At 39.8% G+C, this 217,851-nt stretch overlaps 2 protein-coding genes and 1 pseudogene across 6 annotated transcripts; 1 reads left to right on the forward strand and 2 right to left on the reverse strand.

Annotated features, from left to right (window-relative positions):
* The first annotated feature begins 217 nt into the window (after positions 1–217).
* CDK17 (cyclin dependent kinase 17) lies at positions 218–120,936 on the forward strand. 5 transcript variants are annotated; one of them, XR_012510738.1, is made up of 19 exons: positions 218–351; positions 49,165–49,311; positions 55,621–55,785; positions 58,716–58,849; positions 60,465–60,590; positions 68,795–68,851; positions 69,920–70,034; positions 70,694–70,788; positions 71,017–71,079; positions 73,219–73,342; positions 77,622–77,742; positions 80,063–80,160; positions 80,669–80,774; positions 82,427–82,469; positions 83,522–83,612; positions 84,927–85,004; positions 87,665–87,754; positions 89,638–89,733; positions 113,768–120,936. XR_012510738.1 is itself a non-coding variant. In XM_074375256.1 (18 exons), exons 2-17 carry the CDS (start codon positions 49,194–49,196, stop codon positions 87,715–87,717), a joined length of 1,587 nt encoding a protein of 528 aa, XP_074231357.1. In that variant the 5' UTR covers positions 218–351; positions 49,165–49,193; the 3' UTR covers positions 87,718–87,754; positions 89,638–89,771. The 5 variants fall into 5 exon arrangements, 2 of the variants coding, with proteins under 2 accessions (XP_074231357.1, XP_074231358.1); XR_012510737.1 differs by lacking the exon at positions 113,768–120,936 and adding an exon at positions 111,946–112,661; XR_012510736.1 differs by lacking the exon at positions 113,768–120,936 and adding an exon at positions 89,850–89,933.
* ELK3 (ETS transcription factor ELK3) lies at positions 89,899–153,920 on the reverse strand. Its single transcript, XM_074375258.1, has 5 exons — positions 153,515–153,920; positions 126,783–126,991; positions 106,369–107,148; positions 97,956–98,078; positions 89,899–92,462 (listed from the first exon to the last, which is right to left on the reverse strand). The coding sequence occupies exons 2-5, from the start codon at positions 126,987–126,989 to the stop codon at positions 92,364–92,366; spliced, it is 1,209 nt and encodes a 402-aa protein (XP_074231359.1). The 5' UTR covers positions 126,990–126,991; positions 153,515–153,920; the 3' UTR covers positions 89,899–92,363.
* A 56,704-nt stretch (positions 153,921–210,624) lies between these two features.
* LOC105075017 (S-adenosylmethionine decarboxylase proenzyme-like) lies at positions 210,625–211,926 on the reverse strand (annotated as a pseudogene).
* Positions 211,927–217,851: the final 5,925 nt, after the last annotated feature.

Here is a 217,851-nt window from a genome sequence, read left to right on the forward strand (position 1 = left end):
AGAAGGATCCCGCGTCCGGCCGGGCCGCCTCAGCCGGGCGTCGGCGCCTGCCTGCCCGCCTCGCTCCCACCCCGGCTCCTACGAGGGGATTAGTGGGCAGCCCGCGCGGCACGGCAGCCCGGGAGCCATGTTGTCCGGGGGGCTTGGCAACGCGTGAGGAACCCGCGGCCCCTCCCGGACCCTCGGCGTGAGCTGGAAAGCGGCTGCGGCGGCGGAGGCCTGCGCCTCGGAGGCGCCTCGAGTCTGCCAGTAGCTGGAACCCGGACCTGCATCCGGTCGCCGCGGGCGTCGGCGAAGCGGCTTTCCCTCTGCGCCTCGTCTGGTCTGGGGACGCGGCCCCCGCACTTGCTGGTGAGTTGGCGGCCGCGCGGGGCTTTCCCTGCTGCTCCGCCGACCCCGGGCTGAGAGGGGCCGGAGGGTGCTTGGGACGGGAGGCCGGGGCGGGCGGCTGGTGGGGGCGCGGGAGGTTCAGGCCCGGCCGGGAAGTTGAGAGAGGGCGGCGCGTCGTAGGGGGTTCGCTTGTGCCTGTCGCCCCTGGGGTCTTGCGTCTACCGCAGTCGCCCAGGCGTTTCCGGGGGTGGGGTGGGGTATGGGTGTCTGACGCTCGGGTTCCTTTGCGGGAGGCGCCGCCAGCGCCTTGGGTGCTTACTGCCGCTTTGGTCTCCGGGGGAGGCCGGTCTCCCCGCGAAGCAGAGGAGGGGAAGAGGCAGAAAGTCTCCCGAGACACAAAGGTCCCCTCGGCGTGGGTGGAGCTGCGGGAGCGGGCGGCGCAGCCGGGAGGGGAAGGAAGGGGCGCGGGTCCGCGGGAGGTGGGCGAGGAGGCGGTGGCCGCCGCGTTTCCAGCTCCTTGGAGACGCCGGGGCTGTGCGCGGGTGGGGAGCGGGAGGAGGTGGAGCCCTCGCGTGGGGAGCCGGCCGAGACAAAGATCAGGGCAGTCTTCCGCTGGCGGTTCACACCCCTGAGTGTTGGTGGAGAGCAGAGGTGGAGGGAATGTGGGAAACCTAAAGAACCGTTGGGGAGGGGCCGATGAGGGGGCTGCCAAGCATTGTCATCTCCCTCGCAATTGCTGTTCTCCGCGTTTTTGTGCTTGATGGTTTTGCTCCCCAACTCAGCTGGGTAGCTCCAGATTCACTCCCTCCCATCACCCCCTCTGTGCCACATTGACTGTCCTGTGGTTTTCCCCTAGTTCTCCCCCTACTTTTCACCCACTCCTTTTCGGGTAAGCAGTATTTTGCCTTCAGCTTGGTGAACGTTTGCTAATGACAGGATGCCTGAGCTTGTTCTGACCCTGAACTGCCTTGAACTACTCTCTTCCTCCCACCCTTTCCTTTCTGGGATCTTATAATGTCACATGGCCATCAACAATTAGCTTTTCTTCTGCAGAAATGGCAAAAGCGTTTAGCCGAAATCCATAGGGCTCTTCCTTTATATTAATGTGTCCACCAAAGACATGTAGTTTGTCATGTATTATCACCTCTTTACTTTTTAGCGAAATTAACTTTCTAGATACAAAAGTGGCAAATTTTGTTCAGAGTTTTGACTATTCCTAGGGTCAGCAGAGTGTGTCCCTGGCAGCCAGACCTTCTGTCACTTACCAGGAAATGCTTGACTTGGACAATTCTTTCCTCAAACTTTGCCGATTCTTTCTTGAGTCGTTGAAGGGTTTCTTTTAAAAGACGCTTGTTTATAAAAGAAGGTCAAAGTAACAAATCTGAGTTACTGTATTTTAGAAGAAAATGAATGGGATTTTAAGGTCTTTGAGTAGAGAGGAAAGCCTCCCTTGAAGCTGGAAATAAGGTTCAACCACATTTTAAGAAAAAAAGTTGCTAGCAGTAATATTACTGGTTTTGTTTTATTCTTTTATGAGATTAAGTAGTTGGTTTATTTATTAAATGTTGGGATGTTGCTTTGTTAATGAAGTCATTTTAGTCTTTGTAATTCTAACGCCTGCATACTACCATAAACAATAGGTTGGAACCAAAGAAAAAAATATGGCTATATTTAAGGATATTCTTTTTTTTAATAAGAGGTTACTTGAATATAAAAGTGGTATCCTTTTATCTGGTAAACTATCTCATAGGCCAGAAACACTAATAGTTTGAATGCTAGGCTTCAAAGAAAGTAGTTAGTGTTTGAATTAAGCTATTTTAAAATTACTTTATGCAGATGTTATTTGTCGTTGATTTTTTTAACAGCAAAAATAAAAACATTGAAATATGAATGGAAAGGAAAATAAAGCCTGTTTGGTGTAAGGACGTTACTGTTGACATCGTTGTAAGAACAGTCATATCTTGCTGCTTGTTGCCATTAAGATGTTGACACTATAAACATTGTGAAACCGATTTCAGATTAGGGATCAGTCTCTAAAATGAGGGACTCTCTACCCCACCCTCATCACTTAACATGTATTATAGATATCTTTGTAAAATTAATAGGTCATATCATTAATAATCGGTGTTTTATGTAACATTTATCAAAGGCTATATTAGGATACACTGATCTTTTTCTGTGTATTTATTAGTGTCTAGTTAGATACTCAGTTTCATTTTTAATTGAAGGAAGTCTACCAAAAAGTTAACAAAGATTTCCCATTGGTGGGATTTATTGATGAATAAAAATACATTCTGTATTTTTCAAATGTTCACATTACTTTTTACAATCAGCAAAAAAGTATACTGAAGAATTAATCTTGTTAATATCCTGATTTGCCTCTTATTAAAAGAATCTTCTATAAAATGTTTATCTTCTCATCCTCAGATTCATGCCCAGTAAAGTCACTTTTACTGTTAGGTGTTTGAAATAGTACAGCCTGCCAAATATACTCTGGTTACCTACCTGAAGGAAAAAAGAGAGATACACAGTAAAGAAAGATGAAATTGGAGTAACTGGTTTAATACATGGTAGCAGTCCAATGTTTGGTAGCTTTGTACACCAGTATTAATAAGTCATTGATTTTACAAAAAATAGAATAATTAAATTTAATTCGCTCTGTAACAGAGTAGCTGTGTTGACCAAGCAGATTTTAATGTGTGTGTGTATATATATATGTGTTGATATATTTTGTTTGAAGTATTGGTTTAGTCCTGTGATTATGGTGGAAAGAGATGGCTTATAAAACAGTTTTCTCTGTCAAGGCTTTTGTTTTTTCCTTATTTTCAGCAATATTTTCCTTTATTGCTGAAATAGTACTAACTAAAAACTGCAAGTATTGTATTGTGAACAATGCAACTATTATGGCTGCTGAGGTAGATATTCAGGATACAATAATATCCTTTAATATTTAAAAAATTTATCTGTGAACACAGAATTTTTTCCCTGGTGTTTTCTTTATTATGTCTAATAGTACTCAATATTTATAGGGCATTACATTTTGAATCTTTAATATTCTCTAGTCTTAGTAAAAATTACAACAGCATGTCATGGCATTCTTTCATAGAGCTTTTATACTTCTGTGATGTATAATTACAATGAATGTATTGCTGTATTGTAGAAAAAAGGTATTATATGTTAAGTCCAGCTTTTAAAAATATTCTTTATCTATTTTAAAAGTTGCCTCCTTTCACACATATGAAGGAAAAACAGTTTTAAGCTCTTTGAATTTTGAAGGTGTAATTTTTGATTAAACTTTTAAATAAAAAACTTATTTAAAATGCATTTTGTAAACTGATAGCATTTTGCATTTGAAATGAAGATAAACAGTAGGTTTATGGCATTTTAAAATGTGGTTTATATCGTATTTGTGAGGTAAAAAACTGCCTATAATAGAAAACCTGGTATAACTTACTAGCATTCAAGCTACGTTGTTGGCAGTTTCTTTGAACTGATGGAGAGAAGACCTATTAGACTGGCTTTTAAAAAAAATTTCTGTGGGATATTAAACCAAACATTCTTACTGTCATTAATGAATTCTTGCCTTTATTTTGCTCCCAGGCCTTTTATTTGTCAATTATTTTGATATCTGCAAAATATTTACGTGGAAAGAGGAATTGCCAAGAACCAGAAAAATGTATTGAATAAATTTAAGTGTAACTTACCTTTTCTAGCCTGTTTTCCTCTCTCTGTTGGCCAACTTGGAAAATGAATTAATTGATATCTATCAGTAAATCTAATAGGTTGAGTGCCTACTATAAATAATTAATTCAGGGATGTAATCAGTAAGTATTTTTAAAGCATTTATTATATCCTCAGCATTGTGTTAGTCATTGTACATGTTTAATGTGGTGGTATTTTAACATGTGAAATAACAGCAACGTTGGTTGTCTGGAATATTCTGTCCCCTCTCCCTCTTCTCATGTTTCACATGTTCTCTGGGCATTCTCATCCATATTTAGTGCTTTGTTCTTATCACCTATGTGCTAATAATCTCTACATCTTTGTTTCTAATCCAGACCTCTTTTTCTGAGTTCTTTTCTAGTTGTCTCCCAGACATTATTGTCTCTTAGTTACTGTACCTTTATCAGAGCTGGATTTCATTAAGAATGAAATTTTATCCATATCTTACTCTTGATACTAACCAATGTTTCAGACCTTTAGAAATAGGCATTTTATTTACATATAGATATCATAATTTTACATTCTGTCTAAAAGATAACGACCTTTGAAGAGTACAGCCCTTTTCTCTCTATTTTCACTAACAAGTTAGTATAGCTCACGTGTAATTAAAAAGGCCCAATAATACCAAGTCACTGCCCCTCCAAATTGGGCTACCAACTGCTTCTAGATTACTCTCACACAGATACCTTCTACATGCAGCTCCAATACTCAAAATTTTGATGGCTTTTTATTTTCTACTATATCAAAATTAATTCTTAACTCTTTCTGGGCCATGACTAATTTAACCCTAATTTACTAAATAAAAACTGCTTTATGGTTTACTTTTAAAATTAAAGAAATTTTGTTGAAAGGTTTTTAAAATTGAGTTTTACAGTATACCTCTGTTATGGTGTGTTATAAGAACTAGATTTATTTTAGAAATCAGATTATAGCTTGATAACATCTTTTGAATTATGATATTTAAAAATTAGTGTTCATAATTTGTAAGATTCGATGTTTCTTCATAGTCCTCAATTTATTATGTGGTCTTAAAACATTAAGCATTTTTATATCAGTTTTCAAGATCATAACTTACCTACATTTTGTCGCTCTAGAAACAGCAGAGTCAGCATTGTACTTGTCAGTAATTTTTGCTCAGAAGTTTGTGAGCATGGATTTTTGCCCCTCCCCCTTCTACAAATACTGTTTATATTTCTGTTTTCCTCTTATCCTTTTTCTTTTCAAGAAGCTATAAAATGGTGGACATGTTTTATTTTAGGTGTAAGTTTTTGGAAAAAAATCTGCAGCTCTCATTTCTGTTTATAAAGTTTAGAGTTGGTTATAGTTTTCATTTTTTCCCCCCATAAAAACTACTTCAGTAATAACTGATAACTATGATTTTCATCTAATTAAATTCTTAAGGGTCAGTTTTTCTCTGTAAAGTTAGGAATGACAGAACTGCTTCATAGGGTTGTGGATATTGAATGAAATGATATGTGTAAAGCACTTTGCATAGTACCTTGCATCTTGTGAGCACTCACAGCAGTTATTTTTGTTATTACTCTGTAGTATAATGGGGAAAACTATTGGTATGGTACTAAAATTGTTCAGCAGATCTATTCCTTCAGGTTGATAAATGTCTAAATAAGTGACAAGGACAGTTGAATCATAACATGTCTGACTTTTAAACTATGCATACCCTCTGGATTTCCTAATATGCCTCTCTAGTCTCACCCAATTTGAGAATCAGCTTATTAGTGTTACTACTGGGTGTTTGTTGCATCATTTAGGTATATTGAGGGGAGAGGGATAATATAGACTAGTAGACTAAATAATGTAGGATATTCATTGTTGTTTCTTAGTGACCATTAGGAATAAAGCTATCATATTCTTCATGATGAACACATTGATAAGCTTTTCCTTAGGGCTAGCTAAATATATCTTGTAACCATTTGCCCTGTCTTCCCTTCTTCAGGCCTGTGCTATATCATTTGCTTGACGTCTTAACAGTCTAGACAGTATTTGCACTCCTTGTTGATGACTTTTCTGTGTAACTCAGATTTTCTGAAGTTAAAATAGAATAGGTCATACAACTTATCCATCAAAAGAAGAAACTGGTTTTGCATTTTTCCTTTGTCATAAAATCTACTTGGATATTTACTACTTATTATTAAGTTTTTGTTTATTATCTTATGTTCTTCTAGGTCAGTGGCCTTAACTTGAACTTAAGACAAATTCTTGTTGATTTAAAATTTAAAAAAAAAAAAAAAAAAAGCTAGATGCCTGTGTGTGTGTAAAATCTCAGGCTCTGTCCCAGAAAAACGGAATTGAAAATTCTGGGTTTGGGTTTGTTTTTTATTTTAAAACAGTTCAAGTAATTCTTGAGTTTTAGAGTCATTGTTCAAGGACTTAGTCAAGGGGAGGAAGCATTCATACATAAATTAAACTTAAAGGCAGAGTATTTAAAACTTTTCCATTATTTCATCTTGTTTTTTCTCCCTTTTTATTCTGTTTTGGATTTCCTACTTTTATGGTGTTTGGGGGGGAGGTTTTCTTAATTTAAAGTATAAAAGACTTCTGTTCTATTTATTTTATTCATTTATCCCTTTGGTGAATGTTTTTGTCTTGCTTTTTTAGTTTGATTTGTTAAAAGGTAAACTGAGGCTCATTAAAATTTTCAACTTTATTTGAGCATCCATTGGTTCGAATCAGGCAGTGCCAAGTCAAAGTGGTTAGGAGTTTTCTACCAGCAGGAGCCAGGGTGGAGATTTTTATAGAGAAGATGTGGAAGCAAAGCGGAGAAATTATTTGATTGGCTATAGTTTAAGCAGTTGTTTTATTTGGGAAAGCCTTGTTGGTTGGTTGTGATTGGATGTTCTTCAGTTTTTATTTTCTTAAATTCAAGTACATTGACTCTGGCTTTGGTTTTGGTTTGCTTATGTAAGTTACCAAGGCATTAGAGGCACCTCAGAGTAATGCCCTTCTTGTTTAATTAGTTTCTTACCAGTGTCTTACTGTTCTGTCTTTATTGTCTCAATTATTATTTTTTGAAAATTATCTTTTAAATATAAGAACATATTATAATGTAGAAAATAGACCATAATCTAAATTCCCTAATAATGGTTATCTTCAAATATTCCCTTTATTTTTTTTTCATATATAAAAGTTAATATTTTTGTTTAAGATCCCTTTTATAATATAACATACTTTTTTTATGCTGGTAATAATTCTTACAGGTATAATTTTCAGTGGTTACATAAATCCACCAAAGGAAGGTTAAACATTTCATAGTGGCTGATAATTGTTAAATTATTACTTTTCATTTTTTACTATTTTAAGTTGTGCAGGGACAAACTCTTAGCATGTGACACATCGCTCCCATTTTACATTTCCTTGGGGTAGATAGGTATAAATTCCCAAATCAAAACCTGTGAACCTTTTCTGGTAATGCCTGTTGTACCAGTGCCACTAGTAATATACCACATTTAGTTTTGGTGATACTGTTATTTAAAATATTTGCTTTTGATAAATTGTTTGTAGAAAGGTATCATTATATTTGAATTTTTTTGATTGCTAGGATGTTGGGTTTTGCTTTTGTTTTCTTTCCCGCTATATTACTCCCCTCAAATTGCTGAGGAGGAGACTGTTACCAGTCTATGAATCCTTACAGTTTTTTCTTTCATTATTTTGTGATATTTTCTTTGTTTTATATCTAATTGCTACATATAGGGTTTTTTTTTAAATTAGAGATAATTTGTTTTGGTGATTCATTTATTCACTAACTCTAACTTATTTTAATTACTACTTCTTTATAATATATTTTACTATCTGGTATGGCAAGACACTGAATATTTTCTCCCAATGATTTGATATTATTTATGTATTTTTATTCTACTTTTATAAATAGCAGGCGAAAAAGGAGAAATGGGTGTCTGCATTTTTTTTCCTTAAAACTGATCTCTCTACTATAAAAATGTAACCCTAACTATGTTAGCACATCTGTAAGAGTTACATAAGGAATCAAAATAGACTTCTATTTACTTATTGTCCACATTCTGCCATGTAAAGAGCATCTCAGTAAAAATTAGGTAACTTATGATAGATTTTGTCCATTTATTCATGCTCTCACTAAAGGTGGACTTAATAGTTGTCCTGAAGAGAAGAGAGTGATATTTAGCCAAGGGTATTAGGTAGATTTCTCAGAAGAGATGATGCTAAAGATAATTAACTTTACAAATAGAGAAGATGAAGGGAAACATTTCCTAGGATAAAAGAATAGTATGTAAAAAGGTGTGAAAAAAGATTTTACATTCTTTGCAAATAATTGTTACTGTCCATCATCCCATTAAGTATTTGATGTAGTAGAAATAGAGATTGCTTATGGGGGTACTGGTAGAAGATGAGATGATAGAGGGAGATACTGGATTTTATTAATATATGGAATTGAGCTACTGAACATATTTTTTTAGGCAGAATATAATTTTCTTCTATAGTAACCTTTGGGACAGTTTTGTGAACATCTACAAATGAGCTACTTCTGAGTGTTTAATGGAAACTTTTGTGAAAGAAGCCTCAAGGGATTGCTTTCCTACTTTGGAAATGCTAAAAAAGCTGTGCACCTTTTTTCTGGTTTGGTTCATGCCAAACATGAAAATTATTTCACTATCTATTAGGAGCACTTGGATATGTTTTTTAATTTGCAAACCCTTTGCCTTTTTTGTCTTCCAATGAGGATATGTTTCCATATGTTAGAAATGGTTTTACCATTTTGTTGGGGAAATAAGAGATAAAAATAATAAATTTATAGCTTGTAGGCCTAATATTTTTTAAATTTTAACTATGAATATCAGCATACCAGTCAAGAATACAAATACTAATTATGCCCATACAAATGATTTTGTAGTTCTTTAGACTTTACCTCTGTATTAACAGCATAGGTGATGATACAACACTATTCATTTAATAGTAACTCAGTTAAGTTCTGAGAATAGGCTAATTTTATTCTTATTTTTATTTTTTTAAACTTTTTTATTAAGTTGTAGTCATTTTACAATGTTATGTCAAATTCCATTGTAGAACACAGTTTTTCAGTTCTATATGAACATATGTATATTCACTGTCACATTTTTTTTTTCGCTGTGAGCTACCACAAGATCTTGTATATATTTCCCTGTGCTATACAGTATAATCTTGTTTATCTTTTCTGCATATGCCTGTCCGTATCTACAAATTTTGAACTCCCAGTCTATCCCTTCTCACCCCTCTCCTTGGCAACAAGTTTGTATTCTATATCTGTGAGTCTGTTTCTGTTTTGTATTTATATTCTTTTTTTTTTTTTTTTTTTTTTTTTTAGATTCCACATATGAGCGATCTCATATGGTTTTTTTCTTTCTCTTTCTGGCTTACTTCACTTAGAATGACATTCTCCAGGAACATCCATGTTGCTGCAAATGGCATTATGTTGTCGCTTTTTATGGCTGAATAGTATTCCATTGTATAAATAGACCACATCTTCTTTATCCAGTCATCTGTTGATGGACATTTAGGCTGTTTCCATGTCTTGGCTATTGTAAATAGTGCTGCTATGAATATTGGGGTACAGGTGTCTTTTTGAAGTAGGGTTCCTTCTGGATATATGCCCAGGAGGGGGATTCCTGGGTCATATGGTAAGTCTATTCCTAGTCTTTTGAGGACTCTCCATACTATTTTCCACAGTGGCTGCACCAACCTGCATTCCCACCAGCAGTGTGGGAGTGTTCCCTTTTCTCCACAGCCTCTCCAGCATTTGTCATTTGTGGACTTTTGAATGATGGCCATTCTGACTGGTGTGAGGTGATACCTCATTGTAGTTTTGATTTGCATTTCTCTGATAATTAGTGATATTGAGCACTTTTTCATGCGGAGAATAGGCTAATTTTAGCAGCTGTAGTGCATTTCAGTATTTTATTTTACTGACACATGCAATGATTTTTTTTCTACATGTAATTGTCTCTAATCAAGAGCTGCCTTGTCTCATTGTACTTAACTCTTCAGAAATGATTGTCTCCCTTCCCCTTACTATTTGAACCCTTCCAATCCTACTTTTGTAGGCATTTTACATTCCTTGTAAAAGCTACTTAATTTTTTTCAATAAGTAAGGTGATTACAAACTCAAAAGTATGTAGAGAGAGACACACAGAGAAGTCTTGTTTTCTTTTTGCTTTCTCCTTCCTGTTTTTCCTTCTCCACCTTTTATAGGTAAGCATTTCTTTTAGTGTCTTATCCTTCCAGTTTTTCTTTTTGCAAGTGTAAATAAATGGTTATTTTGCTTTAGAGGTTTCTCCATATCTAGGTAAAGATTTTTCCTTACTTTTGATACTTGTAGTACTTCTGATATTTGATCACACAGTCCTATGTGGATCCCTGAATTGTTTTCTATCTTTTACTATTAGTTTGCCAAATGAAAAATGTATATATAACATTTTGTACTTGGATAAGCAAATGTGTGATGTAGACTCTAAGGACAAGAATCTCCAGGTCAGATGATAAATGAATTTATACACACATGTGTTTCCTTCCTCTGTCAGCTGAGTAGGCCTCGAAATGACACCTCAGTAGTAATGAGCAAAAATAGTATCCAGATGTTGGTGTCTAATACCGTTCTCCATAAAAGCAACCCAGGTTCCTTGGAAAAATTGCTGATTCCAGGACTGGGGCAGGAAATAAACACACAGGATGAGCCTGGAACACCTTTTAATACTGGAAAGTAAGGAAGCACTCAAACAAAAACAATGACTAACTGATGTAAACAGGGCAGAAGAGTCAGCTGAAAAAGTACCCAATGGCTGATACTAGAATAATTTTAGCAACAAAATAAAATAGTATATTATAGCACAGGGAACTATATTCAGAATCTTGTAGTAACCTATAATGAAAAAGAATATGAAAAAAAAAATGTATGTATATGTATGACTGAAACATGTTATACACTAGAAATTTGACACATTATATAACTGTACTATAATTTTAAAAAGTATTGTATTATAATTCAGATATAAAATAACATCCATGAATCCATACCGATATAAATAAATAAATGGGGTTGAGTAGACAAATCTGTTTAGAAGAATTACAGATAATTTATGTAGCTATTCAGCCCATGAGGGAGTATAATGTAACTCCCCTCTTAAGGAGTGGAAAATGGGAAAAGGTAACTTGAAGTAGGAGAAACGTGACAGACTCTACCTCAGCATGTGACCAAAGTTTAATACTGTAAATATTGTGTGTATATATTATAAATAAGTACTATAAATGTATAGTACTAATACCATAGATTGAAAGTTTGTTCTTCCCCAAAACTCATTTGTTGAAACCTAATCCCTAATGTCATGGTGTCTAGAGGTGGGGCCTTTGGGAATTGCTTATATCATGAGGGTTGAATCCTCATAAATGGGATTAGTGCCCTTGTAAGAGACCCCAGAGAGATAGAACCCTTGCCCCTTTTGCAGTGTGAGGATGCAGTGAAAAGACGGCAGTCTAGAAAAGGCTCTCACCTGACACGAAATCTACAGTGGCCTTGATCTTGGACTTCTCAGCCTGCAGAACTATGAGAAATAAATTTCAGTCGTTTATAAGCCACCTAGTCTAAGATATTTCGTTATAGCTTCAGCAGTCATAAATTATGTTGATAATGTGATGTGATGATGATGATGGCACTTCACTTCTGTGCTCTTCCTGCCCCCAAATTATGACCCCAGTCTGATAATGAGAAAAACATCAGACAAATCTCAATTGAGGAATATTCTACAAAATACCTGAACGGTACTTAACAAAAGTGTCAAGGTCATCTAAAACAGAAAGTTCGAGAAACTGTCACAGACTAAAGGAGCCTAAGAAGCTGATGATTTTACTATAATGTGGTATATTGCATGGGATCCTGGAACAGAAAAGACATTAGATAAAAACTAATGAAATCTTTAAATAAAAAATAGACTTTAATTAGTTATAATGTATCAGTTTTGGTTCATTAATTGTGACAAATGTACCATACTATTATAAGATCTTAATAGCAGAAACTAGGTGAATGGTGTAGGGTAACTCTGTGTACTATCTTTGGAAATTCTCTGTAAATCTAAAACTATTATAAAATATTTTAAGTAAATGTTTCTATAATTCTGTTAGATATAGTCAAATTGCCTTTTTTTTTTTTTTTTTTTTTTTTTTTAAAATACTGCTGCCTGAATGTTTGAGAGGCTGTTTTCCCATAGTCTTACCAGCTTAATGTGTTTTCAAACTTTTGGAACTTAGCCAGTTTGATACATGTGAACTGGTGTAACTCAGACTATTGTGTTTCTCTCGTTATGAATGGCACTGAGTATGTTTTCATATGTTTAGTGGGAATTTTAATTTTTTTTCCTTTTTATGAACTCTCATATTCTTTATTTTTCTATTCGGTTGTTGGCTTTTTTCTTCTTGGTTTTAGAAGTTCTCCATAGGGAGATTAGCCCTTTTTTTGTGATATGGGTTGTGAATATATGTTTAGATTCTTGATGAAATTTTTTCACACAAAATTTTTCCTTTTTTGTATTGTGATATAATTTTTTCTTTTATGTTTTTGGATTTTGAAATATAGTTAGAAAAGTCTTCACTCCCGAGATTGTAAAGGAATTCATCCATATTATCTTTCAGTACTTGTGATCTCTTTTTTTTTTTTTTACACTTAGATCTTAAAATCTTCAATTCCTTCTAATCATTGAGGTGTTTTAAGTACTTAACCTTTTCTTTCTGATTATTCCTGTGTAAGCATGCCTATGGCCTTATAGACGCCTTAAGTGATTTATAGTAAAAGAAATGCTTATACATTTACTTTTGGTGGATAAGAATTTTCAACTTTATGGAAAATGTATTAAGTATTTCATTGTGTCTTAATTCCAAATCATGGTTTAAGAATAATTTTATAGTAATGAAGACTTCTTTAAAGTTTCTTTTCACTGTTATACTCTAGTATATTTAACAGTAGTTTTTTTCTTCTAGCTTATTAGTGTTGTGGGTTATTAATACATTCGAGTTTTTTCCCCATCCTGTTTCTCCTAAGATACCTGCTTAGATTATTAAACCTCTGTGATTTATCTCCCATATTTTTTGAAACTCACTGTTTTTGTGGCTTCTTTGATATTAGTAATCTCTTTATTTGGTATTATTTAAAAATTTAAGTAGTAGACCAATTAGCTATTTTAGGTTTTTAAGAAACTGGAAACAGTAATGTCAGCAGATGTTACCTAACGTAGAGTGCTGATTTCTTATAACATTTTATAAAGGTATTCATATTTTCTTCACACTACGTGTGATGAAACTTGTATTGCTGAACTGAATTTTAACAGACATTTGGGAAACTATCAGGTAGTGCTGTGGAATGTTGGCTCCTAGAAAATGCCATGAAAAATAACTTGCTGAATTTATTGTTTAGGGTAATAAAGGAGAGCACTACCTTTCCTGAGTTGGTAGGATCTGCTGGGGGAGGAAGAGTATATGTGTGGGTGAAAAGAATAGCAAAGCTAGGAGGGAGAGCAAAGTTGAGATATTTATTGAGGATTTGGAATCTGTAACACAGGTATTTCAATGCAGGATCTTAATTAGAATTAGTAGGGATCATGATAGTAATATTTTAGGATTGATAGACATAGCAAAGGAAGAGTTTTGAGGTGAGATTTTTTTTCAGAGTCTTGGAAAGTGAACAATCATTTGCTGCTATTTATTGAAAAGTTGAATAGTCTGATGTTGGTTTATATGGGTTTTGGGGGGAAGTTCCTGGAATGAACAATGAAGTTACTTGCAGTTCTTATCTGCCTGGGCAAGAGTTTCCTGGAATAGTAAATTCATGTTATTGAAGACAGCTGAACAGTGATGTTACTGTAGACTGTAAACTGAATGCAGATGGTTTCAGTTCTGAGTGCTCATTCAGGGCCACAGTAATTTGAAAATGTATTTATTAAAAGTCTCATTCTTAGGCCATTTACAAAGACAATACATTCTCTTGGTGAGCAGTTTGACATTGAAATTTTTTTCCCCCTGAGGAATTAAGCCTAACTGTCAATTAAGGTGTCTGAGATACCCAAGTGGGCAGTTGGTTATATGGTTCTGCAGCTAAGAAAAGAGATAGAAAAGGATCAAAGATAGAAAATTGAGAGTTATTGTTTAGATTGAATCCTTGTGCCTAGATAAGTTTGCCTAAGGAGGAAGCATAGTGAGAAGAAAAATATTTGGGCCTTAAGAGTTCTAGTGCATAATGGATATACTTGTGTGTGAGAGAGAGGAGAAAGAGAGAATCCATTCCTATAGAGGAATGGCAAGAGAGGTAGAAAGAGAACCAGGATATTGTTACATGATCTCTGGAGATGTGGCTGTAAAGTTGTGGGATCACTACACAAAAGCCTTTCATACCTAGGTGGAGAAAGACCTATTGGCCCTAATGATGAATTTTCTCTTAATAGTTCTGTGCATGTACAAAATACAGATTATTCACAGAACTATCCATTCTTTCATGACATTCTTCACATAACAATTGCCTAGAGGGAATTCTGTTTGCAAGGTAATTATTTGAAATCAAGAATATTTTCTTAGAAGTAATTTTACCATTTTGCTCCCACATTATCCTATAAAAGTTATTTAATTTCTCATTTTGACTCTGAGGAAAGGAGGTCATTGGTTTGTAGCCTGCAGTTTTATATATAGTATGTATATTTGATGTTCATAACTTGGAAGTACAGAGTGGAGGAAGTTACATTTGTTGAATACCTACTATGTACTAGGCACAATATATACATTCTAATCTAGATCTCACATCCTTTTGAGGTAATTGATTCTCTTCTTTAAAGAGGAAACTGAAGTTGGGTTTATCAAAGTCCTACTTCTCACTCTTTCCAATATCTACATGAAGGAATCAGGATTTGAACTTGTGTTAGGCTTATTCTTGCTTTCTCCTACACCAAGCAGACTTTCTGTATGGTATGAGTCCTTCATCAACCAGTACCAAGCATGTATGTAATGAACATTTTACCATGGGTGTTAATTAGATGTAGGAATATGATATCTCTCAGCTTTTGAGATCAAGACTGAGTAAGCAATAATGAAGCAAAGAAGAAAGGATCTAGGCCCTTACACTCAAGCTTTGATTAACTGGAATCTTTGATTAAATAGAATCCATTTAATTCCACTTAAGGGATATATTCAGGTAGCAGAACAGTATGTTGTTTGTCAGAATCCCAGTTAATTTTAGATAATACCTTTTAAAAATATTTTTCTGCATCCTCATAGTTTTTTAAAGGCACATTTTACCCTCTTTTTTCTTTAGTTTGTATTAATCTAACTTAGTACTTTAGTTTTCTTATTTTAATACGCTAAGATTTCCTAAATAAGTAGAATTAGTAGGAAAAACATGCCAGAAATAAAAATGAAAACTTTTGGAAAATATCAGAGTTGTAGCTATGGAGTTTAGTCAGGTACAGATTTTCTTCTTAATCTTCTGATTGAAATCTTACACCCTGACCTCTGCTATGATCTTATAAAGTAAATTAAGCACACTTGTTAATTGGCTTGTTATATTCCCTCCCTTTTAGGATTGATAGGTGAGCAGTTTCTAATTTTCCATTTAGCAAGTAATGTGGTAGAGGATTAAGTATTTTGTATGCTTCTCCAAAATCGCAAGAAGGCTTTTCTGAAGGTGATGATAGTTTTAAAATTTTGAGAACAATCGATGTGTGGTTCAGCCATACGAAGACTCCTTTTGGGAGGTATTTCCAATATCTTCGAAATTAACTGACCACTTAATAAGAGTGTTTTGGTTTGGTTTTGTTTTTTCACTAAACAGCCCTTCCTTTCCCAAAGAAAAACTTTACCAGAAGGCTGAAGAGTGTTGGCATTTTTAATGTTGCCAAAGTCTTTCATTGTTGCTGAGGAAAGCTGACCACTATCCAGTAGAATTTGTCTTATGAAAACTTTAATAAAGTGTTAGTTTTTTAAAAATGTGGTAAACTATTATTGTGTTACAAATTACACGATGACAAAATAGCACATTCACTTATCCAGTTCAGATGTTTATTGGAGAGAAAGGCTAGAAAGTTGCCTATTCACTTTCTTTTTTTAATTCATATTTACTTGTGCCAAGTATGCTAAGAACATTCTCAGTGAAATGTACATGAATATGTAGGAAGTAGGAATTTTGTGAAATTTATACTTTGAAAACATATAAAGAGTACGTAATTTTCTACTTGGTGGTAACTGAAAAATATGTCATGTGATATAGTATTAAATTATTATTTTTGAAGGGAATCGAAGTTTCATTCTTATATTACCTGTGAGAATGTGGTCTCTTAAATATCTAAGTGTATATTTTACGTAATTCTCCTAAAATGCTTTGTACATTTTCTACTATTGAAGTTAGGAGGTAGTTGAGTGAATGATTAGCTGAGCCTTACAGGATGTCTTTACATCAGTGGGATCATCATGTGTCACCATGTGGCGAAGTCTGACCTTTACAGTTTTGTGGGTTGACATTCCTTTTCAGTTTATTTTGAGGTGATGAAGTGTTATATAATCTTTTATGTAATATAGGTTGAAAGTATAGTGTTAATTTAGAAACGTACAATGAAGTAATTTGGCTTGATACAGTAAATTTTTTTTAGATATGAGTGATGTGGTGAGGGTAAAGAGGGACACAAATTTTTTTTTAAATGTTTCTCTAGTTAAGGAGTTTGTAATATGGTAAAACTCAAGAACTTTCCATTTACATAGCCCACTTAGCCTGGTGAGTAAATCAATTTAGAAGACCAGATTTTAAATTTATGAATTGGTTGAGAATAGCTTTTTAGAGCAGTGGCTTTTCAACCTTTTTGGCCTCAGGACCAAAACTTCCTTAATTTTTACATTAATTTTAACATTAATTTACTTAAAAATAACAAGTGTTACAAATTAGCATAAATATTTTTAAATGAAAAATAACTTTTCAAAAAATATGTTGAGTAGCATTGTTTTACATATTTGCAAATCTCTTTAATGTCTAGCTCAATAGAAGATAGCTGGATTCTCACATCTACTTTTGCATTTCAGTCTATTGCAATATTCTGTGGAAATGTAGTCTCTGAAAACCTCCAGTTTTGTGAATGAAAAGTAAAAAAGGCAAATAAGTTCTTAGTATTATTTTTAAGATAGTTTTGACCTCCGGATCCCCCTTTAAAGATTTCGTAGACCGCACTTGAAGAACTTCTGCTTTAGAGCAGAATGAAATTGGATCCTAATCCTGCCCTTGATTTTCCTTTTTCAATTGAATATTCTTAGGGACTATTCCTGTTATACTGTAGTAACTCACTGAATTCCATTTCTCGAGTCTACTACTGAATACCTTCCTCTGTGAATACCCTTGTAGCTGTAGGCTTTGATTTTTCTGTTCCTTTCCCTCTTTTGGAAATGACAAGGCTTGCAAGCTGTATGATCTTAGGCAAATTCATTAACCTTTTTGAGTCTGTTTTCCTCATTTGCAAAAATAGACAGAGCAATACATACCAACTCATAAGGCTTTTGTGGAAATCAAATCAAATAAAGTTATATACAGTTGCTAGTAAAATCTTACTGTTCATAGAGCTTAGTCAAAAATGTTACCTGAGATATGTTCTAATTTTTTTTGCATGCATTTTGGACTATTTGATTATATTTGCAAAATATCCTAAACTCAGTAAGATTTATGTCTCCTCTTACTTATAAATTACTCTAGAAAGTGACTTTTTAAACTGCTCTCCTTTCTGTCCTGTCCAGCACTTATCTGGACCTTCTTAGAGCTAGGACGTACACAAGGAAATGGTATTTAAAAACAAACAGCATTATTCAGGCATAAAAAAGAATGAAATAATGCCATTTGCAGCAACATGAATGGACCTAGAGATATCATATTGAGTGAAGTAAGTCGGACAGAGAAAGACAGATATCATATGATAACACTTATATGTGGAATCTAAAAAAAAAGATACAAATTCTATTTACAAACCAAAAACAGACTCACAGACATAGGAAACAAACTATGGTTACCAAAGGGGAAAGGGTGGGGAGGGATAAATTACGGATTGAGGTTTAAGACACACATTACTATATATAAAATAGATAAACAACAAAGACCTACTGTATAGCACAGGGAACTATATTCAATTTCATGTAATAGCAGATAATGGAAAATAATCCAGAAAGAAAAAAATATATTATGTATACCTGACTCACTTTGCTGTACACCTGAAACTAACATTGTAAATCAACTATACTTCACTACAAAATTGGAGGGGAAAAAAAGCAAAATGTTCTTTGGTCTCTGAAAGTGTTTTTAATCTAGTGCTTAAACTATTTAGAAACAAATAGGAAGGTGCTCTATAAATGAGGTATATGAAGATTATGAGAGCATAGTGTAGGGAATACTGTCCAGGTATTTTCTGTCTAGGTAAAAGTAGAATAAGGGGAGGACAAAGGATTAACTTGTGCCTTATTTCTCAAACACTGATTTTTATAACTCCTGGGAGAAAGAAAAACAGTGCTCAGACAATTCATAATTTATTGAGTGAAGCAATGTGTTAAACCCTATTCTGGGTGATTATGTAGCAGTTAAGAGCACGGACTAGGTAGGGTCTTAACGTTACTTGGGCTCCAACCAACTTCTGCTTACTGGCTGTAACCTTGAGTAAGTTTTTAACTCTTCAGTGACTGAGTTTTAGATATGTAAAACGAGTATAATTTTAATATTACAGTATTACTGTGATAGTTAAAGAGTTAATGTAAATAAAGTACTAGAACAGATTGGCATATAATATTAACTACTTTTCCTATCACATAAAAACGGGAAAAGATGTCATTTCCTTGATAACATTGACTTATAGTGGTCTCACAGAGATCTTATATTTTAAAATGATTGCTGAAAAATTATATAATGTGAAAGGTTAATTTTGTCTTTTAAAAATTCCCTTATTGTTATGTAAAGTATATTTTATTACTTCGACTCCTGCAGGAGGAGAATATTGATAAAAGGCCAGATCTTTTAACAGTTAAAAGATAATTTTACCTAAAGAATAGGTAAGTACCAAAACTTAAATCTTACTTATTGAGAGAAAAATTGTTCGTTAATATCACTTAGGTACTAGTCATTTTTCTATATATTTCTAATCACTTCTGAAGGATATAGTTGCCAGGGTATAGAGACATAAACTTGTGAATTACTCGGTTAACTTTACAAACAGAAAATTGCTCATAATTTTAATGCTGAGACTAATTTATTTGATCAGATCTTTCAGGTTGTCCTTGGTAAATTAAATTTTGGATCAAAACCGGTGTTAGGTTGAATAGTTAAGTTGTAGCAATTATTTCATTCTAGGGCAATGATTATTAAGTGGTATGAGTCTTCTGTACAATCAATGAAAATTATTAAGTTTAATCCGTTCTGCTTACAGAAGGAATAGAAAAAGAATATATGGAACTTTTCTCTATCCTTTTGTGTCACTGAGGATGTCAGAGAAATAGTAATGCTAGTGAAATGTGTACACAGAAAGTAAATACACATTAGGGCTCCAGGAAAAGTGTACTTGGTGTGATATGCTTAAAGCAAGAGACCTATGCTGCTACTTTTAAATTTCCAGATTAAAAAAAATCAAATTGAGTGTCAGAAAAAAGTGTTATTTTCTCCTTGGTAAAAGAAGATGTATTTTTGGAAGCAGTTGGAACCACAAAGACGTCTATCTTGGACTCCTTGAGAACCATTTTAATGCTCCACACACTTTAAAAAAATCTGTTAAGTTGATCATCTCACTAACTGTAATTAAACGATGACCCCCCAACATTGGAATAAAATTAGAGTAAAATACATTCTGGAGTTCAGTAATAATGAATTCATACCCATTTTACCATCTCTCACTACTCATGAATTCTGGAGAGCCTTGGTGACTGCCATTAGGTTTTCTTTCCTATTGATTGTTTGCACACCTAATGACTTGAATTTTAATCACATTTTCTGCCTGTTATTATGAAAGCAGTCATACAAATGAACATGTACTCAGGTACCTAGGAGCTCACGATAAACCTTGCCCCAAAGCATGATAAAAATAGAAACTGATTTTTAAGCATCAGGTCAAATCTTATAATAAATATTTTAAATTTCTGTATAAAATAATCAGCAAATCTTAGATGATACCAGCATTAACAGTATTTGTTATAAGAATGAAATTAAAGGCAAGTTTCTTATAGTGGAATTTAACCTTATTTTTTTTAAAAAGAAATTAACCACATTCACAGAGATGGACTGATAAGATTGTGCAATAAAATTTTTGTTTAACTATAATACTGAGTTTGGTTCCTTTCTTTTTTTTTCTGGTTAAATTCTTTTCCAGTTTAAGAGTATTATTTAACATTGCATAGGAATTTTATTACAGTTGGTCAGCAGATTGTCCACCTATACTGTAGTTAAGAAGTTTGGTACGTTTAGTTTTAGTATTTTGGATAACATAGGTCATTGCATGCTTGTAGAGACCCCGTGTATAGCATTTAAGAAGGCAATTGAGGGTATAGTAGATTCTCTGACTGATTTGTGGCCTCCCTTCCCTCTGTAGGACTACTGATGGATGACCATGGCATTTTTTTTTTTTTTTAACCATGGCATGTTTAATACTAACCGGTGGCTACAATGCTTTTCTTTAGTTTGACCTTACATTCTTTTCCTACCAGTTGTTGTATGCCAGCTTTACTTGTTACTGTAATTACATCATCTAATCAAATACTACCAAAACCAGTATCAATGTATAAAGAGAGATACTTCAGTGAAAACTGCAGAAAGACTTAACAAAGGCAGGTTACTTAAAAATAAATCTTGAAGTAGATGTAAGGAAGATGTAAGGAAGACAACTAAAATCTTGGAAAGGTCATACAAATCTAGGAGAGTAAGATAACATTTGAATGTTTTAAGTTAAAATGTGAACGATACTTAAGTTTAATTTTTTTCCATTTTTGTGATTCCCTGAATTAGCAACTTGATTACTGGACTGGTCCTGAGTTGGTTTGTCAGTTCTTATTTTCAGTGATCGTACCAGTCTCTTTCATTTTTTTGAACTCTGACTTGAAAGAAAATTAGCAGTAGGATTGAAGCACTTTTTCAAACTTTAACATGGGTTTCTTTTGTAGTAAAATTGGAATATGCTGTGATTTCATAGTTAGTACCACTTGTGGTTACAGGAGTGGTCATAAAATTTTGTATTCAAGCCGTTTCCTTTGAGACTTTGTAGTCACTGAGGTTTGGGAACCCTCTTATGCTCCTTTCTATCTAGCCTTGCTTGCCCCCCCCCCAAAAAAATCCATGGAGTGGCTTCCTTTTAAATTTCTTTTTCCAAGGAGTCAGCTGATGCTTCTCAGATAGACTCTTGAGCCAGTATAATGGTTTCATATAGAGGTGTAAAAATACCATTTTCTGGTGGGTGTTGCACTCGGTGTGGAACACTTCAACAGTTAACAGCTTAACTTGAAAAATTAAAAGGAGGATATTTCCTATTTATGTTTATTTTACTTCTTATCTTGAGCAGCTAAAAATACCTTTGAAGAATTAGTGGCAACAGAGATTGGCCTGCACTCAAATCTTAAGAGGCACAGTGCCCAGAGAGGGCCCCAAAGCTGTTTTGCTGGCTGCCTCCTCTGCAGCAGCTGACTAACCAGCTGCAGAGCACATTGATCTGGTCATAATTGCTTTCATCCTGGAGCAGAGCAAGTTAACACAATTTAAATCAAGAGCCACATTAGAAGATGCTGACCTCAGGATAACCTCTCATTTCCTACCTTTGAGAGAGGGAACAATTCAAGTCACTTCCGAACTTCTAACCAGAAAATAGCACGGGAACATATAGCCACATTTAAAGATTGTGACCTATTGACTTTCTGTTTTATACTTTATACAGGTGGATTCAGAACAGTAAAAGGAACAAGTCTAAATGTATTATTATTTGTTGAATAGAGAAATAGTCCCTCCCCTCCTCTACTCATTATTTTCCTATTGAAATATTCCTAGGCCATTCTTATAGAAGCAGTGTAGAAATAGACCTGAGACTGTCTGTAAACCCACCCTTTTCCTAAAAAAGCACACCAGAGTGTAACAAATATCTTGTCTGTGTTAGGTAGTAGACCAGTGTTTCTTGATATATACATTTTTAGACAATTACTATCCTTTGATAAATCTGGGCCTCCTATTATTCTCTGAATATTCATACCAGTCACTAATAGAGGTTTTACTGAATTTTATAGAAAATTTCAGTTTTGTTTCTGCTATGACTCACCTGACAGCAAAGATAGTTTCATATATGGAAAACTATAGATAAGAGAGACAGAATTGTGAGCAATTTCGAGTTCATAAACTGTAAAGCGATTCGTCTCTCATTGATTTTTGAGTGACATTATTATTGGAATAACCCTGAGTCTGCTTTAATTCATTAATTATAGTTCACATATTTCTTATTTCTGTTGCTAGTAAGAAATTCAAGTGCTCAGTTGCTCTTGGAGGACATATTGAGTTAGAGCAAAATAAGCAAGAGTAGAAATTATTTAAAATGTCATGCAATGAGAGGATAAAAGGAAATAAGGAGGTAAAAATATATATTTAGATGTTTTGTAAGTGTTAAAATTTTGTTCACTCAATGTAGTTATTATATTTGTACCCAGAAAATAGAAAAGGACCCAGATACCTAACCAAGGTTATATCCTTTGTGTATCTTCCTCATAATTCATGACATTGAGCCACCTATAATCATTGCTAAATTCTCATGAGACCACTGATATGTATTTACCATTTCTAAATGTCCAGGGTTATGGACATATGCCTAGTAGTGCAAAGCTAATTGGTTTATATAAGGATCAAATTATGGGTCTTAGCCTTAGCCAAATACTTTAAACAAGCATGAATTACCATTAACTAAGTTTTTTTTTTTTTTTTTGGATAGTGGAATAACAGCTTATAATTCCACCTTTTATTTTTCAGAGATAATTTTTACTTTCTTCATGTCTGTTTATCCTACATATTGCAATATACTAGATATATCAGGTATTATATAATACCATAATGTATCAGGTGGTGGCTGTGGTTTAGTATACTTAGAACTAAGGAAGCATATCATCTGGATATTTTACTTTCTATCATGTGAAGGACTGGGTTATACTGCCCATGAAAGTAATGACAAAAATGGCTTGCTATGTAAGAAGGGTAACATCAGTGTTCATACAATAACGGGTATGGCCTATTTCTCTGGTGGAATGTCTAACATGTGACAATACTGTTCTCATAAAGAGTATTAATAATTTTAAGAAACTTCATTTAAAAATAACACTGACTAGGAAGGTGGGATAGCTGTGGAAAGTTTTCTGGAGGCTTTTTGTCCTTCCATTTGTCAGAAATCTCTCAGAAGCATTGAAATATAACCAGGAATAGTTGAAAATTTTTCTAATCATTTGTGGAATTGAGTCTGGAACTTGTCTTTATGATTCAGCCCAAGGAGAAATGTTTGCAGGCCTACTGAGGAGGAAGGAGGAATATTTACAGGTCTTCTGCAAGTGTGCTATTTATAGTATTGTCTACTTCGTATAAGCCTCGTTTAAAAATACATTAAAAAAATAGCAGATAAGATGCCCTCATTAGGAAATAATTTGTTAAGCACATTTTGGTACAATAGTAAGCAAAATCTGTTGATTTTCAGATAATTTGATACTGGTAAAATTATTTTAAGTTGTGGTTTTTCTTTTGAAAATGATGATCACAAATGGTTTGACTTATTTTACTCAAGAATATTACCCAATTTCACAGAATTAAAAGGAAAGACAATATGTGTTTCACTTGTAATCTGCAAAAGAACCAACTTATTTGTGTATAGGTTAATGGAAAGCGCATATAGGATGTTAATTTTGGCTTTATCAGGATTTATTTAGTAACTTAATGACTAATGAGTTGCTTAAGTTTTGAGCTTTTATTTTCTCATTTGTATAAAGGGAATGGTAAATAATAATGCCTTTTTTACCTCATGGAATTGTTCAAAGAATCAAATAAGATGTGAAAACTATAAACTCCATAAGGCTGGGTACCTAGTAGTGGTATTTATGTTATTTTAACAGTAAATTGGTAAATGAATTATCTATATTGTGGCTATTAATACATATTTCATCTTTGAGGAAAAATCAATTTTACCTTAATTTTAATATTGAATGATATGTTTAAGGACAGTTTTAAACTTTAAAAAATTTAATGAGGATTATTAATTTGGCAGAAAATATTTGTGATAAATAGACAAAGGTTTGGTGTCTGAGAAAGATTTCATTGTAACCATGTAATGCTGTTGCAAGTTCAGTACCTTCCTTATATACTGTTCTGTTATATACTGTTGTGGTGACCTCTAAAGTCCTTGAACACGTTAAATAGTTTTTTCCATGGATGAAACTAAATGTAGGGCTGGATTCTTAGCTCTCTCCCTAAAAGAGAGGAGTAACTTGCTGATTTTGAATTTTTTTCAAGGCAGCGTTTGAGGTGCATTTGTGGAACATAGAGTAAAGTATTTTCATTTCCTCATTTTAGGAAGTAGAGTAGCAGACCAAGCATACTGAAGTGATTTCCTATAATACTTTCTTGAGAATACCCCCCGGGAAGGTTCTTATGAGGCTGTGTTTAAAGTGCAGAGAGAAAACAAGATGAAAAGAAACAGAACAATATTTAAAAAAAAAAAAAAATTGAGTGCTATGATCCAAATGTTTATGTTCCCCCAAATTTCATATGTTGAAATCCTGATGACGAGTGTGATGATATTAGGAGGTGGGGCCTTTGGGGAGGTGCTTAGGTCATGAGGGTAGAGCCCTCATACATGGAATTAATGCTCATATTACGAGAACTCCAGAGAGCTCCCCAGCCCCTTCTACCATGTGAGGATACAAGAAGTCTGTAGCTTACATGACCATGCTGGCACTTTGATCTCAGACTTCTAGCTTCCAGATTGTGAGAAATAAATTTCTGTTGTTTATAAGCTACCTAGTTTGTGATATTTTGTTATAGCATCCTGTACAGATTAAGACAGTAAGGAAAAAGGGGAAATGGGGCAGAAACAGTATTTGAAGAAATGACTATTTTTTCCAAACTGTTAACATTGCAAACCAGTGATTCACAGGAAGCTCAGTGAACCCAAAACAGAATAAATAACAAAGGAAACCACACTCAGCCTTAGTATCTCTGAAACTTTTTCACTGCACCACTGAGTTGAAAGAAAAAACTAACCATTCTATTTATTAAGTAGTTAGTTCCACCAACTTAATATTAGCAGTTAGTACAGTGTCTGACAAATGTTGTAGTGTTTCCTTCAGCACACAGTTTGGGATTGCAGTGCTAAAAATCCACATGTAAAAGAAAAACCTTAAAAGCTGTCAGAGGAAGAAAGACGTGTTACTTACAGGGAAATTACAAGAATTTTGCAAGTCAGCTTTTCAGCAGACTACAGAATTCAGAAGACAGTAGAACAACATTTTTTAAGTGCTCAAAGAAAAAACTGCCAACCAGTAATTTTGTACTTAGCAAGTGTATCATTCAAGAAGCAAAGTGAGATAAATGAGAGAAGCCATGAGCAGCATACCTGCACTTAAGGAAGCTCACCAAGCTAGAGGAAAAAACAAAATCTCAGATGGAAGAATGATGGAATGGAGAACACTGAAAAGACTCAATCTGGTGGGAAAGATTATTAACTGCTTAAATTAGCAGTATTAACAATGTCTAATATAACAGTATTATATTCGAAAACAATATGATGTACAGTTGTCCCTCCTTATCCATGAGGGATGTATTTCAGGACTGTCAATAAGTACCTGAAACTGGGTATTACTGAATCCAGTATATACTGTTTTTTCCTATCCATACATATCTGTGCTAAAGTTCAGTTTATAAATTAGGCACAGTAAGAGAATACCCAAATTGGAAGCATCTCTATGCTTCAGCTTTGGGGCTATTAGAAAATAAAATTTTGGATGGTTACTTGAATGCAAACACTGTGATGCCATGACAGTCGATCTGATAACTGAGATGGCTAGTAAGTGATGGCTACTAAGTGACTAATGGGGCTAGTAGTGTATCCAGCGTGGATATATTGGACAAAGGGATGATTCACATCCTGGGTGGGAAGGAGCAGGACGAAGTGAGATTTCATCACACTATTCAGAATGGTGTGCAATTTAAAACTTACAAATTATTTATTTCTGGAATTTCTTATTTAATATTTTCATAATGCAGTTGACTACAGGTAACTGAAACCACAGAAGGTGAAACTACACATAAGGGGGGGACCACTATATGTAGAATTATGTGATAGCAATAGTGAAAAAAGGAAGTAAATGCATTTGTTAACAATCTCTCATTGTTGGGGACATGGTAAAAATATTAATATAAGATAGAAAATAAAGATGTATCTTTGTATATTTTACAGTAACCACTGAAAGAATGATGCTAAAAGAAGTCTATATAATACATAAAATAGAATAGTAAAAAAAATGCTTGATTAATTATTAGAAAAGAAAAAGGGGAAGAAAGAGAACAATGGGACAAATGGATAAAATAAATAGATGGTAGACTTAAACTCAACTATATCAATAATTAAATGAAAATGGACTAAATGTTCCCATTAAAAGACACATTATCAGACTGAATAAAAAAGCAAAACCCAACTATATGATGTTTGAAGAGCATAAATAGAGGTTCAAAATAAAAAGATGGAAAACAATATAGTGTGCAAACGTTAGCCAAGAGAAGGCTAATGTGACTATACAAATATTAATGGCTTTAAGCTAAGAAACATTGGAGGTAAAAGGGGATAATATTAAAAGGGTCAACTCATTAGGAAGATAACAGTTCTAATTTGTATGTGCATAATTACATAGCTTCAAAGTATGTAAAGCAAAAATTGACTGAACTGAAGAAACAGGTAAGTTCACAATTACAATTGTAGTTTTAATGGTCCTCTCTCATAGACTTCTCTGATAGAACAAGCAGACAAAAAAAAGTCAGTAGAAAAATGAACATCGACCCTTAATTCACACCAAATACAAAAGGTAATTCAAAGTAGGTAATAGACTTAAACTGAAAGGCTAAAACTGTTAAACTCGTAGAAGAACATACAGAAGAATATTTGTGAGCTAATGGTACTAAAATTTTCTTAGGACACAAAGAGAACCAACTGTAAAAAAGTGTAATATAAGACTATCAAAATTTAAAATGTTTGTGTTTTAAAAGACAGTATTAAGAGAAGCGAGCCACAGAACGAGAAAAAAAATTTGTTACACATGTCTGACAGAGGACTTACATAATACATAAGGATTTAGCAAGCAAATAACTCAAGTAAAAACGGACAAAAGATTTGAAGACATTGTAAGTAATAAGCATGTAAAAAGATGGTCAAAATCATTAGTAACTAGGAAAATGCAAATTCAAATGACAGTGAGATGTCACTCATCAAAATGGCTAAAGTTTAAAAAATGTAGATAATACCAGAATTTGTGAGGATGTCAAACAACTGGAACATATCCATTGCAGGTTGGAATATAAAACTAACTGGTACAGTCACTTTGGAAAACTGGACATTCTTTAGAAAATTAAACGTATATCTACCATGTGACCCAGCAAAAAAGATTTGTACAAGAATGTTCAAACACTGGGAACATCCCATGTGTTCATTAACAGGTGAATGCAGAGAATGTGGTATATCCATCCATACAATGGCATATTCTTCAGTAACAGAAACAGACTATTGATATATGTAACAGAAACAGGCTATTGATATGCGCAACAGCACAGATTAATCTCATAATCACTATGCTGAGTAAAGAAGTCACACATGTGAGAGTGTTATATTCATATATTACATGGAATTCTAAAGAATATACTACCTCAAGGGGCCCACAGACAGGAAGCTGCTAATGGAGATCTCTGATCACCTTCAAGCACTGTGAGCTCTCATTCAAGGTGCTAAGTACAAAAACCAATGTTTACTCTTTTAAGTCACAATCTCTAGAACAAGTAGCACTTATGGAACCCTGTGTGAAAAACTGTACTGGTAATTCTAATTATAAAAATGCTGTTTGATTTACTTCCTTTCAAAACTGGAAATGATGTGCATTTTGATTAGATGTATAGGTGTATAACTGTGAGTCACTTCTATAATTGTCTTTGTCCCCTCAAATATTTTTTGGAGATGAATGGCATGTGAGTTATTAATTATAAATATCTGAGAGCTGGCTTCTTCTAATAATGTACCTTGGATACTAAGAAGATACATCTAGAATATCTGATTTATTGTGTAAAAATAATTTTTGTATCCAGTCCCCTCCACTCCCCAATGCACAGCAGTGGTACATGAGAGGACAAAACAATTTCTCAAAAGATCGAAACTGCTTTTCTGTTTAGTGTTTCCTTATTAATATTGTCACTACTATAGGCTACTTTGGATTGCATGCTTTCTGAAATAAAGCAGTGTGTGATTAGAGCAGTGTCAGCAAGCTACAGTCCTAGAGCTAAATGGCTCTACATTTTTAAAGGTTGTTTTTAAAACATTTGGCAGATATTACATGTGGCCCACGAAGACTTAAATATTTTCTCTTGGGTAATTACATGCAGATAAAGTTTGCTGACACCTGAATTAGAGAATCCTCTAATGTATAGTTCTTTTTAGTTATTTCAAAAGTATTCTGTGAATATTTTATGTTCAATTGTTTTGATATGAGAAAGAAGAATTGATCATAAATACAATTAGCAGCTTTGTTGAAATATAATGTATGTACTATAAAACCCAATTACAATGTTTTTAATATATTTGCAGTTGTACAGTCATCACCATAATCTAATTTTAGAACATTTTCATCACCCCAAAATAAAAACCTTGTACCCATTCCTCCCCATCCTTTCCCATCTCCTGCCTTCACCTTGCAAGTGTTAAATGAAATTATTTAGCCTACCAATTTGAAATGAGGGAAGATTAATATTTCTGCCCTCTCTGGAAAAAGGGATTTGTTGAGTAAATAAGGTAAACAAAGCTACAAGAAAAATAAAAGTTGAAGTTTTAGAAACCAAAATACTTACATGCACTCCTAAAATCAATATAACAGCAATTGATGATAAAAGTTATTAATCAAAGTGTATTCTGAGATACATTAGATTATTAATGTAATGTTCTTTCAGTAAGTTTAAAAGTCTTTAAGAACTCATGAAGTCATAATTTAATTTGCAGCATTTTTTTCCCTTAGTGGTTTATGCCATAATGCTGTGTTCCATGATTGATGATATAGAAGATTTGGTGAAATGTGGTATGTCTGAAAATGATATATTCATAAGTCAGCTATTGCAGAGAAAGACTGGGAATATTTCAAGCAATAAAAAATATTAAAATTAATCACTAGGAAAAAAATGGGCTAAAAGAAAAAGCTACTTACCTTTGAAAGTAATGAAATAGCATTTATCTAAAATTTTAGCAATTCAGACCATTCATTAATCCATATAAATCTTTTCCTTTGATTTTTGAGTAGATGAGAGTTTAAAGTTTGCATGTAAACCTTAAATTTGAGCCTTCAAAGTTTTACTGAACTCTTGAGATTCTGAGTTTGTTTTGTAAGATCTATACATTGCCTAATTATAGAGTACAGAAATGAATGTTCTTTTAAAGATTGGGTTTTTAAAATAGGTGTCCTTATTTTGGCCATGATTATATATATAATTTCCTCAAAAGTCATGAGAAGAATCAAATAGCTTAATTTAACTAGAATTTTATAATTTTTAAATATTTGCAGAATATTACCTTGAATGTTTAGAATGGAGAAATAAAATTTATAGGTGGTACTGGCTATTAAGCTATTTTCTGTCAGCTTCAGACTCACTCCTCTAAATTTTATTTTGTGGTGTAGGAGCTGGAACACTGCACACTGTATTTCTCTTTTGCCAGCTGTTACATTCTGCCAGTAGAAGATACCAGTGGGAGACAGGAGAGGGACAAGGGATTTGCTCCACCTTGTTTACTTCTTCCTGTCTATATCCAAAGCAGCAGGGTTACACCTTGGCAGGAATAGGAGTGGCAAATGGCTCCAATTAAGTTTGCAGGGACCCTCCTTTAAGTTCTTAGTGTTCTTAGTGTTTTTTAAAGAATACTTTTTTTTCCCCCAGATATTTGTGTCCCAGTTTCATAGGGTTTCTCCAAGCTTCTGAGTTTTAATAATTCCAGCCACTTTCCTATGTTTCCCTCAGCTCTGGGGAATCATAGCTGCTACCTTCAGTTACTATCAATCTATGTCAGTCAGTCAGTCAGTCAGTCAGTCAGTCAGTCAGTCAGTCAGTCTGTTTGTTTGTTTGTTTGTTTGTTTATTTATTTATTTATTTATTTAATTTGCCTTTTCAGTTCTCCAATTCCTGATTAACATCTTACGTTGAATTATTTCTGTTAAAATTACTGATGTTTTCTGTCTTTTGACTAATCCCTGACTAATACACTAGTCAAAATAATAGGCTTTTACAAATTAAAGTCCCAGAGATCACATTAGGCCATTCTTCATTTTAGTAGTTATTGAATTTATTCATTGTGCCAGGCCTTTCTTCATTCTCTGTATCTACTATCAGATGTCCTCATTTGTGGTGCTTGAGAATCTGATTATCACACTTCGTTGTTGTTGTCTGCTTTTCTTTATTTCTCACCTCAAGGCCAGTGATAATGTCTTTTGTCTCTCTGTCCTTAGTTCTTAAAACAGGATTTGCATATACTAGATACTAATTGCTAGATGAATATTTAAATAATGAACTTGCTTGTAGATAATGGTTGTAAAGGTCAGAAGTCATGATAAAAATTATCTGATGAAGGGAAGGATTTTATTTTGATTATTTTTGGCATCTAAAGCTTCTCAGATATTGAGATGTTTAAATCAAATGTTAATATGACATCAAAGATTATATAATACTCCTCCAGAAGTTACATACCTCAGGCTTGGTTGGACCTCTCTGGTTCAGTTGTTACAGTTCAGTTGTTCATGAGGTTGAATGTCCCTCCTCCTCACCAACTCTTGTACAACTCAGTTCCAAGGAAGAATCTAAATCATGATACCTCTCAGGTTATCAGGCCTCTCTGCCTTTCGTATCTCACTTTTGACTAAGTCTTCAAGGTTCTTTTTCCTTTCTGCCTTTATTATGTTCATAGAGTGAACCCCATTTCTTCTGTGTACTTTAATCATTATTAAGTATATGCTACATACATAGTAGCCCAGAGTGTTTCCTAGTCTTCTAGTTAATATTGATTGCAATATACATTCCTCTCCAGTATTTAGTGGGATCACTCTGGCCTACATCTATCCCAATTCCAAGCCCTTTCCTCCATATTGGTACATCTTATGAGACCTGTGTCATTCTTACTGTAATACCCTTTAGCGCAGGCTGCCTCCCTCTCAGTTTAAATCAAACAATTTAAATCTATAGTTACTGTTTTTCAAAATAGTAATATCTTTCTGTTCCTACTGTTTCCTTTGTAGTGGAGGATCTGTTGAACAACTAACTTTGGGTAATTTGAATGTCTTAGTCAAGAATACAAAGAGGAATGTGTATTTGCTACTTGAATTTTTATGTTGTTAAATTGTTTAAAAACCAATTATGTTGCTGCACCCCAGTGTTCATAGCAGCACTATTTACAATAGTCAAGACATGGAAACAAACTAAATGTCCATCAACAGATGACTGGATAAAGAAGACGTGGTATATTTATACAGTGGAATACTATTCAGCCATAAAAACCAACAGCATAATGCCATTTGCAGCAACATGGATGTTCCTGGAGAATGTCATTCTAAGTGAAGTAAGCCAGAAAGAGAAAGAAAAATACCGTATGAGATCGCTCATATGCAGAATCTGGAAAAAAAAAAAAAGACAACATAAATACAAAACAGAAACAGACTCATAGACATAGAATACAAACTTGCGGTTGCCAGGGGGATGGTGAGTGGGAAGGGACAGACTGGGATTTCAAAATGTAGAATAGATAAACAAGATTGTACTGTGTAGCACAGGGAAATATATATAGGATCTTGTGGCTCACAGCAAAAGAGAATGTGACAATGAATGTATGTATGTTCATGTGTAACTGAAAAATTGTGCTCTACACTGGAATTTGACACAACATTGTAAAATGACTATAACTCAATAAAAAAAAGGTTAAAAAAAACCAGTTATGTTGGTTATTTCTTTAAAATCTTGAGATTTTAATATGTAATAGTATGTTAATGTTACATTTGATATTTGTCTCTAGATGCTAGAACATTGTGAAATTGTGAAAATTGTTCACATATATCCTCGTTCTCCTGTTTGGAATATGGTAGGAATTCCTGTCTGCTTAAAATTAGACATGGACATGTGACTTCATTAGGTAGTGAAGTGTGAGTTAAAGTAATGTATAATACTCCTAGGTGGAAGCTTTAAGATATGCTTTAGTATATGCTCTGCCACACTCTTTGTTCCCTTCCTATAGTGGCTGCTACTTCAGATTAGGTCCTTGAAGACTTGGAGCAGAGCCCCAGTCAACTCTCAATGGATATATAGCATGAAAGAATAAAATCTTAGTTATTTTAAGCCACCAAGATTTGTTTGTTACTGTAGCATAACCTAGTTAAATTTGACTTACACTTTTTTGTAGGAACAATATGTATTTCACAGTTGTTCTCCCAGGATATGTGTGTCTTTTGAAGTTCAGTCTAAGTGGTTGTAATAATCAGTATAAGTTATGATGAGAATCTGCTGGGATGATTAGTTAAGTTGTCTTATTTGTGGGCAAAATAGTTTAGTGACAAGTAGTAGATAATGTTGACCGGCCAGGAAAGGAAGGGAAGCCAGTAATGTTATGACACATCTTCCAAAAAAGACCAGATTTCATACCTGATAACATTAAGTATAGGCCATTTGTTTCAGGAAAGAAAAATTCAGTCCGACTGACTGTAGTCAGTTTTGTTTGGAAACTAACCTGTTAAGTGACTAGCCTTAGTTAACTTAGTGACAGGACTGGGAAAAAGAAACTGGCCCTTTGACTCTAGTCCTGTGTCCTTTTTATAATTAAAAGATTTCACTTATTCTCCTAAGATTTTCAATCCATTCTTAATCTCTGATTATCTTTGTCTTTTCATTCCTGATCCCCCTCCCAAAGATATTAACATTTTTTCATCAGTTTGTACAGAATTGCACTAAACATAATTCTTGGCTCATGATTATCCTCACTGGTCTGTGCATGATCTGCTTATCTAGTGTGTATGTATTTATATACAACAATAAAATAATATCTGTGAATCCAGCCTCTTAAAACTTGTTAGTAATTTACACCTTCCTATGTGTTCTCCTTGTCTCTCTCTAAATGTTAGCTATCATCCTGAACTTTGTATTTCAGTCTTTTAAATTTTATAAAAGTTTTATCATGTATATATATTTATCTAAGCAATAAGTTATTTTATTTTTTGGTTTTTTTTATAAAAACAATATACTAAATGTCTTTTGGACTTGCTTTATTTGGTTAAATATCACGTTACTAATATTCATTTTTATTGCATATAGTTGTAGTTCATTCCTTTTTAACCACTGTATAATCTTTCATCCTGCAAATTTACCATATTTTATCTATTTTCCTATCTATAGACATTTGGGTTATTTCTAGGATTATGCTGTTACAGACATGTTGCTATGAGTGTTTCTGTTCGTATTTCTGCTCAAGTTTTCTCTTAGATAAGTACCAAGGATAAGAACTGCAGGATCATAGGGTATACAATGTTTAACTTTACAAAATAGTACCTAATTAATTTCCACTGTTGTTATAATGATGCTGTTTGTTTCTGTTATTTTTTTTTTTCTTGAAGAAAAAAAATTTTCAGGATTGTCAGAGGTTTGTCTATTTTATTGCTCTTTTGAAAGAACCAGGGAGACTAATAATGAGGCTTGTTGCAATGATTTGATAATTACAGTGGTTTAAACTAAGGCCTGGCAATAGAGATAGAGAAATGGGGATTAGAATGAGAAATGTGAGGGATATGAAAGAAATATGATCTGACTTGGTGATCCACTTGGATATGGCAGTTGAGGGAGCAGAAGGGTAAAGAATGACTTCTGAGTTTCTGGCTTGTATGTGACTCAGGGGTGTAAATGTAGTTACTTTTTCTGACTTTGTAGTTTAAAAGTGCCCAGGTCAGTTTTTTCTTTTATTAGTTTCTCTGCCATTATTTTCTGATTTTAAAAATAAAGAATTTTTATCCCATGATAGTTGGTGGGACACTGTTTTTCCTGTGCTAATGCCTGAGAACATTTTCTATCAACTGCTTTACTTTCCTCAAGAATACTTTGAAATTCTTGTTCTAATATTATCACTAGTTCATTCTTCACCAAATAAAATGAGCTGAATTGCTCTAGAGAGACGATAGGTCAGATACTACACAAAGCTGTAAAATTCCAGTGTTTATTGTTTAAAAATATTAGTTTTCAAGTGACTAAGTAAAGTAATTTGAGTCTCAGAATAATCAAGTCTGCTATAACCTTCCTGTGATTGTACTCTGAGAAATACCATTCTTGTACACAAACCCATGATTAGGTGCTCTCATCACTTAACTGAGTTATAGAATGATAATTTGAATTGTCTTCTTTGTTTTTGAATTATAGTGGAGAAATTTAAAATTTTTTAGAGTAGCAGTGCTTTACTAGCCACCAGACATAATGATTGATTTTCAAGTGTAGGAGATAATTGGCAGAGCAGGTGTTTTGAGAACAGCTTTGTGTCTTTCAGTGAACTGGTTTTATAATTTAATTTAAAGCTTTTTTTTTTTTTTTAAATCACAGAATTTGGCAAAACAAATTTAGCTGAAATAAGTAATTAAAAAAGAATTTGATTCACTTATGAAAGAATAGATAAAAATTAAAGTCTTACATTTTTTAGATACCATTTTGTTTCCAGATCTTTTGGCTGCTTTTTCAATGGGCCTTTTCCTTTTTGTATATAACCATTTGTATATCAAAATGAGGCACTACCTCAAGTGATTACAATTGCTCTCTTGGTTCTGATCTGAGTAAGACCATTATTATCAAAAGCATCAGATGACGTTTTCAAATAGATGACTTTCTGAATTCACTGAAACTGAACAGCTGTTTCAAACAAATGCCCTTTCTATGGGGATTTATCATCTGCAAATCAATTGATGATTACTCATGATTAAAGTATCTATATTTTGAGTGATTTTTAAATCAGATTTTAATCACATTTTGAATTTTAACTTATTGCCCATTAGACAATGTATACAAAAAATATATTGTTAAAGACAATAATTAAAACAACTTTTACTGGAAAACTCTCATTCTTTAAAAGCCAGAAGGATTTGGAGGATTATTTATACCAATGAATGTATTGAGACACAATATTAATAAGCCTATTAGAGGCTTCTTGGCAGCTGGTTTAGGTTTCATCTAAGCTGTTATTGAATCCAGGGGATAATGAGTAGGTCATTTTATGTAGCTATAGGGGTTCTAGAAAAGTGAACTAAATGTCTTGATTTTTACAAATTTGATAAAATTAGCCAATCAAATTAAATTTCACATAAGTTGTCACATTGGTGAAACAATTTTCATGAAAAGTGCAATTTGAATATTCTTTTTGTTGAATAAATTGTTTGATTTTTGTAACAGTTATGAAAGATTTAATATATTAACCTAGAGTTACACTCACTTCCAGTACTACAACTTCATCGTTCTGGAAATGACACAGTACCTCCCCAAACTAAATTTCTTATGGGCAGAATTCATAGCTTATTTATCTCAATGCCTCCTATTGCCTGGGACATGGTAGGGCCTGTATGTGAATGTTTTTTGAATGAATGAATAAAGCTTTTTAATATAAAGGGGAAAACCTAGGCAGAGCTATCAGAATGAGACAGTGATCTAAAACTTTGTCAGTTGATAGATTGATTTTAGATAGGGAGAAATATCCTAGGTAATAAAAGATGACTAATCTTTATTTGCTTTCATTCATTCATTCGTTCATGCTGGGTTGTACTAAATACAGTGATTAACGAAACATTACATTCCTGTTCTCAATGAGATTAAATTCTCAAGGAGGGAATCAGCAATAATCCAGTATTTGGAATGTCAAGCAGTAAGGCTATGGAGGAAATTAAAACAGGTAAGGGGGATAGAGTGTAACCTGGGTGTAGAATAGTGAAGTGATGTTTGAGTAGAGCCCAGAAGGAAGTTAGCTATAAACATGTCTGGGGAAAGTGTATTCCAGGCAGAGGAAGAGCAAGTACAAAAGCAGGATCAGCAAAGAAACTATGTTGTGCTGCTGGAGTAGAGTGGGTGGGAGCAAAACGGTAGCAGAAGAGGTTAAAAAGAGTGGCAGACAGGTCATATACGGTCTAGTAAGCCATTTAAGGACTCTGAGTTTGACTGTTGTGTAAAGGGCCAGTTGTTGGAGGAATTTGAAGAAGAGAGATGATGTTATTTATGGCTTAGTATGTTCTAGCTGCTATGTAGCAAATACACTGTGGGCAGTGGGACAGGGAGGGGGAAAGTGGTGGGTGTGAGCCAGAAGACCAGTTGGGATGCTCTAAATATTATATTCTGGACAAAGAAATGCTGGGGCTTGGGTCAGGATTTTACCAGTTCTGGTGATAAGAATTGATCAGACTGTGGATATATTTTGAAGGAGGAGCTTACAGGTTTTGGTGGTGCATTGATTGTGGGCTGTGAAAATTTCAAGAGGAGAGGGTTTGGAGGGAGTGGAGATACATATGTTATTTTCTCCCCGATATTCTTTCCAGATGCTAGACTTCAATTCTTCTGTAGCTAGAAGAGGAAAGGATTGCTTCCTAACTCTGCAAATTTGGTACTATGGAAAGAAAACTGAACTGGGATCCCTAAGGTGGAATTTTAAGACCTGACTCTCTGACTTGCAGAGCCTTGGCCTCTTCAAGCTCTGTTTCCTTCACTGTAAAATGTGTCCAAGATTGTCTTCCTTCGTCATAGTTTGTGTCTGTCCATTCTTTATGGAACTACTTGATGACTTCTCCCTTATCCACTTATTAATTGTAGACATTCCTCATATTTCTGACCTTCCATCTTAATACACATATTTTTCCTGCATTCAGTCGACTTTATAAATGCAACTCTCAAATCCACACTTTAAACTTTGACTTTTTTAGTTCATTTAAATTTGATTCATTTAAATTTGTTTCAGTAGGTTTTATTCTGAATTCATTATTTTCCCCTAAACTTGCTCTTCTTCCTGTGCCCAGTAATTGGTAATTTTGGTTATATGATTACAGTTATTAATAACAGACCATTAACCTTAATGAATTTTTAATGTTCAATTTGCTAAGATAGGTTAATAGCAATTAAGTTTGGGAGACTAACCTAGCAGATCTTACAGTGTGGTCCATGATCCTGTAATCCTTTCAGGGAGCCTGAAAGGCCAAAATTTAATTTTTATAGTACTGAAATATTACCCACTTTATTTCTTACTGTATTGACATTTCCTCTGATGGTACATATGAGTGGTGTGTAAAACTGCTGGTTCCTTATTCCAGATCTCAGCTGTGGCATTCTTCCTTTACATGCATTTATGGGGAAAGAAACAGTTTCACTTAAGGTTTTTAATGAAGCAGTGAAATGTATTTATTTTCTTTTTTTTTTTTTAACTTTTCTTTTATTGAGTTATAGTCATTTTACAATGTTGTGTCATTTTCTTAAATCTCACTCTTGAACATCTCTTTTTTAATACTCTGTGATGAAACAGGTAGCATAAGACATTGCTGCATGGTACAGCCATTTAAAAGGATGATGTATAGCTACATTCATAAAAATGGGTCTCCATGACATAGTTGTGGGGAAAAGCTGATAGGGAAATAGCCTATTTGAGGTCCTGATTCTGTTATAGCTTTAGTTATATACTTAGTTCATCACAGGTATCAAATATTTTGAGTGCAGAATCTGAATTTTCCTCCCATTAGGGCTTGGGAGCCGAACACCTGTGAGACTCAGGAAATCTTCTCATGCTTTAAAGCCCAGCCAATAGTTAGTAAAATTGTAAGAGCTCTCTCTCTGTTTCACAGCTCAGATGCTGGGATTTTGAGAAGCTGGGACATTTTCTTTTCTCTTTAGCCCCACCTCTGACTTTCCTCTCCTGGAGAAAGCATTCCTCTAAAACTCTGACATCTTCCTGTAGTAGGTGTGGACTTGCGCCTTGCAGACAGTTTTTTTTCTCTTAGCTCTGCTGCCCTGTACCCAACATTTTCCTAATGCATCTCCAGTACTTGGAAAGGATCCTTTTGAGAAAGTGCAGATTTGATTTGTGACCGAGGCTGCTCAGGGTTTTAAATGTCTTGCCAGCCCCTGTGAATCCCTTGAAAGTTTGTTAAAAGTTGGGCTAGTTTTCCTCTTTTACAGCAAGTTTATTCTTTCTTTCACCATGACCCCAACTATTCCTGTTTTTGTTCCTAGAAAGGATTAATTCCTGCTAGGAATTTAGTTCATTTATGTTTCTTTGCATTTCAGCTCTCTGAGTTTAAAACACTATGATTTTATTCAGTGTCTGGCTTGTTCTTACTGTTGAGGTGGAGCAACAAGTCTTTTCCAAGTTTGTGCATCCTAACCATAAGCACTCATCCTAGTATTTATTCTTTTGTGTTCAAAATAGTTGGTATAGGTTGACTGTTCACACTGAAGTTACTTAGCCTGTTCTTTTAATAACATTCTACTAAAAATGAGGTATTGACCATATGTAGGCTTGATGAAAAACTGATAGAAATGCATGCTGACACATAGTTGATAATTTTTTTTATTGTGGTGAAATATACATAACATAAAATTTACCATTCTAAATATTTTTAAGTACCCAATTTAGTGACATTAATACATCAAAATATTGTGTAACCAATACCACTGTCTACTTCCAGAACTTTTTCATCATCTCAAACAAAAACTCTGCACCCATTAGACAGAACTCCTTATTGTCCCCTCCCTTCTATTCCCTGGTAACCTCTGTTCTACTTTCTGTATTTATGAAATTGCCTATTTCAGATATTTCATATAAGTAGAATCATACAATATTTGTCCTTCTGTGTCTGATTTATTTCACTTAGGGTTTTTTAGGTTCATCTATGATTTAGCATGTATCAGAACTTCATTACTTTTTTATGGCAGAATAGTATTCCATTTTGTATATGTATATACATACCACATACTGTTTATGCATTCATCTGTTGGACACATGTTGTGTTTTTTGTTTTTTGTTCTTTTTTTGTCTGTTATGATTAATGCTGCTGTTAACATTTGTGGACAGGTATTTGTTTGAGTCCCTGTTTTTTCTGATATGTCCCTAAGAATAAAATTGTTGGGTCATATGGTTATTCTGTTTTTAATTTTATGAGGAACCCTCAGACAGTTTTCCACAGTGGCTGTATATTTTAAATTCGCACCAGCAGCAATGCATTAGAGTTCAATTTATCTACATCCTCATCAGCACTTCCTTTCAAATAATAGCCATGCTAGCAGGTATTTAGTTGGTATCTTATTGTGATTTTGATTTGTATTTCTCTAATGAGTAATAATGTTGACATCTTTTCAGGCATTCACTGGCCATTTGCATCTTGGTGCAATGTCTCTTCAAGTCCTTTGACCATTTTTTAAGTTGTTTCTTGTTGTTGTTGAGCTGTAGAACTTCTTTATCTATAAAGCCTTTATCAGATAAATAATTTGCAAATATTTTCTTCCATCTTGCAGGTTGTCTTTTCACTCTGTTGATACTGTCCCTAGATGGTACAGATGTTTTTAATTTTAATATCTGATTTGTCTTTTTTTGTTCCCTTTGCTTGGGTGCTTTTTTTTTTTTTTTAAATAAATCATTGCCAGGGGAGGATATAGCTCAAGTGGTAGAATGCATGTGAAGCATACACGAAGTCCTGGGTTCAATCCCCAGTACCTCCTCTAAAAATAAGTAAACCTAAACCTTCCCCCACACCACCTCCCATCCGCCCACCCCCCTGCCAAAAATCAATCAATCAATCAGTTATTGCCAAATCCAATATCATTAATGTTCATCCGTGTTTCCTTCTAAGGCTTACAGTTTTAGCTCTTTGATTTAGGTCTCTGATCCATTTTCAGTTAATGCTTATATATGACATAAAGTAAGGGTCCAACTTCTTTCTTTTTCATCTGAATATATCCAATTTTCCCAACATCATTTGAGTATACTATTCTTTGCCCATTGAATGGTATTGGCACCTTTGTAAAAAATCAACTGACCATAAATATGAAGGATTATCTCTGGACTCTCATTTCTATCCTATTGGTCTATATGTCTATCCTTATGCCAGTACCATAATGTTTTGAATACTTTAGCTTTGTAATACGTTTTTTTCAAGTTTTGTTGTTGTTATTGGGGGGCAGTAATTAGATTTATTTATATATTTTTAGAGGAGGTGCTGGGGATTGAACCCAGGACCTCTTGCATGTTAAGCATGCACTCTACCACATGAGCTATACCCTTCCCCTGTAATAAGTTTTTAAATCAAGAAACAAGAGTTCTCCAACTTTGTTCTTCTGTTTCAATGTTGTTTTGGCTATTCAAGGTCCCTTGGAATTCCATATAAATTTTAGTATGTGTTTTTCTATTTCTGCAAAAAACGTCATTGGGATTTTGATAGGGACTGTATCTGTAGATCATTTTGGATAATATTGTTGTCTTAATATTAAGTCTTCTAGTACATGAATATAGGAGGTCTTTGCATTTTGTTTAGATCTTTAAATTTTTTCAGCAACATTTTGTAGTTTTCTGTGTACAAGATATTTTCCTTGATTAAAATTACTCCTAAGTATTTCACAATTTTTGATGCTATTTAAGTTTCCTGTTTCTGTGTTCATTGGAAACGTATAGAAATACAACTGATTTTTGTGTGTCAGTTTTGTATCCTCAAACTTTACTGCCTCATTTAGTAGCTCAAACAGGTTTTTATGTTGATTCTTTAGGGTTTTCTACATAATAAGGTCATGACATTTGTGAAAAGGGATAGTTTTACTTAAAGTTATGACGCCTTTTATTTATTGTGCCTAATTACTGTGGCTAGAACTTCCAGTACTGTGTCTTAAGTGGTGGTAGCAGTCATCTTTGTCTTGTTTCTGATCTTAGGGGAAAGGTTTTAAGTCTTTCACTTTTTAAGTATGATGTTAGCTGTGGGGTTTTCATATATGACCTTAATTATATTGAAGTTTCCTCCTAGTCCTAGTTTTTTGAGTGTTTTTATCATAAAAGAGTATTGGATTTTGTTAAATGCTTTTTTTGTATGAATTAATGTTCATGTGGTTTTTTTCTTTTTTCCTCCTTTATTCTTTTAATCTGGTGTTACTACGTTGATTATTTTCTTATGTTGAATGTCCCTTGCCTTCTGGGGACAAATCCCACTTGGTCTTAAGTGTAATCCTTTTAGTATGCTTCTGAATTCTGTTAGTAGTTTGTTAAGGATTTTAAAAATCTAAATTCATTAAGAATATTGGCTTGCAGTTATTTTTTATCGAGTTTTTGTTTTGTAGTTTGTGTATTCCTAGGATTTTTCCATTAGGTTACCCAATTTGTTGGTGTACAGTTAGTTTATAGTAATTTCTTACAATCCTTTTTATTTCTGTATGATTATATAATTCTCGCTCACTTCAGATTTTACTAATTTAAGTCCCCTTTTTACTTACTCCGTATAGCTAAAGGTTTGTTAATTTTGTTAATCTTTTCATAGAATTAACTTTCGGTTTTGTTGACTTGCTCTGTTGTATTTTGTTTGTCACTCTCTAATGCTAGTTTTGGGTTTGATTTGCTCTTAAGTTATGTAAAGCCTACAGGTAGGTTGTTGATTTAAGGTCTTTTACTGTAGAGTTTTACAGTTGTAAATTTCTTCTTAGTACTGTTTTTGTTGTATCCTATAAGTTTTGATATGTTGTGTTCTTGTTTTCATTCATCTCTAGGTATTTTCTAATTTCTCTTGTGATTTCCTCAATCCATTGGCTGTTTTAAGAGTGGCCTATTTAATTTACACATATTGTGAGTTTTCCAGTTTTCTTTTTATTATTGATTCCCAGTTTCATTCCATTGTGATCAGAAAGCATACTTTGTATGATTTAAACATTTTTAAATTTATTAAGACTTGTCTTATGGTCTTACTAAGGTCTATCACGGAGAATGTTCCATTTACACTTGAGAAGAATGTGTATTCTGTTGTTAGGTGGAGCATTCTGTATATGTCTGTTTGGTCTAGTACACTAGGTATATAGTGTTACTCAGGTTCTCTATTTCCTTATTGATCTTCTGTCTGGTTCTTATATCCAGTGTTGAAAATGCTGTATTGAAGTCTCTGGTTACTATTGTAGAACTATTTCTCCTTTGAATTTTGTTTATTTTTACTTAATGTATTTTCAGGATCTTTTGTTAGGTATGTATGTTTATGATTGTTATGTCTTAATCTTTATCATTGTATAATGTCCCTCTTTGTCTCTCCTAACCTTTTTTTCACCAATTTATTCTATTTTTCTGACAAAAAAATATAGTCATTTCAGCTCTCTTCTGGTTACTATTTGCATGGAATACCTTTATCCTTTTACTTTCAATCTCTTTGTGTCTTTGTATCTAAAATAAGTCTCTTGTAAACACATATAGATGGAGCATATTTTTTTTTAAATAGACTTTATTTTTTTTTTTTTTGAGCAGTTGCAGGTTTACAGCAGAATTGAGCAGAAAATAGAGTTCCCACATAGCCCTCCCCACTCACACATATATACTCCCCTACCCTCAACATCCCTCATCACTGTGGCATATTTGGTACAATTGATGAGCAAACATGGACACATTATTATCAACCAAATTCCATAGTTTACGTTAGGGTTCACTCTTGATGTTGTACATTCTGTGGGCTTTGACAAATGCATAATGACATGTAGCCACCACTATAATAGCACACAGAATAACTTCATTGCCCTAAAAATCCCTTGTGCTCCATCTGTTCATCCCTCCCTCCCTCTCCCCAAACCCCTGGAAACCACGATCTTTTTATTGTTTCTGTAGCTGTGCCTTTTCCAGAATGTCATTTAGTTGGAATCATACAGTTTGTAAACTTTTCAGACTGGCTCCTTTCATTTAGTAATATGTCTTTTAAGTCTCTTGATGGAGCATATGTTTTTAATCCATTCTGCCAATCTCTGCCTTTCCATTGAAGAGTTGAATCTTATTTACATTTAATGTAATTATTGATAAGGAAGGGCTTGTTTATTCCATTTAGCTATTTTTTTCTATATGCCTTCTTTGTTTCTTTTCCCTCAGTTCCTTCATTATTGCCCAGTTTTACGCTTAACTTGATTTTTTGTAATTGTTCTTTTTCAAAAAAAATTTTTTTTGGCCTAGGGGAACTAATTCCTAGAATTCCATTCTTTTTTCTCGATGTTCCTCAGACTGGATAATTTTGACTTTCTTATCTTCAAGTTCACTGATCTTTTCTTTTGCCTGCTTAAATCTCTTGTGAATTTTTTATTTCAGTTATTGTACTTTTTAGCTCTAAAATTTTTCTTTGGTTCCTTTATAATATCATTCTCTTTATTGATATTCTTTTTTCCCCCCATACATTGTTTTCCTTGTTTTCTTTAGTTCTTTGCTCTTGGTTTCCTTAAGCTCTTTCAGCAAATCTAGGGCAGTTGATTTAACATCTTTCTACTATGACATTTTACATCTCAGGTGCCATAGTAGTCTTGTATTATCTTTCTAATGTTTATTTATGAATAGAGGACAATCTTGGTATGTGTCTTTTTTTCTCATTTGTGTGTTTGACTAATACTTTCAAAGGAAAAGAATTGGTCTCAGATTTGAATATATAAAGGATTAAGGTATTTAAATGTTTGGTAAAAACACCTATAAGCATGATTGAAATTTATTTTGATGCTCTGTCAGTCTTTTGTATAGTAACTTTGTGTTTTATGCAAATAAGAAGTTTGTGTCTCTAGTGAATAAACTTAACTTTTAAATGTTACTTCTTAGTTTGATTAGCTTAAGTGTCCTAGAAAGTGTTATATGTTTATCATGATTTAAATTGAGGAAAAAATATTAGAAAATTTGCTTACAGACCACTCAATGTGTTTATCTCATTTACAGAAGATTTAAGCTATAGTCACTGCAGAAAATATTATAAAGAAAAATCTTTTTTGTGAAGTTACATTACTCTATGTGATATTTTGGAAAGACTAACAACACGGTTAAGTGGGAAAGTACTAGTTGGCCATTTCAGTCTTGGATTTTAATTCAAACTGTAAAATGCTTAATTTGTTCTGCATGTAAACTTTGGTTCTTTACCTAAAGAAAGGTCATTTAGGTGTCTTAAAAGCAATCTTAGGCTTTTTCTCAGCTTTTCCTTCAGTTGTTATTAAGATTGTTTTAAGACCATTTCAGACACATAAGTAGAGAAATGCCACTCACATAAGTCTTTTAATTAAGAGAAATTTAGATTATACGATAAATTGGTGTCTATAGAAGTTTTTATTGGAAGCACCAAAAGGGCCACAGAATGACACCATTTTTATAGATAAATAGTCATAGTAGAGAATCTAGTTTGTGAGTTTAGTTTTTATAGCTTTATAGCTGTTGTCTTTAAAAAAAAAAAAAAAGAAAGAAAGACGTGTTGCCAATTCCTAGGGCAAATCTCAGTTGACATTCCTGATTGATTATTTATATTCTGTAAGTGAATAGAATATGCACATACCTCAGAGATACTGCTGATTTGGTTCCAGATCACTGCAATAAAGTGAGCCATAGGAATTTTTTTATTTGCCAGTGTATATAAAACTTATGTTTACACTATACTGTAGTCTATTAAGTGTGCAATAGCATTGTTTTGAAAAGCATTGTGTACACCTTAGTTAAAAAATACTTTATTGCTAGACAATGCTGACCATCATCTGAGCCTTCAACGAATTGTAATACTTTTGCTGGTGGAGGATCTTGCCCGGATGTTGATGGCTGCTGACTGATCAGGGTAGTGGTTGCTGAAGGTTGAGATGGCCATGGCAGTTTCTTAAAATAACACAACAAGTTTGCCACATCAGTTGCTTCTTCCTTTCATTAATGATTTCTCTGTAGAATACAATGCTGTTTGATAGCATTTTTTACCCATAGGAGAACTTCTTTCAAAATTGGGCTCAGTCCTCTCAAACTCTTCTCCTGTACTACCAATTAAGTTTATGCAATATTCTAAATCATTTGTTGTCATTTCAACAGTCTTTGCAGCATCTTCAGCAGGAGTATCTTCTATCTCAAGAAATCCCCCCCCCCCTTTTTTTTGCTCATCTGTAAGAAACAACTCCTCCACTAAAACTGTTAAAGTTTTAGCGTGAGATTGCAGCAATTCAGTCACATCTTCAGGCTCCACTTCTGATTCTAGTTCTCTCACTATTTCTACCATATCTGCAATTCTTTCCTCCACTGAGGTCTTGGACCCCTCAGAGACATCCATGAGGATTGGAATCAACTTCTGCCAAACCTCCTGTTAATGTTTTAACTTTTCCCATGAATCATGAATGTTCTTAATGACATCTAGAATGGTGAATCCTTTCCTGAAGGTTTTTAGTTTATTTTGTCTAGATCCATCAAAGGAACCACTGTGTATGGCAGCTATAGCCTTATGAAATGTATTTCTTGAATAATAAGATTTGAAAATCAAAATTGCTCCTTGGTCCATAGGCTCCAGAATGGATGTTGTCTTAGCAGGCATGAAAACAGGATTAATCTCATTGTACATTTCCATCAGAGCTCTTGCATTGTCAATGAGCAGTAATATTTTGAAAGGAATTTTTTTTTTTCTCTGAGCAGTAGGTCTCAACAGTGGGCTTAAAATACTCAGTAAACCATGTTGGAAACAGATGTGCTGTCATCCAGGCTTTGTTGTTTCTTTTACAGAGCACAGGCAGAGTACATTTAGCATAATTCTAAAGGCCGTAGGAATTTTGGAATGGTAAATAAACATTGGCTTCAAGTTAAAGTCACCAGCTGCTTTAGGCCCAAACAAGAGAGTCGGCTTGTTCTTTGAAACTTTGAAGCCAGGCATTGACTTCTTCTCTTTAGGTATGAAAGTCCTAGATGGCATCTTCTTCCGAAAGAAGACTCATCTACGTTGAAATTTGTTGTTTAGTGTAGCCACCTTCATTATTTAACGTCTTCTGGATAACTTGCTGCAGCTTCTACATCATCACTTGCTTCTTTACCTTGCACTTTTATGTTATGAAAATAGATTCTTTCCTTAAACCTCATGAACCAACCTCTGCTAGCTTCAGACTTTTCTGCAGCTTTCTCATCTCTCAGCCTTCATAGAGTTGAAGAGAGTTATGACCTTGCTCTGGATTGGACTTTAGTTTAAGGGAATGTTGTGGCTGGTTTGATCTTCCATCCAGCCCACTAAAACTTTCTCCATATCAGCAGTTAAGGCTGTTTCCCTTTCTTATCATTCGGGTGTTAACTGGAGTAGCACTTGTAATTTCCTTGAATTTTTCCTTTGCATTCCCAACTTGACTAACTCTGTTGCAAGAGACCTAGCTTTTGGCCTGTCTTAGTTTTCAACTTGCCTTCCTCACTAAGCTTACTCATTTCTAGCTTTTGATTTAAAATGAGAGATGTGTGTGAAACTCTTCTTTTCACTTGCACACTTGGAGTTACTCCCTCAGTCAGTCTGTTCTCTCCAGACCACATTGACAAACCAAGTAAAGAATTCGCTTCAATATTATTGTGTCTTGAAATAGAGAGCCTCAGGAGAGGAAGAGAGATGGGAGAACTGCTGAGGGGGTGGAGCAGTCAGACCACACATAACATTTATTGATGAAGTTTCCTGTCTTAGGTGGGCGAGGTTTATGGTGCCCCAAAACAATTACAATAGTAACATCAAGATCACTGATCACAGATCACCACAACAAATACAACAATAATGAAAAAGCTTGAAATATTGTGAGAATTACTAAAATGTGATGCAGAGACACAAAGTCAGCAAATGCTGTTGGAAAAATGGCACCAACAGACTTGCAGGGTTGCTGCAAACCTTCCCATTAGTGTAAAAAACACATTATCTGTGAAGTGCAGTAAAGCAGAGTGCAGTGAAAGAAGGTATACCTGCAATTACATTTTCAGGATAAAAAAAAAAAAATGAAAAAATCTTCATTGTACACCAGGCAGTCCCAGATCAAATTTCACCCCAGATGATAAAGTAGGATAACACATTACATGTTTCTTTTAAGGACTTGTAGTTGGGAACTGATTTTTGAACATTTTCAGCTGTGTGTATATAATAGAGAGAGAGAGAGAGAAGAGAGCGTGAGAGGTTAGGGGACATATATGAAGCCATTCTGAGTATCATTTCTTGCCTTCTTACTTTTTAAATTTTGATTAGCTATGACAAAAAGCTAGAGGTCTTTTTGACAACTGAAAAGGCATAAAAGTTGTTTTGCATTATACATACACACAGATGTTTTGAATGGGTATATATACATGGAATATATATGTATGCATGTGATAAATGCTGTGAGAAAAAAAAAGTAGGATAAAGGAATAAAGGTCAGGGTCAGGAAAGAGCCCTTTGAAGAGTAACATGCTGAAATTTGAGCATTTATAATTGTTCTGTATTTAAGTCTTTAAAATATTAAAGACAAATAATTATGAAGTTTTTGTTATAGGGTTAATTTTAAATTACACTACATTTACTTTGAAGGTAAAAAATAGCTTTTTCAGTGGCATGAATTAAATATAAAACTAAAACTTTAAGCATTGACCATAAATCATGTTGTCAGTATATCTAAATATTCATTAAAATGACAGTGTAAAGATTCTAATAATCCCAAATAAGTTTTTTACTGAACTAGAAAAAGTATTTTAACCAAACTCTTGAAGGTTTTGGTTTTAGGAAATCAGTAATTTAGCACTGCTTTTTTACAATATAAAAGATGTCAGTTAACTTTAAAGCTAATGTAAATAATAATTTTTACTTCACAGAATGCTTTATTGTAGTATTGTATGTGTTTTTGTTATCAATTTAATGGGGGAGAAGTTGATACATATAATTCTGTTTAAAGATAATTAGAAATGTCAAGGAATCTAAGTTGCAAGAAATTTTTCTCTAATAATGTTCTAAGCAGTGTTGATGAAATTCTTTAATGTCTGTTTACTGATCATTGTGACTTAATTAAAAGGTTACAGTTATAACATGAAATACAAAAATAGAACCTTTTTGAAGGTGTAGTTTTATTTGAAAAATTTATAGTAAGGTTTAGCTTTATTATGAAGTGTTTCACTTGCTAATATGAATTAGAAGTCTATTATTTCTGGCAGAATAGAAGATACATACAGTTAAAGTTATTTTATAGACTAGAATTTTCTTTACTCTTGATGGAATATCAGTGCATTGCATGCTACTCTGAGTTATAGACATGTCTCCTAATATATTGTTCAAATGCATTGTACGAAGAAAAGTTCAGACTTAATGTGCTCCCCCCCTCCACCTTTTTTGTACTCATTTAAAACCACCAAGATTTGCTTGGCACTCTATACTGGCATTGTCCAAAAGAAGGATAATGTGAGCACCATACTTAATTTAAAAGTATTTTACAGGTATATTTAATTAGTAGAATTTTAGTAATACATTTTACTTAATCAAATGTCTAGAATTTTTAAAAATCATATATATAACTTTTTTTTAACCTTCTTTTAAAATACCAGGTCTTTAAAATCCAGTTTGTATTTTTGCATTTATAGTACAAGGCATTTTGGACTGACCACTTTTCAAATGGTCAGAATGGGATGTTTCTATGTTATATGAATTGATTCTGTAATAACATGTCTGCTGCAGTTTATTATTTTATTCTTATTTGTCATCTAGGATAAGAGGCAGGTGCATGGTCTGCAGACTTTTCAAAATGGTGTGATATTTGGTGGAAGTGAGAATTCCTCATTTTATTCTTATTGTGAAGATTCCCAGTAAACTCAGAATGACATTTTTGAGCTGTAAGATATTCAAGCTTAATTTTATATTCACTCTGTTCTATTCTTTCAGGATTTTTCAAGTCACATTCAATAGATAGGATGAAAAAATTTAAGAGAAGGCTATCCCTCACACTTCGAGGAAGCCAGACTATCGATGAATCGTTGTCTGAATTGGCTGAACAAATGACTATTGAAGAAAACAGCAGCAAGGATAATGGTAAATATTCGGGGAGTGGGGACAGGAGGAGAGATACTTTCTCCCTTTAATTACTTTATAAATCAAATGTAAATTTATTTTCCTGATTAGTTCCTAATAGTTTTCTTTTGTTTATTTCTGTCTCATTCCCTAGTTCAGTAACTTTTGCTTGATTATTGTAATGTTCCATCCTTATTTCAACAGTGGTACCTGTACCTGGTCTCTAACCGTGATGATTTCTCTTTTCCATTTATCTTTCCATTTTTCATTGGTTCTTAAATAAGAATACCTTATCCTGGTTGTTAAGTAACTATTTTAAAATTAACATATAAATTTTTTGTTATTCTTATAATCAAAGTTAATACAGCTTCAAAGTGCATGGTAAGTTTGTGAAATTCCTGTTTGAAGCTTCATCATAGTTTCATAATATTATATATGCATATTGACAATCTACATAAATGACAGGGTTTATCACATGAGTGAATCATGCTATTTTCTTATTTTTTTATTGGCCAAAAAATCTATCCATAGTATTGAGTACTCTCTAATGTTTCACGTGTTTGACAGTTCCTTTTACAATGTAAGGTAGTAGTACAAGATGTTGATAGAAAATAAAAAGAACTTGTTAAATCAAATGGATTAAAATACAAAATCCTGATGAAATCTATAGAACAAGGCTACATATTCAAAACTGAAATAGCCCGAGGGATGTCATAATAATAACCAGGAAGGAGCTTACAGGAATGGCTGCCAGTGTGTCATAATGTGAAGATTCTCTGGCCTTCCTTGCCTGTCCTTGAAACTCTTTCTGTTAGAGGTTTGTGGCAATGGATGAGAGCATGAATACCCTCAGCTACTCTGGCTGAAATGTGAAATGAACTTGTTGAGAGAGAGGGAAAGGTATAATGGAAAGGGCTCTGGACTTTAAGTTAAAAATCATGGGTTGGAATTTGAGATACATTAACATACTTAAACACTTACTAGTTTTATGACTCTGGGTAAGTAATTTATCCTATGTAAGCTTCAGTTTATCTCTTCTCCTCAGAAGGGTCATTACTTCTACTCAAGGTTATCTGGCTCATATTATGGGAGAGGAAACAGATGGGTTCAGTAGAAAATAATAAAATAATAATTTGGATATGATTTACTTATATGTAGGAGGAAAATATTTTATATTTTGATCAAATCTCAAAGATGATTTTATGTCTTCCTTTTTATTCCTCTTGCCGGGAGCAAAATCCTTAATTCTCTCTCACATCGGCTTTGAATTCTTGGTATTGATTAAGCCCTGTATGTTTGCTCTTATGATCCAAGAGTCTTGCCAGCTATTTGCCATTGATTTTCAGGAGTAAAATAAGCGCAGAATACATCTTGATAGATGGTTTCTGGGACTCATTCTTGACTGAGTATTTGACAACAAGACAAACTTCTTTAAAAAAAGAAAGAGTGTGAGTCAAAGAAAATGTACATACTTTTTGGAGAGCTAATTAATATTTTAGATTGATGGCATATTTTCTGGAATATGCTAGTATTAACTGTCTTTAAACATGCTTAATTTATAATGAATAGTGAAATGTTAAATATTTTTTCAAAATATTACTTTATTAAAACTTACTTTTATTATAATAGTAATATGAACAAGTAGCACTGAATTGAGTTTCCTCAAGTTTTCCGATACGTGAAGATGCCATTACAGACACTGATTCCTCTTGGGTTGCAGAGATTGCTGGTAGCATAGGCAGTCTCGGAGTTATAATCTGCTGTTGCTTATTCCCTGTGTGTAACAGCACATGGATTTTATTAACAGCTTTCACAAAAATTTTGTACCTTTTTGGCCATCTCTCAGTGTCTGATAGCTAGTTCCAACATATTCTTTCTTTATGGGGTTTATCTTGGAGCCAAAAAAGCTCCTAAGATAGGTAATACATGCAGTCTTCATCAGATTATGATTTAATGAATGAGAAGAGATAGATTATACTTTTTAAATCATCTTCTCACATACGATATAACACGTGTGTGATGCAGGTGTTCTTTGTTTAACAGCCATATAGTGGCAGTGCTAACTTGGGGAGAAAGAAGAATATAGTTTATAATTTCCCCTAGTAAACTACCTTTGAACCAATTTTTGATCTCCTGTCTCTTGTTTAGTTATTTGTATGAGCAAAATCCTCTTACTCTTGCATTATATTTAGGTAGGTGGGTCTCAGTGCATACTCCAGAACAAATCAAATGGGAGAGTACACATGAATGAGGATAATACTATAAAAATGTTGGAAAAATTATAATTCATTTGGTTATATGAATATGTACATACACTCCTACTCATATAGATTCTACCTCCATCCAAAGAGAATTCAAGCTATTATACCTGTCATTTTGATAATTGAATCATACTATGAAGGCTTTATTAACTCAGCTATAGATGTATAATATAATTATGGTTCACATTAGAGTACCTTTCCAGATAAACTAGCGTGTTTGCAAGTTGATCAGTGGATTGAACTCAGGATAAGAGGAATCTTGAATTTATACTTAGTATGTTATAAATAGGGTGAAAGTTTGCGAAGTTGATTGATTTGAGCATACGGGCTTTTAACTCAGTACAGCTTTTCCTAATTATGAAGTAAAATTTTTGCACAAATATTTACAGACTGAAGTGTAAGAAATATTTTTTCTAAAGTATCTTCAAAGAAAAAGAATTCTGAGCACATCAGTTTGTTTTTGTTTTTTAAGTAACTGAGACTGAATATTAATTTAAAAAAAGAAAACACCTGTAATTCCCCATTGTCCCCTCCCCTCAGCCCCTGGTAATCACTACTGTTTGTCCTTTTGTGTCTGACTTATTTCACTTAGCATAATGCTTTAAAATGTTTCATTTACTTTTAAAAATGGAGTATTATTATTTTGTTGAACTGTTCAGTTAATTGCTGTCATAATCTTGAAATGTTAGAACATTTTGTGATTCTTATGGGCCCCATTCTTTTTTAAACTCTCTTTGGGTGACCTCATCTAGTCCTATGATTTCATTTGTCTCTAATCAGGGTTTTTGTCTGTATCTTTAGATTGATACCCAAATGATTACTTGGCTTCTCCACATAGATGTCTAATAAGGATCTCAAACTTAATGTGACCAAACCAGAACTCTTGAGTTCCTTCCCCCCAAATCTGCTTCTATTTCAACTTCCCTCACTTAACCTAAGCCACTTAAAGCTAAAAATCCAGGAATTTTCCTTGATTCTTTTCACTCTTTTATTTTCTGTTCTCCCTTTCTTCCCTCCTCTGCCATTGTAGCTCCTGACATATTTGCTACATAAATAACTTTTTTAAACTCACTGTTAAAGATAGTCATTTGTATACTTGATACGTGATTCTAATTATTGTCCTTTCACATATAGTATTTCATTTATTTTTAATAGTTGCTCTGCTGAAGGTTTAAAATTTTTCGTTGGATAAATGTTTTTAATATAGGTTATCACTAAAAGCTGGGGTGGAGTGGGGAGAGTGTATGAAAGTAACTTCACAGCTATGTCTGCTGGCCTTTTGGTTCTGCCTTTGTGTAATATATCCTATATCTAGCTGCTTCTCTCCATCCTGGTCCAGGCCACCATCATTGGTTGCTTAGGGTACTGTGGTAGTCTCCTTCTCCTTTTCTGTTGTTTTTGTATCATCTGTTCTCCAGAGTGATGTTTTAAATTTTTTTTAATTTTTAATAATTAATAGATTCAAAGGAAGTTACAAAGATAGTACAGAGAAGTCCCTTGTACCCTTCTCTCAGCCCCCTCCCCCCCCGCCTTGGGTTACATTTTCTGTAATTATAGAACATAATCAAACCTGGGAAATTGGCACTGGAATAAAGTGTAAGTATAGTTCTGTGTCATTTCGTCACATATGTAGATTCATGTCACCAACACTGCAATCACGTAGAGCTATTCCACTGCCACAAAGAGATGCCTATCTCCTTGCCTCCCACTATCCCTGACCCCTCAGAGTGATATTTTTAAAATGTGAATCAAATCATATTACTTGCTTCAGAGCTACCATAACTGCTTCCAGTCTCAATAAAATTTAGACTTTTATGGTGACATACAAACTGACTTGTCTTCTCTGTCTTCTCTGACCTTGCTTAATAACACTGTTCCACCCACAGTTATTACTACAGCTGCACTTGCTTTCCTTTCTGTTCCCTCTAACACATTAACACATACTTCTCAAAAGTATAATCCCTGAACCAGTAACGTCGGCATCGCCTGGGAATTTGTTAGAGATGTAAATTTTTGGATTCCATGCCAGACCTACTAAATCAGGAAGTCTGTGGGTGGAGGCCCAGAAATCTTATGTTTTAACAAGTCTGTGAAGATGATTCAGAAACATGCTAAAAGTTTGAGGACCATTTCTCTAACAAGTTAAACTCTTTGCTACACGTTGACTTTTGCAGTGCCCTTTCCCTTTGTCTGGAATATCTTCTAACCCACCATGCCCCCATCTTCTCATGACTGGCTCTTTCTTGCATTTATATCTCTGTTAAAAATGCCTCTACAGAGAGAACTTTAAAAAAATATCCAGTGTAAAATAATTACTCATTTATTTTCTGTTACATCTCTCTATTTTAATCTTTTGCATATTTCCTATCATTATCTGGTATTTTTCTTATTTGTTAGTTTCTTTTTGTTTTCCTCTCCAGTAGATTTTACAGTTTCAAAAAGTAGTACCTTTTTTTTGTTTACCTCTACATGCCTAGGGCCTGGAATAGTGCTTGTCAAATGGTAAGCACACAATAAATATCCCCTGAATAATTGTGAATGTGGTTTTTTGTTTGTTTGTTTGTTTTGTTTTTTTGTGTGTGTTTTTAGCAATATCCCCCAGGATTTTAAAACTATTCCCCAGAATAACTTTACTGAACAACTAAAATGTCTCTAGGCAGAATATTTATATATTTCATTATGATTCCAGATATGAAATATAGTCTAGAAGAGAAGATATTTTTTATAGTTCTAACTTATATCCCCAAGTGTTTGTAACTGATTTGTACATGTATATCAGATACCCTTTCCCCATTCATTATTAAATCATTGTTTATTTTACTAGGCTTAAGTTAAGGTCTCCAAATCTTTGAACAGCTAACTATTGCCAAGGCATGAACAAGCCATGGGACTTGGACCCAAGTTCTGCATTACTAGGCACCTCCCCCTATCTCTAGTCTGCTGTTCTACCCAGATTAGATGACTTAGGCCGTCTGTGATCCTCGAGGACCTTTTTGCCCCATCCTCTCTCTCCTTCTAGGCAGCCATTATCAGTAGAGGCACAGGTAGACCTTCTTGGCTCATTTTTCCTTAGCCCATGCCTTTTTCTTGTTCTGTGGTTTAAAGCTACTTCCTCTTGCCAACTTGTTCTTGGTATCTGATAAACCTTTACAGGTAGAGAAATCCCATGATCAGGAGATATCTTTACTCCTGATTATCAGCTACAAAAGAAGAGCTGACTGCATGTTAGAGGAGAGGATACTCAGAGAAGTCCAGTTCCTTTTAAAATTCCTTGATTACTACCAGTAAAACTGTAATTCTAATACAGAAGACTAAATGTCACAGAAGACAACATGTCCTTATTGTTTATAAGAGCTTTTCTTTGGAGGTGGAAAGGAGTCATGAGATTTTCTGTAAACAGTATAAAACAGAACTTCCCTTTACATACTATTTTTTATTTATAATTTAATAACTGCTAAGTATTATATTTTTGTAATTTGTCTGCTTGGTTATAGGTCTGTGATTTTAAAAAAAACTTAAAAAATCCCAAATTTGGGGTGATAAATTTCAGAACCTCTATATTGATTTGTGCGTAAGTATGTCTGTTTTATTTACTAACTGACATACTTCTTTGAATGTGTAGTAAATAGGGATATAAGTTCCTTCAGGCCAAGACCATGTCTCTTATATTCTATAGCATGCCTAATCATAAGACATATACGAGGCAATCAGCAAATGTAGAATTATGGAAATAATCTTGAGATGTATTAAAATAAACAAATGGATCAAAAACCTGTGGACCATACTAGTAATTTTGTTTATATTAAAACCAATTTTGATTATTAAAAATGTATGATTAAGATAATAGACTAATTCCAAATATTAAAAGTATTTTCTGTATTTTTTCAAAGAAATTATTTTAATTCTAGTACTTTATATAGATGGCCAAAGAAATGAGGTTAAATGTAATGATCTCTATTTTTATAACCTTTTGTTTTGTTTTTTGTTTTGCTTTCTTAATCCTTCTCATGTGATCCTGGATCATGGGCTGTCAATGGAATGAATGATTTTTGGATACTGTGAACCACAGAGCCTATTGTGAAGAATGGCAGGCCTCCAACCTCTCACAGTATGCATTCCTTCCTCCACCAGTACACAGGGTCCTTCAAGAAGCCCCCATTGCGGAGACCACATAGCGTTATTGGAGGAAGCCTTGGCTCCTTCATGGCAATGCCCAGAAATGGAAGCAGATTAGGTAATTTGTCTGGTTTTCTTTTCTTTCTTTCTTTCTTTTTTTTTTTTTTTTAATATTCTGACTGTAGGTCATGTCCATAGCTAGGTTTTAGTTGTATGGAAGTCAGCCAACTTTTATTATCTAGTTTGTCTTGTAAGATAAAAATCAAGTTGAGAATAAGAGAAATAGCAGAAAGATGGAAGATTCTAGAAAGGCAGTAGTGCTGACTACTTGGAAGTATGAGCTTCTATCTGCCCGGGGTTTTATCTATGGGAAATGTATGTACCCTTTATCCCTATAGGCGTAATCCTAGAGAATGGGGAGCGAGAGTTGGCTCACACTAGTTCATGAGAAATAATTGTTAAATTTTCAGAAATTGCAAACTGGTTTTTTAACATAGCCGTTAATAAAATTGAAATAATATAAACTTATAGTTAAGTAAACTAAAGTAAAAACAAAGTTACTGAATACTTAAAAGTCATTATTTCCTAGTTATTTTACTACACTTTACAACGGTAAAGGCAATAGCTTATGCTTTGAGGGTTATTTATTTCTATTGTGTGTATATATAGTCAAAATAATTATGTAATGGTATATACATATCTCAACTATGTGTTTGGTGATGCCATGTTGGTAGCTTGAGGCTGACCATGGAGGGACTATCTACCTCACAGAAGCTGGAGAAAACACTTCAGATCAGAGCTTAATTTATTGTTTTGTTGATTGTCTAGGCCAGGGATTGGCAAACTTTTTCTGAGAGATAGTAAAAAATTTTTAGGTTTTGTGGGCCATATGTGGTCTCTGTTGCATATTCTTTTTAAAATAATCCTTTAAAGGTCCAAGAACCATTTTTAGCTCAGGGCCATACAAAAAACAGGTCACATATGCTGATCCTTGGTCTAAATTTAAGAAAGTGATGTTGAAAATGTTAGTAATGCAGATTAAATTTAAAAGTGTTTTGTGTCTGTCTATAGCTGTTACATTGTGAATTACACAAAAAGTACGTCATTTGAGAAGCAAATGTTATTCTGTTATTGAAAAACTATTACCTAATTTAGTAAAGAAGTTGCTCATACCAAGGACAAATGAGTGAAGTTTTGAAATAAGCCTTTGTTATTTCCCTTTTGTCTTACTAATGAAATGAAAATATTAACTGGTATTCATGTCAGAACTACACTTGCCCATTAATGGCATGAGCAGTTTCTTGGTTGAGTCAGATGGTACCCAACTGTTTATTCATGGTCTGAGATTAGTATGCTCCTTTGTAGTCCTTGTGTAATAGAGCAGATTTCTTTTTAAAGTCTGCCGTTTACTAAAGATGTAGCACTTTGAGAGTCTTGTACCTTTCTATAGGAAGCTCTCATTTGCAGTTCGGACACCTGAGGCTTCATCTTTTATCCCAGTGTGGCAGCTAAACCCAGGTACCTTCTTACCAAGATCAGAAACCCCTCCCATAGGTAGGATCATGTATAACTGAAAAATTGTTCTCTACACTGGAATTTGACACAACATTGTAAAATGACTATTACTCAATAAAAAAAGAAAAAGAAAAAGAAAGAGAGAAAGAAACCCCTCCCAAGAAAGTGACAGAGTCAATTTATGCATAACAGCTTTGGGCTTTCAGTTCTCTTTGTCTTTGCTTCCTAGATATTAAGAATACACTCATGCAAATTTAGCTCTACATTTTAAAGTATTATATTTTATTCAACATTTTATTGAGGAAGGAGGATTCTTAGATTTTGCTGGAAATGGAAGGCATGATTAAATTATCTTTAACACTTTGAATATGTGACAGAAAAGAATGCTTGGCCTCAGATGTGTTAGATACTATCAGATTAGGAATCAGTCACCTAATACATTGACTTTTACTGCCAGGTTAATTTTTTTGTTCACATCTAAGTATAAAAATTTTTGCAGAAATCTCTGTGTAATTGAAGTATATTCTTAAATTACATATTGATCTATTAAAAACCATTACTATTTGCAGCTGCTTATCAGTGTGAGTAAAAATTTTCTCAATGATGTGTTTCCAAGACAAAATACAGAAATGTATGAATTCTAAGACTGATTTGATGAGATCCTGGAGTTCAATTTTTTGTTAATTTAAACAGTTCTCATATTTTATAAGCAACTACTGTTCATTTAAAGTTCAAATTTATAGTTATAAAAGACTTATGTGTTTCACATGTTAATATTTCATATAGCATTTCCTTTGAAAGAAAAGGTCCAGTTATCTAGTCTATTCTTTGATTTTTAGTTAATATTTAGTTCATTGGAATATTTGTTGAGCCACCTACTAAGTACCGTAACCCATTTTGTATTGTAAGTGAAATATATTTTGGCCCCCAATAGATGTTGCAGTACTTGTTTTGTAATTGTGGTACAAAGTAAATACTCAGTGAATACTTTTGAGTTGTTTTTTAACAGTGGGGGGTGGGAGCTGCATTAGCAGCTTAAAAACAGTTTTTTAAAAGAACCAGCTTATTTGGCTGTAGACCCAATGGCACATTATTTAATGAAAAGAGTACTAAAGTAAATATAAGACAAAAGATCAGGTTTCTATTTTAGATCTGCTTCCAGCTGTGTGACCTTTGAAAGTCATTTAACCTTTCATGGTCTCAGTTTTCAGATTTGGAAAAAGAGAACTGACTAATCCTCAAGAGTTATTTTCACAGTGTATAATTTTATTGTTCAACTATTGGATAATAACTTTAGTTTTTTAAAGTAACTTTTCATAATCTGAGAGCATAAAAGGATTTCTTACTACTGTTTTAAGACATTCAAGTTGTTTTGATTAAACACCTATGGCACCTAGAATGTAAAAGACTTTTTTTCTATGATTTTTACTTGTTGGCTATCTACATCTTACCTGTAGTGATACTAAATTATGTGATACAGTAGAATTTAATACTTCTCTTCTAAGATAAATAATGTTTCATTTTTTGATATAGACATTGTTCATGAAAATCTAAAAATGGGATCAGATGGTGAGAGTGACCAAGCTTCTGGGACATCGTCTGATGAGGTCCAGTCACCTACGGGTGTTTGTCTTAGAAATCGTATACATAGACGGATCTCAATGGAGGTACCATTTAAAAAATACGTGTTTGTGTGTATAAGTACGTATATATGCACATATATATATATATATATATATATATATATATACACATATATATATATCAAACAAAATACTTGAAAATTTTCATGAAGACAAATGACACCTGTGAGAAAGTTGTTTCTTTGCATTAGTAAAAACTAGTCTGTGAATTTATTTTTCTTATTATCTACTATCCCAAGCCTAGTATACATTAGTTACATTTAACATTCTGCAAAACATTATGTAGGGTCTCTGTAAGGGAAATGTGAATTTTCAAAAATTCTAGAAAGCCAGCATGATACATTAGCAAAGTCTTCTTTAGAACATGATTTTAATTATGTTTTTGAACTTTGGATGCTTCATGTTTTATAAATATTTTATTTCAGATTTCAAAAGTTATACATAAAATGAGCATTAGCTTTTTTGTTGCTTTATGTTAATAAATATGGATATCATTTCATTTATGGTTTATTATACCTTTTAATCTCTAGCACATATAAGTTATTTCTCCATGTTAAAAAAACAAAGAGCTCATTTCCTTATCTTTGTCAATGTTATTTATAACCTTAGGGACAGAAGTTGATTGTGAATGCTATTAGTTCGGTATAAACTGTAGATTAAAATAATTTTCTCAAAAAAATTGAACATTTTTGAAATAAAAACATCATTACTTTTTTCAGTGCTATTGAGTTAATGATGATTAGGGTATTATTTTTTTCCCCAAAGGTGACACTCTTGACTATATTCTTTTTATGATATAACTTAATATCGAAAAAGACTTATTTCTTAACATCCCCGCATACACATATATATTCTTACTTATTTTAGAATACTTTGTATTTATTCTTCCAGACAAATTTTGAACATTTGTTCCCAAAATTATCATATTTTGATTTGTTTAGGGTTATGTAAAATATAAAATTAATGTGGGAGAACCATTATCTTTTTATTTGAGAACATGGTTTCTGTACTAAAGTTATATGTCTTTCAATAACTATACAGTTCCTATACATCTCAATTTTGTTTCATGGTTTAGTTACTGTTATGAATAGTAGGGATTTACTTTGATAGGATTTATGTTTCTTAGTGTTACAATATATGCAAGATCTCTTTATATGTTTCTCCCAGTTCACGTTCTATAATTAATTGAAATGGAAATGCCTTTTATTTACTTCTTTCCATTGTCTTGGCAATAATAAAGTATTTCAGTTGTCTTACTGTGTTGCATACGAAATCATACAATATCCACTTGGTTAGTTATTTACACCAATCACATCTTACGGGAGCCTTTCCCTATTCCTACTATATGGTGTAATAATGTCAAAATAAATTCCCTGTTGAATTTTTCAACCAGAGGACTCAGAAATAACTGGGTTGCAGGATACCATTTCTTTAAAACTATATTTTATACTTTTGCTTACTGTAAATATATTTGCATTCAGTATTATTATATATAATCAATTTAAATAACTTTGCAACCACAATAAAACTTTAGTTACTTATCACTAAGAAATAATATATTAAAACCCATGAATTTCTAAGTCAAATGCCCTTCTCTTTTCTGTTACCTACAAATACCTTTTTTTCTGCTTTTTTAAAGGATTTAAATAAGCGGTTATCACTACCTGCAGATATCAGGATACCTGATGGATATCTTGAAAAGTTGCAGATAAATAGCCCACCATTTGATCAACCAATGAGCCGAAGGTCTCGTAGAGCTTCCTTAGTAAGTTTTTAAGTCTCCTGTATCTATACCATCAGATCTGCTTGTTTGACTTTCTTGGTGTAAATGTTTTATATTGATTTTTTTAATTGTTAAATAGCTTAAGTTTATTACATTGCTTTCTGAATTTTTATCATTTTCCCTTCTTAAGGGTCTAAAGATGCATATTGGAATAGAATTTAAGCTGTACTTTATTTTTTGATAAATTTTATAGATATATGCTAGATATATATGTATTAGATATATAGATATGTATTAATATATACTTAGATATACAGAAAAGTACATAAGCCATAATTGTATAGATCCATGAATTTTTGCGAAGTTAACATAACGTGTAAACAGTATCCAGATAAATAAAAGAAAATTTCAAAATCCCACAAAATCCCTTCTGCCAATTCTCTGTTCACTTTCTACCCTCACTTCTTCAACTTTAGCCATTATCCCTGCCTTCTAATGCCAAAGAGTAGTTTTACTTATGTTTCTTACTGTTTCGTTTATATTATGTTTATAGTATATTTTAATATCAGGAGAGGCTTTTTTATCATTTACATATATAATCTTATTTATTTTAAAAATACTTTTATTTTTTCTGTTTTCTTGAACTTTTGAACTTTTAATTATGAGTATGCAAATTATTAAAATATATTTTATATAAATATAGATGTATATTTATACAAGTATATATATATTATATAGTATGTATCTTACTGTGTATAGAAGTATTCAGTATGTATTCTGTGACTGACTTCCTTTGCTCAGTGTTATACTTGTGTTTCATCTAGCTTAATGCATGTATATAGTTCACTTGTTATTTTATTGCATGATATTCCATTGTGTGAGTATAATATACTTAATCCAATCTTCTGTTGATAGACATTTACATTTGGGTTGTTTTTAGTTTTATCTATTACCAGATAATGCTTCTGTCACCATTCCTATGTACGTGTTTTGGTTAACATATGTAAGCATTTCTCTAGGCCACATACCTAGGAGTAGAATTGTTGGATCAGATTGTATACTTTCAGCTTTCCTAGACATTGTCAAAACAGTTTCTGAAGTGATTATAGCATTTTACACTCCCATCACCAGTATATGATAATTTTGGTCACTCTCCATGCCAGTTTTGATATTTTTTTCTCCTTTTTAAAAATTTTCTAACTTTTCTGGTGAGCATATAGTGCTATCTCATTGTGGTTTTATTTTTCATTTTCCAGATAGCTTAGGTTGAACACCTTTTTAAGGTTTAATGGCCATTTAGATATATTTAGATACCCTCTTTTCTGAATTAACTCCTCAAGTCTGTTGTCTCTTTTCTTTTTTTTTTTTAACATTTTTTATTGATTTATAATCATTTTACAATTTTGTGTCAAATTCCAGTGTAGAGCACAATTTTTCAGTTATACATGAAAATATATATATTCATTGTCACATTTTTTTCTCTGTGAGCTACCATAAGATCTTGTATATATTTCCCTGTGCTATACAGTATAATCTTGTTTATCTATTCTCCAATTTTGAAATCCCAGTCTATCTCTTCCCACCCCCCACCCCCTTGGCAACCACAAGTTTGTATTCTATGTCTGTGAGTCTTTCTGTTTTGTATTTATGCTTTTTTTTTTTAATCTCTTTTCTATTGGACTTTCTGCCTTCTTATTGATTTGTTAGGAATTCTTTATACATTTCACATGAAGGACCTTTGTCAGTTATATGTCTTGCAGATATATGTAGCAGTTGATCCAGCACTGCTTATTGAAAAGACAGCTTTCCTTGTTGCATTGTCACCTTGGACATAAATTCAAGTAATTGTGTATGTGGAATCTGTTTTGGATGACTTTAATTCTATAGTAGAAGTATATATAAAGTACTGTGGGACAACAAAAGAGGCAGCAAGTTAAGTATCTTTGCACATCACAGGCTTAAAGAGGTGATAATGTTTGAGCTGGCTCTAGAAAAATGGGTAGGAATTGGTCAGATTGACAGTTAGTAGAAGTGTGTTCTAAACAGAGGAAACTTCATATACTAAAAACCTGGAGGTATGAATGTGATTATGTTGGGGGAAATAATAACTGATATGAAAGGTAAATAAAGAATAATGTTAAAGAATGGGGCTTGAAAGGATAGGATAGAGCTAGACTGTAAACAGCCTTAGATGTCAGGCCAAGGAGTCTGGACTTCATCCCTTTTTTTTTTTTTTTAAAGGACTCAAATGTATTTTTTTAAACAAGAGCTGACATGGTCACATACTTTTTTCATAACCATAGCTTCAGGAAAAGTGTAAACGATGAAATAGAAGGAGAGAAAGACTAGAGACAGGGAACTGAATTAGGAATTTATTCACAATTAGGAATGATGTAGCAGCCATGTGGAAATGGAAAATAGAACCTAGGTCCTAGGGACTGTGTAGAGATAAAATAGGCAGGACCTGGAACCCACTTAAACTTTGTGTCTGAAGAAGGAGCAGTTGTTGAGGAGTCCTGGGTTGCTAACAGTAACAACTTGTTATTATCTTCTTTTTACATATTGTGTTGTGGAATGTTTTTATCCATTAACAACTTCTGTTTTGGTTACATATTTTAAAGAATAAAATTACTTAATGCTATATATAATATGAGCACATTATTTGACATTCACCAACATATATAGGTTAAAGTATAATGCCAACTTGACTTTGGTATAGGTTTATAATCAGCAGTTTTGCATCACTGCTGAAGACATTTTTATACACATAACTTTGTTATTTAATTACGTGGTTGAAAGTTTTCTTTGGTTACCGATTTTTGTTAAAGAATGGTACTTAGGATAAATTTTGAAAGTGTTCAGATTAGGACTAAAGGTATGATTTAATCACCAAACTATCATCTAAGACCTCTCTTTTTCAATGTACATGAAATTAAGGAAAACAGTGCCCTCTAATGAATACCAAGTGACTGGAGTTTTTATTGTGTTAGTGTTCCTATCCACTTCCCTTGTTTTTTGATCTGAAATGGCTTATAGGTTTCAGATTAATCATGCTATTGATGAATCCTTTTTATTATTTTTTATTATTTATCTGTCTTACTAAAGCATGGTTTCTTTTAAAGTGTATTAAAAATTATTCTTCAGATCCTTAGGTTTATACGTGAAGAGGAAGGATTAGGGAATAATAAAGGATTATGGAATGAAAAAGATGGGAAAAGGAAAATATTCTTCACATTTGTTAGTGCTCATGTTTCCATGGATAATATATTCTTTATCTAAAAAAAATTTTTTCAAGACAAAATATAAAATTCTGACTTTCTAAAAGGATAAAACTTTGCATATTTTCAATAGCAATGTATAGTAAATATAGTAGTAAAATAACAGATCCTTTGAGTAAGAAGTGAGAAGTCACAGAATTGATCTTTGGTGGGGAAAGACATGCAGTAGGGCTGATTGGTTCTTCAAGAAGTTCGTGATCATCAACCTCAGTTGGATCCTCAGTATCACTTGCCTACTTGTATTTCTCTGGATAATTCTTCCTTTCTCATGCTAAGCATGTGATTTGTCCCACTACATGATAGACAAGAGAGAAGTCACTAACCAGAAACCCTCTCGTTGTCTGAATAACAACTGTGCAAATTTCCCTACAGCTATACTCAATCTACTCTTTCCTTTTTTTTTTTTTTTTTTAATATTGAGGAATTGTCCTTCCAGTCCCATTTCCTCAGGATGTTTAGAATATTTGTTACACCTATTCACTCGTAGTTAGTCTCCCTCTCTTGCTGAATATTTCCTATTAACTTTTGACTTACTTACTTTTAATTTTAAAGTTTCAGATTTGCAGGAACATTTTAAAAGATCATATAGAGAGTTCCCATATACCACATACCCAGTTACCCCTGTTACTAACATTTTACATTACTTTAGTACATTCATCACAACTAAAAAAAACCAGTATTGATAAATTACTGTTAATTAAACTCCATACTTTATTAAGATTTCCCTAGTTTTTCACTAATATTCTCCCCTACCCAGGAAAGCCATCCAGGACACCACATTACAGTTAGTCATCCTATCTCATGTTATAGATACTGGTTATTGGGTTGGTGAAGTATTGTTTAATATTCATTCATGGTTGATAAGAAATAAAATATTCTAACTCTTAACATATTTCGTTAAACATTACACTATGGGACAGCCCATATGTGGATAGTCAAGATTGATAAGAGCACTGTCAACACTTAGAATGACGGCATGCCCCGTGGGGGGTTTGTAGGAGTGTTAAGTGCAACTTTAGTAGACTAAGTCTATATATGAAAATTTGTTTTATTTTGTTGAAATTATAGATTATATACATTTTAAGAATCTGCTTCTTCCTAAACAATGAGTTTTGGATTCCTCATTCATAACTTTACCAATATAGATCATATGTAGTCCTTATTTCTAAAAGCAGGGAGAAAATAGGGTGTCAAACCCTGATGTCTCTCAGAAATAATAAATAATGTGGTGTAATAATTTGATAATAAATTATGAAGTGAGATTAGAGTTCACCTACAACATAATTTACCTTTGGCATATTTTGGACAAGGTTAAGGTAGTATTATGATAATGCTAACAGCAAGTTTTTGTAAGACAGAATGACCGAGTAGAATAGAGGTTCTCAGTCTCTTTTCTCCTCCCACATATCTAAGACAGAACACATTTCTATCAGTAACAGTAAGTCAGTAATTCTCACGAGTAGGGAAATGGGTGTTTGAAAAATCTTCCTTTACTCCCAGTGTTTCTTATATACACATTCACTTTTAGAATGGCATCTGTAGAACTTCTGCACATATTTCATTTGTTTTGAAGCTCAATTAGAACTACATTGCCAGCATGTTAATATATCTTTATAACTTTGATACAGTGATTATATTGCTAGAGCCAAAGTAATCAAGAAATACCCAATAATGCTTGATACTACTTAGAAGTTACACGGAACTATAGGAAGGCTATTATAAATTACCATTTGTTTTTGTTTTTTAATTTGCATGTGCTTATTAATGTACAAGAGCTATTTAAGCAGGAATTTGCCTGCTTTTTCAAAAAGCCAAATATTCTCCTAGAGCAATGAAGTATCAGAAAACAAATTGTCTTTATTTGTGTGGAAAGCAAAATTAAGATTTTTATGTTGTATTATGATATAAAGCTTATTGTTCCATTCCTTTAGCTATTTTTTTAATTTTAGTTATTTTTATGAAACTTTAAAAATATTCTAAAGTAATCTAAGAGGAACTCAGTCTAGGTTGGGAACTCATGAAAGCAGGAATCATATCTGTCTTCTTTACTGTATCCCCAGTACCTAATTGTGCTTGGTAAATGTTGAATAAATGAGCTTTGTTCTCTGTCCTCTGAATAATTTCTGTAGGAGAGCATGTCAACAAGCTAGTCATTATATCTATTGTTAATCTTGTCATGTTCAGCAGATAAAAATGCAAGCAAAATTTTCTAGAAATTCCATTTAAAGATTCAGTAAGTAATATTTGGATGTAATGATTAAATCCTTAATGCTGGAAATCATTAAAATGTGGTGAGGTGGGGTACACTTTACTCTTTGAATTGGGTTCTGGCAGAAAATTCCAGTATTTACCTTCTTTAAAAAGCAGACTTTAAACATATTTTAATGATCTCACTAAATTTCATTCTCTAAAGAGAGACTGTTGGTAACGTAAATTTTTGATGCACCTCTTACAGTTTATTCCTTATATACTTTATATAATATAGTAATCTCTACATTTTTATCTTCACAGTCTTGAATTTGTAGTTTATTTTTATACTCTTCAAAGCAAACTTCAACATTTTTGTCATAGCCATCATTGGACCAAAGTGTATTTGATGTTTTAAGGGCATGCTAATATTTATTCACTTAAGATAAAAGAATGAATAAGAAAATTTCCCAATTCCTGATAAGAAAAATTTCCTAGCTTGCAGTCGTATTTTTCTTTGTGCTTCTCATTGTTACAGATAATGACTTTTTTGTTGTTTATACTAGTTTCCATTATCAATATAGGTTTTTTCCCCTTCTTTAAAAAATGTGACACAAATCTTCAAATTCATGGCAAAATAATTCCCTATTTGTGAACTTAATTAAGCACCTGAATTCTAGAGATAGGTATAAGAAAATAAACATTCTATTATAGTTTGTGTGACCATGGCAATTAGCCCTTTCTTAAAGAGTTATTTAAGATCATAAAAAAAAAGATGGACTATAAAAAAAAACATACAGAACTAAAAGATTATTCAGAATTAGGTGCTCATGTACCAGACAGTGGGCTTTTTGCCACATTTTCCATATTAAAATTTAAATGTAAAAGTCCATTTGTATTTGGAAAATACTGTCTATTGTAGTATTTTATTATTCTGCATAATAATTTATAATAGAAAGCAAGGACTTAATACCTGTGAGCCATATACAAGACAGTACATGAGTGGATGGTGCATGATGGTTCCAAAATCTAACCTTTTTTTAAAATTAATTTTTTAATTAATTGAAGTATAGTCCATTTACAGTGTTGCATCAATTTCTGTTGTACAGCATAATCTTTCAATCATATGAATACATACATATATTCCTTTTCATATTCTTTTTCATTAGAGGTTCTACAAGATATTGAATATAGTTCAGTGTGCTGTACAGTAGAAATTTGTTGTTTATTTTATATATAGTAGTGTCTCCAAATCTCGAACTCTCAGTTTATCCCTTCCCACCCCCTGTCCCCCCGGTAACCATAAGTTTGTTTTCTATTGTGAGTCTGTTTCTGTTTTGTAAGTAAGTTCATTTGTGTATTTTTTTTTTTTAAGATTCCACATATAAGTATCATATGGTACAAAATCTCACTTTTTTAATTAAATTTTTTTGAAAATACCATATACAGAAAAAAGTCCTAAAGAGCGCAAAAAGAAGCAGTTTTTCGGTCATTCAATAATACTACCTGTGACCACAGTTTTTACCAAAATTGAATCAAGTACTGTTGCATATGCCATTTTCCTCATGGCTTTTAAAGTGATATATATCCTTGTAACAGAAAGATAAAAGCAGTTCCTTTGACAGTCCTGTGCTGTTTTTGGCCATTAACTTTGGGCAGTTTATCCTGTTGTTGAAAGTGGTGAGTGATAAGTCAAATTGTCAGGTATCTTTTTTTTTATTCAACACCAGAAAAAAATTGTATATTTGAACCACCAGAAATTGACTGTAACATAGTATTTAATGATCCAGCATTATTTATAGACTCTTTAAGAGTTGAGGTTATATATATAAGAACTTTATTTCCTTTCCCTGGATATTTATGGGCATTAGTATAGCTCTCTAAGTGAGAAGTTGATTTTTAGATTATTGCCTTTTCCACTATCTACAAAGGAGTTCATATGAGAAATCAATTTAAGAAAAATTATTACTCTCTTCCATTTAGTTTTTTTTTTCTTATTTCTGCTCTTTCAGTCCCTAACTTTTTATCACTATATGTTTTTTCTTTTTTCCTAAATCTTCAGTGTTAGGGTTTTTTGTTTAGTTTTAGTTTTTTTTTTTTTAATACTGAGTTTCTATTACATATTTGAATGTATTCCATCTACCTTCTTTGTTTACTCCATACAAAATAGGCAAAAAAAGCTCAAGGCTTAAAAGCAATGGTTCAGAGAACTCATTTTTAAAGCCTGTCTTAGGGGATGGTGAGGGCTCATTTAGACTTACTTGCTTCTTCTGTGTTAGCCATTTCTAGAGTGAATTGCAGTTGTCTGTATTATTATATTTTGGTTGGAAAACCTGAAATTAATAGTATTTTGTTGTTTGCAGGCCTTCCTAGGAAGCACAAGGATTGGTGAAGGAAAATATGTAGAAGAATTATTTATTTTGCAGTTTTTGTTGAAAAGAAAATCATGTAGTTATCTTTTGTTAAAGTCTTTAGTATCTTAAAGTGCCTGTGGTTTCTTAAAATCTCAGGGCCTTAAAATAGAAAAAAATTTTTTCATAGCGGAATGTTAATCTGTAGAAAAGACGAGTTGACAATGTTAATTGTGTACTTTAATGGTTTTGAACCTTTAAATGTTCCAGTTATAAAGTTTTATTTTTAAATTTGGCAGATGTTCAACAGTTTAATTATAATCAGATTTTTCTATTCCAAGACACTCTTTAAAGCAGGAGAGTTTCAGAAATTGAGGAGGAGATGAATTGAAATTTTAAGAATATTAAATTTATAATTGTTTGCTTTCAGTCAGAAATTGGGTTTGGAAAAATGGAAACCTACATCAAATTGGAAAAGCTTGGAGAGGTAAGTTAATACTTATCTTAAAAATGTAAGATACTTTTTTTTTTTCTTGTCATCTAAAGTCCTCTGTTAGTCCAAAAGTTTTTCCAACCTGGGGAGAAAAAAAAAGTAAGCACTGCTTTCTGAAAGATTGTATCTTGTTCTGAAAAGGCAACAGAATATTAGAAGGAAAAACCCTTCAATTCTTGAAATTATGCCAGCAGTGTGAGAAGAAATGAATATTGTTTATAGCCGTGTAACCTTTTATTGAAGCACAGAATATTGTGCTTTCTTGGTAACAAAATAGACATCTATTTGTTACTCGTTAGTTAGCTTCTTGGTAGTCTGCTATCTGTGCTGTTATGTGGGAAATTGCATGTGTTCAAACTTGAGAAAAATCAAAATACTGTCTTTCAAGATAAAGACATCTCACTGAAGGTTAAGGAAATTCTTGGCTAATGAGACCTTGTTTTTCTTGAACTTGCTAATACTACTGACTAATTTGAAATGGTATATACCTCTCAGAATGAGAAAGGGCTAAGAATAGAATAGAATTAATTAGTAGAGGAATCTTAAGGGAGCTCGAGGGCTATCCTGGCAATGATAGAAGAAATCTGTAAAATATATTTGTTTTTTAGAGGAGAGCTATATATACAAAGATTCTGAGAAGTCTGAAAATAGGTAAATTTTAATAATATGTTAATTACATTTTCAATGTTCAGTTAATATGCTTAATTAATTTCCTCAGTCTCCATGTATCATTACAGGTAAAGTTCCCCTGATTCTAAGGCTATTGATTCAGTTATTATTCTCATACAAAGTACAAAAAATAAATTAAATATCCTCTCTCATGTTTTTATACTTTTAAGGCACTCTATAGGGTTGTAAGATTAGTGAAGCTGTGCATATAGAACTGAAAGTCCTCTTAGCTATAGGAAAACTAAGACTTATTATCATGGTGGAGTTTTCCTTGCAAGGTGGAATTTAACATATGCTTATAAACTTAATTAGTGCTCTTTTTTTTTTTGTATAGATGATATAGACAGACTTTCATGGTATTTTTGATGTGTCTTTCAAAAATGTATTTTATAGGGTACATATGCAACAGTTTATAAAGGAAGAAGTAAATTGACAGAGAATTTGGTGGCATTAAAAGAGATCCGGTTGGAACATGAAGAAGGTGCACCATGTACAGCTATAAGAGAAGGTATGATTTGTGGAAAAAGAATACAATAAAACCAAGCCTGGGGAAGGGGACTGAGGGGGAGAGCTAGTATCTAAAGCTGAAATATTTAATAGAAAGGAATTAATTGGTTAAGTATATTATTGTATAGCTTATAATGAAATTCTATGAATTTATTAAAAATCATTGTCATAGACAAATATTTAACATTGGGAAATGTTATATTTTGGTGCATGGGGAAAAAGCTAACCATAAGTAATATATACAGATGTAAATATGTTTGTATAATGATACAATTTTTTTTAAAAGATAAATTACCCAGAAAACGGTTTGAGGCATCTGATTAGCAATATAGAGGAGAGAAAGGTACTTGGGCTCTATATCTAAATTAATCTTACAAGTCTCAATAAGGTAACATTTGAGAGGAAACAGAGGATATAGAGAGTGTTAATGTAATATTGGGGATAATTTTAAGAATTAAAAATATCAAACCCAGAACCATAAAAGAAAAGAAAAACATTTGAGTCTCTTAAAATTGCTTCTACAAATGCCTTTGGTGGGTTGTTTTAAATTTAAGAGACTCTTAAACTTAATCATTCATGTTAAACTTAAGATTTTTTTAAAGACTGGCTACCACAGACTAAATAATTGGCTTTTTTTTTTTTTTTTTTTCTGTTTTGCAGTTTCACTATTAAAGGATCTAAAACATGCAAATATAGTAACCTTACATGACATTGTTCACACAGATAAATCTTTGACTCTGGTCTTTGAGTATCTGGTAAGCATTTAAAAATTCAGTATATAATTTTGCCATAATAAATCATAGCAAATTGGATTTTTCAACAGCCTCAGGGACATTATTGTTTAGTTATTAACATTTAATTAAATTATATGTGGCTCATTATCTTTCCTCAAAAAACAAGTTATTTTTAAAAATTGAATAGTATTATGTAAATTAGCCACGCCTTCTCTATGTATCACGTAGTAAAGTGCTGTATTTCTTTAGGATAAAGACCTAAAACAGTACATGGATGACTGCGGAAACATCATGAGTATGCACAATGTGAAGGTATGTTTTAGCGTGTCATTTTAAATTTCGTTTAAAGCAGAGACAAGCACTTAAGCATACATGAACTACAATACATGATATATGTCAGTTTCATATATTCTGCTTCAGAATTTTCTGTTTGGCATTTTAAATAGGTTGTCATCCTCTGAATATGTTTACTTAGAACTTTTGTTTACTACACTGTATTGTTTTCTTAGGATCAGACCTTTTTGTAGAACTACATTTTAAATGTCTTAAAGAGTACTTTTGACGTTTCCTTTCACATTATAACACTGATTCTCTTAGATACAGAATACGTTTACATGTATATTTTGCTTAAAATGATTGCTATTATATCAAAATCTACATGTTTAAAATAAAAGTGATCATTGCCTTCTGCAAAGGGCCTCCTTTAAATGACAAACTACCTTAACATATTTAGGATGGCATTTAATTATAAAACAACTTTTCAAGATACTAATCTAATGAGTAAGGCCAAGAACATGCATAGGTATTATGAATACTAGGCTGGAGATACCAGTCTATACTGTCAGGAGGGAAAAGTAAGATAATTGTATGTTTTCTTAAAGATATCTAAGATGTAAGTAATGCCTGGTAAGTTTGGTATAGTAATCAGTGCCAGATGAAACCCAAAGTAAAATAAAAGTAAAATTAAGTAAAAACATTTGTTAACAGTTGCATTCTTACAGTAGGTTTCTTTGACCTGGTATATGCCACACTTAGCAAAAATTTATTTATCCAAACTTAGTCAACAGTTTGTGAGAAACTATTCTGGAAATAGGCTGTCCCAGCTGTGTGTTTGAGATAGTTCCAATTCTGTAGATAGTAACTTTAAACTTAACACATTTTTAAAAATAGTTAAGTTTGGTACAGAAGACAGCCAGTTTCTTTTACTAAAAAGACTGCTCAAAATATTGACGTCTCTTTCCGTATATGTTCTGTGAAAATTGTTTTCATCATTTTACATTTTGTTTTGCAAGATGTTGTGAATCTTACTTGCATTTATCTGTTTGTCTTTTATGTTGTTTTTCCTGCTCTCATGTTAGCAATAATGTGGAAAGATAATTGTCCTTAATTATCATAATTTGACAAAGATTTGAGAAGTTTATATCTTGTAAAACCAGGTCTACATGGCTGGCTTAAGTTGTAAAGTATTTTATTCTTTATCTGTTTAAATAGCACTTATATTTTTCCAAACATAAAAAGTAATGAGACTATTTGGAAGTAGTAATTTTAGTTTTCAAAAAAACATAAATAAGTAGAGGGTAGAAACTCTGCTAATTAGAATTTCTCCAGGCCCATTGTTCGCCTGCTGCCTTGGCTTATTCTTGAAGTTCTGCTATTTTTCACCTTCATGTAAACCAAGGGTACTCTCTTGAATCCTCTGGACTTTGAGGCTCTTTTTTGTTAACTAGAAAGAATCAAAGACCTTCTGTATTTCATGTTCCTTTTTCTTTCAAATTTCACAACAAAAAGTCTACCATTAGCCTTATAGGAATTGCTTTTTTCAGAGTCATTCAGAGCTGTACAGTGCTAATTCCCTGTTCTGAATCATGGCAGATTTTGAAGGCTGAGTAGGAGGTGCTGAAAGTAAAATACCCAAGAGGTGGGTGATAGAAGCTGATTTAGGTTATTTTAGGTTATTTTTATAGCACATAATTTGCCAGAGCTATGCAGCGCCATTCTTTTGGACTCTTCCGGATTTTCATAAAACCACCAATTCCAGTGCCTTAAAGACACTGTCCCAGATTTTGGGGGTGGTGAGGAATGGAGTGGGGAATGGTAAAAGGCTGTTGTTTCAAACTTTAAGCCTTAGTAGGCCTGTAAGTTTATGAGGATTATGTGTACTTTAAATCATTTTCTATAACAATTGAACTATTAATACTAAGACAAAGAGTTTCATTTCACTTTGTTTTCAGTATTTATTTTCATAGGTACTGTCTGACTAAAAAATAGGTAGATGCTTCAAATAGAATAATAAATTGTAAAATTCAGAAAACTACATAAGGAGAAGGATATGGTTCCTTTTTTGTTTTAAACTATTCCAGGCCAGTTGGTTTTCTGTTTACCATAACTTATGCTTATACCAAAGTATATCTTATTTTCTGTAAGACTAATTTCTATTTTTTGTTTCTATAGCTGTTTTTATACCAAATTCTCCGTGGTTTGGCTTATTGCCACAGAAGAAAGGTGTTGCACCGAGACTTAAAACCACAGAACCTCCTCATAAATGAAAAAGGAGAATTAAAGCTAGCAGATTTTGGTATGGAACATATGAGATTTTTATAAATAGTTCCAGGTGGTTAAGTTTAAAAGAACAACCATTGATGCTGCATGATTGCTTTTATGTGGGTCTGAGAGTTTTCTCTGTAGCCCGTGGAATGAAATATTTGAAAATTTTGGTGGGTGAGTTTTGTTAGTGAAGGCTTAAAAGATACCAGTTCTCAGGTGTGGCTGATAGACCCCTAAGAGTCCTGAGACCTTTCAGGGGGTCTCAAGATATATTATCAAAATTATTCTAAAAGTTACTTGCCCTTTTCACTATGTTAATATTTGTACTGATGATCCAAAAGTAATAAGGGATAAAAAGCTACTGGTGCCCTTAGTATATAAATCAGGGCAGTGGCACCTCCCCGTACTTAGTAGTCATTGTATTCTTCACCACTATACATATGTAGGAAAAACACTTAAAAAGGTATTTGATGAAGCAGTAAAATTTGTTAAATGTTATTAAATCTTCATCTTTGAGTATGTCTTTTCAGTATTTTATGTGATGAAATATATACAAAACATATTTGCTGCACACAGAAATACTATAGTTATTTCAAGGAAAAGTGCTTGCACAATTATGAGTGCAAACTGAACTAGCCCTTTTTTTTTTTTAAAGGAATATCACTTTTACTTGGAAAAAAAGTGACCAATAGACAAACTGTGGTTATACAAATGTTTTCTTGAAAATGAATGAAGTGAGCCTAGTCTGTCATTTCAAGAAAAGCAACTGTTAAAGTATTTCTTGACAATAGTAAAATTTGAGTTTTCAAGCAAAAATTAGATTTTGGAAATTTCGATCTGCCATTTTTGAGTTTGATAGCTTCTTAATACCTGAGGGCTTTTCTGATGAGATCAGTGGTAATATTAACAAGTATGATTTTTTGATATGCTAAAAAATGTAAATATTTGTAATATTTGAATAACCCAGGGAACCAGTATCTTCCAGATGACTAATGCAGCTATTACAGAATTATGCATAGGTGAAAGATCCATTTTAAGTGCAAGATAGACCAGTGAACTTTAATGTAACATTGAACAAGAGGTTCATTGATATAATTTCAGTCACCACATAATCTTTAAGAAGCTATTTTCTAATTCTGATGTAGTATCAAAGAAGAATATGTATAATTATCAGAAGCTGTTTAAAGGCTCTTCTTTCCAACCTCACAGCTGTGTGAAAGCTGACTTTCTTTATATATAACTTAAAGCAAACATCATAGCAGATTGAATGCAAAAGCAGATATGAGAATCCAACTGTCTTCTATTAAAATAGACTACAAATATATAAAACAAGACAATTTGCGCTAATTTTAATTTTATTTTGGAAAAAATATTTTTCATAAAAATGTTCATGTTAACATAAGTAGTGTTTAATGAAAAAGTTTTAAATTATTCTCAGTTTTTCTTACATGGCAGGTATCAGTAAATATAATCTGTATAAATAAAAGCTCTTTGGGTCTTCAGTAATATTTAAGACTGTAAAAGAGGTCTTGAGAGTAAAGAGTTTAAATGCCACTACTGAAAGGGGTTCCTTTAACTTACCTGCCACCATGACTTTGTTTTTATTTATACGCTTAATAATTTAATTAGTAGCTGTTTGTCTCTTTTTAGCTAAATCCAATTTTAAGAGAATACTAGGGAAACTAGAATTCCATGTTTTTTGCTTCTAGGAAGTAAATTTTTTTATATTGAGAGAACTTTGTATAGTAGCTTTTTTTTTTTAATATTTCACATTCTGAGAGTTTGAGTACTCTAATAGAAGTTAGTTTTTAAAAGCCCGTGCAGTTTTTAATAGTTAGTATTTATCCTTTTTTTTAAGTGATTATAGTAGTTTTACTTTTGGAGTATTTCATTGAATTTGAAAAATATTCGTGCTTCAAGTATTACTCATAGTAACATTTAAAAATTAGTGTTCTTAATTTATTATGGAAATTCCTATACTTTTTTTCATTTAACACTTTTCCACTTGTTTGAAAGGTAGGTTGCCATTTAAAAGGAAATGGGTAGGCCACATGAGTTTAGATAATAAATTGCAAGTTATTTGCATATACTTACATAGAGTGTCTAGGGCATAATTTATGTTATTTTCCTAGTAATTATTATTCATTGTCCCCCCATCACTCTCCCTTCTCTTTTTTTGGCCAACCTGTATTTATTGCTGCTTATTCCTCAATCCCAAAATGAATGACAGTAATAGAAAAACCCTGCTTGGCTATTAGAATTGCAAAATGAATGGCAGGGGCCATCAAAATTTTACTTTTGGCAGGGAATAATACTATGAGTGCTTTAAATTTTGTTTCTTTACCTCTACAAAGCAAACCAAGCAAATTTCATCTTCCCACAGGCCAACAGGAAGTTCTTAATATTCCATGAGCTAATACGATCAACTTTGAATTGCTTTTAGTTATTTGGTTTTTTTTACTGGTTGCATAGTAAGTATACGTCAGACGCAAGTAAGGGAGAGTCATGTAACTGAGTATTTTACTATAAATTGTTCTTGATTTCTATGAAAATTCTACTCCTGTTTCTGTGATCAATAAAATTCTGGTCTAAGAAGTTATTACTATAAATAGATGTTTTCATTAATAATAGAAAATGGCTTGTATAATAATACCATATCACATTTAATTAATTTTGTTTGGAAGAGATGATTATTTATTTCATTTCATGCCAGTACTGCAGTTCTGATTGTGAACCAGGAGCCTATTTGAACAAGCACCCTCGTTTAGAATTCTTTCAGGAGCAGGAGTATAAGATACTGAGGAAACTATTAATTGCATTTGCTTTGATGTTTCATGTATAGTTTATAGGATAAGAAAATTTGCAGCCTTGTTCTTTCCCCCATATAACCCAATATTAATAAGAGGAAGAGAAATCAGAAAGCTATCCCCATTGGCTTATTACCAAAATTTGTTGAATTTATTTTACCAAGTTGGGATGGTAGAGTAAAACCTGTAATTAAATAAAAGTGTCAACATTGCTTCAGTTCAACTCTTTAGCCCATACGCTAAAGAAAAATAGTGTGAGTGTTGCCTAATTATTTAAATTTCTGCTTTCATTTGGGTGACTTTATCCAGTTTAACAAAGTATCGAATCATCCATTTATGACATTTTTCTTGTTTAATATTTTAGTCAGCATAATTGTGTCACACACAATAGAAACCACAGCCTAAAAAATGAATTATTTTTTGTTGTTTGGAATAAACTATATGTTATAATAAATTTATATTTCTTCAAATATTTTTTAAAGTTACTACTTCTGGTGATCAAAATTTGGAGGTGTAGTGGTGGTAAAAAGAATTCTCTTTTGCCAGTGGCTCAAGAGATAAAGTTGTGACCTCTTGCCTTTATTTCTAGATAATCACTGAATTTCATATTAAATTGACAAAGGAATGATATGTTTTATATCATTTAAAACAATTAATATCCAAAGGCAGTGAGGTTTGTCTTACTTTAAAGTTAACCATATAACTTAAAACTTAAAAAGAAAGTATACAACAATGTAATTTATTCCAGGGAATAGACTTCTGCAAGGGAATTGTCAGTGAAACTTAATAGGATCATGGACCAGTAACTTCATGGTTTTTTGGGGTTTTTTTTTTTGGTATTCTATTTTTTTATTGAAGTATAGTTGATTTACAATATTGTGTTAGTTTCAGGTATACAGCAAAGTGATTCAGTTACACTCATATATAAATATTATTTTTCAGTTTCTTTTCCATTATAGATTATTACAAGATATTGAATATAGTTCCGTATACTATACAGTAAGTCTTCGTTGTTAATCTAATTTAGATACAGTAGTGTAACTTCATGTTTTTTGATAAGAATTGGTATAGCAAATTAAATTTGGAATCAGGTTAAGAAGTGACAAAAGCCTATAGTTATAAGAAGTAAAATTGTTATCTTAATGTCACTGGCCTATTTTGCATTAATTTAAGTTCAGGTAGGAAGTAATTTGGCATCATAATTCATGGACCGAAGGAAGAATATCTTAAGATTAACCTAGATGCCATACCAGGTGCATTTACTCATAATAGCAAGCATAGCCTCTGATTATGGAATTGTTATTTAGTTTAATTACATAAGGATTTGCTGACCCAAGACCATGCACACTAAAAAAAAAAAAAAATCATAGAACTAATTTTGTTAAGCTTCAAGAAGGTATAGAGTAGCCATCTCAAGCATCCTTGTGATAGGAGTCATGGTGAGAATGTGGACTGGGAAATCCATTCTAGCTATTTCTTAATGATTTTCTTTCCCCAATGAAGGACTAGCCAGAGCCAAGTCAGTTCCCACAAAGACCTACTCAAATGAAGTTGTCACACTGTGGTACCGGCCACCTGATGTGCTTCTCGGTTCCTCGGAGTACTCAACACAGATTGACATGTGGTAAATATATGCAGATATTATTGCCATTTATAATTTTGAAAGAATGTAGCCATTAACACAGGGCAATACTGGTAGATATTTGGCTTTAAAAAGGTATTATTTTAAAGAGACACAATATAAGCAATGAGTTCTGGAACGGAAGATCACCTATGTTTAAATACCAATTCTGCCACTTAAAACTGCATAATAACTTTATCAAAACTACTGGCCTGTTCTTCATTTGAGGAAATGGGGATAGTAACAATAACTACTTTAAAAGGTCGTTCTGTAGATAATGTTAAGACCAAATGAGCTAATGTATATAAAGCACTTAGAAGAGTGTACATTCTCTTACATGGTAATACTGTGTAAAGTGCTATGTAATTTAAAACAAAGTACATAATAATTTAAAATTATTATTTTTATCATCATTTAATATTCACCAAAATCCACTTGCTTTAAGTTGATCTAGAAATAATAAAATACTATAACCATCTTCCTCACACACCACTTTGATCATAACACTCCTTTATTCAAACACATTTGCCGCTTCCCCGTTGATTATCTATAGAATAAGGTACAGTTCTTCAATCTGATACTTAATGATCTCTATAATTTCTCTAAACTTTTTTCAACTTATTTCAGGCTATTCAACTTACTTCAGTTGTTTCCTTTTAGCCAAATGGCTACTCACTGTATCTCATAAATAACCTGGACTTTCCCACCTTTGCTCTTATGTTCATACCAGTTCATCCATTTGGAATGCCTACTCCGCTTCTCTAACAAGAGCCTGTGCCCAGGAACTTTGAAAACATGGTTTCTCATAAATCCTTCCTGAATACAACCTAGCCTTCCGTGGCAATACCTTCCTCTGAACTGTGGTTACATTTATTACTTGTACCTGTCATGTAGTGATAAGTCATACTTCCTTCTGTTGTTGTCTTGGGTTGAACATTTATGTAACTTTGTATAACTTTTTTTTAATTGTGGAAAAATATACATAACAAAATTTATCATTTTATGCGTACAGTTCTCTGGCATTAAGTACACTTACACTATTGTGAAGCTGTCGCCACCATCAATCTCCAGACCTTTTAACATCTTGCAAAACTGAAAGTCCATACTTATTAAACAAGAACTGTCCGTTTCCCTCTCCTTCCAGACCTATGGCAATCACCATTCTCCTTTCTGTGTCTGTGAATTCCACTTTTCTAAGTACCTCCTATGAGTGGAATCATACAGTATCTGTCCTTCTGTGACTGGTTTATTTTACTTGGCATAAATGTCTTCAAAGTTCATCCATGTGGTACAAAGATATTTGACTTTATGTGTCAGAATTTCCTTCATTTTTAAGGCTGAATAATCACTGTATATGTATGTTATAGTTTATTTATTCATGCTTTGATGGACACTTAGGTTGCTTCCAGCTTTTGGCTGTTGTGCTGCTATGGACATGGCAAATACCTCTTTGAGACACTGCTTTCAGTTCTTTTGGGTAAATACTTCGAAGTGGAGTTTTGCTGGGTCATATGGTAATTTTTTTTTTTTTTTTTTTTTTTTTTTAGGAACCACTGTACTGTTTTTCATAGTGGTTCCATCATTTTACCTTCTATATAACATTTTAATATGTATAATTAAATTTTATACATAATTGCTAGATTGTAAGTCCTATAAAGGCAGGACTATGTCTTTTTTAATTCAATTTTTTTTGTTTTATGAGAGAGATAATTAGGTTTATATACTTGTATATAATGGAAGTACTGGGAATTGAACCCAGGACCTTGTGCATTCTAAGCATGTGTTCTACCACTGAACTATGGCTTCCCCCTGCCAGGAAAGAGTATGTCTTAAACTCAATGTATTCACACAGATCCTAGACAGTGTCTATTCTGTGAACCTGTATCTATTTCTCTTCCTTCTCTTAAACACAGACACACGTTTATTCACACACTCTTCATTTGGTTTACGGGTTCTCTCTCTGCTTCCTGCATAAAAACATCTTGAATCATTTGCTTCTCTGTATCCCTGCTAACCACCACCTAACACATAGTAAGCATTAAGTAACTGTTAGCCATTGTTAGTGTTATTCTTCAGGGATCATGCAGAAGAGAGCTGGACATTTTAAGTGAGGGAAATGGATGTATCAGTATGGAAGTTGAGACAAATAGGATAAATGTTAACAAATTAGTTTAGTTGGATCTGAAAAAAATCTCTGCAGATTTTCTAGCAGGCTAGTACAAATTCTCCAGAGAGGCAGCCTTAAGGAAAAGATTCTTGTGCTTAATAAAGTGTAAATGGATTGCTCATCTCTCTCTCTTTTTTTAAATGGTTTATTTCGTAGGGGCGTTGGTTGCATTTTCTTTGAAATGGCTTCTGGAAGGCCTCTGTTTCCAGGATCAACTGTGGAAGATGAATTGCACTTAATCTTCCGACTGCTAGGTAATGGAAGAAATCTTATTCCCAGTGATTTGTTACCTCCAATTGACCAGCTAGATAAGACTGTACCTTTAAAAAAAATATTTACAAATTTGATACTGAGACTAACATTAATAGTTGTTATAAGAATTGTAATTAGCGTGATTAAGATAAAGATAGATCCTTCTAGGTAACTTCTTTTCACTTACTCAGTTCCACCTTAGTAATAAAATTTTCTTCTATAAAATCTTTATGAGAGAGAAATATTATTGAAAACTGACCTGTAGCACATTATTAGGAAATATTTTAGCTTAGGTATCAATGAGGCATCATTTTTATGGCATGATTGTATAGTCCAGAAATAAAATCTGTATGTTTACTATTTCTGTCATTTTGGTTTCAGTTGAAATAATCAGGTCATTACTAAATAGAAATTGTTCCTTAAGATACTTCCTTAGTTCTCCCTGTTTATATATATTTACCTATATAAAAATTTTTATATATTTATAAATATATATTTTTTTAAATTCAGGAACTCCATCTCAGGAAACTTGGCCAGGTGTTTCTTCAAATGATGAGTTCAAGAACTACAACTTTCCAAAATACAAACCACAGCCTCTAATTAACCATGCACCCAGGTATTTTTTTTTTTTCCTTTAAGTGAAAAGGGGAAAACCCACGTGATTCTTTATAGTCTCTTGAAGCATTAGCCTCGGTAAGGATTCAGGAAAAAAAATACATGCTACACATAAACAATTCTTAAATATTTTAAGATCTAGTTTAATTTGATTTCTTCCTTTCTATGTCAGATTAATTTTATAATTCAGTGACCAGGAATTACCAAAGTATGTTAAGTCCACAGAATTGAGGTGTAAGTGAAATGAATATAGAACGCATGTATTAGAATTCTAGGGTTTATGTAGTTCCCTTTCCTGGAAGGAAGACATTGATTAATGCCTTATTCAGTACCATGAAGACTATGATGAAATTTGTCCTGCTGTCTACACAGTTATTCTGTATTTACTTAAAAAACCTAAGAATGTATTGTAAGCAAAATCGTGACTCTTACACAAGATGACCTGTCAGTATTTCAGCCATTGTTAACGATAGTTTGTATTCTAAGAATATAAACTGTCTGACCTCATATCCTTAATATTGGCTATCCAATTAAAATTTGTTTTCAGACATACTCCAGATCCAAGACTCCCATTAAAATTTGAGTCAGAATATTTTTACTTACGGAATATATTACATTTTCAGTAAGTAACAGAATAAATAACCCTATTGACCATATTTTTTCATCTTTCTTTAAGTAAAAGAAAAAGAACACTAAGATACCAAATAAGGGCAATGTCTGTTTTAATCGAAATTGCACACAACATAACACACTCACTCTAGTTCTGTTTATTCCCAAGATAGGGAATAATAGCAAAACTGTTCTGGTACCAAAAATATTTTAAAGTTTTCATGTGAATTGATATTCTTGCCACTATAGCAGCTAACAACATTCTAAGTAGACTTCTCTTAGGAAGAATATTATGTGCTAGACTTTTTTGTATGTTTTTCTCCTATTTTTGTCATTTACATATTTCTTGCTACCAGATTCTTCATGACCTTAGCACCTAACTTGTCTGTGCCCATGAAGCTCTGGATGTTTGTCAGAATGGCAAGCTGCGAAGGATAGAAGAGTCTGAAGACTCTCTAGGTCACAGTACCCACTCACTCAGGGGGAAATATATTTTTATTCGTAATTGTGCTTTTGGCAGTGACAGCTAATTTCATCCTTAGGTTATCTTTACTCATTGCTCAGCAGACTGCCCTGTAAAAATTTGTTGAATGACTTATTTCTGTGTTTATTTTGAACCACAGTAATCCATTTCGGGGTCACTTATCTTTTTGTTTTCACTTAAACAATAGGAAAATGATACTTTTGTACTCTTGTGTTCAGGGGAACACTATGAAAACTGATCTGATATACTTAAGCTTTCTCAATAATAGAGGTTACTTTGTTTTGACACAAAAAGGTGATTTTTTAAAAAATTCTATAGTTTTAATAATTAATCTGTTCTTGAATACTGAAATTTGAGTTGCAGCCCAGTTATTTGTGCTTTCTTCTTAAACAAGTGGCAAAATAAGTCTTTTAAGGATAAAACATTTGAGTCTGTTTGAAAGAAGCAAGGTGTGCTATTTAGGGCACTTGAATTTAACAGACACTTGGAAAATAGTTTATTTGAAAAATTGTTATCAGTTAAGATAAAAAAATAAATTTCTACTTGTCTGTTGTTTCTAGGTTAGACTCTGAAGGAATCGAGTTGATTACAAAATTTCTTCAGGTAAGTCACATCTTATGTAATTGTTAAATGCTGTGTTAACTTCTCTGCGCCTTAGTTTCTTTATCTTTAGAACGGGATCGGTAATCTCTCTCTCAAATGTTTGTCATGACAATTAAATAAGATTATTTATGGTAGTATCTAGCATGTGTTAAGACATACGCTTAGGTGAAAAAAAATTACGGTTTCTCTTACCTTGTCTGGTCTCCCATTGTGACCTAGAACAGTCTGAGGTAGTCAGCTGCTGGTATTGATCAACTATGTCAAGGTCATGTTCTCTGCAGTTCATATTCTCTCATGTTCTCTTTCTCTTCCTTATACTTACTGATGTACAGGCTGCCGTACCTTCAAATACCATTCATATCTTTATTCAGAGCAGGAAGAAGAGAGAGGATAAGGGTTGTGTTAGCCACATTAGTCCTCTTGTACCTAGAAAGCAGAGGCTTTTCTGGAAACCTCTGCAGGGCCTCTTCCTAAGTCTAAGTCTTCCTAAGGCATAACATTAATTTTAAGACAGGTTGGGTATTGGGGAGCAGAATTGTCATAATTAGCCTAAACTTAGAATGGTCATGATTTATGATTCATCTGTTAGAGTTGGAAGCATGGATGCCTTGAACAAATCTGTTATTTCATCAAGGAAAAGGGGGAAATGGTTGTTGAATAGGTAATTTAATAATGCCTTTCATAAAGGTATTGGGTTTATTTCCAAAAGTCCTTTGGTATTCATAAGAAAAATAACACTAAAGGTCAGATATTTCTAATTTTTCATCACTTCAGAAAAAAAGGGAACCTAAATTGTTACTTAAGATCCAACTTGATCTTGGAAATTTGTAGCTCAGATATAATCATTGGTACATAATCTCAATAGCAACTCAAATTAGAGCATAGTACTCCAGATTTGTTCTTTTTAAAAAAAAAAAAAGTCTTTGTATTAAGTAATTAAGATAAAATTAGCTCTGAATACTTCAGTGCTAATTTGTGTGCCCCCCCCCACACACACTTTTTACACAATTTAGAGGAAAAAGTTAATAAAGCAATTCTTTGGTTTTTCACAGTATGAATCTAAGAAAAGGGTTTCAGCAGAAGAGGCCATGAAACATGTGTACTTTCGAAGTCTGGGACCAAGAATACACACTTTACCTGAAAGTAAGAGATATTTGTAGAGTGTCTCCCTACCCCCACTCCCCTTTATTTTCGTTTGTCCAGCATTGGAGACTAGGGTGAATTAGGGGTTTAGGAAGAGATTGTTGGTTTTTAAGCCTAAAATTCTGGTCTTTTGTAATTAGATCAGAATTCCTTGAAGGGAGGTGTATGTCTTACTTGCCTATGTTTTAATTTACTTCTTTGAACACTGAGCACATTGCCACAAGTCTGTAAGAAATCAATAGCATTTAGGCATGGGTCATTAATCTTACTGGACTAAAGTTGGAAAATGCCATCTGATGATAGGCATTGTCATTTGGCCCAGTCTGGATTGCTTTGGTTCAGAGGTGTTAAAAATGGACTTCAGGCAAGTAGTAATGAAGCACAGCCAAAACATAAGACTGTTTTCTTGTGAAAGTAGATTTCCTTTTTGGTATGTAAAGATGATTTTCCTTTACTGTGTTCACTTTGACTTTACTGTCCCCACATGATGGTGGTGAGCATATTGTCAGTCACTAAAATAGCCAACTTCTCATGCCTGAGGCAACTGCTTGATTTTGCTCGGAACATTCTTTTTTAAAATCACCTCAATATCGTACTTTATTGAGTAAGGTGAGTGGAGAATTGTGAGAATATTTGGGAACAGAACTGCCAAAAGCTTTCATTAATTTCCCATTCTCATTTGCTAGACAGTATTGATTGACCAGAGTTTTCTAATTAGAATCAAGGATCCTTAAGACTTTTCACATAGAACTTAGACTGCATATTTTTTAATGAAAGACTGCCTCTCTGGCAGAGATTGAAAATGAGAAAGATGAATTACAAGTGTTTTTTAAGATGATGTTTACATTTCATTTTTAATATCAGGTTTTATATTTTGAGTTGCAGGTGTGGTGTACAAACCTATTTCTTGTTTTTCTGTAAAAATCTGCAGATAGTTTGAGGATTTGACCTTCATGCCATTATAAGAAGACAGATAAAGAAAGGGTAGAATAAAACTGAGTAATACTTTTTGATTAGGTCTCCCAACTCCAGTTAAGTCCTAGAAATAGATAATGTACATTCTCCTCAGAGAAACACATACTCAAAGCATGATTTAAAGCAGAGTTGGGGGAGACATGTTCTGAAGGGAGGTTAATTGGTTTGATTTTCTTCTCAACAGTGGGACAGAAGGGAGAATATTTTGGCGGGGCTATAACCTTATAAATGTTTCATGTTGACTTAGTATACATGTTTAGACAGTTTGTCTACAGTTGGGTTATATTTGCGTTAACGATGTTAGACTTTCACCTGATAATTTTTGTCTGTGCATTTTAGGTGTATCAATATTCAGTTTGAAAGAGATTCAGTTGCAAAAGGACCCGGGTTTTCGAAATTCTTCTTACCCAGAGACAGGTGTGTTTGTCATAAACCATTTCACGTGTCGATCATGAAATTTTGTGTGGACCCAAGTTTTTGGTTTATAAATTGATCAGTAAAATTATTGATGTAAAAACCAATGTACAGTGCATTCCACAGCTGTGTATGTTTAGCATTGCACGTACTCACTTTTCTGTATGATATGGGCAGCTCAGTAATTCTTCAGAGAGAAATCTGACTCAGTCAAATCAGGGATCCTGAAAGCTGCAGATGGCACAAAGACCTTTTACAAGTGGCCTGGCTTGATCACTGCACACGCCATCCCTGGCACCTGAGGCAGAAGACACATCTTATGCTTCCCTAGTCATCAGGTTCATCACTTCGAAGCATAGAAGCTGTAGACTGACCCCCATCAACAAAAGGGTCATTTAAGAACAGTGCTGATCACTCTTACCGTGGAATATTAGCTTTTGCTGGTGGGAACATTAGCTTCATAGAGTCACCAAATACTGTATGTGGGATAAAACTGAACCTTGAACTGCCTCATAAAATGACTTTATATTTTAGGACATGGGAAGAACAGAAGACAGAGCATGCTCTTTTAAGTCTGATAACATGGTTTCAAGCCCAGCCCCCAGCCTTTCTTATCAATCAAGGACTCAGATCTGAAGGCAATTATTTCTTTTGGTGGACTTGGAATCTTCGTTTGTCTACACTGTCCTCTTCACAGTGGAGTCTTTTTATTTCAGACCTACAGATTGTTTTTATATTTGTTGTCACAGTGTGACAATTTTTTTGTACAGTTGGTTTTAAGGTCTTTTCTGCCATTAGAGCCAGTAGGTTACAGCTATTGATGTAACTGTAGCTGCAATTTTTGTGCAGGACTGAGAAACACAGTGCATTATTTATTGCGGAATCATTGCTGCTAAATAACTACTGTCTGTTTATTTAACACAACAGTTGAATGCCTGAAGAAGTTGCAGTGGCTTTATTATATGTGAATGCATCTGTTTCTCCTCACAGATTGTTTTACTGCTGCATTTTTTTGTTTGTTTTTAAAAATAACTGCAGTGTTTCCTGGAATGTAAATTTAGCTTTGCTTAACAGTAAAATAAGTGAGCCATCTTGAACACTCTTAAGTTCGTGCTATATAATTTTTTATTGACCATTGGCAAATAGAGTAGCTAAGAAATTGATAAGCACATTATGTTTAGGAAAGCATGTGATACAGAAGTTGATTTGGGCAAGTAAATACCTGACATTTTGGGGATCTTGCATTAGATACCAGTAAATTAAAGCACCAAAATTACTTATTTTTACCTTTCCTCATTTTAGAAATATTTACTGCATAATAATGGATATTTGTATACTAACACACTTAACTTGTTTTACATTGTGCTTTAATTTAGTTAAAACTAAACCATACAAGTCCAGTCAAACATGAGAGGTCTTGTTACTGTTTATTTGTTTTAAATACAATTCTTTAATTAGAAAGGATAATACTTCATTGGGGAACAATTTATTTCATTTGAGAGCTGTGTGTATGTGTGTGTTTTTATAACATTCACTTGGAATCAGCTAAAAGCTATAATATGTCTTTGAAATGAGCCATGATAAATACAAATGAGAGAAATGAGAACTTAGAGCATTGTAGGTATTATGTGTTTACCAGAGATAGTAAATATTACAGTTTTAATTATGCATCTTTTTGAACATCACAACTACACCTTGGTGTTGGCAGCAGTGTTTTAAGTATTTGTGTTCACTTTTAAGGACTATTTGTTTAGTGCATCTTACAAACTACAAATCTTAATTGGTATATTTTGTATTGGTCATGTAAATTCTTGGCTTATATATCATGAAAGTAGTCATAACGTAATTTTTTTCCTGACGTTCACTGTAAAACATTCAGGGGTCCTACCATTTCTGTTCAGGAAATCTTGTAGTTTATTGTTATTTAACAGTATTAAGTGAATTTTTGTATATTTCATTTTAACTTTATTTGTGAATAGTGATTGTGGCATGTTTGGGGTGTTATTTTAATATTTCATGATACTGAAATTTTAATTTTTAAAAAAAATTCTGAAAGAAACAGATTCATGTGTAATGGTGAATATTGGACCACTACTGCTTTTCACATTTGTAAATTGGTTTTATGTTAAACCCTATAGCCTAACAAAACCTGCTGTTATTTCTGACAGACATGTATTAATATTGTACTTTGAAGGTTATAAATATTATGTGGAAGTTCCTCCATTTTGTTTTGAAATTTATAATAACAAAATCTTCATGTTGTTAAATTTGTTGAGTCACAGTTCTTTCTTGGGGAAGAAGGCTGTGCAGAATGGGATAATTTTCTTTCATGGGCCTCCTTAATATAATGAAGTCTCGCTGTGACAGTGATGGTAATTGATTTATATTTGTGCCGGCCATTCACTTAGTGGTCTTAACTGTAATTTTGAAGGATAGCACTTTCAGGTATAACGGTCACATTTTTCATTTCATGGGTTACATATCTGACTTGTTGCTAATTTGACCATAGGTATGCATAGATTTGATTCTTGCATATAAAAGGTGAAGAACTATACCTGGTATTTACATAAAATTCTTCTTCCTAGTAAGAGCTAGGGATGTTTCTTCATTTTATTAAGGAATTTGATTTTTTTTTTTTTTTTTGATACTTGAGCACCATTCAGATTCTGAAAACTTTGCAGTGAAGAGAATGAAACTGAGAAATTTTGAACCTTGAACACATGATTCGTCTTAAACTGACAAGGTTCTTAAAGGTAAGAGAGGATGCCTTTTTTGTTTTCCTTCCAAGTGTTGCTGTTAACACATTGAATATGTCGCTCTGTATGGAAGTGGCTGTATTCTGTTTGGCGCTTTACAAGCTTATGTTTGAAAGACTACTTGTTAATGTGTTACAATAATCTTATCTTTTAGACCCAAGATAATTCTTGTGTTTGTTTTTTATGTGTGTTTTTTGTTTTTACTGTTTTTTACTTTATATATAACAAAGTTTGCCATTTTAACCCTTTGTAAGTGTGCAGTTCAGTGGCATTAATTATTACATTCACAGTGTTGTACAGCAATTACCACTGTCTATTTCCAAAATTTTCCATCACTCCAGACGGAAACTTTGTACTCATTAAGATATAACCCCCCGTTTTCCCTTTTGCCCAGCTCTTGGTAACCTCTTATGTACATTTTCTCTCTATGAATTTGCTTATTCTAGATATTTCACGTAAGTGGAGTCACACCACATTTGTGTTTTGGTGCCTAGCTTATTTCACATAGCATAAATGTTTTCAAGGTTCATCCATGTTGCACCGTGTATCAGAACTTCATTTGTTTTCATGGCTGAATAATACTGTTGTATGAATATACAACATTTGTTTATCCATTCATCTGTTGATGGACACTGGGTTTTTTCCCACCATTTGGCTGTTGTGAGTATTGCTATGAACATTGGTATATAAGCATCTGGTTGAGCCCTTGTTTTCAATTCTTGAGTTTATATACCTAGGAGTGGAATTGTTGGGTAATTTAGTGATTTTATGTTTAACTTTTTGAAGAACCACCAGTTTTTGAGTGACCACACCATTTTACATACCCAGTAGTAATGGATGAGGTCCAATTTCTCCTCATCCTCACTTTTTTTTTTCTTTCCCATTACATTCATTTTAATGGCTGTGAAGTGGTGTCTCATTGTGGTCTTGATTTGTATTTCCCTAATGACTAAGGACATTGAGCACCTTTTTATGTGTTTATTGGCCATTTCTGCTTTAGAGAAATGTCTGTTCATGTCTTTTGCCCATTTTTAAATTGGGTTGTAGCCTTTTTGTTAAGTTGGAGTTGTTCTTTATGTATTGTAGATATTAGACCCTTATGAGGTATATGATTTGTAATTACTTTCTTCCGTGGATTGTCTTCACTTTCTTAGTGGTATCCTTTATACAAGTTTTTAATTTTAATGAAGTCCAGTTTGTTTTTTCTTTTGTTGCTGCTGTTCTTGGTGGCATATTTAAGTTGCTGTTGGTAAATCCAAAATCATGAATATTTTCCCATTTTTTTTTTACGAATGTTACAGTTTTAGCACTTATATTTAGGGCCTTGACCCATTTGAATTATTTTGTACATAGTGTAAAGTGAGGGCTCAACCTCATTCTTTTGCATGTGAGTATCTAGTTTTCCCGAGGCCACTTGTTGAGAAGACTGTCCTTTTTCTACTGAATGGTCTTGGCACCCTTATTGAAAATCAGCTGACCGTAGGTGTGAGGGTTTATTTGGGGACTCTCAAGTCCATTCTCTTAGTCTACATCTCTGTCCTTCTGCCAGTACCACAATGTTTTAATTACTTGTAGCTTTGTAAGTTTTGAAATCAAGAACTGCGAGTCCTTCACCTTTGTTTTTCTTTTTTTTCAAGATTGTTTTGGCTATTCAAGGTCCCTTGAAATTCCATATAAACTCGGGATGGGATTTTCTGTTTCTAGGGGAAAAAAGTTCCTTTGGGATTGCAATAGGAGTTGAATCTGTGGATTATTTTGGGTAGTGATGTAATCCTAATAACACTATTAAGTGTTCCAATCTATGAACAAGGGATATCTTTAGTTTCTTGATATTATTTGCAGTTAAAAGAATAACTGGTAATTTAGTTTTTCCTTTTCAGTTTTCCTATCAATACAGAATGATTGATAGAACTTTAGATTTAAAAGATCAGAGGACCATTTTTCAAACCCACTCCTTTCCATCCATTTCAACCTCAGTAAGTATATTTCCTTAAATATCTATGTTTAAAGAAGATTTATATATACATAGCATGTTTTGATGTGCCATATTTAAGCTAAATGACAACTCATTTTCCAACTTGTACCCATATAGAAAAGTGAAATTTGGATCATCTGAAGTAAATGGAAGGACACCAACCCACTTGCCTCTTCACACCTTTTATCACAAAGTATTTATTGAACAAAAATAATAGTAAAAATGATACATATATGAAAGTGGATGAAGATTTGCAGTCATACAAAAGATGTGTACAAAGAGACCAACATTTAGGTTATAGTTCTATAAAACTTTACCATAGCGTTTTAAGACTGATCAAGCAAACATGTAAAAAGGGGAAAAAAGTTATTTAATATGTTCTTTGAAATCTATTTTCTGACTAAAATAGTTTTAAAGACAAAAAGCCCAGCACACGCAGAATGAGGCAGAGCGATACTGTTCCTCCAGTTCTTTATTTGTGTTATAGTGACTTTTTGATTCATCAAAAATTATGGTATTTTTCCATTTCTAATAAATGGGACCAGAGTGTATGTTAATCATAGTATTTGGAGGGAGGGAATACAAGAATCAGATTTACAGTCAGCATTTACATTTAAAATATTTTTGGTTGAAATTTTTGCACATTGACTAACTTTAGTTTCTCTATAAGAGTCTTTCATTTGAGGTATTCTCTTTCTTAACTGACAAAACCGTTTTCTTTCTTTTTTTTAATGGTCTTTTTTTTGGCTTTTCTACCTAACCTAGTTTTGGACCAGTAGTTATTTGTTAGCTAGGCATGGGGAAACAGACCTGGACTGAGCGCCAATCATTGTTCTACTTTCAGTGAACCGTGTCGCCTTCCACCACTCTCAGCTTCTCCTGTGTAGTTTGTTCTTACCTGGAAATGGTATTTGGATGCGTTCTTAAAGGCCTCTTCTAACATTTCATGTTTGGTAAATACCAGTCCCCTGGACCGGCTCTTTTTAGTACAGAATTATCCTCAGTCTGTGAGGGAGTGACAGGAGGAGCTATTTGCACAATTTTGAAATAGGCCCATTGTATTCAAAGATGCATATTAGAGTATTTGGATTTTTTCCCCCAAATAAGGGCATGCATCCTCAAACACAGAGATGCTCAGTTCCAGTTGAAAATCTCAACTTTTTAAGTTACATAACAAAATTTTAGATTTCTTGAAAATTCAAGAAATGTTTGTTTTTGTGGGCTTTTTTACTCTCTCTCATAATCTCTGCCACTTAATGCCTGGTTAGGATCAATTAGCTGCATTTCAAATTGGCCTCTGTTAATAAGGATGAAAAATACCTTAATCTCGAATTGAAATCACCAGGCACTTTCCAACTTCATATATAGAGTGGTGCCTGCTAATTTTTTGAAGGAACAGAAAATGTTTCTGTTATCACTGCTCTACACTACACTATGCAACACAAAAGAATTTACTGAGTGTTCCAAATTGTTAAATAATCAGTTCAGTTCCACAATGATGATGTTCCTGAAGAATTTTATATTTCTTTTATCAGTTATCCTTCATTCTCACCATAAATTTAGTAATACATAAAGCAGTGTGTTCTACACCTCTCAGTTTCCACAAGCAAGGATATACCTATACACATCAAGGTACCCGGTGTTAAAAGTTGTTTCTTTTTATTCATGGTCAGTCTGTGAGCCTGTTCCAAAGCATAGGATTTTCAAATGGTAATTATAGGTGCAGGGGTTTAGTGAAACCGTAACTCATAATGATACAATAAATGCATCAGAGGGGTATGATTATAGAAAACTGGGAGAACCAGGTTAATTTTTTGAAATAAGAATATGCTTACCTAGGAAGTATTCCAGGGACATGGATAGAGTGAACTTGATGTAGCTTTTCCATCATCTTAGGTTTTTGTCTGAGGGGAGTCTAAAAGATTGTAAACAGCTAAAAGTCTAGCCTTTCAAAGTTCATTTTTCAAAAAATGCACTTTAGAACATTTTATTTTATGAAAGTTTATTGTCTAAATATGGCTTAGTTTCTCGTATAAAAACATTACTTGGACATTATATTTACTGAATTTCAGTTTAAAAGAGATTCTAAGGCAATTCTCATACAATTGAAAGCAAAAAAGAAAATAATATGAATCTGCTTTCATATTGCCTACTTGTGAAAAATAATGAAATTCTACTAGAGCTGTTTGATACTAATTTTTGTCTTTCATTTTCTCTTAATACTAAAAACATTTACATAAAACTAAATGCAAAGGAAGGCACAGCTGGTTATAGTGTATATAAGCACAGTTCAGCATTTGCAGAATTAAAGAGCAAAAAATCTTCACATCCTTGTTACACTGAAAACCACTAAGAAAAGTTCTTCACTGTCAACAGTGTTCAACACTTAAAACCTAAGAGGATATAAAAACAAAAACATTAAAATTCACTTAATGCAAAACAGATTTTCATATATACTTGAATATAAAAATGTTTTTAAAATGCTAACATAAATCTAGACCATGCTGTGAAAAGTGCAAACCAAATTAACAGATGGGTTTCACAACGTCCTTCTTACAACACAGGTAAACTAGCCCATGGGAACAAATTTGTTTCATCAGTTAATGAGTCTTTAATTGTGGCCAGATGTCATCAGGATTTCTGAGAGTTGGAGGAAAGCAGGACTGGAGAAGCAGCTCTGTCCAGACTGGGGATTGGCACTGGCATGTGGCCATTGAGCAGTGTTGGGAACTGTGGGGGACAAAAGATTTTTTAAATAATTATTGCAAATCCAATGGGAAGATTTGAGTTCTTCACATTCCTAGACAGACCATAGTGGGTCATTTCTCATCACCCCTGTGACAAAGGTCAGCTGCCAGTTATTTACAGAATGAGTAACTGGATGATGACAATGAGATCAAGATTACATATAGTAAACAGAGGCTAAGGCTTAGAAAATGTCCCCATTTTATATGCCTAGGCTACTAGAAAAAATACACTTTATATGTTGCTGAAGCATGTTCTAATACCATTTCTAAATAAAGTTCCAAGCTACTCAGAACACTAATTTGCTTTGAAAAGTAAGAAAAATTAACTTTGAAAACAAGACAGCTGACTCTTGTGAAATCAGTCATTTCTGATACTGTATTCTGAAATTGGCTATCGGTTTTCGAGAGTACCACAATGATGCTTTTCAGTAACTGTTAAAAATAAGGAATGTTTTTATCTTAAAAGGCTTAGAAAGTAAGAGTATCCTTATTCTTTCAAATTAAAAAGATAAATAATACCAAACTGAATAGAGAGATCACCCATAACTGATTTAAAAAAAAGTTAATTTCTATATTGCTGGTAACTAAGATGATAAATAGAATAAAGGTATATATACTTTGAGAACTTTCAGGACTGAAAAATGCAGCAACTATACTCAACAATTAAAGACCTCCTTTTAAAACATGATATTTGAAACTAGGTTTTCATTGTCTAGGATGATATGTATCACAGTGATCTCCTGGGCTGTCTTCTAGTTTAATTCCTATTTAGTCTAGATAAACTAAATGTTAAATTTCACTTCAACACTAAATATCAAACTACGGAGCCTAGCATGTGTTAGATGTATAATAAATCTTTGTAGAACAAGTAAATATATTTTTGCAATTTTCGAACTATTTAAGTAACTGTTCTGTGTCTAGTGCCTTAACAGTTTATCAGTGGTTGTCATTTCATTTGGTATCTAGAGCCTATAAAAGTAAGTTTGGTTATCCTCATTTTATAGATGAGAACAGACTTCAGTTGAATTCTGATTGGCTAAAGGTCATGGCTTATATACACAGTATAGCCAAGTTTAAACTCTGTCTGATTGAAAGGTACTGTGCTTTCTATGCTTTTGTCAGGGGTTGGGGAATGGTGCTTTTTAATTACTATTTCTTTAATGGTCATATTCAAGGTTTTTATTTCTTTCCTGACACCTGGGCATTTTAATGCTATGTAGAATTTTATCCATTTCAACTGGGTTATCAAATCTGTTTACATTTAGCTTATACTCTAAGGCATGTTCCCAACCACTATTCCCTGGATTAAGAGGGGACACTGGAAGAAGAGCAGGTTTTGAATTTTAATTCTTTTAGCTTATTTACTACTTCTCTCATTTTGGTTTTTGTCCATCTTATTGGTATTTTCAAAAGAATCAGCTCTTGGTTTTGTTACTGATTTCTGCTCTTTATTTCTATACACTCAGTTGTAGTTTCTCTTAGCCTGGCTTTTCCGACATGTTTCATAGTCCTCTTTATTGGCTCCCACCCACCTGCACACAGTCCCTTTCCTTAAACGGTCATTTCCTGCTGTCAGATATCCCCACCAATGCCTCTTCCCCACAAAACCTGCTCTTCTCCTGCACTCACTTTTAAGTCAGAGCGGTGGTTAGGAGCACCGCCCTAAACGTGAATCAGGGCTGAACCACTTGTGTGATTTTGGTAAACTGAGCAACATCTCTGAGCCGTACTTTATCTATTCAAATAGAACTATTGGGACTATTAAATGAGAAGCCATGACATGTGCCTAGAACAATGTCTGGCATACAGTAGCCCTCAAAAAATGGTAACCATTGTTACCAATAGTATTCCCAGTCTTTTAATCAGTAATCTTTGTCTCTTCCTAATTTTCACTACCTTATTCCACAAACCCAACTAAAAGTCTTCCTCTCAATTTTATCTCTGGAATGTCTTAAATACATTCCTATTTCCACTATTCTCATCTGAAAGATGATTCTTCCCTCAGAATTTGGAGTAGTGTAGATTTCCTCATATTTTCCTGCCCCTTTTGCTTTCTGCTTTTTCAGCTGTCCTCCCTCCACACTGGTATCAAGCAGTACCTCTCTAAAGTAGAGATCTTGTGCTATCTCCAACTTAAAAAAAGCTTTCCACGGTTATCACTTAACAAGAGATTAAGGTGGGAACTCCTTCGTGTACTATTCAAGTCCCACAGCTGCTTTTCCAGCCCATCTCCTGTCATCCAGTCCCTTCCTGAACAGATAGGTACTTTCATATTCAAATGATGCAGATCTATTTATCTAGAATGTACTTTGCTGAAATCCTGTTTCTTCTTGGCAGCCCCTTCTGCCTTAGAGCCTCTGTCTAGTCTCCAGCTGGAAAAAGCTACTCCTGTTGGGTTCTTGTAGCACTCTGTTTACACATCAATTAGTCACATGTATACATCTCCATGGTCCTTGCCTCAGAGCATTGCAAATATTTGCTGGGTTAAATTTGTTGAATAAAAGGCAGAAAAAAATTCTCAATTGAAAATTAACTCTACCTTGTTACAAACTATATCTGTACCTATTCGGTGCATTCTAAATCTGATCAAAATCTGTTTCAAAAATGGAACACACATCCTAAAAACAAGCTTAAAATGCCAAACTGTCCAGTTGAATCTGATCTCACTTTACTTGTAACTAAGGTTGTATAGAGTTAGCACAGTGTCTTTGGCATCTCTCTCTACTAAAACATGTCTAGATTACAAAGCATCCTCTTCCAGAAAGGCTAGTATCTTCACTCTCCTTCCCTTAAAATTTTCAGTATCGCTATAGTAATATCTGGGGACGTTCTTTGCCAAAACTCAGCTCTGTCAACTGTTACCCTAAAGATTCTGATCTACTTTTCTAATCATTATAATAGGAAATTTGCCAGCATAATTTGAAACTTATAGGCCAAATCTAATTTTTTTCCTCCTTAACACATTCACATAGCATATGTGAAAGAGGTTTATTGTTATTTTTAAAGAAACTTCAGTAGTTTTAAAAGGAGCACTGTTGATAGTTGTCTGATTTTTGAAAATCCATCATTTGATTTTTAAAAATTAGACACTTCAAAGTATTATTCTTCTGTTATTTATCATTTTCAAAACTGCTAATTTCAACTTTCACCACACCAAACTGCTCTTATAAGGAAGAATAATAATATTTTAAAAGGTACAAAATTGTTTTTTCTTAGTCTCCTGGGTCCCAATTCCAAAAAGAGGATTCAAGGCCGTGCAACCTTGGTCAGCCATCCAAACCTGGTTGTATTTTCCTTTTCAGGGCTGTGTTCTGAATGGCTCCAGGAAAGAGGACAGGACCAGTTTGTGAAATTAAAATTCTGAGCAGGTAGCCTTTAAATGCAGTATATCTTCTGCAGAATTCTAAATATAAATTAGGAACAGTTGATCTGCAGTGTTTCTCATAATGTGGTTCCTGGAGCAGCAGCATCACTAGGAACTTGAAAGAATGTTATTATCAGGCCCCATTCCAGACTTTCTGAATCAGAAACTCTGGGGATGGGGCCCAGCAAACTGCATTTTCACACACCCTCCAGCTGATTCTGTTGCCCGAACCACTGGTCTTCAGCCTTGACTGAAGAGAAGAGGATATGCTTATCTCCCAATTCCCAGAGCTCCCGATATCCTAATAATATGTAGAATCACTGTGGATGTGAACCACTGTTCCTGTTGGGGCGTAATGGGCTAAAAAAAGGTTTAGTATCTAAGGCAAGAGATCCCAAAGAACTCCCAACTAATGGTTCTCCAAGGCTTCCTTGGGAGGTCATCAAGCCCTGCATCAGTCAGGTGGCTGAATTCCCAGTAAGGAAGGAAATGAGAGCCTATTAATTATTCACAAATGTCTATGGAACCCTGGAGAGGCCCTGCTTTAGATTGTAGGATTAGAGTAGTGTTAGTGTTACAGTCCCAGCTGCCAAGGTGCTGACTGTATGTATGCACCGTACAACTCCTTTCTGCTCTACTCAGGAGCTCTCTGCTGCTCCCGTCTGGAGACTTCCAGGAAATAAGGTCTTTTAGCTCCTCATCAAAAGATTACTAATATAAAACTTGCCTAGTACTGTATTTGCTCACTGCTTTTTGCTATTTCTAGCTTTTGTTTCCCTGCCTGAGTTAAAATGGCTAAGAATCAACATGTTGGCTGTGCATGACCATATCTCAATTTCTTGTGATGAGAAGGGCCAGGAAAAGAAATTAATTACTCCAGGGGTACAGCCACATCATGACACCCTACCGCAGCCCTACTAGGAAACCAGAGAAGCAAGATAGTCATCAAAACCTCTTTAGCTCCACCCTTCTCCCAAGGAGACCCTAAATCCCAGCATGTACGGCCCCTGGCACAGAGGTATATATTAACCTTGACAAGCAAAATGAACAACTCGAAAAAGCATGGAGACATCATCTTTTGACACAACTTTAAGACACCTCTTGATGAATTCTTAGGCATCCATTCATTCAGCCAGTCAGTGATAATTACTGAGCATTATTTCGTGTACCAAGCAATGTGCTAGACGCCAGGGGTACACCACAGTGAACACAATACAATTCTAGCCTCTTGAGGGTCCACAGTTCAGTGGGGAAATATCCATTATGAACTGGCAATCATAATGCAAAGTGCAGAGTGCTAGATTTAATGAGAGCAAAAGAACTGCAGTTAACGGGGTGCACCGTGCTGGGATGCAGGTGAATGAGACAGACAAGGCTAGAATCAGACAGGGAAAGGGGGTCTGCCCTTTGGCCTGTTTTGCTTTATTCCTGTCCCTTGGATCCTTTCTACTGTTTTCTATGCTCACACATTCAAATAGTAACATACTGGTCGATGACTAACAATCTTTGGGTCTCCAAGAGGAAATGCTGATTTCCACATGGTAACAGGTGATGCTACTGCAGGATTCTAGTTTGGGAACAACCAATGAATGTGCTTACCCAGTACAGGGAGTTCTGCAAGATAAAACAGCTAAGACTTAATTTGTGTTTAACCAAATGCCCCGGATGCTTCTTTTTTTTTTTATTATGGACAAGGAGAACTTGATTCTGATTCATAAAATCATGCAGCTAACTTTTCTATAACAGTATGGAAAAGTTGTTCACTGTTTTTCAGCTTACTTTGTGACATCACTATGTTGACTAATAGATTAGTATTTTAAAGTCTTTTATGAGATTTTATAAAATACAATTCTTAAAGTTTTTTTTTCCTTATCCAAAACTATTCTAGAACTAATTGTTCCATTTATGGGTATCTGACATGAGAACACTGGCTTGTTGAAAAGACCTGCCTCTGAAGGTGGCCTTTTGCAGCTGCATTAACATGAACTACCTTTGGAAACTTAACAGTGAGTTCTGCCCTACATTTAGTGAAAATGTTATCTTTGCAGGATTTATTGGGGAAACACATCCCTTGGAAGTTCCATGTTTAAAAGTTAATTTCCAAATGCTCACCTGGAACAGCGTGTTTGGCCCTTGCAGCCGGGCAGGACTCAGTGGAGCAACTGGACTAAGGCTGCTCCAGAAATGTATGCTGGAGAGTAGTGGACTCGGGGTCAGAAGCAATCCATTTGGTGTCTGGGAAAGAAAGCACATACAGTATTTGATAATAGGTATCGCCTGACCCCAGCTGTGATCAGCAGTGTGACCAGGGCACTAGCCATGAACCAAGAAAAGTAAGCCTCACCATTTTACGAAAATCTGACAACTCTTATTTCTGCAAGGCTCAGCACAGTTTAATTTCCTTCAATGCTAATTGTATTAGCAATTTCATAAAGGGAGACAGTATAGAAAAGTTACGTTCCCTAAGGAAATTACCTTCCTCAAATTTGTAGCAGCTTGTCCAGATGGCTTTCTTCAATCTCCTCCTCACACATTAAACAAGATTTAGTGTACAAGCAAATGGGATCCCATAAAAAGGTTTTATTTTTTTCTTACCCATATTTTCTTATTTTTCTACAGTGGACATCCATTACTTGGGCTATAAATAGACACACACATTTTTTTAAAGGGCCTCCCAAGTTTCACTTTCCCTATCAACAGCCTTTTAATACTTTAGGATCTGGTGCTGAAATACCCAGTAGCAGCTTCATCAAAAGCTCTGAACTGGGTTTTCCAGATTTCACTCCGGATATGGGGCTGATGAGAATTCATCTCCCTGGCAATGGTTTGGAGGGGGAAAAAAATCCTTTCTTGTCAGATTGGGTGTAAAGCCAAAACTCTAGGTTTCCGGGGAGAGTGCCAAGGATTGTATTTGCTTGCACACACGCAGCAGCAGTCCTAGCCTGCAAGCCTGCTAGAGAGCAGAAGAAACAACCTGCCCCAGCTGGTAAGTCTGTATGGCTTTTATTCTCTACGGAGGCAAGCTCCCTGGCCCAGGGTGGTTTTGCCCCTTTGATGACAAGAAGGAGCCCCTCAGTGGTTTTTTGATGTCAGCAAGGTGCTCTGTGTAAGAAGAACCACAGCGAGGATGCCAGCTTTTCAGATTGCATCATCTTGGATGCTAAAGTGTTATTTTCTTCCCAAGAATTGGCTTTAGGAGCTTTGTTAATTATCCAGAACATTTGGCTTTCACCTAAGCTGAAAGGTCTGCTCTGTCCAGCAGAAAGGAGACAAACATCCAAAGGTTCTCAAATTGAAGCTGCTGAAAGGTAAAATAATTTATACCGAATTATTTGAGTCTTTGGTTCCTCAGTATTTCTTACATACTGAATGACCTATGAGGTTACCAGGATAAATACATGTTTTGGATAAGTTTCCCATTTGTTCTAATCAAAGGTAATATCACAAATGTGCCAGGCCATCTGGCCTAACGGTTAAGACTTAGCAGTTCTGCATAGGCTCTGCCAGGGCTCCAATCTCAGAACCACTACTTACTAGCTAGGTAATCTCTCTATGCCTTAGTTTCCTAATCTGTAAAATGGGGAGGAAAAAAAAAGCCTAATTAGTTGAAAGTGTACCTGACGTACTAACTGTATTTCATCTAGTCATGGGAGAAGTCCTCAACTACATATGGCAAAAGTATTCAGATGTTCTGAAACAAACTAAGCTAGTCAGCCGGTACTTTAAGGTTCCTCTCAGTCATGTTAGGCTCAAGTCTGCAAGCTCAGGTGATGTAAAAACTAGTATTTTCATGTTACTCTGGAGCCAGGTTCTAACCACGGTATACCACATTAACATTTACTAACCAATGTGTTCAGGGCCCGCTAGTCTACCTACCAATGAAGGTCTCACAACTCTAAAGAGATGGTGAGTCTTCTGCAAAACATAGCTAGCTATCTCTCATCCATGGCCAAACATATACATCCATTCCTTTTTAATCCTCTGAGCATATGAGGTATAGAATTTATACTTTCATAGTCTAAAAATTCATACCCATGTCTGGAATTGAGATACTTGCACATTTGTTTCTAAGGGATACAAGATGTACTCAGCATACAGTAGCCTTCTGTTTCTCATGTTTAATATGCTTGAAATGTCTTCTATAATATATGCAAATAAATACTGTAAGATGACTTCATTCTCTTCTCTCCGTCCCTTCCTTGTTCTGCTTGAAAATCCTGTGGCCATAAAGAAAAAACTAGTTGGTTGCTCTTTTAAGGAAAGTTCCTATAAAGCTTGCCCTGGGTTATCTCCAGTACAATGTGAGCTTTCAGAGCCTCTCATCATAAGCTCCTTGAGTCATGGAGAGTAGGCTGAGCCCAAGAGGTAGGGGCTAAAAAAGAAGCCACCAGCAAAATGAGTGCTTCCCCTTCCTTCACTAAAGAGTGTCTTAGCAAATGGGCATCTCTGAGTGGCAGAGACTTCCTGCTCCTGTCACCTGCCAGGGACAGAGGTGCCCTAGGGCCCAAAGGCAACGGGCGTTCATTTTCAAGGGAAAAGACCTTCCTAACAGGACCTTATCACACATTTGCGCTAAACCTGGTGAGCTAGTGTTGTCCAGACATGTCCCACCTGAGTGCCCTCTGCCCATCAAAATTCCACCTCCTCAAAGACTTTCCTGCTTTCCCCTCATCCAGATGGCATGAACTCAAAACCTTCTTTCCAAATTCAGTATCTCTTATGACTGATTTCTATCAACAGTACCACCATTTATCCCTCCACTCAAATACTGACAGAGTACATACTATATATCAGGTGCCAGAGATACCATGATAAAACAAGACATGATCCCTGGACTCTACAGCCCAGCATCCTAGTCACTGAGATGCACAGTGCCTTCCCCCTTGCTACAACCTCTGGGCCTGGCCTGTGGCTCCTTCCTTTAACTGTTTATCCCCTCATTTCCATTCTTGCTGCATTCAAGCCTCCATCAACCTACAGATGGCATTTGACAACTGCCGCCTAAACCAGTCCAACTGCCTCGAGTCCTAGGAGTCCTTCAGCACTCATTCCAGAACTACTTTAACTATCCAGCCCTTGGTTCCCTGGGATAGACCAACTCCACAAGTGATCTCATCTGTCGCCATGGTTTTGAACCACCCCTTACATGTTGATGACTCCCTGACTTGACCTCCAGCCTCAAACTTTCTCCTTAAGCTCCAATTGCAGTTGGATGTTTCTCCCTGAATATCCTTCAGGCTCACACTCAGCACGCCCAAAGTGGACTCGTAACTTTTCCCTAAGAACTTACTCTTCCTCCCACAGAACTCACACTCAACTTCCGGCTCTCCCCTCGCACCTTCACACCCAGGCACCAAGTCTTGCTGATGGCAGTCCCTGTGTCTCTCTCAGATCCATCCCCTTTGGCCCCATCCCACTGTTAGGCTGTCACAGTGGGATGGGGCCAAAGGGGATGGACCCTCACTGTCTTCCACCTGGAATTTGACAGTCGTATCCTGACTGGTTCCAGCTTCCCCTCTCCCTCATCCACATCATCAGGATGATTTCTAGAACACAATTCTAGAAATGCTCTTTCCCCTTCTGTGCCTAAGGTACTTCTCTGCGCTGTGTATTTGACTCTTGCCATGTGCTATTGTATGTGTGTCTTTTTACGGCTAGGTTCTAAGGTCATAAAAATAGGCACTTGTATTTTTGGTGTCCTTCCTATGATTTGCAAATAATGGCTCAATAATTATTTGTTGATAGATTCTAATAGGAATTTTTATTTCCCTTGACTTAGGCCTCCAGCAGCTATTAATGTCCCATCAAAGCAAGTCTAAATTCTTCAACAAGTTCCCAGGGTTCTCTATAATGTCACACCACCCCAAATTCTATATTGCCCTTATTCTTTACCTGCTAGACAGCAAGCTTGTAAGCTCAGGAGAGCAGGAGCTGTGTCTGTCTTGCTCACCTCTGTATCTCCAGGTGCCCAACTAATGGTGGGGCAGGTTGTAGCAACATCTCTCATCTTGATCTCCGACGGATACCAACAGAATCTATGACAATGCCACTCTGTAGTTAAAAATAATCCTCAAAAAGTGACGTGGAAACTCCTAGAGTTGTCTGAATTCAAATAACCTATGGTTTTAAGGCCTTTGAAAAAGAAGGAGAGTCACACAGAACTCTGTGTATCACTGAATGTGCTGATCATAAGGGAAGGAGGACAAAGTGGAGAAGTCCGTATCAGTCCAGGGTGGCGATGGTTAGTGGTAGGGAAAATGGAATAAAGGTAGAATTAGGGAGAAGCCGGCAGAACCATGAAGATCAACAGAAAAGACGGGCCTCGGTGGAAAGAAGGAAGGCGACTACCACAAGTCTCCTGGCCAGAGCTGAGACAGGAGGACTGTAGTCTACTGTCACTGCTCCTTGTCACACCCATCCATCTTACTCCCAATTCCCACCTTAGGATTTGGGCTCAGGGTTGTTACATCCACCAGTAAATGCAGGAAGGCAGTTTTAGCATTTCAGTCCTCAGCACGCCATCTCTACTCTAGTGTTCATCCAAAGCTGCTGCTCATAATACAGCCTGGGGCATGCAGGCTCAGACTCTGGTGGTGAGTTCACACCCTGGGGCCTGCACACATGTGAGCTCAGCATCTTAGACCTCACGTGTGTGATGAACAGAAGTCTTGGCAAAAATGAGTGGACATGAAATGAGCCAACCTCCTCCGATTCTGAACTAACTTTACACTGGTAAGAGAGGAGGCGGGAGAGACTGAACAGAAGAGGCAAACGAAAGGAAGAGGGACAGATGATACCCAGGTGCAGAAGATACAGAGAATCAGAAGTTCCAGCTGGCACCATTCGGGCTTCCATGGTGCCTGGCTTGGAGCCCAGGAGGGCTTCACATCCTGGCTCTTCCCCTGCCCCTTCCCCCCAACCCAGTCTCAGTTTTTGTAGCTCATGCCATAAGAGTGAACATTCTTGCTTTTCTAGCAACAGTCCAATATGACCTCGGTGGCTGAGCACCAACCACCTCACTCCTTGGTACTCAGTTGGCTTTTGTATTCTCATTTTTTTAAATTCCTTATAGTCCATGCTGGGCAGGTCTCTGGGTGATCATCATATCTGTCTATATTACTAATCCTGCTTTCTTAAAGACTCATCAGAGTAATCTCAACTGCATTTTGTACAGGTCCCAGCAGGTGTACCACAGATATTCTTGATGGGAGTGGAGGTTATGATGTTGGGGGAGTGGCAGAATGCTGATGATTTTTCATGCCTATCATGTTGTAGACTGAAACTTCAAATCTCAATTTGGGCCAACACAAGGTATGTGGTTTCGTAAGGTCCTCGGACAGAATTATAACCACATGACCCTGGCCATGCCAAGACTGACTTAATCCTGCCCATCTTCCTGCCATGTTTCTAGCTGAAAATAACTGGGAATTATTCTTGGAATAAATGGATAAAATATATTTATTTATTCCAAGAATGATTTATAAGTTCTTGGGAACCTCATTTTCAGGGTCTCAAGTTATTACAGCACACTTTTATCTCTTCTGAAGCCAACCATGAAGAAAGGTTGATAGGAGGTTCCCACAGGTAACCAAATGTTTATGTGCAAACAGTGTCACGTTGCACACAGAGGAAAGTGGAGTTTCTGTGACAGGAAGTGCTAAGGTAGGAGGGAAACCAATGAGCTGCAGGAATGAGATGCCACTGCTGCCTGTGAGAAAGGCCCCGAGCCCCCTTCGGGTGGAGAGGAACCGCCAGAGTTGACCAGGGAGCAAAGGGAAGTCTTTTGCCCGGTCCCCTGGGGGCGATTTCAGGGAAATGGGCTCATCTCTCAGGCTGAGGCCCAGTGGACTTCAGAAGTCCAGCTGCTGAGAGAGCTGATACTGTTTCTAACTGTCCAGGGACTGGTCCCTGGGGCACCTGAAACCAAACCTGACGGAGGGACTCTCGGAGAATCCAAATCCTACACTGACTCCAGGCCTGCGTGAAATCCTAAAGGACTTCAGGCTTGTCAAGTCAAGATAAAACCACCTGACTATCATGTCTGATCTCAGAGAACCCACCTGGGTGATACCCCATCCTGAGCCCTGCCCTTCTTCTGCTGTCTCTGCTGTCCCCTCCTGACCTCTTCTCTCCCTCCCTGTCATTCACCCTTGGTCACCCACAGCAACTCCAGGTGCAGAGCTGACCCTGTGAGACGGTGAGGGTGCCATCTCCTAAAGGTAGCCTGTGACCTCTTTAATGACTTAAGAGACTCCCAAGCCCCCCCAATCCCCTGATCCAAAGGCCCTCTCCTGGCTCAGGCCCCCTACTTCCACACTCCTGTCCTGGGTCCAGATTCTGCCCTTTGCCTCTGCCTCCTCGGGAAGCCCTGGTCCCTTTACTTGGACTTTGTGAGGCTAACTGACAGGTTGAGGCCCCATCCTCACAGCTTGGCTGAGGACTGTTCACTCTCATCTCGCTAAGGCACAGGCCCTGTTAAAGCATCCTGCCTTCCTATGTTTTCCCCTCCCTGCTGTTAGGCCATTCTAGGAGATTCCATCTCTCAGTCCTAGCTTTGCATCCATTCCTTCACATCCACCCTCTTCCCTGTCTTGTGTCAAGGCCCTCCCCTCCCTTCAGCCCACCCATACTCCCTCTCAGCCCTACTGCGCGGAGCCACCCTAAGTTCACTGTGTCCAAGTCGCTTCCCCAAGCCACAACTACAGGGCTGGCGTCTGTTCAGACAGTGATACAGGCTCACTGAGAAAGCAGAGACAGAAATCAAGTTGGCCTGGGCCTGGCTCTACAGACCTCGCTAAACCTTACAGCTGTAAACACAGAAGAGGCCAGGGGAGGACAGCTTCAGACTGTCTGCCCGGGCCCCGATCCTCTAGTTACTTCTCTGAGCTACATCAGATGCTGCTGTGTCAGAACCATTTACTCAGTAGTCCTTAGTCACTGGACAGTAAGAAAATGCCTGACTTAAGAGCATACGTGCTTGTTCTGACCTATTACTGAGCCCTTTGCCCCCACCTCTGTGGTGGCATGCTCATCGCCACCAGCTCACAAGCTGAGTTGACACGAAATCTCTGGGCTACAATCATTTGGGAGAAGCTGCAGAGACAAAAATGGCCAAGAGCTGCTTTCAGCTGCTCTGCATCCATGGATGTACCATGATCAGGGACAACTGGGCATTTTCCCAGTGGGTGTGCCAAGAGCATTTTACTTAAAAGAGCATGGATTCTGGAGCAGTCTCACTGGGTTCAAGTTCACCTCTACTGCCTCTGAGCTGTGTGACCTTGGATGAGTTACTTTACCTCTCTGTGCCTCATTTATCTCTACTGGAAAAGTGGGACAGTAATGGTATCTTCTTCATGGGCCTGCGATGAAAAATAACTGAGATAGTGCATGGACGGTGTTTAGAACAGTGCTTGACACACATGAAAAGCTCAGTTATGCTGCCACTAATGATGGTGGCAGCAAGGACACACACAACAAATACAGAGGCAAGGGACAGAGTTCCCACCCACCTCAAGCATGTCCCCACCCTGGTGCCACAAAGCCACATGATACTCAAACCTGCCAGTTGCTGCCAGCTCTCTTCCCATCGCCATGATCCCATTTAATCCTCACAACAATCCACTTCACAGATGTGGAAACGGGCTCAGAGAGCAAGTACCCACAGTCACACTTCTACCCAGTGGTGTAGCCAGGAACTGAATCCAGGTCTGTGACCCCAAAGCCAATGCGCTTAACCTCCACCACTGAAACGCATCCAGTTTTCCAGAGGAGACAGAGATAGGTTTACCAGGACCTGCTCTGCCTTTGCCCTACAACTGCCAGCTGGACAGGAGTGAGCATCTGAATACTGTATTTAAAGGGGAAGGCTACCTGCTTGTTGTAGTTAATCACACTGAAGACTTTTCTTGCTGCACAAGTTTGCTTTCCTCTCCCATGTGCTGTGGACCTGGGCTTTCTCAGACTAGCACCGTTTTTTACGGAAGCATCTCTCTCTCTCACCATTTTGTGGCCCTTGCACTTCTTATTAAAGACTAGAGGACAACACAGCTGTATGCTGACGATTGCAACAACCATACTGGTTAGCATCTATTTTTTTATTAACAGAAAACAAATGGCTACTTATCAAGTGGCCCCCAGAGAGAACCCTGCCAGAAAATCTTCATAAAGCCCAAGTCTTTTCTGAAAGGTCATTGGCCTGCTCGGCTTTCCCTAGGAAATCACCGTTTGGACCTGCTTTGACAGCCAATGTGCATTTTCCCTCTCGCCATTGCTTTAGGTATCCCCAAAGCCAGAAACCCATCAAGCATCCCACCATAGCCAGTATCCTGAGCCTTTTCTCTTGTGCATACCTCGGCCTGGGCATGGAAAAGTCATTCACCCTCAGAATGGCTCAGTGACTTTGCTACCAGGGCCTTAGGATTATCATTTGAAGGGCAGAAGGCAGTTGCTTTGGTGACTCTTTCCTCCCTTCTGCTAAACCACTCAGTGTGGGTATGGCCAGGACCACAGGGCCACCGGCTCTTACCTGGGCGGTGAAGAAGGCTGGGGTGAGGGATCCCGAGGGAAGGGCCGGGCTGTTGAGGGCGATGGAGCCGATATCGGTGCTGGAGAGCACCAGCGGGGGCGCGGAGATTTCCAAGCCTTTGGGTTTTTTGGCCTTTGGGGGAAGAGATGGAGGCCTGGTCTTGGAGCCTGATGACAGGTTCAAGGGCTCTAGGGAATCCGAGTCATGGCAGGCAGCCTCCAGGAAGAGGCTTCTGTGTTCGGCAGGGAGGGGCGAGTTGGGGGACAGGGACGGGGACCGAGATGAGGAGGGCGAGGCGGATGAAATGCTGGCAGCATTTGGCAACATTAAAGAGGAGATCTTGGCGGAGACGGACGAGGCCAGGAAGGCCTCAGACGTGGAGGGCAGGGACACCACGGGCCTGCTGACGTGCTTGTCGGCTTTGTTGGTCACAAACCTGATGACAGTCCTGACTTCTTCCACAGGAGGGCTGTCTTCCGGCTGCTCCTCCAGCTTCTCCGTCTTTATGGCCTTGAAGGACTCGGGTGGGTTCTGCAGGGAGTTGATGGTGAAGGACGAGTACAGGCCGGAGTGGATGTACTCATTGCGGCTCGCGCTCTTGAGGGCGGACAAGCCGTGTCTGTGCGCCTCGCGGCCCTCGGGGGACACCTTGCACTCGCTGTCCTGCAGCAAAAGGCTCTCCCGGCTGATCTCCACTGCGTGAGGGTCCATTTTCAGTATCTCCGGGAAGGAGACAAATTTGTACACAAACTTCTGCCCGATCACCTTCTTGATGATGTTCTGTGAACACAAGAGCAGACATGGAAATGATGAGTGCATCAGAGAAACAGGGTAAGAGGTTAATTACCAGGCAGGATTTTGCCAGCCGAAGCACAGAAGTAGTCCTGATTTACACATCTTGTCCAAAGAATAGTGGAAAGGGGGCCAAAGCTGGGGGTGGAAGAATTTGATTTGATTCTGGTTCTGCTAATGATGTGATCTTTGGCAGACAGACAGTCATTTCTAGTTTCTGTTCAGCTGTGATTATTATACCGAAAAATATTATATATATGGTTTAATGTTATGTATTACATATTTATAATTATATATACAATAATTATATTGATTACCTTTGTTAAGTAACATATAATACATAGTATGTTATATATTTATAATTATATATTTATAACACTATATAATTACATAATAATATATATTATACCTAAGAATATAACAGTTCCCATTTTTTAAGTGCTTACTACTTCACTGGCATTACTCATGCACTAGCTATCTCATGTAATCTGTACAGTACTCCTAAGAGGAAGGGATTATTAAACTCATTTTAAAAACTTAGGAAAATAAGCTTAGAGCACTTAAATAACCCACAGAGCCACATGGTAGGTAAGTGGCAGAGGCAGCATTTCCTTAACCATAATATAGTATTGTCTTAACCTACCTCTGGGACTTGTGAGAATTCAATGAAATAATAATGGGAAAGTATTCTGTAAGCTGGAGAGCATTATAGGAATGTAAGTTATTATCACCAGACACCACAAGGTTTTCTTAAATCCTGTACCCATTTTTTGCCTTTTCAATTTTCTGCCAAGAAAGCCACTGGAGGGAAAAACAAATTTTCTCCTTGGATGTTTACAACACTCGTGCCATATGCTAAGTTGCTGGTGTCTCCTTCTGGCTCTTCAATTCTTGGCTCCCATCCTCAAACATGAGGATGTAAATGAAAACCAATAATCACTGCAAAAGTTTTCATGCCCCTTTGGGAGAACGGACCTCGTTTTAAAGGCTGTGCTGTTCTTGAGGTTTATTAAATCGGAACATTAGCAGATATCTATCAACTGCTTGCGGGGTACTCAGGGCAGACCAAGGCAGCCTCCTTCAAGCAGAGAGAGGAACCAACGCCACCCTGTGGGAAAAGGGCTTCCTTACGAACTGTTCCTCCTAAAAGTTGGGTATGAATGAGGGTTAAAAAAAAAAATCATTTAGGGAAGAAGAGCTTTAGAAGTAGCTCCTACTGAGCACCTACTCTGTCTGGGTGTCATACACACGTGATCTCATCCATTGGCTCTCATGAGAACCCTCTTGTGAGCCGGGAGGTGTCATCCTTATGACACAAGCTCAGACAGATGGGGAGTGATGGGCCCCAGAAGCACCAAGATCTACTCATTCTAAAGCCTAAGCTGTTCCATATTTCCACACAAAGTCGGAGGGAGAGAATCAAAGAGCCCCTTAGTAGAGATGACATTTAAAAATCATTTTAAATGTTTTAAAATTGGGATATAATTGACCTATAACATTGTATTAGTTTCAGGTGTACAACACAATTACTCTGTATTTGTATGTATTGCAAAAGGACCACCACAATAAGTCTGGTTCACATCCGTCATCACATGTAGTTTTGTTTTTTTTTTTTTTTTTCATTTTTCCCCCCTTTTTTCCCTTTTCCTTTAGATATATTCACTTAGCAACTTTCAATATACAAGAGAGGAAATTTAATTAAATTTTGATGTTCCTCTTGTGATCACAGTTTGGTGTATAAATGTAAGTATATTATGCGTTTGCATTCCCTCGTTACATTAGAGCATGCTAACTTGCTTTTTGCCCTCCTAAAGTGGATTCTCAAATCCTCCAAGTGAATGTATCTAGCAGTCAGGGGGACTGGCATAATTACCATCACTGAGAGGAGGAATTCCTCAGGGCAGGCCTATAAGGAGGGGACACACAAGGTCCCAGAGCAGCATTGGAAATCCCAATAGCGCAAATCCTGGAGAAACTTTGTCAGGCACCAGCACACAGGAGGCTCAATGACCCAAGGATGTCAGATTCAAAGCTGAACAGCTACAGTGCCCTGCAGCCTGGTCTGCAGTTTAACCCACTGAATTCCACTCACTCCATCTGACCTCATTCTCACACTCAACACAAGCAAAGCTGAAAACCACTTAGAGAAACTGCAGAACTGGTGAACTTCAAGGCTCCACCTGGGCATAACTGGCAGCATCTTGCTGGTGACGTACCAGGCCTGGGTAGACAACAACACGCCTGGGAGAAATCAGCTCCCAGCAGGAAAGGGTTAAACCAGGGTGTCACTGGTGCCACCTGACTCATAGTCAGTTCCTGGTAAAAGGAAAGCATGATTCCTCTGCTAAAACTCTAAGGTATTTTTGTTTCCCACTCATATTTTTCTCCTCAAGGGAAAACCTGATTTTATCTTTTTCTAGTTTGAACACTCATCTAAATGGAGTGAATCATTAGAGCCTCAATAATTACACAGAAGAAGAGAAAAGAGAAACTGTATGGGCTGAATCCTTTCTTCTGGCAGGTCTTGTTAAGTTTTGTTTGTTTTTTAAGAACCAACCCTTAATTTTATTATGGGTATCCAGAACATAATGGCTGAGCAGGGATTACATTCACAAGCAAACCAAGAAGTCATTTGGGGCTGTGATCAAAATGATAAAAGTGGTTGGGAATTTAAAGGCAATCTCGGAGACAGAGCTGGGCCCTGATGCATTAAAAAGAATGTAAGGAACAACCCACATGACTATCAACTGAGAAATGAATAAAAACATGGGATAGTCACAAGGCAGAACATCATCCCGCCATAGAAAGGCATGGAGCACTGACACAGGCTGCAGCGTGGAAGCACCGTGAGTGCATGATGCTAAGTGAAAGAAGCCAGACACTAAAGGCCACACGTTGTATGATGGATTCTGTTTATACAGAATGTCCAGAATAGGCAAGTCTGTAGAGACAGAAAGTAGATGAGTCATTTCCCAGGGTTTTGGGGTGGGACTGGGGATTTGAGGGGTGACAGCAAAAAGGTAAGGCATTTTTCTGGTGGCGGTGGGAGTGAAAATGTTCGAAAATTGATTGTGGTGATGGATGTCCAACTCTGTAAATACAATCAAAGCCAGTGAATTGTATGCTTTAAGTGCACGAACTGGATGGTGTGTGAATTATACGTCAATAAGGCTGGTTTATTTTTTTTATATAAGAAAACATGAGGAATCTTTTTCCCCCAGCTTTACGGAGATATAACTGACATACAACATTGTGTAAGTTTAAGGTGGACAATCTGATGATTTGATACATGTATATGTCACAAAATATTTACCAGGATGATAAGGTTACTTAACACATCCTTCACCCACCTAATTACCGTTTTGTAGTTGTTGTAAGAAATTTTAAGATCACTCCCTTAGTAATTTTCATGTATACACTGCAGTATTGTTAACTCTGGTCACCACGCTGTACATTAGACACCCCCCCCCACAACCTACTCATCTTACTGCTGGAAATCAGTACCCTGTGACCAGCATCTCCCTAGTTCCCCAGCCCCAGCTCCTGGCAACTATCCATCTACTCTATGAGTTTCCTGAGTTCAGCTTTCATGGATTCCACATATAAATGAGATCATACAGTATGTGTCTTTCTCTGACTGACATATCTCACTTAGCAAAATGCCCTCAAGTTCGTCTATTCGGAACACAAGGAATTTTAAGAATTTTACAACGTTTAAAAGAAGATGGTGAGAACCTTCGATGGCTGGACAGCAACTACCGTAACACGCTAAACCCTACTCTGAACCTAAAAAAGGGAGACCCTACAAAGGGCACTGAGCTCAGCCGAAGCAATGAGGCCCCTTCAGTAGCTGCTGCCTGCCTCAGCGGGGAGAGCTGCCTGGATACCAGGAGATTTTTTTTAGGGAAAGGTTACCTAGTGATGGGAATGGAGACAATTTAAGGAGCTGACCAAAAGAAGAAAGAAACAACTTTTGGAAAGAATCAGAGTAGGACTTGCTTCCCCAGAAACCAACAGGAAAGACGGGTTAGGTCTGGCTACCTGGGCAATTTGGAACCTCTGCAAGGATGGAAGGCTGGGAAGGGAACTGGGCAGGAAGAGGGGAGGGTCGGGTGCAGGAAGGTCGGGGAGAGGCAGCTCAGCTGCAGCCCTGCTGTTTGATAGCCCAACTAAACACCAGGGATGTCTGCTCACATCAGGGGAGCCAGTAAGGAAAGCCCCCCCACCCCTGACCAAGATGCCCCAGGCCAGAGACATGGACTCAGAGGAGGTGTGTGCCTGGCAGCTGAACTGACTTGACTTCCTACTTGACTTCCAGGGCAGAGCCCCAGAGCACATCAGAGGCATGTGTGTTTGAAGATCTCTCTGTGGTCTCCAAACGGAGGTTCTCTGGCAAGTGAGGAAACTCACAGTACAGGGCAATAACCTTAGGTAGTATTTGCTGAGTATTATCTGTCGGGCTGAATACTAAGAATTTGACCACCCTCAACTCATTTCATCCTCTGAAAGATTAAAACTGTTACTCTTCCCATTTTAGAGATGAGTAAACTAAAGTGAACTGAGGCTCAGAGAGTATAAATTACCCCTGATCTGTACTCAGGCAGTCTGACTCGAGAGCATTTGGCCACAATGGAAGGAGACACAAGACTTGGACTAACTGACACAGCCCAGGATACCAGAGCACTTGGGTCTGGACTCTTATTATGAAAAGTGACGAGGATATTTAGAAAAAGTCTGGTTTTTCCACCCCTGCCTCCCAGTCTCACAAGTATTTGTTGCTTACAGTTGCCTGGTAACCTGACAAACGCTGTCTGCATCCCGTCCCATTGAGCTGACTCTCCAGCGCTGCTTCAGAGCGACAGTTGCACACATCTGCTTCCCTTCGCACGTGGGGGAACAGCCTCTTCATAATTTCCCATCAAATATGTATTCATAACCAGGGTGGGCTCCTGATCCCACATTCCATGTCAGGTTGCAGGCAGCAAGGACAGCACCGACCTCGGTGAGGGGGAAAGCCACATCCCCCCAACGCACCCCAAGGGGCAGTTCCAGCAGAAGCAGAAGCTCAGGTCCCAGACTACTCCCGCCATCACCACTGCCAGATTGATGTTTTGAGGCTGCAGAAGCTTCCAGGGCAAGCAGTCAGTCTGGGGCAGGACTGTGGCCAGCCTGTGCAAAGGAATTCTTCCCAAGGCACCAGCTACCTCTGGTCCAATGAGAGTCTCCCTTGGTCATTTCACGCTAACGGGACCAATAGCACTGAGACAGTGGGTCACCCTTGCATTTCCCTCGGTGCCATCTGCTGCCCAGACGGTTCCAGGGTTACTTACAAAGCAGGTGTGTCCATGCGTCTGTTTAAATATGTATACACACTCCCACTGAAGGAGTCTGTGTAAATAATCCCATATAGCAGATAAGTTAAACATATGTCTATTAAGTATTGAGACTTTTTAAAAATTACATACAGTACAGGGTAATGAAGAGATGCCTGTGCAACTGAATCTACCGTCTTCATTTTGATGTTGTGAAGGGTAATATGTTCACTATAGGTTTATTGAATGAATGACTCTCACTGTGGAGGGAACTGAGGTAGGAGGCCAGAGGCTTCCCCCCATTACAGACACAATTTTCCACGGCTAATGCCCAGCGTAGTTAAAGCTCCCTGTGATGAGTCCCACTCGCATTATTTGCATGTCCATTTTTGCCGGCATTTTAAAATGGAGAACTCCCAGACAGACACTGGGGGCCATATGCAACCCACTACAACCTCACATGTCCTGTGGAAGCCTAATGAACTGTAATTTCTCTTATCCACGTCCCCAGCAAGTGTCTGTCGCGAGTGTCGTCGGCTCTGGCCCAGCACCCCAGCTCTGATGTGAGGTCATGCATGGGGCCTTCCTGTGCTCAGACTTCGTACCACAGCCCTCCAGAGCTGCTCTCCACCCAGGGCGGCTCCCAGCCTCCGGAGGTGCCGGACCAGCAGTGGGTTCCTCACCAGTAGGACCATGGCTCCTTTGATTCTCTGCCATTTCAGGGCTCCCAGGAACAGCGGGACTCTGGCTGTCTGATTTCACAACTTCCCTACCTTGTTCTCAAAACTGGGAAATGTCCGCAGCTCATTTGGCAAGCAGGAAAGGTGGTGCAGAAGATTCTTCCTAACAGCCTGGCCTTTTTTCTGAACCCAGCACTGGCAGCAGGGCTGGGTACAGAGGACAGAGCAACAGATCTTTCCATAAATTCCTACTTGACCTTGTCACAAGGGCTGCCACTGGGATTAAAAGGAGCGGTTCCAGAATCCCAGCCTGAGTTCAGATGCCACCCCGTCTCTTATCAGCTGTGTGCCTCAGTTTCCTCGCGTAAAATAGGGACTGACCTACCACCCACCTCACAGGGCTGAACACGTAGTCCACATAAAGCTTAGCAGAATGCCCATTACAGCCACACACGAGCCCACAGTATGTACCAGCTCTTAGTACTGTTGTTTTTACACTCCCATTTAAGCAAAAATACAACGTAAAAGCCACCCACTATCAGCTCTAGCGACAACGGAATGGTCAGAGTTAAACCTCTTAGAAGGCGGTGCTTGTTCCCCTTGCTTTACCCACAGGTCTGGGTGGCCAGCTGGGCCGCGTGGCTGAGAGAATCACATCTGGTTTGCATATCTGTACCAAGGAGGGGAAACGCGACATTCTGTTGGGTGCAGACAAGAAGTAGACGCACGGCTTCAGTCTGTCACGCCTCGCGTGGCCAGCATTTGACATCCACCATGAAGAAAACCTCACAGGTGCCAATTAATTCAGGACTTGAGGGGAGGCCTGAGGGAGGCAGCAGATGCGAGCCATCGCGGAATCCAAGTGCCCCACTCAGAAGGCTTCAGCAGAGATGCCACATGTCTAGCCCGACAACTGGTGCAGGCGCTAACCAGACACCCCAACTGATCTGCACTGCTCTCTGCTGCCTCTCAGAGCCGGAAACGCACTGCCCAGGCAGGAGGGACCAGCCCAGCTCCGCGGTGTCTGCTGTTTGCTGGGCCCCAGGGGAGGGTGATGTGGGCAGCTGGCCCTGAGCGCCTGTCACTGAGAGTCTGGGGGGGATGAGGAAGTGGGAAGGATTTATTTATTCATCTGGCCACAGTAGATACCCTACGTACATGAAAGGAACCCATGGCCAGAAATGGCAAAAGAAAGAAGGAAGCATTTATGAGGGCTTTCCATGCGCTGTACACACATACCCACCTTGCAAGATGGACACTGTGATCCTATTTTAAAGATGAAGTTGAGGCTCTTGGTGGGAAGTCAGGTTATACCCAGTTTGCCACCCACAGGGGTGGGTTAAATACTGGGTGGAAAACCACATAGCTCTTTCGGAGAGCGATACATCATTAACATTTTCCCATGTCTTTAAATTAAAATTAGGGAGAAAAGCAGCATGCCTGGATGCTTCCGTTCTAACGAAATAATTACATGTATCAAATAAAAGGAGAAAGAACAATCTTGAAAGATGTGTAATAAAATTTGACAGAGGTAGGATCACCATTAATTTGCAATTTTTTTGCTTATCTAAAGTTCACATTAAAAAAAATGTTTAATATGTTACTTGTCAAATTAAGAGAACGAAGCAGACTCTAAAAAGCTTACGAACCCGAGGTCACGCAGCTTGTAGCTGGAGGAGCCAAAGTTTGAACCCATTTCTACCCAGAGCCACACCCTCGCCCTTTCAGAAAGAAGGTGCTGTTGGCTCAGAGGCTGCTGCTCAAGTCCGCCTGCCAGGACCACAGAGCTCTGCATTCCAGAGGAATCTCAGGGTAACTACATGTCTGGGAAAAGCAGCTCTGTGCTCAGGGCGCCCAGGCCTTGCTCAGAAACAGGTATTTCCAGCTCCTCCGGAGGAAGGCCGGCCTTCGTGAGACTACTCTTTAACTACAAACAGAGGCACCTCCCCTCCACCCCCAGGGAAGAGGAAGTGCCTGCTCTGAGGGACACCTTGCAGGAGGCACCCAGCACCCAGTGGTCCCACAGCAGCAGCGTGCATATCAGAAGCCCACCTCAAAGTGAGTGACACCAAGAGCCCAAGAGCGACAGGAAAACCACAGGAGGCTGGTGTCCAGATACACGGCCCAGTTGTGGCCCCTGCCCACAGCAGAAGTGCTCGTAGGGAGCATGCAGCACACCAACCAACCCCACCAGGTACGGACAGGCCTGAGCAGAGCTGTTCACACAAGTTGACAGGCCAGAGCCCTGCAGATGGAACCAGCCCTGGAATGAACTGACCTGGGTTCGAATCCTAGCTTCACTGCTTACTATGACCTTGAAAAGATTTTGAACTTCTGCGGAACCCAGTTGGCTCACCTGGATTCAAGGAATTAGAATCATGGTTAATACAAAATGTGGATTTTCACAAAGCATCACTGCCACGTGAATGTAGGAAAATGAATTTTAAAGTCTTCCTAACATGATAAAGAATGGTGGTGTCTTTGAAAAACTTATAGACAAAAAAGTTAAGAAGCTGCAAGAAACTGTATTAGCCATTTGCTTTCCCAAGATTAGACGTTTCATTCATTCCTAAAAGGGGAATAAAAATATCTCACGGGGCAGTTTTTTCTAAAAGACCAGTGTATGCCAGTACCTCACACACACAAGTCCCCAAAGCATGACCTCTCACCCCGGGGAATTTTGCCTCGCAAGCAGTGATCTAACTGAATAGCATCCTCGTTACATCACACACTGTCTTCTCATCTTATTCTGCCTTCACGTAATCAGACTTCCTTATATGGGTACTTCGCTTTACAGTCTACAGAAGGCTTACGCAGTATCTAACATAAGCATCATGACGCTTTGAAGCTCATTTCACAGATGAGGGGTCTGGGGCTCTGAGCTGAGTTCACAACCAGTACGCAGCAGAGGCGAGTCTCCAGGTCCTGCGGCTCCTCAGCCAACACCCTGCTTTCAGCTCCCGGCTTTGGGTTCCCATCCAGACCACAGTCTGACTCACTCTTTCCCGACACAGAACCTGACTGTCCTCTCTCCAAAATCAGAACAAGTCCTCACTGTAGCAGCCATGCTCGAAGTTCCTCCTCTGTAACAGGGAGACATTCTTTCAACAAACATTGACAATGCATTCATATGGAAACCTCCTTGCTGTGCTCTGAGGAACAGGAAAGGAAGTGAAGCTGGCCTCCTTCCTGTCCTCCAAGCATCTGACAGCTGCTTGGATGGCAGGGGCCGACTCTGCCACCGCACTCCCTGCCGTCTGAACTGGGGGAAGGCATGGGGGACACAGTAGCTGCTGGATGGATTGGGCTCTGCTAGAAATCTGTTGTGGGCAGGCCTGCTCACACCTGCTGCCCTCGGAGCAGCTATGAAAGGGCCCCTTGGACCCATCAGCCTGAGCTGCTCTCACTGCCGCGGTCCCTCCCCTAAGAAGAGAGCTGAACAGTGTTCCCCCCACCATCCCCCTCACCGAATTCACAGCTACCCAGAACCTCAAAATGAGACCTTATTTGGAAATAGGGTCTTTGCACACAGAATCAGTTAAGGGTGTTGAGATGGAATCATTCTGGAGTTAGGGTGGGCACTAAACTCAATGCCCAGCATCCCTATAAGAAAAAGGAAAACCCAGAGTTCACACAAGGAAGAAGGCCATGGGAAGACAGGGGCAGAGACTGCAGTGATGCAGCTACGTGTAAGTCAAGGAACCAAGGAATTCCGGGAGCCACCAGAAGCTGGAAAAGGCAAGGAAAGCGTCTCCCCTGGAGCCTTCAGAGGGAGCACGGCCTTGATTTCAGACGTCTGGCCTCCAGAACTTGTGGAGAATACATTTCTGTTGTTCTGAGCCACCAAAGTGTGTGCTAATTTGTTACAGCAGCGCTGGGAGACGTCCTCCCCTTTCTTAATGTCTCCATCCAGCGGGGCTGGGAGGCATGTGGCCTGTCCTCTCCCAGTGCTCAGCCGGCCCTCACGCTGTCACGCGGCCGTGGGCACTGAGGTGGGTGCAGCCTGGGCCGTCCTTGGTCTAAAGCTTAAGCTTGAAGCGCACACACACACACGTACACGCGCACACCCACCCCCACTTCCAACTTCTAAGAATAACATGCTGCCAATATAGGGCTCCAACTCCGCCTCAGAATTGGCCGACTCCTGGGGTAGGTTTCCTTGTGGTTTGGGTTGCGATCTCTTTATTCTCTGGCACTGCTAAGCTGCCGTGTGAACCGTCTACTCGGCTGGCCTGGGATGGGAGGGCTCCTGCCTGCTGCCCGAGGACCCCGCTACCCGGACCCGGGAGGCCCAGACTGGATGAAGTCAAGAGCATTTCCCCACCCCTCTGGACTCCCTGCTGCTTCTCACTGGACCAGGAGTCCTGTCTCCCCATGGCTCTCTTTCAACATTCTAGGGTATTTTTATTAAAGCCCTCTGGAGTGTTAATAGAATAAAATGTAAAGCTGCTCCCTACTTTTTCTGTGAGCGGGGGAGTTGCTAGCAGTGACCTTCCTGCTTTGAGCAGTGCCTCCAGAGCTGGTAGATGGCCAGGGAGTCGGGGACCACAGCAGGTCTGGGAGCACGTTCTCATCCTGGCTTTGCCACAAATTTTCTTGAAAATTCACTTCCCCTCTGGGGTCCTCCCATGATAAAGGAGGGGCAGGCAGGGCAGGAAGGTTTGTTAGGTCCTTCCCAGGGCTGACGTTCCAAGAGGATGATCTCCTGTGCTGCAGAGAAGCACGTTCCCCCGTTCCTGTGCTCCTTCATCCTCCCCCCGTCCACAGGGCACACCCGGTCCCAGCGCTGCGGAGACACTGGCATGAAGCAGAGGGCCAGCTCCCGGGCAGTGAGGCAGACCCAGTGACGGCAGGACGAGCAGAGCGGGCGTCACAGGTGCAGGCGTTGGCTGGAGGAGGTGAAGCAGAGAGGAGCTCCAGGATGACCTGAAGGGCAGAGGGCGTGCCCAGGCAGCGATGAGGTCTGCGTAGACGCTGGGTGAGGGTGGTGGGGCTGGGATAGAGCAGGGCAGGCAGTGGTGTGTGGGCCAGATGGTGGAGGGAGGCAGCAGGGATCTGGGGAGGCACCAGGCAGACAGGTGCTGTGCTCCCATCTGGCCTTCTTGACGAAGCATCATCTGGACACACAGGAAGTGTAGGGTGTTCTGGGGCCTCCAGGACCACCACCTCATCTTTTCAGTTGGCTCAGAAAACTGCTAGCAGTTTTTCCATGTTATTTTGAACCACAAACACTGGGGTCTGGTCTCCTCTCTATCTGCCCTGGGGCAACAATCAGCAAAATCAAGAACACAGGATCCGAGCCTGGACCCCCGGCTTTGCCACAATGTGATCCTCCAGCTTCGGCGCCCTGAGCGTGGGCCCTGGGGTCAAGACTCGGAGGCAGAAAGTCCTGCTGTTTCCCAGCTTCATCTTGAGTCTGTTACTTAACTTCTCAGAGACTCAGTCTCCCTACCTCTAAAATGGGCCCAACCACCAACTGGGCCAATAGGCATTTCACCTGTTTTAAGACGAGTTGATAAATGTTGAAATATCTAGCACAGGGCCCGGCTTAGGGCAGATGCTCCATACACATGAGCTCCCCCTCCTCCTGTCACAAGTTTGGGGCAGGAACCGAGATAGGCAGGAGACGGGGAGGAGGCCGCACAGAGGAGCAGCTGGGCCCAGTGGGTGGATGGTGGGTGGTAGGCGGCATGATGTGAACGTTAGGGGTTCTGTCAGTTGGTCGATGCAACCACGAAATTTTCCTGCAGCCAGAATCCCAGAAGCAGGAACGCTCCTGCCGGCGAACCGGTGTGGGCTTGGGCAGCAAACAGCCTGACGTAAGTGGATTTGGCCGGGTTGCCGAGCACAGCAGCCTCATCAACACAGCGCTTAAGTTACTCCCAAGACTCTGTGCGTTTCTTAGCAACGGCCCTATTTGGGGGAACACTGAGTGCCACAGGGAAGCTGGCCTGGAAACTTGTACCAGACAGGCAGCACCCCCGATCAATATGCAGGGTCTCCCCTGGGGCCTGGCTCCCTCCCGGGGCAAGGTGGCCAGCCTGGAGGACCTCCACGGGGCCAGCAGCTACCCCGCAGGCCTCCAGGCGGCCCCCAGGCAAAGCCCAGTCGCCATCTGTTGTACTTCAAACCATCTGAGCAGCTGACAGGACACGAAAGAGAAAAAGACACCCGACAAAACACGCCAGGCCCTCAACACTCAGACTCAGGGCTGAGCACAGAAGGCCCCTCTGAGCTCACAAGACACCCCCACACGGAGTCCAGATTAGATGCGTCTTCAGTGGAATTCCGCAACCTACAAAGGTGTTCTAGAAAGTTCCAGGACACAAATGCTCGCTGGACTTTTGTTCTGTCTCCACTCTGACAGACAAGACATCACATTATCTTCACGAAACTTATTTGGGGGAATTAAAGAGTTCTGCCAGGGCCAGGCTGGCAGGCACGGGCAGTTGAGCTCAGATTATGTGTTATTAATATGAACATCTTCCCGTCACGATCGCACACTCAATTTAAAAAGAATTACCCAATTAAGTTAGGAAGGTGATGCCTTCCACTTCCAGGAATATGCTGCCAACAACTCTGCCTTGACTGTTCTCCCCTAAACCCCTTCCAATTAAGTAGACCGTTCAGCACATCGTGAGGATAGCCAGGATGTTGCTGTGGAGATGGCAGGATTTTTCATCATATCACCATTTCAATCTCCTGATGAGAAGGGAGCTGGCAAAGCTTTCTGCCTCCCCCCGGGATGCACGTTCACCGCCAACAACAACAAGGACAAAAGCTCTGTTGGACAGAAAAGGATGAGGGATTCTGGGAGCTTCCAGGTCTCCTTCTGCAGCAACCCAGAGACTCGTGGCTTCGGCTCCTCTGAGCAGGAGCAGACAGCTGGCCGCTGTGTGTCAGAGGCAGCTCTAGAAAAGGCCGTGCGGGCCCAGATGCTGAGGGTGTGACAGCGCCGGCTCAGCCAGCAGAGAGGCATCAATTTGTGCTAACCGGCCACAGAGATCAGGGCTGTGGGGTCGGGGCAGTGACATGACTGATGTCAAAAAGAGTAAGAGGAGACAAAGGTTTTTATTTCCAAAATGCAAACCTGACCACGGCACTTCTTGCCGACAGCCCTTGACTGGCTCTCCATCACCCTCGCCATGAGTTCCAACCCTTTAGCGTGATACCACCCCCAACTCACTCCTCCAACCTCGTCTCGCTCTCATTCCCTAAGTAAACAATCAAACTCTTTCATGCCTCCCTGCCTTTGCACATGCTGTTCCCCTCCTCTGTCTATCCTTTCCCAACTTTTGGCAGCCTGGTAAACTTGTTCTTATTTCTCAAGACCTGGGTCAGGTGTCTTGACCTCTTAAACTTCAAGGCTTCCCTTCTGCCTTTGCTTGCCTCCTTGATTTTCCTGGAAGATGCTGGACTCACGGCCAAGCCGGCACTTTGCACAATGTACGCTCTTGCTAAGCCACTCAAGGGGACGGGCTGTATTTTCAAAGGAATGGCTGTAACCCCGGCAGAAAAGGCAGAGGTGAAAGAAAAGGGGAGGCCACGTCAACTGGAGACAGATGTGCAGGTGTATCTCAGAGACACTGTTAGGTTTGGCTCCAGACCACCGCAAAAAGCGACTATCACAATAAAGTGAGTCACACCAATTTTTTTGGTTTAATGATGTATATAAATGTTACATTTGCACTACACTGTGGTCTGTTAAGTGTGCCACAGATAAAAACCATACATGTTTCAACTAAAAATTACTTTACCAATAAAAAATGCTAACCATTATCTGAGCCTTCAACATGTCGTAATCTTTTGCAATAGTAACGTCAAAGATCACTGATCAGATTACCCTGTAACAAATACAATAATAATGAAAAAGTCTGAAATATTGCAAGAATTATCAGATGTGCTCAACAAGGGGTTGCCACAAACTTTCAATCTGTAAAAAATGCAGGATCTGCAGAGCACCATAACACAAGGCCTGCCTGAATAATAAGAACCACCCAGAAGTTGTTCAAGAAGTAAATAAATGCTGTGAATCTGAGCCATCCCCAATACCCATCATGCTTGGCCCCATGGGTGGGGGCAGTCACCAGAGCTGGTTACAGGGGTGCTCTGGTAGGGATCCCCCCTTCCCCATCCCAGGACAAGAGATTTAAAAACCAAGTCTGTCTGATGTTATTAAGAAGTGAAAAAAGTTGTTAAGCTTTTTAACAGGTAAAATCTCTGCAAGAGAGACTTACTATCACATCAGGTTGTTAAAGTACCTTCTGGAAGACTCAGTTTAAACCTAAGAAGAGGAAAAAAAAACCCTACCCCAAAATTCAGGCTGACAGGACTTGAACCAACCCATCTCTAGGACGTACAGCAAGACTGAGGAAAACAAGCTGTTTGGGAGGGGGTGAGGGTGAAGTGCCCACGCACACACAAAGTGGCCCATTTAGGTCTGTGTCAGCTCTGGTTTCTGCCCCTCACAGACGCAGACCCAGGCGTCCTCCCGTCACCTGCACTTTTCCAAGCTGAACAGGGGCCTTCAGTCCATGTCTGGGGAATAAATTATGCTGCGTCCTGGGCCTGGCAGCACTCCTTTCCTGGAGTTCAGACTGGGTCTGCCTCACAGCCTCTTCAAAAGCTTTGAGTAGGGGCAACAGGTCCTCGGCGGTGCTTGGCCGCAAAACCCTGCCTGTCCAGCCCTCCCCCGCACGTGAGGAACAGGCAGCCCGTGGACGGGCAGGTGGGTAAGGAGCCTCGGCGGCGACACCAGGCCCCAGCCGTTGCTGATCCAGGACTGGGGCCCCGGGGCTCAGTCATCCATGTCATGTATTAAAATCGTTCGCTCTTCCGGACCAGGGAGCTGCCGAAGTTCCAAAGACTCTGAAACCCTCTTAAGGCAGGACTCATCTTCTGACCTCTGCTTCCACCCCAGGGCCCCGCACGGCGCCTGGCCACGGGGGGCGCACTGTGACGCACCTGCCATACTCTAGTTTCACACCTACAAGTTGAATCTAGCTGCTGTCCACGTCACGGGGAGCTGTTTCCCTTTAGGACTCATGGAATCAAACCATCCTCTCCAAAGCTCTCCCTTAGTGTGTAATTTTGAGAATCTAAATGCAAGCCCGGGAGTGTCAGAAATATACGTACATGTTATCAGGTGAAACCAAGAGGACGAATCCTCGCCCCTCGTACCCATGTGAATGTGACCTTATTTGGAAATAGAGTCTTGGCAGATGTAAGCAGCTTGAGATGAGGTCATGAGGGTGGACTCTAATTCAGTAGACCTGATGTCCTTTTAGGAGGGAAATTTGGACACAGACACACAGGGAAAAGGGCTGGTGATGACATCTCTCTGGTCAGGGGCAGAGACCAGAGCGACACAGCTATAAGCCAAGGACGGCTGAGGACTGACAACTACCAGAGGATGGGAAGAGGCAAGGAAGGAGTCTATCCTGCAGCACCTTGGCTTCAGACTTCTGGCCTCCAGGACTGTGAGAGAATAAATTTCTGTTGTTTTAAGCCGCCCACTTTGTGGCATTCGCTACAGCAGCCCTAGATAACTAACACGGTGCAATAACCCAAGGGCGATAACTTTTCCTTTGTTTGTTTTTAAGTCTGACACTTATTTAACATCACCTTCCACAATAGAAGTGATTTGGACTGGGGTGGTGTCCACCTCATTATGTTATCCATTTGCTCCTTCATTTGCTTCCAGCTTTTACTGAGCACCTAATATGTGCCAGACCCTGTGCAAGGGACCAGAGCAATAAAAGTGCAGAAGCCAGGAGACGGTGGTAAAGATGGCTTTGTGAGAACGACGGCCATATAAACTGACGACTGTACCGCCAGGCAGTAAGTCTTACAAAGGAGGACAGAAGAGTTGACGTGCATTTACTGTGTGTCCTTAGCAGGCACCTGACACTGTGCTGAGCACCTCATGCACATGGTCGCATTTACTCTTCCCACAATCCCATGAGAGAAGGTGCTATGATGATGCCCACTCTCTGACTCTCTGATGGGGGAACTGAGACTCAGAGATGGAGGCACAGTGGGGCTCAAACTGGACGGCACTGACTGCAAGGGGAGCCCAGGGAGAGCCGCACTTTGATTCAGAGGGGCAGGGACTGTCATTTCAATATCAAAGTATCTTTGCAAACTGAATTTTCAAACTGTCCTAAATACATAAAAATAGGCAACTGGGTAAAGAAACTGTGGTCGTCCACCTTAAGTCATTACAAAGCACAGCGAAGCACTCCTGAGACCCCACAGGTGATGCCCAGGATCCGGCGTTCCCCTACCTGCGTGGGTGCTGGTGCAGGAAGCTAGGACCAAGGTCCTAATTTTCTTCTTGGCACTTCAGTTTTTCAAATTAGCGATAAGGAAAATCTCCCCTGTGCTGTTTCTCTGGCTAATAGTTGGCAGTGCCTAACGTGTTTGGGGACTGTCCTCAGCACTGACCATGTGTTAACTCAGCCAGTCTCCACTGTAACCCTGGGACAGAGACTCGAGCCACACTCGTTTTACAGAAAAGGAAGCTGAGATCCAGAGAGATCAGGCGAAGCACTCACACGGAGCCGGATTCAGACCCGGACCATCCAGCCTGGAGTCCGTGCTGTCATCACAGTTCTCACTGCGATAACCTGCCCAGGGGCAGGGGTGGGGGCGTTTTTTTTGTTTTTGTTTTTGTTTTTTTGAAGAACAATGATTAAAATGCCTCCACCCCAACCTGATACCATGAGCCCACACATTGCTCTCCTTTGATGCCTTCTGCAAACCTTTACACATATTTCCCACTTTCTTCCTCCACTCATTTCTAAATATTCTAAAAATATACTATATAAAATATATAAAAATAATGATATCCTCATGCTTGCCTACTCTGGCAAGAAAACTTCCCTAATTAGGACAAACCAAGCAATGTGCCGTTTCAGCCAGAATGAAGAGATGACAGTGAGAAAAGAAGGGGAAAGACAACAGGAAAAAGGAACGAGGCTGTCAAGGCAGGGAGTCACCTAACTTACGCCACGTGCAGTGCAGGCTCTGGGTAAGTGTCCGCGAAAGGGGAGAGGGTGGGGGCAGGGGACAGGAGATGGAGAAGGGGACTGAGGAGGACACTAAAAGGCAGACAGGGCCATACGAGGGCTGGGTAACTGTGAGAAACACGTGCAGGGCAGAGCAAGGGGTGCCCACGTGGCCAGGGGCTCCACACGCACCAAGACCTCCCTCGAATCTCTCTCTCAGGTAAGAGACCAAACCATTTAAGACTGCCATTTTTGTGGGTCAAAACCAGTCAGATGTTGGCAATTTCATATCATTCAACTTAAACATACAGTCCCAGAGTAACACAGGCAAAAATGAAAGGAAGTGTTCATCATAAACGTAAAACAGTATCAATTTTGTAAACTTCTTTTGCCCTTTCTCCTCCTCGTCCCTCTGTCTCCCCCTTTCTGTTCTTCCTCTCCCCTCCACCCCGTCTTGCCCTACTCCTCTCTTCTCCTTCACCCCCGCCTTCTTTTCACTTGAAGCAATATTCGGTGTCTAATGAGCACGCTCATTCAGCACTGGAGACGTTTCAAGAGAAAAGCTGAAACAGCCGTGTGCCCACGCATGCGTCTGGTGCCCATGTCTCCAGGGAAGGACGAAGGGCATCTTCTCCTGGAGCCAAGCCTGCATGACAGACAGCCTGGACAAGAGCCACTCCTGCCCTCACTGCCCATGCCAGCTGGCTGCACAAAGGTCCCAGCCCAGCAGGAGAGGAAAGGGACACCTGGGCTAAGCAGGCCACGCAGACCCCGGGCCTTGATAATTAACAAAAATTTCTAAGGCTGCAGTACCCTTGGTGCTGCCTGATTGTGCACCTGGAGCTCAGGTGTTCAGGGACAAAGGAAATGAAGAGCCCGGAAGGCAGGGCACATGCCTTGTGGGCAGGAACGTGGGCTTCCTGGCGGCAGCAGCCTGGGCAAGGTTTCTCACCAAAGTCCTCACGTCCTCATCTGTCAAAAGAGGGGATGCCAGCAGGACTGTCCAGGGGCTGTCATAGCTTAAAGGAGGCGAGGGGCAGGGAGTGCTGGGCACACAGTACGTGAGACACAGAACGTACCAAAACGTGCTGGGTGACCGAGGCTCTGAAATGGCTTTCCCTAGAGATTTTATAAACCTGCCCAAGAAAGATCAGGTGGAGTCTAAACAGCATGGCTTTGCCCGTATTGGGAAGCCTTCTCCAGCCCACGATCTCCCTTTGTGCTATCCTCAGCCCCAGTGCCCAGGCCACGTGAAGGGGTGAAACTGACTCACAGACACCAAACTCCTTTTCTGTGACACCTTGATTTAAAACAATCAAATTACTTTTTTTTTTTTGGTCAGTCGCAAAGCCATGCTTTTAGGCACCCTGCCAGCCAGCAAGATGACTGTTTCCCTTCAGAGGCCCCCAATTCCCATTGTGTCACTTAGAACCTGGGGGAAAATGCAAAACAATAAACCATCTGCAAGGCTTTCAGACAGTGCAATTTGCGAGAAGTGCTTTTCCATCTTGATAGGACTCTGCGTTAAGCCAGCATTAATTAATTGCCACATTAAAGGGAAGCACCTTTAACATTTCAATGACATAATCATACGCAATTACGATCATATAAAGCAACACTTTGTAATTAGTGATGCCTCCACTTCCTGAAATGTGTAATCCTTCTGTCTTGAATTCCAAGGAGGCTGGCAGGAGGAGGCACTAAATATAGATCAGGAACTAATATTTAAATCAGTTTTTGATTCACCTTTCACCACGAACAGGAAAACCAGAACAAAGCCTTGCCCTTATTAGGACCCTAAATCTTTATGTCTGTGAGGCTGCATATTCAGCGACAACAGACCCACACAGAAACTGTCAGCACTTACAGGCCTGAAATGATCAGCCCTAAACAGCGGCACTTGTGCCCTCGCAGGCACATGGGCTGCTTTTCCAGGAAGGCACTAAAGCTCACCCTGACTGTCCTGTTTGGCAACTATGCTGTGTTATCATTAACAAAAGACTCTGACTTATCTCTGCGACTTAAAAATGGGAATGGCTTTTCTTTTAATTAGGGACGTTTCCCATGAAGTTGCAATCCCTGGGTACCAAGCATTGGTCTAAGTGCTTAACATGTACGGGCTTCTTGCATTCTCCACAACGACCCTGAGCCCACATTAGTCTGAGTCCCAATTTACTAACGAGGACTGGAGGCACCCAAGTGTTAAATAACTTGCCGCAGGTACCATTCCCCTCAGAAGAGCCTTTTGAGTGAATCACAAACCAGACAGGATAAACAGACCTTCTAGGCTGTCACATTCATTCTGTCACTCAAGCACCTACCCATGGGGCCAGCCGCAGAACCTCCCGATGTCTAATGTCTGTTGTTGGTAACGTTCTGCAGCAACCACAGAAGAAAATGCGGAAGGGACAAACTCTGACCCATGGTCACACCCAAAGGGCTTCCAGAAAAAAAATCCTTTTTAGGAGTTTCTCTTTAAAAAAAGAATAAAACAAGCAAATGCATAAACTGACTCTCTCTGATGTCCTAAACTGCCTCACTGGACACTGTTCTCTGCTTTCACCGATGAACTGTGGGGTGGCGCCCTCCCCGGGACAGCCGCACCTAGGGGCCAGCTTTACCTTGTCATAATAGTATCGCAGGGCTCTGCTCAGCTTATCGTAGTTCATGTTTGTTTTGTTTTTTCGGAGACCCCAGAGCTTGGCCACTTCTTCTGCTTTGAGGAGCTTGAATTCACCATCGTTGGAAGTCCAGCAAATCAGATGCTCATGTTTCTGGTCCAGCAGCAACTGCAACAGGAACTGCCACAGCGTGATTGCACTCTCCATACCTGGGGAGGGAGGGCCACATCAGTGCATGTGCCAGGTCTGCGGGAAGTGGGGTTGGGGGGAGCCCCTCAGGCCCCTGGCCTCCCCGCCGCCCCCAGTGAACCTAATGAAAAGTCACTTTCCTCTCCACCATTTCCCTCCCGACAGGGCACTCTGAATCAGGTGACTTCTGCCTGCATTTTTGTAAACAGCCACGATTCAGAAATACGGGGAAGCCCTATGATTTCCGTATTTGCCACACACATCCCCACAGGTGACAGGACTGCATCAAGAATGATATTAAAAAATGATGAATGAGCTGCCCACTCATACAATCAGTCCCCATCCAAGCAACGTGGCATCTGTTCCCACTCATCCTACCCACTCCTTCACCGCTCAGCCTCTAGTCCATCATTTGCAGGAAATGCTGGACCCTGTGATAAGTGCATTTACCTAGGGACCTGGGTTAATGTGGTCAGGGTACATCAGTTCATATGACCATGTGAGGCGCTTCGAGAGGAAGGGACTTCGCTAGGTGACCCTCGGTCTTCCCAGAGCTCTGATAACCCAGCCTCATGCCTGAGTGTAGCATGCACCCTACCGATAGATGCTTGTGGAACTGAAGAACTGGTCATTGCCACTTGAAGAGCCCTTTACTTCCCCAGTTACTTGCCATGTTGCAGATAAAAACCCCATTTGTCACAAGTACAGAGATGGAAAAAGTATTTTTTCCCTCCACTATGAGAGGAAAACTTATAAAATGTTCTTTTTCCTTGGACTCTGCTGTGGACTTTGTAAATGCTGTTCCTTCTGCTTACAAAGCTGTTCCCCAGCTTTGGAGCCTGGTGAACTCCTTCTCATCCATCATGACCCAGTTCACATGGGATCTTCTTGGGGAAAATTTTCCCTGCTCTCCCAAGGTAGTTCCCAACTTCAGACATGTGAGGACTTTCATGGTAATGGGTACTGATTCCCAAAATAGTAACAATAATCATAATAACAACAACAAAAACCCACTTGTCTTCTCAACATTCGTTACATTAGGAAAGAAGAGGTGGGCTGGCCTCAGAAGCTTGACCGCAGATCAACTGTCATGACTGGACACAGGAAGGGCCCTGGGTTTTGATCTTGGCAAGAAGCGGGGTGAGAGTCTAGTCCCAGGAGGCAGCCAGGTGACCAGAACGAGGGGGCATAGAGAAGACGCTCAACTCTGGGAGACCTGGAGGCCAGAACAACTGCCTGACGGAGACTTATCTGTCCCGATATTTCTGTCAGCTCCACAACCAGCTCACGCATTCCCCTGAAAGGGGCAGCTTTCAGATGGACAAATCATTTTTCTCCCTTTCCACATGGGAATGGATGCACATATACCTAGCCCTCCACTAAGTGTTCACTTCCCTATTTCCTTTCACATGTTTAGCCGAGAACACATTTTATTGTTTCTCTGAGCAGCAACGTGGGTTTCTCAGTTAAAGGGAAGCCGATTAGGAATGTTCTCTAAATGCCCACAGGGCACTTTATTTGTGGCTCTTTAAAGTGGATATTCTTTACAGAAATCAGTCTTCATTGCAATGGCCACTCGGTCCATACGACAATAAATCATCCCCTCGTTGGACCAAAGCACCTTTACGTCTCATGAGCCTCGTAAGCACCGCCGCCGTGAGACGCAGCAGCCTGCCGGCTCCAGCCTCTAGGAGGAACAACCCTTCCCATTATTTGAGGTCGAGCCAACACTTTCTTCCCATCGTTGGCACTAAGAATTGCTAACAGTTGTCTCAAATGCTTTGGTATTTTCCCTCAAACACTTCAAGCAGCTTTAAAAAATCTTTCAAACTTTAGGTGGATGCTCAGAGGAACCTGCTCCAAAGGGCAGAAGGCGGCCAGTGGGCTTACAGTTAGGAAGGTGGGCAGCCCCCAGCACCTCCCTACCTTTAGCTGACACGAACCATCATGTTCCAGATGGGACAGGAGGGCAATGTAAACATCGCTGTGTGTTTTGTACTTAGTGCTCCTACCAACCAGGACTGACTCCTCAGAGCTTCCTGTGGTGCCCCAACCCCATGGATCAGGGCCACACGCTCTGAGCATGAATGATGAGGACCTGTACAGTAGACTGGTTAAATGTTCTCAATCTTTCACTCCGTCCCCCGTTCAAGTGACCAAGCAGCAGTGGCCTACGGGGGGTGGAGTACTTTTTTCCATCCCGCTGAAATCTGGGCTTGGCCGTGTGATTTGATTAGGTCAATGGAATGCTAAGTAGACATGACAATGTGTCAATTCCCAGTCAAGGTCTAAGAGGCTTCCCATGTTTGCAACTTTCCTCTCCTGGCTCCTCTTATTGTAGTGAAGCTGCTGCCCCAAAATGAAGCACGTGGAGCCAGCATGAGCTCAACCCAAAGACTGGCACCAATTTCCACAACCTATAGTCTGAAACAGCATCCCTGAGGCCAACCAATAAGAAAAATAAATGCTATAAGCCAGTCATTGTAAGCCAGTGACTCTTGGGGCTGTTTGTTACATGGCACCATTGCAGCAAGAGTTGACAATCACAATGCCCAACATCCTGGTCTAAAAAAATTCTCTCTTTGCTGGAGTGCAGTATCTTTACACTACGGACTTACATTCACCATCACGAGGGGCATCTAGACATGAAAAAGCATGTTATGCAGGGGGACTGGCTGATTACATCTTCACTCAAAGGGATATAAGCAGGCCAGTGATGACCACAGGTGCCACGGCCCATGGCAAAGGTAGAAGGAGGAAAGGGGAAGAAAAGGGAGATGTAAAAGAGCAGAAAGTAAAAAGGCAGAGGAATAAATGATGGGGATGGGGACCTCTCATCAGGGGCCTTCCAGATTTCTGGAAGAGATGATCTCGGCCAGGTAAGGGCACAAGCTGTGAACTAGGAGTCACAGAGCTGTCCCCACACATGCTCAGATGCTAACAGAGCTTTGGAGAGGCTGGGTGGGCTGGGGAACACCTCCACCTTCTCCCTCGCCCTCCCACGCCAAGGGTACAAAGCCAGGCACGGCTGAGGAGGGGAGGATCCCTCAGAGGGTTTCATGTGAATAACACAGCTCCACCAGAGGTGAGGAAGGCATGAAACCACCCCCGCCTATAGCAGGCCAAGCCCAGCGCCAAGGGCCTCCTTCTCCTTCCCCAGCTCTCCGGCCACTCCTCCCCTCCAGATGGGCCACCAGCTCAGCCACTGTGCAGTCACACAGCTCTCTACTGCTGGGGACTCTGGCCACCCATGACTCAGAGATGAGCCTCAAAATTACTTCCCTGCAAGCTCATCACATCTACAAACATCTGTCACCCCTCCTACACGCAGCAGAAGTCTTTCTGGGAGCTAAGGGGCCCCCAAGGCAGCTCTGGACACCCCACCCTTCCTGGCCGGAGCCACTGGTATGATTAAAATGGTGGAGTGTACACGGGGGAACAGGGACACGGGGAACAGGGTAGTGGCCCACCACTGACTGGCTACCATGGTTCTCGCCATTCAAGGGCATTCACTGGACTCCTTTGATTTTAGTTCCAAACTTCATTGATTTTAACAACGATTAAGTTTCATCATTTACATGGTGGTTTTCACATACAATCATGCTTCACGTTCTATCACATCCCCACCAGCTACAAATTGCCCCCTCAGGGACTTAGGGAATGGAAAAGAGCCTAACATTGTCACACACCCTGCCACCAACCACCAGTGCTGCATGTATTAGCAAATTCATCCAAATGTAGCTGTCTCTCACCAGAAAAAAGTTGTGAGTGTTTTTTTTTAATTAATTCCTTAATGCCTAGAATCCTTAATAAAGTCCTGTACCTTAACATGCAGGTACAATAAAGTCTAACTTATCTGGCTGTCCTTGTAATTCAGACAGCATCCTGTGACTCTTATTAAGTAAAAAAGTTCAAGAAAGTGTTGATACTCGAGATTTACGTCTGATATATTATTGTTCAAATGGGAGGTCTGCTTTAAGTTAAAAAGTTTCATCAGCCTAACCTCAGTGAGCTGATTTCCCACAACTCTCTGCTTCAAATATGTAGACCATGCAAGAAATGCAATCTTTTCTAAAAAAGTATTTTCCAAATCAAATTTCTTTTTACTAATTAGAAATTGCTTCCCTTTCCTTGCTCAGATCTTATTTTGAATGGATGAAATTTTATCAGGTGTTGTAATGCCATTCTTTTTGTTTTGTTTTGTTTTGGGTTGGGGGTTGGTAATTAGGCTTATTTATTTATTTTGATGGAGGTACCGGGTTTGAATTCGGGACCTCAAGCATGCTAAGCACACTCTACCACTGAGCGACACCCTGCTCCCTGTCATGCCATTCTTGATGCAGAATCAAACTCTGAGCTTTTTATCTTAAGGAGGGTCCACTTGTAAGGCACCACAGCTCCTCCAGGCAGAGGCGCCCTGTAGTGCTAGACACTTTCTGCTCCCCACTGATCCCCCTCAGTCCCGCCGCCTGCCTCAAATGCTCTCTCACCACGTGGACAGGAAAGCACCAAAGACCAGGCTCTCAGCAGCTGGCAGGCCACATCCAGGCCTCTCCCGAGAACAACGCTACCTGGTATCTGTCCCAACTGTTCCTCTTCCTCGGCAGTTTGTAGCCTAGGTCTTGCTGCAGTCGAGGGTAGTGAGATCATTTAAAACAGATTTTGTCAAATCCGAATACTACGCATACCTCTTTCTAAAGGACCAGGATGTGAAAAATTAATAGGTTCCCATGTGGACAAATCATTCACATTAATTTGTTTTTTTTACTATATTCTCCCTTCAATATAAACAAGAAGAAACAGATATAAGCTCCTCCAGTTTACAGTTCTCTTACAACCAGATGAAATTTACGAATAAAGTAGACTGCGCCCACCCTATTCAAATTAACAATTAATTTTACATATGACACATGATCTTTTATTGAAAGGAAACCAAAACTCACAAAAAGGTTATAGCAACAGCTGACCCCATGGAAGTTGTTTCGAGTAAGATGTGTTTATACGGTTATACCCTATAAAGACTCAATTCTCTCTCCATCTTTTTCCATTTTTTGAGGGGGGGTCCATTTGATGCCAAGACACCATCTGGATATTTGGGACACATCAGAGAACAGAGAAGATGAAGACCTTGGTCCTCATGGAGTGTACATTCCAATAGGAGAAGACAGGCCATGAACAAGAGACACATGACCACTAAAATACACAGTTCGTTGGAATAACAGTGTTACAGGGAAATGCAACCAGAGCAGGTTGAGGGGGAGCCAGGGGTACGGTAGCAGGAGGTCATGGAAGGCCTCGCTGAGAGGCTGTTGAGAAATACCTTTGTTAAAAAATAATTTTCGAAATGGCTAAAATCATGGGTCTCCTACAGATGGAAAATGAAGACATGTTAAAGATTTTCTTTCACTCCTTCATCAAGTAGGGAACCTGGTAGATGTTCTAACAAGTTCAGAAAAGGATTTGAATAATAGAGGCATTTATAAGTTAGGAATATTGAAATGAACTGACAGATAGGGCTGAGAGAAGAGTCAACTCAGCACCGTGAGACATGAGAATTTGCATATATAGAATCAGTAACGATTTTGCTGTCATAATTAACTAAATCATAAAACAGTGTACATAAGATTGGAATCGCATCACCCAGAGAGGTTTTGCTCCAGAGTCTAAACAACGCAGTTTTTCATGGAAGCACGATTATGCTCTACGACCTGCAGCAGGTGAGAGGGTGAACCGCCTTTTCCCTACTTGGAAGGCTACACCGTGGGTGAGAGTGGATTTGGAGCCAGACTCTCTGTGTTCAAATACAGCAGTCCTGTCTGGCTGTGGGACTTTGGGTAAGTAACCTCACCTCTCTGTGCCTCAATGTCCTCATAAGGAAAACGGAGATGATGGTAATGACACGTCTCCCTCACGGGGCTGCAGCAAGGATAACCTGTGTTACTGACAACGCCCTCGAACTACACCTGGTACTTAGGAAGTGTTATTCAAATGTTAACTATTATTTTTTTAAGCAGCAGGGGAGCCTCTTCACAGAGCATGGTGTGAGGGCATTTGGCCTCAGCTAGCTCAAGGAGCCATTTAGATATACCCACCTTGGATCTTTGTCCATTAGGCAATGACCCCAACAGAGGCACTGAAATCCCGGGAGAATCTTCAGCTATTTGGTGACTGCTACTTATAAGGTGACCTAGAATACACTTACTTGTGGTTTTCTTTTTTAAAGACTATCATAAAAAAATGAAAGAACAAAAATTTTTTTTTAATTCTGGCAAGACACTCAGATCCCTAAGCATACATTCACTGACTTCAGCTTGAGAGACACTGGTTTAGAATGCTCAGCCTAGGGCCTCTGAGTTGTTAGACTGCAGTAAAGATGGCCCTGGGGTACTCACACTCCCTTGGAGCTACTTCCTCTGCTCCCGTCTGTCTTGTGCCCCTGGAGCGGGGAAGGGAGTCAAGGAGATGAGAGCTGTTGAGTCAGAAAGAGAAAAGGGAAGGATTCTAGAGTGACAGCCATGACAACACTGCCTGAGAAGACGGAGCCCACATGGATACACCCGCTGGGCTGGTCCTGGTGGAGGTGGCCTGAGAGTAAAGAGCTTGTCTGCACAGGGCGGACTCTGAGTGGTTACTCTCCACCCTCATTCTGTGTTTTCAACTCTTTCTATTTTTAAAGAACACAAATAGTACCCTTGATTCATTCTTTAATCTGGACAGAGACTCAAAGAGATGATGGATGCTACAGATGGCATATACTGATCACTCTTGTCATCCCTGGTGCCACCTCAGCCCACTCGGGAGCCATCAGGCCATGCGGCCCTATCACCGCTTTGGCATCTCCTTTGGGTCCAGGGTAGCCGCCAGTCCTCTGGGCACACTAACGAGCTAGAACCAGGCACACTTCCTCAGACCACTGGGCAGTGGGGGGAACCAAACATCTTGCACAAAAGTGAAAGCTGCTCCCTCCCCGGGAACAGGAAACAGGACCAACACTCCTGAAACAGCGGGAGCAATAAAATGCAGTCACCATCCTCGCGCTGATCAGGTGGCTCAAACAACAAGCACAACGTGAATGACACAGGAGCTCAGAAGGCCACCCCAGACCCTCCCATATGGGTGTAAGCTACATGCACACACTCAGGCAACCCACTCATGCCAGAGGTCCTTCTAGCTCTTAACCTAGGCTGTCTTGCAGGGTCTGTCATTCATTCACTAATCTGCCTTTTCCAATTATAAGAGCCTTCTCTTGTCTTCTCTGTACATGGTGGGTATTATCTGTCGAGCCTTTACCACACACCAAGCACTGCACTTAATCTCACTGAATTCCCACAACTGCCCTATGAGGTATTACAATTATTGTTGCCACTTTGCAGATAAGAAAATTGAGGCCCAATTGTGTTAGAGCACAGGCTACTGTGTGTGTGGCCAAGATCAGCACAAATGGCTGGTCACCAGTCCATGATGAGATAAGTATAGAAATCGAGAGTAAATACTTAAGAGACTTCATTCCAACATGTCATTGCCACCACATCCAAGTGTGTGATCAGTAGGCCTGTGTGCTTGGCACAAGCTATGCGTGTCAGGAAAATGAAAGCCAATGTTAAAATGTGTGATATTCAAGGTCAGCTTTTCAACCGTAACCCCAAAGCATATAAAATTCTACAATTCATTGATTTCATTAAAAGAGGATTTAAATGTAACTATAACATTATAAGATAAATTGTTGGAACTGGCAACTAATGAAGAAATGAAGATGAATTTTAAAATGCAACAAGCTTGCTGTATTTTAGATGAAAGTTAAAAAAATGAATATCCTGAGCTTGCTGAAATGGGTTTAAAAATCTCCTTTCAGTCTTGTCAGCAAATCCCTCTGACAGACTTCTCTCAAGTATAATTAAAACAAAACACAGAAATAGTTTATATACATCATCTCCTGCAAGTAACATTGCTGTATCCAACCTAAATTCATTAGTCAACCTAGATTAAACTCTTTGCTACATTAAAAGTGAAGTCAACTGATAAATATGGTTTTTGTTTAAAATGTGCAAATGGGTATTTAACATGGGGAATCTATTTCACGTACAACTTTTTTCTTTGGTTAAAATCACTGGATGACAAAGTTACCAGTATTAATAATGATCTTCTATATTAATTGCCTTTATATGCATTTTCAAATGAGTATGTAGTTTTGTAATTGTTTGCCTCAGTATTTTATTCCTATTTACTGAAATGTAATCTTACGTCTGCTAAATCTATAATAAAAAAAAATCAGGGCTTGTATTCTGGTATCTTTGTTTTTAGTTTTGTTTTCCTAGTAATTTATTCTTATAGTAGTTTCCAAAATTATCAGTCCACAGTGTACTGGAAATTTTAAAAACTGGCCCTTCTCCATAGATGGTTTGAGAAACACTGCTCTTGAATGTGGACTCCAAGACGTAGCCTTAGCTCTTAGATCACCACCAGGTCATAGCAGGCACTCAGTAAACATTTGTTGAATAAATGAATGAATAAGTAAAACCAAGGTTAGTACGGCCACTCTGTCAGTACAGCCGCTCTGTAATACCGCCTCCCACCAAGAGCACAGAACTGATCAGGATCGGGATTCGGATCAGGCTACATGGAGAAGCTTTCCAGGGCAGCAAGCTTGAGCACAGCCTTCATCAAAATGGGGAGTAAAATCTGGAAAGGCTGAGAGGATTTGATCAAACTAGCTCCTTCAAAAGCTAAAAACCAGAGTTATGGAAATGGTCTTGTGTAGAGGGCTGGCCCAGAATTTCTCCCCAGCCCGTGTCTGCTGTGTCATAAAAGCCAGGTTCTGGTGCAGATTTGTAATTCACTGAATTGTGTCAGCAGAAGTGAGTCGGCTGGGAGAGCATTTGAGTGTCTGGTGGCAGGAAGGCAAGAGAGGAATATTCTCCCACCTTAAAGAAGAAAAGGCTGAGGGGAGAGGCTCCCGTGCCCACAGCAGGCAGGGCGGGGCAGGGGCAGCCACTGCGAAGCCAGAGCAAGAACCAGTGCAGGGCCTGGAATGAAACCTGCAGTCTACCAATCTGGACCTGAACACAAAGTCTACCCAAGACTCAGGGAGGCAGAGAACAAACTAATGGTTACCAGTGGGGAGGATGGGGGAGGGGGTTAAAAGATACAAACTACTGCATATAAAATACACAAGCTACAAGGATATATTGTACAGCACACAGAATGTAGCCAATATTTCATAGTAACTATAAATGGAGTATCATCTATAAAAATTTTAAATCACTGCCTTGTTCACTGGAAACTAATATAATATTGTAAGTCAGCTATACCTCAATAAAATACCAGAAAAAAAAAAAAAAACCCCAAAGTCCACCCAGTGGCAGTGGTTACTGTGTTCTTTCAAACTCCACCAAGCCTCCAGCAGCTGCCAGGCTGCCAGGAGAGTCATCCCGCCCGCTGACTGCTGGCATTACTTTGTCACGCTGAACCAGCACTAAGGCAGACTCACAGTGAAGCTGACCTCAGGGACCATCACCGCACAAGTCCAGGGGCGCTGCCTACTCCCTCCTAGAAGCCACCTTCCCCTTCTTGGAGGCAGGCATCCTCCCTGTCTGCCACAAGGTGGCGCCAGATGTCCTAATGTGAGCTGGGGCAGCACAATATGCAAAGCATGAGATTTTTGCTTCCATTCTTAGAAGTTGAAAAATACCCACTTATTTGCTCTTCTTTATAGCGGTGGCAACCTAACTCTTCTCTCTGCACGTTCCTGGTTTCATTTTCTCAGTTACACTGAGGTGGGAGTTGAGGGGGAGGGTCAGAATTATTATCTTTGTAAAGCTTTTATATTGCAGGCACTAGAGAAATTAGCCTACATAAAAAACCAATTAGTCAGAAATATGAGAGCCCAAGGAAAAGAGAAAAACTCCTGTGTAAGAAATAAACAAAGTAGTACTCAGCAAGTTCATGCCTTTTTGCTTGTTAAAACTTGCATGATTAGAGAAGTCCACCCTGAACACTTAGTAAACTGAAAATTCTCTGAAGTTCAACTCCTCTGTCCAAACCAGCACCTACTAAGTGTTTCTGTATTGTGCTATTATCAATGTCCAAGAGAAAGGTCAGCAGCACTTCATTAAAAACAAACAAGCAAACAAAAACCCTGTACTTAAGGCAAGGAATTGGAAAACAATAATTTGTACTATTTGAGGCCTGCAATAACTTGGCATAGAATAATTTTAGGGCATTAAGCAAATAAGGATTAATATTTGGTAACTAAGCACACACTGAAGTCTTTTTTCATAATTTGTGAGAAGGTGAAACTAGGTTATTAAGATTTTTTCAGAAGACATTTTAATTATTATCAGCCACTGCATGGAAGAAAAAATTGCTGATGTGAGGTGAAGTTCATGTCCCTCAAAGCTCTTATGACCTATTAAGAAGCATTTGTCTTCTTCATTCTGTGCATATCTACAGATTGTTCGTGTTTTAAAAAGCAAAGTGGACAAGAAAAGAGGGAAAGCTGCCGCTGCTCAGGCTGCTTATTTACCCTTGACAGTTGGCTGTGTTTTTCAAATCTAGTTTTTCGAATAACTCTTCTGAGGAAAGAGAAAGATTCTTTCAGGGGAAATCACTGACAACCACTGTCATAACGTCTTCTGTTTACTGTGTGTGTGATCCACCCCTCTTTCCTTCTGAAACTGTGTTGTCTCTGGGTAAATTAGAAGCAAGTCAGTTGATTTGCTGCTGACTTTTATATGGGTGAGTTTCCTCTGGAAAAGTAAATGGATGGCTACGTTAATTCCGGCTGGGAAAGTGTGTGAGCCATTCTATGTCTTCCCACATCCGTATATTCGGGCCGTTCCCCCTCCCCTGGCTAAGCACACCCAGCCCTATCTCATCCCGCGTGTTCAGACGAGGCCCCCATCAAGATGGCAAAGAGCCTAGTCCCCCTCTAGGCTGCCTCACACAGATACCCCTTGGATCCCTAACTTGGCAATATCCCCAAACTTCCCAATGTTCCTGGTACTGAGTTTGTTCTTCCTGGGCTGGAGGAAGAGGTGGTGATCAATCCACTAGGTAAAAAAACAACTGGCTGTCCCAAAAGCACCCACCTATTTCTCTGCACCTCAAAGAAGCAAGCTGATTTGAAAGAGATGGTGTATGGGAAAAGCTGGGCACAGTGCCCGGATGTCGTAAGCATTCAACAAGGCTTAGACGTCGCCTTCATGGGTGCCTTCTATGAAGCCCTCAACAAGGCTTCCCAAATGGAGCTAGTTCTTGTTAGCCATGATTACATCAGCGATCCCAGCAATTCCCACAGCGCCTGGTCCACAACAGGCATTCAGTGAAAAAGTATGCAGTGAATCTGTTTCTTGAGATCGCAACTTCTTTACCTTTCAGGTGGGGATTGTAAAATCTGACTTCAGAGACTCTTCTGTCATGTGCTAAAGAGCCCAGACATAGGAGAATTTTACTTTTCTCCTTTTTCCCTCAGGAGAAAGATGGACTAGTCCACATCTCCAGCATCTCCCCAAGAGGCTCATCAGGCAGCCACACAAATAGGGCGTACAATCTGTAGTCTTCATCATACACGCCTCCATTTAATCTCTCCTTTGAAAACTTCAGACATGACTTTATTGGGCAGTTAAAGGAACACAAGCCTGCTAGATCAAAGCGCCAACTGGTCACCGGCCTTCCCCAAGTGGGGCTGTAGTTCATTATGCCCAATCAGTTAATCGCAACCACCTCCCTCGTATATGAACCTGCCCAGGAAGCAGGCTCTGCAAGAAAAATCTTTCCAGGTACCCAACTGTATTTTTAAAAAGCAGACCATGTCTTGCAAGATGAGTAGGGCTATAAAAATCAGAGGTTCCTGTGACCTGGGACAGTCCCCAGGTCCCCCTGTGGAGTCTCAAGGGAAGTACAGGATCTGCTGACAATGCTTTTTCTTTAAACAGATGGGCTGCTCCTCCCCAGACATTTTTGGACTGAAACCCGGACATTCACTTTCTTTGCAATTGTTTTTGTTGTCTGTGTTGTTTGCGAGCATCTTAACTCTGGCTCGAAGCACGTCCCCCTTAAGTTCTCATACTTGGTAACACTCAGCTTCCTCTTCTTCTGCAGGTTGCAGGCAGGAAACTGGAAAATGGGCCACAGGAAACCTGGCCTCCTACATCTGTCCCACTTTGTAATTGCAGCTCTGGTTTCATTTTGCCTCGTGTGTCAGCTCTGTTTTAACCCTCAATACGACGACCAAGCTCTGCTTTCTGAAAGAACACTGCTACTCTCATTGCCAAGGAAACTCAATGAGACTTGTTTTCTTCCCCAGAGTAATTAACCCTATGAATTCAACATGGAAAAAAAAACAGCAAATTCTCCTAAAAGTCGTCATTTGGATCAAAAGAGTACAGAGCTAGAAAAAAATGATACATTCAATGTGATAAAACTACTAATAAGTCCCCAGTGAAAATTCAAGACGATTTCATAACACTGTACACAGCAGAAGTCATTTTGCTATAATCACTAGTGGTCCAAGGATGCCTGATGAATTTTAACTCTGGAGGCTTTGATAAATAACATATGAAAATAAACTGCAATCATCCCTCATTATAACTGCTCTCATTATGATGCCATTTCAAATTATGTTTCTTAACCGTATCACCAACAATCAGGATGAACTATATGAAATTGTTTTTATAGGTCAAAAACAGTCAAATACCAGCCATCTCATATAGTCAACATAAAGCATATAATTACACACAGAGAACAGATCCACATAAACACACACACAATCATATCTTCTTCCTGTGTTTGGTCCATAGACCCTTTTGAGAATCTACCATTCTCTACAGGAAAAGAAAGATATATTTAAATCCTAAAGATAATTTATAAATTTCTAAGAGCCCTGTTCTAAAGGAAGTGTCAGCTACATACGTCTTCCCCCCGACCAGCAACACTGAATATCCACGGACTTCTCAAGAATAGGGCTCCTATCAAAAAAAAGAAAAAAGAAAAAAACCCTAACTTATTTAAATAGGAGCTTTTCTTTGTTTAATGCTAACTTTTGACAAGCATTTACTAAGTACTGAGCACTGTGTTGAGTGCTTTATACATGTTATCTGTTTTATACTTCATGAGGAAGTCAAAATTTCACAAGGCGGGTGAGATGCTCCCGACCACAGGAATAACAAGGGAAAACACAGCCTGGTATTCAGAGCGCCTGGCTCCAAAGTCCAGCTGCTATATCACCACAGTCCCCCAGCAGAGGCATCACTTCTGACATGCACACCTCACCACGATGAAGAGAAAAGTCCCATCGTAACTTGGAGGGCGAGACAACATTCCTATGAGGAATCTCATCAGGAAATTTCCCTGTTCATTTCTAGCTTTGCCTCGCTGGTGACTCCTGGTTTTAAGAAAGTTTGAATCCATCCCACCATCCCTTTTTAAAAAAAAAAGTTTCCCTTTTAAAAAGATCTGCAATTGGTTTAGACACACTGCAGGTTCATCAAATGCTAAATCATCGAGGTTGCCTCCCCATGATGAAGACAGGATGTGAGAAGCTGTGCCTTCTGTAGCTTAGCTCCTTCCTGACAGGAACAGCCCATCCTCCCATTGGGTAGGTGCACACTGGATGGTGGAACATGAGGGCAGAAGTCAGAAATGAAAGGTGAGTGATCTGCCTGGCCCCAGAGTGGGGCCCAAACCTGCGTGCATCTCATGTAACCATGAGATAAATCATGAGAGACACTTCACTTGTGAATCAGGACAGGCTGGGAGCCCCACTGCAACTATGTGACTGACTGGGTGTCACCTAGGGAGGACCCAGCAGGGGCTAAAATGTTTTCCTTTAAAAGCAAACACCTCTGGGGAAGCTCTGTTTCAGGGTCTAAGAAAGCAGTATCTCAGGTTTCATGGAGGATCGCAGCACATGCATAACATAAAAAGGTTTTCTGCATTCAGTAAAACTTCCTCCAAATCCTGTTTCTAAACTTGACCTTCAATTTAATGAACTCCCTAATTTCCAATGGGTATTTTTCCCCCTACACTACCCTTGATTCTTATATTTCATAGGCCTTTGTATGGAAAATCTTTTACCTAAATTTCTGTACTATTAATAAAATTCGATCCTGTGTGCAAGAGGGACCACTGGAGGTCAGAACATAAATTCTTACAGTAGTCATGGCCTTAAAGAGTCACACGATTTCAGGCAGGGATGTTAACTTCTCTGTTTCAACTTCTTAATCTGTAAAACAAGGCTAAGGCCAACCTTATCCCCCTCCATACATGAGGATTAACAAACTAAAAGACTTCTTATGGTTAAGAGTATTTAGAAAATAAAAATCTCAGATATCCTTTTGATCAATACATTGTGTGAATAAACTTTAAAATAAAAATGGAATAATGCCTTCAGCTTCCAATAAAGCCTTCACAGAGAGATTCTTTTTTAATCTGTGGTTGCCTGAACATCAAATGTTTATTTGCTTAGACACTCTACTTAGTTTCACAAAAATCGAATATAAAGGAAATCTTACATACCACTTCTCCTAGAATGAAACCATAATCTGTCAGATAACCTTGAAAGCTTTTCTGTGCTAAATAATAAGCTGGCGCAGGCCACAAGTATATCCACAGTGTAGTAAGAACATTTTTGCATGATACGAAATGATGGTGGTTTTTCCACATCCAGAAACTGAAACATTTCCTGCCAGAGCATCCTCTAAACTCTGCTATTGTGTTGAAACTGTAAAATCTTTCTAAATCAGGACTTCCTCCTATTATGCTTTAGAGGCGTCTTTCTGGGAAGGGTAGATCCAAGGCAAAAGGTAGGAATTCCTGCAGCACCACCCAGTGGAAACATTAGAAAAAAAAAAAGGCAAGATAAAATATGTTTAATAAAAGAAAATTCAGATCTTAGCTCCACTAATTGAAAATCTGGACAGTGCTCTTTTTTTCCAGCAATGTGTTTTTCCTCACAATGGTGCCCTCCTTCCTCGGGCTGTTTCTTAAATGCCTTGCACACAAATGATGGTCAGCATCACGTCTGCCTTGTCCCGTTCACCCGTGTGCACACACACTGGGCCGACACGAGGCCAGGGAGGAAGGAGTCCCGGGTGGGGTCAGGCGTGGTCTGCGACACCATGCCTTCCTCTCAGAAGGATCCCCGAGGGACCGTGGGGACCGGGAAGTCAGCACAGCTGGGCTCAGCATCCCAGTCCAGCTGCAGCAGCGGGCATTTCCTGGCAGAAAGGTAGTCATCTGTGCACCTTCCCCTCCCCCTGGTCTGAGTGCCGCCGCTCTGGGCCACCTCCAACATCTGCATGGCACTCCTACCTCTCTCGTTCCACCTCAGGGAAAGGCTCAGAGCCTTTCCTCCCCTGGGGACCCATATCTCCAGTTCCCCCAATACTTTCTCTAGCGTGACCCCCTGCTCCTGCTCCCCTGTCCTCCCAAAGCCTCCTCCAGGTCCTTTCAGTCTGTCTCCACTTCATTCACTGCCACCAGCAGAACATGTCTCTTCACCAGCGACTGCTTCTCACGCATGCCTGGCACACTGGGCCGCTAATCTCGGGAATGGGATGGAGCAAGAGGAACCCTTGACCCTCTGCTTCCAGCTCAGAAAGCCCTGGCAGTGGCCGGCAGAGGGAGGGAGCTACGGTCTTCCCAGGGAACCTGGGAACTCCCTTGTCTCCTCTACAGAACTGAAAATAGTATCATTTCTTCAATCATGTCTGGATGGTTAAGTCACTAAAGAAAATGGTCTCCAACATAAGCTCCTGAGAAAGTTATCTTTCCCTCTTCCTGGAGTAAATCCACCAAAACCACTTCATATGTCTTTTAAAAACAGTGCATAGATAAAGTGATACTCATCAGCTGATCTCGACATTGTTTAGAAGTATATGATCAGTGTTAAAACGTGAGAGTATAGCACATCTGAACTGCTAATTTACAGATGGCTAATATTATAAACCTTCCCCCACACCCTCTTCTGAAATGTGACATTTTACAAAACATGCTGGCTTCTGGAAATGTCAAAATTTGGCTGAAAAATATTGACACTAGCTAGTCCTTGGGTCCTCCTATATATAGTATTGTTGCAAAAATAAGTCTGATTTACGGGTATTTGTGACATCTTCTTTAGGGATTTTTGAGATGCATAATGAGCTGCCTTCCGGGATGGTTACCTAAGCAGGGAACTGGATCCTTCCAGGCTTCTAGAGTCTGCGGCTACTTTAGTGTCAACCACTCTAGTGATCTTGGCAAAACTCTTGCGTGGTTTAGCAAATGCAAATTCTAGGCCTCAACTTTTCTGCATCAATCTGGTATGATAATGTATTCACTTTGGAAGGGATCTATGAAAAAACAGTGATCCTTCAGTCTTCAAAATATCATCACCTGCTCATGTGGTGGACATCTGTGGGGCTTTTAGCTGCTTCTAAAGTCATTAAGGTAGACTCTCCCTTATATAGCTTTACAGCCTCCATATGCATATGTTTCTCCCACATATTTGTATTGATATCAAGCTTAGCTACATATGACGATTGTGTTGCCAAAGTGCAGTTTCTTCTACATTTAAATAACTTCTAATAAAGTTCTTTTTAAAGAAAGAAAAATTATAATGGCGCTAAGTTAACATAGCAAGCAAAAGGTATCTTGTTTTTCATGGAATGTCCATTTAAAATCTAGCCTGACTTGTAAACAAACCACAGTAAGTGGAACACATTTAAAGTATCTTGGTGTTCCTGTTGAGTACAGTTATTTCTAAGAAAACTGTTGCAAAAATAAACAGGGAGTGATTTCAAAATGACATCTTCTCCCAATGCCTTTTATGTAAAACTTGTTTTTTGACTCCCAAAACTACAATGAGCGGCAATGAATAAATGAACAAAGTAACATTAAAACTGCCATCAAGTGGAAGACAGTTCATTCATTCATGTCAGGCTGATGGTGTGCACACGTGTTTCCTTCAAGAGGCCAACCAAAGCATCCCACAGAAAGAACGGCAGCTGGTGGCATCAGCGTTCAACATCAGACACATACCTAAGGAACCCTCACGACCCTTAATTCCCATTCAGGAATTTGCCATCCACTAACTCGGCTCAATTTTTTCCTAAAATGTCACATACGATTTGTTCCTCTACTTACTCTTCCAGTAATTGTCCCGCCTGAATAAATCAACTGTACAGAATAAATGACAGATTCTGTTTTAGATGATCCTTTCCTTTTGCAAAAGAAAACCCCCCTTTCTGGATTTTAACCATTTGGTAAATATATGATCTTCTACATCAAGGTCTTAAAGCTTCTACTTTCCTAAAGACAAATTGGTAGGTCTTAATATTTAGGTTAAAAAACAACAACAACAACAACAACAACAACGGATGTGGCAAAAGCTGGAGGAGGATGCTGTCTTTGTGGTTCAGCTCTGATTTAAATCAAAGCATGGTGGGGCTCTTACTTGAGAGCAGTGATGCTGAGCTTTTGAGAACCCTAGGACTCTTGGGTCATTTTGTTTGATTCAAGACATCTTCTAACTGCATATACTTTTTATTTTTTAAATGGAGGTACTGGGTATTGAACCCAGACCTCGTGCATGCTAGGCATGCACTCTACCACTGAGCTACACCCTGCCCACCTCAGCATATCCTTTTATAATGAGAGTAATTCACTTTAAGAAATCGGCAACACTCTTCAAAGTTACTCAGTTTATCCAAGGATCATAAGCACAGAATTGAGAATTAGTGCTAAAGAAGTGAAGCCCAGTCAGGGATGCCTGGGGGGCTGACTGAGCGATGCTTCTGGTTTTGCCTCGACTGTAAGAGATGCAGTTGGCCGTCAGCAGGATCCCTGCCCTCCACTAAAGCCTCAGCAAGGATGCGTCAACGTATCTCTGCCTGGGGTTTAATCAGTCCCAACCCTGACTCCGAATATCACCTGGAGAATCTGGAGATGTTTATTCTAAAATGCTCTAAAAAAGAAACAAACCAACCAACCAACCAGCAATGTCTACCACCCAACACCCTCTGGTCTAAAGGATCAGTATCTGAAGCTTGAAAAACAGGCAGGGGCATTAGCAGAAACAACTTTCCTACCGACACTCGAGTTCTAGATTCCAGAGGACTTCAAAACTCAAGACCATACAAGACCATACAAGACCGAGGCGCTGTATCCACACAGTGTCTCCAAATAACGCCAAGTGGTTTGGTCCCTTCCTATAAATTCTTCATGGGGCTTCCTGAGATGATGAGGAATCTGAGCCTTCTCCTCTCAGTATATCAAAAATCCAAGATCCCTCCTGAGTTCTCACAGTGAAATAATGATTCTTTGGGATGCAGAGGTTCAGCAAACATTCCCGTATGCTCCAGTCCTCTGTACAGAGAAGGAGCAGAAACTGAGATCACATGCTGCCGCACACCGAGACTCAGGCATCCCTCGTGTAGCCCACATCTATGGAGACACACCCAGGTGTGCACACCCCCCTCCCCATCTGCCAATGCTTTTCTCTTTCATTTTTAAATGAACTCCGACAACCAGGGCTTATATTTTGGCCTTTAAAGGCAAACCTTCCAAGTTCCAGTAAGAGGACAGTAGGGAAGTTACATTTTCAGTTCACTGAGTATTAACCAGAGAAGTGTTCTTCTTAACGGCTAGTGTTAGAGAACTGTTCTCATATCTACAGCCTCTTCCCTTGCCTAGTAGAGCATCTGACCCTTCTGGGCCCCACTGCCATCATTCTGAGGGTGACGAGGTAGATAGAGTAGGAGAATCCCTGCGGTTAATTCCTACAGAGAGGTCCTGCAGTCAGCCAGGAGCACAGCCTGGAATAAATTCTGGGGCTTATTTTGTTGTGGTGGTGGTGGCTGTTTTCATCTCTCTCTCCTGACAATTAAATGCAGGGAGAAAAAAAAGCTGCTTAATCACGCCTTCTGGTTAATCAAGGTTTGACTATCAACAATCCACTCCTTGGCAAAACCCAGCTGAAATTAATAGCAGATCTAGCCCTCCTTCACTGAAAACATTTAGGTATTTAACCACTCATCCTTTCATAATCACACCGGCAGAGTCTTATTATTTTAAAGTTCAATCAGAAATACCATTTATTAATTACAAAAGCTAAGAACCAAACACACATAGGTTTTAGTACAAGTGAAAAAGTATTTTTAACTGAGAATATCATGGAACTCAACCCAAGGGAACTATAAAAACTCGGTCAACTGAAGTCTTGATAAAGGACTATGATGGTTGCTGTATTTTTAATTTAATTTTAATACGGAAAGAACGTTACACTGAGATTCTTTGAGCTACTTACCTGCTCACCAACCATTCTGAGTATAACACTGATATCAACTACAGGGCTAAAGTCTGTCTTCTCAGGTGTTTAACATGCTAACCTGATTTCTGTACATTCACTTTTCTTGCAAGCCTGGCCACAAACTCTGGAAAATGATACATCCTCTATGGAGGATATTCTTGGCTATCTCTTTGGTTTAACCAAGAGATATGCCTCTTATTAATCCAACTAACTGACAGTCTAAGAAAGAGTCAGATTTAGGCGTAGCAATAAAGTGCTTTATCAAGTCTACTGGCCAAATCAGGGGAGAGGTGCTACGCTGACAAATTTTTCCTCGTTCAGATTGCTTTTAATTCAGTGAATGCCAGGTATTGTACAAAGGGTCAGGATAAATACAAGGATGAGAAAAACAGATCAGGCCCAGAGGGAGCTTCCAGACTAATGGGCAAGACAGATGTGAAACACATCCTGACGCATACATGTGCAGGTATCCTCCACTTCCCAATCTAATGAATTGGACGGTGATTTCAGATAACAAGGGATGGCGTGCTATCAACTCTGCTTGGTTCCTGAATTGTGGGCAAGAAATACTAACAAATAATGAGCAATACCAGCTCTATCTCTAGAAATCTCTCTCTGAAACTGTTCAGTACCTGTGTTTGGATAGTAAGAATCTGGACAGGGAGAACTCGAGTAATGAGGAAGCCTGGAAATAAAACCTGTACAAGGGCTCCAAAGGCCAGGGATGGATAACTGAGACGGATTTAGTCTGGAGGACCACCAAAGGCTTCCCTGGGGAAGAGATGGTCAAGCTGAGACTAACTGGCTAGAAACTGGAGTGAGAGACGTTGATGGGAGAGGATATGGAAGTGAATTCCCAGAAGAGGGAATAGCATTTGGAAGGGCCCAGAGGCCACGGGGGACGTTACACATTTGAGGAATTGAGGAAAGGCCAGTATAGCTGGCCCAAATCACAGTTCGCTGCTCACATTAAGGACTTTGGTCTCTATTCCAGCTGAAGCCACTGGGAGACTGTAAGCAGAGGAGTGACATGGTCAGATCTGTGCTTGAAGGACTGCTCCAGCTCGTGGCTGGAGAAGGGACTGGAGGAGGGTGACAGGGAATGTGGGCCTCTCAGATCCAGCACCGGAGGAGAGTATTTTCAAAGATTATCAGAAGGAAAGAGTAGGGATTTGACCTGGTGATCAAAATCTTACCTGGGCCTACTCAGCACCCAACCCACAGACAGTTACTGGTGTTCCCAGGAATTGTGGGTCTTCAGAAATGAATGGTGCCTCAAAAAGTGGAGGGAGGGAAATAGCAGCAAATACTGACCCTTCTTCAGGTGTTCCTTATTCAATAAAGGTCCAAAATGGGATAGAAAGGGAAACTTATAGGGAACCCCTTTCCCTTCACAAAACAGCAGTTTTTAAAAATTGCCATATATGTCTCAAAACTGGCTGCTTGGGCATGAAAAAAACATTCACATCACATTGTCACAACTCTTAGAAGTCAAGTTCTTCATTCCAGAAACCCCATGCATGAATGGGACTTCTGACTGAAAGGGATCAACCCCACCTCCCTACATCGGTCACTTCACCACCAGCCAGGGAAACCGAGGTCCAGGGAGGTTCAGTGATAGCCTCGAAACACAACTGGTTTTAAGAGAATCAACTTTCCCCCTCAGCATTCATGTTATTTCTGGTTAGCTTAAGTGGTGTTAACCAGTGTAGAAGGGATTTTCTTCCTCATACTGTATGATGAGGAAATCCACATATTCTGATGATTTATTTTTAACCATGCAGATTAAATAAAAATACTGCTGTCTTTTAGCCAGGTGCTCTGGGGCTTAATAACATGACAGAAGCATGAAATTACCATAATATATTTTGAAAAAATAGCCAGGCAATGTTTGGGGGCGATGGAAATATTCTCTAGTTGGAGGTAGGGGGTGGGAATTACATGGGTGTGTGTAGACAATAACATTTAAGATCTGTGCAGTTTCAATGTACATAAATTATATGTCAATGAAAAAAAAAAATAAAAAGACACCAAGGGTCTCAGTTCATTCGACTGCTTGGAGAAAAAGACTCCTAACATCACCAAACTGTAAGAGAAAGTATCAGATAAGTGTATACCTACTCTGTCACTCTCATATTTACACCTAGAAATTTAAGAACTATGCTTAGATATGGTAGCTTTAGAAATACAAACAATGCTATGTGCCTTAGAACCTCTTTTTAGAGCACGTGTGCAAGTAAATTCATTTTAGTCCAATTCAAACTCAAATACATCAGTATAACCATCATCTCAATTTCTTTAAAAATACGCAAATCCATCTCACAGCCAATTATAAAATAATCCCATTTAATTCTTAATAATTTCTTCCCAGCAAACGTAAATTAAAACACACAAAGTGGTCAGTGAGTAATTCCTAGTGGCAGTTCAACCAAATTACAACTTGTTGAAATGACCAATTCAAAGTTTAGTAAAGAATGAACGGCCATTTTTATTTTGGTTGTGGGGAGCAATGATGGGGAGTTCAAATTTCTACACAGAATAGATGCTTAAAAGACTGAATGATCTACCCTTCTTTGGAGGGCCTTAGGATTTGCTAACAGTACACGCACGCACGCGCGTAAGCGTGCTGATGATTCCATTAACTGTGGGCTGTACTATAAACAGCAAAACTGGAGGTTTCACGGTCTCACGGCCATGGTTTCAACCAAAAAGCTGGATGATCTGAATTCAAACTAGCCAAGGGTAATAGTAATCTTGAACTGAAAATCAATTTCAAATACCAATTTCAAAGTTTGGAAACTTTACTGATACAAAATGAAACAGTAATAAATAAGAGTCATCGGGTGTATAAGAGGCACCTTCCTCCTTTGAGACGTTCAAGGGGTACTTTTGGTCTAACCTAGTTTCTGTTTTCTCATCATTTAACATTGTATTTTGATGTGTAGCACCCTGGACTTCCTGTTACTACCTCTTGATATTCTACTGCAAATCATGACTCATCCTTAAATCATAGAGAAACTCATCACAATCCCAAACTTCATAGCACATATGAATTCAGTCTTTCAAGAGGGCAGCATTCTTAGAACATTACTTGGAGCCACAGAGACAAAAACACTGAACAAGTCCATGTAGAGATTATGTCAATCCACTGTTGAGTCAACACATTTATTAGATCAATAAATATGAGCTCTCTGTGTGGTAATTTTAGTCTTAGTACTGGTTATTAAACAGTGTTACATGATATGTTAAGTGAAAATAAATTATAAAACAGAAAGTGTGGTGTGACTCCAATTAAAAATTTTATGTGTATGCATGTGCAGGGGTGTATGTGTGTATCTCTTTTAAAAGACCAGAAATGTTAACAGTGGAATTATGGGAGGTGTTAATTTTTTTTTTCCCTTTGGGGTTTGCTGAATATTCCTAAGGTAATTCACATTAATATTTTTTATAACCAAGAAAACCAACTAAACTTCGGAAAATATTGCTATACCAATGTGATTGCAAGTAGGTCATAAATCTACAAAGGCAAAGAGGAATTATAGATAAACATTATGGAGAAAACTCTTGCCTTAAACATACAGAAAAATCTGCCAAGAGTGGGGACCTTCATTCAAGTGACCAGAGCCGACTGTGTGTGTGTGTAGGTGCAGGCCCTTAGGGACAGAAGCCAGCTGCCTGCAGCCAGGTCACAGCCAGAATGGACAGGGAACCCAATGCTTTTAAAGTTGAATGAGGACCGACCCCTAGGTTTGGGAAACGTGAAGATAGCTGAATCATTCCCTGGGACTGGAAAGGAGCAAAGCCATTAATTAGTAAGCAGTATTTCACCATCAGCGATAAAATACTCTACTCCAGGAAATCACATCCTTAAATTATTTTTAAAAGTGTTTTGGGTTTGTTTTGTTTTAGGTAATGTTTTGCAATCATATTGGTTTCTTGATTCAGACAGATACACAATTGGGTAGCAAAAAACACACAAAATCCAATATCTGACAGCGAAGAAAGGAATATTTTAATTTATATGCACTGCCTGGAAGCCCTTTAAAACCAATTTCAGGAAAAGATTCCAGTTCTAAAAAATTATTACAAATATAAATTTCAATATATGATCTCAGAGTTATGGTAACTGTATAATAGCAGTGTTGAATTATTAATTTTAAAAAATAAGAAAAAGAGGCAGTCTTTAATAAATGTTTAGGAAACTTCAAAATTCAAATGCGGCTGAAAAAAATCACAGTTCTCACCCATTTGGGCGATTGCCGTTATGGTCTAAAAAGCACTAGTACCAAGTGAACGAGGCTCAGTGATGGTCTAATTCAGCTCACAAAGGTACACCACCAAAATGTCATCAGATGCCAACTGCATATCACTGACCAAAAAGAGAGAGAAAGGGAGAGAAAATTCATGGATACTGTGTTATTCTTGTGGCCACAATGCCAGTGATGACTTTTAAATGTCCTGTTCAGTGAATGAATGCATATAAGGAGTTACCATTATCAATGTAAACAGTAGCTTCTTAACCTGGGTACTACTGACATTTGGCGCTGGAAAATTCTTTGTGGAGGGCTGCCCTGTGCATTGTTGGATGTTTAGCAGCAACCCAACCTCTATCCACTAATACCAATAGCACCCCCTCTGATGATGACAGACAACCAAAATGTCTCCGGATATTGCCACATCTCCCTTGGGAAGCAAAATTACTCCCAGTTGAGAATCACTGATAATAAGTGAATACTATGCATTCCAAATAATAACTTATTGGAATGAAGAACTCTACATCCCTTGTGTCTGGAAGGAAATGTTACCTTGAGAGGAGAGTATCTACAACCTTCATCCTTAAGGCATGCTCATGCAGAGTGATGTGAGCCTTGGAAAGCTTTTCTTCTTACCTATTGTAAGTTCTGTTATCCTACTCACAGCTTTCAATGCAACAATTTATTGAGCATCTACTCCGTGCCAGGTGCGGCGTTAGGGACATCCTGTACTTATGTCCACTGACTCACACTCTGGTTGGGCTGGTTGGGTTGTTTTTAGGACACGCTTTGCCACCAGGAAAAAAAAAAAAACACTGACATCTTAAAAAATCCTCAATAGAGCAGCAAGTCCTTGTCAATAAAGGAACCCCACAGTTTCAATCAGGTTCCTTAAAATTCTTTACCTTTTTAGTAACTCTACGTATTTCCAACATTTAAAGGTTCAAAAATCAAAAAAAAAAAAAAGTCCAGAAGGCCTTTGCTATATTTGGCACAGAATGACCATCAGGGGTTTTTGCCGGCAGGGTCATTACTGGAAACTCTAAAAACACTTAAGGACAGTCTTCTTAACTGTCTGACCCACGTGCCCTCCTAACACAATTTGTAATTTTAATAATCCCCATAAACTGAAACTCATAACTGACCTTTCCCAAATAAATGTAGGTCACAGAGAGAGAAGAAAGGGAGAGAGATCAGAGGGTATTTTGTTTGGCAAAAAGACTCAGAAATCAATTTGAGCTCATTAATAGATGCCTGGAACATGCTTGGTTTCTCAGCACCTCCGGATCCTCACCACCCCCACCCCAAGACTGAAGTACAGACACGAGAGAGGATGGGTGTGTTTGAGCGGCTAAGGCAACAGAAACTACAGAGAGAGAGAGAGAGGGAGAGAGAGAGAGAGAGAGACAGACAGACAGACAGACAGACAGACAGAGAGACAGAGAGAGAGAGAGACAGACAGAGAGAGAGACAGACAGAGAGAGACAGAGAGCGAGACAGAGAGCGAGAGACACCAGTAAGTCCGAAATCCAAAATGGCTAAAGTGACTTCAAAGTTTTCAAGATGCTGCCCTGAAAAGATTTGTTGGGCGGCTGCACCTCTAAGTAAATAAAGCCGTAACTTGTCTCCCTCGCCAGCCAGCGCAGGGCTCCCCGGCTGACAGTGGCTGCACAAAACCCCTCCTGTGCCGAGCAGCGGAAACTCCTAATGAGATTAGTTGGTGTGTGTGCAGACATTACTTAGCAATGACTAAAGGGGCTCTCTCTTCCTGCAGCAGCCAGTGGAAAATTCAGGGAACTTTTTCCCCCTGCAGCAGCAGAATCCCTTTAACCCTCTCCCCAGTCAACTCCAAAAACAACTCAGCCTCCCCCAGTCCCCCCTCTCCCGGCTGGGGTGCTGGGGGGACCTAAAGACCCGCTAGGGGCTTCCAAAAGCGGGAGGGTGGGAAGGGGCTGGCGGGGAAGGGGCGGGTGACCCTTCGAACACTACAAAGGAAACTGTAAAAGGCACAAATACATAAACCTGAGAAGCAGCAAACCACAGTTTCTTTGTGAGCTCCTCTAGTGAGTCATTTTCAAGATGCTGTCTGCTGCCAGTTTCAAAGCGGAAGCGCATGGCAATTAGTCTTGCCGTTTCCAGACAAGCCAGAAACTCTCCCGACACTCGTTTTTTTTTTTTTTCTCTAAAAAGCCCCTTTTGCAGTTTCTGAAATAACATTTCTTTCTCCCACCCCCACCCGCCGCCTAACTGCAGCTTGTCGTCAGGATGATTCGGTTCAGAAAACATAAAACCGAGACCTCTATTTTTCTTTTTTAACCTTCCAAATTGTAATTCCTCCCCCAAAAAGTACAGTAGCATTACAGGCCAACATTCAGTTGCAAGTTGAAGAGCCCTATCCTAAAGTGCTGGGGGCTCCAAGACCATCTCCTTCCCAATCCTCCTCCAAAACCGTGTCCAATAAAGACTCCACAGGCTTTTAAAAGTCAGGCTGGGCGTGCGCCTGGGGCGGCGACCCGGGCTGGGGTCACCTGCCGAGCTAGAGGGGGTGCGACCCTCAGCCCCGCGGCTTCCCTCTCCACCGGTCTTCTCCCTGAATCCGAGCGTCGGCGCCCACTACCACTCCGAGGGGAGCCCCAGCCCTGGCTGGAAGGTCAGCGGTGGTCCAGCTTCCCGGCACGCAGCCCGCTCCTCCCAGGGACCCCAAGTCTCACCGTCTCCTATTCCCTCGCGCGCCCCCTCCTCCAGGCTCGCGGCGCAGCCCCACGGCGGGATGTGCCAACGCCGGGTGGCCGTAGCCCCCGGGCCGGCGCGCGGACCAGGCGCTGGAGCATCTTCGCGGCGCCCCCACCCCGTAGCTGGCCCCCGCCCCAGGCCCGCAGCCCCAGAAGCGGCGCCCACCCGCCCCACCCCCACCAAGCTACAGAAAAGAAAGAAAGAGCGAAAAAAACCACCCCCCACAAAACTTTGCAACTGTCCGAGCAACAGGCACAAACCCCGCTACTTACCCAGATGTGGGGGAGATTTCAAGATCCTTCTTCGGGGGAATTTCTAGGAGGAACCGGGCGAAAGCCCCCGACTTTCCATGCTGACAGGCGTCTGCAGACGGTCTGTTGCTCTTGTAATGAGATCCTGATTTTTCCCCCTTTTTTTTCTTTCTCTCGCTCCTCTTTTTTTTTTTTTTTTTTTTTCCTCTGGTGTGTGTGAGAGCAGGAAGTTGGAGCAGTCAGGCCGAGCCGGCTCACTTCCTTTACTGCATTATTCCCCAGGCGGTGTGCAGTCTGTGTAAACAGGCTTTTCCGCCCCGCGCCGCGCGCCCCAGCCGCGGCTGTGCGCCGGGGCTGGCCGCCGAGGCCCGCGCATACTCCGCCGCCCGCGGCCCCGCACAGCGCCCGTGCCCCCGCCCGCCGCGCTCCACGCTTCCTGCTCGGTCACCCCCGGGGAGGAGCCTCCAGACCCCGTGCGGCCGCAGCCCCTCCCCACGGTGGGAGGGGTGGGGGGGAAGGAGGCGGGCAACGCGGCCAGGAACCCGGAGAAGCTGCCCTCGACGCGCTGGGGGGCTGACCTTGGGTGGCGGCGGGACCGGGGATCCCGCTTCTCCCCCCGGGGTCCCTGCGCTGGGGACCCCGCTGGGCCCCGCTGTGGGGTCTTGTCCTGCTGGGCTGGCCTGGGCAGGGAGACCCGAAGTGGAGAGGCCGCTGGACTTGCTGTTTTCTGTCAGCTGGGATGGAAGAGTTGTGGGGCTAGTGGGTATCGGGAGTGGGGTTTGGTTGCTCTGAGTCAAGGGCTTCTTGATCGTGGGTAGGGGCGTGATTGCTTAGGATGAGATGTTGCATGTGCAGAAAAGGAGGCACAGTTTTTGTCTGAGGATGGACACAGTTCCTGCCTGGAATTTTTTTTTTAAAAGCCAGCGCTCAGAGTAAGGGGCCCACTTTGGGGGAAAGGATGAGAAACCATAAACTGGAAGCCAGCATTCTCCAGGAAGAGCCCATTCTGGCCGGTCGCTATGGCCTTAACACAGGCCCAACCTTTCCTGCCTGCTAAGACTCGAGAGAAATGAGCAGCGACCACGGGGCCGAGTGACCGAGGCTTCAGAAGGAGACTCCGTGGTCTCAAAACTGGACTCCACACCGCAGTATCCCTCACGGACCACCCACCCCGGACCCCCTCCATTTCCAGCCTCCCCTCCCCAGCAGCGCAGACCACCGGTTTCCAAACTTGAGCATGCACCAGCATCACGTGGGGGTGGGGGGAGCTTGTTAAAACACTCGTTGCCTGGTCTCACCGCCAGAATTCCTGATTCTGTAGGTCTGGGTGGTTCTCAGCCCTGGATAACATTACAATCACCTGGGGGGTGTTTTGAAAACTATTGATCTTTACACACAACCCAAACCAATTAAGTCAGATGCCCTGGGGGGCGGGGCGTGAGTCCTTTCAAAAGGATAGCATTCTAGGAGTTTCTCCACTTGTTTCTTATTTTTGCAATCTTTCTGAAGATTATTTGTTTATGAATCTCTCACTATTACTAACTGTGAGCTTCTAAAGGGCAGGGTGGTAATTTACTCTAGTTAGTACCAGTTCCCCGCCCCAAGTGCCAGTCAGAGCACCTGACTCATAGGACCGCCCAGTTCTCTGTATCGGCTTCAGGCTGGTGGGGATAGTTTCCTGACAGGTGGGACAAGGCCCACGAAGCCTCTGATAAGGGTGGGAAAACACGCAGTGTGGGGGTTGGGAGTAGAGACGGAGAAGATATGGGGAAGAGAGCTATTTATCAACCCCTGATTTTCCACAGCTAATTTTCCACTTTAGGAATTATCATTTTAATCCCTAGTGGGCCTCTCCTGTCACTCAGCAGAGCTCACTTCATGTCCCCATATGATCCAGCTGTGGACTGGGAGAACACAAACTTAGTTTATTAGTGAGGGGAAAAAACCTCACATACAATTAAGAACACCATGTTGCTTTACCTAAAAAGTGTATACCAAAGCCAAACATGAGTGTATCTTAAACCAGTGGCTTTCATGCTTTTTATTGTCTACAACAAATCTTTGTAGGATCACCACAAATCTTTGTAGACTCCCAATATGTGAGAGAAAAGATGTACATGATTTCATCAGGCTTTGATTGTTCTGAAGAAATGCCTCCCTGTTTAAGGCACTTCTGAAACACTTACTCATGCCCTAGCATTTCCCAGACCAAATGAAGACCTCCTAAGTTTTTCTGGTGTTCTGGGTTGTCCACATCACTATGCCAGGCCCTTCATTAGAATGAGTAACTCAGAGCTGACTCTGCTCTGCCCAAGGCACAGGGAATAACTTTTACTCGTAGGTGTCCCCAGCTTCTGTCCCTTACATTAGACAGCTTCTGCTGCCTTAGCTCGGGCTGCTATAACAAGTGCCTTGGCCTGCATGGCTTAAACAACAGACATTTATGTCTCAGAGTTCTGGAAAGTGGGAAATTCAAGATCAAGGTGCCAGCAGATTTGATTCTTGGAGAGGGCTCACTCCCTGGACTGTAAAGGCCACCTCTCACGGTGCCCCCACATGGCCTTTCCTCAGTCGCACATGTGAAAAGGAGAGAGGAAGCAAGCTCTCTGGTGTCTCTTCTCAGAAAGGGCACTAATCCTATTACGGGAGCTCCCCCTTCATGACCTCAGCTAAACCTAATTACCTCCTAAAAGCCCAACCTCCTAATACCATCACACTGGGGGTTAGGGTTTCAACATGAATTTAGGGGTGACATGAACATTAGTTCATAACAACTGCTATTTGTTTTCTACGCTTTCCTTCTCACTGTGAAAAAGCAGCCAAGAGGTGTGGCATTTAGTACTATATGATCCACACTCCTCTTTCTATGCTTTTCTTGTAAAACAGACAGGAGTTAGAATTAATGGGTTATGAGTAAAATTTCTTAAGGAGCTCTTTGTTGCAGATGACAGGATCATTCATTTCTGGCCAAGAGACAGTGAGGCTCTCTCAGCTTTGATAAGAACAGTAGAGATCTTATCAAAGATTGGAGTTAGTCAGTCTGATGTATTGGACAGTGCTTGGGGCAGAGTGCAAGTGGGTCAGCTCAAATAAACCCTATGGGTGAAGGGGGGGCTGGCTCTAAAAGAAGGGTTTATTAGCTTTTGTTAGGATAACACTGTGTAACAAACAACCCCAACACTCAGTGGCTTACCAACAAATGGGTCTCAGATGGGTGGGTTCAACTCTGCTTCACATGTTTTCTCATTCTGGGACCCAGGCTGAAGGAAAAGGCTCAGCGTGGGACATAAAGTTTTCTAGAAGGGCAGGAATTCAAGCAAAGTGAGTGGAGACACATGAAGCCTATTAAAACCTCTGCCACACCTATTAAAACTAGCACACCCTCACATCAACTCACAATCCATTGGGGAAAGCAACTCATATGGCCAAGTCTAAAGTCAACGGGACAGGGAGAAGGACAGGGGGAGTTCTGAATAAATAATACAATCTGCCAAAGAGAAAATGGATGCTGGGTATGCAAAAACAACAGATCTCTTGGGTCCCTCCTAATTTAACCTTCTACACTGTCTAACAGAATGGGATGTATGAAAAGTTAAAAAAAATACAGATGGATGAGGAAGTATAATTAGATAAGGCAGGGGGAGAAAGTTTTAAAATATATCAAACTAAAATATTCTAGAACATAGCAGAACAAAGAAAACATGAAACTTATGAATTGATGGTATTAAACTTAGAAGTTCATGAATTTTGATAGAAACTCAAAAGTGGTTTCTTCACTACTTTGGAGACTGCTTCAGTGTTGGGGGAATATGGGTAGAATTTGGGACTAGACAGCTAAAGCCTGATGGGGAGGCAGCCCACTCAGGTGGCAAGTATACATTTGGAATCAGGATCATGGGGATCCAGACCCATACTGACCTGTTCTAGCTACTCGACCTTGACTAAGTCACTCACTCTCTGAGCCTTCATGAACATCAGTTTTTACTGATTTTTTACAGTGAATGCCAATTTTACATTAAAACAACATGTGTTATGGACTAGGATTCAAAAACTTTCATGAACCTCATTTGAAAGAGTATTTAAAATAATTTTATAGTCTTACAGGCAGAGCCCCTTGGGTCTACATTCTCCCTTTTGTGCTATTAGTGGTCTTTCAGTGGGGACAGCTGAGAAGCATTGATTTGGACCACCTTTTGCCCTCAGACTGGCCACCCATAGGCTAGAGGTTGGCAAACTGCAACCCACAGTGCCCACTGCCTGTTTCTATACGACTTTCAAGGTAAGAATAAATTTATTTTTTTAAGTTTTTAATTGTGTTAAAAAAAATAACATAAAATTTACCATCTTCATCATTTTTAAGTGTACAGTACATTAGTGTGTTAAGTATATTCACAGTGTTGTGCTACTGATCTGCAGAACTTTTTCATCTTGCAAAGTTGAAACTCTTATATCCATTCAACACACACCCCATTCCCTCTTACCCCAGCCCCTGGAAACCACTCTTTCACCTTCTGTTTCTATAAATTTGACTACTTTAGATACCTCCTATAATTAGAATTATACAGCATTTCTCTTATTGTGACTGGCTTATTTCACTTAGCAGAGTTTCCTCAAGATTTATCCATGTGTGTCATGTGACAGGATTTCCTTCCTTTTCAAGGCTGAATAATATTCCATTGTGTACATATACCACAGTTTGTTTTTAACAATTCATCTGTTAATGGACATTTAGGTTGCTTCTACCTCCTGGCTCAAATGAATACTAAGAATTTATATTTTTAAGTGGTTGGAAACAAATCAAAGGAATAATAATACTTTGTAACATGTAAAAGTTGTATGAAATTCAAATTTCAGTGTCCATAAATAAAGGTTTGTTGGAACACAGACAGACTCATTCACTTATGCATTATTAATGCTGCTTTGGCAGTGCAATGGCATCGTTGAATAGTTGTGACAGAGACCATTACGGTCTATAAAGCTGAAAATATTTACTTTCTGACTCTTTACAGAAGAAGTTTGTCAATCCCTGGCATAGGCCATCTGAGACAAATGAGACTCTGCCCTATTTTTTGGTTTGGTTTTAACCGCATTTTCTTTCTTATTCCGGAGGCCTTTCCTTGCCATATAGGGTAAAAATCTTAGTGTCTTTAACAAACTTCACATCCAGGAACTTCGTCTTCAAAGGAAACCAGGTTGTCATGCTTAATTTAATTCCTCTTATCTGGTCTTCTGATGAGGTGGGGAGTAGCTGACTCATACTCTCCTAGCCGGGGAGACACCTTTCAAGCTTTTCTCTGGTCTCTGAACAAACCTGAATTCCCAGCCGCATCAGAGCTACACACACCAGGGCCTCACCCCTGAGATTCTGAGGTTAGGACTAGGATTCCGTATTTCTCCAAAGCTCCATTGAGATGACCTCTCCTCATGAAACTCTTGTAAATGTCTTACTTATCCTTGAAACTAAGCTCAAGCCCTGCCTCCTCCAAGAATTCTTCCAAGATCCACCAGATGAAGTCCACAGCCCTTTTCTCCTGCATCCTCACAACACAGGGTTGGAATTTTACCACTTAGCATTATGAAATGACTGTCACTCCCCCACATCCCATCTATATCCCTAATGCCTACCAAAAAAGTGCTGACAAATTTGTATTGAATCAATCAATTCATCAATAATAAAAGGAGTGATATGCAATAAAGTTTTGTAAATGATGTACAATACTAATTGAGGCATGTGAACAATCACTAGAAGGGAGAATAATTGATGACATTTGGAAAGAATTAACACTGATTCTAAGCTTTAGATTTTTTAAATTCACAATTGATTGAAATGTATCAATAATTTGTACCCACCCCCTACTCACCCCAAATCCACATTCTAATGTACACTGGAAAGGAAAGGAGATTAAAACATAGTGATGAGGTGTTACAACTCCAAAAACTGAGTCATTGCTATAATTTCCAGGATGAATACAACTGAGAAACTGTCCTGACCAGCTACTGGACAAAATCACTTCCTACATAATAGAAATTTGAAATTTGCAGAAAAGTACAAATGGTGTTGAGCCTTTTCTCTTTCAGTGATGCCCAGAGTTCCTGTGTAAGCAACTGTTTTGGATTTTATATGTGTAGATCAAGAAGACAGGGCACTTTATCTCTTGATTTGGTCCTAGAAGGTGTTGTGCAAAACCTTGAAGGAAACTGCAGTCTTTCTTTTCCCACAGTATCAGACAGTCACAGAAGCCCAGGAAATGCCCCCTGGGCAGGATGTCGTGCTGTGCTTTAATGGCAAAGATGGGCAAGGCGTGGTTGGGGGTGGTTTCAAGACCAACTTTTTAATGGCTGGAAAAAGCTGATGGATTGAAGGTTGATTATCACCTTTGAAAAATCTCTGAAACTCAAATGAGAGTAGTAATTTGAGAGCAGCAAAGGAAGGTCTGGGGCTGTGATCAGGCTTACCAGGGATGATGGGAGAGCAGGAGCCTTCAGAGGGACTAGAAGCTCCCAGGCACGAACATGATTCAATCCCTTCTCAAGGGTCTCTTTGCATGGGTGATAGGCTTTGTTTGGGGAGGCTGGAGCCAAACAGGAATTTTGATGGAAAATCAGAACAAATGAAGTTGTTCCCTGTGAAATTTAGGGACACTCTAAACTCTGCTTGGGCCCAGCACAGAAACAAGAGGATGTTTCCCCACCACGGGGCATGGAACCTGGTATTTCCTGCAGTCATGAGGAAGCCCCTGAACAAGGAAGCCGGAGAACAAAGAACACGAGGGAAGAAGCCTTCATGTTTCTGTATGGAAGGATCTCCAGTAGGAAAGGGAGAGGGAAGGTCTCTGACAAGTTTAGAAGAAGAAACTGGAATGCCTGGCTCAGCTCCCCCCTCCTCCCTCTCTTGGAGCCAGCTGGTCCCAAGAACACACGGTCTCCCTGCTCCATGCTGGGGGTACCTGCAGTTTTCCAGCTCAGCCCACATAAGTTTCATCTGGGAGCAAATCGCCAGCCAGCCCACTGTGCCTGTAGATGGCAAGGTTAGCTTTGATCAGTAATAAGACTATCATTTTGATCTCAGGCAGTTTGGCACCTGCTCACTCTGTCAGGTGGTAGGTACTGCAACTGGACAGGAAGGAGGGGAGTGATTTAGTGATTTAGTGGACTGGGGGTTTACCCAGTCAGCTCACTTAAGACACTACAATTGTCATTCTAAGAAATAACTGGAGAAGGCTGAGTTTAGGGGGAGCGGGGTGCAGTAGCGAGACCCCACATGAGCAGGTAGAGCAGGTACTTGAGTACCATGTCCCCACATGAGCTACGATGTCATTCGCGGCACATCCATGGTCATAGGGCCCCGTGTGGATCCACAGGCTGATGAGGTTCCAGATGTTACCCAGGATGGCAGGGAGGAGAAACGCTATTCCATAGGCTGCTATCAAGAACCAGGCACCGTGGTTTGGAGGTAAAGGAAGCAGGGGTAATGGTGTGTTATGGAACTAGCTTTAAGTTAACCAGGACAGCTGTAGCCTCCTTTGAGGGCTCTGAGGACAGAAGCAGATGCTGTGTTGTAGTGAAGGGGAGAAGCATCTTTTCCTCAGGAAGTGTCCGTGGATACTCTTAAGAGGGGGTGAGACTTGATGATAGCACATTCATGTCCCCTTCATCTCCACAGCAATACACCTTTCTTGAATAAATATTGTAGATACTCAAGGAACAAAAATAACTATTAGACAATGTATGTAATGCCTCACAGCCTAAAAAGTGCCATTAAATAAACTCAATTGGTCTTTGATAATATGTTTTTACATTTGATACAACTAAGGTGTGGAGCTATTAAGAAATTCATGGGTTCAAGATCACACAGGAAGTGATGGGGTTAGAGCTAATATCCAGGTTTCCTGACCAAAAGTGAAATTCTTTCTGATATGCTTAGCTGAATTATAATAAAAGACCACAAAAAGCAAAGAGAGAAAACGCAGGAAGGAGAGGCAAGGAAACGGCTGGGAGTGGAGGTTCTACCATTAACCCGTCCTATCACCTTTCTTAGGCTCAGCCTCTTCCTTCGTCAAACTGTAAACTGAGGATGTTGGACCAAAGGGTGACTCAGACCCTGACATGCTGTGATGGTCCAGGATGGTCCCACCACGGTTACTCACAGCAATTCCACCTGAGAAGCCCTTGGTCACAGAATCTGCTCAGCAGAAGGCTGGCGGGGGTTAAATCTGCTACCTAGAGCAGCGGATTCAAAACTTTAATTCCAACCCACAGGAGGAAATGCACTTGACATCTAAGCCCTTTACACACATATAAGGGATTAAAATAGGTTGCACAAAACAATAGTGGGTTTTTTTGTTTGTTTGTTTCCTATGTGTGATGTATTCTGATATATTCTATCCTGTTTTATTTGCTTAGAAACTGTTGGTTGCAGCCTACCAACTTGATTTCATGATCCATGAATGGTTTGGGAGGCACAGATTGGAAAGCTGAAAATTGAGGGGTAGTGGTGGGACAGACCAGGCAAAGATGGGATCACAGAAGCCAGATGAGGTGGACTAGGAGAACTGGCTTTATATAAAAGGAAGAGTACTCGTCTGTGTACATATGAGTCAGTGCCCTTCTAAACATCCCCCTGCACTGCCACATTGTCTGCCATCTCACCAAGCACGTTCCCACCTCTGTCTTCCCCAAATGCAATGTTTAACAGATACTTTGGAATGTCCTAGATTTGTTTATCACTGTCTTGACTTATCAGGCAGTCAGCCAACAGGTTTTTGAGGAGCACTCACTGTGTACGTAGCCGGGTGCTGCACAGTCAGAATCTATGGGTTTCGCATCTGTAGATTCAACCAACCACGGACCGAAAATATTTGGGGGAAAAAATTCCAAAGAAAATTCCAAAAAGCAAAACTTGAATTTTCTGTGCACCCAGTAACTATTTACATCGTACTTACATTGTACTTATAGCCACTTACATAGCATTTACATTGTATTAGATATTATAAATAATCTAGAGATGATTTAAAATCTATGGGAGCGTGTGCTTAGGTTATATGCAAATGCTACACAAATGCCAGTGGACAGCTGTACTAACCATGGTGGGATGTGTGATATTCATGGCAAAACTGAGATGTCACCATGGGAAGGCTGGTTTGGCTGATGGTCCATGGATAGCATCACGTTGGTGATGGTCTTGAGTCTGAGCTGGCAGGTTCAGAAAGTGGACCCGCAGCTCTGTGCACAGCCATTTGGCCTTGGGCCCCACCACACAAGGCCTCGTATTAAGCTCTGACTTGGTCACCAAATGATCCTATTCATGCAGTTATAGACACAGTCTGATGAAAGCAGAAGGTGTTCCTCACACATCTTTAAACGTACACCCTATCGTCCCACCACACTGCTTAAAGTACATTAAGAACTAATATCTTTGTAGGTCCTTAAGTATATTGTCACTAGCACAATGAGATCACTTTGTGTTTTGTATGTTAACAATTAGAATGTAAAATGTTACAATTAAAATATACCACAAGTGTCATACCCTTCTTTTAGCATTTGTTCAGTTTTTTATGTACTCAGAACCACAACTGGCAGTGGTCTATGCCCTTCCCAACTTCGAGGGGCCCCACCCCAAGGAAACACCAGATTCTTGGTGACACAATTTTCTTGAAACAGCTGCAAGTGAATCTGCTTATAACGGAGAACATTCCTTTCTCAAAGTGACTGAAAGGCTGGCCTTCCCTGTCCAGAGGACCCCCTGGGTAACTAGGGTACCAAATGAACATTTGAGAATTTGTTGCTTGGTGGTCAGCGATACAAGCACATGAGGTGAATTTCTTATCATGGAGGGCCCTCTCTGGAAACCAAGCACCCATTCCCCACACACGTTGTCCCCCACCCTACACTCTGCTGGACAGTCAGGCTAACATTGGCCTTTCTCTTTGTGCTCCATTCCTGACCACACTCTGTTCTGTCAAAACATTCTTTCTTTAGACATTAAACTCCAGAGATATAGCTGTTCCAGGGGACTGGAAGAATGGGGTTTTTTTTCCCCATTACATGTCATTTAACCTTTTTTGTTTAATTTTCTCAGAGAAAACTTACTTCCAAGCCCCAGGTTGATCCTCCATAGGATCTACACACTCCCAATGTGCACGGTATAAAATAGACACTGTTCCTGATGCTTAGGGATTACCAAATTAAAATGGTGCATTTAACCAAGAAATCTGTCCTGCACCACCAGAACACTACTAGAGAGCAACAGAGAATTTGGTGAGGTTGCAGGGTATAAAATTAATACACAGAAATCTGCTGCATCTCTATACACTAACAATGAAATATCAGAAAGAGAAATTAAGGAAGCAATTCCATTTACCATTGCATCAAAAAGAATAAAATACCTAGGAATAAACCTACCTAAGGAGGCAAAAGACCTGTATTCTGAAAACTATACAACGCTGATGAAAGAAGGCACAAACAGATGGAAAGCTATCCTATATTCTTGGATTGGAAAAATAAATATTGTTAAAGTGACCATACTGCCCAAGGCAATCTACAGATTCAATGCTATCCCTATCAAACTACCAATGGCAATTTTCACAGAACTAGAACAAAAAATTGTTAAATTTGTATAGAAATATAAAAGATCCTGAATAGCCAAAACAATCTTGAGAAAGAAGAATGGAGCTGGAGGAATCATGCACCCTGACTCCAGACTATACCACAAAGCTACAGTAATCAAAACAGCGTGGTACTAGCACAAAAACAGAACCATAGATCAATGGAACAGGATAGAAAGCCCAGAAATAAACCCATGCATTTATGGTCAATTAATCTATGACAAAGGAGGTAAGAATATACAATGGAGAAATGACAGTCTCTTCAATAAGTGGTGCTGGGAAAACTGGACAGCTACCTGTAAGAGAATGAAATTAGAACATTCTCTAACACCATATACAAAAATAAACTCAAAATGGATTAAAGACCTAAATATAAGACTGAATACTATAAAACTCCTAGAGGAAAACATAAGCAGAATACTCTTTGACATAAATCACAGCAATATTTTTTTGGATCTGTCTCCTAGAGTAATGGAAATAAAAATAAAAATAAACAAATGTGACCTAATTAAACTTAAGAGCTTTTGCACAGCAAAGGAAACCATAAACAAAATGAAAAGACAACCTACAGAATACGAGAAAATATTTGCAAACAATGTGACCAACAAGGGATTAATTTCCAAATACACAAGCAGCTCACGCAGCTCAATCTCAAAAACAAGAGACAATCCAATCAAAAAATGGGCAGAAGATCTAAATAGACATTTCTCCAGAGGAGACATACAGATGGCCAACAGGCACATGAAAAGATGCTCAGTATCGCTAATTATCAGAGAGATGCAAATCAAAACTATCATGAGGTATCACCTCACACCAGTCAGAATGGCCATCATTAAAAAGCACATAAACAATAAATGCTGGAGAGGGTGTGGAGAAAAAGAAACCCTCCTACATGGAGGCATGGAGGTTCTTTACAAAACTAAAAATAGACTTACCATATGATCCAGCATCCCATTTTTGGGCATATATCTGGAGAAAACTCAATTTGTAAAGATACATGCACCCCAATGTTCATAGCAGCACTATTTACAACAGCCAAGACGTGGAAGCAACCTAAGTACCCATCGACAGACGACTGGACAAAGAAGATGAGGTGTATATATACCATGGAATACTACTCAACCATAAAAAGGAATGAAATAATGCCATTTGCAGCAACATGGATGGACCTAGAGACTGTCATTTCACTCTTCAAAATGCAATGATGTGGGGGTGGGTGTAGCTCAGTGGTAGAGTGCATGCTTAGCATGCATGAGGTCCTGGGTTCAATCTCCAGTACCTCCACTGGAAAAAAAAATTGTTTTTAATGCAATGATAATCAGAAAACCTAATTAGCACAGGGTGGGTCAACCATCTTAGTAAGGCCATGTGCTACATGGGAAGGTCTCCCACAATGGAATCAGGTGGTCCTAGGTTCAAGTTCAGTTCTGTGACCTCGGGCAAGTTCCTCTATCCCTTCCAGTCTCCATTTCCTTGTTCATCGAATGGGCATACATAATAAGATCCACTTTGAAGTGCTGGAAGGATTAGAGCTAAAATATACAAAGAATTTCACATATAGTTAGCATTTAATAAACCATCCTCTGAATTTCACTCTGAACCCTCAACATCCATTTTCTATCAAAACAGCCAGGTTGACTCCTAAAAATGTAAATTATGTCATATCACTTCATACCCTCCCTGTGCCCACTCAAATACATAGATTCCTACTGTGTATTGTGGCCCATGAGCCCTGCACAATCTGGCCTCTGCCTCCCTCCCTGCTGTCTCCCTCCTCTTCCCTTCCTCCTCCCTCCAAGAGACCACATGCCTCCTCTCTGTTTTCTCAGATAAGATTTGAGTTTTTCCCCACCTCAGGGCCTTTGCTGTCTGCATTTTCTGAAGAGTGACTGGTTTTTTACCAAATATCAGCTCAAACGCCACATTGTCAGAGGACTTTCCTGGCCATTCATCTCCCAGTTCCTCTATCACATTTTCTTGTTTACTATTTATAACACCAGCCTCTAATTCTCTTGTCTGTTTCCTTGTGTATTGTCTGCCCTACCTCCCTCAAGAATATAAATTCCCCAGAGATGGATTCCTTGTCTCTCTTATTCACTGTGTCCCCAAAACTGAGGCAGTACCTGGCATATAATAGGTGTTCAAAAAAGCATGTTTTGAATTTATGTTGTTATAATTACCATTTTGATCTGGTAGTTGGAATTTACCTGAGGAAAGATTCTGCAGGAAATGTCTGAATCTTGAGCCAAAAGCGGGAATTAGTTTCATGCCTGAAACACGAAGCTGAGAAGATGTGAGAAACTCAGGCATCAGGAGTGGGGAGAGGATGGCTCTGAGAGGTCTTTCACTGTACTATAAAGGGTTCGTGATTTGGAGCTAAGAAGTCTGAATTCTAGGCCTAATTTTACTACCGCTCTTCCTTAACTTCTCAGGTCTTTGTTTCTTCATCTATATAAGAGAAAAAAAGGCTGAACTAACTGGGCCTTGAAAGTTCCCCCAGTTCTGAAGTTCCATGCCTTCGGGACAGGGTCACTTCTGGGAGACGCAGAGCATGTGCATGAGATGCTAAAGGAAAACTGGTGAGAAGGATGTGGAGGTGGGTGAGCCCCTCCCTGTGTGGACCACTCCGATCCTGTGACTGAGCCACTCCACAGCCAGGCCAGGCCGGCCCTCACCACACTGTTTCCCAGGCAGTGTCTGGGCACAGCAGGGGCTCACAAGGTATTGGCTGAATGAAGGAATGTCCTCTGGAACCACAGAGAGGGGGAACTGACAACTCAGTGACTCAGAAGAAAGCGTCACTGAGTCACCAAGCCACTTCCTGTCTTGCTCAGTGTCCTCCAAGCCAAGTCCTAACAGGGTGGGAAGGTGGCAAAGAGCTTAAGCTCTAGCGGGTCCACATGCAATGAAATCGCAAAGGTAAGGCCTTCCGGTTCAGGGGTTGGGGGAGGAGTGCAGGAGATGAAACAGTCACTTAACCTTTGTTTGAGTTCTCTGCAGCCAACCCTAACATCCAGCTAAAAGATCAAACAGCCTGATACTTCTTCTAGAGCAATAAAATCGGTCTCTAGAATGTCAGCTATGAAAAGGGCTGTATCATCTATCTGGCCCTGGGTAACAAACCACCACTTAGTTGGCTAAAGCAACAACCGTTACATTTGCTCACAATTCTGTGGATCAACAAGTTGCGCTGGGCTCAGCGCAGTGGTTCCTCTCCTGGTCTTGTCTGGAGGGGCTCTCTGACTGTTCATCTGGCAACTTGACTGGGTTGGATGGTCCAAGATGACTTCTTTCACATGTCTGGTGGTTGGTGCTGGCTGCTGGCTGCTCCCCTCTCTTCTCATGAGCTTTCCTCCTCAAGGAGGATGGCCTAGGCTTGGTCACATGGCCGCAGCATCATTCCAAGAGTGACAGCAGAAGCTGCAAGACCTTTTCATCCTTAGACTCAAACAGAATGTCACCTGTGCTGCATTCGTGAGTCAAAGCAAGTCACAGGACGAGGCCAGAGCCAAGGGGAGAGGAAATAGATTCTACCTCTTTGATAGGAGAAAAAGCAAAGATAGGTTGCAAAGGAGGCAGACAGGCAGGGATGGGAGAAATTGTGGCCATCTTTGTCAACAATCTACTTCAGAGGCATTGAAGCACATGCAGATCTCTCATTAAACTAACAAGAAGTCTCAGACACACCCAGGCTTTGTGCCTTGTCAAGTTCAGAGAGTTATTGGCACACCCAGAATGGGAACCCAGGTCTCCTGCGCCTCAGTGCAACATTTCCATACTTCAAGATCTCTCCCACCAGTGGCCGCTATCTTCTTTATCCAAATCTAGTAACAAAGCTGGCCTTGGGAGCCACCCCACTTCTCAGACTTCCTCGTTTGGATTAGCAGACGGATACAATCACAGGTTTAGGGACTGAGCACCAAAGGCTGGCTGCAGCTGCCTTCGTTCTGTGAGTCTCCTTAATAGGAAAGGGGACTCTACTCCATCTTCTGGTCTCTTGGGAGCTTGCCAGGCTCCCAGGCCATAGTCTGATTTGACAGCAAAATCTCATTTCACTGGGTTCTGCTACAGCCATTTAATAAAAGAACGCTTTGTAGTTGTGGTAGTTTTTAAGGCAGTACGTCTCTAGAATGTCTTGGGAGAGTAGTAAACCAATCTGTTAGACACACTACAGCTATCAAGAATTAGTTCACCAGAATAGCTTCTGAAAGTGAAGGGTAGAATGAATAATAATAATCCCTTAATATGTGTTGAGCTTTAACTACCACTGCACAGGCACTGGGCTCAGCATCGACGTGTATTGGCTCATTTAATTCTCGGAACTCCCATGTGACATAGGTATCATTGCTATCTCCATTCCTAAAACTGGTCTCTCAAATGTCACCTTTGAGTCCAATTGCCAGATCCGAAGTCTTATTTGCAACCTTTAACCTTTTCAGCTCTGCATGGTTTGAGAATACTTATTCATTCATTCATCCCTGCGTTCATTCTGTTAGCGGATAAGACCTGGTCCAGGATTAGGCGATACAGCAATAAACAAGTGAGTCGGAAACATTTCTTACCCTCACAGCCCTTCCTGGTCAGTGGGACCGACAGGCGCTAAACAAGTAGCAGCCCGCAGCATGGATGTTATGAAGAGGGAGCTGGAGAAGGACCCTTGGTTTCTAGGAGCTGCATCTCTCCAGATTCTAGTTCCTATTTCTCTGACCACTCCTTTGCTGACTTCCAGGGTTTGGGACTTGCCTCCTCCCCTCCTGGCTTCATGTGTTCTACCTGGGAGCTCTCCTAAAAACTCCGTAGCTCCAACAGCTGCTTAGGATTCCCAAACCGGCCCCCAGTCAGGTCACCCGTCCAGCTCCCTACAGGGTGTCGTCATCAACACATCCAGAATCGTGCCTCCACTATTCATAACCCCTCACTGACATTTTCGGTTTTACCTTTATCCACCCCAGCCTTTTCAGCACAGCTCACAGCTAGTTCCTCCTGACAGCCTGCCCCGCCCTCTCCAGGTAGAGCTGGTTAGGTCACTTCTTCCTCTAAACTCTCCACATATCCCCTCTGGCTACTCCCACACTTATCACCTTATAGGATAATTCGCTTTGTCTGTGTCTGTCTCCTCTGCCAGACTGTACCTTCAGTGAAGGCAGGGTCCCCTGCTGGTTCATCTCTAATGCCCTATGTTTTGCCCAGCAGTAAATGACCAAATGCCATTTCTTGAACTGTTGAACTCAATTTGGGTCTAGGAAAACTTTTCCAGTTCCACAGTTGAAGGCAGGGCTTTCTAACAAGACTATAACACTGCCTTTAGTATTTCTATTAGTGTTAGCTGAGTGTGCCTGTCTCAGTCACGAGATCCCAGGCAAGCAACCTCTTTGCACATTTTGTCTTTTTTCCACCAACACCCTACGGTACCCGTCGTTTAATGAAAACATTTGTGGTCCAGGGTCATTCCATTCTCTTGGTCCATCCTTGGTCAAAGTTTATTCATTAATTCACCCATGTGTTCATATACTTATTTAACAAGTAGAAACTGAGGGTCTTCTTTGAGCCAAGCATTATTCAAGACAAACCCTGCCCTCAGGAAATTTAAATTTTAGTGATGGCCATGGACAATAAACAGGCAAATAAATAAATAAACAAGGAAATATCAGATTGATACATGCTATGAAAGGAATAAACAGAGAGATAAGATATAACATGAGCAGGAGGCATGCCTTTTTAGGAAACAGGCACAAAGAAGTCCAGAAGAAATTCCAGGAGGGGACAGGGTGGGCAACAGTCCTGAAGCAGGCAGAAAAAAAGGGGCATATTGAGAAACTGAAAGGAGCACAATGTGCCTTGGGTGAAATCAACATGGAAGCAAGATGATGTTGGAGAAGTAAGCAGGGGCCAGGTCACTTGGAGTCCTGCAGGCATGGAAGGACTTTTGATTTTATTAAAAGCAAAATGGGGAGCCATTAAGGGATTTTATACAGAGGAGAGACATGATCTGATCTATTCTGTAAAAATAGTTCTTAAAATATATATATATAGGCAGGATGGAGTGAAAGCATAAAGACTAGTTACAAGATGCTTACAATGGTCCTGGCAAATTTACCAGTGGGTTACAGCAGGCGCTGGCCTTGCAAAGGAGCAAAGATGACACCTATATACACCAGACTGGATTCTGTCTGCTCTCGTTACCACTGGGAACCATCCACACAGGCAGGAGAGTTCTCAGTGATGCCATGTGTGCCCAGTGCCCAGGAGAAATTCACATGCAGTGGGCAAGAGGTCCCCAGAGTTGGCCAGGAGCCCATGACCTCAGGTCTCTGTCTCCTTGGCCCCTTTTTTTCTGGCTCAGCCACAAGAAGGAGATCTCTGCTTCTGTGCCAGCCCTTCAGAGGTTTGGAGAGATTGGCAGGGCACAGGAACGCCTGAAAGCCGAGACGGCTGCAGGACTTGGCAGTTACAGGCAGCAGTGGTGGTGGTCTTAGTCGTAATCCCCACCCCATCATCCTAGGCTGCTGTTCTATCTTGACTCATTCTCAGACTATCTCTAAATGCTTCACTGTTGCCCTGATGGCTAAAACACAGTTCTTTCCCCTCACTGTTGTTTTGCCCCACAACATCAGTAGCGTCTTAAGTCAATCAAACTGAGTTGACGTGCACCTGCCAACTGTTAAGAGTTGCTAAAAGGTGCCCAGTGTCACTGGCCTCACCTCTTCACCTGCTACCACTCGCCCAGCCCTTCCTGTTCCTCCAGGGACCAGCATCCTTCCCCATGGGGGCCTGGTGCTCTCCCCTGCTTACCTAACTCCTCCTTTAAATCTCAGCTGTAATATCACTTCCTTCTAGAGGCTGTCCCTGAGGGCAGCCTGCCAGTCTCTGTGCCCTGATTAAATGCATTCAAAGCACTAGGGACTTTTTCTTCATAGGACTCACAGTAATTATAATTACATACTTACCCAGCAGGGTAGAAATATACACACTACCATTCAGGCTTGTTTTTTTCTTAAAGGTAGCTAAATTTTTAAAAATTTTTATAGCTGGTCTCCCATTCCTGCTGGTGGTGGAGAGGAAAAAACCTTCCAATGAAAGGTAACAGCGTTTTCTGGTTTAAAACCATCTCTTCCCCCTCAGTATTCAGTTAATTCAAGGTCGAAACTTCCTGTAAGGGATTCTCCCCCCAAGCATTTTCCTCAGTGGTCCTCCTTCCCAAGATGGGGTCTGGCTGCAGGGAGGGGAGTGGTCAGAGGGCCTCAGGACATCGGGCAGGGTGCAAGTGGGCTGCCCTGGGCCGGGGGTTCCCCTCCCCATCTGGGCGTCAGCCCCTGATGCTGGCCTTGCACAGACCCTGCTCCGGTTGACCCCATGGATCTCCTGCCCACCACACATCCAGCTCAGCTCTTGCTGGCCCTGGACACCCCTGGACAACTTGTACATATGTACCCCTCCCTGCCTCCATGTCTGCAATTTGGGCGGTCAGCTCCACTGTCCAGCCCTGGGCTGCAAGGCCACATCTTAGTTTGCTGTGGCAAGCTCACAGTCTGGCATTCTCAGCTATCTCGGGAGTGTGTCTTGAGGAAACTCTATATCCCCTACAGGCCACACACAGGCCAAGAGTAGGAGGGAGCAATCTCAGGCCCCTCTTCTCAGAAACCCACCCACCACCATCATTTCGACTCTGCTGTGGTGAGGCGCCTAGAGGGAGAGTTTCCTCTAAGTTCCAAACAGAAAGCAGAGCTCAGTCCCCTCTGATCTGACTCTCCATCCGCCACTTGGACTGTTCTCATCCCTGCCCTAATGTTTGTTCAGGATGAAAGAACTCAAGTCTTTTTCTCCCTCCATCCTGCCCCTCTTAATGGAATAGAGCTTTTCCCTTTCCTTCCAGTCTTGCCAGATCCTGTGACCCTATGATACGGTCTCTGTGGATTCACACTACGGTTTATGCTGAATGAAACCAGTGATCCAGGTTTGCCTCTCCATGTGTAAAGGAAAACTTTGGAAATTAACCATCACCTCCTGCCTCCTCAACACACACACCTGTCCCCCACACTTAACACATTTTCTTTCTCCCACAAAGCCTGCCTTTTAGGGTTATTGTCTTGTGGGTTTAAAAATTCAGTCTGACCCTCAAGGCTGAGCAGAGACTTCTTTCTGCTAGCTGGCATCAACCCTCTCTGAATCTATCCATTCATGAGCAGGGGCTACATGGTTTTCAGGGAAAAAAAAAAAAAAAAGCTCAGCTTAATGTTTTGAAAAATAACTTCCTATTATAGTAGTTTATGTGATTCTTTGCTGACGGTCTGTCTCTACATCTCTTTGCTCAGCACTGTTTTCTTTGTGACTAATACTTGTACATGTGACTAAGAGATTTTGTCATATGATTTAAGTGAAGAGCTTAATTTTATAATAATCATAAAATATCAAAATTGTCAGGGACCATACAGATCATTTAGTCCAATCCCTTTGTTTTAGGAGAAGGAACTCAAGGCCAGAGTGATTAAATTTATTGTTCAAAGTCCCACAAATAATGGTAGGTGTGGCTCTTAAACTTCTAATGTTTCTACCCCCATTTATCAGTTTTCCAATTCACCCAGCTAGCTTTGTGTGGGATTTCATTTGCCTCTGTCTCCTGTGCCAAAATTATGTAATTTCATGGAGAACTAGTTGTCTCAATAGACTAGTTGATGGAGATAAACCCTCGTTCCCCTGCCCATTTTCTTCATCTGGCATATATAGATATACAGATATGTCATTTTCAGAGTAGAAATAGTTTAAATTTTTCTGATTACAAAAATCAAATATTCTCATTGTAATACAAAACTGTAAAGACATCTTTACACTGTGTTCCCAGCATTTAATACAGTGCTGGTCAGCACTGAATTCTTGTTGAATGAATGAAGAAACCAAAATCCATGTGTAACTGTGCTCTCCAGAAATAGATTATTTATTCAGTGTGTATGCATTAGTGTATATGCTTTCTATTTCTACACATACACACACCATCAAAAACAGAATTAGACATTTATTTTTCTCTTATCAGGTTTCTTAAACACATCAAGACATAGTTTAAAAAGTAGTGGCCCTTTCAAGGAGGTCAACTTGTGAGGCTACAGTCTTATTTCAATGATGTTATTGTTGCTAATACACTTAAGGAATTGCCTTCCAAGATTGTTGCTAATTATTTTACTCTCAGTATGAACAAATATTCATCCTTTAATGGATTTTTACTTTCGAACAGAAATATTATTTGAATAATGGTGAAAAAAGTGCATGTTACTGTTTTGGACCAAAAACAAGATGTGAATGTAAAATAATGAGACTGACTGTTATTGTATGACTTATAAATTGCTTTGAAGATTAGCCCCATAGGGGGTCCCAAAATGCTTCTTGCAGAGCATCATGGGAAAGGGGGCCTGTCTTCCAAAGGGATCACTTAGCAGGTTTGCATCTGAATGTTAACATTTCAGAAGATGAGTTTTAAAAGACAATCATACTGATTCATAGTAATATTTTATATGATATTGGACTTCTATAGAAAACTATTTGTACTTATAGGAAATTTGGCTTAATAATCAGATTGTTTTGTTTTTAAGTAGAAATTTAGGTCATATGATTTAGGTTTGAGGGGATCAAGGATTTTCTTCCCAATTGTTACAGGCTTTCTCCAGGAGTCATTTTGAATTTGCTCCTCATTGCTTCATTTCTCTCCTCACTGTCATCTTTGCATTTTTTGGTACTTAGTAACACATCCCAATATATGTGTGTACCCTGTCTTTAAGAAGAGGATAGTTGGGGGTGCCAAGTAGGTCACATAAATGAGTGAAGAGGGCTGAAGAGGACTGTGTGTAAGAAAACAACAGTGACAGCCTGCTGACAAATGGCAAATGACTGTCAGCCCCAGTGCTGGAAGACAATAAGGACTGCTGAGGACTGGGGAAAGTCAAAGAATACATCCCCATGTAAAGGTGGCTGCTTTTTGCCATGAGGGAATGTAAGTTCAGAGTTATTAGAACTCTTCATTCTGACAAGCTGCATATCTGGGTCTTTATCTTACCTTTCTTGACTTTTACCTGTCAGCAAATAATTCAAACATACCAGAGAGACAGAGGAGCAGACTGGTAAAGAACTCAGACTCTGGAGCCAGACTGCTTGGATTCAAATTCTGCATCTGCCATTTATTAATTAACTGTGCCTCTTTAGGCAAGTTACTCAGCCTCTCTGTGCCTTGGTTTCCTCATCTGTAAAATAGGGATGGTCATAATAGCACCTACCTCATAGGTTTGATGTGAAGATTAAGTGAGTTAATATATGTAAAGCATAGGTATGCCTGGCTTATAGTGAATCATACACATATGTTAGCTTTAGTTATTTAAAATGAGAAATTACCGTAGGGGCTGAATAAAACACATTCGCAGGCTGAATGGGACACAGAGACTTCCAATTTGGGTGCTCTGGTCTAAAATCAGGAAAGAGAGTTTTGATAACCTAAGACAGTTTGTATAAAATTATACTCACCATCTCAGCATACTCCAAAGCACACTAAGATTTTGGAAAAGGCTGCAAAGGTCAATCTGACCTTTAGTCACTCTCCAATTCTCTGGGTGAACATAGCTGTCCCAATAGTCACTCAGCTGACCAACAGGAGAGTGGGAGGGACCTTTCCTTTTCACCTGGGCAGGGCTCTACAGGTACGGCTCAGTTGTTAACATACTGAAATACTTTCACGCTGGTCCATAAATAGATGTCCTAGTCAACCTCATCCATGACTTGGCTACCCCAGCAAGCTCAAACTCTCCCCCAGTGGCCCCTGGCCCTTTGACCCTGCTTCTGGTCCATGGCCTGGCCTCTGTTCTGATTGGTCAGTGTGCACACCACACTGATTGTTAAATATTTTGTTTACCACCTTTGCTTGCAGCTGCAGCAAAGCCAAGTAAGTTGCAGATTTAATCATTAAAGAATTTGTACTCCTAAAACTTCTTATTTAACCTCTTTGGGCCTTAGTTTCCTTATCTATGAAATGGGAATATTATTGGTAACTACTTCTTGAATTGTTGTGATAAATGAGAGGATCCACGTAAGACGCTTAGCACAGTGCCTGAAACATGGCCACCCTCCCTCCATGAATGCTATCAGTATGAATTTAGATGTTCTAACAGGTCATGCCTTGAATCCCTTTTCTCCTCAGGAAGACATAATCTGGTTCAGATGGGCTCACTATTCAAGGCCTATGAATTTATAACTATATATGTTTAAAAATCCTAACATAATTAAACATAAATAGTATGAATAAAGTTATATTTTATTTATTATTATAGATTACAGAAGCATAGAAACACATTACAAATCATGTGGACCCTAAAGAGGGTGGAAAAAATCTAATATCTCACCAATCTAGAACAAAAGTTTCTCAATCACATATCTAAATATGACTAAGAAGAAATTTCCAGGTAACTCAAGTACAATTTGACACCTTTCTGACATTTGGCCAGACTATTAACCCCCTGAGGGCACGGTCATGCCTATCTGGGTCACTGCTGTACCCTCAGCACCTGCAGACTGCCTGGCCATGACTGGCGCTCACTAAATATTTATAGAATGATGTGTGAATGCTGAATAAATGAATGAATGAAGACCGGGGAGAAAGCAGAACCTGAGAGCCAGGGAAGACCCGGGCTGGGTGTTCACTAAGCAGGAATTGGCTGGCAGATACCGTGGAGGCAGAATTCAGTTTCTGGGAAGGCAGAGTGGGGAAAAAAAGATGGGGATCAGGGTCCAGGAGTCCACATGGGAACAGAAAACAGGATCTCAATGTCTGATGAGGAACCCCAGCCTTGAGGTGGGAGCCTAGAACTGAGTGACCCTGGTCAGCTCTTTTGGAGCCCTCCTTCCCCACCCCCACCTCCTGCTGGGGCACCTGCAGGTCTTGGAGTCGTGAAAGGCCAGACCCCACAGGCAGCTGTACCTCTGCTGGACCAGGTGAGAAACAGAGCGTGGGGCAGTCCCTCCCCTGGTTCATCGCCCTTAACAGAACTCCTGCTGGTTTCAGCCCCATCTCAAGTCCTGTCTCTGATTAGCAGGGTCCTTCTTCACTCCCACTGATTCCCTTTGGTGGGAATTAAGACCCTCCCAGAGACTCTAAGACGTCAGGCACAGGTCAGCTTGAGACTCAAAGACCCTTGCACCATGGCTCTCTGTGAGTAGCTTCGAATTTAGAGCAGCAGGCCCTAGACTGTTGGCTTCTAGAGATGAGAGACTGTGCTTAGTGCATCACGGTATTCAGGGCTGTTATTTAGCTTGCATGCACCAGTACCGCTGTAGTGGTTGCTAAAATATTGAAATGCACTAAGCAACTAAACGGTTAATACCCAGCACAGGGGTGGGGGACCTTCAGCAGAATGTCCAGCAAGGTCTCCAGGAGCCAATGTCTTGCTGTGAAGTGTACTGAAAACCACTCCTGATTATAATGTAATGTAAACCACCCCTGAATGTAATCCATGCCTGGCACCTTATTCTATAAGTGAACAGATGAATGAATGAATGAATGAGGGGATGTAGGCAATGGCTGCTCTGGAAATTTGTGTTGTATGGAAGAGTTCTCCATCAACTGTTTTCTGAAAATGCAGGTATTCCTTCCAAACAGCAGAGCATTCTGAGAACATCTTAACCAGCATTTTAAACTGCTTTCAGAAGTCAAGGTCACCTTTGTACTTGTACCTGGGCTTTTATATAACACACTTCAATCACCTGTCTGGGGCACCTGTCAGAAAAGCTTTCTGTTGTGAGTAACACATCTAGAGCACAAGTCATATTTTGCTTTACATACTTAAGTGAAGAATTGTTCCCTGGCTGAACATAATGGAAGTCATTTGTCCTGGAAAAAGCAATTCAGAAAAAGATATCACCTAAAAAACTAGAGCAGTCCACTCAGAACTCTCTCCTCTGACGAGCTGTGAAAGATACCTGGGCTTAGAGCTATTGTTGGGGTGGGGGAAAGATTAGGGGTGCTTTCATTTCCCATAATGGTATCTTCTAGGAAGTCTGTCTATTCACTGTAACCATTTGCTCCTGCAGTGTGTGACTGGCCCCATCAGAGAAGTAACGAATGCTCCTTTTAGCGTCTGGCAGCCCCTATTAGAGCCAGTTTGGAAGTGGCTTCCACAATTCCTAGCCAAGTTGAAGGCATTTCAATCAGTGGGAAAAGTAGAGAGAAACTCCTTACACTTCAGAGACTGCCCTTGAAAAGAGCCCCCAAGAAGAGTGGATACCATTTTTCCATCCTTCTTTGTCCCTCGTCTCTGTAGCTTGAGGTGAAAGGGAGCCACTTTAGTTTCATACACGAGGACTAGGACTCAGGGGAGGGGACCCCCCCCCTCAAAGCTACTCGCTCTTTTCATTTTGGCCCTTTTCTTTCATTTTTAACTCTGGAATCACTTCTCTCTGTTAGATCTGTGGTTTTCGTAACTCACCCTAAAACCAGAGAGCCATGTGGCCTCAGGATGGGTTCAGAGATGCTTATAGTAGCTTCTTCTGAGCCTTGGTAGGTGGAAGACAGCAGGGGAGCAGGGAGGGAACATTCCAGCCCTCACTACCATGGGGGATACAGCTCTTCTCATGCCTCTTAGTAGTGTGTTTCTTGAGGTGTATCCCTGGCCAAAATTGGGGAGCCGAGCTCAAACCCTTGCCTGGCTGTGGGATGCAGCGATCTGGCCACTTTCAACTTTTGTTCAAAGCATCCTAAAAGGGAACCGCCCTGTCCCACACAGGACTTCAGGGAAGCTCTGCCCTCCCCAGAAATGACAAATGGAAAAGACAGAACAGACTCCAGCCAGGCCAGGATGCAGTCTCTGGAAAGAGGTTGTTTTTGTCTCCAATGCCATAGAAAACACATCCTCTTAACTTATTAAGTAGGGAAACAGCGCAATCACACACGCTGGAGGTTACCAAGGTGAACAGAACCCAAGATTAAAATCTGCCAGCCTGGTGGTGCGTGGAAGCACGGAAGGCCCAAAGAGGAAATCGAGTTCACTATTGGTAAATTTTTTTGGATGCTGTTTACGTTTGAACTTTTCTCTGTTTTCCTGTAGAAACTTCCGTACCCTCTTCCTGTGTCCCTACAAAAGGCCTGGACAATGCAGTCCCAGCGCTGCTGTAGGACACGGGCGGGGCCCCACCTTCCCCCTTCCTGCAGGGATATCCTTTCCTATAGAAGAGGTAAGAATGTAAGGTTCATGTGAAAATGTTATTATACTCCTTATCTCAGTCATTTCGTGATTTGCTGTTTGGCGACAATAAGTCAGCCTGGCCGCATTCACAATAGAGGTGGCCCCGGTTCCTAGTTTTGGCTCATGCTGTTTTCTCAGCTGAAGAGGGCAAATGGCTGTTAAAAACGCAGCTTGTTTTCCAGGATCTTATCAGGAGTTCACGTCTAAGGCCAGAAAGAGAAGGGAGGGCTCCATTTTTTTCTACTCCTCATTGTTTCCAACTCAATTGGCAGGAAATGGGAGTCCTCTACCTGTCCCTCTTGGGAGCAAAATTGATTCGATTCCATTTTTCAGATGTATCCGCTACCACCAGAAGTTGGGGGCATTTCCGCTTACCCCAAAATGAATGTGTCCTGCATTTATACAAATGACATCCTTCAAAATTGGAAAGGAATCAAAACTTCAATGGAGAGGGTTGGGGTCGGTGATGGCCACAAGTTGCCTTCCAGTGTCAGATTTGTTTTATTTTTCTCATTTACCTCTTTGACAAAGTGCCTCTTGGGGCTGTGGACCTTGGCTGACTCTAATAAGTGTGTAGGTGTGTGTGTGTGTACTGTGGATGGCCTAGACACTCAGAGAATCAAAATCATTCATACAGGATTTCACGTCAGTTAAAATAGTTCACATTCACAGCTGCCTGAGAGTGTACATTAGGTGGGGCAATTGAGAATTCAGACAGAAAGTAAGTTTCTCAAGAATCATGGTGTGCTTATGATTGACCCAGTATTTTCCATTTAACCCAGTTCAGACAGTTCGGTCAATATGGACAAGATTCAAGGTTCACCTAGATGCTTCATTTCATATAAAATCAACCTCAGACAATTATATTTCGAAGGAATTGGTTTTACTGCCTGTAGATGAACTTCAAACACAGGAATTATATTAACCAGAGTATTCCACAAACAGAAGGATCTTTCCTTTCAATGTCAACCTTTCACCTTGGCTCTTAGGCTCAGAACCTGGACAGTTACTAGATGGAATCATGAAACAATCCATTTTTAACTACCCTCAAGAGCATGAGAACCAGAAAAAGCGATTTGATTCCACTCCAGCTGGGTCTTGGTTTTCCCAGGCCAAATCATCCTCAGTCCAGGGCCCTGCTTCTGACCAAAGAGATTCTGCCCCTGCCCAGCCTTGTTCTGGAACTCCTGGCTCCTCACGCCCACTGCTCACCCTGGCAGCTGTGACTCCTCTTCCGCAGTGTGAGGATATCTGCAGGCAGGAGGAACTCTCCCGACTCGCTCTTCCTGTGAGTCCCTCCTGTGGGTTCTAGGCGGCCCACAGGGCGGTGCTCACCCTGGGGTACCCAAATGACATTTCAGATACCGAAGTCCAATTGATCTGCCAAGTGTTACCCCAGAGAGTTTTCCCATCCAAGTGAGACAGCCAACTTTAGATCAGCCTCTAAGGAATTAGATTTGTGGGAGAAAAGCACTTAACATCCTCGTATTGTATTAACCAGTGCTTTCCCCCAATCCCACTTCCTTTCTCTCCTTGGTGCTTTCCTCTTGTCCCTAACCCCTTTGAAGCAGCTGGGCTCTTCTGTGTTGACTGCCTCAGAGAAAGGATGTTACAATGGAAAACAGAGCTGGGAAGAGACTCTTCCTGACTTTTGAGTTGCAAACGCTTAGGCCATTAGGGAAATGGGAAAGATCCACAGAAATGACAAAACATTTGGCAAAATTATCACGTGTGAGAACAAAATTCCTCACCAGCCCTACCAAATGAGCTCCGGGAACTGGGGAGAGAAAAATGGTTGGGGTCTGGGACTAGAGGGCCAGATCTGAAGGGACTACAGAGGCATGAGCAGGAACAGCGTCTGCAGAGCACTCAGTATCCACTCACATGACTCTGGGCATCACCCCTGCCTGGGTACTACACTAGTTACCTTGTCCTCTGGTATCCAGTAAACACTTCTGGCTCAACATTTAGCCAGAATAACAAGTGACTGTGCCCCTAAACTTGGCCATGTTGTTGCATTTGGACTTAGCCCATGTGATCAACCCAACATACAATATCTCAGGGTGCTTTTAAGCCCCAAGGAAGGGTGGGGCCCTTGGGCACCTGGCAAGGTCATGCTATGCAAGAAAAGGTCCCTGTGTCTATAACTGAAGGCTGAATGAAAACAGCTCAAGATTTTCCCTGAACAAAAACAGTGGTTAACCATCCCTCCCCACCCCCAAGTCCTCCTGATTATATGACTGTCTAGTTCTTCTAAAGGGCACCACATTGCTCATTTATGTTGAAGAACTTTGAACTGTTTCCCACAGAGCTGGTCCAGTGATCTATTTGGGTGATTCTACCCTGTGTTGCATTCCTAGCCTCTGAGCTAACCTTGAACTTGACCTTCATCTTGGGTAACTGCCCAGTTTTCCAGGTTCTCATGCCCCTCACCATAGAACCCTGCCCTCCTCAGCTCCCAGCCAGGCTTTGTGCAGCTTTCATCTCTCCCACTTCACTGGGGTGTCACTCCCAACGGCCCACCCACCCTCCTTCTCATGGGCATGTCAGTCACACACCTAGAGGTTCCCTAAGTTCCAAGACCCTCAGCTCCACCATCCCCATCTTCCCTAAGATGGAGTGAGTTACAGATAAAATGGAGTCCTCAGGGCCTCGCCGTTAGTACCAGAAACTGGAGCCTGGGCCTGGGATGAGTCAAGGTATTAAACTAATAGAATCAGGTTGGACCAGTGACTGGCCTGGTTCCCTTCTTATCAACATGGAGTCCCTTCTTCACTCTCTTTCCTCCAGTGTGACTGGTGTGGTCAGACCATCCTAAGGACCCATGCACCCTCCTCTTCACTAGGGGAAGGGTAGTAGGCTGGCTCCAGACCCTAAGGTCAGGCTTCTCCTGTGATCTAGAGATAAGATCCAGAAGGCCATGGAATGGGCCTGCGGGCAAGTGCCAGTTGCTGAGATTTTAAACCAGAGAAGAGAGGGAGCAGGCAAACCAGATAATCCCTCAATGCTAAAGGTCTCTGATCATGTCTACACTGCAAAGGCGAAAGTGGAAAATGCAAAGTGGAAAGAACACTTGCAGCTCGTGTCACACACTTAACACGATTGTTCATTTTCATCTCTGCACGTCCCCCTGCCCGTCCCTGCTTCACGCAGCTGAAGGCTTAACCTATGTTTATAAAGTGTCTACAGATCTCAGAGGAACGTTCTTATAAAAGTGCAAGGATGAGCACCATCACTGACCTGAAATAGCCTGAAGTCAAGCGAGTATTAACTAATTTAAAGGTACAGGAATGTTAGTGTGTGTTTCAAAGGCTGCCACTACCTGAGGGGAAGGAATGTACCATGAAAGGAGATTTTTCATGGTAAAATTATAAAAGTATTCAGAGTTTAAAAAAAAAAAAAAAAGGAAGAAGCAAACATCAAGGGATTCTGAGTGACCATGAAAGCAGACTAGTTAGCAAAAACAAAGCAGGTCCCCAACCAAGGTGACAGCATGATGGATTTTGTAAGATTTTCAGATCAAGTCTATGAAAGGATCTGTCAGCTCCACAAACTTTCATTGTGGGGTGATTTCTCTGCATTGAATACTAGCTGAAATTAATGGGGCATGGGTTGGGGGTGGAAAGTTTCTATTAAAATACAGAAATGTTTGTGGTAAATTATGGTAGCTAGGGGTTAGTGGCTGGGGACGGGAATGTTCTAGAACATGTCTCCTAGCAATTGCCCTGTCAATCATATTCATCTTTGGAGGTTCACTGCCTGACTTCTAAGCCTTGGTGACCTTGGGGCAAGTTATTTAACTTTTTTGTGCCTCAGTTTCCTCATTTGTAAAAAGGCAATAGTGGAAATGCGTACCTTATAAGGTTGGTGTGAGGAAAAAGAGTCAACATATGGAAAGCACTGGCATGTGGAAAATACTGCAAAATGGTTTACTATCATTACTGTGATCATCGTTATACTCTGCCCTTGGAAACATCTTGAACAGGCAATCCACTGGAGACTGCATGTACTCCATACAAGCCCCAAAGAAGGTCTGAGGGCCCAGGGAAGAGAAAATTGAGAGGGAAAGACACCAGGTAGAAGGCAGTGGATCTGCTATGAGGATGTTCTTGGACAGGTTTTCACCCATTCCAAAAGCTTTTTCATGCTGTTCTACTTCATTTGAAGCCATTATCAAAATAGTATTTGACTTATAGAACCAAAGTGTTTCCAAGCATAGCCACGCTCTGTTTTTAGCCTAATATTTTGAAGCAACATTGGCTACAGCAGCATTGTTTGGTCCTTCTCTCTCATTTGTCATGGGATTTTCTGAAAAGGATATTTTAGATAATGGAAAAGAGATGGGTAGTAAACACATTTGTCAATTTTTTCCAGCTCTCCTCCTGTTGGGCACACGGTGGGATTATATTTCTGGTTCCCTTTGGGGCGTTGGAGGGGGTCAAGTGGCCAGTTCTGGCCAATAAGTCGTGGAAGGCAGTGAAGTGTGTCACTTGCAGGCTGAAGCATTTAATAGTCAAGGCAAGGCCTACTAATGCTCTGCTCCCCTCTGGCTTGGAAGCCAGCTACATTGGAGATGGTGACGTTCATCAGCCTGCGTCCCTCAGTGACTCCAAGAAATCATGAGAAAAACCATCTCATTTCCACCCCCACTGCCAACCAATCCCCAGTGGACGGGTAGCATGAGAGAGAAATACACTTTGACTGCTTAAAGCAGCCATTTAGAGGGTTATTTGTTATTTCAGCATGACCCAATCCTGCGTGACTGATACAAGGTGTCTTTAGTGTAAAAATCTACTTGTACACTGAGAGAGAGAATTACAATAGTGAAAGTCCTTCCTGACTACTGCCCCCAGGTAAATCTTTGTAAAATACCTCTTGTGTTATGAGGTTTATCTTATCGCCTGCTGTGAGATCCCAGCTCCTTGGCTTTGTTCCTCGGTCTCAAATTTGACTTTCTGTCCCACAGCTTCAGTAAAGAAACAGTCTCAATTTAGACTGCACTTTTTGCCATGGACTTTCAAAAGGCCTTACTTATTCCCAGCTCCCAGAGTCCTCAGCCTGTTTCCCCAGCAAGAGCAGCTCCGACTACTGTTCTCTGCCTATTTAAATTCTATCCTTCAGGGGGAATTGTTAGTATCTTTTCAGAGAGCAACTGGAAAACTGACCATGAAACTTTAGAGCATGATTATTCCATTCATTATTATCAAACACAGATCAACAAATAAAATACCAGACCAGTGATGACAACATGAGATACGCCAAGGATTGCGGTGTACAACTGAGGTCCTTGCACATCAGTATGGATATTCTTTATTGGCCACAGTGTCACATCCAGGACCTTACCCTGCATCTGCACTATCACAGGTACACAAAGTTCCACATCTGAGATAGTCACTGCACAGTGTCTATCGTGGTAAGAAATTGGGAAAGCCACAGCAGCCCCAATATGGCACTGACTAAATGACTTATCATGCATCCATGAACTGATATGCTGAGCAACTGTTAAAAGGGATGAAGTATAGTAACATGTGTTGACATAGACAGATAAGCATGATATATAGCTGTGTAAAAAAAAAAAATCTTGAAGAACAGTGTATGTGGTATGATTTTGTTTCTGTTGCTGAATATATTTTATATTCATAAAAGCTTTGGAAGGATACTTACTAAAGCAATAGCAGTGGCTACACCCATGGGGTAAGATTGCTGGGGTAGAGTGGGGAACTCTTTCATTTTTTAGTATTCCTGGATCTCTTACAAGAAATATTTATTTCTTTTCTGATAATAGTAATAATGGCTGTCGTTCACTGAGCACTCACTACGTGCCAGTACACCACTGAGTTTATAGGCTAATCCTCACAATGTAATGCCATGAAGAAAGTATTTTTATCAACCTTATTCAGTGGATGAGAAAACTGAGGGACAGATAAGTGAAACAATTCACCCAGATCTAGTAAGTGTCAAAGTTAGGATTTGAACCCAGGTAGTTTAGCGCCATGATGTGTGCTCCTAACCACTGCACTACAATAAAAATAAATCATTTTTAAAAGCCTGTTATCCCTTCCAGACACAGTTCAACTCTCACTTCTGTGATGCAAACTCTGACCACATCAGGTCATTTATTCATTCAACAAACATTTGCTAAATATGTATTATAGTCAAAGAGTCTATTTAGGATATTGAAAAGTATACAAGTCAACTAAATCACAATCCCTGCCATTCAAGAGCTAACAGTCTAGCAGGGGAAGGTAAAGTGATCTCAAAAACTAGAATGGGAAGGGCTATAAGACAGAGACAAGGTTATCTAAGAGTTCAGAGAAAGAAAGAAGGTACTTCCCACTTGGGAAGCAGAGTCAAACCTTGAAGGCAAGAAGGGAGTCAAGAAAAGGAAATCATTCTCTTTGGTTGGAGTAAAGGGGAGTAACAGACAAAGCTGCAGAGATTGGGAGGAGAAGGACTTGACAACATGCTAAGGGGTGTGGCCTTGGCTTGGTGGGAAATGAGACCCCATGGGAAAATTCAGAATAGTTCAGTGATAGGTTCAGAGAACAACTTAATAACAGAAAATACTTATAAAGTGTCAGGATGCTATGTACTTTTCTATATAGTAACTCATTCAATCCTCAGAACAACCCTAAGAGGAAATTACTGACACTTTTCCATTTTTCCAGAAAGCGGAAATAACTGGCTAGTTGGATAGCACACCTCAGATTTGAACCCAAGCAATCTGGGTCCAAAGTCTGCACTTTAACCACGTTATTACACTACTGTTTGTTGGAGAAATCTCTCTCATGGGTCACTTGGGAAGGAGAGAACCAGGGCAGGAAAGCTGGTTAGGAGGCTCCAGGCCACCACCCCAAACTCATATAACACTTTACCCAAAGAACTCATTTGGTCCTCCACTCTGTTGTCAGCTTTTCTTATCTGCTTTAGTGTTCTCTTCCCAAGCGAATGGCAAGCAGTTAAAAGCATATTGTTCCCATAACCCATGTAACATATAAACACATATATCACATAAAAGGGTTCAGATTAATAATTTCTAATATTCTGTCATTCTCTGATTCCATAGGGAGTAGATCTTGATAATAATTAGAGTAACACACTCCAATGCATGGCACAGTTTTACACTTCCCTCCAGAGCACCATTCTTGTTCCGACATTTACAACAAACTTCTGAGGTGGACAGAGTAAGCATTACTTTTTGCAGAGGAGAAAATCGATTAGGTGAGGCTTAGTGAACTGCCCAAAGCTGCGGAGCTCCTGAGCAATAGAATCTGGACCCACACGTCAAATACCTATTTGATGCTTTTTTGAAAGATGAAGAAAATTTCCCGATATGCCATGGCAGCACTCTCCTACCACTACAAACTAGCTTTCATATTCAGCTTTGCTTCTGAGAAGTTGAGTGTTTCAGAAACTGCATTCATCTTTTCAGCATCTAAAGTGGTGGGCAAGGTAGGGGTAAACCTGCTTTTGAAGTAGACAAACCTTAGCATAACTTCCGAGCCCCTCAGAGCTGGAGTGGTCGGGAGCTGGACCGTAGACCCGGAGGCGGGCTGTCACCACCCAGCACTGCATTACGTGGGATGCAGCTTCCTGCACCTTCCATTTCAAGGTCACATTACTTCTGCTGCCCTTGCATTCATCCAGAAACACTTTGATGTGGATAGACTTGTGTATGAAGTCACACTCTCTAACTCACTTCTACTTCAAAGAAAAAAATTATAAACGAACCCACCCCAGGTATGTCAAAACACTGGAAATCATGGGCAATTCCCTGCTAATTTTTGCAAGAAACCCTCCTGGACATGATTACATGAAATGTTGTTTGTGGAAGTGCCAGGTACCTACTAGTCTTTTGATAACCAATCGTTTCTTTTTTTAAAATTTTTTAAACTGTAAGTGTAGTTGATTTACAATGTTAGTTTCATGTGTACAGCAAAGTGATTGAGTTAAACATATACATACATATATACTTTTTCCCTCTGAGATTCTTTTCCATTATATGATAACCAACCATTTCTGAGCTCCGCTTGGGCCGGGCTCTGTTCTAGGCTAGGAATAGAGCAGCCAACAAAACAAGTGAGGTTTCTGTCCTCAAGGAGCCCAGCTGGGAAAGACAGAGAATGAACGAGTAAATACACAAGAAGGTGTATCAGGTCCTGGAAAGAGCTATGAAGAAAATGAGACAGGTGACATGATGGAAAGTGACTGCGGATAACTCTAGATACAGTAGTCAGGGACGGTCTTGTGACACGATGTCTTCCTTTTCAGGGCCAGTCATCCAAATGGCTGAAGGAATGTTGTCTCAGGCAGCAGCACACGTGGGCTTAGTCTGTGAGGGATGAAAGAAGGCAATGTGCCTGGAATGTGAGCACGGGGGAGAGGCTGAGACAGACTTCTACAAAGGAGGTGGCAGCCAGGTCATGAAGGTCTCTGTAGGCAGGAAAAAGGAGTCTAGGTTATATTCAAGTGTGATTGGAAGTCAGCGGGGGCACTTAAGGCAGAATGGCTTGACCTGACCCATACTGATAAAGGCTGGCTCTAGCTGTTGGGTGGAGAGTCGGGTGGGGGGGCATGTCCTAGTTAGTTCAGGCGGCTACAACAAAATGCCATCTATTTGGTAGCTTCAGCAAGAGAGATTTGTTTCTCACAATTCTAGACACTGGAAAGTCCAATATCAAGGTGACAGCAGACTCAGCTCCTAGTGAGGACCCACTTTCTGGCTGACAGATGGCCGTCTTCTTACTGTGTCCTCACATGACATTAAGAGAGCTCTAGTCTCTCTTCATCTTCTTACAAGGACACAAATCTCATCATGGGGACTCCACCCTGATGATCTCATCTAAATCTAATTACCTCCCAAAGGCTCTACCTAATACTGTCACACTGGGGGTTAGGTCTTCCACATATGGCTTTTGGGGAGACACAGACATTCAGTTCATAACTGGGTAGGTGGAAACAGTCAGGGGAGGGGGCTGCAGAGGTCCAGAGAAGGCGGGGCCTGGACCACGCTGGGTGTAACTGGGTGGAGAGATGCAGGCAGATTCGGGTGGTTTCGTGGAGTTGAAGCCCAAAGAATGACTGTTTCCACACGTGTTTACTTTTCTTCCTTTCCTCCCTCGCTGTCTCCTTACTTCATTTCACTTGTTGAGCTTTGGCATAAGGTATTTCCTAGGTAATTTACATCTTTTTCTTTAAATGCACCGATGATAATTATATCCAAAGCCAAGCCAACTCAAATGAAGTCAACAAAACTTTGTTGAGAAGAGAACATGCAGTGTGGGAAACACAGCCTTCTCACATCAGATGCTCTTTCTACTCATTTCAATTCACTTCAGCAATGGGTTGTGACTGGTGGTCACGAGCCACCCACTACAATTGGTTCTGGCGGTTCAGATGAAAAAGCCAGAGAACTAGCCTTCAACGATCTCACAGTCCAAGGATGGGGAAAGAAATGGGCAAGGAAACAAGATACAATATAGGGAGACAAGTGAAACACAGGGATATGTTAAGACACAGGGCACATAAACAATGCAGGGGGAGAAAGGACCTCTTTGAGGAGAGGACGAGGAGGAAGTTTCCTGGAGCAGATGCTTGCTGGCCTGAGTATCAGGGAAGGACAGCTCTCTGGCAGACAAGGAGAGTGTTCAAGGCAGGGGGAACAGCAGAGGCAAATACACAGAGGGGTGAAACAGTGGGGTTTATCTGAGGAAGTGTAGGCTGCTCAGGATTGCTGGAGCCAAGGTAACAACAGAGGGAGGAGAGGCTGGCAACGTAAGCAGGACCCGGATCATAAATGGCCCATTTATTACAATTAACAAGCTAGGACCATATTCTCTAAGTGATGGGAGTCAGAGGAGTGTTTCACACTGGGTGATACCATCAGATTTCATTCAACTCCGCATTTGCCAAGAGTAGCTTTAAAATACACACTGACACACACATCATTTGAGAATATTTGCGAAGGTGTGCAAATGAGCGACTTTAAAAACATGCGGCTCCAAGGCAATTATATAATTTGGAAACGGCAGAGGAGGAAGAGAGGAAAAATTACAGCAGCTCAAGGAGAGATTCTCGGCCCCCTTCCAGCCCCCGGGAAAGGTCCGACGCAGGAAAAGCAGCCCGTCTGTTTTGTCTGCAGGCGTCTGAGGCCAGCCCGGCTCCTCCACAGAACAGAGCGATTCATGCAGAACGTAGGGATGAGAGATGCCCATTTTCCAGGGTCTGCAATGCCAATTACAGTTGCAGTAAGAAGGTGACAGGAGCCTGGAGGCCGAGCTGTGCCAAGGTACACATTTCCAGCGGGCACACCATTAAGGCATCTGGTAAAAAAAAAAAATCCTAATTGTGCTCAGAAGACTTTCATAGAGCTTGGCAGCTTGGACCGGCTGTGGAATGTGCAGCTCCCAGGCCTGGCTGAGTGGAGCCTTGTAGCATCTTGGAGGGTCTCAAGAGGTAGTGTGAAAGTCTGCCCGAATGCATGAAAACAAAATTAATTTGACTGCCACTTTGATTTTATTTTTTCAAGATGCCACATAAAACTTGGGAAAGGGGATGTTGTAAACTGAAGTCACGAGAGGGTGGCATCGTTCCATGACATCCTTGCTGTGCAGAATGAACTGGGAATGTCAAACTTTCAACATGGAAACATCCCCTCGAGGCTTCTAAATGTTGTTGCTGGCTTTTTGGCTTGCTTGTAGAAACCATCAGGGACAGCCCTCATCTTTGTAGTGGGCAGAAACGCCAGACTGGGCTCAGGGCATGGCCAGGAAATGAAATGGGAATTGTTATATTATTTGGAATGAAAATGCTCATTCTCTATTATCAGCTGCTACAAAAATCTTATAAATTTGCACTGCCCAACAGGGTAGCAGCCAGCTGCATTGCTATTTGAACTTGAACTTGCATTAGTCACGTTTCAAGCACTCTGCAGCCATCTGTGGCCAATGGTTACCCCATTAGACAGTGCAGATAGAGACTACTTCTATCACGAGAAAGTTCTATTGGACAGTGCTGTTTTTGGCACCAGCTTCTCAGTGCTTCTCCTAAGACCACAGACTCTAAGTGCTGCTTCATATATAAGTGTGATGAGAATAATAATTACATTAAGAATAATAATAATAATAATGGTCTAGTTTTTGAGCTCTCGCTCTGCTGGGCACTGTGCTAGTCTTTCTGTGTCTGGCAGGTTAATGCATTGAGAAGTTGATTTTTCCATCATTGCCTTTTCCCTTGCCTACCCCAAAATCCAAGAGAGAAGTGGCCCCTGTGTCAGGAGAGGTTGAGGTTGCAGAGCCAAAAGCCAAAGTCAATGAAGGTAACATATCTGCTTGTCTTTGGCAAAAAAGCTAAGGTCGTGGAGGAGGTTGTGCTGGGTCCCATGGACAGGGAGAGGAGTGAGGCGAGAAATAGGAGGGAAAGAAGGACCATGGGGCAGGTCCCCCAGACTGAAAAGAGAACAAAGTCAGAAAGTCCTCTTGGCAGTGGAAACAAAACCCACCCCCTGGAGCTTGGCTGCTGGTAGGATCCCCAGAGACGAATGATTGTCCCGGGGAAGGCTGGACTCCGATCCTAGGCTCCCAGCCCTCACAAAAGCTTCTAGGCCCCAAGCATGACACAGAAGGTCTGGGGTCAGTGGGCCTTAAGGGACCACCAGCTGGGCCACCACTAGTCCATATGGTGCCTTTGTGCTAATTAGAAAAAGGTAGCTTTGTCCTCATACAGAAGAATTTAGAGTTATTATTTTACTGATATAGGCTGAATTGTGTCCCTCAGACCACCCCCCACCAAATTCATATGTTGAAGTCCTAAACCCCAGTATCTCAAAATGTGACTATATTTGAAGACAGGGTTTTTAAAGAAGTGATTAAGTTAAAATGAGGCCATAGGGTGGGGCCTAGTCCAATCTGATTGATGACCTTGTAGGAAGAGGAAGTTTGGACACACACAGAGACCACAGGAGCCTGTATGCACAGAAGGACCACCTGCAAGCCAAGGAGAGAGCCCAAGGAGGACGCCGGCCCTGCCAGCACTTTGATCTGAACCCCCAGCCTCCAGAACTATGAGGAAATAAATTTCTGTTGTTTAAGCCACCCAGCCTGGGATACTTTGGTTTTTTTGTTTATTTGTTTTTCTTTTCTTTTTCTTCTTTTAATTTTTAATTTTCTAATTTTTTAGCTTGGGACACTTTGTTACAGCAGCCCCAGGAGACAGGCAATTACTGTGCAGTCTGACCAGCTCTCCCTGGTTAGTCTTTGCAGAGCCAGCCTGTGCCAAGCAGCAGCCCTGACTGCGTGCTCACTCCTGTTCGCATACACGCTGTACTCCCGGACAGGTGCTGCTGGTAGGTGAAGAGAGCCTGTCGGGTTGAGTGGGAGGGGCACATAGCAATGGGGCCTCCAAGGTCTGTGGGTGGGTAAAAGAAGCAATTGTGGGAATGAGGTGGGGCAGGGCATGGCTCTTTGTGCCAGTGAATGTGTGTGTCCGTGATCGACTTAACGTGCGCAGAGCTGAGCGTACCCTGCTGCCCCAAGACTTGGCCAGAGGCTAGAACCTCCATGCCCACCTCCACAGCCCCAGAAATCTTACTATAGGTCTCTGCTGTGAATGGTGCCTGGTTAGAGGCGAGGCTGTTGCAGGTACACAGCGTGACCTGCACGTGGGCTTGGACGACAAGGAAATCAACAGAAGTAGCCAGATGCTGGAGGCCAAAGAACACAGTTCCATACTGTATCAAAACCCTAGAGAAGAGAATTGCCACAGTGTTTCCTACCAACCCAGTGGAATGGGAGGTTGGAAGCACATTTAATTTTATTCAACAAAAGTAGATTACGTGACACTTCTTGCATACACAAATTTGTGAAACAAGATCCACACTTCATGTATGATTCAGAAGCAGGAGCTGTGGCCATTGTCTACCAGAAGCCCAGCAGGCAGGGAGCCTGGGGAGTGAGTACCCCAACCCCATTTTTCCAGCCTCTGGTCTATGCTGTGAGAGTCATCATCGCCAAGCCAAACCAGAAGCACAGAGCAGGGTAAGAAGGATGGAGAGTGAAACTAGGAGGACAAACCAGGAAAATTCAGCACACCTTTCAAATATGCATCATTTAATCTAGACCACTAGTGATTCCTCAGTTAAGCTCAATTATTATCCCCATTTTATAAATACAGAAGCTTAGGTTTGGAAGAAGTCTAAGTGATTTGTCTCACTAGATTCTAGAATATAAGCTCCAGAAGGGCAGTGACCTTGTCTGTCTTGTATCCTGTTATATCCCCAGGGCCTAGAAAGGTGCCTAGAAAATAGTAGGTGCTCATTACATGTTTGTTGAATGACTAAGTAAGTGAACTCCTCCAAGATCATACAAGTACCATATGATAGTGCAGGATTTAAATCCAGACCATGTGATGGCAAAGCTCACAGGTCTAAGACTCACATTAATGTTCCTAAACCAAAGTCTATAGATCCTTGTAAGTCTAAGAGTTCGCCAAGATAATTTTAAAATTTTGTAATCTGGGGCACTCATTTCAATGGTGGCCTTGAAAAGTTAGTATTAGGGAGGGGAGGATATAACTCAGTGGTAGAGCATGTGCTTAGCATGCACAAGGTCCTGGGTTTCATCCCCAGTGCCTCCATTTAAATAAAACAAACAAGCAAACAAACAAACCTAATTACCCCTCCCCCCAAAAAAGAAAAAGTGGGCAAGTCTGTGTCCACATTCACTGTCATATTGGCACAAAGCAGCAGTAATTATCTTGGGTCAATGAGACAGGGACGTGGATGGACTTAATTCCTAAGTGATGCCTGTGAAAACCAAGTGACATCATGGAACACTGTACAAACAAGCAAACTAGGGGAGTTGCACGCAGAAGAACAGGCACCAGGAAGTCAGAACCACAGTCTCCTCTTGGCCAGTGATTTATGTTAAGGCAAACCCCATCTCTCATGCTAATGTTGTTATTCTGAATTTATACTGATTGTGCAACAGTTTTGGTTTTTTAAATTCAGTTTGGTTTTATAGTTGCCCAGGATTTTAGACATAATTTTATGCTTTTATAGTTGGGGGGCAAAATATAATTTAAATCAACCTTAAAAGTTATTTTATTTCTTTAAAATATGCGCTGGCATTAGTCACGTGTAGGAAATGCTTGTGCTATATGCTGAACTGCTTGCAGCAGGAACCTAACAGAGGCAGCTTAGACCTAACTAGAGATGTCTGGGGAAAGGGGTAAAACTTGACTTTTTCCCCCTCCCAAAGAAGTAAACAGTTATTATTTATGGAGCACCTATTAGTCACTGTACTGAGTTCTGCCCACGTGCTGTGGACTGCACTGTACACCTCTAAAAATCACGTTAGCCCTAACCCTGATTAGGATGGTATTTGGAGATGGGGCCTTTGGGACATGGCTAGGGTTAGTTGAGGTCATGAGAGTGGGGCCCTTACAATGGGATTAGTAACCTTATAAGAAGTGGCTCCAGAGCACTTGCTCACTCTCTTTCTCTCTTAGCCATGTGAGGACACAGCAAGAAGACAGCTGTCCACAAGCCAGGAAAAAGACCCTCACCAAAAACTGACTCTGCCAGCACCTTGATCTTGGATTTCCCAGCACCCAGAACTGTGAGAAATAAATGTCTGCTGTTTAAGCCATTCAGTCTATGGTATTTCAGTACATCAACCAGATGTGACCAGTACAGCAGGTGTCATCTCAAACCCTCCTAACACCTTTGCAATGTAAGTATTATTTCCCCATTTCTCAGGTGAGGAAGCTGAGGCTCAGGGGGTGTGTAACTCATCCAAGCACACAACTAGAAAGAGGAGAATAGGATCTGTTTATAAAGGTTTGTGAATAAAGATTTATGGATTTTTAAGAGTCTCTCTACCATCTAAGTCTTTATTAACAGGTGATAGGGTTATTCCTACCATCTATGGTGAATGTCATACTGTTAATCTTGATAGAAACACTTCCTAGCACCACGTGATAGCTTTCTAGAATATTTTTCACCTTTATATCCATCTGTGGACCACTTGTTAACTAACATGGGTGTTAATGAGGGTGAAACTGACTGTTCAGCTCTAATTACTTTAAATTTTGAGCATATTGGAACCTAATTTCTCTTCCCACTGAGAAGTGTTTCTGTGTGAGCAGGAAACTATTCCTGCTGTATGTCTCCTATAGTCCCACAGCTACAGCTTAGATGGAAAAGCTCAGCTTAGATGCCGGGAGCTGGGGCTGTTCTAGCTACTCTAACTCCTTTTAATGAGTCTCCAAATCACCAGCAGCACCCAAGCTGATAGATTGCATTACCGGTCAACCTCACAGACAGGCAATTAGCAACACCATCCCTTGTAGGCATACACAAGGTGTACTTCAGAGTCTACAAGGAAAATTCACACACGTCAGCTCATGTAACTTCGAATCAGGGGTGTTTTTCTCAACTTAGAGATGAGAAAACTGAGTCTCAGAAAGGTTAAATGATTTGTTAAGGTTCTGAGCCCAGATCTTTGAACTGACTCTAAATCTGGTGCTCATTTTTACTATTCTGTTGGTTCCTGTGGTCTGTGGAGCATGAGTCTCTTAGAGGCATTGCATGCTTGCAAAGGACTCTATACCAGCATGTGTTTCAATTACTAGAAATGTAAACTCCCTGACAGCAGGGGTTCTCCAAATGGTTAAGAGACAGGACTCCCGACCCAGACTGCTGGATCAAATCTCTGCTCCTCCATTAGCTAACTGTGTGACTTGGGGCAAGTACCTTAACTTCTCTGTGTCCCAGTTTCCTCATCTTAAAACTTTTATTTTAATATGTAATAATTTACAATAATATTAATAGCATCTACATTATAGTCCTTAGGAATAAATTGTTGAGTACACCTAAAGGCTTTAACATAATCTTAACACAATGAGTACATAAAAAGTACTCAATGTATATGAAATACAATTATTATTGTTTACCACTGAATTATTCAGCATCTAGATTGGTGCCTGACACCTAGTGCACCCTTCAACCACTTGTTGGATGAATTAAGTACATAAGTATTTTAACAGAGGATTCCAAAAATAATACCATGGAAAGGGAATTCTTAAAACATTTTTACTTTAAAAAGTAAAAAGAAAATAGCTCCCTAGACAGTGACAACTAACCTTGAATTGGTAACTTTTCTAGATGACTTAAAATATCCAGAAGAAAGTTAATTTTGAATTGCTCTGGCTTTTAAAAAATAATTTCACATCAGTGGTTAGCACCATTGGATGGCATACAATCAGCAGTCATTGAGTATTTGTTGTTCATGATAAATACATTACTGTGTGTTTGTTTGGGGCAAGAACAAAAGAGAAGAGAGGATCACAGTTTCTGGAAAATAATTTCTGCAGAGGCTTGGCAAAAGGAACTCGGAGGGCTGGTCTCAACACGACAGTTACTATTTGAATGTTTCTAGTTGAGCGTCAGTCCTTAGATCAGTAGAGGTGAACTCTATCCTGAGAATGGAATTTCAAGAGATCTTTTGTTTTCCCTTTTCTAGATCCAGGACTTCTGCTTTTCTGCAGTAGTTTGAAAATCAGGAGGATGGAAATAGAGGTGAGTTTTTACCCAGGTGAGAGGTACAAGGCTGGGTGTGCAGGATGTCTGCACAGCACAGCAGGTCTGTTTACTCAGCAAGCTCTTAAGCTGCAACTTTCGTGATTCAGAAGAGACTATACCTTTGGGCAGCCAGTGATTATGGGTGCAAACTGCCAGCCAGCAGGCTGAGAGAGTGTGAGCAACTTTTCTAATATCAAGACATATTGCTACTCAGGGAGTTTTTGTTCCATGGAATGCTACTTCTCTCTTTGCAATCAACTCTGCATCTCTTTTCTTATTAGATATTTTTTACTTTTATGAATTTACTTAGAAAATTACATTCTCAGAGTGACTGGAATTCCCTCTTCCAGGATGGATTTGACCCTTCTGCCCTCCCCCACTGGGAATTTTCCCTGAGACAGGTTTGGGAGGAAAAAAAAAAAAAAGCTCTTAGGGTCTTTTCACCACATGATGACTATTCACAAGGCACAACTGTTTGTCTTCAACTTGGAATTCATCTCCACTGAGCCAGGAACAAAATCAAGGCAATGGAGGCTTTTAAATTCAGACAGGAAGTTCTGCCCTTTTGACCTGGGAAACCAAAAGGAAGGTGAGGAGGAAGACGATAAAGAAAAATACCAAAGCGGAGAGGGCGGGGGTGTCTGATATCTGTGCCTCTTATATACCTTCCTTTTGTTTTGCCAACAAAAGATTTTTAAAGTAGAAGTGATCTTTTTAAAGATAACTGATGATCATCAAGTGAGCCAGGAGATACCCACCCCCCAGCCCCCGTCCAGGCAGGCTCCTGGTCATAAAATCCTTTTTTGCACAGATATAACTAAGGCAAGTAGTTCTAAGAGAGAGATTGGGGGGTGGGGGAAGAAATTTTGAAAAGAGCTGTGTCTTGAAGGCTTTCCAACAGAGATGGTCTTTCCACACTCACATCTTCCACTTCCCACCTGTCCCCGCCCCCACCACATGTCCACATCTCTTCCCTTCCTTCCTGTGTGGTTACTCCCGCTCTTTGTCTATTTCTGGCTTGCTTTAAGCTGCGCACTCCTGCAGCTCTTGTTGCTTCCTTCCTCCTTTCTCAGCTCTACCGTAGCCACTCTTCCCAAATCAGTTTCTCTCTTTTAAACCACTTTTGTCTCACCTCTTTCATTTCTACCACTTACTCTCAGTAGGATTTTCCAACAAAGCATCTCTTCCCCATGTGGAGGATCAAAGGCTACTTTGCAAACCATGGTTTGGCCGGCCTGGGGGTTACACATCTAGGTAGATGGCCACTGACATCTGGGACTAAACTAGGCTAAAAACGGAATTCCTCGCCTCCACTACCTAGTCCTTTCACTCCCACTGTGACTTCTCTGGCCCTCCCTTCCCTCATCTGCCTGCATCTCCCAAACAAGATCCCTCCCTCTCCTCCTTCCCTCAAGGCCCATGATATCACTGCAAGGTCTTTTGAATGTTTTTCTTCTTCTCTGTTCCCCTTGCCCTAGTTCGAGACTTCACCATCTCTCACCTGAGCTCTTTTCATATCTCCTAATCCTGCTCCAGTATTTCAGTCCCTTCCTTTTCCCATCAGACTTGACTCTCTAAAACACAGATCCGATCATATCACTTCCCTTACTTAAAATTTTTCAGTGGCTCCCTGTTCCTAAGGGTGAGACCACCACCTACAGCAAGGCACAGACATTGTCATTCTTGCTTGTACTCCAGAACCTAACACAGTGCTCAGCACACACAGTACACTCACAATATTTGTGTGATGACTAAAGAGTAGAAAGGAGGAGCTGAAAACTTAGAAATGACAGGAGACAGGGATGACTTGTCAGGAAATTCTAGGTTTCCTCATGAATACCATGAGGCCAAAATGACTTCAAAACTACCCTCCAGTCTTAAAGATGATGGAGAAGACATGCAGACTCTCCCAGCCAGACTTCATGGGCTGTGGTCCTTTGCCGAGTTATCCAGGTACTAACTCTGGCATTGCCACAGAATGATGCAACTCCAACTGCATTTGTCCCTCTGTGTTTCTGCTGCAGGTTCACATGCCTAGGATGGAGAAGTCAATTGGCTCAAATTAGGACCACATGCCCACTGTAGAGGCTGCGATGTTGGAGTCTTGGGATTGGTTGCAGAGGCTCACGTAGAACAGAGTAGGGCAGATTCTCAAAGAAATGGCTACTAGGCAGATGTCCGCTCATAGCAGTCACTTTTCTTAGAGACTTGTCAGTTGGATATAGCAATTCTGCTCCCCTCCTTTCATATTTCTATGAAAGTTCGTTTGCCTATTGTCACTTATCTCCATGAGTTCCACCTAAGTGGGTCTCATCCACTCAAAATTCTCACGTGCTTGAGAGAGGCAGACACTCTCACTCTGCAGACATGATCTATGTACTCTCTGCCTGGCACATCCCAGTTTATCTTTTTGTACATTTGTTTCTTATTTTCTAACTCATGAATAAAACATACATCTACTTTACATTTGAAAAATGTGTGTGCTTTCACTTAACCCAAATTCCTTATTTTCTATAAACCCACATTTGGATTACTTTGTTGTGGCTAATACTGTTGTCTACCCAACAGCTACTCAGGGCTGCAATTCACTCAGCCCTGGGGATGAATCACAGTGGAAACCTCTTACTTCTGTGCCCATGATTGGACCAGAGCTGACATGTAACCCAAATCTGGGCTAGAAGTAGTAATGCAAAGTCTCCTGGGAACTTTTGGAAAGATTTTTCACCCTGATGAGACAGTCACATGAAGAGAAGGGTTTTTTTTTTTGTGTGTGTGTGTGTGCCTTTTCCTACTTCTTTCTTCCTTCTCGATGGCAACACTGTCATGGAGGGACAAGATACTTGGAGCAATGATGGCCATCTTGCAATATGAGGTGATAAATGAAGGGGTATCATGCAGAAGATGGTTGAGTAGAAGAATATCTACAGGCTGGTTCCTCAATTGATTTCATTCTCGAAACACAGCAATCAATCCTGGATTTAAGTAAATAATAGATGTCCGTATGGCTTAAAGTTGTGCTTTTGTGTAAGTTGCAGTCAAAAGCATTCCAACCTGATTGACCTGTCACAAATAATTCCTTCTTGATCTTAACTCTGACACCTTGGATTTGTCACATTAGAGATGCTTCTATTTCCTAGCAATAGGGTTTCAACTGAGCATTAATATGGAGTAAGTCTGAGAAAAAGCCTAAAAATTCAGTGTGTTCTCTTATTAACACTCTTCATTATTTACATCTATTTCTTATTAAATGATCATTATGAATATCTACTCCAATAAATACTATGGCTATTCATATAGATATCTCATATATAAATATATACGTATAATCTTTTCTTAAACTTTTTTGGTTCAATGTCACATTACAATGTAATAGACTCCAATCTGGTGTGATTTTAGAATTTCTATTCAGAGGAACTTAAAAGTGGCAATTAAATGGGAAGTGGGGGTGAGGTCTTGAAATTGCATTTGCATTGCATTTTTAAGATTGAGAAGCATGCAACTGTCCATGGTAGGGAATGGGAGGGGCTGAGGCAGCCCCAAGCACCCTCACCTGTACCTTGTCATGACTGCTGATAGCTTCACCCTTAAAACCAACTGCTTAAGGATTTAAACATTCCACGTGGAAGACAAGGCATCAGTTTTTGAAGGTTTTACAGCATGGGCCTCCAAGATTGAAAACGTGATGGAATCATACAACTTTACATCTGCACTGTCATCCATGCTGTCTTAATCACTTTGTCTTGCAAGGCTGGATGGATGATCACTGGCATTTCACATAAGAAGAGATTCAGGTTCAGAGGGTTTAAGTAGCTGCTCAAAACACACAGCTAACCAGCAGAACCAGTTCTACAACCTTGGTTTTCTGATCACTACTCTTCCTACCCCACCAAGTTCTCAGTTTAGAGAAGAGGTCCTTAGGGTCTAGAACAGTGTGGCTAAAAAGGAATGTTCCTGGTCCATTAAAAGGAGCCTTTTTAAGAGCATACCTTTTCCTAGCAGGGAAGAGGAACAGAAAATAAGAGGGTCTGGAAAAGAAATGTCGTCCGATCACTCAGTGGATCTGGAAGGTGGCTCCCCTACATTTCTCTGGAGTAGTAACTGCAGTCTGTCCCCTATTTGCCTAAAGGATACTGACCCGTCTCAGCTGGAACCAGCACACTGGGAGGAACTTTACATTTCTGAGCAGAAAAGAGAATAAGCAGGCAGGCCCCATGCGTCTCCCTGCACAGGTGGTTTGGAGAAGCGTGTTTCTAACTCCTCTATAGGAGTGTGCTCTGAGAGGAGGGGTCTGTGTCCTCAAGAAAGGAAGCCTGTCTTCAGTAGGCTGGCAGACCAACAGAACAGGGGATTTAAGTCAAAATCAGCCCAGAGTTTTCCAAGCCCAAAGGGAAATCCAACTCCAGAAGAGACATGGAAACTTCGAATAGAGCCAGAATGGAGCAGAGAGGAAAGAAAGCAAAAGGAAAACTCATGTTGACAGACTGACTGACTGAAAAGGGTCATACATAAATGTGAAGAGAAGGAGATTCTGACTTCTCAGCTCAGGACCAGAGTAATGATGTAATCAGCATAAGTGAGACACAGTGGCCTGGCAAAACTGCCAAGAATGTGGGCTGAAGGAGCCTGGGTTATTCCAGGTTGCCACGATTTTTAGCCAAAAGCAATAGAGCTTGGCAGGGAGAGCAGGAGGACTTATGCCTCCAGGATGTCCATGTATACTCTGAGGTCCAGGACAAAGGAGTCTTGTTCATTCTCTTACTCTACTGACCAGCGAGTGGAGCTAGCAGTTGAGTGTAGCCTTTGAAGGCATAAAATATGAAATCAGACAGACTAGAGTTTAAATCCTGGTGCCATCATTGACTTGTTGTGTGACTTTGGCAAAGTGACTTAACCTCTCTGTGCCTCACAGTCTTCATCTGTGGGCTAACCAGAGCACCTTATTGATAAGGTGGTGTGAGAATGAAATACGATGTGTTCTGAAAAGTACTTAGTCTAGTTTCTGACACAGAGTAAGAATTCACTCTTAAACTACTCTTTTTCGTAATAGAGTACACATTGAGGTAAACAGTGAAGGGAGAAAGGCAGGAGAGTGGTAAACATGGATTCTATACACACAATAAAAATGCATCCAGTGAATGAAAGGAAAAGAAGTGAAGACTAAGAATAGGGTCTGGACCATCAGTGACCAAGAAGAAAGCAGACGCATTATCTCAAATACTTTCACCAACGGGGCTTTTGATTTGTATTAGGTTAGCACGAGATGAGAAATTCTGTACCCCCTGAGATTATCACCTGGAAAAAAATACTGCATGACACAGTCTTTCAAATAAATGCCCACGTGTGGAGATAATTTCTTTCTTTACAAAAACCACAACTGTAACCTTTTAAATACCACTCCCTAAGGAGCTCTGCTTCTTCCTGACTGTATGACCCAGGGCAAGTGATTCAATTCCCTCACGCCTTCTTTTCCTCATCAGGAATGAAATGGGGGATAATAATAGTACCGGCTTCAGAAGGTGATGGTGAGGATCACATCAATTAACATGTGTAAAGCTCTTTAAAAAGCTGTGGCAGACACAAGAGTATCAGCCCCATCGATGCCACAGTACGCAAGCAACCCCTGTGGGTTGTGTAAACATTCCCGCCCACCCACCCACCATCCCACTGGCTAATAATGGCCCCATTTAATATTTGGTATATATTCTTCCCACCTTTCCCCATGCACATAGTCATACAAATATTCATTTGTTTCTCCCAAAGGGGATCATTCTGTAGTGTTTTCTTATGACCTGCTTTCCCACCTAGCAACATATGGTGCAGATCTGTCCACCTGTCAGCCTCCCCCAACTTCAGGGATTGCGGCATCCTCTGTGGGTCTCAGCAGGGTCAGTCTGGGTTTCAGCTGTTTCTTCTCACTTCCTGCATCCTCTCGGTCTCCCAGCTGCGCCTGTACCTCTGCTCACTCACCGGCTGCTGCCTTCCTCCTTCTCTAAGCCTCCTGCCCACCCCAGTCCCCAACAATGGGATGTAGCTAAGCTACCCCGAAAGGAGGAATTGATCAGGGAAGTTTTACTTCTTTTTATGGCTTCCCTCTCCTCTCAGTTTTCCAAAACAGCACCAACCATGGTTGTGTGTGTTTAATTGACTTTTCCAAAGCGTTAAATGTATGAAAGAAAATGTTGAGAGGGAAAAAAACTTAACATTTGTCATCAACTGTTTCTTGAGTCCTAGCAGGGGGGAAAAGTAATTATACCCTTCATAGGAAATCCCTTCATTGGCACTCACAGCCCCACCCTGCCCCCCAGTTTCCAGGCTGGGAAACAAGCTTTCTCGTGGCTCCTCTCCTCCCTGTCCACACCATCACCGGGCAAACCTGCAACCCTCAGGTGAAATTCAACCATCAGAGATGGTTTGGCCAAACCAGTTGCTTAAAATTTTCTTTTGAATGAGTGGTCATCATTTTAAAAACAAGGAGATTTTATTTACAAACCGGGATTTCTGGCTTCTCCTGAATGATGAAAAGCTCTGGCAACACTGAGCCCACATTCCTGAATGGCAACAATTTGGGAGCTGAGTTCTCTTGCTCCACATCAATGGAACATGTGTCCTCCAGGTGCCCATGGGCCCCACTGGTTTCTACCAGATGACACTGGGTGGCATCACTCGTTTATTTAGTGCCTGGCTCCTTGGGAATTTGAGTCCAAGTAGAGAAAAAAATATTATACACTATCAGCTCCCCACATTCACTGAGAACGTGCCTTAGAACCTTCCCCTCTACCCACGTGGTTGCCGTCATCTGGCTGATTTCAGTGTCTAGGAGTCCTGTCCACATCCCACCAGAGGACAAGGCCAGCTGGGTAAAAGCCTTCTGCTCTAGGGTGGTGTCCAAGAAGGAGGGTCCCTGGGGAGAGGGTACACTGAAGGGATCTGAGCACCAGGAGAGAAAGGTGGGGTCATTGTTGGGAACAGTCAAAGCCATTACTTGAAAATGGAGCAAAAATGATGCAAGAAATCTGAGGAAAGAGGCCAAGGCAACGGTGAAGCTGGTGAAACTGATGGCTGAGAGGGTTAGTGCACACAGGATAAGACGGGGCACAGCTCAGGTCATCCAGGACTTACTCCTCGGACAGGGCTCGTGAGGTTTTCCCCATTTCATGTAATGCCCACAAGGTCATGGGAGCAGAATGTCCACATGGTTGGGCGGGGGCCCTCACCTCTATTGTCCTTGTGCAGCCACCTCTATTATCGTGTCCCGGGTCTTGTCATCATCCAGAGGTATTCTCTGCCAGGAATCTTCAACTCTAACCTCGAGGCTTCAGACCTCAAATGTCTAGCCTTTCAGCATTCTTGTTGAGGACTCCATCCAAGTCTACTAATCTCTTTGCTTCACTTTCTTCCTGCCCAACCTGGATCCCACCAGCCATCAGTTTGAATGCATGTGCTCTGCTCCCTCACAATGTTCTCTTCCAAAGCCTGCCCTCCAAACCACCAACCTTCGTCCAACCAATAACCCCCTCTCCACCCTACGCTGGGTCACTGAGGGCTGCTGAGCCAACCAGTGCCTCACCCAACACCCAACTTCTTGAAGCCTCCCACTGCGCTAAGTCTCAGACCTTAAAAGCTCTCTCGATCCCACCTCCAACTTGTCCACGTCTCCACCCATCTTATTTCTGTTTCTACTACCTCAGAGAGTCCTCACTCCTATTCTTGGGACCCATCTTCTCTTATCCCTCTAGGACTTTGTTCTTTCAATAATCCTTACTGTCTCTTATGTCTTCAACTTTTCCCTCTCTCCTGAGTCCTGCTCGGCCACTATACATATCTACATTTCTCCCATCTCTGAAGAAAAGTGCCCGGGAACTTTGGTGGAAATGACTACAAAATGATAACATTCAGCGTTCTAAGGAAGGAAGGAGAGAGATCAGTGAGGCAAAGAAAACAGGCTGCAGGAAGGTGGATTTCTTCAAGTCTGGGGTTTTGGCAAGAAAAGCTAATGGGAATGAAATCTGAGGGACAAAGGGTCTGAGGGAACCGGATGCCCTTTTCACATCATATACTAAATTCATCATAACACCCTTCTCATGGGTACTATGCAGCTCAAACACAGTGTTTCACCCAGTTCTCACTTCAGTCCAGTGACTCACCCAGAGGTAGGCACGGGTGAGTGGGCGGGACAGAGTGGGCGAGGACTGGCTCTGGGGGCTCTGGGAGCTGCTGGCACTGAGCTGGGGTGGGACCAGATATGCACAAGAAAGAAGGGGAAGGAAATCCCGAGTGGCTGCCGCCAACAGGGTAAAGCAGGGAGGTGCTGGTGCTGCCTGGCAGGAGAGATCATCTGCACGGAAAGGATGCAGCCAAAACAGATTTCTTAGACCCAGGAATGCTTGCAAAAAGAAATTCATCTTTAAGGAGGACCATGAAGGATTACTGAAGGCAGAAAATGATGCCATTATCAAAGGCTGCTGTGATCACAAAGTTAAAAACCCGTCTTTCCATCTATGATAGAAGAAGAGAGGATCCAGGGAACTAGCCCTCTTAGAAAAATGTTGAAACAAAAGGGCAGCGTGAACAACTACCAAAGCACAGCCTCTGTAAAAAGAGCTCCACCGCGGCTGAATCAAACACGGCCCCCTTGCATGAGCTCTGGAGGTGAGGCCAGGAGGCTTAACCCTACTTCCCTAGCCATGAGAGCCTCCCTGCACCTCTGTTTTCTTCATCTTAATAATCCCACCACCCAGGCGCCCTCAGAGATGTGGCAGGAATCAAATGTGGCAGCACAGGGGAAAGTGCTTTGGGAATTACAAAGTCTTATGCAAAAATAACCCAGTGCTCCTGACAGCGGTGAAAGCTGGTAAAGGAAACTAAAGCAGCCACTGCCTTCAAGTGAAGGGGGCTGCATGGGTCTGGATGTGAGGATGGTGAGAATAGACACTACACCAAGGGGGAAGTGAAACTCTGAAGGCTGGAGCAGGGGGCTTGAGGAACGAAGAGCTTGTTAAAGAGGCCAAGGAAACTGCCACCTCCTCTAAGTATGTAAACCCAGATCTTTCAAGGTAAACTCCAGCAGGGGATTCTCCCCCAGGGTTTCCTTCTCAGCCACACAGAGGACCAGTGTTCGATTTTACTTAAAGAAGACTGCAGAGTTCTTACAAGATGAAATCTCCATCTCATGCAAAGGGAAAGAAAGACTCCAGTAATTACAAACTGTCCACCGTCTAGAGAAGAGGTTGCATGACATGATGGAAAGACAGAGGCTTTGGATCCCAGCTGACTGGGTTCAAACATGCCCCTTGGTAGTAAGGTGGTACTTCATTCTCAGTTCAACCACTCAATGTGTATAAAATGGAAGTGATAATGTTGATCCCAAAGGATGAGATTAGACAATATGGGAAAAGCACCTCAGCGTATGATGAGCACTCAGTCCAATAGTTCCCTGGGTGCTGGGTACTAAAGAAGGAGGTTCTGGCGTGAGCAGATTTTCTTGAACCAATTTACTTTCTGCCTGGAAAGGGAAGTCGTACATCTGGAGAGTGGATCTCAACTTGGGGTTGATTTTGCCCCCCAGGGGACATTTGGCAATGTCTGGAGACATTTTCGGTTGTCATAATTTGGTAGAAAGTTGCTACTAGAATCTAGTGGGTAGAGTCCATGGAGGCTGCTAAATATCCTACAATGCACAGGACAGCCTCTCAGAACACAGAATTCTCTGCTTCCAAATGTCAACAGTGCCAAGACTGAGAAGCCCTGGCCCGGCCCGAAGCTGGGTCTTTACTGTTCCTTCCGCAGTGTTTAGTCAATATGCCAAGTGAGCCCAACTGTAGAGGTTCATGCTCTGAAGCAGCCGGTGAGGGGAAATGTTCATCGGTCACTAAAATGTGCTAGTGTAGGGGTCCTAACAATCTTTGTCTGAGGCTGGAGTAATTCATTTAGAACGTGTTTACACATTACACAAAGAATATCAGGTTTGGGGACATTAACTGTTTGGAGGAGGGAAATTGTGTCCTACGTCACCTTGAGAAACAAGAGAAGTAGTTTTCCAAAAGCAGCATGGAATCCTCATTGGGGAAAAATCAGTGAGGCTCACGGGCCATGGAAATGACCTGAAGGTCACCGAGGACTAACATTTAAACATGGCGAAGGGTCGAGACTGTGAGATATAAAGGTTGAGCCAGACTCCTTCAGGGTCCTCAGACTGAGGAAGGCCATTTTAAATTGCTCAGTGCAGGGCTTCATATTTTTAAAAGAGATACGAAGAAATCCACAGAAAAACCACAACAATAGCTAGAAAATAAAAAGAGCTTTCTGAAAACAGGCAAAAAAGTTTAGGGTTATGTTTTTTTTTGTTTGTTTTTGTTTTTGTTTTTTTTTTAACATGGAAAAGAGAGGACTGAGTATGTGTGGATTCAAACAAGAAAGATTATCACCAGGAGAAAAATGGCCAGCTGTTTTCCATCTCCATGGAGGAGCAAATTATAGGAAATGGGCTGAGATTACAGCACAATGGTGGTTATGAATACGAAAGCATTTCCTAATTGGAACCTGGAACAGACTTCAGAGGAAGACCATTCAATTCCCATTACTCAAGTTTGCTAAAAATAGGTTAAGTATTGACCTGACCACAGACAGGGGACTGGACGTGATGACTTCTTGAGCCCCTTGGTTTTCTCATTCTTTTTGCCTATGTCTTCACGAGGCACAGCTAATTTGCTGATGCACAAAAAATTCAGTTGTTCCACTGTATGGCAAGTTTCTTAGACAGCCCACATGATGGCTTTTCATTGACTGCATTTTTAAGTTGACTGGTGGTTTTAGAGTCATTTGACAGAGCCTGTAACTTCATGACATTCACTTTACTCCTTGAGCTTGGACGTGAGCCTATAAATGACATGCTTACGGGTCATCGAGTCAGCCTTGTACTGACTGTAATGTTTAGTAGCCCGGCTCCACGAGTCGCCAGGTTCTTTAATGCTCAGACTAATACACACTTTGATGTAACCTGAACCAGTCACTCACACCAGACTAAATAAGGTGAGGAAATGATTCCAGGCTTTCAATTTGTTCCAAGGGTGTGCTCTTTGTGTCTAGAGTGTACTACTGTATTCATGTTGTAGCCAACATCTGAGTCTGAATGTGGCAGGTGGGGAGTTGGGGAAAAAAAGATGTGATCCTGCTGTTTCTGGCACTGTACAGAAATGAATCCATTCCATTTCCAAGTGAACTTACTAAATGGCTGATAGAAAAGTACCCCACCTATGGCAGCCTCCTGTCATGTACTATGAGAGCATCAAACTACTGCGTTTCCTTGGGCCATCTTGTACACATACTTTAACTTTTTTATGCTTACACTGTAAGTGGGAGCAGCAATGTAGATTGACTTGTTATCCATTAAGTTTTTAGCTTCTCTGCTAAAAAAATAGTTCCTCTGCAAACGTTCATTATTAGAAGCACCAGTAACCAGTAATTCCCTTGTTCTTAAAAGGTACAGAAAAAACAGTAAAATCATTGATGTGAATACAAAATGGTGCACATTCAATGGGAAATAAGTTTTGTCAAGGCAGAATTCTATACAAGGGCCTGCTGACCTGGTTTTATCCCTGTGGCCTGCTTTTTGGCTGTTGATTAACAACCAATCCTTCCTTCTTCCTTTGGTAATATAGCCTCTGAGTTCAGCAAGACCTATGACCGTTTAACTAAAGACTACATTTTGTAGCATCCCTTGCACTTAGGTGAGGTAAAGAATGAGTTTTGACTGATGAGATGTGGGCAGAAATAATGTGTGCCATTTCTGGTCCATGACCTTAAAGCAAAAGGATAACACTACCCTCCATGTCTTCCTTCTCCCCTTTCTATAGGCTGGGAGGCAGACATGATGGCAGGATCTGGAACAGCCACCTTTAACCATGAGACAGAAATTCTCTGTTGAGGATAATGGAGAACTGAGATGGAAGAAACTTGGATTTCCACTATCATGGAGCCTGCACATTAACCTTGGACTATTTACGCTTTGACTGTTACAGGACAAAAAAAATAAACATCTATTATTCAAGCTACTAGCTACTATTATTTTGACTTTCATAGCAGTAGTCAAACTGGTATCCTAACTATTACCTAACCCTCTGGGCACCAGAACTTCAAGTGTTTTGTTCATTCAGCAGAAAATATATGTATTGTTTGAGAGAGGGAGATAGATAGACAAACAACACACACATACATGGATGGACACACACACACACACACACACACACACACTATTCACAACAATTTTTGAGACTTATCAACAAAGAATTGGTTGTAAAGAACTTACCCCACACTCGGTCATATGAGCTACGTACAACTTGCTTTGTGTTTTTCTATATAACGAACTAACAGACAGAGAATGATAACAGGCCCTCTAGTGAGGTGGCAAAGAGCACGGGCTCAGGAGCCAGGCAGCGATCCAGCTCAATGGCCAGGCGTAACCTCACTGAGTGTCCAGTTTCCCCATCTGCACAAGAAGGGTAATAATTGTTTCTGCCTCTGGGATATCATGAGGATTACATGAAATTCCACAGGTAAAGTGCTTATTAGAAGATGGCCTGGCGCATACTAAGCACTAAATAAAAATTCACTACTATTACAATTCTTAGTTCCTCTTCACTGATTGGCCAGTGATAATGCTAAAGAAACGTGGCTAAGGAAACGGTTCTACCCTGCTCTTACCTACTTGTATGTTTTGCCCTTGGTCTTATTTAAGATGCCTGATCCAAAATGTTTGCTTCTTACCTTATTAGTGAGTCCCAATCTCTGCTTATGCCTATGCTTCAGGTCCTTCTAGAACTGCTGTATCATTGTATTTTTGTAAATTGATTTCTAAAGGAAGCTTGAACAGTAGCAATTATATAGCTGCAGCCCTCTGTCTCTCACTGGAATCTCTCTCTCTCCCTCCTCCCTCCCTCCTCTATCTGTCTTTTTCTTTCTACATAACAGCTTTATTGAGATATAATTCACATACATGCATTTCACCTATGTAGGTAAAATGTGCAATTCAGTGGTTTTCAGTATATTCACAGAGTTGGGCAACCAGCACCACAGTGAATTCCAAACATTTCAATCACTCTGAAAAGAAGGTGTCCCCATTAGCCATCACTCCCCATTTGTCCTGCAGCCCTGCGTAACCATGAATTGACTTTCTATCTTTATATAGATTCACAAAGTCTTGACATTTCATATAAACAGAATCATACAGTCTCTGATTTCTCACGTCTGGTTTCTCTTACTTAGCACGATGTTTTCAAGGTTCATTATGTTGTAGCATATACCAATTCTCAATTCCTTTTTATGGCTGGATAGTATTCTATTATAGGGATATACCACACTCACTTCATCCATGCCAATCATACCTCAGTGAAGGCTGGCGGTGGGCATATCATCATCTGGTAACTGTCATAGTTAAACTCAATTCAGAAAGACTCAGCAATTGGATTCTAAAGTTAGTGACTGATGAGGGAGTATCTGTCACAAATTACCTCTTAGTTACAAAGAGAAAAATAGTTATTTTACAGTAGAGAAACCAGCAGACACCATCTTCATGACCAAAGTTAACATCACTAAGAATGGAACAAACGGACATGATGTATCTCATGATCCTGAAAAGAAACACTATCACGTCTGTGGGATCCCTGCTCAAAATATATTACCTGAATCTAACCATGAAGAAACCTCAGACAGACCCAAACTGAGGAACCTTTTATAAAGTAACTAGTTAGAACCCAAAAAATGTCAAGGTCATGGAACAGAATCTAAGGAACACATACAAATTAAAGGAGACCAAAGAGACATGGCAAATAAATGGGAACTGGGATCCTAGACTGGATTCTGGGCTAGAAATACAAATTGTTTTTGCAACAAAGAAAATTACAGGGACAATTTGTAAAATTTGTTAATTAAGAAAAAGTATTGTGTCAGTTTCAATTTCCTAATGTGAAAACTGTACTGTTATCACACTGTGTGAGAATGTCCACAATCTTGGGAAATATACAGTGAGAACTATTTCTCTCCAATGGTTCAGAAAAAATAATACACACACACACAAAATGATAGAATGATAAAACAATTAGGTAATTGTTAACAACTGGGGAATCTGAATGAAGAGCATGTAGGAGTTCTTCGTATTCTTGAAACTTTTCTGTAAGTCTGAAATCATTTCAAAATAAAAGTTTCCAAAACTAGAGAAGAAGATGGGTGTCTCATGTCTCCTAACCCCACACAGGGGTCTCCACTTTGGTGTCTTCCATAGTTCATAGAAGATTTATGATTACTTGGTAAAAAAAAGATTGATGATTGACTGACTGGCAGTCAGAGTGCATTGTTTATTCTCTTTTGAGTCTTACGGGATTTTTAAAAAAGCAGCTACAATATCATTTTTAATTTATAAAGTCAGATCCTGGGATAAACAAATATTGTCCAAGGAACAACAAGGAAGCCAAAATTTGTCAGTAGGTGACTGCGGGCTGGAACTGAAAGATCATCACCATCTAGCCAGCCCTTCCTCTAATGGAGTTTATTACAACTGCTGTAAAACTGAATCATGGCCCAGAGGTTGCTGGGAGGGAGAATGAAAAGGCAGTTGAGAATACAAAACATCATAAGATGCTGAAATTCAATACTGTTAGTTAGAGACTCCAGGTATGTTTAGTTAGCACCAAAAATAAATAGGTGCTATTTTGCATAAAAAACTTAAAAAAATTATATTTATTTGCAATATAAACAAAGTCCTAATGCTGGTTCAGGATATATAAATACATATATACATATATGTGTATATACATGTACGTATATATGTAAGAGACACAAATTTTCCTTTGTAAGATTGTAAAGCAAAACTGGCCACTCTCTCGGCATACCCTCATTTACACAAATCTGATGTATCTTTCTGGGTTTTTCTTTTCACAAGTAAAAAAGTGAGAGAAGGAGAACCCTGAACAGCATGGAAGCTTTTTGCCAATTTCTTGACCATAGCAAGATTTTAACCCAGTGCCTTAAAGACTCTCTGAAAGCCACCCTGTGAGAAGATGCAGTGGGGCAGAGTCTATTTGTTACTTTTACTTAAAATATTCAAATTATATGAAAAACTTGGAAAATTATTATATAAACCACCTTTTCTACATACTTCCAGTCGCTTTTGTTTAACTTTTTTTCCCTCATGGGAGAAAAACTTTAATTGCTGTTGCAAAAACGTCTGTATGAAGTAGAAATTGGTTTCAATAACATTAGTAGGAGCATATGTTCTAGAAAGTGGAGGTAACTGGATGTAAAATCCTGGCAGCAGTTTAATATAGAACAGTCACAGGTGGCTAGGTTGAGGCCAACACCTGATGAGGACGAAAGCCTTGTCTGCGGGAAATTTCGGATGATACCTGGAGAAGTAATACACTGAGTGTAAACCAAATTGAATTGTTCTCGCAAGTGTTGTAAAGTTTCATATAGTATAAGGGTTTTTTCTACATGCATTTCAATTTCACAGCAAGAGTGGCATAGGATACCTAAACACAGAAGAGAGCATTCATGCAACATATCTAACTCCTTGATATAATAGTGCATACAATTCAAAATGATAACACTATCATTATGTCTAGGGCTTTCTGCAACTGCAAGGTGGTGGTTATGGAAAGCACGGCCCCTGGTGTCAATATCTAAAAAGCAACCATCACCTTATTCTATGTGTGTTCTCTTTCTGTGTTTTTTCTTCATTTTTCTGAATCAACTCTGCTGTCATTGCTGCTTCTCAGCAAAACTGGTAAAAATAAAATTGTAATCATTGAACACAGCGCTCTGGCAATCAAGACGTTTAAAATCTTCAACCTTCTGGGGCGAAGACAGCACTGTGCGAACATTTAGAACTCTGATTTACAAACAAGCTGGTCACAAGTGTTCCTGGCTTGAAGTCTTCCACAACTTCCCTGATCAGGTCATGATAGGAGGTCTGACTTAAGTTTGTTTCAAAGCTAACATAAAAAAAAATTCTGTTTCTGGAGTGATGTGAATAGTCCAATAAGTTCCATCCAATTTCACTCTGTTATGGAATACCCACAACGACTGAACTCTGTGGCATTAATGACAGAACCTAGTATCAGGTCATGAGTTCCACTCTCACAAGTGACATCCTTTGTAGTAACACCATTTTTTATTAGAACTGGTCCATAACTTCTAGGTCAAGCTCACTCATCAAGATTTCCAGGGTTTGATCTGGCTGACTAATTACCCTACCTTCAGGGAAATCCAAAGTATACAAGTACCAACAGTTAGAATTCATACATCCCATGCAATAAGTTGCATTAAGAAACTCTGTTTCTTCCTGGAAATTGTGGTGTGGGTACCCCTGATGAGAAAGCTTCATGAAATTCTTATAAGAATAAAAGAAGCTTTGAATTGAGTCAAACCCACTGTAGTCCCTAGCAAGTTTCAACAGGGGAACCAGTGCTTTCAGCAAGAGGGTGGTACCACATGTTTTCAAAATGAAACATCTCTTGGAGACAAACATGCTACTCTCACTGCAGACATATGCTTCCTGCTTGTCAGTTTTTGTTACACTTAAGATTGAACATTGCACATCTATCAAAAGTATGTCCCACTCAGGTCATATATTGACCCAGCAATCCTACTCCTGGGCATATATCCAGAGGGAACTCTAATTCAAAAAGACACATGCACCCCAATGTTCATAGCAGTACCATTCACAATGGCCAAGATGGAAACAAACTAAATGTCCATCGACAGATGACTGGATAAAGAAGTTGTGGTATATCTATATAACGGAATACCACTCAGCCATAAGAAGAAATAAAATAATGCCATTTGCAGCAGCATGGATGGAACTGGAGATTGTCATTCTAAGTTAAGTACGCTGGAAAGAGAAAGAAAAATACCATATGATATCACTCAAATGTGGAATCTTGGGATGGTGCAAAGACCCCCAGATCTTTGGTTTGTATTGGGCTGCTGCCTGGAGAACCAAACCTCCAGCAGCTTCTTGGTGCCTTGGAAAAACTGTGCAGTTTCCATCACCGTGAGACTAGTGAGCAACCAACAATCACAGAAAATCAACTAAATTAAATGTCTTCTCCTGCTGCTGCTGCTGCAGATTGTTCCAGTTCAGGTTTCTTTTTTTGCTGCAATTTTATAATTTTGTTAACTTAAAAAAAAAAGAGTTAATAAAATGTTCCTGGCTTTGTGTGTATGTGTGTGTGTGTGTGTGTGTGAATGTTGAACATGAGTCTGTTGGAGATGGAGGCAGATGCAGCTCAGCCTCTGGTTGTCCACTGTTTCCCCATCAGAGAGAGTTGAGTGAGCACTAGCTAATGTCGCCGGCCATACTGTGGACGCCCAATTTTTTTTCTAAATTAATAAACTCTATGATATTGGTTTTGATTGAGGCTTATCTACATCTAAACCTGAACATTGTATTTCTATTTCCTTTTCACATGAAACTTGTAATTATATATTATACAAATATTTTTCTCATGGATGGACCTTGAAGACATGTTGCTAAGTGAAATAAGTCAGAGAAATGGAAATACTGTGCATGTGGAATTTAAAAGGCAAAAAACTAAAAACAACCCACCAAACTCATAGAAAAAGAGATCACACTAGCAGGGGCATGGGGTGTGGGAAGGGGGAACTAAATAAAGACATTCAAAAAGTACAAACTTCTTATACAGCATGATGACTATAGTTAACACTGCTGGATGTTATACAGGAAAACTGTTAAGAGATCCTAAAAGTTCTCATCACAAGAACTTTTTTCTTTTCTTTTTTACTCTATTTGTATGAGATAATGGATGATAACTAACAAACTGTGGTAATCATTTTATAATATATGTAAATCAAACCATCATGCTGTAATCCTTAAACTTATTCAGTGGTGTATGTCAATGATTTCTCAATAAAACTCAAAAAATTTTTTTCTTCTATTGTGTCCAAAAAAAAAAAAAAAAAATCAAGGAGCTATCGTGTTGCCAAGGCTGGTCTTGTACATACTGCCCACGATGGACTGAGAGGTATAACCAGTTCCAGTGCCGTCTCACAGTGGTAATGCTACTATTCTGGTCTCCACTTCAGTCAGGTTCTAAAACTGTCAGAGCTTCTCCCTGCCCTGACTCAGTGGGTGGTCTGACCCCGCAGAAACTCCTGTCCTTGGATCAAACTTTCTCTCTCTGTTTAGCCCCAAGCTCTTCTTCCCGATGCCACAGCTCAAAGAGCCCCAGAGAGCACTAGGAGGCAGCCACTCTCTTCCCCTGAAATGCTGGTGACAGTCAATCTTTCTCTTCAGGAAGTTGTGAATTCCTGTTGATTCTGGAGCACCCAGGAGTGGGAGGGAAGCGGGTGAGTTGGGGGAGAGGATTATTCTATCTGCTGAGCTCCTCACCACCGAGGCACACAGGAGCGCGTTCAGAGGGCCTTTTCTTGGGCGTCGGGGGGAAGACAGTGACGACAAGCTCTAGGAACACAATCCAACTGTGGAAATTTTGTTTTTAAGATTTTTGAGTGCGTGTTTGGTTTTTAGTTCTTGCTTTCAGAGAGTAACTCCTTGGAGGAAGTTTTTAAATTCATAGGGTCATGAAATTATCATAGTGGGCCCCCAGCATCAATTTATTAAAGTGCAATAGATTGTGTTAGAAGAAACAATATCAAGAAGTAGTTAACCAAGGACTCTGGAGCCAGACCTGTTGAATGTGAACCTCCACTGTGTGACCACCTACTAGCTACATGGTCTTGGGCAAATTAACTTATCCATGCCTCAGTTTCCTTCACCTGAATAATTTTACCTACATACTCCACAGAATTATTATAAGGATTAACTTTAGTTTATACACATAAAACACTCACTCACTCATCTGTGGGTCAGCTGAGTCTTGGCTAATCTAGGTTGAGCTCAGCTGGGCAGCTTTGTTTCAAGCCGCAGATTCTGCCAAGCTTGGGCCTTCACTGCTGGACCCACCTGTGTTCAATCTGGGGCCCTGGCTAAAGGGGCAGCAGCTGCCCAGAAGTGACTCTTCTCATTATAATGTTGAAGGCACAAAAGAGCAAGCCTCATCCCAGAAGCACACCGGAACCATCTGCTTGCCTCACGTCTGCTAACATCCCACTGGCTGGAAGGTAAGGTGCAGGAAAGGATACTCCCACACTCCTGTTGACCAAAGCCAGTCACATGACAGAGCCCAACATCAATTAAGCAGGGGACAACAATCTATTGAACTAAACTGTTGAACAATAATCTAATAGTCATTATCAAAAAAGTTTCAGAAGCACTCTAAAGCAGGGGTCAGCAAACTACTAAGATAGCTATAAGTTAAGCAAGTTACTGCCTGCAGGCCAAATGTGACCCATCACCAGTTTTTTAAGTAAAGTTTTATTGGAGCACAGTCACACCCATTTATACACAGCAGCTTTTGTGATACAACGGCGCTGAGCTGAGCAGTTGTGGCAGAGGCCATACGACTTACAAAGTCTAAAATATTTACTATCTGGCCCTTTATCCAAAAAGTTTACAGATTCTTAAGAATGAAAAGTTTAGAAATTGATAAGAATTGGGCACCAAATCAAATTACATAGTTGATGCACTCTTTCCATACTCCAGGCACTGACGAGTGCTGCTCAGTGACTCTGCGATTTGCTCCGCTGCCTGATTCTCATCACTGCAAGAAGTGAGTACCTCCTTGGTTTGCAGCAACCACTGTGTGATTAGAGAGAGCCCCATCCTGCTCTGGCACTAAGGTCTGTAACAGAACCTCATCGTCGGAACTTATACACTGACTTTCCTATTCCTGACCCGGAAGGAGTTCAATATTGTGACTTTGGTTAAAAAACACATAATCTTTGGGATAAGGATCCTCTAGAGCCTCCAAAAATGTAAGCTTAAAGACAATGATGCTATCATACAAGTAAAACAAGATATTTTGGAGCTTCGTTGGACCCCCAAACCCTCAAACACTGAACTCTTAGGCAGAAACTCACACAGTGCAGTGATCTGAGTGGAGCTGCTAAGGCACAGGGTGGGTGAGCGGGCAGGGGCTGGGCTCAGCGCCAGTCCAGTGAGTCATCTACCCCCACACCGCAGTCCCTGTAGAAGCCCAGGAGCCACTAGAAGATGCCAGGGCTCCTTGGAATTTGTTTTGTGAGCTTTCTAATACTCCAGAGGACAACTCTGTTGTACAAGAAAAGATTGCTTTGGAGCCACTTTTTTTTTTGTAAGCCATATTTAATTTATTGGAGTAACAAATTTAGAAGCCTACTTCTTCCCTTAAGCTTTTAAGCCACTTTCACAAATCTTATTGTGCTATTTGTAGGGAAAATCTTAACAACTTGTTTTATGGACGGCTTTAATTAAGGGTTGGTTCTACTTAGACTTAGTTAATTAAACAACTTTAAAGGTGTTTAACTGCATTTATAAATTTAATATATTTGATTTGCTTTTCAATGACAGCTAACACAGCCCTGACCATGTCCAGAAACTATTCTAAACAATTTACATCATTAACTTGCTTAATCCTCACAGCAATTCTAGCAGATATCTCATAATATTATCATCCTTGTTTCAAGTACAGGAAAACTGAGGTACAGAGAATAATTTTTTTCAAAACGTCACATAGCTAATAATATCTGCACCACTTTATGAACCATAAAGTCTGGCTCCAGAATCCAGGATTTGACCCTAACCTTCCATATGAATTAGCTAACTCTGAATTAACTGACTTAAAAATTTAAAAAAAAATCCTGACTACTTCAGTCATTCTTGTAAAACTAATAAAAGTAAACTTACAAATGTTGTGTAACAGGTTCAAAATTGTTTTAGATGTTCCATAATTGATTACAAATTTACTTTAAGTATCTTACAAAAGTCTCTTAATATAACAAGTTATCCTCCAATATGCCAAATTCATTTAAACATTACAAATACTTAAAATATCAAGCACACAGATTATTTCCAAACTTAATACACACACACACACACACACACACACACACACAAACCCTTAATGCTTTGGATTCAATTTACTTCATCAACTCTGTATTTAATTCTAAATCTTCCCTGGGTTGAAGACATTTCACCACTAAGAAAACAACCATGCTTTCCCAGACTGTCAGGAGTGTGTCAAGGAATGAAAATTAACCATTGAATTTGGCACAGTGGAGGTCACAGTACCCTTGACAGGAGTAGGTTTTGGTGGTTTTGATGGAATGATAATGTAAATAAAAGGCTTCAGGAGAGAGGAAGGAGGAGGCAACTCTTTTTTGCTGTTATGGTAACTGAAAACTGGGGCCACAGCTGAAGGGAGATGTGGGGGTTAAGGAAGATTTCAAAAACATGGAATGTGTTGTAAATAAGTTGATAGAAATAATCCAGTTGAAATCGTGGAGGGAAGATGAATTGAGAAGGAAGAAGCAGTGAGGTCCGTGCACTGGCAGAGGGGGCAGAATCTAGGGCTGGACCCCATGCAGTTACTTGAAAGAAAGAAGAGTGAAGAGGACACAGATGTGACGGGATCGGTGGAAGCATCTTCTGATTGCTTCTGTTTTCTCAGGGAGATGGGAGGTAAGGTCATCAGTGCCAAGTGATGAGGAAGGGGATGTTGGAGGTTTGAGGAGGAGAAAGATGTGAAATGGTCCTCCAGGGAAGCAGGAGAGTCAAAGGACCAGGGAATGCAGTGGGATTGCCCGTTAGCATGAAGGGCTGTTGGCCTACGGAGAGGATAAATGCCTCGGACCTGGATGAGAGCACCAGGCAGTGAGTGCAGACGGGGGAGAGGGCAGGGTTGAGGACCAAGGGGCCAGGTAGGCAGAGCTTACTGCGAAGGGAGCCGAGACCATCAGATCTGTGAGAGACATTATTGATCCAGTGAATCCCTGGGATCAGAGTCCCCGCTCCTCCAAACTGAGTTAATAATTACTTGCTAAGAGGATCAAGGTTAATGTCTTACCACTTAGATAGAAAAATGCTTTAGGTGCTACATTTCCCCCACCAAAATGGGTGTCTGCTGCCTGCTCCCTTCCAAGACTATTACCTATATTTCCTGAAAGTCAAAGCCACAAGGGGCTTCAAATGATGTAACTGGCAATGCTGCAAAGCCCCACACAGCTGTAGCTACTCTTGCTGGTAGCCTTTCAGAGCCAATAAATACACCAGGTTTCATTACAAACTGGGCAAGTGGGTGGCTTCTAGCAATAAGGTTTTGGTTGACCTATTGTTCTTAGGGATAATATACTGCAATTTTAATATCTCCATAGAGCTAATTAAAAATAGACAAGTTGCATTTGCTCATAAACAGCATCACTGTAAAAATTCTGGTTGTCTTTCTAATGCTAAATCCTTCTCAGCACAGTTGCTTCTGGTAGATCTTTTCCTCGGATCAGTCATCCTTCCTCATCCCCACCCTGTCCACACAGATTCGCACTCCATTCACTTCACTTTCCTTTCTGTAACAGGTTCTTGTCTTATCCAGGATTCCTTAACCTCAGCACTACTGACATTTGGGGCCAGATAACTCTTTGTTATCCAAAGAATTGTCGGGGCTGTCCTGTGCATTGTAGGATGTTTAGCAACAGCTCTGGCCCCCTCCCACCAAAGGCCAGTAGCATGTTACCCCCACCACACACCCAGGCTGTGACAACCAGAAGTGTCTCCAGACATTGCCAAATGTCCCCTGAGGGTCAAAACAGTCCGTGGTTGAAAACCATTGGTCTATTAGGGCTGGGGAGAGTGAGACCCGCTGGTAACCCAAATTAGAGCTTCATCTGGTAACTCTTACAGCATGAATTAAGTCTCTGGTAGAAGAGAACAGGATCTGACAACCTCAGAGATGAGAAATTAGACATTCACCCAGGATGTAAAATTAGTGGCCTAATCTTGCTCAAAACAGAAAAAAAAGGACTTGTCACATTTCCAAACTTCTCAACAATTGATGTGAAGATTCCCAGGAGATGGTAATT

The sequence above is a fragment of the Camelus bactrianus genome, chromosome 12, assembly GCF_048773025.1.
Source record: "Camelus bactrianus isolate YW-2024 breed Bactrian camel chromosome 12, ASM4877302v1, whole genome shotgun sequence".
In the NCBI taxonomy this organism is placed as follows: Eukaryota; Metazoa; Chordata; class Mammalia; order Artiodactyla; family Camelidae; genus Camelus; species Camelus bactrianus.

Bases quoted from the DNA above. Each gene is read 5' to 3' on its own strand.
- CDK17 (XM_074375256.1), top strand. From the start codon at position 49,194: ATGAAAAAATTTAAGAGAAGGCTATCCCTCACACTTCGAGGAAGCCAG. The intron at 49,312-55,620 runs GTAAATATTCGG...TGTGAACCACAG, and splicing joins AAACAGCAGCAAGGATAATG to AGCCTATTGTGAAGAATGGC. The intron at 60,591-68,794 runs GTAAGTTTTTAA...GTTTGCTTTCAG, and splicing joins GGTCTCGTAGAGCTTCCTTA to TCAGAAATTGGGTTTGGAAA.
- ELK3 (XM_074375258.1), bottom strand. From the start codon at position 126,989: ATGGAGAGTGCAATCACGCTGTGGCAGTTCCTGTTGCAGTTGCTGCTG. The intron at 98,079-106,368 runs GTAAGAGCCGGT...TTTCTTTCCCAG, and splicing joins CAGCCTTCTTCACCGCCCAG to ACACCAAATGGATTGCTTCT. The intron at 92,463-97,955 runs GTGAGCATTTGG...TGTCCCCCACAG, and splicing joins GGCCAAACACGCTGTTCCAG to TTCCCAACACTGCTCAATGG.